At 42.6% G+C, this 288358-nt stretch overlaps 10 protein-coding genes, 3 long non-coding RNA genes and 2 other non-coding genes across 34 annotated transcripts; 5 read left to right on the top strand and 10 right to left on the bottom strand.

Moving 5' to 3' along the window:
- Positions 1–96408: 96408 nt before the first annotated feature.
- On the top strand, positions 96409–98634 carry LOC117805296. Its single transcript, XR_004629397.1, has 3 exons — positions 96409–96516; positions 96718–97687; positions 98248–98634. It is a non-coding gene; the product is annotated as an uncharacterized LOC117805296 (long non-coding RNA).
- A 15255-nt stretch (positions 98635–113889) lies between these two features.
- On the bottom strand, positions 113890–115213 carry LOC117805295. Its single transcript, XR_004629396.1, has 3 exons — positions 115001–115213; positions 114464–114555; positions 113890–114308 (listed from the first exon to the last, which is right to left on the bottom strand). It is a non-coding gene; the product is annotated as an uncharacterized LOC117805295 (long non-coding RNA).
- Positions 115214–119235: 4022 nt separating this feature from the next.
- recql (RecQ helicase-like) lies at positions 119236–129574 on the bottom strand. Of its 3 annotated transcripts, none has more exons than XM_034673160.1 (16): positions 129446–129574; positions 128910–128984; positions 127814–128041; positions 127563–127742; positions 127377–127483; positions 127050–127248; positions 126798–126964; positions 126404–126485; positions 126173–126321; positions 125893–126010; positions 125595–125733; positions 125385–125476; positions 124388–124604; positions 123827–123956; positions 122430–122607; positions 119236–120566 (listed from the first exon to the last, which is right to left on the bottom strand). In XM_034673160.1, exons 2-15 carry the CDS (start codon positions 128932–128934, stop codon positions 122458–122460), a joined length of 1983 nt encoding a protein of 660 aa, XP_034529051.1. In that variant the 5' UTR covers positions 128935–128984; positions 129446–129574; the 3' UTR covers positions 119236–120566; positions 122430–122457. The 3 variants fall into 3 exon arrangements, with proteins under 3 accessions (XP_034529051.1, XP_034529052.1, XP_034529050.1); XM_034673161.1 differs by having other exon boundaries at positions 122430–122562; XM_034673159.1 differs by lacking the exon at positions 122430–122607.
- A 1373-nt stretch (positions 129575–130947) lies between these two features.
- Positions 130948–138866, top strand: golt1ba (golgi transport 1Ba). Of its 2 annotated transcripts, XM_034673163.1 has the most exons (6): positions 130948–131019; positions 131129–131178; positions 132753–132844; positions 134083–134261; positions 134589–134670; positions 136764–138866. In XM_034673163.1, the coding sequence occupies exons 2-6, from the start codon at positions 131154–131156 to the stop codon at positions 136800–136802; spliced, it is 417 nt and encodes a 138-aa protein (XP_034529054.1). In that variant the 5' UTR covers positions 130948–131019; positions 131129–131153; the 3' UTR covers positions 136803–138866. The 2 variants fall into 2 exon arrangements, with proteins under 2 accessions (XP_034529054.1, XP_034529053.1); XM_034673162.1 differs by having other exon boundaries at positions 131016–131178.
- Positions 138867–139234: 368 nt separating this feature from the next.
- Positions 139235–143352, top strand: spx (spexin hormone). 2 transcript variants are annotated; one of them, XM_034673165.1, is made up of 7 exons: positions 139235–139327; positions 140182–140216; positions 140732–140815; positions 140946–141003; positions 141364–141426; positions 142497–142583; positions 143165–143352. In XM_034673165.1, exons 2-7 carry the CDS (start codon positions 140211–140213, stop codon positions 143227–143229), a joined length of 363 nt encoding a protein of 120 aa, XP_034529056.1. In that variant the 5' UTR covers positions 139235–139327; positions 140182–140210; the 3' UTR covers positions 143230–143352. The 2 variants fall into 2 exon arrangements, with proteins under 2 accessions (XP_034529056.1, XP_034529055.1); XM_034673164.1 differs by lacking the exon at positions 139235–139327 and having other exon boundaries at positions 139670–140216.
- Positions 143353–144316: 964 nt separating this feature from the next.
- Positions 144317–164677, bottom strand: gys2 (glycogen synthase 2). 2 transcript variants are annotated; one of them, XM_034673703.1, is made up of 19 exons: positions 164352–164677; positions 161533–161646; positions 161316–161458; positions 159623–159852; positions 156258–156439; positions 154265–154456; positions 153988–154173; positions 152293–152437; positions 151873–151990; positions 151657–151777; positions 150896–151002; positions 150679–150738; positions 150475–150553; positions 147496–147609; positions 147239–147365; positions 146473–146568; positions 146206–146369; positions 145912–145992; positions 144317–144727 (listed from the first exon to the last, which is right to left on the bottom strand). In XM_034673703.1, exons 4-19 carry the CDS (start codon positions 159744–159746, stop codon positions 144521–144523), a joined length of 2103 nt encoding a protein of 700 aa, XP_034529594.1. In that variant the 5' UTR covers positions 159747–159852; positions 161316–161458; positions 161533–161646; positions 164352–164677; the 3' UTR covers positions 144317–144520. The 2 variants fall into 2 exon arrangements, with proteins under 2 accessions (XP_034529594.1, XP_034529592.1); XM_034673701.1 differs by having other exon boundaries at positions 161537–161646.
- On the top strand, positions 161533–164828 carry kiss2 (kisspeptin 2). Its single transcript, XM_034673704.1, has 2 exons — positions 161533–161655; positions 164407–164828. The coding sequence occupies exons 1-2, from the start codon at positions 161553–161555 to the stop codon at positions 164703–164705; spliced, it is 402 nt and encodes a 133-aa protein (XP_034529595.1). The 5' UTR covers positions 161533–161552; the 3' UTR covers positions 164706–164828.
- A 2721-nt stretch (positions 164829–167549) lies between these two features.
- Positions 167550–177532, bottom strand: ldhba (lactate dehydrogenase Ba). 2 transcript variants are annotated; one of them, XM_034673799.1, is made up of 8 exons: positions 177401–177532; positions 172273–172409; positions 171872–171989; positions 171598–171771; positions 171354–171527; positions 171151–171268; positions 168771–168894; positions 167550–168286 (listed from the first exon to the last, which is right to left on the bottom strand). In XM_034673799.1, the coding sequence occupies exons 2-8, from the start codon at positions 172399–172401 to the stop codon at positions 168119–168121; spliced, it is 1005 nt and encodes a 334-aa protein (XP_034529690.1). In that variant the 5' UTR covers positions 172402–172409; positions 177401–177532; the 3' UTR covers positions 167550–168118. The 2 variants fall into 2 exon arrangements, with proteins under 2 accessions (XP_034529690.1, XP_034529689.1); XM_034673798.1 differs by lacking the exon at positions 177401–177532 and adding an exon at positions 172976–173089.
- Positions 177533–185382: 7850 nt separating this feature from the next.
- Positions 185383–188884, bottom strand: LOC117805165. Its single transcript, XR_004629355.1, has 3 exons — positions 188843–188884; positions 185750–185923; positions 185383–185518 (listed from the first exon to the last, which is right to left on the bottom strand). It is a non-coding gene; the product is annotated as an uncharacterized LOC117805165 (long non-coding RNA).
- A 5973-nt stretch (positions 188885–194857) lies between these two features.
- Positions 194858–204526, bottom strand: slc25a3a (solute carrier family 25 member 3a). Its single transcript, XM_034673342.1, has 8 exons — positions 204395–204526; positions 203096–203259; positions 200396–200514; positions 198947–199126; positions 198202–198383; positions 197669–197841; positions 195675–195785; positions 194858–195322 (listed from the first exon to the last, which is right to left on the bottom strand). Exons 2-8 carry the CDS (start codon positions 203232–203234, stop codon positions 195162–195164), a joined length of 1065 nt encoding a protein of 354 aa, XP_034529233.1. The 5' UTR covers positions 203235–203259; positions 204395–204526; the 3' UTR covers positions 194858–195161.
- On the bottom strand, positions 195419–195619 carry LOC117805513. Its single transcript, XR_004629453.1, has one exon. It is a non-coding gene; the product is annotated as a small nucleolar RNA SNORA53 (small nucleolar RNA).
- On the bottom strand, positions 197956–198156 carry LOC117805514. The gene has a single exon (XR_004629454.1). It is a non-coding gene; the product is annotated as a small nucleolar RNA SNORA53 (small nucleolar RNA).
- Positions 204527–205825: 1299 nt separating the features above from the next.
- Positions 205826–229644, bottom strand: tmpoa (thymopoietin a). Of its 8 annotated transcripts, none has more exons than XM_034673481.1 (13): positions 229413–229644; positions 229032–229329; positions 219481–219598; positions 217084–217227; positions 216140–216273; positions 211240–211323; positions 210797–210928; positions 210594–210686; positions 208838–208879; positions 208574–208762; positions 208253–208354; positions 207883–207986; positions 205826–206841 (listed from the first exon to the last, which is right to left on the bottom strand). In XM_034673481.1, the coding sequence occupies exons 2-13, from the start codon at positions 229272–229274 to the stop codon at positions 206433–206435; spliced, it is 1794 nt and encodes a 597-aa protein (XP_034529372.1). In that variant the 5' UTR covers positions 229275–229329; positions 229413–229644; the 3' UTR covers positions 205826–206432. The 8 variants fall into 8 exon arrangements, with proteins under 8 accessions (XP_034529372.1, XP_034529374.1, XP_034529375.1 ...); XM_034673483.1 differs by having other exon boundaries at positions 207883–207983; positions 229032–229284; XM_034673484.1 differs by having other exon boundaries at positions 208844–208879; positions 229032–229284.
- Positions 229645–231563: 1919 nt separating this feature from the next.
- Positions 231564–236482, bottom strand: strap (serine/threonine kinase receptor associated protein). The gene is made up of 9 exons (XM_034673365.1): positions 236037–236482; positions 235559–235694; positions 234848–234929; positions 234683–234755; positions 234036–234135; positions 233764–233901; positions 233407–233543; positions 232688–232837; positions 231564–232499 (listed from the first exon to the last, which is right to left on the bottom strand). Exons 1-9 carry the CDS (start codon positions 236146–236148, stop codon positions 232438–232440), a joined length of 990 nt encoding a protein of 329 aa, XP_034529256.1. The 5' UTR covers positions 236149–236482; the 3' UTR covers positions 231564–232437.
- Positions 236483–238790: 2308 nt separating this feature from the next.
- LOC117804905 (protein bicaudal D homolog 1-like) lies at positions 238791–282580 on the top strand. 7 transcript variants are annotated; one of them, XM_034673362.1, is made up of 14 exons: positions 253688–253782; positions 259503–259715; positions 259866–260021; positions 261423–261727; positions 263463–263637; positions 265005–265517; positions 265595–265773; positions 266081–266471; positions 266598–266792; positions 267251–267402; positions 270066–270276; positions 273175–273194; positions 280248–280331; positions 281482–282580. In XM_034673362.1, exons 2-14 carry the CDS (start codon positions 259605–259607, stop codon positions 281609–281611), a joined length of 2622 nt encoding a protein of 873 aa, XP_034529253.1. In that variant the 5' UTR covers positions 253688–253782; positions 259503–259604; the 3' UTR covers positions 281612–282580. The 7 variants fall into 7 exon arrangements, 6 of the variants coding, with proteins under 6 accessions (XP_034529251.1, XP_034529249.1, XP_034529248.1 ...); XM_034673360.1 differs by lacking the exons at positions 253688–253782; positions 273175–273194 and adding an exon at positions 238791–239515 and having other exon boundaries at positions 259869–260021; XM_034673358.1 differs by lacking the exons at positions 253688–253782; positions 273175–273194 and adding an exon at positions 239288–239530.
- The last annotated feature ends 5778 nt before the right edge of the window (positions 282581–288358 follow it).

Raw genomic sequence — 288358 nt, 5'->3', positions numbered from 1 at the left:
ATCAATGATGATGAGCTGACAGGTGATCAGTAAACAAGGCTGTTTGCACATGGCAGACTAGCATCTACATCAATGTACAATTGTTAAGGAGTCATGTCTCACTGCATGACTGTCACAAGAGTTATGCTTTTAAATCATATGTGTGTATTTATGTCAGTTTTTATTGTCTTGTTTGTGTTATAGTGTGGTTTTTGTGTGGACTTTGGCTCAGGTAACTTTCCTGAATCTGAGGAAAAACACTCAGACAGTTAAAAAGAACATCAGCAAGGGAACAACAGAAACTTAATGAACCTCTGGACCTCGGCTGAGTCTTTAATGTGCACACTATAAAAGTTGACTCAAGTTCTCTAACTCTAAAATCCCATGGACCTCTCTGCTTCTCTGTCTGCTGAATGACTAATGATTTTCTCAAATGGAATATGTCAGGTATGATTTAGTGCTTTAAAAGGTGCAGGGAGCAGAGCGTCTGGAGCCTGAGCTGCAGCATGACGTTGGGAACACATCACCTTATAATCTGCCTCTACAGCTGGAATTACACGCTGCTTTCAGACGTCCCCATGCTCTCTTTTATGTGAGAGAGTGAGAGTGACTTCCGGTTCAGAGTCGGCTGTTATTATTCTGCTACGTTCTGATATGATTGCTTCCCTCTCCAGGACGTGTCGAGTCTTGGCGTTGGCTCGACCTGTTATCCCGGCTCTCTTATCATCTGCTGCCAAGTCAGTAATTCTCACGGTGTCAATGTGAGGAGCGTGATGAATGGCAACTCGCTTTTTCCGTGTGGCGGAGCCTCTCGACTTTTGCATCGCTCTTTCTTCTCATTCAGAGCTCTGAAAACCTTAATCCTCCGCCTTTCTTATCACTTTAAAATCCCCAATATTCACTCTCTCACTCCATTCTTTGCATCATCCCTTTGGTGGCTTTATCGACACTGACCCTTGCTCCCAGTTTTGCTTACTCTCACTTCTTTGTCCGAGTCCCGACTCAAGATTTTTTAACTCCAAAGAACTTTTTAAAAATCTGCTTTATCTTTTCACTTTAACTTTATGGTGAAGAATACACTTTCTTTAAGAGCACTTAGATTTAGTTATTTGACGCTATAAAAAGAGGGGGTGTGACATCATGATTGACAGCTGTGTCGACCAATGAGGCTACTGTAGCGAGATCAAAGGCAGAATTAGTTATAAAAAGAGGGGTAAAACAGGAAAGAGGGGACGGGCTAATGAAACGTATAATTTAGATCCAACTTTTCCTCAGAATGTTGACTTTTCTCTCGGAATTCTGACATCAAAGGCATTCTAGAATTCTGCCTTTGATGACACAGCAGAATTCCGAGAAAAAGGGCAGGAAAAAAATCAGTGGGCCAAACCCTCTTCAATATTAATGCCTTGATTGACAGCTGTGTTGACCAATGAGGCTCCTGCAGCGTTGTATGCTCCCGTTGTATGGTTCTGAAGCCAAAAAATCCCTCTCCTGGGCGCAGCCATTGTGCAGCCAGAGCCTGTGAAGCCACTGTAATAAGCTCCGCCCTACAGCGTAGCGTCATAAGGCGCTGTGTGTCCTTTGAAGTTTCCCTCTACGGCGGCTGTGAATCAAAGGAAACCCGGAAGTAAAGCCCCAACGAAAAAGAAACAGGAAAAAGGCCTTAAACACAAAACAGTCAAATAATATCTACATATAACCACAGCATGCAGATGTGAGAAACATTCGTACCACGTGTATTTATTTTTTAAAGTTTGACTGCTCCCCCATTCATTTGAATGATAGACTGTATAGATAACGGACGTAGTCTCCATGACGTCACCCATCTGTTCCTGAGCGCTATTTTGAAGCCAATTGTCGGCGGAAGCCATATTGGTAATGCTGAACTCAACCAAGTTTAGTGTGAGGTAAGGAGGCGGGGTTTGATCCTCCTAGCCAACAGCCATTTGTTCCCACCTGTCAGCCAAGTCAGTCATGTCCTTATTCAGGTGAAGACTCGTAAACTTAATATCTTCTGAACTGTTGTGTAAGAAAAAAATTCACCCCCCATACAGTGTGTGCCAATCATAGACTGTAAATAAAAATGGACAGCGTTGCTCCGCCTTTTCCCGTTGTACGGTTCTGAAGCCAAAAAACCCAGCTCCAGGGCACAGCCATTGTGCAGCCATAGTCTGCAAAGCTACAGAATTTCTGTGTTGCCACAGTAACGAGCTCCGCCCTACAGCGTGGCGTCACGAGATCCTGTGGAGTTTCCCTCTACAGCAGCTGTCAATCAAAGTAAACCCGGAAGTAAAACCTCGTTTTTTTTAACCCTTTAACTGTGTGTTTTATAGTTCTTTAGGGGGAACGTTAGCCTGAGAGATAAATTGAATGCATATTTGGGAGTACTTTAATCCTGGCATTGAGATGTGTCCATCAGATCTTGGGCAAAAATGGACCAGTATGTATATTTAAAAAAAAAGGCAGCCTCATATGATGACATGTTCTACGTTTGTCACTTTGGACCCGAGAAGATGACCTTTGTTCATATCTTTAACTGGAACAAAATGAAATAACACCACGTCAAGGCCAGAGCATTTAGTTAAGATGCTTTTGTTCTTTGCATTTAAAGGTTGGTCTGAAGTATTTCTATTGATAGATGGAAAGGCTTCAAGAGTGTAAACTGAGCCTCTGATTGAAGTGCTGCCATGGAGTGTTATTTGAAATAACTGCAGTCTTGAATGTGATGCAGGATGACACTATGACAGCACTCCTGTTGGTTCCTTGACTTGTAAATGATGAGGCTGCTGCTTCTTGAAGGAGTGTAATCCTCAGCAGATGGAGATTTCATGCCTCCTGGTGGAGATGGATACGCCGGTGTCTGCGCTGACTTTTAATGATATCCTGGAGTTCAGGTTCCATAACATACAGTATATCTCTCATTTCAGGAGTTTTAGTTGGGTTTGGAGGAGAACACAGGTCCAAAGCACGGATCAGTGTGTTTCAAATGTTGCTTACGTATGTTTCAGCGACAGTTTGTATGCATAATTCTTCTTGGAGTAAAATCGAGCTTCTGCACGGGGTTGAGAGCTTTAAATGCTTAAAATACTTACAGTGCATCTCAGAGTCAGAGTCAGAGTCATGTCGGGAACATCCTGTAAACCAGACTAAAGAGAAACTGTGAAGCTGTATACTCCTGGGTTTCGCCAGGATGGTTAATGCAGGTTAAAAGGTCAAAGGTGAGGCAGGTTAAGTTGAATGCTAACACTGGAATCTGCTTTGGCGTCAGTCTCTCTGGAGAGCAAAAGCAGGAGGAACACAACCCAGCGTAATGACGGCTCCCATGGTCGTTAATCTGAGGAGGATTTATTTCTCTCTATAAACAGATATCTACATGAAGAGCAGCTAACAACCTGCTCTAGATCAAACATTTAAACTGAGACACAAATCTGCTTGATGCTGTGTCACTAAAGACAATCAGCATTTAGATTTCCTGACTTCCTTGAACGTATCAGAAATGATGGATCCCTCCTCCATTCAACAAACAAACATTGTAAGAGTAGTTTTCTTCTCCTCTTGAGGACAGACCTGACAAAGATTTTTACTTTCAGCTACAACTAACCTGTAATTACAGATTCTGATTCAGAAACATGTTGAATCTGGATCTCAGGGTCTGGATTTTAGTCTGAGAAGGGTTCTGGTCTCTGTCTGTAGTCTGAGTAGTACCCACTAATCAGGTGTCAGCAGAAGAAACAGTCTGTATGGAGAGCAAAAGCAGGTGTTCTAGAATTCTGACATCAAAGACAGAATTCCAGAATTCTGTCTTTGATGTCAGAATTCTGAGAACAAATGGAGCATTCCGTGAAGAAGGTCAGAGCTAAAAAAAAACAATCAGTGGCTACGTTTACATGAGACTTTTAATTCCTCTTTAATTCAGAATTAAAATGAAATCCTCTTTAAAAGATTAAAAATGACCATGTAAACACCTATTCACCTAAACACTGAATTCCGAATTAAACGTTCATTCCGCTTTAAATTAATTCCGGTCGTTCTGCACATGCTCGTTCCCTTGTCCTGTCATGATGACGCACATATTCCGCGCTGGCGGGCACATATTCCAGGCTGAGGTAGAGCAGCTGTTGCACTAACCGGCTTTGATTCGCCAAAGTACGGTCTTCCGCCTCCCTTCTCCAGTCCTCTATCTCTATTCTCCTCCTCAGCTGACGAAAGTGAAGCAGTATGTTTGTGTCAAGCTGCTTATTCAAAACTATAATCAAAATCAAAGCGAAAGTTGTACTTATTGTGTGGTCTTCCATGTTGTAACCGAAAATGAAAGAAGCAGGAACTGGAGTCTGTTTTCTTCCGGTAAATGTAAATACGTCACATCCGCCCCTGTCCAATCAGAACCCTTTCCCAACCCCCAGACCTTAAGCAGAATTGAATAAAGACGAATAATCATGTTTTCCATGTAAACCTCAATTCGGAATTACTATTTCCATGTAAACACGAAGGAAAATACTTTAATTCCAAATTATTTAATTCTGAATAATTAATTCTGAATTAAAAAAACATCATGTAACCGTGGCCAGTGTCTCTAATCCTCTTTCATAGACCTCCATTCAACAAACAAACATTGTAAAAGTAGTTTTCTTCTCCTCTTGAGGACAGACCTGACAAAGCTTGACTTTTGAATTTTGACTAATCTGCATCATGGTGTTGTTATTTCAGCAAACTCAAGACCCATTAATTACAAGAACATCACAAGAACATCAGTTTCTGTTTCAGGTTCATACCGCTGGACCACTGTCTTTGGCCTTGCTTGCCATCAAAATTGCTGCAGAACGTGCAAAGTGATCCCATAGCTAATAGCATGATGTACATGTAAATATGAGTAGAGGACTCAGAAGGCATCCGAGTCTGAGGATGCAAAAAACCCCAGATGAAAAATAAGAGGGGAGGAATAGAGGTATAATAACAGAACAAAGGAGTGAGTCTTATAATCAAACCACCTCACAGTCACCTCCTCCTCACTCAGACCGGCTCTGAGAGGTTTTCGTCTATCAAGTCTCCTTTTAAATGATGTCCCTGTACATTTCATTACCCTGACACACTGGTGATTAGTCCTGTTAACTCCTCGTAACACATTCATTTCATCTGAAGCTGCACCCTCAGCCATTAATGGAATTGGACACCAAGAGAGGAGCGAGAGAAAAAAATAAAAAGAAAGCATTTGGTTTCAAACGAATGAGCAGCTTTGAAGAGCTGAATACATCAGGAGTGTATCGCTCATCTCAGGGCAGGCTGAGGAAGTTCTATGGCTGCACACACTCTCATCTGAAGGACTTTAATGTGTGCCGACACTTCACAGGAGGTGTAAGACTGGTAGAGGATTTCCTTCTTCTTGCACGCTTGCAGAGAAATATTCAAGATTTCAAACATGATCTCCATAAAGAGAGGCAGGGTTAGAGCTCCTTCATAAGCTGTGAGTCTGAGCTGCCTTTCCTATCAGGACCTGAAATCATCACAAATCATCAAAAAGTTGTCAGTGGGTGCCATATTGGAAATGCTGAACTCAACCTAACTTCTGTGGGGCTATTGTGAGTTAAAGAGGCGGGCCTTTAGTCTCCTTGCTAACAGCTACAGTGTTCCCGCCTGTCAATCAAGGCAGCCACACTCTTAGTTGGGAAAAACTCGTAATTTTCATATATTTAGAAATAACGAGTTATACCCGTACAGTCTGTGCTGATAGAGAAATGAGCTATTCACATTAAACTGTTTTTTGAACCAGGCTGCAAACATGTTTATTTCTGCTGTAAAGATTGGCTTAAACCACTAGCTAGAAAGCTACTTGCAGACGTTTGCTGGTGTTCAGAGGAACCTGTTTTAAATCCAGGATCTGACATCCATCCCATGTTTGTCCTGGTTTTCTACAGAAAATATGGATTAGATCAAAATCATTTCGTCACAGACGGTTGAAGATGAAGTTGGACAATATATGACATACTTTGTTCACGGGGGGGCGCCAAATCCGCTCAAAAGATCCTCACAGCAGCTTTAGATTAAATACTTCAATATTGAAGCTGTTTGTTTAAATATTTTATTGGACAAATATTTATTTATCTTTTGTCACTGCAATTTAACTTTTCAAGAACAAAATAGAAACACGAAACCAGTGAATTGAATTTAAATTGTCTTGATGGCGTTTTGTTCAACCTCCTTAAAAGTTTTCTCACATTCAATTCCTGTAATCCAGTCTGAATCCAGTCTTCTGTCGGGATCAGGATTAACCTGATGTTTTGGATCAAAATTATTCTCAAAGTTTTCAAACACAAACTGTAGGTTTTATTTGAAAAAGATTGGATTATCTAATCTACTCTGATTCTGTAATCCTTTCTTTAACCTGATTGCATTACCTTTGAACCTCTGTGCTTTGTTTTGAAGCTGCTTCTTTTAGTCTCTTTAACATCATAAACATCATGTGTAATCTGATTCAGCAGCAGAGCGGTGAGTTTGAAGGAAAAGTTGGACGTTATCAGGAAGCTGTAAAGCTCTGAGCCTCAGATGGGATGATAGATATTTTTAACTACAGCAAGATTTTCTCTGGCACTCTCATAAATTCAGCTAATCACCTTCCAGTTCCTCCTTCCATATCTAATGCACAGATTCAAGATTAATGTCAGCCTGCTGTTGGAAGGAGTCAAACTCTCTCTGATGCAGGAATAAAATATATAGAACCAAAACATGAGCACTCTTTTTCCTTCCTACGGGTCAGCTGAATGCAAGACGAACATATTCCAGTCATCAGTTTCCTTTGTGTTAGGATGACCCGATGCATCCTTCCTGTCTCAGTGAAAGTAGGAAGCATTTGTTGAGATTGGTGTTGAAATGTTTTCATCTGAAGGATGCAGACCCTGAAGAGGAACTTTAAACACAGACAATCCTCAAGAAGAGAGATGGAAACTGCTGCTAAGGGGACGTAAAGAGGAAGAAATATCGAGTGTAACGCAGTCGAGGAAACTGTCATTTTAAGCATTGGTGCTGTAAATAGATTTCCCTGCAAGTTTGACTCACTGTGTCACTACTTTGTGATACCTCGTGGTGGCGCCAATGACATGGATGAGGGGAACGTAATAAGAAGCTTATTGGTCGAACAAGAAGAAGAATGCTGACAGCTGCATACCTAGTGTTGCCAACTTATGGCTGATTTGTACTTCTGCATCGCATAGCCTATACCGGAGGTCCGTGTAGCTCCCGTATCTACCCTGGGGATGTGCACCACCTCCAAAATGTAACTGCCCTTGGGCCGCAAGCCCTGTGATTGGTCCGCATTTACAGCACTTCCAGGATCCCGGAATCAGCCGTGTATTTCATCTCCTCCTCTCTATTCTTCATGTAATCATGTCTGTATGATAAACAGCAACATGTATCAGCTGTAGATTAACATAACATGCTCTGAATCACTGTGGAAAAGTAAACAGAGATTGTAGCGGGCTGGAAGCAGGTGACCGGCTATTGGAGAGACCACACTGCCATCAAGCGTTTCAGCGGAGAATTGCGGCTCAACACGGACACATTGACGCACAAGAATGTGGTGCTCATGTCTGTGTCAACCCCTGCTGCGTAGGGGCGACGCAGAAGTATAAATCAGCCTTTAGTGGCTTTCTCGCTATATTAAGCGAGTTTTAAGACCCCTCTAGCAACTTTTCCTAGTGTTATTGGAGACTTTTGGAGACTTACGGCCAAATTCCACCAAATCTGTGTCCGGTCCGTCTTCGATCCATCACAGTACCCGATCTGATAGGTTTCTATTCTTGTCAATGTGTAAACTTCCAATGGATTCACTCCGTTGTGTTCCGGCTGCGTTCTCCGATCCGGATCAGATACACAAGACTATTTATGCTGGAATGCCTGTTGCGGTGGATTTAACATGAAACTGTCCTCATTCAGCTCTCCTTCTCTGAGCTCTGCGGTTCACACAGCTTTAAAAGTAAACTAATGTCACAACTTTGAACCCTGCTGCTATCATCACCACTGCTCATGGTTTAAGTTTCTTTGAAGAGATCGCTAACCTAAAGTTTCTCTCATCTGCTCCGCTCCTTGATCATATTGATGGACAGGATCCAATATGAAAATGTCCATAGCCTGCCGATTTAGCATGCTAACTGAAGCTAACGTTTTAGCCACATTGTTTTGATGCAAACGGAAGCTAACGGTCTTACCTCACGTTACAGTCTACGGTGTCAACAAGCGAAAGCTAAATGTGTCAGAACTCTTTTCCGTGGATTGATTTGACATGGCATGTGATCAGTTTGTCTCTGGCGTTGATCATGTTAGTGAAAGTTAATAACCGTCGTCAAGGGGTTTTGACCAATCAGAATGAAGCATCTTACACAGCCGGAAGATCAGTGAGAGAGCCGGGTAAAAACTGCTTTTAAAACTCAAGACGTAACTACACAGAGGTCCAAACAATGAGTGAGAGAAATCCATTAAAGGAGGTATAATCACGTTAAAGCCTGAATACTTTTAGAAGAATAATCACCTGGTTTATTCTGGTGGAGCCTCATATTGGTGAACACTATGTTTGAGTTTGTTAAAGTAGACTTTAAACATTTGATGTAAAGTCTGTTCCATAAAAACCTTCATTTCCTCTTTGTGTCCTCGGTGACGGTGAGACCGGCTCTCGTCTGAACTCCACTATAAGCAGAGAATCCTCATTTCACACACAGGCTGTCGGGTGTAGCTTTACATACTCGCCTCTTCAAATGCAGTTAAGACTCATAATTGTGAAAACATCCACAACAATGACATGAAAGTTTCTTTTCAAGTGTTCACACTGAGCAGTATCCACAGGGTTCCCTCTCTGCAGTCAGCTCTCTACCTCCTCTGTGCTGATTCTCTGTCTGCCTCTCATGCTGCCTTCAAATGATTCTCCCCATCTGCTGATTCAGAATGCATGGAGACCAATCTCCATGTCAGCCCTGTATCCTCAGGTTAGAATGACTCAACTCTCCTCCTCTCATTTCTAACACTTCTCCTTTCATCCCCTCGTTTTCCCCTCTTCCTCTCCTCTTCTTAATTACCAGCCTGCTCAGCGGTGAGTAATGAATACATGGATGCCGTTTCTCACCGCTGCTTCTCGTTTCCCCACCCGACCCTCGCAATCATCACCACGAGAGGAAGGAAGGAAGTGATGAAGGGAGGGGAGGATGGCAGCGTGTTGACTTTTTGATTTTGAACCTGGAGTGAAGGAAGACGAGGAAGAGAATATACTCTAAATCAAAAACACAGTGTGTCATGTTCAAAAGATTTCAGTGACCTAAGTTTAACTTTGGTGTCTTTGATAGTTTTATGAACTTTATCTGCTCTTAATGTTCTCCTAAGGTCTGCAGCGTTCTCCTGTCGGACTAAATGTTTATAAAAAACAGTTTCAGATCTCCTGCATCCTCTTTAACAAGCAAACAGCTGCAAATGAAATGTTTTACAAGCATATAATCAGTGTTGGCTTAATGCCTACAGCTGATTTAATGTTGACATAATGAAATACAACAGCCTTCATTAAGAGGAAATACACTCCTGGAAATCCAAAACCCTTCAGACAACATGTCTCACTCTGGTAGATTTATGTACCATGTCCACTGACGGCCAAATTCCCTCAGATCTGTGTTCGGTCCATCTCTGTTCCGTCACAGCACCTGACCTGATGGGTTTCTATTCTAGTCAATATTTTAACTTCCACTGGATCCGCTCCGTTGCGTTCCGGCTGATTCTCTGATCGGAGCCCTCCAAATCAGATACACAAGACTTCTATTTTTGCCAGATGCTGGAGCACGACGAATCAATCTCAACAGAGCAGATGGCGAAGGGACAGGAAGTCAGGCACCGAAACAAAATGAAAACATCCGGTTCATTTTCAGAATAAAACACTCTTTGTTATCACCAGATCGTATTTCACTTAACTTAACTACAAACCGTCATGATGAGCGGAGCCAGTCCTGGAGTCAACAGGTCAGAGGTTTTCAGAGGACCATAAAGACAACATGGAGGACGAGAGGAGGAGGAGAATCCTTGATTCAGTAATTACCGCAGGAAAACCTTGGTCACATGACTCCAACCGTCCAGCGGTCCTGCTGCGTGCTGTGCTCTGAAAACGCAACCGGTGGGTGTTGACGGACGAGAGAGCACGGACCCAGACCGCAGCGGATCCGGGACGGACCAGACACGAATCTGGTGGAAGTCCCATGTAACGCTGTTTTTTGTGCTACAAGCGCCTTCTATGTATTCAGCGTCCTGAGTTGAAAACAGTTCCACTTTTGGAACACGCCAAGCTTATTAATGTCACTTCTTGATCACCGACCAATCAGAATCAAGAAAAGGCCGGACTCCTGATATCGGCTTTGTCAACAACAATGGCGGAGGTCCGTATGGAGGAGAAAGTCATCACACTCGTACACTTGAGGTACAATTTCCAAGGTTAGAGCTGCTGCTGATGCTCTGACAGGATTTCTATCAATAGTTTTTACAGTTTCTTGATGAATTTTCATTGAATGAAAGCGAGTATGAAGCATACAGAGTGTTTAAAAAAGCTAACGGTCACTACTTAGGGAAGCAGAGGTGCGGCGGGACAACTTTCACAACCAAACAACAGTAAATGCTGATGAAAAGAGCTCTGACATGGAGGTCGTGGGCGCTACCAGAACTAAAAACAGCGTTAATAGACATAGCACCTTAAAGAGGAAAATGCAGCTGGATCGCAGTGGATCACAGACGGACCGGACACAGATCTGGTGGAAGTCTTATGTTCGCCCTTGTTCACACCCTTACAGATCCCTCTGATTAGAATAACACCCTGATGATAAACAGATGTCTGAAGTTACAGCAGCACATTTTATAAGACTTATAAAAAGCTTTGCAGATTTTCCTGGAGCAAAGAGAGAGAGAGCATGTGTTAACGAGTTTGTTGTTGCATTTTTTGATTTTTCAGAATCAAAATTGATCAGAAACTTCTGCTGGGCAAAAATCTGTCTTATTATTTTAGATATCAGATTTATACCTTTGAGTGGAAAAGCTGGAACTCCTCTTTATCTGTATTTATGTTTAATATTGACAGCTACTACAAATCTTTAAAATGCTGTTTTAACATCTCTCACCTTGACTTGTGTGCCCTCGGATCTGTTCACTGTTCGCTCCATCAGGAGACTGCTGCAGAAACTGTTTGTCATACAGCTCCCAGGTTTACAAACCTGAAGTTCTTGAAACGTGCATTAAGAAATCAAAGAAAAACATTATAATAAATGATTAAATCAGATATAATCACATGCAATCAAACACAAACAGAACAGATCAGATCGAACTGCAGAAATGAAACCTGCAGTTATTTATGATTGAACTCATGGCAGTCAAACTCTGCACGACCTCCTCCTCCTGCAGTCGGCGACTCTCACCTCCACATGAAGCACAAACACACTCGTAGAGAGACTCGTTCTTTAAGTGTAAACAAGCTGCAGAGCGGGACACAAACACCCCGCTCCTTCCTGAGGACGAAATCTGGAGACGGCTCTGTGTTTTTATTTCTTTGTCGCTCTAAGCTAGTGCTCCTCTTGCATTGTTTTCACTTTCATTCACTTGTTTTTGCTTTCTCTCTCTTTCTCAAGTGTTCCCTCTCTCTCTCAGCCCTGTCCTCCTCACACCTCCTCTTCTTCAACTTCTTCCTTTATCTCATTCCTCTCCCTCCTCTCCTTCTCTCTCCCTCTCAGTTTGATCTCAGCAGCCCGACTCCTGCTTTTATCTGCTGGCTCTCCTGCAGAGCTCAAAGCCTGACTGTGAGCTCTCTCTCTCCTGGGTGCAGAGTGGCACAGAGGCGCCCATGGTCATGCTGGCGTGAGGAGGGAGAAGTGTCGAGCTCAGCGGGGAGCCGGGCACATCTTAAAAGCTGAGGTGGACATGTTTGGAGCTCACTCTGTAGACTTATCCTGAGATTAAGAAGCAGGTTTTAGATTTCATGCCGGGCAGCTCGGTGTTGAGGGCGATATGTTGTCACTTCACAGCGAGGAGGATCTGGGTTTGAACCGGCAGGCCGGCTCCCTCCCACAGACAAACTGTCTGATCTTCAGGGTCTAGACTTGGATGCTAATATTAGTTAACAGTGTACAGGACCTCTCGCACGAAAGTGAGTGTTCCCTTCATGACTTGAGGCCAGCCGTCACTCACAGCCTCAGCACCAGAGGGAAGAAAGATGGAGAGACACGGTGATCCTCACAGTCAAAGAGACTCTTAGCTTGGTCCTCAAAGCAGCCGACAGGAGAGAGAGGGGAGGAGTTGTTCTATATTCAGAACCGTATCATATATAGTTTTATTTTCATGCACAATGGATAGGGATATATTCCTTTCCTTGATTGCATGTTTATTCTTCCTGTGGATGATGAATGTCGTGCACAAAGCCTCATAATTTCATTCTGCATTACACAAAGACAAATCAGCTTTTTAATATTTTTATTTCTGCGGCTTGATGTGAAGTTTGCTCAACCCTGAGTCTTCACAGTCTGTCAGCATGTGGTCAAAAAATAAACATGAAGTAGTCTGGTGAGAGAAGAGAAGTGTGCAGAATTTAGCATTAGATAATTCAGTCGCTGAACTTCATGTCCTGGTTGTTGTTGTGGAGATTATTCATGTAACTATCAGGCAAATAATCTGTCTGTTTGGTTTATTGGACCAACGTCGGACTTCCACCAGATCTTCTGCGATCCGGCTCCATGCTCTTGCTCCCATGTTGTGTTTTCAGATCGCAGCACGGAGCAGGACCTTCGGACAGCTGGAATCAAGTGACCGAGGTTTCCCCATGGTAACTACTGAATCAAGGATTCTCCTCCTCCTCTCCTCATCCATGTCTTCTTTCTAGTCCTCTGAAAACCTCTGACCTGTTGACCCCAGGCTTGGCTCCACTCATCATGATGGTTTGTTGTTGTAGTTAAGTGAAAAACGATCGGAGCTGATCCAGAGGAAGTTATCTACCTATCAGATCCGGGGCTGTGACGGATTGGAGACAGACCAGACATGGATCTGGTGGATGTACTCTGCTTAAGTCCTGATTCAACTAGAAACAGACATCAGAACTCTGCTTCATGTGTTTGGATGACGTACATTTACTGAGGAAGTAAAACCATTAAAGCACCTCTCTTTAATCCAAGGCTTTAGCTATGAATGCTAGAATCCCAGAGGACCTCTTCTTCCCTGCTTCACCACTGCTCTTCATCATCATCATCGTCATCAGAGCAGTAACCAATGAGCAGCAGCAGAGGTGAAGCACTCTGCTGCTTAATTAGACGGTCAGTGAGGAGAGCAGAGCTGTGATTTAACACAGACCTGATTTCATTACAGCACATCACACTGGCCTGCTGAGGCTGGCCGAGAGACACAGAGCAGAGAGAGAGAGAGAGAGAGCATGCAGGAGCGTGTGCACCTAAGAGAGAGACACATGACTTTCATTCACACGTAGAAGCAAACGTGCAGGAGCGTGTAGGACATGGAGCGGCTGCTGGGTGAGAACTAAAGTGCATTTAAAGGTTACAACAATCTGTGCGGGGATCATGTGAGCATAGGCCGTAAATTAGGGAGTCATTGGCTCTATTCCTGGAATCTGCTCCACACAGATTATTACCCCGGCCCAACAGGCTGCACGGTTGTGTAACTTACACACAGTTTCCCTCGCTTAATGAGATCCGTCCTGGTGGGTGTGTCTCTCTTTACGACCCAGCGGCCTCGTAAAGCGCGCTGCTGCAGGAAGATTTTACGTCCGCTGCCATAGCTGAGATCTGCCTCCAGAAAGTGAGGTGAGAGATATTTCAGAGCAGATCAGATTAACAATAAAATGTGCCAGAGACAGCAGGCAGAGTTAATATCCTCTCTGCTGCTGCCGCCTGACAAACAACTTCACCCTTTTCCATAACTGCCCTGCTGCTGCTGCTGCACGCCACCACAGACGCTCTTTATCCCAGGTGATAATTCTGACGTACAGCAGCAGGAACACTGATGCAGAGTTTCTGTTGGAGGTTAAGACAGCAAACAGATTAATAGATGCTGTATCTGAATCTTAACAGACTCAATTTAGAGGAACACTGAAGGGAGAGCACGTACGCTGAATAACAGGAGGACAGATAAAAGATGAAGTATCTGAAAATAAATTAAAAACCATACATCAACCTCAGTGTCTTACTTTAAGGAGGAAAGCCCTGTAAGAACATTACTGTAAACAACTATTCAACCAGTCAGAGATCAGTTTATCACATGGCGAGAGGATTTCACCAACTTCAGTTCAAATACACTGTAGAATGGAGGACAAAATTTGTTATATTGAAGGCTTGGAAAGAAAAGATAAATAATGTACAGCGTAAATATTTTTTACACTTAGATAATTGTAACTATTCTGCTCTTCTTTATTTTATTTGATCTTTATTCTATCTGATCTGTATTTTATTTTATTTGATCTGCGTTTTATTTTATTTTATTTTATTTTATTTTATCTGTGTTTTATTTTATTTTATTCTTATTTTATTCCTTCTCCTATTAATATTTTGACTTTCGTACACACTGTTTATAAGAGCTGATCTTTCGGCTGTGTAAGAAGCTTCATTCTGACTGGTCAAAACCTCTTAACGACGGTTATTAACTTTCACCAACATGAGCAACACCAGAGACAAACGGATCACGTCATGTCAAATCAATCCACGGAAAAGAGTTCAGACAAATTTTGCTTCTGCTTGTTGACACCATAGACCGTAAGGTGAGCTAAAACCGTTAGCTTTCGTTAGCATCAAAACAATGTGGTTAGCTTCGGGTAGCATACTAAATCATCAGGCTATGGACATTTTCATATTGGATCCTGTCCAGTAATATGATCAAGGAGCAGAGCCGGTGATAGAAACTTTAGGTTTGCAATCTCTACAAAGAAACTTAAACCATGAGCGGTGGTGATGATAGCAGCAGGGTTCAAAGTTGTGACATTAGTTTATTTTTAAAGGTGTGAACCGCAGAGCTCAGAGAAGAAGGAGAGCTGAATGAGGACAGTTTCATGTTAAATCCACCGCAACAGGCAGATAAGAATCCATCACCATGGAACGCTAACTGACGAGGAATCACTGGGACTACTTTTAAAAACTGTAAACATAAATCATTTTAGATCAATAAAATAATCTGTAATCAAAATTTTTTTAGCCGTGTAATAAGCTCTGCGTCTGTTGCGATTGTATTTCCCATAACCACCTGCGTGTTTGTTATAGTCTGGTTTGAATTGTTTTGTTTAGAAACAAACCGTCCTTGTATGTTTGTGATTTGAACCTCAGCAGTAATCTGTGTGTTTCTACAGTTACTGAACAGCTCTATGATCAATATTCATCATCTAACAGTTGCTCACACGTGGAAAGCTTTGCTACTAGTGAAGAGCCCACAGAGGATAATCAGCTGTAGCATCTGTCAGCTCATTGTTGTAGTTTCACAGCACATTTTCTGCTCCGGATGAGTCTCCCTGCTCGTGTTCTGCTGTTTATATTCGTGCTGCCACCTGCTCTCACATTCCTCCTCTGCCTGTTTGCACACAGTCTTACTGTATGTACACAACTTCTGTTTATTTCTGCAGCTAACTGTAAAAAACATCCACCCGTAGCCCCCAGCCTCAATAAACATGTTGGCACTGCTGCAGTCCTTCTGGCATCTGTACAAACAGCGAGTGCACAGCTTGTACAGGCGAGAAGAAGTCTGCAGGATCACAGAGGTTTACTCCGGCCCTGGATTATTACGGAGGAGGTCTGGAGCATCTTTCAAGGTGCTAACGTTTACTCCGTGTTGTGCTTTAATTTAGTCCTGCAGTATGTCTTTAAATGACCGTGTTAGTTTGCAGTTTGTACGTCCAGTTGGATCTTTAATGGGTGATAAATATTTACAGTGTGTGCCTGCTGCTGCTGCATGTTTATTTCATAACATATTTTAGAAGCCCGGATCTACCCACAATCCACCTGTAGGCTCTGAATCCAACCCGTTCTTTGTTTCTGGCACCTCCATCGTCCAGCTCATGACCCCAAAATATAAGGAAGTCCTCCATTCTTGTGTCTTTAACGTGTCATGGTCAGTACAGAAGAAATACCTTCAGAAGAAGAGAGGAAGTTTATTTTTTAAACCAGAGTCAGACGTTACATCACTCTTTTTACGGCCATCAAACTCCATTGAAAGTGGAATGGTGTGTTTGATCCAGGACAACATTCATGTGTCACAATAACACTTAAAATGCTACGTGGTCAAAGCAGAGGTTACCCAGCTCCTCCTGTCTGGAAGATAAAATGACTGATTTCAGCTGAGCCATGTGTCAGCTGATTCAGGTTTAATAAAAAACTTCTTACACTTAAAAAAGTAATTCCCTGTCTAGATCTTTTCTGTAATGTTGGCAGACTCTTTGTCACATTGGGAGAAACAGAGGAGGACCCATGTGCAAGAATAAATCAAGATTCACTGAACAAAAAAGTAAGGTACAAACGAAACTAAAGGTCCAAGAAAGTAAACGCAAAAGGGAACACACGGAAGGAAAACAATGATCCAACACAGGAAAAACAGAGAAACTAAATACACAGAGTAATTAACACAGGTGAGACAAGTCAGGTTAATCAGAAAGGAGGGAAACACACAAGGACAGGAAATACTATTAAGCTGGAAAAACAGGAAGCAAGAACTTCAAAATAAAAGAGGAAACATGACAGACTAGACTAAAACACAAGACCAGGGGTGCATCTCAAAGCTCTAAACGTCCATCCTCATGTCGTTTCCTCGCATCGTTTCCTTGCGTCTTACTCCACCAGAGATGTGACAAAATGAAACCAGAGGGGAGAGGAGAGAGGAGATTTGTATTTAGAGAAATGAGACGTCCTCTCCTCCGGAGCGTCACATTTATTATACTTTTAACATTTTATTTTATGTACTATAACCGAAATGATTTTGTACAGGGCTACACAGAGCATCACCATAACTATAGTGAGCTGCCTTACACTATTACTCTATTTCGTTAGACATTGAATCTGACAAAACAATCAGATATAACATAATCCACCCTCTGTTATATTGAATTTATGATTTTGCGTTCAGTATTTTGTGTTTAAAACTCACATCAAACACTTTTCAATCTCAGCTCATCACATACAGACTGTTTAGAAACCGACGGCTGTTTACGATCTGTTTCAGGGAACCCTTAGTGACTGTTTTTAGGTCCGTCTTTCTCTGTTATTAAACTCAGCTGATGTTAAGTTTCTTGTAAGTCCGAGCCTCTGCAGCGTCCAATTGGTGAGTGATATTCGATACGGGGGCGTGTCTGTCAGAGAAAAGACTTCCGCGAAGTCAGCTCTCCTGTTTCCTTGATTATCCCTCCTCCGATCGGTCTCCTCGCTCCTCTCGCCTCCAGCAGCGTTAAGAGTTTTGGGACGCAAGTTAAAATGACGCGTCAGTAAGTACTTCCGGTTTGGCCAAGGAGCAAGGAGCGAGGAGACTGCAGTTTAGAGCTTTGAGATGCACCCCAGGATCACTAATAACATGGGGAAGACAAAAATGAACTCATAACTAAGACAGAATACACACAGGGAGGAAACCAGACCTAAAACACAACAAGGTAAACCTACAAAATAAAACAGGAAACAAAGACAGATAAAACCCACAGAAAAATCCCTAACAAACAAGATCAACTCAAGACACACTTACAGTAAATTAAAGTCTTGTTTTTCCACCAACGGACTCAGATCATTGTTCAGGAGTTACTGATCTACCGCTGCCTCAGCTGGTAAGTTAGCTCATTAGCCGGCTCTCTCACTGATCTTCCGGCTGTGTAAGATGCTTGATTCTGATTGGTCCAAACCCCTTGACGACGGTTATTAACTTTCACTAACACGAGCAACACCAGAGACAAACTGATCACACGTCATGTCAAATCAATCCGTGGAAAAGAGCACATTTAGCTTCTGCTTGTTGACACCATAGATTGTAAGGTGAGGTAAAACCGTTAGCTTCCATTAGCATCCAAACAATGTGGCTAAAACGTTAGCTTCAGTTAGCATGCTAAATCGGCAGGCTACGGACATTTTCATATTGGGCCCTGTCCACCAATATTACCAACGAGCGGAGCAGGTGAGAGAAACTTTCGGTTAGCGATATATTGAATCAATAAAATAATCTTTAATCAATGTTTTTACCAACATGTTTATATTTCAAGTTAGTAGCTGGATGATGTACGATTAGCTGGGATGCTATTTCCTATCACCATCTGTTGTTTCTTGTCTGTAGTTTGATGTTGATGATGGAGATGTTTGTATGCTGGCTGTGAACCTTCTATCATTATATTACCATGAAAAGTTTTAAGGCACATGACCATCCTTATTCGTCTGTATTATTCCTGGTCTTCCTCATGTAGAGGAATTTTTCATGAATCTTTCTTTGTGTTCTTTTGTTTTATTTGACGATTTCCAGACACCCCCAGCGCTCTGTGGTGTTATCAGCAGAGGTGTCTGCGGGGGGATAGATAGGACTGTATTGAGCGGACTAACACCAGCGATGCATCTTATTTATTCCCAGCAGCTCGACGGCCAGCAGCCAACACTAATGCATAAAGGTGGAGCTCATTAAAGAGACCATTACCTCTGTGTCTCTGTGGCAGGCAGTGGATGAGAATCACATTTTCTATTATGAATAGAGCCAACAACTGATCAGGGCTGAATTTCTGCGCCGTGATATATTTCTCTCCTTCTTCTTCATTCTGTCGTTAGCTCTCTCTTTCTCTTTATCTCCTCCGCTTCGTGCCCACTGGATATCCGATCTATTTCCCAGGCCTGATTTTAATTTCCTGTCCGCTGTCAGGTGCAGAGCGTCTCCGTGGAAGAGAGGAGGAAGAACACAGAGAATGAGGAAGAGGAGACCCACAGCAGAAACCCAACGTTTCATCCAGCTCACAGGGATGTGATAGAGGAAACACAGCGGACACAGGACTGGAGGAATATTTCAACACCACAGATGCTCTTCTTAAAGAGACTATAATACAGAGACGAAAGATTATTATACTCTGGTTCTTGGAGAAGACATTACATTTAAGTATTTCCACCTGACATGGTGTTAAGTTAATGAATAAGTATTCAATACGATCAAATATTTATGCAACAGGAAACTTTTTAAACATCCTGCCACTTCTTTTAAAGGAAGCATGCTCCTATGAAGAGTGTGATTTAACAATTACTGTCTCAGCATACTCTCTTCCTACTGGCTGTTAGGGTTTAAGGGGGTGGGCTCACCTCGCTGTACAGCCAATGGTTGATTAAAGAGATTTTGCTCGAGTGATAAAGGGATGCTAACAGGTTGAAGATGCGGCAGCGTGAGGAAATTAGTGAGCGCTGAGACGAACCATTCAGTCAGCCAGTGTTTTGTTTGGTTATCAAGTTTTATTTCAGATATTGTCTTCTTTTATAATGATTGAACAGAGAAGTGAAGAGCATCGGAGAGACGACAGGCGGGCCTGCTCTCCTTACCTGTAGCCTGGCATTTAAGTGTTTAACATCTGGTTTGGCTCAGCTCCCATGTTGAGGCTACAGTCCTCATCATACTGGCCCTGGGATCGATTCCCAGTCCTAGCTTGATTGGATGCAAGTCATTCTCTCTCTACATAATTTCCTGCCTCTCTCAAGATGTTCTTTCAAAACAAAAGCTAAGAGGCCAAAAACAAAAAGAAAGTGACTAACAACCATAAGTTCTAAAACATGAGAATTAGTGCACATTTTCCGGGGTTGTATTTGCCTTGACATTGCCTTTTAGTCCCAGAGAAGCCAAGCAGACTCTCATGGTTATGGTGTGTTCAATGTCTCTTGTGTTAGTGTTTGTTACGCTTCCTCTCACCGTTCCTCCTCTACTCTGATAATCCGGAGCACACAGCGCCGCAGGAGCCTCATTGGTCGACACAGCTGTCAATCATGGCGTCGATATGGAACATAGACTGTGTAAACTATGGACATAGGATCCGTCACCCATCTGTTTCTGAAGAGCTGTTTGATGGCAATCGTCGGCGGAAGCCATATTACTTCTGTTAGGCCAGTGTGACATTAAAGACGCGGAGTTTGAGCATTCTAACCAACAGCTACAGTGTTACCTCAAGCGGATCCTCGATGAACTGCAGTTTTTAGCACTTCCGCATTGGACTCATATTTTTAGACCGGAGGTTGCCGCTTGATATGGAAGAGGGTTTGGGCCACTGAATTTTCCCGCCCTTTTTATCAGAATTCTGCTGTGTCATCAAAGGCATTCTAGAATTCTGCCTTTGATCTCAGAATTCCGAGAGAAAAGTCAACATTCTGAAGAAAAGTTGGATCTAAAGAAGACATTTCATTAGCTCCTCCCCTCTTTCCTGCTTTATCCCTCTTTCTATATCATCAATAACTCATTCAAAGTAAACTAGTCAGAAACATGAAAACTGAGACATAAATCAGCATGATAAAGAACTAACTATAACGACAGAAACCATGATTGATGAACATTTATTTGACCTGTGTTTGATTTTACACTTTGAACAATGTCCCATCTGTTACAGTCAGTAGGGGGAGCTCTAAAGGGAGATGTCATGTTGTCCATGTTTTATACAGTTTGTGAATTACTTAAAAATATAACATCCTAACTCATCTGTGTGTCAACTGCAAGAAACTTTCGCCAGGAAGCAGGAACCTTTGAGGGACTGGAATTAAGCTCCCAAAAGGCCTCAGCTCTGGATGTAGTAATCTGCAAAAGATCGAGAACTTTGTAGTTGAGTCTAACCTATCAAACATTTCTGATTGGTTAAGTTCTCACAGCATTTAGATGACTCATGAGGAACTCTAAGGAAGTGGTGGGAGAGTAAAAGTTCACGTGAACTTTTGGTGGAAACACAGCTTTAGTTTGTTTAGGGGATGGATGCTGTAGGACTTTGTGTGTCTTTGTTTGTCCACACACAATCAGTCTCACTAACATTACAGTCTTAATGGTTACAGAGCGAGAGTTTGTCTCTCCCCTGTGGTGATGTTACACCTTAATTCTGTCACACCTAGCTACTTTAAACTAACGGTTGACTCTCACAGGTCCAATCCTCCTCTGGAATGAAATAACAGTGCTGTTTCCATTCAGCTGCAGAGAGCGAAGATAACTCCTCCAGCTCATGCTGTGAGTGTCAACACACCGGAGCAGGCACAGACACTCTAATTAGATCTGCTCAATATAGATTTACTCATTATTATTTAATGATCTGGAGAAGTTTGGGTTATTTCTAAATCCCAAAGTAGTTATTCTGGGATTTCAAAACAAATCAAAGAGGTATGCAGCTCTGCAGACGTCTGTTGTATCACCAAGAATCTTATTAAAGATGCAGTTTCAGGACTGAAGTGATCAGGTTCTTCTTTTAAAAGATTTTTTAGATATCGAATCATTTCATTTTTGTGTACTTTATGTCCTTCATTGGGGAGCTCAGCAGCAGTATTTCTCATCAAGGTCATTTTATATGTCTCTGAAAAGAGCTTAAATCATCTGAGAATTAAAGAGTTTCAGAAGAAGGTAAAAATATGTACTTTATTGGACTGATCCGGGCTGCTTGACCCGGTCTTCAGAGTGGTTTCAGAGCTTCTGTGGATTCTGACCATTTCTTCTCTGCTCTCTTGTTGAAGTGCTGTAAAGCAGAAAGGCATCCTCTGTAAGGAAATAAAAGACGTTTGAAGAAGTAGAAGTTTTGTCTTTTTGGGTGACTGTGATGCTGCAACCATGAAAAACTATTTTTTAAAGAGAAGCTTGAATGTTTTATTTAAAAAGCTTCTGCTACAGAGGTTTATATATCCATTAGGAGTGTAACATAGATCCCTAGGTCCATTGTTTGGTTGAATCAAATCGATGGAAAATCCAAACTTCAATTTACATCCATGCTTTTATTCTGAAGTCCATCCTGCTCACCTGTTTCACTGTTTCTGCACATTCTCCTGAATCTTCAACAACAAAGCAGTTGAAGAATATGGCAGGCACTCTCTCTCGATTAAGAGTAGGCTTCAAACTTTCCTTTTTGATAAAGCTTTATAGTTAAAGCTGGCTCAGGCTTGGACCAGCTCTTAGTTATGCTGCTATAGGCTTAGACTGACACACTGGGATCCTGTCTTTCCCTCTCTCTCCTCTCTCTGCCTGTCTCTTACTTTAATTCTTCCTGTCCTCTCTCTGCCTGTCTCTTACTTTAACTCTTCCTGTCCCATTAAAGTTACTAACCATAGACCTTTCTGGAGTCCCTGAGCTCCCTTGTCTCGTAGGTTCTTCTGGATCTCTGCTGCTGTGGATGTGCCAGACTCCAGCAGCTACAACTACTACTATCCATCTGACCACTATCATCTCTCTCTCTCTTCATCTCCCTCTATCCCTCTCTCCAACATGGTCTCAGCAGATGTGTGTCTAACATGAGTCTGGTCCTGCTGGAGGTTTCTGCCTGTTAAAGGAAGTTTGTCCTTGCCACTGTAACTTGCTAAATTCTGCAAAGGGCTCTGCTCATGGTGGATTAAGATGAGATTTCAGACTTTGGCACTTCGAAAAAACAAAACTATCAGACATTGATTAATATTTAGGGACATCTGGTGTAGCCGGGAAGGAATCAGACACTAGTATAAGGTAAAGAGTAGCGCTCTGGAGGACATCTCTGCAGGTTGGACTGTTACCTGATATTTAATCTTCTTTCAGCTGATTTTTTTAAACAAGTATCTGTTTAGTGAAGAATGTGCTTACTTCTGCATCCTTCGTTCATGCCACATTAAACCTGGAGCAGACTCCAGGGCTTACCAAGAACATGCTGGGAGGACTACATCTCCCATCTGGTCTGAGAACATCTCTGGGTCCCACAGGGAGAGCTGGAAGACGTGTCAGGGGAAGGACATCTGGACAATCCTGTTTCGCCTGCTGTCGACAGTAACCAGTGCAAAAACACTGGTGCACGGATCAATAAATGGAATCTATAACCGCACAATATGAGCTGCATTAAGATTCAAATCACTTCAGAGTATCAGGAGCAGCAGGACTGGAGGTAATAACACATTTGTTTCCTCTTAAAACTAGATTTTGCAAAATCAATACAGTCGAAATGGAGCCTGCAGAAGACTGACAGCTTGCTCCTGAAACAGTGTGTGTATGTGTGTGTGTGTGTGTGTGTGTGTGTGTGTGTGTGTGTGTTTGTGTGTGTGTGTGTGTTTGTGTTTTTGTTTGTGTGTGTGTGTGTGTGTGTGTGTGTTTCTGTGTGTGTTTCTGCAGACAATGCCTCGGTAATCTCCAGCACAAGCAGTCGGTCCGTGCTGAATGTTGAATGGCATAATTGCAGTGAGAGGACTTTGATTTCACGGCCCATTGAGTGCAGAATGTGCACACGGAGCTGTTTGGACAGACGCCACGGCTCACTGGGCCACCAGGCGCGCTCTGCCTCCTGCCACACGGCGAAGCAACAGGGTACAATTTGAGGCAACACATTCAGATCCAGCCTCTGATCCACTCTGTGATGGAGGACACAGCTCCTCGTCACCTGTGCGTGTGAGTGTGTTAGCACCTGTAGGTCTGTTCCTGTGCACGCCGGCTCCGGTATGCACTTTCATCCATGACCTGTCACATTAGCGAGGGCTTCCCATGAGTAAATATAGATTTTGGGAGAATTTTCTCTCCCCTGCAGCGGTAAACCCGTTCTCGCTCTCCTCTTCACGTCTCTGGCTGTCGTCCAGTACTTCTCCTTCCTCCCACAGAGCCCCGAGTGTGAAACCCTCTGAAAGAAGGATGTGAAAGAAGTCCAGAGTGAAAGGAAATGGGATTTTAGCGGCCTATTTTACAGCTTTCAGACTGTTGAGGGTGAACTGTTGAGGATTATTAGCTGTGAGGGCGTGATGGAGGGAACGAGAGGACAGACACTCACTGGCTTTGCTAACTGATTTCTCTTAGAGAGGTAATTTCCCATCGCTCTCTGTGCCAGGAGACCTCCAGAGCCCTCCACTTACTGCAGCATTTAATGGTTCAGCCCTAACACACACACACACACACACACACACACACACACACACACACACACACACACACACACACACACACACACACACACAGACCATGTGGCTCTGCAGAGCTTTCAAAGAAACTTCTAAATTAAATCAGAAGTTACGTTGATGTCTAAATTAAATTAAAGTCAAAGCTGCTTTGGCATTAAATTACAAAGCTCCATCAGTTTTAAATATGAGAGAGTTTGAACATGGCTTAAGGACATTAAATGATAAAAACATTATCTCTGCAGGTTGGCTTGTACACCTTTCCCTGCAGAGACTGAAATCTACAAATTATGAGGTCTATTTTAAAAGAGCTTTTTAAATATCAGAGCAGAACCTGCAGCTACTTCAGTTTGACTTCAAAGCTTTGTTGCTTCAAACATTTCACCTGAAAAAGAAAGAATTCAATAAACTTGGAAAAGTGCGGAGAGTGACTAAACTGCAAATATGAGAATGTGCAACCAATTCAGTACAAAACTGACCATGCAAGAACAACTAGATAAAAACTACGAGAATGAAACAGATTTGATGTTGCGTGAATTTCCATTTCTGTGGTGTCAATCAGCACAAGTAACAAAGTCATGAATTTCTTTTGTGTGTTTCTGCAACATGAACACCTCTAAAGTAGGGATGGGCATTTCAAGCTTGAGCACTATTTGATAATTACTGGCATCTATTCTGCAATTATTAGTAATCGAGCAGGACGAGGTGCTGCTAGTAGCGTCCGTCTCAACTTTTATGTCGGTGTTTCTGTGACGCAGCAGCGTGGCGTGTATGTTTGCTAGGGCTGCCACAAACGATTATTTTGATAATCGACTAGCCACCGATTATTTTTGTGATTAGTCGACTAATCGGATTATAACTAAATTGCAGCTTATCGCACCAGCATGCAGCTGCTCTTATGTAACCATCATTCGTTTCCAGCTTGAAGTGTTTAAGGTATGTGCTAACTAAAAATAAAGACAATTAAGATGTTCATTCAACTTTTAATGAACTTTGCAGCTTGTAGCATCATTTCTGACATTTTTTATGTAATAGTGCAAAATAAAATGAAGGAACAATGGTAACAAAGTTGTCCATTGAAAAGGAACATATTTTTTAAGCACTGTAACGTAGCGTTATAAAATATTAGTGTCATCACATGTCCTATTCAAACATGACATTGCTGTTAAGTAAATAGCTCACTGTTGATGTTAATATTAGCAGCTAACTAGCCAATTAGCTTACCGAGACGACAGTCCCTCTTCGTCAGAAATTGAATCAGCCATGATGTGGTCATGAAGATAAACTTTATTGTCCCCGGGGGGAAATTTGTCTTGGACATAAGCGCAGTGCTGCTCACAAACAATACATTCATTCAACATACCAACATGCAATTACATGTCCACTGTCAAGATAAGGCATGGTTAAGTCAGCTAGCGTTCTTCTTCTCCTGTTACTTAATGCGGTTAGCAGACAGCTTTAAGACGCTCCATGAAAGTGGTGTCCAACCAGTCGATTGCGACCAACCTGCCAATCTTAGACTGATACCCCGTCGAGACACTGGAAAAACTTTTTCCCCATCTAACAATGTGGCATCATTTGGTGAATTTGCGCCCGTTTGTTCCAAACATATCCTTGTACACCTGAACACATCACAGAAAAAAAACAAACGTAACTTCAACAAATCATAGTTTAGCTATTGGGTACCTGTTGCGCTAGGTCGGCACTATGGGTACGTTGCCTAGCGACTCTGAGTCAACCTTACGGGGCATGGGTGTGAGTGGAAGGTGACAGCTGTCCATCATTCAGTTAGACAGCGTCCTTTTCTTTTTAAACTAGCAAAGATGTATTATTTTCACCCCCGAGTGGGAGGAGGACTATTTTTTTGTTTTCTTGGATTCAAAGTCCATTTGGCATTTTAAGACAGTGCACAAACACTACATAACAGACTTCCCAGCCAAAACAGCTCTACATAGCCAGAAAGTGTGTGTGCTAAAAAGTTAGCTACCTCCTCCCAGTGCCAGATATCCCACTTAGGTCAGACACATGTATTTTTGCCTTTCCAACTTCTAAAAGTACACCATATTTGACCTTTATGTGGTTTACTTCTGTTTCTGTTGTGTAGAATAAATATTGAGGAAGGCTACTGATGCAGACCTGAACCTCTGGGTGTTTTATATAACTGTAGTAGATCTCGGCACACTCTGACAACTTAAAAAGTAGATCTTGGTTGGAAAATGGCTGGGCACCCCTGCTCTGTAGTCAGCGTCTGGAGGGAATGCAGTATTACAACCGGGCACCAGTGAAAACAATAAAAATTGTACTTGAGAATGAGAAAATATTCACATTAACTCTTTGATTTTTAATGAGTGAATGAATACTCGAGTATTCGAAAATCATGACCAATACCTTCTCTAAAGGATGATGAGGTTGGGGCATGATTTGCAGCTCATGCAGCCTTCAGGGCTTAATTTTCACCAAGGAGACAACTGACCAAGTCACATGCAAACATTTTTTGAAGCATTTTATTCGTCGGACCTCAGCGGATCGGTGACGGACCGGACACAGATCTGGTGGAAGTCGGATGGAAGACCTGACGTCCCCAGGACAAAGTTTACTGAGGGAATAAATAATCAAGAAAAAACTGAACGTACATCTCAGACTCCTCTATGCCCCCTGCTGGACACAAGAGGGACGGCAGGTTTAAGACACTTCAACATTCAGAAACATGGCTGCTAAATGCTGACTGTAAAACACAAACCAGCTCTTGACCCACTCTCACAGAATGCAGCAGTTACATTCCTGCCAGACCTCGCGCCTCATCAGTGCTGAGTACTACCTGATAGCTGGATTTATTTCCTGCAGGTCACAGACACACAGAGAGGATGAACCGCCATCAGAGCCGTGAGAAAACTACTCCAGGATGAACGAGGACAAGCGCTACACGCTTGCTCTCACACACATACACACACACAAACACAGTGAGGGAAGGTATGGACTAGATGGGTCGGATCAATAATTGCATCGCATTATTGTCCCCTGCTTGTCCAACAAAATAATGAGAAACTTATCTCATTCATGCTGCAGGATTCCTGCTGAAGTAAACACACCTTTCATATCAGAGCAGCACAGATGTGGGAGGAGAATAATAATGCTAAGTCCTCTCCTTCCTGTGGTTCCACTACTGGGTCTGTCCTCCTCCTCTGGCTACTTCTGGTCTATTCTGCAGTTTCTCAGCCTTTACAAAGGCCCCACTTCGCCTGAAAGACTTCTTTTAGTGAACTTTTTTCCTGGTATTGATCACCCCTCAGTGCTCTCCTCATGCATACATTTATACCTCCACAGCATCTATAAACACTGTTTCTTCAGAAGCTTGCAACCATCTCCAAGGGCAGGAAGCTACAGACCTTCAAAAAGCTGCAGTTCCTCTGACCACTAGAGTGTGTCTCCTGCAGTGAATCAGTCCCCATAGAGCCCCATGTTAAAATGTTACAGCAGAAATAAACATGTTTACAGCCTGGTACAAAAACAGTTTGGTTCTCTATAGCTCATTTCTCTCTTCATGACAACTGTACAGCTGAATTTATATACAACTCACCTGTTTACAGCAGGTTAAGGATTAAAGGGAGGTAGAGTTAGGGGGCGTGGCCTCTTTGAGTGACAGGTGGGAGCTGCTAGCTTTGGCGTTAGGTGTCCCCTCAGCTAATCCAGTCCCTGAACTTTAACCTCTGGGCAGTGTTTGTGGTGTTGGAGCCGAACGCAGTCTTTACAGTCAAAGTCAACTATCATCACGTCTGTTAGCACTAAATCACAGGTATCTGTGTTTGTGCTCAACATTCCTGGCTTGGGATCTTGTTCAGTGTTTATTGAAGAGTTTTGTGTCTTCAAAAAGACAGTAAACAAACCCATAGTTGATGTCCTATTGAATAGTTTCCTTTATTTTACAGTCCCTAGCAGACTGGCTGCATTGATCATTTTTACCTCTACACAATCAAACAGCATGTTACTCTTTCTCCTTGCTCGCTTTCCTGCTCTATTTATCAGTCTTCTGGCTTTACCCTGAACACACCACCGTTTGTATCTCTTTCCTCCTCTACTCTTCATTTTTCTGCACTCCTTCTTCCCCGTCTGCTGACTCTCGTTCTCCTGTCATCCATTTAGCATCCTGCCAGCTCTCCTCTGGTGCCACCGTTAGCTCTGGTGGAACCGAGGTAATGACCACAATGATTAATCTCACAGGGACGGGAGAGGAATCAAATGAAGGTGAAAAGCATGAAAACCCTCAGGTGCATTAATAACCGTGGTCCCCCTGCTGAGTTCAGACGGCACTCTGGTAGCTCAGGAAATATGACGTTAAGTTCTTTTTCTCTGTTTTTGTCTCCGCTCATCGTCGTCCTGTCAGGCTCTCCTTTTATCTGTTCTTTTGTTTCTCATCTTCCATAATCATATCATAATTTTCTCTTCAGAGCAGACATTGAAGTGCAGAAAGAGCATCCTTAAAACTGCTTCAAAGACTTTCACTGCATCACATGATGAAGATGATGAAGTGATGAGCTTAAAAGTTTTAAATGAGTTTAAGCAAAGACTCCATCGCTGCACCAGCTGATGGAGAACATCTGGTTTTAAAGCTAATAAAGCACCTTAAGGTTTGCTTACTAACCACTCAGTCAAGTCTTAATCTGCAAAGTGTTTAATAAAAGTGCTGTTATATTTAAACAATATGTGATAAAAGTTCAGGGTAGAGTTAAAGTTAAAAAGCAAACTTGGAGCCGGCACAGTAAAGCCTGGTTTACACTTCTGCATCAAATCAATGTTGTAGGTCCGTGTAGCTCTTTCTAACCATATCATGTATAATAAATGGACGTAGTATCCGTGACGTCACCCATCTGTTTCTGAGTGCTGTTTTGAAGCCAATCGGCGGTGGCAGCCATATTGGAAATGTTGAACTCAACATAACTGCTGTCGAGCGTGTGTGACGTCAAGAGGCGGGCTTTGAGCCTCCTAGCCAACAGCTACAGTGTTCCCGTCTGTCAATCAAGTCAGCTGTGCCTCTCGAAATGGAAAACTCATGATCTTAATATCTTCGAAATTGCTGCGTTAGCAATAAATTCACCCCCCCCCCTACAGTGTGTGCTGATCGAGAAATTAGCTATTCAGACTCATAGACTGTAAATAAAAAATGGACAGCGTTGCTCCGCCTCTTCCCGTTGTACAGTTCTGAAGCCAAAAAATCCCTCTCCTGGGCGCAGCCATTGTGCAGCCAGAGCCTGTGAAGCCTTTGTAATAAGCTCCGCCCTACAGCGTAACGTCACAAGACGCTGTGTGCCCTTTGAAGTTTCATTCTACGGCGGCTGTGAATCAAAGGAAACCCGGAAGTAAAACCCCGTTTTTAAACTCTAATAACTAACGGAAAATAAACTTTTCAGAAAAAAGAGGCATTGGACACAAAACAGTCAAATACTAACTACATATAACCACAGCATACGGATGTGAGAAACATTCGTTCGACGTGTATTTATTTTTTAAAGTTTGACTGCTCCCCCATTCAAATGAATGGGGGAGACGGATTTTTTGACCTATACTGCAGCCAGCCACCAGGGGGCAGTCACACTGCTGAAAGCATCACCACCAGGGCCGTATCCGGCACTCTTGTTCAGACTACACTCATCTTTTGTACCAGGCTGTAAACATGTTTGTTTCTGCTGTAAATATCGTCTTTTTTTAATTGGTGGGTATGTGGTTTCTGGTACTTCCAGTGCCAGCCTCAAGTGGATCCTTGGTGAACTGCAGTTTTTAGCACTTCCGCATTGGAATCATATTTTTAGACCGGAGGTTGCCGCTTTTGTCTGACGCAGAAGCCCACGCACGTAGCCCGACGTGCTCCTCCACCCCGATGGAACTACGCGTCCAAATGAAACGGGCCGCAAGCCCTTTGATTGGTCCATTTGTCAGCATGCATTTGTCCTGCATTTACGGCACTTCCTGAATCGCCGACAATTCAACTCCTCCTCCGTCTCCACTCTTTTCTTCCCTATAATTATGTCTGTATGGTAAACAGCAACATGTATCAGCTGTAAATTAACATAATACGCTCTGAATTGGCTGGAAACAGGCCACCACACTGCCCTCTAGTGTTTCGACAGAGTACTGCAGAGCCACGCAGTCACATCGACGCAGAAGTATGTTGAGCTCACGTCCGTGTCGGCTACTGCTGCGTAGGGTCAATGAATAAGTATAAGACCAGGCTTAAGCCGTAAATGCGACATCAAACTGCACGACAGAGTTCGTAACGTAACAGCAAATAGTTCCTACTTCCTGTTTTTACACCGTGCAGACATCATTTCATCCTTTAAGGAGAGTCTGAGCTGTGGTTAAAGTGTGTTCAGGTCCACGCTGAGATAAAACGTTCTCCTGGATGATCCACACCCCGTCATAAACCCTGACCTCCACACTCCAAACACACATTACCTCCTGCTGAGACGCTGAATGATCACATTCTGTCGGAAACTGCGGGTGTTTCATCGTTCCTCATGGACATCATTCTCAGGCGTACCTGCCTCACACTGCACATATACACCCTGCAGATCTCCAATTCTCCCCCTAACTCCGTCACAGTGGCACAAAGAGGCCTTCAGCTACAGCCTAAAGAGGACTTCTGAGTGGAACTTGTCACTTCAGTCAGCCGTGACAGTCAGGCAGCAGACGGTGACTCAGCGACTAAAGCCGGACGGAGCTTTCATCTGCAGCGGCTCTGAGAGTTTAGACATTCCCTGCTTTGTCAAAGAGATGTCTAAGAGTCAGACTGTGTTAGAAAACACTGACAAACCTACTCACACATACAAATCAGGGTTTAACAAAGTTTCAGAGTCAAAAACTCAAATGATGTCCTCTGTGCTCTTATGAAGCTGCAGCAGGTCTTAGACGACACATTACAGAGTCAGAAGAGATGCATTAGAAAGGTGATGTTGTTTCTCTGAATCACTTGATTTGTGCACATGAGCTAAATCCAAATTATATCAAAAAACAAGTATTTCTAAAGTGTTTTGCTCCTCGTACTGCAGACTGCCTGACGAAAACATGGTTCTTAATTATTTTTAGTGATTCAGCCTTCACTGGGAAGTACAGCTTTAGAGAGAGAGAGAGAGAGAGACAGAGAGAGAGAGAGAGAGAGAGAGAGAGAGAGAGAGAGAGAGAGAGAGAGAGAGAGAGAGAGAGTCAGGATGCACAACGAGGGGCATGCACCAAATCTCTGGACCAGTAGTTGATTCTAACGGCCAAATTCCATCCGATCCATATCAGGGCAGAAAACACTGATGCATTGCTTCCACTGGCAACCCGATAGCTGCTGGTCAGTACATATGCAGGAACATCACAAGCGTAGGAAGCTTGACTTGACTCCCGGTCGGGAACACATAGCTGTTGGCTCGGAGGCTCAAACTCCGCCTCTTTATTTTATACAGTCTATGGATAGGACACTGAGACTAAACTTAAAGCTGTGTTTTAAAGACGACCTGTAGAAACATAAATATAATGAACCTTGTATTAATATGAGATGTTTCTAGTTCATCATATTTGTTTTTGAAAATAAATAAGACACTATCCAGACTCTGACAGGTTCAGATGATTTAATGGGGCTGCTTCCTGAGAGTTACATGAAATTTTCATTCAAGCACTCGCCGATCTTTTTATTCTGAGTGTCAGTGTGTCTGTAATTCAAACCTTTTAAAGCCAAATGAATCAGCTCTCTGGGAGGATCGCTGTGACACTGAATGTGAAGTGTGGGTTGTTAAAAACAGAGAGGGGTCATACAGGAAGCACGAGAAGCTCTGGGGTTTAACTTTAAAAAGAAGTTTCTCAAAAGCTCAACTTTTCCTGTCAGCATAAAGAGACTTCAAAGCTTCTCCAGCGCTTTGATTTAACGTTGGGTTTTACCATTTTTATAGAAGAAGTTTGAGACACAAAACAGGACGCAGGAAAAATCAACAGACTGGAGTTCTGTTTCTATAACCTCATGAACTTTGCAGTGACCTCGAGATCATCCGTGTGAGGTGAGAGGTTTTCAAGCATCTACCTCAACACCAACAAAGTCTCAAGAGTCTCCTTGCTATGGTTTAAAATGCACAAGCTCAGATTTCCTAGCTTGCAGACGCCAGAAGTGACGTTACACGAAATACAGTGAAATGTTAATTCTGCATTTTAAAAGGTTTCCCTTAGCTGGATCGCACTATCTGTAAGCTTCTAAATAAGATGGATCTGTATTCACACAACAACAGGCAGAGGAGCTGATTGAACCGAGAAAGAAATCCCCTCGTCCCACACACACACACACACAAACACACGAACATGAATGGATTCCGTCTATGAGCTGAGGGAGACACCCAGAATAGCATCACTCGTTGTTCAGGGAAACACACGATCCCACGCATTACATCGATTTCATACAAACATCAGCAGGAGCCTTTGTCACTGCCGTCTGAGGAATCAAAACTCGATACTTACAGTGGAATAAAACCTGCAAACACACAGCCTAATGCATGCATTCAAAAAAAACTAATTACCATCCATCTCTGTCTCTGAGCAAAGACTGTCCTCAGGAGACGCCTCCTCGTGTTTGTGCACATGTTTGTATTTTAATCATCCGATCAGACGGACACAGACGGAGTGAGAGGTCAGTCTGTGTTTGGGTTCTACCAGCTGAGTCTGACACAAACAGAAGCTCATTAGTCTCAACCTCTGCAGAGAAAACTGAATATCTCCTGTTTTACTCTGACTCTGGAGCTAAACGTCTGCCATGCTACCATCAAGGTGAAAACAGTCAGAGCGTAGCTTTAGATGTATTTTAGCGGGTTGGAGCCCTAATTTGATAGGTAGCTCCAGAGAGGGTACAAATGAACATATTCAACTTGAACATACTAACCAACAGATTCACCTCATTCTCTCATCAGAGGATCTGCACGCTGATTGGATATCACGGAACAAATAATTCCTTCTGTTTTTTTTCCTTTTTTCACAAATTATTTTATCTGCCTTTCGTGTGAACGCCCCTTAAGACATTAACTATGTATCTCTTTTTTTCATGGGTTAAAAAAGACGGTGTTATCGCCGTAACTTCAACAGCCCAAAAATAAAGACTTTGGTTCAAGTAGGATTCAGTCAGCCATAATCCAGACAGGTTTTTGCTGCTAGCGTGTGGTGTGATGAGCGGCCCCTGTAAACAGAGGAATGATGAACAAACTAGGAGATTAAGGAGTTTACTTTGAAGACACGTATTATCAAAGCTGGCTGACGGCGGGTAGGACGAGAAAGGGACTGAAACGACCTCACTGCTCGTCCTGAATGAAAATCCTCAAGAGGGAAATTAAACTGTTGCCCTAACAGGAATAAATTGTTGTGTAGACGGATGGGAGTGGGTGTGGACGTGGGAGTTTCTGGGGGTGTAGTGAACAGTGGTGAATTATCCAGGCTGTCATAACCATGACTTTCTATGTATCTTCATCCTATGCCACCCAACATCAAGACAGGATAAGATCCAGTCCCATCTTACAGACAGGACTCAGTCTGATCTCTTAATCCACCATGAGCAGACCACTTTGCAGAATTAAGCAAGTTACAGCGGCAAGGACAAACTTCCTTTAACAGGCAGAAACCTCCAGCAGGACCAGACTCGTGTTAGACACACATCTGCTGAGACCGTGTTGGAGAGAGGGATGGAGGGAGATGAAGAGAGAGAGAGAGATGATAGTGGTGAGACGGATAGTAGTAGTTGTAGCAGCTGGAGTTTGGCACGTCTACAGCAGCAGAGATCCAGAGGAACCTACGAGACAAGGGAGCTCAGGGACTCCAGAAAAGTCTATGGTTAGTAACTTTAATGGGACAGGAAGAGTTAAAGTGAGAGACAGGCAGATAGAGGAGAGAGAGGGAGACACAGGATCCCAGTGTGTCAGTCTGAGCCTATAGCAGCATATCTAACAGCTGGTCCAAGTCTGAGCCAGCTCTAACTCTAAGCTTTATCAAAAAGGAAAGTTTGAAGCCTACTCTTAAAAGTAGAGAGGGTGTCTGCCTCCCTGACCCTGACTGGTAGATGATTCCAAAGGAGAGGTGCCTGATAATTGAACGCCCTACCTCCCATACTACTTTTAGAGACTTTAGATACGATGAGCAGGCCTGCATGTTGGGAGCGTAGTGTTCTAGAGGGGTAACAGGGCACTATGAGCTCTTGTTGTCTGTAGAAACCAAGCTCTACTGGCTGTTGTTGCTGACTCTTTGTCCCCGACAAGAAGCCAAACTACTTTATCAGAGGTAAATTACAGAAGCAGAAAAGACTGTGTGCTCCCCGTTGCTGCAAGTTACAAAACCATGATGAGACCAGCAGATAAAGCCTGAGCTGAACTCTGACTCGCCTCTGATGAAGAAAACAAATCTCCTCGTGTTAAGTGACCCTGCAGACACTGCTCTGCCCTCACAGCTGGAGCTCCCTGTAATGTGGCGACGAGGCCATCGCACAGATGTCACAGGATTCATTGGATTCGGTGTGAGCAGCCACCTGCAGGGTTTCACACAGACAGTATCAATGTGCACACACACACTCGAGCACAGAGCAAAGACCTGGCAATTCTGCATCACCATGACAACAACTGCAGACCGTCCAATCCCTCTTTACTTTTCAATTGGCTGCTAGCTGAGGACACACATGTTCGTGCACACACGCTTTACGGACGATTGTCTGCAGAGAAGCTGTCGAAGCTCCAACATGAAGCTTCAGGGATTCAATGAATAACTCTCAAAGTCTCTGATTCTCTCCAACAAGCTGCAACTTTCAGGGTGAGCAAACAAAACCAACAGGATTCTTAAAAAACAAAAGCTACAGCTCTTCAAACGTCCAGACCTGAAGAGAGTCTGTCACCTCAGCTAATTCAGTCACTAAACTTCATCTGTCCGCCATTTTGGTTGGCTTTGAAAACACCCTGCTACAAGTACCCTGTTCCAGCCCATACTCGGGACTTCCACCAGATCTGTGTCCGGTCAGTCTCCGTGCTCTCTCTCGTCCCTCAACACCCACCGGTTGTGTTTTCAGAACGCAGCACTGAGCAGGACCACCGGACAGCTCGAGTCATGTGACTCCGTGAGGTTTTCCCACGGTAATCACTGAATCAAGGATTCTCCTCCTCCTCTCCTCATCCATGTTGTCTTTCTGGTCCTCTGAAGACCTCTGACCTGTTGACTCCAGGCCTGGCTCTGCTTATCATGACGGTTTGTTGTTGAAGTTAAGTGAAATACGATCTGGTGATTGAGGGCCTGATCTACTAAGATCTCAAATAACAAGCGCTATATTGCGTGTGCAAACTAAAACATTGCACGTGCTATTTCAGGATTTTGCGTGAGCTACCGGCTGTCACCATGGACAGTTTGAGAGAGCAGAGTGGCCGCAAAGAAAAATGAAGTTTGAAGCCATGGAGTTGGACGCCTTGGTGGAGGAGGCAAATAAACACATCGGTGAACTCCAGCAGAGACATCTCATCGTTGCCAGAAGAAACGAGATTTGGGAGGCCATCTGTGAAAAGGTGAATGCTGTGAGAAAAAACAGAAGATCTGCCGATGAAATAAAAAGATGGCAAGATATCCACAGAAGAAAAAAGGAAAAACTTTCCCTTAGTAAAATCTCAGCGCATTTCTAATATTGGACAAATTGATACTTGAATTAAAGGTTGTGGGGTTTTTATGTTTCCATGTGCAAAATTCCCGATTATTACTCTGTTTGTTTAGAGAGCCGACTGAAATAAGGAGGAAAACATGCCCCTAAACAGTGATAAATACCTTCCAGTTTGAAACATATTAAAACACACATTAGACAAAGCGTTTGTAAAGTTGTTTACTCTTCCGAGGCGCTTTAAAGAATATGCAAATGTTGTTTTATCCAGCTGAAGAGAAGAGCAGCCATGTTCTGCAGGCCGAGACCCCCCGCAGAGGAGACACTTCGCACTTCAAGCATAATTATCAAAGTGCTGCTTAAACATTTGTTGGTGCATGATCAAATGCAAGCAATAACAAATAGACACACACACACACAGGGACGAACACACGTACAGAAGGGGAATTATGACTCATTTGTCAAGGAAACAGACGAATAGAAACCTGTCGGAGCAGGAAAGAAGGAGAGATGACACACACACACACACACACGCAGGATTTTTCGTGGAGAGACGAGCAGATTTCCTGCTGTGTCGGCAGAACAGAAGGAGACAAAGAAAGAGAGAATCAGGTGCAGGTGACAGCAGGTAAGGACACTGCTGATTTAATTTGTTTTGAACAGACAGGCAGCCTCCAAATGAACGCTATTTATACACAGAGGGCGAGAGATTACACACACACACACACACACACACACACACACACACACACACACATACACACACAAACACACACACTGATGTCCTGGACGCTCTCATTCTGCCGTCACCTGGACTGGGTCAGACCGTCGCTTTTGCTGAAAATAACAATAAAAACAGCAGCCGACCTCTGAGGGGTCGGCGGCGGCTTTCTGTACTCTGCAGGACAAACAGGAGGAAGGGGAAGTTCTGAAGTATTATAAATATATGCAAATATGAATCTATTGTGAATGCTGAAATGAATTAAAACCTGCTTATGCCCCTTCATGACTTACAATGTACACAGTACTTAAATAGCTATAAAATAGCTATAAAACTATATTTGTTGCCACTTTCTGTTAGCTAATTCCCCAAATCAACTTCTGCATTAATTGTTTTTTTAATAAAATATTGATTTTCAGGAATTTAACCCTTAAAATGCCAGTTTAAAAACATAAAAACGCTGTTTTGTCAAATGGCAAAAACATTATTTCACACATAAGAGCAAATTCAAGTTCGTTGCAGGGTGTTATTACAGACTTTAATATGTCAATGATGGGCGACTTAAAATAAGGCAAGAATTACAGGAAACATTCAAAAGAACATTTATTGAACAAAATTGGATTTTTTTTTCATAGTAAAACTTGGACCTAGGGCAAGAGAACAGAGAGAGAGGGAGAGAGAGTAAGTATGGGAGAGAGATAAAGAGAAGGGGAGGAGACGCTCAGGGGCAGCAGGAGGGGCAAAGGGTGGCTGAATGAGCTCTACAGATGTGTTTTTGACACTGGCGACAGGTGTTGAAAACACGCCTGCTTCCCTGCTCGCAAAACTCTAAGCGCCTTCTCCTACACCTGGCCTCGACCGGATTCTCCTCTGGGGCTGGTGGGTGCCTGAGCGCTTCCATCATTGAGGCAGCTACTGGTGCGTGGGGAGAACCCTCCTTCTTGCCATCTGGGGTGCCAACAGAGCCTTCCCCAGCTCTTTAAGGAACAGCCTCCTCCTGTAGGACCGCCGCTGGTTCCATGTGGGTTCCATGGCAATCCACAGAACGAATGAGTTCCATGCAGAGATGTCCAGCATATTGCCGATAATCGCCATTGGCCACCGACGGGACTTACGACAGCAGCTGTATGTGCGGACAACCTGGAACAGAAAAAAACAAGAGAAAAATAAATTATTAAATAAAAAAAGTCTTCCTTATCATACTAAGTGTCGGCTTGCCCTGGCTGACCTCTGCTGCTACCCCAGCCACCTTGCTGGTATACGGCTGCATGCGCCAGATGTATGATGTTGCGACATCGCATGCTGTCCATATCTTCACGCCATCCTTCGCCAGTTTCTTTGGCATGTATTGTCTAAAGCTGCACCTGCCCTTGAAAGGCACCAGTTGTTCATCAATGCAGATGTCCTGGCCAGGATTAAAAAGGATGGGGAGACGTTGGGTCCACATATCCCAGAGGACGCGGATGGGAGCTAGTTTGTCTCCCCTCCTCCTTGGTTGGTTGAGCTTGTCATCAAAGCGGAGGGTTGCCAGGATTGTTGAAAATTGCCTCTTGGACATCCTGGCCCGATAAATCGCCCTCCCTGTCTCCTCGTCAGGGAGGCTGAGAAGAGATTTGGTTCGGGACCGGAATACCGCGGCAAGAGTAAGGAGCCTGATGGTAGCCTTCCAGTCCTGCATGGTCCGCCTCCCCTACAGGTTGGTAATTTCAGCGATCATCTGAATCATATCTTCAGTCAAGAAAAGATCCATCAATGATTTTATGGAGCTTATCCTGGCGAGGACAAACCAGGGGTCAGGCCGGTAGGAGGAGGAATCCATTTTAGGGTCTCGTCATGGGATGGGGAACAGAGAAGCCTGCTCCTCGACCTCCATCTCCGCATCTCCTCCACCGCCTCGCTGTCGGTGGAGACAGTCGAGTCAGGACTCCAGAAAACCCCCCTTCGGATTGTGTTTTCTGTCATCCCTTGGTGTTCTTCACCAGAAGAATAGTTTGTGTCCTCCTGTGAGTGCATGTTCATGCGTCCATGAATCTCAGCGTCTCTATCGCCGCTGTAATTGGAACAAATCATTTGCAGCCGTTGCGTTTCTCTCTGGAACCTCCAGGTGAGCTGCTCGGTGCGTCTGCTTTGTTGTTTTTTATAAGCAGCCTGCAGTGTCGTCTCCGTAGCAGGACTCAGTATCGACCCCTCCTCACAGACGGCTCCTCGGAGGACCGGACCAAGGCTGTGATCAACTGTTATCGACTGGACTGTAAAGCACACGGAGCAGCATCCAGAGGGAGAGGACGTCTTTAAGAGGAATTATTGTGTCTGAGGTGTTTTTCCTAACCTCTCAGATTACCTCTGGAGTCAGGACGACAGGCCTGTTGGTCGACTACAAATCACACACACACTAAATACACTCCACAGCTGTGTATCAGTTCATGGTCGTACTTTAAAAGAGCTCAGACGGCCGACTTCAAGAGAGAGTTTATCAAAATGTGAACAAAGACATCAGAAAAGTCTGTGCTTTAGTTTTAGCAAATAGCTTACTCACTGACGCTACTGCATCTTATAATGCAACCAACGTATTGGACTGAATAAAAACAACCCATATCATACGACAGAGCACGGTTAGACTTTCTCTAACTGTCAGATTGTTTCAGACGCCCTGTTTTTGCTCTCCATCTTCAGACATCACACTCTGTGACTTAACGATTAGCGACTAATTGGATTATGAAGCGTACACCTATTCTTTTGCTCTTATTTAGCCACCGGCTTTTAAATTCAGCTTGAGAAACGTCAGCATTTCCACATTTTCTCGTGTCAGACTTGCTCTCTTAGAGCAGATATTCCCTGCTGCAGAGAAGATCTTAGATCTTAAGATCCTACTGAGGAGAGTCGGAGACCACATCCTCCAGATGTCTGACATGCCTTCAAAAATAACGGGTTATAATAAATTCCTCCCTTACAGTGTGTGCCGTTAGAGTATTGAGCTATTCAGACCTAAACTGTTATTTGACCCAGGCTGTAAACATGTTTATTTCTGCTGTGAAGATCGTCTTCTTTGAATGGGTGTGTATGTGGTTTCTGGTGTTTCTGCAGCCAGCCTATAGTGGACACTCGAGGAACTGCAGTTTTGAGCATTTCTGCATGGGCTTCATATTTTAAGACCGGAGGTTGCCTTTTGGGCACAACTTGTGAACTTGATGCTTTCAGAAAATGTCGACTTACAATGTTGTGAATACGTTAAGAGGGGGCGTTCATTTGGTCATTTTTTGAGAACACCGTTAACAGGACCCCCTTTGAAGGCACCAAATATCTTTTGCAGGAGCTCATAAATGATGTCAGCATCCCTCCATCCTCACAAACACACATTTGTTTACACTTGTTGTAAGATTCATGTCATTTAGATGCTGTTTTCCTCCCCTGCTGACATCATCAGAGCGCAGCGTGGCACGTCGACACATCACCTCCAGAGATCCTTGGGGCCTGGCATTGCTGCATGGCTGCTCTGATGGTATCTGTTAAAGGGGAAACTCTCTCTCCGTACTGTACTTGTATCGTTCCCTCTGTTATCCCGGGAGACGCTGACTTTCAAACCTCCTTCACTCCTCCTCACAGACTCTCTCTCTCCATCTCTGTTTGGTCTCTTTTCCTTCATTTATAAAGTCATTTCAGTTTGGGCTGGTACAGTGCAATGTTGCAGCATCATCAGCTTTGTGTGTGTGTGTTTGTGTGTGTGTGTGTGTTTGTGTGTGTGTGTGTGTGTGTGTGTGATACAGTGTGTGTGTCGTGGCACTGACAAATGCTGCTCTAAAATTAGCTCCATGACCTGCTGCTGGGGGAGCATGGCCTGGAAATTTAGGTTGTTTTCACTGACAGCTCTACTGCTAGGACCCACACGCACACACACACACACACACACACACACACACACACACACACACACACACACACACACACACACACACACACACACACACTCTAAACCTTGAGTCATCTCTCTCCAGGTGATGGATGTCTCAGAGAAAGACAGAGAGGGAATTGGTGAGGGGAATAAAGGCAGTAGAGGAAATCACAGCCTGCCTCTCCATGGAGCTTTCTGTTGACAATAAATAAAGTTTACTGAATAAGAGCTCAAAAATTTTAACAACAAAATCTAGGTTTAATTGCAGGAAAGAACATGAAAAGAGTAAAAAATAAAGATTTAATTTTAAATATTTTGCACCTCCAGATTCTGGGTAAAAAATGAACGTAAAAAAATAATTTAATAATAGAATGGTTAAGATAGACATAACGAGGCTTGTATTGTCACATGTCTAATGATGTCCACAGAAATGGTAGAGCCTATGAACTCCAGTTTAACACTAATACATGAAATTAGCTTAGCAAAATTAGCTAACATTAGCGAGAGTGAGTGTTAATCTAGGTGTTACGTTTTCTGTTCCTTCTCACGGCATTTCAGCACATATAAAAATATAAAAATTAGCATTTCCACTTTTAAACCCAACGATTGAACTTTTGGCTTTATGAAGCCAACGTCTTGCAGCGATGCTACCACTTGAATGCCAAGCCACCCATTCACACGTCTTCACGATTTCCATTTGAAGGCAGCAATTGTTCAGAAAGGGAAATAAATGTGTTGCTGAAAGACGAAGTGATGCAACACAATGTATATATATTTATTCATTTTTCATGACTATATCAAGCAGAGAAAAACGCCCTGAATGCATCAAACACAGTTGAACCAGCACTCTGCCAGGAGGCTGATTAGGAGGAAGAAAAAATACGTGAAAAGCAATTACGTCTATGAACCTTACGTTTGATAATAAGACTGTTTTGGTCTCTTAAAATAGACCCAAGCTCTCACTCATGCATACACACACTTTTCCCCGGTTTGAACAGGGTAATTAAAAAGCCTCCCACTGTGAAATTTAACAGTAATTGATGCAGAACAGAAAGAAATCAGTCAGAAAAACATTTTGAAGTCAGTAAGTAACAACCCCTTTAGTTGGTATCTGAGAGAAGTAATTTGTGTTATTTCAGGACCTCTTCACAATGAGGAAGAAATCCCTGAGGGAGAGCAGTCCAACGCCGAGTAAACCAAATCTTGAGGACTCTGAGATCTGATGGTGTGTTCAGTATCTGATCAGTGAGGGAAAGTCAGCCGAAGATTTAGACTGAATCCAAATTTCCACCTCAGATCTTGCACCTTGACGATCACCTTCAGCACGTCAAGTCATTTATTCAATTCCGGCATTACTTGTAGCCGAAGCAACACATCGTACATGAACTTTACATGTTTTTACATCTTAATGCGGTAGAAGACGATTTCAAGTAAACGTTATTAATTAACGTATAAATAATATGATTGCGTTGCATTTTCATGACATGACAGCTCCCCCTACTGGCTGGCTGCAGTATAGGTCATTAACCCCGCCTCATCCATGTTAACAGATTGGACTACAAAATCAAACGCAGGTCAAATAAATGTTCATCAGACATGGTTTCTGTCATTATAGTTATGACGATTTATGTCACAGTGTTCACGTTTCTGACTCGTTTACTTTGAATAAGTTATTTATGATATAAAAAGAGGGATGAAGCAGGAAAGAGGGGAGGGGCTAATTAAATGTCTCATTTAGATTCTTCGGAATGTTGACTTTTCTTTCAGAATTCTGAGATCAAGGGCAGAATTCTAGAACTCAAGGGGCCAAACCCTCTTCCATATTAACACCATGATTGACAGCTGTGTCGACCAATGAGGCTCCTGCAGCGCTGTGTGCACTGGATTATCAGAGCAGAGGAGGAACGGTGAGAGGAAACGTAACAAACACTAACACAAGAGTCATTGAACGCACTGCTTCAAACCCACACAAGAACCTGTGACGCTGTGGACTGGACCCAACTGAGGACTGTATTTTAGTTTCACTTTTTTTTTTTTTACAGTGGGTGGAATGTCATCTATCATAATATAAGGGTCAAAAGGTTGGACTCTTCACTGCTTGCAGACTTATCTGAAATTGCCCACAAAATTCTTGAATTGCAAGGCCAGTGAAGTCCAGATATTTGAAATGCATGCATCAATCACCAGTTTGTCCTTACTCCATTTATCCATATATCTTTCTCGCTCTCTCTGCCTTGATTTCTTGAACACCAGAAACCAGATTTCCGGAGAGCCCCTTCGAGCCCTCTGACAGAACGCCATTTAAACAGCGTTCACACACTTCAGGCGGGAAATTGCATGCAAGAGCACACATCTTGCAAGAGCAGATGGTCAGGGTGCAGAGCTGGAATAACAAGTTAATGTACCATCACAACATATCTAAACTTTTGCTCTAAAGAAGAGTAGCTGCATCATGTCTGTTCATGAGAATGATAATAAAAGATGTATGTAGTGATGCTGTACACTATGTGTAAAACATGAACAGTCATCAGACTTAATTAGCTTGTGTATCATCCTGCTGGCTAATGAGACCTTTTGTTGTTGGCACTGTTAAGATGCTTGTAACATTTGAAGTTAGCATTGGCTCGTCCTGTGCTCCTTCATACCTCAGTGCTCCCTGAATGACGCTCATTCGTCCTGAGGCTGCTTGACGACACACACTCTCCTATGAGAGCTGATGAAACAGGTGAAACATATGTGTGTTACAATAGCATATTCTTCAGTGTTTTGTTTTGAGAATTTCTCTTATTATTATTACAAACTCTTTCACTGTGAAACACTGAAGTTCACTTAAGTTGAAAAAGTCTGACAGGAAGCAGAGATCCCTGTCGGCCGCTCTCTTCGTTAAAGCGCTAAGAGTGATGGACGGGATAAAGAACGTGCTCTGACTGCTCTGTCAGTCTCTGCATTAATGCCCTTCTATTGGTAAATCTTGTCCTGAGGGTGGAGCTTTCAAAAAGGTTGGCAGGTCTTTGAAAATCAAAAGGGATTTAAACCAAAGCTAATGTCTTGAAATTTAATATAATAACTTATATTTTGTACAAAGTTGAAAAAGGTGGAGACGGAGGGAGGGAAACTTTTGGTGTAGCAGGAAAAACTTGAGAGGGTCACCTGAAAAGAGTCAGATAAAACGCCAAGTACATCTTTATTAGTATACTATATAAACAGTCACTAAAGATGTTAATGATTCTACTGACCTCTTTTATTCAGATGTATGAGCTCGTACGACACACCTGATCATTGAGTTTTGACCAATGAGCTTCAGAAATAGTCCCTTCTGGCAGAAGGCTAAACTGGACTGAACACTTTTCTTTTTTAGATAGTTCTGATGATTTTTATGGATCACGGCGTCCCTCAGGGAACCTTCCTGGATCCTTTACAGTTTTCTTGATCTGTACCAAACAATCCCCTCTGAGTGATATTTTGCAGTGCTGATGATAAACAATTTTACAAATCTCTTTTTTTCTGTATGGTCATACCATATCCTGTATAATAAACGGACGTAGTCTCCATGACGTCACCCATCTGTTCCTGAAGCCCTGTTTTGAAGCTGATCATCGGCGGATGCCATATCTGAAATGCTGAACTCCTAACTTCTGTGGAGCTAGCGTGAGGTAAAGAGGCGGGCTAACACCCTCCTCGCTAACAGCTACAGTGTTCCCGCCTATCAATCAAGTCAGCCGCGCCCTTATTTGGGTAAAACTCATAGGTTTATTATCTTTAAAAAAAAACGATTTATAATAAATTCAACCAGTACAGTGTGTGCTGATAGAGAAATGAGCTATTCAGACTAAAATCGTTTTTGTACCAGGCTATAAACATGTTTATTTCTGCTGTAAAGAATATGTGTGTATGTGGTTTCTGGTACTTCCGGAGCCAGCCTGAGGTGGACACTCGAGGAATTGCAGATCTTAACACTACTGCATGGGCTTCAGTTTTCGCTGCCGGAGGTTGCTGCTTGGGTTACACACATAGGCCTACAGAGTTTATAGCTTGGAGAGGGGTCTTGGGATGTTTTTTTTTGTTGTGTCTTAAATGAAGTTAAAGGATTAATCTTTTTCTTTTTGCAGGAAAAGAAAACGTTGAGCTCCACCAGCACATATGATCTGTCCTGATAGTATAATTTAGTCCTGGACTGATCTTTGAATCATGAATCAATCTGCCAACAGCTTTGTCTCTGAGGATGACCAACATTATTTATGAGCTTCTGGTGTATCCTTAGGATATTTGTATAACTGGTTACAGACAACAAGGATTCCTCCTTGTTGAGAGTTTTAATAGCAACTTTGGCGACCTGTCATTGGGAGAGATTTATATGTATCTAAATTCTCTCGAGGAGATAGCTGATGTGTTTCAGGGTTTAAATTAGACGCTTTCGTCTCTGTATGGACGGTTTACCCTCAAACAACTAAAGTCTGAACATGTCAGATACAAACAGTCATCTATCTTCATCAGATTCTGCATTTATTGGCAGTCTATGGTGACTGACAGGGGCAGTTAACCTGCAAATACAAAACATATGCAAAAGTCCAAAACAGTGTAACATTGAGCTTCTGGTTTAGAGGCTCCAACTTAAATGTTCATGGCAGGAGCCAGTGTTGTTTCTCCAGCTCTCTGTCTCTGGGCCGGGTCCAGCACGCTGGAGAACAATCAATCAACAGTTTACACCTGTGATAATTAACTCCTCCCACACATCACTCCCCTGCAGCTAAGCCCACACCCTGCCCCACCACCACACCTGGAGCACTTAAAATTTGATGGCTGGATTTTGCACAAATTTATTTTGTTATTTTGTGTGTTTTTGACTTTGCATTGTTGAAGTGTTTGCAGCATTCTGTTAATGCAACTGTTTCAGCTTTTTTTTTTCAGCATTTTTTTTTCATTTTGTTTGTGACTTCTATATGTTTTTAAATTTGCAAACTCCCTAAATAAGCTACCTGTTTTTTCTAATTGGAATTATGTTGGCTGTTGCAGATCAGTTGCCCTTGATGGCCAACATATGAATCTGTTTATGGAGAGTGCTCATGTGTCAACGTAGATTTTGACAGTTTAGCTTCAGTGAACTTGAGCCTGTGAATCTGAGGGACCATAAAAACAAACAAAACTCACAGTCATATGTTTGTCAACATAAAGACATGATTATAAGTTATAAAAGATTTGCAGAGAATGAATAAAGATAGCTATAGATCTATAACCAGAAGAAGATTTAGTAATCCACAGCTCAAGATTAGGACTTCAACAGCATCATGTTCTTGAGTTCTTGAAAAATGTGATAACTCTGCAATTCAGATATGTCACAATTTAAGGTGCATCCCTGCAGGAAAGAGGCACAAAGGTTATTATCACCATTAACAATTATTATATGCAAAAGAAATGGATACCTCTGGTATCTGGTGTGGACATTTCCATCTACAAACCACTGTTGAAAGACAGACGGACTAATTCACCGACGTGTTAACTTGTGATCCTTGAGTCTATATTCCTTACGTCTGACTAATCCACTGTATGGACAGATGGCAGATTAATGACACAGATACCATCCCTCTGTAGTCTGTCGCTCCCTGCAGCCTGTGTGATAAAATGAAGCGAAGTGTTAATGCAGAGGAGGCTGTGAGCATTACACCCTCCCTCTGTGCAATAGAGGCCATGGATCAGAATATTTGGAGCACGTCCAACGATTTCACACCCGCCCTCTGATTTATAACGTCTCCCTTGTGAGGCCAATCTGCAACATCAACGCACAAATCCATATTTCACACAACTCTTTCTGACACTGCGGCTGGAAATCTATACCTCTGACCCTGATTGGGTCTCTGCATGATGCCGTCCAGTAAATCCCCGGGGATAAGAGTACATTTAAAAACACTCTGCTTTCTTTCTCTTTCCCCGTCTTCAGTAATCGCACACGCAAACACTTTGAGTTTAATTATTTTGGTTCAAAGTGAATCTGACAGCAGAGGCTTCAGATTCAGCCTCGTGCAGCTTCCTGTCAGCTCTTTCTTTCTCTGGTCGAGCTTCATCAATGTGAAATCATGAATGTAGTCAGACAAACGTCAGAAGAGGAGTTTTGTTTTTGCGTTCAGCATCTTGTTTCTGCCTCTCCACTTTCTGTAGACCTCCTTTAGGGGGATCGAGCCCACAACAGACTGAGTAAACATGATGAAACAACGTCTGTGTTTACAGTTTTTTTATTCCGACTAAAATAAGTTTGAACATTTGGGTGAAGGAGAAGAGGAAAAGGACACAAACGCAGACACGCTGGAGATAACAGGTTTAAAAGAAGGTTTTTCAAGCAGCTCATTCTTGAGTTCATGTAGAGAGAAAATGTGACCTCTTGACTAACACCATCAATCAATCAATCTTTATTTGTATCACGCCAAATCACAACAAACGTTATCTCAAGACGCTTTTACAAACAGAGCAGGTCTCGACCACTCTATGTCAAATTATGAACAGAGACCCAACACCAAGACAGGGGAAGACTCAGTCTTACCCCACCATAATCCACCATGAGCATTGCACCTTGCAGCATTTAGCTATTTACAACGGCAAGGAAAAACTTCCTTTAACAGGCAGAAACCTCCAGCAGAACCAGACTCATGTTAGACAGCCATCTGCCTTGACTGAGTTGGGTCTGGAAGGAGGGATAGAGGAGAGTACGAGACAGAGGGAGCGGTGATAGTGATGAGACGAGTAGTAGTAGCTGTTGCCGCTGGAGTCCAGCACGTCCGTATCAGCTGGAGTCCGGAACGTCCACAGCAGGATGACGTCTACGGCAGCTCAGAGGAACCTGCGAGACAAGGGGGACAGGATCGCAGTCTGAGAAGCCTAAGCTTATGGCAGCATAACTAAGAGCTGGTCCAAGCCTGAGCCAGCTCTAACTATAAGCTTTATCAAAACACAGACTTTGAGGAAGAGGTCTACAGCGATCCAGACTCACAAACCTGAACCCTAAAGAGCGCAGGACCTTCATTCAGGGATAGACCTGAGTGTTTTCAAAAATAACTCATTTCTGACGCTTGTTACCAACTAAATAAATAAGCAGATATTGATTGAGATAAGGTTTTATTGATATTAAAACGTTTTTTTTATACAACTAAAAAGTTGCCCCTCAGACTCCGGGGTTGGTAGTTGGTAGCTGCAGGGTCAACGGTACAATCATTTCAGCCTATACTTGCAGATGGAGTTAGCATTTAAGCTAACATTTTCCTGAAATCTGTCACACACTTTTATTCACAGTTGACAGATTCAGAAAATAACAGCAGCATAAGATCTTCTTCTCTTGGTCAGTCCTGTGACTCTCAGAGATCTCACACCGGGTAGAGGTTTAAAGTTGCTTCGTGTCTGTTTTCCTCAATTTGGTTGACCTTTCTGGAGTACCTGAGCTCCATTGTCTCGTAGGTTCCTCTGGATCTCTGCCGTAGACGGCCTGCTGCTGCTGCGTGCCAGACTCTAGTTGCTACAACTACTATTCGTTTCACCACTATCATCTCTCTCTCTTTTCATCTCTCTCTTTCCCTCTCTCCAACACAGTCTCAGCAGATGTGTGTCTAACATGAGTCTGGTCCTGCTCGAGGTTTCTGCCTGTTAACACAATGCAGGGACTTCACAGAGCGGTTACACACAGCTGAAGTCTCTGATCATATGAATATAAAAGCTGCATAAATTCTTTTTCCTGTTTCCATGTTTCTGCAGACAGTTCAGATTATTGTTAGAACAGAAGGAAGGTAAGAAATGCAGAGAGGAGCGAGTCCGAGACAAGCAGAGATTAAAGGAATACTCTCTCAGAAGCGGTGTGTGGTTTTGTTGATCTGCTGTAAAGCTCCTGAGATAAAAATCATTGCTCACAAAGTGTCACGCTGTTATCCAGTTACACTTTCTCCTTCTTCTTCTTCTGCGTCGTTCATCCTGCGAGAACAGACTCCTGTTGAGTTCCTGGTATGTCTGCCGCACTGAGACAAGGCTCACAGAAACTCACTTCAGTCTGCTCGGAATAATGGGATTTCAAAATATCAGAGAGAGCGAGAGGAGCTGAGAGAGGCAGACAAAGAAACGTCTGCACAAAGAAATGTAAGACAATTAAGAAAACAGAGACGAGCAGACGGTCTGTTTCTCTTACCTTCCCAGAGGAGGAGAGACAAAAGGACTTTTTGTACTGAGCGGTATCAGCGCCACCGAAGGGAAGAAAACACACTTATTGATGTATCCAAAGCTTTCTCATTCAAACACTTATTGAAGACCAAAAGCTGCAGGAGTCTCTGGATCAACGTTTCAGGCTTGTTACACCTGCAGACCAAACTTTGAGTCTCGTGGTCATCGTGCTAGATCATCCATCTTTTTTTTTTTTCAAAGATGTTTATTTGAATTTTTATACATTACATACAAAAGACAAGTGTAAACAATTAAAGCAAGTTATGTTTTCTGTATGAGAAACAAATAAATGAATGAATGAAAATATGGTTAATATTTAAAAAATTAACTTTTTATATAAAAGTAAAAAAATAATGTTACCAAAAACAAACTGGGAATAAAAAAAACAAAACACCACATGTGATTATCTACATTAAAATAACAGAACATGTTACTTATATACTGTATAGGTGTCGTGCAATAGAAGGGATTCAAAGCCTCAAAGGATCAAAATAAAGAAAAAACTCAAAATATGCAACCAGCTTTGTTGAGCTGCTTCCTTGAACTGCAGGGTTTTTAGAAGGTCAAAGAAAGACTGCCATATTTAAAAAAATTGGTTTGTGGATCAGCGCAGAGTATGTTCAATCTTTTCGAGTCTGCTAAGATAAAGAGCATCCCTGACCCAATCCTCATAGGATGGAGGAGAGGCAGATTTCCAGCAAAATAAAATCCGACGTCTGGCCAATAAAGTGAGGAAGGCTATAAAAAGAGTTTCGGTTTTTGGGAGGACCATTGCATGAGAGGGTACCCCAAAAAGTGCAATTAGTGGAGTTGGTTGTAAGGACACTTTTCATCCATCTTTTCATTAATGCATGGTGAAGGCTTAAGGCTCTGACTCCTCTTCGGGTGAAAGCTGCAGCAACACATTTTTATAAATCTGGTGATTTTCCTCATGATTCAGTATTAGCAACCAAGTTATTAACAGCTGTTGATGTTAAAGTGCTGGTTCCTGCATGCTCGGTGTCAGAGTGTCAGATATAATTATTGTTACGTAACAATGCTTCAGAAAAACGAAGCCAAACTTAACCGGCGAACATTGACCTTTGACCTCCAGAGACGACCTCAAGTTAGCTGTTCCATGCCTCTTGATGGAGATTCAAACATGATATGGGAGAAAGTCAGGAGGTCATTAGAGAAGTATTGACAGCATCTTTGTAAAGAACCAGCAGCAAAGAGCCGAGCCAAGCTGTGACAACATGATGTGTTTTTAAATGCAGAAGTGAAGAGAGAGAGTTTTTTTTATCTTGTTCTTTCAGTGAGGCGAGTTAGAAGTTGTGTAAAATGCTGGCCCGCAGCTCCGCTAACTAATAAATGTTTGATTAATTAAAAATCAATGCACAGGAATGTAAGAGTTCTTTGTTTTTTCAGAGACACTTTCAGTTAATTGCTTTTCTCTCAGTCTCATCAGGTGACAGGGGGTCCAGACTGTGAAGGTAGAAGAAAAACATTTCTAATGTGATTAACAGTCTGAGATAGAGAGAATTAAATGTGTCTGCAATGCTCGCTGCGGAGGAGCAGTGATATCGAGCGCTTAATGCTCACGGTGAGCCGTCACAGAAAAGAAACGTACCTTTATTCTTTTAAACCTGTTACTCTTTATTTCATTAAGCCTAGAACATTAGTTTCTCCTTCATTTTTCCAAGCTTAAACGTTTTGGTAGCTTGAAGTGAGATTTTCTGTGAATATTTTAGATCAACAAGTGAAAGAACCTGACTTCTTCATCTCGATCTCGCAGGAATTAAACCCTTTCAGAGATCCGTGCACTTTACAAATATGGATAAAGTTATAATATTGTTTTAGTGTTCATGGTAACAGAAAGATGCTTCCTCATCATGCTGACCAATTCTTGTGTCAATCAATCAATCTTTCAATCAGGACTCAGTCTGATCTCATCTTAATCCACCAGGAACAGAGCACTTTGCTGCATTTAGCAAGTTACCGTGGCAAGGACAAACTTCCTTTAACAGGCAGAAACCTCCAGCAGGACCAGACTCATGTAGATACACACTGGCTGAGACCGGGTTGGAGAGAGGGATAGAGGGAGATGAAGAGAAAGAGAGATGATAGTGGTCAGATGGATAGTAGTAGTTGTAGCAGCTGGAGTCTGGCACGTCCACAGCAGCAGAGATCCAGAGGAACCTACGAGACAAGGGAGCTCAGGGTGGTTCTATGGTTAGTAACTTTAATGGGACAGGAAGAGAGAGGGGATGACAGGATCCCAGTGTGTCAGTCTAAGCCTATAGCAACATAACTAAGAGCTGGTCCAAGCCTGAGCCAGCTTTATCTATAAGTTTTATCAAAAAGGAAAGTTTGAAGCCTACTCTTAAAAGTAGAGAGGGTGGATTCTTGCGTGGGTTTTGAGTGGACACTCACTGTGTTTATTACGTTCCTCTCACCGTTCCTCCTCTGCTCCGATAACCTGGAGCACACAGCGCTGCAGGAGCCTTATTGGTCAACACAGCGGTCAATCATGATGCCACACCCCCTATTTTTTATAGCATCAAACATGTACAAATGTCAGATGTTGCAAGATGTAAGCGGGGTCACATGAAAAGATATGCACGGTTGCTCAGAAACAGCAAACTCCAGGACCCGTATGCACTTCCAGCCGTTACACAAACGGGACCATTAGTCTTAATGTACCGTTATGGAACGGCCCAGTTGGCCGTAGCCTTAGCCACATGCACGACTGCAAATAATTAGCCAATTAACTAATTGTGCCATGAAAGTGAGGCTGGTGCAAAACATCACATTTCCAGGGAACCCCCTGGAAAACCCCTATCCCACAAATTCAAATTGCACACGCCTACTACGCATAAACAACAATAAACATGGCGAGCGGTACCGGTGTGACTGAGAGAAGATCAAGAATTTTTTTTTTCCAGCGGAAGAAGTAATGGACATTTTATTACAAGAATATAGAATGAACAAACAGCTCTTATCAGCAAGTCAATCGTCAAAGAGAACAAACAAGGAGAAAGGGAAGATCTTGAACTGGGTAAATGTGTGTGCTGTTTCTGAGCGCACAGTAGAAGACCTAAGACATAAAAGAAGCAACATGAAAGCGGCTTTGCGTAACAAGCACAGCCACCAACTTGGTTCAGGTGGAGGACCACCTGTCCCCTCATTGAAGGATAAGGACTTGTTAACGGAATTGTTTGGCAAGGATTCACTTCATGGTATTGATGGTAGGTTACTTAAGAGTTATATTGAGTCTCCTAAATCTAAATTTGCTGTATATTTTGACATACTTTTCCAAAGGATTCTTTCGATCCATAAATATCCGTTGTCTTGTTTCGTCTTAAACGGTAACACATAAGCACGATGTCCTTCATCCTTTAAACAGTCTAACAGATATGGTAATTCTGCCGTTAGCACCTGTAATGGTGGGGTCTACCGCCATTAAATGTAATGCTTTGTTGGGCGTTAACCTGGCTCATGCATACTGCTAATAATTTTTTTTTTCACCATTAGTACAAACAGCCCGTTTTCATTGCTAATGGCTGGACGTGCATATGGGCCCTGTTCGTTATCAGTTTGATATCAGACCGCAGCGAAACAGCGACTATCTCACTAACTACTGAGATGTAGTTAAACAACTGATGCTGCTCTCTGCAGCAGCATCATGTCTAGACTAATATATTCACAGCACTGGGCCTGTGTCAGGGGAAAGAAACAGAGCGCTGACTAATCTTTTCACCATGAGGAGCTGAAGTTGCAGTTGGCAGGTCAACTGTGTCGCTGTGGAAACCACAGAAAGTGTCTCCATTAAAAAATGAGAGGGGTGAGAGAGTAATCAGAGAGCTGCGGATGACTCATTTTAACTCTTTACTGTAACATACAGGCTTTAATGAAGTTTAAATACAGAAGAGGAGGGATGTGTTTATGAAATGAGCTCACTACAACATTTAGGATTCAAGCTTAAAGACCTGAAATGCACAAATCCTGCCTGGGAGGTTGGCTGCAGCTCAGCTTCTCACAGCAGGGAGGTGTTTCGTCGACGTATGGATTCAGCTCTACAAACGTGGGAGTGAAGAACGACACGTCCTCCAGGTGCTGTGAACCAAAACTACAGAGCTGTCTACATCCACACGCAGACACATCAATCAATCAATCAATCAATCAATCAATCAATCAATCAATCAGACTTTATTTATAAAGCGCTTTTCATACAATGACATCGTAACACAAAGTGCTGTATATAAAAACAACTTAAAATAGAATAAATAAAAAAAAAAGAAGATATATATTAAAATAAAAAGACCCCTCCATCCTGATCCAAACCCAGCCCCGACTCCAAACCCACCCCACAATCCTAAGGTTAAGAACACAATATATGAAACAATAATGATCATAACAATAGAAATAAAATGAAATAAATAAATAAAAATAAAAAAGAAGTTGCTGAACGAATTGAGGAAACGCTCTCATGATATCTTAATGAGGAAACACTGGAGGAAACATAAGATGTTAAAACTCAACGTAGGAAATTAAACTCACCAAAATAAAATAAATTATTACAAAGATAATAAAATATTAAACCAGTAAAAGAAAATAAGATACTTTAAATAAATAAATAAATACAATAAAAAAAATAAAAAGTGACAAAAATTTGGACTAGATAATGAATAAATAAATAAATAAAGGTGAAATAAAACTGTTATAAGAATAAAACTTGGTTAAAAGAGAGACTAAAAAAGAGCCTTTAAAACCATTTGCTTTATACATAGAGATGTACCCATGCAGAACAACCAAGAGCAGCACCTCCTTAATGACCTGAAGTGACCTGAAACACGCTCCACATCTGCAGTGTGTGTGTGTCGTACAGGAGGGATCTACCTGCAGCACCTGAGATCATTCAGCTGTAGAACAAGCAGCTCCTGGGGACGGGCCTCCTCCTGCAGCTGTGTGAGGTCGATCAGGAGGATAATAACCTCGTCTCAGAGGACCACCTCTGCTGTTAAACAGTCTCCACATCCTCAGGGTGGAGAACGTTATATAAGCTGTCTCTGTTAGCTGTGATGGGAAAGGTGCATGAGAATATATAATCGTGCATCCTGCTGAAAAAGAGGCAGATGTGACAGTTGCGTTATAAAAAAACAAACACAGAGAGAGGAGGGGAGAGGAGACGATGGAGCAGAGTCAGAGGATGAGGACTAAATCAGGTTTCAAACACGTTGAGTCGATATAAAATCTAAAAGGTTTAAACATGAAGATAAGGAACATACCTGAAGTCTTTACCCCAAGTGCAGAAGTTAAAGTATCTTGGGGTCTTGTTCACAAGTGAAGGGAAGAGGGCGCATGAGATTGACAGATGGATCAGGGTGGCGTCTGCAGTGATGTGGGCGCTGTACCAGTCTGTTGTGGTGAAGAGAGAGCTGAGCCAGAAGGCACAGCTCTCGATTTACCGGTCAATCTACATTCCAACCCTCACCTGTGGTCACGAGCTGTGGGTAGTGACCAAATGAACAAGATCGTGAATACAAGCGGACGAAAGGAGCTTTCTCAGCAGGGTGGCTTGGCTCAGCCTTAGAGATAGGGTCAGAAGCTCAAAGTAGAGCCGCTGCACCTCCGCATCCAGAGGAGCCAGGTGAGGTGGTTTGGGCATCTGGTCAGGATGCCTCCCGGATGTCTCCCTGGGGAGATGTTTTGGGCATGTCCGACTGGGAGGAGGCCACGGGTAAAACCCAGGACACGCTAGTGAGATTATATCTCTCAGCTGGCCTGGGAACGCCTCGGTATCATCCCAGAAGAGCTGGTGGAAGTGGCCATGGAGAGGAGTGTCTGGGCTTCCCTGCTGAGACTGCTGCCACTGCGACCCAGTCCCGGATAAGCGGAAGAAGATGGATCATGGATGGACCTGAAGTCTTGACCCTGGAGCAGACCTGCAGTATTTGAGGAAAGTATCCACTGAGTGATTTCACTGTTCAATGCTGGGGTATAAAGTGAGATATGAAAAACAAATATTAAAGAGTGTCTCTTCGTATAACTCCAAAATCTTGGATTTCAAGCTTGGGGTCACTGAAGTTCCTCCGAGCGTTCCAGATGACTTCTTGGAATTTCTCACTCCAGAGATCAAATGTGACGCACCATTATTTCACCTGATTAATCTGAGGGTAGATGATGGCTTCATCTGACGACATCTACATATTGTGAAAGCATGAACATCACACTCAGGCCTGCATCCAGTGAAATGCACTTCAGTGATAAACTCTTGTGTTGATTGTTAATGTTCATATTACAGTAACTTACAGTCTGCAGCTGTGTGCTGAGTCAGCTGGAGTGCCTGACTGACTGACGTTGCTGCGCTCGCCCTGCAGACACTCAGTGTTTTTAGCGTTTGCAGTATTTCTCCCCAGCAGCTGGAAAAACTCTCTGATTTAGAGAACAGTACCTCTGAGGACAATGCAGGTTGGCAGGCGTGCACATCACCGTAACAGCCTGTCACGTCGCACTTTTCTCTTCATAAATTTTACACTGAAGAGATCCCCACGGATCCCTCACAACTTTAGGGGAGTTTTTAACCTCCCTCGTACACACTTTACTCCTGCAGCTCTCGTCGGTCTAATTCTCAACAGCAGCAGACGTTTGAGACACTCAGGGCTTTAAGTTTTTATCATGTCAACGGTTCCTGGAGAGATCAGCAGAGCGTGCGTCCTGTTTTAAGACAGGATGACACGTGTGGCAAAATTTAGGTTCCCAAACACGAGAGAGACTGTTTCAGGAGTTTCTGTATTTCTACATTAAGAGGCTAAAGTTCGCCTCAGGTGTGTTTTCATTTCTAATCAATTTAAATAATCTATGAACCCCAGAGGCTTATAGAAATAATACAGGCACAAATCTGTGGAGCCTGCTTTACACTGAGGAGTTATTTAAGATACGTCAAATTTCTGTTCTTTTTAAAAGTATTTTACAAAACACACACTTATTTTTCATGCAGGTTTTTATCTGTTTGCAGAACACTCTCTGTACTTTTCAAAATTTGATTTTGTGTCCCTCATTTCAAAGTTTCAGGTAGATTTTCCTGCTGAAGTCATTGATCTCTGATTGTCCAAACACTTCAGATAAGATAATACTTTATTGATGCTTGGGCGGAAACTCGGTTGTTGCAGCAACACAGAAATAAATGCAAGAGTAGTACAACAATAATGAAGCACAAATGGAGAATAAATAATAAAGTAATACAAATTAAAAGTAAAAATTAAACAGTACAAAATAAATACAAATAAATAAATAAAATATCAATAAATATTAAATGTATATACAAATGATACACATGGTGTAAATAGTTGTAGTTACAGGCATTAAGCAAATCTTAAACTTTAGTCCACATGGAAACTTAAGCCTTGTTTAAACTAGACCACTGCTGCTTAGGCTGAACACAGAAATACAAACCAAGCTTCAGAGTTTGCAGCTTCATCTCTGTAGATTATTTATCATCAGCCTTCTTTAATCTGTAAATGATGCTGAGCGCCTGCAGACAGCACTCAGGGCTGAATGAGTCTCTCTGCTCAAAGGCTTTCACGGCTCTGTGTTTTTAATGTTAAGTAACAAGTTCTGCTCGTTGCATTGTTTGTAAGTCTCAGATTCAGCCCTTGAGTTTAATCTGTGAGGCAGGAGAGCGAGGGGTTACTGGAGTTCAATGAGCACCAGGTGAAGTTTTCTGACCCTCTCAGTGTCCAGACTCTCCAAAGGAGGGACTTACATCTCTTACTGCTGTTTCATTCATGATTCAGACTCTCTCTGTTCGGGTGAAACCAGAGCGTCTGAGAGTGGGAGGTCAGGATGGAGAGAGAGAGGAGGGGAGAGATGGAAGCTGCAGAGTGTGAATGGAAGAATGACGAGTGGAGACATCTTTTAATACCCAAAGATTCTTGTATTTTCCCAAAAAAATTTAACAAAATTAAGTCACATTTTTGAAAATCTTTCCCTGAAGCAGTGACTTTCTCAAATATAAATGCATCGTGTGGTTTTATTGAAGAAGAACATGTTTAGCACATTTGATGTGTCAATATGACGGTGGCTCTGCTCTGCTAGTCGTGTTAGCATGCTGTTTGTGTCTTTGACGCAGTTTTTAGATAGTTGAGCTGAAAATGTTGCGCATAAACTGTGGAACAATCTGCCTCCAAATATTAGATTTGGTCAGACCACTGAGAGTTTTAAATCTTTGCTAAACACACACCTCTTTGCGTTGGCTTTTAATACCTGTTGAGTGAGACATCCCAACATTTTATCTTGCTTTTATTTATTGTGGCTTTTTTGTGTTATCTATTCTTTTTTTAACTAATATTTGTTTTTATTGATTGTGTTTTTAAGCTTGTACAGCCCTTTGACCAACTGCGGTTGTTTTGAAATGTGTTTTATAAATAAAGTTTGACTTGACAAATTGAACAGTTTCAGATAAAGACATTCAGAGAGTATCAGATGCAACAGAAGCTGCTCTCCAACAGGCTTGCCTGCACATCATCAGGTGATGCGTGACTGGCCCACAGAGGTGATTCCACCTACTGTACACCTGATTGAGCTTCACCTGAGGAGTGAACTGATGAGTTGTGAAAGGCCTTGGTTTAGAGTTTTTTGACAGTTTGCAGGAAATCTGTGAGGATTTTTGAATCTTCGGGAATCAGCTACCTTTCTGCAAGGCATGCTGTAATCATGTCGGGTTGTCTTTGCATGGTGCACAAATTAAATAAACACTGCATATTATAAATTCTTAAACTGCATTTGAAGAGCAAAAGAGTCAAACTCATTTGTCAGTTGTATCATGCTCAAAGAATATGTAGTCTGGTGCATGACCCATCCTCCAGAAAAGAAGCATCCTGATGCACTTAGAGGAACATTGATCAGATGATGGTTTATTGGAGAGCACTGTTCAAAATGAGTAAAAACATCAATAGTTGGCCGACTTTGTGACACTGCTTTTACTCTTCTTTGGATATTTCTTCAAATCTAGTTTGCAATCCCCGAGTTTGCATGAACATTTCATCGCCAACATGATTAGTTGTTTAAATAAAGAAGCAGCAGAATCATGCAACCCAATCACCATCCCTTTAAAATGTCTCTTCTTCAGGAAAAAGAATTAACCTGACCTGAGATCTGATTATAAAAGTAAGAAATTACATGAAAAGACAGCCAGAGAGCGCGCAGTCTAACGCTGACATGTTTAGTTTGGATGTAGTTTGAGTGTTGTGTTTCTTGTTTGAAAATGAAATGAAATGTTTCTGTGTTTCTATGAATTGAACAAACTTAATTTCCACCTCGTTGCTTTCAGAATGTCTCACAGATGGACTGAGCTGAAAAAAAAATCCAGCTGGCATTTACAGAAATGCAGATTAATGCTCGAGCCTCATCCTTACAGATGAACACGCGGGATCAGGGTTTCACTGCAGCTCTGTGAGGCAGAGAATATCTCTGCAGCAGATCCTGCTCCTGTTTCCTGAAGCTGATGTTGACTCTAATGAAGATGCAGAGCTTCCATTACGCTGCGTCTCTGCAAACACTCGTCCAGGCAGAGCTTTTACAGTTAGAGGAGGATAATTCAGTACGTCAAAGGAAACTTCATGTGAAGTGTTTTTAGACTTTCTTTGGTCCTCATAAAGACTTATCACCCGGCTCTCTTACTGATCTTCTGGTTGTGTAAGATGCTTGATTCTGATTGGTCAAAACCCCTTGACGACGGTTATTAACTTTCACTGATATGAATACATGATGCTGTCAATCTCTTGCAGACGGACAGCAGCATGTATTCATGTTTGTAAAGACAAAAGTTGTAATGCGTCTTTTTTTTTAAAACAAAGTTTATTTATGAATTTCTCCAACAGTAATAATTCACAGTGATGAAATATACTGATTCATATAAATTCCCCACCACCCATGATAACATTTGGAGGGAATACAACTTAGCAACTTCTGATGTTACATTCAGATGAATATTACATTTCCACATCTTTATGATTCATCTGTCGTCTCCAGGTGTTGCATTTTTTGCTCTCGGTGTCGAGTGGTGCAATGTTTCCCTGCAGACTGAGAGGAGGAGAGGAAACAGAGGGAGCAGAACCGTTTCTATCAGAGGTGTCTCTTGTTTTGTATTCCATTTATCATTTCCTCTTTTATTTTCTATCTTCTGCTCCGTGTTCTCAGTCTTCTTGTTTGTCTTGTTTGTTTTAGTTTTCCTAGCGTTATCGTTCAGTCATTATTTCTTGTGTTATTTTGTCTCTGTACTCAGCGTTGGTCTTATTCTGGAGTTCAGTCTTCAGTATTCAGTCTGGCTTTTATGCAGGGTTTAACTTATTTTTTTTTATTATTTTTAATTTTATAACATACTTTTACTATTATATTGGTTTAAATGTTGCTTTATTATCCTATAAATGTTTACTGTTTATTTCATTTTTATTTATTTATTTATTTATTTTTATGTATCTACTCAGTTTTATTGATGTTTTTAGCCTTCATTTTATTTTCAACTCTTATCCTTACTCTTTTTAAATGTATTTATTTTAACTATTATATACTTTAACTTATTTTAATTACACATATTTTATTGTTGTTGGTGTGCATTAGTCTCTATTTTAAAATCCATTTTTGTTTTTAATATTTTTTGCCATTATTTTAATTCTGCTTCTTTCTTGTTTTCAATCGCTGTAAAGCACTTTGGGTTGCATTTGATTTGTATGAAAGGTGCTCTATAAATAATGCTTCATTGATTATTATTGTTTCCTGCTTTATTTTGTAGTATTTTCTCTTGTCAGTTTTACTTCCTGTGTTTTCCCTCCTCAGTGATTGTGTGCCCTGCCCTTACCTGTGTCTCTTTGCTCTTTACCCGATGTATGTGTTCAGTTTCTGTTCCCTCCTCTCTGCGTCTTCCTTGTGAGTTTCCGATTTCCCTTCTTGTGCTTTATTTTTCATCTTTCTATTTGGCACTGTTATATTTTTATTCTGCTGCAGGCTCAAAAAATTTCATCCATAAAATCTCTCCATGAATCCACCATTACCACTTTTTCATTTTTCTTCTTTTCATCTGAGAGAGCAAAATTCATTTATGGCTTCATTTTTCTCCCAAAGTTTTAATAAGTGAATCAGAACTTTATCTCTGCATCTACAGATTATTGTTCTGCATACATTACTCCTTCCTCTTCATGACTTTAATCCTCCACGTTGACGTGACGTGTACCCAGAGAAGTTGCAGACGTTTTGAGTCTGATTCACGGAAGTTCAGAGGAGTGACTCACTTTGTGATCATTATGACGCCTCATAAAAGTATAAAGGATATCTGCTGCAGTAAATATCTGCAGGCTAAGCATCATGGGAGACTTTATTGTAAATGCATCTCATTAATTAGCAGTTTGTTGCTTTAGTGCTCGCTATATTATTAATCCTGTTACGGCTAAAAGTTTATGTAAACTCATGATGCAGCGCTGCGTCAGCTTTGTTTAGTGACTCCCAGCAGATCAAACGAGCCATTGTGGAAGAAAAGCTTGTCTCTGTTTGTGTGGGAATCGTCTCTCTGAAGATCTTTATTCCCCTCTACAGCGAGCGTTGTCAGAGCAAGCAGCTCGTCTCTCTGAGCGGGTCATCAGGGAGGAGCTGCCTCTGTAAAGTGATAACAGTATCTCATTTTCATGCCTCCCGTGATGAGCTGTGTGTCAGAGTTTAGAGATCTGTGCGTGTGTGTGTGTGTGTGTGGTTGTGTGTGTGTGTGTGTGTGTGTTTGTGTGTGTGTGTGTGTGTGTGTGTGTGTGTATGTAGGTGTGTGTGTGTGTAGGTGTGTGTGTGTGTGTGCGTGTGCGTGTTTCTTATTCCCTCATAACAAAGATAAACACTCAGATGAATTCTGGAGAAGTTGAGGAGTTATTTTTCGGTGAGCTGAATCAAATGAAGTGAGTCAGTTCTCAGTCGGGCTGGTCTCAGGTGAGAGAGCCTTTGAACGGAGAACAGGTGAGAGTGACTCCTGAGGGTTGAGCTGACACAGCTCAGAGCTAATGAGCTCTGACACAGACCACTGACCCACATTCAGAAGTCCTCCTCTTAGAGTCCTGAGCACGTTTAATACACCCGAGGTGAAATGAAGAGTGGTTGGACTTGGAGCAGGACAGGATGTTGATTGTTTTTTGATTCAGAAAGTCAACCTGACGGGTTTCTTGCTCCAGCTTTATGAGTTTAAACTTTCTTAAATCTGATTGGTTCTTTGATTTCAGGAGAAGGTGAGACTCAGTCCGTCATTTCTCAGACAACATTTCAAGGTTCATTTGTCTTTCTGCATCTGCTTTTGTTCCAGCCAACCTAAAGGAATGATTATTGTTTCACAGCAGTGATACAAACTTTAATTTTGAAGAAACAGGCTGCAAGTTTTGATGCAAAACATTAAATCACATGGCAAAGTCTAAAGGAAATGAACAATGGAGAAAGGGAAAAGAACATGCATAAATTCTGTAAATGTGCTACATATGATGATGCAAAATCAGAAACACACTAACCAACAACCAAACTCAGCCGTCACAGGAGAAGAGCTCCAGACCTGAAGGGGGCACTTAGTTAGGTGTATTAGCAGCTGTGAAGTATTCATTTTAGGTTGTTGTTGCACTATTTTTTCACTAGCTGCACATTTCTGTTTCTTTGTTATTTATTTGTTTTTTTTTCGTTTGCGTGTGGTTTTAAATTTGCACCACTGCTGTATTTTCAGTCTGTTTCTCGTAGTTGAAAGAACTAAGGCCCCTGCAGCATGCTTGCACATATCTGCCATCATTTGCTGCGACTCACAGGTGCTCCTTGTGGAAAAAGTTGGAGCTTGAGGTGGAGATTAGCAATATAAGATGCTAAAAGGAAAAGCAACAGGTTATATGTTGCATCACTATCTTCTCTTCATGAGTGTGCATCCTCTGTCCAAGCTGCAGCAGAAACTTGAGCTCCACGTGGAAACAGACATGAAGGTCTGAAGGTCTGTGACGCTCCTTCCCTCATCACCTGTCAGTCAAACAGGACCCAATATTTAACCTCCTCAGTGACAGTCTGTGTAGAGACACTGAGGTAAGATCAGGGGCACGAAAACACAGCCTCTGTGACCCTTTCTACTTATCACACACACACACTCTCATACACACACATGTCGCACGCATACACACGGCGAATTTTCGCCAATCCTGCACATCAAAGAGGAGTTCAGAAGTAGCGGGGAGAGAGTCCGTGCAGCGCCGGAGTCACGGCTGTGAGGAGATTACGTGTCGTGAATTTAAATCCGTCAGCTGCTGCAGAATGTGTCACTTTCTCTCCTCTCTGCAGGATTTCACACACTGCTCCCAGACGCACGACAAAGGAGGACACACACACAGGAGGAAAGTTCACACACTCAAATAAGCACACACACACACACACATATAAAGAAGTATAGCAGCAGTTAGCCGCCGGGTAACTGAACTGCTCCTTCTTAGGTTATTGGATGTTTCCTTAATGTTTCATAAGAGTGCATGATATCTCATTGTACTGGTGTGTGATTGGCTGATTATTTCAACTCTTTTAGCTCTTTAGTAAATATAATGATGGTCTCTGACGGCAGCAAATTCAATGTTGTGTTACGCCAGACTTCCACCAGGTCCGTCTCCGATCCGCATGATGGTTTGTTGTAGTTAATTAAAATACAATCTGGTGATAACAGAGTGTTTTATTATGAAAATTAACCAGATGTTTTCATTTTGTTTTGGTGCCTGACTTCCTGTCCCGCTTCATCGGCTCTGTTGAGATTGATGCGTCGTGCTCAGGCATCCGGCAAAAATAGAAGTCTTGTGTCTCTGATCCGGGGGACTCCGTCACAGCCCCGGATCTGATAGGTTTCTATTCTAGTCAATGTGTTAAATTCCACTGGATCCACTCCATTGTGTTCCGGCCTGCTGGATCAGAGACGCAGCCGGAACACAATGGAGTGGATCCAGTGGAAGTTAACACATTGACTAGAATAGAAACCTATCAGATCCGGTGCTGTGACGGGGCGGAGACGGATCAGGTGGAATTTGTTTGTGTGGTAGGTCGTGTTTGAAGCTCTTGTTTTGCAAATTTGTTTGAGTAACTTAACATTTACTTCCTCCTACAGTGGTCACGTCCGTATCTAAAAGCATTTACACATCTCGTCTTTATTTTTATCCATCCCTGTCTGTTTTAAAACTCCTGTCTGACATGCCCTCCTCCTCTCAGAGTCAGTGTCAGCCCTTCTTCCCTTTAAATGCACATCATGGCAGATTATTATTAAAGGCTACAGAGTGGAGAATTAACTTCCTGAACTGAGGTTGAGTACAGCAGACGCCATCAATGATCTCACTGACTCCAGCCTCTGAGCTGACTTTCCATTCTGTAACGTAATGGGTTTCTCTTTCAGGGGAAAATGATAATTGCTCTTCACTCACGGCTCTCAGGGGAGGAAAATTATTTTCATTTCTGGAGTTAATGTGTTTTACACACGGCTAACTGACAGCCAGGCAGCTAATATTTCCTAACATGATTGAAAACGATGACTCTGTGTGTGTTCATGAGTCTGTGTGTGTGTGTGTGTTCATGTGTGAGTGTGTGTGTGACAGTCTGAGGTTCAGTGATTCAGCAGGTCGTTGTTTGTGCGGTTAAACTCTTACCACAGGTGATCCTGCATAGCTCAGACCGTTTGGTGAGAAACCAGAAGCTCAGCTCAGCTATCTACCTCTGCAGTCAACTTCATAATTTAGCTAAATTATAATAAATAAATATAAAGAGGTCAGTCTTTGGGACCCAGTTTGGTCCAGTGATTAAAGCACCTGATATTTAGAGGCTACGCTCCTCATTGGTTTGATCCCCGGCTGTGATCCCTCTTCTGCATGTCTTTCCTCTCTCTCATCCCAACACTTCCAGTCTCTCTTCAGCTATCCTATCAAAATAAAAGCAATCATTGTCCAAAAAGTTCCATTATGACACTGCATACTTTGGAAAGACAGATCTTGTTACAGGACCAGTGTGTTTTTCTTTTTTAACTGGACATGTTTGGACTACAAACTGGACTGGGAATAGGCGAGGTCATCCTCCCCGAGAGCAACAGATACCAGCGTTAGATAAGGGAGGCTGTAGAGATCAGGAAGCGGGTCCAGAGTTCAGTAAACTGGGATGAGGGGGCCTACATGCAGTCACACACCTGGGATGCGGTTGGACAACAGGGGGCGTGTTCGTCCTGCAGCTTCAGGAAGGACGACTTGACAGACGAATCATAACAACGTCACGTGACTCTTCCGAAGAAGACTGCAGGAAGTTTGTAGTTGAAACCTGCACCTCACCTGTGAACCTCAACAGCTGTCATGACTTTTGACACATTAACAGGTTTGTTTGTTTCCAAGTCTGTATTTTTGTTGTAATACACAGAATCAGTGTATTACAACAAACCTGAACATCACTGCAGGTGCTGCATCGGTCTGTTGTGGTAAAGAGAGAGCTGAGCCAGAGGGCAAAGCTCTCAATTTACGGCTCAAATTACGTTCCAACCCTCACCTATGGTCACGAGCTGCGTGTAGTAACTGAAACAACAAGATCGCGAATACAAGCGGCTGAAATTAGCTTTCTCTGCAGGGTGTCTGGGCTCAGCCTTAGAGATAGGGTCAGGAGCTCAGACATCCGGGAGAAGCTCAAAGTAGAGCCGCTGCTCCTCTGGATCTAGAGGAGCCAGGTGAGGTGGTTCGGGCATCTGGTCAGGGTGCCTCCCGGAACGTCTCCCTGGGGAGGTGTTTCGGGCAAGTCCGTTTGGGAGGAGGCCACGGGGAAGGCCCAGGACTGGCAAAAATATCTCTCTCAGCTGGCCTGGGAATGCCTCGGTATCCTCCCAGAAGGGATGGTAGAAGTGGCTTTGTCTCATGACAAGGGGACATGGCAGAGATGACTTAACTCCAGGATATCAGATTGAAAATTGTCCCAGAAATGTTTAGCATGTTAGCTTAGATAACTTAGACACGTAGTAAAGTAAACTGAGTTATTATATATCACTATAAAGATGCAGAACATCTTAAACATCTGCGGCTGCAGAGCCAGGCCGCTCAGGTTCAGAAAGTAAAGAGTTGTTTTATTTCTGTCTTTGAAGCCAAAAATATTGAATGCGAAAGATAACATCTGTCATATTTAAACTTCTATTGTCGATTAAACAATTTAAGATGATAAAAACTCAGCTGTTCACAGATTGAATTCTCAAACTGTGATGTTTTGTTTTCGAACTCATTCTTGTTGACGTCCCTCTTGCATCTTTTCTATAACATGTTCGCGTTATGTAACAGTCTTACTATAAACCCTCTCTCTAAACTCTCCTCAGCCAGGATGGAGAAACTGTGTGTGTCTAAATTGGGACCGTCTGACTCATCACCTTTTCATCCCCCGTCACTCCGCTCTAAGCTCTCGACAAGCGATACTCCTCGTCTCTCAACGAGCTCGTAAAACCTCCCAGAGTGCTTCACAGTTTGGAATCAGGGTTCAAGCGGAACAACCCGCCTCCATCAGAGCCTCTTATCCACATCTATCAGTCCAATTACATCCTCTGAGTCCGTCCCGCAGACAGCTCCAAGGGTTTATTAGGACTCCTGTGACCACAGCGCCAGAGAGTCCTCCTCTGGACCGAGCGCAGAGATGAAATGACCTGAAGTGTGATGGAGAGATGAGCAAGGAGAAACCCGCTCCGTGATTGGAGCAGGATACGCCGAGAGAGGGAAATTAGCTGCCTAACGAGCAGATTGAAAAAGATAACGTCTGACAAACACAGCCAGCGGAGTCAGAAGGCTGTAATTCTGTCCTTTATATCGCAGGTCAGAACAGAAGCACAACTCCATTAATCTTCTGACCAATTTAATTAGACCTGAGATGACAGCAGGGCTCCTGGAGGACGGGGCATTATTGCTGAGACTAATGATGATTCAGAGTTATGCAGAAAGGTTTAATAAGCAAAGTGCAGCTCCGAACCTGCTCAATCTCTGAGAGGATGAAATGCTGAGCAGATAAAGGTTCACAAAAAAAGCCTCAGCGTCTATTTATGAACGGAACGTTTGAAAATCACCACAAATAGAAGATTTTTACTGAAGCATCAAACTCTTCAAAAAACACCAACACAAAGATTCTCCTCACTTTGTGTCTGTTTCTATATCCTGACCTTGTCCCTGAAATCTGAATCACTGCATCCTCCTCTCACTTAGAGACTCAGATAACTCTGTATTCATAAACACTCAGAGACTCTTTCTCAAAGAGAGCTCTGAACACAGAATCAAAAACTCAAACAATCAGTCCTGCCTCCCCATAAAACCTAGACAAGAATTAAAAATCCTTCATCTGACCTACAAAGCTCCATTATCTCTCTAGAACATTACGCTCCCAACACGCAGGCCTGCTGGCCGTACTTAAAGTCACTAAAAGTAGTATGGGAGGTAGAGCCTTCAGTTATCAGGCACATCTCCGTCAGGGTCCAGGAGGCAGACACTCTCTCTACTTTTAAGAGTAGGCTTCAAACTTTCCTTTTTGATAAAGCTTATAGTTAGAGCTGGATCAGGCTTGGACCAGCTCTTAGTTCTGCTGCTATAAGCTCAGACTGCTATAGGCTCAGACTGGGAACTGACACACTGGGATCCTGTGTCTCCCTCTCTCTCCTCTGTCTGCCTGTCTCTTACTTTAACTCTTCCTGTCCCATTAAAGTTCCTAACCATAGACCTTTCTGGAGTCCCTGAGCTCCCTTGTCTTGTAGGTTCCTCTGGATCTCTGCTGCTGTGGATGTGCCAGACTCCAGCTGCTAAAACTACTACTATCCATCTCACCACTATCATCTCTCTCTGTCTTCTTCTCCCTCTATCCCTCTCTCCAACACGGTCTCAGCAGATGGCTGTCTAACATGAGTCTGGTCCTGCTGGAGGTTTCTGCCTGTTAAAGGAAGTTTGTCCTTGCCGCTGTAACTTGCTAAATGCTTCAATTACACATTGCATGAGAGTGTGTGTCATGTTTTGAAGCCTCCTCTGAAAGCTTTGTGTTTGTAGTGACAAGGATTGGCACTAAGGACCCAAACACACAACTCTCTAGGTTTGCAACAAAAGGCTCTTTGTTTGAATGTGAAATAAAACAAATTACTAACAAAATATCACAACAGTGGGCTGGAAAACTACCACAAAGTAACAAAACTCAAACTCAAACTCGACCTGAAGAAAAAACGAAATAAACAGACTTGGCTCTGGAGACAATGACTGGAGGTGCATTCAGGACAGACGAGACACGACGATCTGGCACAGGACCGGGGAAGACCATAGACTGTATAAAATATGGAGGTAGTATCCGTGACGTCACCCATCTGCTCCTGAGTGCTGTTTTGAAGCCAATCGACGGTGGCAGTCATAAAGGGGCGGAGTTTGAGCCTCCTAGCCAACAGCTATGTGTTCCAGTCCTGGAGTCAAGTCAGTAATGTCCTTATTTGTGCAAAAACTTGTAATCTTAATATCTTTTGAACCGTCGTGTTAGAAAAAAATTCACCCCCGTACAGTGTGTGCCGATAGAGAGATTAGCTACGAAGGGCCAAGCCAATTTTTGAACAAAGCTGTAAACATCAACTCAACTTAACTCAAACTTTATTTATAGAGCACGTTTAAAACAACCGGGGTTGACCAAAGTGCTGTACAGATCAAAAACAGCACAAATGACAATCATTGAGATATGTGGTCACGCTTGCGTTTGCCAGTAAGGAGACAGGCAGCTGCATTTTGTACCAGCTGCAGGCGGTGCAAGAGTGAGTGGTCCAGGCCAAAATACAGAGAGTTACAGTAATCCAGTCGAGTGTTAATAAAAGCATGGATTACCGTCTCAAGATCTCTCTGTGGCAGGTACCCCTTTATTTTTGATAAAATCCTCAGGTGATAAAAACTGTTTTTAACAACTGAACTAACCTGTCGATCAAATTTCAGCCTGTCATCAAATATTACGCCAAGATTCCTGACTGATGACTGGATGTTTGGTGTAAGGGGGGACAGAAAACCAGCTGGAAAGACTACTGGACCGCATCCAAACATTATGACTTCTGTCTTATTATCATTTAAGTGCAGAAAGTTTGCAGCAATCCAGGACTTAACGTCGTTCAGGCAGCCAAGCAAATTTCTAACAGCGTCATTGGATCTTGAGGTCAAAGGGAGGTAAATATGGACATCATCGGCATAACAATGAAAAGAAATGTTATGTTTTTTGAAACATGTTTATTAATGCTGCAAATATCGTCTTTTTCCCATGCATGTCTATCTGATTTCAGGTGTTTCTGCAGCCAGCCTCAAGTGGATTCTTGATGAATTGCAGTTTATAACACCTCCGCATGGGCTTCATAGTTTGAGACCGAAGGTTGCCGCTTCGAGAAGACGCAGACTTTTAAACAGGAGGTAATGTGGCACAGGTGGAAACAATGAGGGGCGGGGACGACAATCACAACAGCGAGAAACACGATGACTGGAAGTGAAGTTGCCTGAAACAAGAGGAGAGACAATAAAAGCGGACATGACAAACACGAAAGACAAGACTGAAGTAAAAGGTGCAAACTTAACATAACTGATGAGACATGACATGTAGTTTGTGTCTGAGTCTGATCCTCTGAACTTATAGACAGTGATGTGTTTGCAGAAGGTTTGCACCACAAACAATGAAGCATTGTTCACCATCACAGGCCGCAGCACTGAAGTAAAGAGGAACAGAGAAGGAGATGAAGTCTGTTAAATGCAGCTGATCGTGTTTGTTTATATCCGATTTCTCCTTGAAGACCTTCCTCTCAGAGCTGGACGCAGAGAGACGATTAGCTGCTGAGCTGATCAGTGATTGGTTGTTCGTTAGACGCCGCTCGGTGTGTTCTGTGATCTGTCGCGGCCTCGGCAGCTGCTGCTCGGCCCTCTGACTGATTACAGACTGTGTTGTGTTCATGCACAGCTGCATCTGTTTCCTCTGTGCAGGGTTTTGTTTGTCTGCTCTGCGTACCCTTGAAACAGAGCATGTGTGATCACGTTGCTCTGTGATGTGTGTCAGGGTTAGCATGTAGCATCTTAGCATTCTGACACTCAGCCCTCTTTTAGTGTTTCTCCATTTCGACCTTGAAGGAGACGTCTCCCTCGTCCTGCATGATTGGTATTCATGCTCCCTCTCATGCTGACAAATTGCTCGTAATCTTGTTCGTCTCCTGCCAATCGTTCTGTCCTTTTTTGCCTTTCACTTTACCTCCTCTATACTTTTTCATTCAATACTCAAATAATACCTAAAAAAAAAGTTAAATGAGGAAATTTACCTCTATATATTCTCTCCAGGTCTCCTTCATTAGAGCTCAGAAACAGACCGAGGGTGCTGACCCTTTTAAGCAGAACCAATCAGATTTCCCTGTTACATTTTTGGGTTAAAGATGGACTTTCTGTTGAAGATTAAAAAAGGTAAATTTCAAAATAACCCTCCACTGATTTGTCAATCTAAATACTATATTTCTTACATGAGTGTTTGCACAATGAGACTCATTTGGTTATATTCGAATCCTCCAAAATTCAAAGCCCCTGCAAGACCACGAGCAGACTTCTATATATATATTTATTTTTATGATGCAGCTGCTGTCACAAGGCCAGAGGCAGACAAAACAAACACCATTCACGCTGCAGAATTATTTTGTTTTGAAATCTTCCACCAAACATCATATGTTTCTTTCTACCCTCTGATAAAAACCAGGAGTCTCTCTCGATGGCAAACAACCTAACCCTAGTCCATGATGAGACCTGAACTCCTCTACTTCTCTAAAGGTGTGCTGTGGTCTCTGATACCCCTTTTCGACCGAGGCAGTTTCATGGGTCGGTTCAATTGAGAACCTGTCTTGCGTGTTTCGACTGGCTCCTGGATCAAAAACACAAACCAAGCGTGTTTCCGCCATTTTCCTGCAGCGAAAAAATAAAAAAGACTAACGGAAATACATCACGATTCAAGTTGGTCAAAAAGAGGTAAGAGGGGGCAGCAGCAGATCCTTTAAGTCCTGAAGTTGTGAGGTGGAGCCTCCATGGGTCAGACTTGGTGGTCCAGCTCATCCCACAGATGCTGGATTGGACTGAGATCTGGAGACCTTCAACTCGCCGTGTTCCTCCAGGCCTCCTTCTTCCATCGCTCTTTGGTCCAGCTTTGATGTTCACGTTTGCATTGTAGGAGCTTTCAATCGAGGTCAGGGGTTGGCATGGACACCCTGACCGGTCTGCAGCTCCACAGTCCTTTCACAACAACCTGTGACCCCTGAGTGTTCTAACTCCTTCCTATCAGAACCAGCATTCACTGTTTCAGCAAGCTGAGCTCCAGCAGCTTTCTTGTTGGATCAGACCCTGTCCCTGGTTCTCTGGTCCTCCTTCCTTTGACCTGCTGCACGCTCTGACCCGGTCGTCTAACCATCACAGTTTGGTTCTTGTCAGAGTCGCTCTCATCCTCACACTCGGACATTTCTCTGCTTCAACATCAACTTTAAAAACGACATGTTCACCTGCTGTCGTGATTGTATTTAGAAAACATTACAGGTTTGGATAAGTTAGCCAGTTTTGTAAATAAAAATAGATTGTCCTGTTGAAAGTTACTAACCATAGACCTTTCTGGAGTCCCTGAGCTCCCTTGTCTCGTAGGTTCCTCTAGGCTGTCGTAGACGTCCTCCAGCTGTGGATGTTCCAGACTCCAGCGGCAACAGTTTCTACTACTCGTCTCATCACTATCACCGCTCCCTCTCTCTCTTATTTTCCTCTATCCCTCTTTCCAGACCCAACTCGGTCGAGGCAGATGTCTGTCTAACATGAGTCTGGTTCTGCTCAAGGTTTCTGCCTGTTAAAGGAAGTTTTTCCTCGCTGCTGTAACTAGCTAAATACTGCAAGGCGCAATGCTCATGGTCGTTTAAGGTGGGGTCAGACTGAGTCATACCCTGTCTTTGTGTTAGGTCTCTGTTCATAATTTGACATAGAGTGGTCTAGACCTGTGTCTTGAGATAATGTTTGTTGTGATTTGGCACTATACAAATAAAGATTGATTGATTGTTGAAGTGATGTTCGTCATGCAGAAGAGTTAAAGTCGGCTCTTGGTTTCAAAGGAGACTAAATATTCAGTCTCCTAAATGTTCTCAAAGTATGACAAATTATAATAATATGATCTATTTAATTATCTTTGCTGTCCTTGCTCCGAGGGGAGTTTAAAGCCCAGGTACTGTGAGATATCTCTGCTGCTCTTGTACACCTGATCTCACAGATCTGACTCTCGACACTCTCTTTGCATCTCTCTTACGGCCACTGAACTTGTAGGTGAGTTTTGATTGTGACTGAAGAAAGGGGAGGAAATGATTCTGCATAAAAACATACAGCATTAGGGAAGAACTCAACCTTCCAGGTACCTCAGGTAAACACTTTGCTGTTTGTTCAGGTGATCTGATGTTTCTAAATTACGCAGCAGCAGCAGTTTTGTGATAAAATCACTTCAAACATAGACCAAGGGGACACCAGGCATCACAAACATCCAGCGCTGTGTACCCATGAGACGAGCACTCACAGCGTTGTTGACATATTCTATTTTAAAAGCCTCTGCGTGTGTGTGTGTATGTGTGTGTCGGCGCTCCTCCTGCAGTATAATGCTTCATAAACTCACTGTACATTTATATGCATGAGCCGAGCTAATTTGCTTTGAAGCGGGGCTAGCGCTGCAGCTGTTTGTACGAGCAGATTACTTTCTTATTTGATGTTCTCGTGCAAAATGCTGTATTTGAATAAAAGTGTTTCACATGAAATAATTACGCCCGTTTATGCCAAGTCTACTTGAAAGCAGATTCTTTCAGTATCAGTGGGTAATTATTGGACACTTAACAGCACTGTGCAGCCTCTGATGAAGGCTCTTCATCGCTCTCTCACATCCAGAAGGCGTGTTTGTGCTTCGTAATGAAAAATGCTTCAAACAGACGGGAGTGATCACAAAATCCACAAATGAACAAGAAAATGAACTAAATGAGCAGAAATGAAACCATGCACAGGACTTCTCCTGAGGGTCTGAGGACGTTTGGTGCCTGATACACTGACCTCTCCGACGAGTGGGGATGGGACACACATAGACACATTCACATGAAGTCTTTGGGTCTTATTTAGATGATCTAAAAGGGTTTGAAGCCCCTGGTAACTCTTGTTACTATTAAAACCCCAGATTTTTGAATTCCTATTTTAATACATTGGGCTCCAGCTAGCATATTTAACTTTTGTTTACTCCTTGGCTTTATTGCCCAGTGTGAGAGTGGTGCGATCTCTATATCTGTTTGTTCTTTCTGTTGCTTTTATATGTGTTTTTTACTATTATTTTATTTTTAAAAGTGTTCTTATCAGTTTTTCATTACTTTTAAAGTCTTGCATGTTTTATTATCATGATTATTTTATTTTATTTTTTACTGCTTTATTATGTCTTTAGTTATTTTTTTAATTGTCTTGTGTGTTTAATATTGTTTTTTTATTTTATTTTTTCAAAGCATTTTATGTCTGTAATTATTTTTGAAGTGTCTAATTTGTTTTTTAATTATTATTTTATTTCATTTTTAACAGTGTTTTGATGTGTCTAATTATTTCTTAAAGTGTTTTATTATTATTATTTGCGTTTCTTTTATTGTATTACAGTGTTTGTATGTGTCTTTAATGATTTAATAGTGTCCTACATGTTTTATTATTATTCTATTTCTTTTTTACAGTGTTTTGTGTTTTTTTTTAAATTATTTTTTTAAATGTCTTACGTAGTTTTATATTATTATTCTATTCTATTTTTTAGAGTGCTTTTATATGATTTAAATTATTTATTCAGAGTGTCTAATGTGTTTTTTTAAGATTATTTTATTTATATATTTATTTTGAAGTGTTTTATGTTCTGTGTTTATATTTATTTTAAATATGCTATATAAATAAACTACATTAGATTGGATAGGGACTTCTCCCACTCTGCCCCTAAAACACACAAAGGTCAAATTTAAAAGTTATGTTCATGCATGCATTGATGTTAAATCCACTAAAACAATCACACTGAACAGTGCCTTCCAAATTAACAGAGAAATGTAGCAGCATAGCTACATTCATTATTTATAACCCAGGACTCTGATGTCATCGGACATGAGAGCAAAGTCATGCTGGGAGCAGATGAAGGGAAACAATAAATAAGTCTCTAAGCTCTGTCTCAATCCATGAAGATCTGCAGCTGGATCAGGTTGATTTAATCCGGTTTGTCTTTGAAAAATGGGACTTAAGTGAGCAAATTACCCGATCCTGAATGGAAACAAAGTGGACTTCCAATTCTGGATCCTTCTCATCTCGACTGAAACATTTGATGATACAGTCGCCGAATGTTTTTCCAACTCATTCTGGAGAAGTCGACAGATTTCAGTTCGGATCAGAGAGATTTACCAACAGACAGTGAGCTCACTCGGCTGAAATCTAAGTCCAAGTTTTAGTGGCTGTGATGGAGCATGTGAACGGCCAAATCTGAGTTTGCTTCATGAGAGCGATGAGTCTGTGTTTACAGAAGATTCAGAGGACTCAGAGTCGATACTTCAGAGAGACGCTGCTGCTGATGAAGCTTCACACAGCTGCTGCTGCTGTTGTCTTCCTGGGGGGTAAACTCATGACTGTGCCCCGGCTTTGTCACGCAGCCAGCTCTCCTTCCGGCTTCTCCTCTGCAGCAGATTTAATGTACAGTAAGTGATCCTGGCAGAGCTCCTCTTAAACACTGCTCAGCACATAAATACTTCTGTTTGAGCGGAGGACAAACGTTCCCCCTGCGATCTCTGGTGGCTGTTACCCTCCATGTTTCCATTTAGCAGATTTAATGACGCCACATTCAAAGGAGCACAACAGACTGTCTGCTTAAAGCACAAAGACACACTTAAGCAAACATGATCCATGCACGGAGGAGTGAGCAGCAAGCACACCCAGATAAAGGAATGAAATAACACAGACTAATGGTATTTACAGAGAGAGATGTAATAAATCTTCCTGCAGCTGCTGCCACCTGTTTTTACTGCAGAGGCTCTGCTGCTGGCATAAATTAATGATCCGGCTGAGAGTCGGTCCTCTGTAAAGACCTGAGGGAGACATGAGGAGAGGAGGAAGAGGAGACAGAGGAAGGAGGGAACATTAAAGGGGAAATGAGAGGGAAGTTGGAGTTGGAGAAGTAACTTGAAGCAGTCTGTGATTCTGCAGAAACGCTGACCCGTGTGGAGGATTCAGTCTGAACATTAGACCACGCGGACTCTCTGCAGGTTTGGCCGTCCATGCGAGAGGATATTTAACATTTGGCTGTAGAAGTGATGAGTGAATAAAAACACTCAGTCACAGTTTATTAAGTACAACAGACTAAATCTAACGCAGTCCATTAGAACAGTCCTGCTACTGTTCCTCCTTTGGAGAAGGTTATAATTTCAGCTGGCGATAAAGCTGCTTTAGAGGTTTACATTCAACTTTATGATCGTTATGAGGGAGATATTTTTATGTTTGTTGACTTATACAGAGGTGATCCTACAGTTTTATACAGCTAAACCCATATGATATGAACAAGGCAAGTACAATTCAGCATGCTAAAGTTGAACCGTAACACAGAGACATTTATCTCAAGCTGCATTCTTATAAATGTCCAGTAGGGGAGACTCCAAAAGAAGTCTGTTGTTTACAAATCTAAGAGATAATGAGCCAACTTTCAATCAATCAATCTTTATTTATATAGCACCAAATCCCACCAGATGTTCTCCTCAGACTCTTTCCAAACACAGCAGGTCTAGGTCAACTCTATGTTCTATCATTAACAAAGACCCAACATCAAGACAGGATCAGATCCAGTCCAATCTTACAGACAGGACTCAGTCTGATCTCATCTTAATCCACCATGAGCAGAGCACTTTGCAGCATTTAGCAAGTTACATTGGCAAGGACAAACTTCCTTTAACAGGCAGAAACCTCCAACAGGACCAGACTCATGTTAGTCAAACTTCCTTTAACAACCCGATGTGCAGAATAGCAGAAAGAAAAAGAAAAAAATAATAATAAAGAAAGAAAAACTTGAAATATAATGTCCATATAAAACACAAACGTAGCATCTAAAAACACCATGAGGGTATGAGGATCTGACACAGAGACAGGAGGAAACACAGAGATTAAACACACACACAGCGGGTAACGAGTAAGGAGGCGCAGGTGAGAATAACAAGGCACAGGTGAGACAGTCACAGAGGGAGGGAAAACAAAGGAAGTAAAACTAGACTTAACACACACACAGATTATTCTACAAAATAAAAGACTGAACTCAATAACAAGACCACAGGAAGTCACACAGGGATGACAGAGACACAAGGACAAGTCTGAGTAACTGAACCCTGAGAAACCTGAGAGAAAGACAGAAACACAAACCTTCAAAATAAAATACTAAACGCACAAGGACACACAAAGGTAGGAAATAATAAAACACATGACATGAATCACTAATAAACACCACGAGGGAAGACACAAGGATAACTCATGAAGACAGGAAATACAAGCACAACGTAAAAACACATCAAAATAAAACAGGGAATCAAAGACGCATAAAACACCACTAAGGAAATATTCAACCAACAACACAACTCATGTCAAGTTTAATAGAAAGAATCATAAGTTCAACCTCCGGTCTTAAAATATGAAGCCCATACAGAAGTGTTAAATACTGCAGTTCCTCAAGTGTCCACTAGAGACTGGCAGCAGAAACACCAGAAAACACATACATATCCATTCAAAGAGCCGAACTTTACAGTAGGAATAAACACGTTTACAGTCTGGTTCAAAAAAACAGTTTAGGTCTGAAAAGCTAATTTCTCTATCAGCACACTCTGTACGGGTGAATCTATTATAACTTGTTATTTTTGAAAATATTAAATGTATGAGTTTTGCTCAAATAAGGGCGTGGCTGACTTGCCTGACAGACGGGAACACTGTAGCTGTTAGCGAGGAGTCTAGAGGCCCGCCTCTTTACCTCACACTAGCTCCACAGAAGTTAGGTTGAGTTCAGCATTTCCAGATTGTTTTCAGTGAAAGGGAAAGCCAGTCATATTGTGCTTTTCTACCTGCATCAGTAATGCTGATGAATGGAGAGCTGCAGCATTAAACACAGCAGCGTGAGCTCCTGCACAGACCGAGGACTCAGCTGAGAATTTATACCTGCTGACAGAGAGCGCCTCCTGAGAGGGAGACTCCCTGTGTGGCTGAGACAGATGAGAGGGAGCAGCGGGTGAGGCCTGAAGGAGAGGATAAGAGAGGAGCAGGATGCTAACCAGAGGAGGAGAGGGTGACTGATGAGGGGGGGGGGCGGTGCACGCTTGTTTCACCAGACCTCTCTGCTCTTAGTCTTAATGAAAGGATGTTTTTCTCTCCGTGTAACAGAGCTGATAAAACATTACACTAAGGCTTCAGCAGAAATGTAACCTCTGTTACAAACACTCCTGTCCTCGTGTGACTTACAGGATGACAGCTCGTTGTACTTTGGACGGCAGTGATGTGAGAGATGGATGGACATGATGCAGGATTATTACTCTAATACGAGACTTTATTCAGGCTGAGCACAGAAGAAAATAAAACACTGATGTCTTCGGTTTATTAACAAAATCTCCTGCAGAAAACCTGATTCTAGAGCAACTCCCTTGCTGTGATCTATTGAAAGTCAGCCGTTGAGCGTTTTTGCCTCGGTCCCACTGACTCTCTGGCGGTTGCCACCTAGGGCACGGCAGCAGCCTCATCTCCTTTTGTTTTGCTAAGTTTTCTCCTGCACCTTTGTTTACCTTCTCCAACATGACAGTTGTAGAACACTGTTTGAAGCCTCTGTGTAACTTACTGTTTACAGTGAAACTAAGATTCACTACAAACAGATGACCAGGCGCTACTCCAGGTATGTAGAAGCCTACGCGTGTAACCTGACGGACGGCTCCTCCAAAATGTAACTACATGTCGAAACAACGCGGACCGCAAGCCCTGGGATTGGTTCACTGGACGGCATTGTATTTCCTGCATGTACAGCACTTCCAGAATCGCCGTACATTTCATCTCCTCCTCCGTCTCCTCTCTATTCTTCCCTGTAATCATGTCTGTATGATAAACAGCAACATGTATCAACTATAGATTAACATAACACGCTCTGAATCGCTGTCCAGAAGGTAAACAGAAAATGTAGTGAGGCCAGAAACAGGCGACCTGACTATCAGAATGATCACACTGCCCCCAAGTGTTTTGGAGGATTACTGCAGAGCGACACAACCACACCACCACAAGTGTGTGGAGCTCACGTCCACGTCGGGTCAATTCAGAAGTTCAAATCAGGTTTTAGCTGCAGAGGAGATAAGATGTAAACTCATAGATGTAACCGGTGGAAATCTGCGTTGTGTTTGTTTAAAGTTGACTAACGACCAACACCAGGACTTCGTTTGTTCTGCGTTTATTCTGTTAAACAGACAGACAAGAACCTCAGAGTTTTATACAGTATGCAGCCCGCCTCCGCTCCTCTCCCCAAGGGATAACATACAAAAGGCCTGCGTAACAAGCATAAACATTACACTCACATAAAAGATATAAAACACAATAATCATACCTGTTAAACAGACAGACAAGAACCTCAGAGTTTTATACAGTATGCAGCCCGCCTCCGCTCCTGCACAGATGAGAGCACATTTCGACTAGCTTAACTTTCAGTGCACGTAAACCAACACGTGCATGTTCAGTTAGTCTGCTTAACTATGACTTTACAAATGAATAAAAGTAAACTCTGTTTAATATACACATAGGAACACTATACAGGACAAAAGCACACATAGAATAAGTAAATATATGGAAACATAAAAGTAAAGTGACGGACACCTACCTCTCCCCAAGGGATAACATACAAAAGGGGAGAGGGAAGGGGGCAAATCAAATATAAAGGTCAAGATACCAACGAAGAAGAAAATGACCGGAAGACGAGGCTGCACTTCAAAATACTTTTAGAAAAACAAATATACAAGGAGGCTCTACACACACACACACAGGTATACTTTGTGTAATTATAATGAAAGAATAATTAATACTGCATTTTTAACCCTGTTACATTCACCCCTCTAGAATTACACAAAATCATGCAACACATTACAAAGCATATTCACCACAAAACCTACTGGCCTTTATAAGGTACCACAAAACCAGTGGAACAAATCAGCAACACATGCCACCATAAATCGGTTAAGAGTCCAGAGACAAGTTCGGCGCCTAGCAAAATCTGAGGAGTACTCTTTAGACAAAGAAATGAGGTGCCTTTTACACCACACAACAAGGCCATACACACAGTGGGAACAAGCAAAGGGGCAATAATCTCAGCAAAATACAAAATACAATACCAAAATACAACTGTCTAAACCCAAAACAAATGTTTATCCTCCAGGAAAACAGTTAAAGGGTAGACACAAGGTAGGTAACTACACATGTATAACAGTAGATTTAACTTGGTCAATACCAAACAATGTTTCAACCTGAGCCATTGACTCAATCAGACGACAAACAGGTTTAATGACTCTACCGAATCTGGAGGTAAGTCTGAGACCCATATCTGAATCTGCGTGACCTGAGGCACTGGTAGGTGGGGAGTATTGCTCAGCAGAGGAGTCCGAGGAGGGAACAGCACCAACCAGCCCACGTAGAGCAGGAGAAGAAGCCACTGGTGGGGGACATGGGTCAACATCAGAAACTGTAGCAGTGGGAGAATGTTGCTCAACCCAGGAGGCAGTAAAATCCTCATCACAGTCACTCACAGAAGAGAGGGAACCAGCAAGTGAGGGTCCAAGCCGCTCAGCTTCAGAGTCCACCACTGACATCTCTGCCCCAGGCAGTCCAGACATGGAGAGGCCATCATTCAGACACACAGCAGTCGCATCATCGTCCAGAGAAACATCCAAAGGCAGGAAATTGACTTGAAGGAGGAGGTTTCGGTGCACCACACGCTCACGACCATCCCTGTCTCTGATCCGATAGATGTGAAGAGCAGGCTTTGAGTCCACAACAGTATAGACAAGAGGATTCCACTTATCAGAAAGCTTCTTCTTGCCTCTGACTCCTTTGTTTGCCACCAGCACCTGGTCGCCCAGTGAGAGAGGCAAGCCTCTAGTTCTTTTGTTGTACTGATCAGACTGATGTTTTTGCTCCACTCTGCTGTTCGCTTGGGCTGTTAACATAGCAGTGCGTAGGTCATCAACCAGAGACTTGACATAGGAGTCGTAATCACAAGTGGTGTCGTCACGAAGAACGTTCTGAAACATGAGATCAACCGGCAGCCTGGGGACCCTGCCGAACATCAGATAGAAAGGTGCAAAACCTGTAGTCTCATGAGCAGTACAGTTATACATGAACGTCATTGACTGGATCAGCTGAGGCCATTTCTGTTTCGCTCTTGGAGGGAGGGATCTCAGCATGTTGCCAAGTGTGCGATTGAACCTTTCTGTGTTTCCATTCCCCATAGGGTGGTAAGGCGAGGTGCGAGACTTCCCAACACCACTCAGTTCCAGAAGCTCAGCCATCAGCTCGCTCTCAAAATTTGCTCCTTGGTCAGAATGAATGCGTTGTGGGAAGCCATAAATACAGAAGAATCCATCCCAAAGCTTCTTGGCTACTCTTTTAGCTGTTTGGTCTTGACACTGGAATGCATGCGCCAACTTGGTGAAGTGGTCTGTGACCACCAGAACATCCACAGACTTGTTGTTGCTATCCTCAGCAGACCAGAAATCAATGCATACAAGTTCCAGAGGAGCAGTGGTCTTAATGTTCTCCAAAGGGGCTCTTGCGGCTGGCTCTGGGGTCTTGCTGAGTACACACCGGTGGCAGTTCCTGACATAGTTGCGAACATCCTTCTCCATATCATACCAGAAGAAGCGCTGACGTGTCAGAGAGAGTGTGCGTGGCTGTCCTTGATGCCCAGCATGGTCATGAACACCAGACAGCACCTCAGATCGAAGGGAATCAGGCACAACAAACTGGAATCTCTTGTGTTTGGTCAGCGGGTCTTTGACAACTCTGTAGAGGACACCGTTGAGGAGTGTAAGTTTGTCCCACTGCTTCAAGATCCTGAGCGTCTGTTGACTCTCATTACAGCGCTCACGTCTGGAAGGTCTACGCTTCCGTCCAACGTAAAAGGTAACCCTTGAGACAACAGGGTCTGTGTTCTGGTGAGACAGCAGGTCTGTTACAGACAACACAGGGAACTCATCAACTCCAGGTGTAGCCAGTGTTGACAGGTGGTCAGACAGAGAAGTTGCACGTTGCCTCGTAGCAGAATCCCAGTCGCTGGTGGAAGACAAAACAGTGGACACATCATCTTCCGACATGGAGACATTGACAGCAGTGGAAAGAGGAAGACTGTTCAGAGATTGGGGTTGACAGGTCAAACGAAAGGCATCCTGCACACAATGATCCTCCACATCTCCAGCTTGTTCTAAGAGCTCGATGTAGGGTTCTGATAACAGGCGGCGAGACAAAGGCTTTGCGAACGGGTCTCTGCTGAGGGCATCCGCTACCACATTCAGTCTGCCAGGGACATACCTGATGTCAAAGGAGTAGGGGGCAAGCTTGGCGACCCATCGTTGCTCACAGGCATCCAGCTTCGGCTTCGTCAGGATGTACGTGAGAGGATTGTTATCAGTCCAAACTGTGAACTTGTGGCCCTTGAGCCAATGGCTGAACTTATCGCACACAGCCCACTTTAAAGCCAAAAACTCGAGTCTGTGAGCAGGATACTTGGACTGGCTGCGACTGAGGGACTTGCTTGCAAAAGCTACCGGTCTTGCTCTCTCCTCACCCACCGGAACCTGAGACAACACAGCGCCAAGGCCATCCAAAGATGCATCAGTTGAAAGGAGAAATGGTCTGTCAAAGTCAGGATGGGCCAGCACCACACAGTTCAGGAGTGCACTCTTGAGCTCCTCAAATGCTCTTTCACAAGCAGGAGTCCAGTCTTGGGGAGTCAACTCCCGGAATGTCCCAGCTCTACCTTGACCCCTGGAACCTTTCACTCTCCTCTTCTGACCCGCAGTCAAGGCAAAGAGCGGCTTAGCCACCCGAGAGCAGCCAGAGACGAAATGCTGATAAAACATCACCATCCCAAGGAAAGATCTCACTTTCTGTGGAGAGGGAGTGCAGCCATCAGCATTCATGAGATCCTCTTTGTTGAAGCTGGAGATAACCCTCACTTTTTCCTGGTCAACAGAAACACCATTAGCATCAACCACATGACCCAAGAACTGCACAGACCGTTGAAGAAAATGACACTTTTTCTGCGCTAGCTTCAGGTTACTGGCTCTTAAACGGGAGAAAACAACCTCCAGTCTCTTGAGGGCCTCATCCTCAGAAGGCGCAAACACCAGCAGGTCATCAAGGTAGCACAGCAGGCTTGAGTAGTTTAGATCACCAAAGATGCTGAGCATCATTCGCATGAAAGATGCTGGACTGTTGCACAGGCCTTGAGGGAGTCGGTTGTACTCATAGAGGCCAAGAGGTGTAGTGAAGGCTGTGTAGTGCCTGTCAGACTCATGGAGGGGAACGTTGTAAAATCCTGATGTCAGATCCATGGTACTGAAGAAGGCGTTTCCACCAAGGGCAGCCAGACAGTCCGCCTGGTGAGGCAGCGGGTGAGCGTCTTTCACTGTTTTGGCATTCAGCCAGCGAAAATCAGTGCAGATTCTCAAGTCTCCTGATTTCTTCCAGACCATAACAAGCGGTGAGGCATACTCACTGATAGACTTGCTGATTATGCCTTTCATCTCCATGTCAGAGAGCACCTCTCTTAGCTTCTGGTAGTGTGCAGGAGGAACTCGGCGGAACGGCAGCCTAAAGGGGCGGTCATCACTGAGATGAATGCGATGGACAAATCCCTTTGCCTCACCACAGTCCAGCTTGTCCTTAGAGAAGATGTCTTTGTAGCTCAACAAAAGCTCAGCCAACTTTGTCTTGCACTCAACCGACACCTCACAGCTCTCAACATCTACATCACCCAACCCACAGGTATCAAGTAGCTTCACAGGGTCAGACACTGAGTCAGGAGAGGGAGGAGATTCAGTCGAAGGCACGTCTTGGGTTTTGCTCAGACCCTGGGCGATGGGCAGATCCTCCACAGCAACACAAGGGAAAACATCTGCAATCTTAGCATTACGCCGCAGTGTTACAGGGTCCTGTGTAGGATTCAGGATCTTCATAGGGATCCAACGATCCCCCCACATGGGTGTTATGACTCGCCCAACCATGATGTTCTTGGGTGTGGACCGAGCAGACGAGGGTTCTACTATAACAGTGCTTCCTGGCGACACTGGGGCAGAAGGAGGTAGCTTCCCCCAAACAACATATTCCTGCTGCGGCAAGAGGGTGACAGCTTTTTGCAGCTTCACCGTTCCAATCTTGTCTGGAACCTCAGAACCCGACCAACGAGAGATACAGCTCAGCAGCTGCAGAAACTGCTCACATTCTGGGTCAGAGTTAGCGGAGGAAACAAGCTCCCAGTACTTTTCACTTGACTTCATCTCTTGGATGATGGAACGCAGCACATTGCTTCCGACAATGAGTTCATCTTTCTGACCAGGCACTACAAATACAGGCACCACATAACTGAAGCCATAGATCTTCATGTCCAAGTCATAGATACATTTAGGATGCGTGACAAGACCACCACAGCCTACCAGTACCACATTCTCTGGCACAGGTTGAGGGTCCAAGAGAACACCAGAAGCTCTCAGCTTTGACTCTGCTTCCTCACTCAGGGTGCATGACATGCTTCCTGAATCAAGCATCCCTCTCAAAGTAGACTGACCACTGATCGACACTGGAGCATAAAACAACTCACATGCTCCATCAACTCGTTGTGATCCCACAACTATCACTGTCTTGTCAGCAGGCACATTTTTACAGCAGTTAACATACACAGATTGAGAGTCTGTTTCACTGGTGAGGGTTTCTCTGAGGCTGCCCATGTTGCCCCTCTCTTCACATGGGCCGGTTAGTTTAAATCAGCATGAGAGGAGGCGGGGGGTGGCATGGCTGGATTTTGGCCAGACTGGTTGCATTCACGCTTCACATGTCCAGGGCCGAAGCAGTTGAGACATAACCTGTAAAGCCTGCAATGAGCATGAGTGGAATGATCAGCAGAGCCACAGACTTTGCATGCAGCAGGTTGAGCACTCTGTTGGGCACGAAAACGGCTGGGCTGGAATGTGCGTCTCTGTCCATTGGCAACGGAAGCAGTGCACAGGGAGAGAACTTTGTCAAACATAGCCACCATGCTTGGAGACTCAGCTGTAGCTGCATGTATGTTGGAAAAAGCAGATGGAGAATGCACATTTTGAGTGGTGGGAAGCGGACACACAGCTGGCGGCTGTTGCAGACTTAAAGTTCCACTGGGTGACTCCGGCAGACCAGCAGCGACAGGAGGGAGCAAGGGCGAAGGGATGGGCACCTGCTCATGTGTGTGGGAAACAGGTATCTGAGTGGCAAGCTGAGAGTGACAGGTAACATTGGTGTGACACTGACTGAGAGCAGAGAGACACATAGCATGCTGTGAATGAGCTACATTCGTTTTCATTTTTCTCATATGGCCATCCAACTTGTCCTGTACCTCAGCTGCAGTCCACCCCTCAGGAGACTTCAGCTGGAATGAAAGCGCAAGCATTGGATCGGGGCAGTGGTTAATGAACATCGTGACAACCTCTGTGCTGGGGTCCTCCACCTGCTTGCCTCTTCTGCGAAGACACTCATCTGCAGCATCAATTGACTTGTTCAATCGGATCCAATAATCCATGGCACTTTCGCCTGGTCGTGGTACAGTGCTGTAAAAGTCTTTCATGGGCAGGCTAGAGTATGTCAACTCACTAAAGTTGCACCGTAGGATATCAAACACAGTAGCAACCCTCTCATCACCAACTAGTTCAAGACGGCAGCGAAGTGAGACTTTGACTATGTCTCTGGCTCTACCTGTTAATCTGGACATTATCAGGTCGAACCTTTCAGCGTGTGTCACACAGTTCATCCTTGACAGATAACATTTCATCATTCCCTCCCATTCCTGAATGGAGAATGCATCTGTATGGTCACCCTTGTAGTAGGGAGGGGCTTTGGTTTCAGACTGAACAACAACCTTCAGCTGGGATGGATCACCGATGCTCACTGGTCGGTCAGCAGATGATTGATCAGGGGTGTGGCCAGGCTGGTGCATGGTGGCAAGGCTCGCCTTAATACCCTCCCCTATCTGTTTGGCAATGTCAGTAATCATAGGACCCAAAACCTCAGCAGGGACCAATTGCATGGGATGAGAATGGGTTTGAGCAATCGGTGTTGAGGTGGCTGCAGGGACCAATGGTGGGAGTAACACAGAATGGTCTAAATTGCTGACATTAACACCAGGAGCCAATGACCTACCCCTACCAAGACATAATGAAGCAATAGCCTGACCTCTTCCCATGCCAAAACTAAAATTGTGCCCCACATCCTCACGCTCAAACAAAACCTTTGCAGCAACAGTTTCATCACCTGACATATTTAAAGCCTACAACACACAAACTGAAGGTGAAAACAGAAAGAAGATCCTGAAACAAAATGATTGAATCACCCCAAGTATATGCAAAAATCTCATACAACTGCCCACAGAATAAACAGCATCATCAAGTGAGAGCATATACCCAAAACACCTTACAAATAAACTGTATGGGGAGAAAAAAAAAAAAAAAAAAAAGAGAGAAGCTCATGTATGGTAGGTGGAAAATAAAACAGGATACTCAACTAGAGTCTTCTTATCTAGCTATACACTGTTACTCTAATTAACCATTTTTTTTTTTTTAATTTTTTTTTTTTTTAAATTTTTTTTTTTTTTTTTTTTTTTTTTTTTTTTTACTCTTCTCTACTTTTTAAAAAAAAATTATCACCTTTCCAATATATATCTCAAAAGACAGGGAAAATATAACAAGATTATGACGAAAACCCCGTCAATACATTAAGTCCTCAGGCTCACAGAAGCCACAGGCTAAAAAGGACACCTGACAGACGAAGCGCAGGGCGCACCGACCCTCAGTGTGGAGCAGCGGAGCAGCGGAGCAGCAGACAGGAGAGCAGCCACGGAGACAGCTGCAGCGTCCAGCGCAGTCGGTCAGTGGTCACGATGTGACGGGTCGAACGGCACCAAGTGTAACCGGTGGAAATCTGCGTTGTGTTTGTTTAAAGTTGACTAACGACCAACACCAGGACTTCGTTTGTTCTGCGTTTATTCTGTTAAACAGACAGACAAGAACCTCAGAGTTTTATACAGTATGCAGCCCGCCTCCGCTCCTCTCCCCAAGGGATAACATACAAAAGGCCTGCGTAACAAGCATAAACATTACACTCACATAAAAGATATAAAACACAATAATCATACCTGTTAAACAGACAGACAAGAACCTCAGAGTTTTATACAGTATGCAGCCCGCCTCCGCTCCTGCACAGATGAGAGCACATTTCAAGCTGTTTCTCCCCACCCTCTGCTCGTCATTGTTTCGGACTGTTCTCATGCACAAGTAGATTTTTCACACTGACGGTAAATCTTCTTGCTGAGAGTTTGAGGTCGTTGCGAGTTCATATCGTCCTGATATGAAACAAAAGTCTGTAAGGTAAGAAATCAACCCAAGGACTCCTGATTTCTTTGAAATGTTCAGGAAAGACTTTTTAATGGGCTGGATATTCCTCCAGTGTTTCATATTTTAAAGGTAAGACGCCTTCGCTCTTAAAAGATGCACAAAGTGCTTCAAGTGCAAAAATAATTCCTTTAAATTGCAGAGAGGAAGAGTCCAGTCGGTCTCAGTGCTCTGTACCGCACGGTCTGATCGTCTGAGCGTGCCTCAAAGCCACACATCACCGTCTGCAGCTGACGGTAATCTGGATGTGATCCCACACAGAGTTCAGACTGGTCTCCTTACTAAAGTCTGACACATGAATCTATCATTAGGTTTAGAGCTGCTGCAGAGGTGATGAAAGGAGGAGGAGTGATGAAGAGGAGGAGGAGGAGACTGCAGGGAATGACTCCTGTGAAAGTGACCGTGGGATGTCATGTTGTGTAATTATTTAACGGGCAGAGAAACTCAATGAAGTCTGAGTGGAGAGAGTTACAGCTTCACCGCTCCATGACGATGGAGAAGAGTTTGTGATTAGTCCTCAGGTGAGTCTGAGGAGAGAAACAAAGCTTTCACATGATTATTAAACTTTCAGAGCTTTAGATGTTTTCTCAGGAAGTCTGAAAGTTCTGACCCTCAGTTCCCCTCGTCCATGAGACGACTCTCTGCAGACTTTAAGAGTGAATCACGTCTTCTTCCTCCTGCAGCAGTGACCTTGTGTTTTAATATTGTCTGCACAAAAAGGAAGAACTTAGAGTATTATGTTAAAAAATCAACTTTCTAGTGATTAAAAATATTAATCCAACCATTTCAAGATTTTTAATGAAGAAGAGTTTTATCACAGGTAGACTTAATTTAATTTCCTGGTTTCTATTTGGTTATTTCTTATTTCCCAATCCTAATTTTGACTCTGTTACGGCCAACCGCCAGACTTCTATTTTTGCTGGATGCCGGAGCACGACGCATCAATCTCAACAGAGTGGATGGAGCGGGGCAGGAAGTCAGGCATCAAAACAAAATGAAAACATTCGGTTAATTTTCAGAATAAAACACTGTGTTATCACCAGATCGTATTTCACTTAACTACAACAGCAAACCGTGATGAGCGGAGCCAGGCCTGGAGTCAGCAGGTCAGAGGTTTTCAGAGGACCATGAAGACAACATGGATGAGGAGAGGAGGAGGAGAATCCTTGATTCAGTGATTACCGTGGGAAAACCTTGGTCACATGACTCTAGCTGTCATGAGGTCCTGCTCTGTGCTGCGTTCTGAAAACGTAACCGGTGGTTGTTGACGGACGAGAGAGCACAGAGCCAGACGGATCAGAGACAGACTGGACACAGATCTGGTGGAAGTCCTGTGTGTGAATATTAAAGAGTTAATAGCAGAATGTAAACTTTGGTGTCACACCCAGACCGAGACCCGAAGTCTGGTGATCCAACCAGGAGAGGTTTTCAAGAGAACTCAAAGGATTTATGGTCAAAGGAGAAAGAAACAATGAATGGTTTTTGGTTAGGATGTTTTCAAGTCTGTTTTCAACTTCATGCATGGATATGTGAAGGATTAATTGTTAAACATTTTTAAGTTAGTCGCCTGAAACTGAAGGGTGAATGAGAGAGAATGTCAGGCTGTGTGCACAAAATACCTTAAACATCTTTGAGGCCTTAAAGATGTAGCCAAAGATATTTGAGATCATTGAGCATGTGTGGTCTCTCCTCCCGACGAGTACATTGAGCGAGACTGTAGTATACATGCTTCAATATTCAAACATGTTTTGATCTATTCAAGTTTTGCTGACTGTATTCAGAGTCTAAGCTTCACCTCGAGATGCAGTCGGGTTGTTGTGATGCACAAACATCCCTCCTGCCCTCAGGGTTTTAATCGAGGATAAAAGACGTGTAGATTCAGGACTCCTCTTCCTCAGGTCAGCTCAGGACTGAGCTACAGACCTGGTAGAGATCTGAGTGGAGCCACCCGGGGACTTTCAACCTCCACCTGCTGCAGTTCCTGTGGCTTTGTCCCTGTCCCCTCTCCTGAATTATACATCAGACGGAGAACAGATCATCTTCAGCTCGGGTTGAATCACATCAGCTGAGTCCAAGAGGAGGAGCCGGTCTGAGGGCAGGAGCTTTTCATTCAGGTCCCCTTAAAGCTCAGGAGATATGGGAGCAGATTGTGATCTTTGTAATCGAAAAGTGGAAGAGTAAGCATGAAAAAGTGAGGAATCAGATTTGAGCAGCCTCTCAAGATAAATAAAGACTAAAGAGAGGTCAGCCAGGACTAAAGGGAGGGCTGAGCTCCATCAGAAACGCAATCCTTCGGCTGTTTGGAGAGTTTTATTAAACTTTGGAGGATGGATTTTATCCTCTTATCCTACTCTGGCTTCGTTCAGCGGTATGAACCTGAAACAGAAACTGATGTTCTTGTAATTAACAGGTCTTAAGTTTGCTGCAATAACAACATCATGTTGCAGATTAGTCAAAAGTCAAAAGTCAAACTTTGTCAGGTATGTCCTCAAGAGGAGAAGAAAACTACTTTTACAATGTTTGTTTGTTGAATGGAGGTGGGATCCATCATTTCTGATGCTGTGTTCCAGGAAGTCAGGAAATCTAAACGCTGATTGTCTTTAGTGACACAGCATCAAGCAGATATGTGTCTCAGTGTAAATGTTTGATCTAGAACAGATTGTTAGCTGCTCGTCATGCAGATATCTGTTTATAGAGAGAAAGAAATCCTCCTCAGATTAACAACTATGGGAGCCGTCATTACGCTGGATTGTGTTCCTCCGACTGTTGCTCTCCATACAGACATTTTTTCCTGCAGACACCTGATTTTTCGTTAAGACTGCCTGAGAGAGCGGGGGAATATTATGACTAGCTTAATGAGGATTGTAGCTTCTGTACCTGGGGCCCATTGCTCTACCAACTGAGCTAAAACAGCGCCCCATGTGTCCCTTTAATTTACCAGACTTTGGAGCTAGTTAATAACTTGTATCTTGAGAAGATTCAGCCTCAACGTAATGGTGGTTATTGTTCTGTGTTATAGACTGAACACTGATGTAACGTAGAAAGTAAGAGATGTGAAAAGTTTGAGCTGATTAAATCACCAGAGCCACATTAGCAGTTATCTCACCACATCTTCTGATTTAATTTCATTTATAATGCTTGAAGGGAAATTGATTTGCAGTTTGAGAACTTCTCCCTATTTAATTTTGAGTCCTCAGATTTCTTTTCTTTCACTTTGATGTTTGAGGCCGGAGCTGAAGAACAGATATGACTCTTCAAATAAAGGGAATAAATTGTCAAATAAACTGCACGGTCAGATTAATTCAGTGCTCGGGATGTTTCAGCCTCAGATTACAGTCTCTCTCCGCTTCTCTCTGGGGTCATGAAGTTCGAAATTCTCTTTATCTCACGTCTAACTGCAGGAGAGTGAGCTGAATTTCATCTGCAGCATCATCTGAGTCTGACTGCTCCCGAGTCACCGATGGAATCGATGCTGATTAATTCAGTATTGAGGAGCAGGAGATGGAAGGCATTTGATTCATGACTGCCCATTGATTTCGAGGTGCAGACGAGACTGGCAGAGTGTGTGAGAGAGGTGGTTTTATTCCTGAGACACAATGGTGGACGGTTTAAGGGGAAGACAAGAGTCGATTCAACCCAAGCATGAGCTGGACTTTCATTTAATCGCCAAATAGAGACGAAGAGTGGAAAAGCAGCACATGAAACACGTTGGAATTCTGCAATTTATTCCAAATGTTCTCAAATCAGCATGGCGTCTTTCTGCACATTGAGATGATTATAGAAGTCCTACAGAGACAGTGATCAGATCTCCTCCATGAGCTGTGTCTGGATTAACTCTCCTGATGCTTCCAGCTACCTGAGGCTGACCAGAGTCCAGTTTGATGACCTGTTAGCTCGGATCAGGACCCGGATTTCAATGATGGGCACTGGCTACAAGAGTTCTGTTTCTGTTCTGTTTGTAATTACTGAGTCCCTTTTAAGTTGACTGAAACCTGTCTCACTACAGCGCAATGAGCCCAAAATTAATAGATGTGTCCGTCTCACCACTATCATCTCTCTTTTTTAATCCCAGCTTTCCCTCTTTTCAACCCCATAATGGTCTCAGCAGATGTGTGTCTAACATGAGTCTGGTCCTGCTGGTGGTTTCTGCATGTTAAAGGAAGTTTGTCCTTGCCACTGTAACTTGCTAAATGCTGCAAAGTGCTCTGCTCATGGTGGATTAAGATGAGATCAGACTGAGTCCTGTCTGTAAGATGGGACTGGATCTGATCCTGTCTTGATGTTGGGTCTTTGTTAATAATAGAACATAGAGTACGGTCTAGAACTGCTCTGTTTGGAAAGAGTCTGAGGATAAGGTGTGTTGTGATTTGGTGCTCTATAAATAAAGATTGATTGATGATACTGCAGTTTAATGACAACAAACAGGCTGAAATGATGCTGATCTCAAAAGCAAATTACCATGCTTTGTTGATTCTGTCTACAAGGAGAGACAAACAAACAACTTTTAACATGTTTGTTTCAGGGACGTTCCAAAGCGACTAATTTCCTTGTCATTAAAATGGAAATTTAAATTCTGACAAACTGACTAAAGGTAAGAAATAACTCTGAAAACAGTCAAAACTTAGCAGATATTGTTTTAACCCATTAAAACATGGGTAAAGTCTGTAGGTTAGCGATGCTAAAGTAGTCCACCACCAGCAGAGCTAGCTCCAGCAGCAGGTTAGCGTCCTCATGCCTGTGCTGGTTCCTCATGTCTCTGGTGGAGTGGTTATATGTCAGTTTAACCAGACACAGCCTACATACAGCTTTATCTCCATTTACTAGATCAACACACTGACAAACCAGGCCCACTACCAGATGACATCATCACCTGTGCTCCTTTACATCCAGGTAGTAGTGCTGCAGAGCGTTATGGCAGCAGACATTAACCAGTTATTTTTAGATAGTTTGACGCTCTCTTGTGAAATCTTGGATTTTCCAACATTAACACTTTTACTTAAAGTCCCTTCATACTTTACACAATTTGGACTCACTCCTTAATCAAACATTAATCTATATTGGCATCAATAAATATGACCACCTGCACTCTCTCCTCTTCTGTGGAACAGTTTGTCCAATCATCCATCTCTCATTAATATTTGTCAGCTGAGCCCGAGTACCTCACAAATTTATTTAGCTGTGGAAAATAATGCATGCAATGTGGGTACACAGATCAAGAGGTAATGATTCTAGTTGCAAAAGTTAGACATGCTGGGTTCAGGAAACATTTTCTCCTCATACTTCCAGGTAACCCGTGTGAGTGAAACAGAGGAAGAAAGATTTATTGAGATGAACAGATGAGGCAATATTTGAAAGAGACGTTAGCAGGATGACTTAGGACACTGCACAAAGAAAGACAATCAGTTAAATTGATTAATCTGAGCAGAGGCAGTCGCTGCTAATCGAGGGATAAGCGATTGCTCTGCCGTGGCTAACATGACGTGACTGATGAAGGGTCAGAGACTGTGTGTGTGTGTGTGTGTGTGTGTGTGTGTGTGTGTTTGTGTGTGTGTGTGTTTGTGTGTGTGTGTGTGTGTGTGTGTGTGTGTGTGTGTGTGTGTGTGTGTGTGTGTGAGTGTGTGCGTATGTGTGTGTGTGTGTGTGTGTGTGTGTGTGTGTGTGTGAGAGAGGTGTGCAGAGGGTGAAACACAGCAGAGATGATTTGTCATTGAGACTAAGTGGCTTAAAATCAAATCACAGTCACACACAGAGACGATTGTAATGTGCTCGAGGACAGTAATGGCATTAGTCATGAGTCTCCGTCCTGCCATCATCTGGTTGGACAGATTCTGGATGTTCAGCTGCAGTTTGTTCCTCAACATGGAGGAAGATTCAGGAAACACTGTGGCTGTATATTCAACCTGTGGCTCCATTTATTTACAGGGCAGTCTGCAAAATCTGTAAAGCAGACTTTGTTTATCATGTTGGATGTCTCTCGTTTAAACATCGACGGTGACATTCGTCTTTCAACACTTCATCTCTTTCTTTTTCTTCTCCTAACACTCAACTACACTGCACATTAAAACTAAATCACAAGCATGTTTGAAGCCAAGGCATAATAAAAAGAATTACATTCAGATTTGTCACCGTACCTTTTCTCTGCTTGGGACTCTTTTCAGGGGCAGGAGCACACCCCAACCACGCATCTTCCGGCTCTCTTATAAACCCGCACCCGCCCTCCCACTCCTTTTCTGTCTTTTACTTTCTTTCCTTTTCTCCATCGGGCTCTTAAGGGAGGTTCGTCAAGACCGGGAGCTATGACGGATCACCTAATAAGCTTCTCCAAACCAGCAACAGCAAGAAGTTCAACGTCAAATTCAGAATCAGTATTCCAACTAAATCAATCATTGTCAGGTTACATCCTGTTGATGGTGTGGTCCCCACTCATGAACCACACACCTGAAATTTTGCAGGCACATGAAGTCATGTTTAAATATCCTCTCCAAAGTATCATCAGGTCTGCAGAAAAGATCGCTGGCTGTCCCCTGGGGGTCATCCCTATATTCCCACATTTCTAGGACATTTTCAAAATTAGGTCTTGTGTTCCTACATTTCCCTTCAATTTAAGCCCTATCCTCCCACAAGATTTTTTTGAAGCACTTTATAGTAAATGAATGATTAATTTTATTTCGATCAGCAGCAGCAGAAATCTTCACAATCACAATCATTAGAAGAAAAAATAAAATAGGCTGATCAAAAAAGATTTCGGCTGAAGCAGATATAGATGCTGAACCCTTGTTTTCATATCCTTAATTCAGCCAAACAAAACCAGAAATCTTAGAAATGTGGAAACATAGGCACACTCCCGTCCCCTGCCCCCTTTGGACAAAATCGCCACCTCACGCTACAACAACAGAGCAAAAAACTTCATTTCAGACCCCTCCCACCTTGGTCACCCCTTCTTTGAACTGTTACCATCTGGCAGACGCCTCAGATCTGCCAAATCCCCAACCACCAAACTCAGAGACAGTTTCTATTCCACAGCCATAAGCACACTCAATAAACAAAAAACAAACAAGGTTTTTCGCTGCTAGTCTACATTGCCCACTTTGCTGCATAAAGACACTATTTATATTTACTTATTTCTGGAGAAACAGAGATCATAGTGGCTTCTGATTCTGATTCTGGTGTTGTTTACCCATTGAGAAACTAATGTTTTTGCCACAGTATCAACAGGTGGGATGAAATGTGCTGGACTGATTTGATATGACCTGTGGGATCAAGTTGTCTCTGGATGAGAAATAAATTAATGTTGTTGTGGCATTTGGTCCAATCAGAGTCAAGTATTTAACACAGCTGGGTAAGAAGACTGGTAAGCTAATGTCCTTCAGAGCTCTTACAGTCGTGTGTCATCGAGACGATGATTACAGAGTCTGTGTTTGATTCACTTTTTGTTGTCAGTTTCAAAAGTCAACAGGACTTCAGAGAGGAAATGATCCATCCACGCTTGTCTGTAATTATTCTTCAGGAACCATGCTCTCTGTGTCTGACAGAAACTCTGAGGCCATTCAGCCGATCAGATTCAGAACCAGGACATCACATGAAATGATCTAATCTCCATTTTAGTTCAGTTTGTTGACATCCTCGTCTGTCACCATCTTTTATTCATCAGCTGTTTTCTCCTCCTCCTCGTGGATGATAGTGGCATCACTGTATCACTGCTGGGTTTTAATGATGTGTGCTCAGCTGAGATAGAGGAGGTCTGACTGTTAGTGGCAGCTCTCCTCGGGCTGCATGACAGAAACACCAGAGGATGCTGGGAGTCACTGATAGGCTTCTTTGCCTCAGGACAGAAGACGCACTTCACGATATGCACATGAGGGCCTCCAGCACATGTTCTCTATCACACAGGCTTTCAGCGGCTGATGAGGAGTCCTCACGCACACCACCGCTCTAAATAAAGCTCACAGCTGCAGAGATACGAGCTGCAGCATCGTGGCTTTGCATCTTCTTTAATTTTCAGCATTAATCGTATCATCGCTGCAGCTGAAGGCTGAGTCATCTCCATAAAGAGAGAAGATATTCTGCACCACGTTCGGGGCTTTGGTGCGTTTTTCAGAGCGGTATTTAAGAATGGAAGATGAAGAGTTCCAGGAGATATCCAAGTGATGCAAAGCAGAGTAATCCCCTATTATTAACTTTCACGTGATGTCACACACTTATGGACCCACCCACCTGGAGGACAAGAAACAGACTATAAATAAAAATGGACAGCATTGCTCCGCCTCTTCCCGTTGTACGGTTCTGAAGCCAAAAAATCCCGCTCCTGGGCGCAGCCATTGTGCAGCCAGAGCCTGTGAAGCCACTGTAACGAGCTCCGCCCTACAGCGTAACGTCACAAGACGCTGTGTGTCCTTTGAAGTTTCTCTCTACGGCAGCTGTGAATCAAAGGAAACCCGGAAGTAAAACCCCGTTTTTTAAACTCTAATAACTAATGAAAAAGAAACTTTTCAGGAAAAAGAGGACTTGAACACAAAACAGTCAAATAATAACTACATATCACCACAGCATACGGATGTGAGAAACATTCGTACGACGTGTATTTATTTTTTAAAGTTTGACTGCTCCCCCATTCATTTGAATGACAGATTTTTTGACCTATAGTGCAGCCAGCCACCAGGGGGCAAACACTCCAGCCGAGCAAGATGCACCCCTGGCAAGAAAGGCTTCCATCTGCTAAAGGGTTTAGAAATTGTTTTAAAATGCCTGATAGTTGTTCAGTTAAATGACGAGGAGACGATCCCGGGTTCTGCTTCTTCAGAATCCATCAGAGAAAGAAAACCCTGAGAGATGTGGATTCATTCTGTTAGAGATTTCATTAATGGTAAGTTGAAGGAAACACAGAGTATTTTAATTCATGTATGTTTAGTTGATGTCGTTCTGACATGGTCGCTGTGTGTGGACTGATGTGAACAACTCCAGCACTAACTTGATGACACCGCTAGCTAACCAGCTAACGCTAGCTTAGTGATACGTTTTCACAGCCAGACTCTTTCATCCTGACAGTCTGGTGATAAAGTGGTCTGAGGTAAGGGGAGGAGAAGGTTCATACTTAGTGTTGAGGCTTGATGGTGAACTTTAGGGAGGGAGAGCTGGTTTTACATGTCTGCATGAAGGCTCTCAGTCACCTTTGCTCTGACGAGGAAGAGTTTCTCACCCTACAGCCCTCAAACTGCAGCGTTACTGACCCGACCAGATCCTAAACACATTTATCTGTCTGTACTTTGATTGGCTTTCATCCTGGCAGCGGTGTAAAGGGAAGGATTCTAGTTTAGATAAATGTAAACATCACCAACGTGAAGTTCAGGTGATATAAATATGCCTTATTCTGAAGAGATGATTAACAAGCTGCAGCTCCACAGAGCGATCAATGGAAGCTTCATTTAACTCTTTATGACCTCCAGGCTTCACGCCGCTCACCTGACTGAGACGTGAATAGTCTCTGACGGTTTTAATGAAGAAGATGTCGTATAAGCTTCCTTAACATAAGATCCTATCTGTATCAGATTTATTTAAACAAAACAAGTAATGGATCTCAGCTCATCCAAGACATGCACTCTCAGAAACCACTCTGTAAGTCACAACTGGACTCCAATTTGATATTCATATCATGTTTCCTCTGCAAGGTTAAAGTGAGGCTGCAACAAATGAGAGCAACAGTTCTTGAACTTCAGATAAATTCCATGTTAACCAGGAGAAATTGTAAAATATTAACAGTTTTATTTCTGCCGCCTCTCATAAGTGGCCCTGAAACAGGAATGAAAATGTTCAACAAGCTTCTCGACGTGTCCTTGGGAGAGACATTTAGCCCCAAAATTGCTCCTGATGCGTGATGGAAAAACTTGTAATCCACTTTGAACAAAAGCATCAGTGAAGTAATGTAATGTAGAGAATAATGGAGTAGACACAGAGAGCAGTTTAATGTGTCCTCCACCTGTTCAACAGAATGATGTTTTATATATGCATCTAAATATTTAGAGGAAACGAAACGAAAGAAGAAGAGGCGTGATACATCTGCAGCACGCTCTGTGCATGCTGGAGGAGTCGTGTTCAATCTGTTCTGTCTCACCTCTGCACACTTAATCCCTGTAAACTCACCTGGCAGCTCACACACCTGTGGCCCAGCAGGGAAACTTTCCCCCACTGCTCGAGCTGACAGTAACGACTAAAACCTGTCGCTTTATAAGACATTTAGACACAGCTCTATCTGCTCACCACAGAAGAGAAATGTAACTAGCTCCGTCCATCGTTTGGTCCTCAGGAGAGAGACGTGAAAGAGTTGTAATGGGTCAAGCATCAGTTAAAGGCTGATTTATACTTCTGCGTTGAATCGATGGCGTAGCTCCCGTACCTACGCAGACGACTCCTCCAAAAGGTAACTACCCATAGAATCAACGCAGACCGCAAGACCTGTGATTGGTCCGCTCGGTGGCATTATTAAGTGCTGCGTTAACAGCACTTCTGGGATCCCCTCTCATTGGCCGCACATCAGCCGTGTATTTAATCTCCTCCTCTATACTCTTCCCTGTAATCATGTCTGTATGATAAACAGCAACATGTATCAGCTGTAGATTAACATAACCCACTCTGAATGGCTGTAGAAAAGTAAACAGAGATCATAGTGGGGCCGGAAGTAGGTGACCAGCTATCAGAGAGACCGCACTGCCCTTGCGCGACATGGACACATCGACGCACAAGTATGTGGTGCTCATGTCCACATCAGCCACTGCTGCGTAGGGGCGACGCAGAGGTGTAAATCAGCCTTAAATCAGCCATAAAGTATCCATATCCTTTGTGATAAATGGACGTAGCCTCCGTGACGTCACCCATCTGTTCCTGAAGCCCTGTTTTGAAGCTGATCGTTGGCGGGTGCCATATTGGAAATGCTGAACTCAACCTAACTTCTGTGGAGCTTTTGTGAGGTACAGAGGCGGGCCTTTAGCATCCTCGCTAACAGCTACAGTGTTCCTGCCTGTCAATCAAGTCAGTCACGCCCTTATTTGGGCAAAAATCGTAATCTTAATATCTTCAAAACTGCCAAATGAATTCACCCCGTACAGTGTGTGCTGATAGAGAAATTAGCTATTCAGACCTAAACTGTTTTTGAACCAGGCTGTAAACATGTTTATTTCTGCTGTAAAGATCGTCTTCTTTGAATGGGTGTGGATGTGGTCTCTGGTGTTTCTGCAGGCAGCCTCTAGTGGACACTCGAGGAACTGCAGTTTTTAACACTTCTGCATGGGCTTCAATTCTCATGGCCGGAGGTTGCCGAAGGTTTGCTCGATATGCTTTTAAGAGGATGAGCAGAAACAGGTAATTTTCTAAATAAACTACTCCGTTGATGATTTTGAGTTTGCATGTTTCCATCAGGAGCTTGATTTCTGCCTGTACTGTAGCTGTCGGTCGCTCTTCCTCTCTGCTGTCTGATTCACCCACACACATGCAGTGTTGTGTTGTGTTTTCATTACAGGTTTCAGTGTCCTTCAGTGTGACAGTAATTCATGCTCTCCTCAGGCCTCATCCTCCCTCCTTCACCTCCTCCTCTTCCTCCTCCTCCTCCTGCAGGCTGACTGATGTGGTCATGGATGCACGCTGACACACTCGAACACATCGGAGAATGTTTCAGGGTCTCAAACCTTCAGGTCATCTTCTCTGCCCCTCCGGCTCTACGTGAAATGATCTCTGTCTGTTCTCTCATCATTTACTTTTCCCACCTCCTCTTCCTCACCTCCTCCACCATCATCATCCTCCCGTTTCCCTTCATTCTCCACTCATGCAGAGCAGCTCCAACCGCAGCCTGAGGTAATAAACTCTGTGTGTCATCTGCCTTCAGAGCATGGATCATAAATACCCGTGTCCTCTGAGTGAGTGTTGGGGCTCATTTGCATCACATCCTCATTACGTGAACATCATCGTCCTCGTGTAAGAGCTGCGTGCACCACCTGTGTTTCATTGGATGTGATTTAATGCAGCAGGTGAGGAGTGGTTTGACAGCACTCTTCTCTGATATAAACGGGAGGAAGGAGTGGATGGACGGCCTGAGAGGTGATGTGCTCTGTGGTAAACATGAGCTCTGCCTTCTCTACAGGGCTGACCGTGATCTCTCCCTCTAATGGTTTCTACAAAAAATAAAATTAACAAACAAATCATAATGCCAGGTAATCTTAAGATTGTATATTTACTAGGGTTCTATAAATGCAGTCGGTGGGTGTTGAAGGAGGAGAAAGCACAGAGCCGGACCGGAGCCGACCGGAACGGATCAGAGCGGATCAGACATACCGGATCTGTTGGAAGTCCGATGACAGATGACTGGATAAGCCAAAAACACCAACAACTCTCCTCACAGCTCAGGTGAAACTGAACTCATTCAGACAATGATCTCTAACTGATTGTTGTTTACTCAACTATCACCAGCTGCTGAGAGAGAAACCTAAAGACCCTACCTCTGAACAACACAGCTGATGGTCTCAAACACATTAAGAAGGTAAATAATTCGACTAATTAACTCTTGACAAGGCTCATGTTAATTAGAAAATTAAATAATTCCATATATGTTCTTTCATAGTTCTGCTGTCTTTGGTATTAATCCACATTGTTTTAAAGTGTATTTTATTATATTTTATTGTACTTTATATTTAAATTTTAGATAATTAAAAGCTGGAAGAGAGAAACAGCATCTTGTTTTTCCTGTATGTCTCGTATATACAGTGAAAATTAACAATAAAAAGCTTTGAATCTTGAATCTTTGAATCTAGTAGACTCACTTCAGCAACACTGTGAGAAACTGCTGAAGATCATGTAGTCTGACCTCGGCACAAACTGGAATCTAAAAGATTATTAAGAGTCTTCAGACCAAAACAAGAGTAATAAAATAAAACTCTTTAAGTCCTCAGAAAGAAAACTAAACCCCAGAGCAGAAGCAGAAAAAGTAAATCAAATAAAAGCTTCTACACAGCTTTAGTTTTTATTATTGCTTAGACGTGTTTTGGTTTATCACTTCGATCAATACGCCTGCAAAGATTACATCACAGTTTGTTTTTACAGACCAGCAGCTCAAACATGAACAGCTCAGGGAGAGAAACACAGGAAGGTTTAGATCTGGACTTTAGGCTCCACTGACGAACCGACGAGGGTCACGAAAAAACAGAGACACAACTTTCTCTGAAGATTAAAGACGGAGCAAAGAAACAGAACGATCACAAAATATAATAGTATAGAAAATACATTCACCCTAAGCTCTGTGGGTGGATGTGGGGCTGTATAATGTATGTTCACATGCTATCACTGAGCTAAAAATAGCAGCAGAGGATGTATAACTCCCTCATGGCAGCTCTACACACACACACACACACACACACACAAACTGTGCTGTAGATGTATGCATGCTAGAGGCCGGAGCTGTAGGAGCGTCATGAATGTTTCATAGATGTAAAGTGAAGCTGCACATGGGGCGGATTTATTGAACACTTTAAACTCTCGTGTGAGTGTTTCAGACGACAAAGAGACCGTAAATAAAAATCTATACAAGAATTACGTACTGTCTGTACGCACAAACGGAAAGAAGAGCAGACGCTGCAAATACATAAATGTCTTGGTGATGTCGATGTAAAATCTGCGCCTGAGTCGAGCATCAGTCTGAGAGAAACACAGTTTGAAGACTGCCACTAAAGTCAACTGTAACCGTTATCCTTACGTGTGATTTAAGCGTGTAAGCCCTTTGAATCCCGTTTCACTTCACTTCTCATCCTTGTTCCTTCACTCTCACATCTTCACCTGCCGCACTGCAGACCTCTCAGAACAGGTGTGTTAATCATCCTGCAAACACAGCTGCAGCAGACGTGACGGATAAAGGAGTGTGATTGAGGTGTGCTTGAGATGAAGCGTGGATAATTACCAGTTTCAGGGTTTGATCATCAGCAGATTATCAGTTCAGATGGGGACAGATGTTTACCTGACACAGGTGACTGCTCAGACGCTCTGAGGGTATCACTGTGACTCATTTCAGTGCTTCAGTGTTTTGAGCACAAGTTTCAAAATAAGAGGACCGGAGATGCTCATAACTGTACTTCAGGTGTTCGATGAAACAGTCAACATTAATGGTTTTGGATCCCTCCTCTATGTTGGTGAAGTCTGAATGTGGGAGACGGCAACATCAGAAGCACAACTTTATAGCAGATTATGCTACACTAGGATGATAGTTTAACATTTATATTAATCCTACATGGTAAAAGACGGACATGCAGAAATCTCTGTTCTCGTCTTCAAAAGGATTCTCCTTCTTCATCCTCAAGTATCTGTGTTCATCCTGACCGTGCTCTATATTCTATTATTACCAAAGACCCAACATCAAGACAGGGTAAGATCCAGTCCCATTTTACAGACAGGACTCAGTCTGATCTCATCTTAACCCACCATGAGCAGAGCACTTTGCAGCATTTAGCAAGTTACAGTGGCAAGGACAAACTTCCTTTAACAGGCAGAAACCTCCAGCAGGACCAGACTCATGTTAGACACACATCTGCTGAGACCGTGTTGGAGAGAGGGATAGAGGAGAAAATTTGGAAAGTCTTTCTTATATTTCTTATTTTGGGTTTCCTTTACTCTTCTTACCTGCGTATCCTGAAGACTGTGTGTGCGTGGGCGTGACGACGTAGGTACGTACGTGCAGTGTGCGCGGGCAGAGTTAGGTCAATATCAAGTTATGCTCTGCTGATAAATAATTAAATAAAATGAAATCTTTTGTTTTATCTTATTATATTTTATTTCATTTTATTTTACTGTATTTTATTTTATTTTACTTAATTTTAATTTTATTTTACTTTATTTCTATTTATATCTCATTTTATTCCTTCTTCTATTACAACAAAATATTTTGACTTTCTTACATACTGTTTATAAGAGTTCTGTAATGACTGAATTTCCCTCACCGGGATAAATAAAGTATTTCTGATTCTGATTCTAAATGTGGATTAAAGTTGTAAATAGAGATTCAAACACAATTGAAGTATTTCATTCTGTTCTGTGTTGTAGACGACTGATCGATGGTCAAAGTTTTGAGTTCTTTAATTCAGGTTATGAATGTGTTTTGCTAGCGGGCTAAGTTAGCATTATTGTGAGGAAAGGAGTCCCGTCGATCCGGTTAATGGGGTGCTGAAAGCTGAGAGAAAACAGCCATCTCTAATAACGCTGCATAGTTCTAGTAGGAGATGTTAAAGTGAGTGAGACCTCAGGTTAGGATCCTCTCTGCGTGGTCCCCTCTCTTTGTTGCACCCTCAGTGTCAGGAGTTCTGAGTAGATGCTAATAATTCAGAAGCTGGGACGGCACATCCTCACAAACTTTCAGCTTCTCTCATCTCACTTCTTTTCATCCTCCCATCCCTCTGTCCCTCCCTCAATCCTTCCTTCCTGTATCCTCCTCTCTGTGTGTTTAAATGTTTATGTTTCACCTCCAGCAGAACATGAAGCTGGAGACAGATCTCTGTCAGGGGGAATAATGGATCCTCGGCGGTGACGGCTGCGATGCTGCTGGTGTAGAGGTAGAGGAGTAAAGAGGTTGGGCTGAGGGAGACGAAGACGAGGGATTAAAAACATCCTGACAGCAGACTGATATGACCACAATGAAGATAACACGCTGCTGCTGCTGAGTGATAGCATCAATAATAACTGGAGTCTGATAGCAAACTGATGGTCAAATCCAGGTCTGTGGAAGTTTCAGAGGATTCATTCAGTTCAGTTGGTTACAGGTGATATATTCAACAGGACAAACATATGTATGTTGATCCTCATTAAACCCAGTCCTGGTCTCAGCTGGTTCAGTCTGAGCTCTGAATCTCTGTACAGCTGATCCGGTTCACTTCCTGTGTTATAGACTGAAAACAGGTCAGATCCTCAAAGTGCCTCTTACTCCCTCCGATGTTCTGCTCCAATTCTCTCCTTCACAGAGAGCGGCGTCCATCACTCCTGGAAAATGTATGAGGCTTTCACTTCCTACTACTACTATCACCGGTGCTCCTGCTGCTGCTCTCCTCTTTCAGCATGGAGCTTCCTCCCAGCACTTTAAAGCAGGCGACTCAGGGAATGTCAGCATGTGGTAACAGAAGTGAGGAGACTTCAAAGAGTCAGACAAGGAGTCACACCTGACTGCGATTACCTGCAGAGCTCACCTGATTGAATAATATATCCCTGTATTTAGGATTCAAGCAGCAAGAGTAGAAGACTCACACACACTTAGAAAAGGAGCAACTCTTTCTGAGAAAGACATTCTTCATGAAACACAAGATTTAAACTCATGGTAATGTTATTTTTCAACTAGAATATATTAGGTTTAATAAGAATCAGTATTCTACAATATTTTAAATTCCCATTTAAGACTTGTTCTGTTATAGAGGCGTCAATAGTCTAGGAGTTGAAGTGCACACCCCCCGTACCCTGCTGACCTGCTGCACATCTTCGCCTGTCCTCTACTCCTCGTATTTCCTGTTTCCCTTCAGCTGTTCTAGCAATAATGTTTCTCTATTCAAACTAAATGCAGTTCAGCCTTTGCAGCACATACGCTAGACTTCCACCAGATCTGTGTCCAGTCCATCTCTGATCCGCTGCGGTCCGGCTCCGTTCTCTCGTCCATCAACACTCATCGGCTGCAATCAGGACCGCCGGACAGCTGGAGTCATGTGACCGAGGTATCCCCGTGGTAATCACTGAATCAAGGATTCTCCTCCTCTCCTCATCCATGCTGTCTTTCTGGTCCTCTGAATACCTCTGACCTGTTGACTCCAGGTCTGACTCCGCTCATCATGACAGTTTGTTGTTGTAGTTAAGTGAAATACGATCTAGTGATAACACAGAGTGTTTTATTCTGAAAATTAACCAGATATTTTCATTTTGTTTTGGTGCCTGACTTCCTGTCCCGCTCCATCTGCTCTGTTGAGATTGATGCATCGTGCTCCAGCGTATCTGATCCGGAGGGCTCCGACCTGCCGGATCAGAGACACAGCCGAAACGCAATGGAGCGGATCCAGTGGAAGTTAACACATTGACTAGAATAGAAACCTATCAGATCCGGTGCTGTGACGGATCGGAGATGGATCTTGTGGAATTTGACCGTTAGTCTGATCCAAACCGGTGTTGACTACTGGTTTCAGACACGAGCAGCGACCTCCTGAGAAGAAATAGATCTTTCAAGCTGAATCTACTTTGTGCGAACGCTTCATAATGCAGTCAGTCTGACTAATATGGAAAGGCTTTCGTGTTGCAGGCTCATGAAATGTTTACAGTAAGACATTAAGTTGGGTTGAATCGGCTCGACTAACAGGAAAATAATGGAAAAATGCATCCGTGTTTAGAACTCTGTAAATATCTGTCCTCGTGTCACGACTACCATGAGAGTGAGACGTGTCACTCCCAAAAATAATCACGCGTGCACGGTTATGGTATGTGTAAAAGAAAAGAGTTGGTTTTATATGTCACTGTAACAAACTTAGAAACCTGTGTGTTTGTGTGTGTGTGTGTGTGTGTGTGTGTGTGTGTGTCTGTGCGTGCTTACGAACAACAGATCTCTCCTCTTCTTTCTGTTGTCAGGCAACGCGGCAGACATCCAGCCTGAGCTCAGAGGAGAGATGGCTGATGAGCTGCAGTCCTGTTTGCTTACTGTAATTAATGTCTCATAAGGAAAGCAGCAATTAAAACAGTGATAAAAAGCTTCGTGTATGGCAGCACCTTTAATTACAGACAGGAAGTGTGAAGGAGTCGGCACTCTCATGGACACCACACACAGGCCGCAGAGATGGAGGAGTGACTGTTTCTCCTCTGTGCTGTGCTGCCAAAGATTCATTTGAAGAAGAAACACAAACACAAACCTGGCAGAAATCTCTTCTCTCCAGCTCTCCTACTCAAAATGATGTAGAGGAAGACGCTGAGGCAGGCTCAGAATACAAGAGCGACATAAGCTCCTAATCCAATTTGACCCCTACAGGTATTAAAGCACAAACTCCAGCTGTGCAACTAAAACAACAAGGTTACAAAAATCAGTTCCTGCATAAAACAAAGTCAGAGATGAGGTATTTTTCTAATCCACCGTCTTCTACTTTGAAAACATCACGTCAGTGTTTAGCAGGAAAGAAATCAGACTTCAGTCGACCTCTGATCATTTCTAATAATCGAGGATGTCGATCTTGCGTGAATCAACCATGCCTGTCAATGAATGTTGTTAGATAAAGCTTATAGTTAGAGCTGGCTCAGGCTTGGACCAGGTCTTAGTTATGGTGCTATAGGCTTAGACTGACACACTGGGATCCTGTCTCTCCCTCTCTCTCCTCTGTCTGCCTGTCTCTTACTTTAACTCTCCCTGTCCCATTAAAGTTACCTTTCTGGAGGTCTTGAGCTCCCTTGTTTCGTAGGTTCCTCTGGATCTCTGCTGCTGTGGACGTGCCAGACTTCAGCTGCTACAACTACTACTATCCGTCTCACCACTATCATCTCTCTCTCTTCAGATGTGTGTCTAACATGAGTCTGGTCCTGCTGGAGGTCTCTGCCTGTTAAAGGAAGTTTGTCCTTGCTGCTGTAACTTGCTAAATGCTAAAAGGGCTCTGCTCATGGTGGATGAAGATGAAATCAGACTTACCTCTTTTCGACCAACATGAACCGGGTTGTATTTCCGGGCTGGTGCTCGGGCTAGTTTGAAGCTGGTTGAACTCTCAAACCAACACGGTACCCGTTTGTTTTTCCGTCCGCTCCAGCCCGTGGAAGAGACGTCATGACGTCAGATTTACGTGGCCACTTTTCCAAGCAGCGCTCGCGCAAACTTTCCCTCACAACAACAACGGCAGCTTGTCTCCTCGGCCGACCACTGCTATGCCTTGGAATCCATTAGTCTTTTTTATTTTTTTGCAGCAGGAAAATGGCGGAAACACGTGTGGTTTGTGTTTTTGCCCCTCGCTCCTGATGTAAGCGGTTCGCGGTTCTAGACCAGCAAAGAGTTGGAGCCGCTCTGAAACCGGTCTTCCCGGCTGGGAGCCGGTTAACTCGCAGTCAAAAGACGAAAAAATGGTTCTCAATTGAGCGCCGGCTCCGAACTGGCCCCGAAACTGCCTCTGCTGAAAAGGGGTAACTGAGTCCTGTCTGTAAGATGGGACTGGATCTTATCTTGGTTTTATAAATCCTGGTTTCACCCAGTTTCAAACTGTATGTCGATGATGTAATTACAGTCGGTGCTTTGTGTTTCTTTGTCCATCATTTGATGTTCCAGTTAAACAGACTTCAGTATAATCCTTCAGAGTCTGTGGACTAAGCTCTGGTGTGTAAAGTTGACTCTGAGTCCAGACAGTGCCGAGGTCTCTTACATCAGGGTGGCATCATCTTCATCTAAAAACAGGCATTCAGATTCTGATTTAAAAGCACAAAGCAGCTGAGCAGCAGATAACTGAGTGATAGAGGCCTTTCAGCACATTCCCAATGTTAGACCTTCATTGAATTTCCTTGAAATTGATCTGAAAAGTTTATAACAAACTCCTTCAGCAGCCCTGATCCCCGAGGCTTTGTGCTGCTCCGCTCGCTGCATAACAAGCAGCTCTCTGCTCGTCAGGTCTCACACTCTGCACCAGGATTATTCTGTTTAAATATAAATGTGTTTGTTCTTTTTTAGAAGTAAGATGTTGGTTTGAACAGTCTCTGGAGTCTGCAGATTAAAAAACCTGCAGGAGCTGAGCCAAACAGCAGCTCGGCAACCAAAAGGCTGCTTAATGAAAACTCTCCTGTGACAGACGAGCTCGCTGAGACGTTCACAACGCGCTCGGGGGGAACCTCCAGCAATCAGACGCTCTGTCAGGGTTTTTTGGAGCTAGAACAAAGATTTAAAAGGTGAACTGACCGATGTGAAAACGGTCTCTCCTCAGGAACAGAGGGAGCAGAGAGGAGCGAATGTCAGGGGCAAGGATATTAGCTGTCAGTCAGCCTCCTCTGTGAACCGCAGAAGGGGAGATGTAATGAAACGGGGAGAGAACAGATGAACAAAGGAGGGATAAAACCTGTTTGTCTGACACGATTTGTGGCACAGAGTAGCTGACATGTCTGCTCCCTGAACGCCGCCACGAGACGAGAAAATGAGAACACAGACTGTTCCAGAAAGTTTCATCTCTGTGAGGCCGACCGCACAAACCAGCGTGATTTTACAACGACTGCAAACACATCAGAGGTTCATTTCATCATTATGAGAGTAACCTCCTGTCTCGTTAACATCAACTCTTCATCATTAATACAGACGGTTAATCAACCAGCTGTGGACCCGGGCCATTCATCAGACTCCAAACCTGTTAGCCTGAAATTAACAAACATTAATCCTGCAGAGGGGTACGAGTCAAAGACTATAATCAGACTATTAATCAATACATGTTGAAAATACATGATTTGAATACCATGAAATTCAGAAACTGGAACTGAAACTGTGATGTGAATAATTGTCTAAAGAAAATTTAAACATCTGAATTGCACAAGTAAAACGAACTCTTCCTGTCCCATTAAAGTTACTAACCATAGACCTTCCTGGAGTCCCTGAGCTCCCTTGTCTCGTAGGTTCTTCTGGATCTCTGCTGCTGTGGACGTGCCAGACTCCCGCTGCTACAACTACTACTATCCATCTCACCACTATCATCTCTCTCTCTCTTCATCTCCCTCTATCCCTCTCTCCAACATGGTCTCAGCAGATGTGTGTCTAACATGAGTCTGGTCCTGCTGGAGGTTTCTGCCTGTTAAAGGAAGTTTGTCCTTGCCACTGTAACTTGCTAAATGCTGCAAAGTGCTCTGCTCATGGTGGATTAAGATGAGATCAGACTGAGTCCTGTCTGTAAGATGGGACTGGATCTTATCCTATCTTGATGTTGGGTCTTTGTTAATGATAGAACATAGAATACAGTCTGGACCTGCTCTGTTTGGAAAGAGTCTGAGGAGAACGTTTGTTTGGATTTGGTGCTATATAAAAAAAGATTGATTGATTGAAGAGAAACAAACGAATACGCTTTCTGATCGCAAAGTAAAGTGCTGAAAAATATCTCAGCAGAGGGTACACCTAAACCGAGATGAGTGCTCGGTTCAGAGTCTCTCAAAATCTGCTAAATCATGAGGCAGACTTGGCCCCATCTGCAGAAAACTGTAGCCTAGCTTGCGTGCTGTTCTTGTGGGCAGTTTCTCATTAAAGGGGCCAAGCTGACCGACATCTGCTGTTGCTAGTACAATTACTGGTGACATAAAACTCATACAACCACACTTCAAAATACTGAAACATCCCTTTAAAACATCTTGCCACCAGTTCCGAAAGATACTCAATGAGGGACTTTGATATTGTGGATCTGAGGTGTCTTACTGCAGGAGCTAGAGAAGGCTGTGACGTAAAACACATCAGATCTTCATTAGAAGGAGAACAGTTGCATAACGTTGCTTTAAGGACAAGTGATGACCAAGCCTCTCAGTTTTTATTCAGGTGTATAATCTGAAGATACCTGATGAGTCTCACACACACACACAGTAGAGATCTCTCCGTGATGATGAAATAAGACCCTGAGCCAGCCAACCTGACAGCTGAATCATTTGAAACACTGCAGGAGAACAGCAACTCTGCAGCTCCTGAGGGAGTCGGGCTGCGGGAACGCTTCAGATGTACCTCAATTTTCTATCTTTCTCCAAATCTGCTCATAATAATAAAATCTACCGTCAGTGGTGAGTTTATACCGTCTCTGTCCACCTGGAAACACACACATTAACACACACAATGCACAACAGCTCTGTATTCAGAGTCTTTGAGCATAAACAGCCTGTAATCATCAGGATGTGTTCTCAGCCACACTCAGACTCTCCACAGTCGGCAATTATCCTCTCTGAATGCTGCAAACATAATCAATATCTTTACACTGACACGCTTCAATTAATCTCTTGACTTCTTCTCTATTATGATTCTGGAAATAATAAACACCCTGAGGAGCGAACCGACTGCTCACTGCTGAAGTGTGGATGGATTCATAGAAACACGACTGTTTCTCTCATTTGAATAAAAAAGGTGTTTCGCTGATTCAGAGAGGCCTTGTAGGCTGAGCGACGCCAAGTACACTTGGCTTCCTGCACAGCAATCATGTAGAGTGAAGTCATTTGGCACGAGGAGAGAGGCAGGGTTCTCCTGCACATCCAGATAAATGTGGTTCAGTGTTACCAGATAGTTTCAGAGCTTGTGCCAAAGTCTGAGGTGTGTTCACAGCTGCAGGCGTGGAAAGTATTTACAAAGGTCCTTAGGTATTTAGGTAGAGTTAAAAATGAATAATCCCTCCAGTTATCGTCACTTCAGACATTTTTCAGGTTAGCACTTTTGCAACTATTAAAGAGTCTGGATCATCCTTTTAAACCAAGTGTTTTTGTTTCTACTTGTAGTTTGTTTCAGACTTTGCCGTCTGCAGGAAAAACAGTATGGATGGAGAGCAAAAGCAGGAGGAACACAATCCAGCGTAATCCCGGCTCCCATGGTTGTTAATCTGAGGAGGATTTCTTTCTCTCTATAAACAGATATCTGCATGAACAGCAGCTAACAATCTGTTCTAGATAAAACATTTACACTGAGACACAAATCAGCTTGATGCTGTGTCACTAAAGACAATCAGCGTTTAGATTTCCTGACTTCCTGGAACACAGCATCAGAAATGATGGATCCCACGTCCATTCAACAAACAAACATTGTAAAAGTAGTTTTCTTCTCCTCTTGAGGACAGACCTGACAAAGCTTTTTACTTTCAGCTACAACTAACCTGTAATTACAGATTCTGATTCAGAAACATGTTGAATCTGGATCTCAGGGTCTGGATTTTAGTCTGAGAAGGGTTCTGGTCTCTGTTTAGTCTGAGTAGTATCAACCAATCAGGTGTCAGCAGGAAAAAAAGTCTGTATGGAGAGCAACAGCAGGTGTTCTAGAATTCTGACATCAAAGACAGAATTCCAGAATTATGTCTTTGATGTCAGAATTCTGAGAACAAATGGAACATTCCGTGGAGAAGGTCAGAGCTAAAAAAAACATGTGTCTCTGATCCTCTTTCATAGACCTCCATTCAACAAACAAACGTTGTAAGAGTAGTTTTCTTCTCCTCTTGAGGGCAGACCTGACAACGCTTGACTTTTTACTTTGGTCTCTGTCTGTAGTTCGAGTTGTATCGACCAATCAGGTGTCAACAGGTAGAATAGTGTGTATGGAAAGCAACAGCAGGTGTCTGTGTCTGATGTCAGAATTCTAGAACACACACAGATGCCAGGGTTCACTGTGCAGCTGAAGTTAGTATAGAGATTATTAACACTCCACTTGTGTTGACAGCATTCCTGCAGGTTTCTGACAGCAGGTCTGAATGTGATCTTCAGAGGATTTTAGACTCCACTGGTGTTTTCTGTTCCCTGCTCTCTGCATAACAGGTTCAATTATCTCCACAGCATCTCTGTGTATAGCTGCAAGCACTTTGACTCCACTGGTCAAATACAAATAAGCTTGTTTGTGTGAAGACAAAGCTCCCACAGTTAATAAGCTGAAAGGCCACAAACTGTGAAAGTGTTGCAGCTTTTTATGTTTAATGAGCAGAACAAATTAGCTTCATTTGTTTGGATGCAGACTTTTTATTTAGTTTACTCTGTTCCTCAGGAAACAGACTGAAGAACTGGAGAGTAGTGAGGTTTTTTAAATGTCTTTGTGCTCCGGCAGTTGCAGGAAACAATTACTCACATGACGCATGATCTGAGCACTTTGGATTTATGTTTTTAGTTTTTTATTCCTTTCTACGACTTTTACATTAAACAGCATAATGTGCATCCTCCTTAATTCTGAGTCTGTCTGAGAGGAGAGTCTTGTTATAGTTTAAGTTGCTGTAACGCTGCTGGTGTATGTGGAGAGAGCTAGCGGTCTTAGCAGTTAGCAGTCCACACAAGTTGGCTAGATAGCATCAGAGCGCACATTGAGGATTTGCACACGGCTCACACCAACTCGTCACTAATGAGAGTCCTCTTAACAACATCTGTGTTCTCAGAGGGAAGTAACTTGTCTGTATCATGAAACCGAAACAGACTCCTTGTGGCGCTGCCTGGTACTGCAGCAGTATAACAACAACTAAACTCTGGCTGCTACATTGCATCAAAAGAATGTTTAGCTTCTTCCATTAAGCCGCCAGTTGACCCATTTCTCTTGTCACCGTCTGTTCCTTTTCACCCTGATGAGCAAAAAAGAACCCTCAAAACCCGCCTCTCACGCTGCTCACTCACAACAACAAGTCCTGTACCCTGCCGACGAGGAGTCGGTCAGTAAAAAGAAAACTACAACTGAAAACAAAACAACTTCTGGAACACTGCTGTGTCATCAATGTCACTTCTTGATCACCGACCAATCAGAATCAAGAAGGGGCGGGACATCTGATATCAGCTTTGTCAACAACAATGGCGGACGTCCATACAGAGGAGAAAAGTTACCACACTTGTATTTTCAAGGCAGAATTTCCAGGTTTAGATCTGCTGCTAATGCTATGACAACATTTATATCAACAGGTTTACAGTTTCTTGATGAATGAAAGAAAATATATTTTAAAAATTAAAAGCTAGATTAAAAAGGTAAGTCTTACGTTTACTTTTAAAGACATCCCTCTAGACCAAAACAATCCACATTGCTAGCGTCATACTCTTGCTGTGGCTCATGGAAAAAAGTAAAAGATAAATGATCTGCCGGGACTAAGACTTTTTTTAGAACCAGACTATAAACATGTTTGTTTATGCTGTTTAGCGTGGGCTCTGAAAGGGTCTCCTTGACCTTCGGAGCCAGCCTCTAGTGGACACTTAAGGAACTGCATTTTTTTGTACTTCTCCATTGGCTTCATTTTTCAAGGTTTCCTCTTGCACGGCCCTCAAACTCTCTAAAGCTGTGTGTTTTGACATTGCAGTGTTTCCTCCTCTGATAAATACAATGCAGTTTATTTGTGGTTAAATATTTTGCCACCTGTGTAACATCAGACAGCATGTTTCATATGTCTGCAGTGACAGGATGCCCTTTTGACTGCTTCTGCTAATCGCTCTAACCAGTCATGTCTAATTAGCATGCCGTGTCATATTCAGTGACAGCCGTGATAATCCTCTCCCCCTGCTGGCTGCCGCTCCCTCGGGATCGTTTGATCAGGTCTGTCTCCTCCCCCTGCCGACTCGTCTCCCTGTGAGCCGGCGTTATCGATCGCTCGGCTGCTCGGGGGAGGAAGGAGTTATGTAAGAGCTCCACAACAGGCCTCCCTCCCGAGGTCATTCAGGACAGGGAGAGACTACTGTATATTTGTGTGTGTGTGTGTGTGTGTGTGTGTGTGTGTGTGTGTGTGTGTGTGTGTGTGTGTGTGCGCGCGCGCCGAGCTGTCAGGTGTGTTCGCAGTGATTAATGACCGTCTTCTCCTTTGCTGCTATCTTGCTTTTAATCATGAACTGGTGAACATCTGTCTCTCCCCTCCGTCTCCTTCCTCTCTGTCTCCTTCCTCTTCATCGTGGAGGTGTGAGCTCAATGGACCCATACCTGACTCTATCTTCAAGGTGTTCTTACCTGGACTAACAGGTACTGCAGCAGGGAAACAGGCTGTAAAAGCCGATGTGGAAGTGCAGTTCCTTAAATGTGTCCACTGGAGGCTGGCTCCAGAAGTACCAGAAACCACATACACATTCATTCAAAGAGCCAATCTTTACAGCAGAAACAAACAAGTTTACAGCCTGGTTCAAAACACAGTTTGGGTCCGTTTTTCATAACGCGGCAGTTTGGATGATATTAAACTTATGAGTTTTGCCCAAATAAGGGCGTGCCTGACTTGATTGACAGGTGGGAACACTGTAGCGAGGAGGCTAAGGGCCCGCCTCTTTACCTCACACTAGCTCCACAGAAGTTAGGTTGAGTTCAGCATTTCCACTATGGCAGGGTGACGTCACAAAGACTTCCATTTATTATACATGATATGTCTATAGCCACTGTCTGGCAGCGATGTATTACAACCAGGTACTGGTGAAAACAATGACAAATTATAATTTTAAAATGTGATCATATTCACATTAACTGTTTGATTTTAATTAACAAAACAAACATTTGAGCTTTATTCGAAAATCATGTCCCCCCCTAATAAAATCCACAATAACAGTGCTTGTCTGTTATTTTAAACCCATGAAAATCTACCAAGCAATCTGCAGAAAGCACAAGCTCAAATCCATCAGGAGAGACGTTTCCTTATCTTTCCACAGCTATGCCTATAACATCGATGATAGGAAGTGAATGTGACACATCAGATAAAGAGGATAGTGTCATTAAATGAGGTTAAAATAATACCTCCAGGAGCTGAAGGATTCCTCTCTCTCAGCGGGTTTGACGGGAACACTTTTCACATCTGTCGCTTGTGAATCCAAAACTTTGTGAAAGAGCAAATCAATAAGAATGAAGTTCCTCTGAGTGAGTCTAAGGTCCATTAGGGGGGAACGTTTCATCCGACATGACAGAGGATTTTGGGTATGAGCCCCCTGATAATAACAGATATCATTTAGAACCAGAACCTGAATGCTGCAGGTCTCCGAGGGTCAAACAGACAAATCAGTCTGATCGTCAGTCAGTGCTCATTGTCTGCTTTCATTTTTCTTGCACATTCACTAAATACAAAGCAATTACACACACATCTGCAGAATGCAAAACAAAGCAGAGTGAAGAGTTCAGCAGAGGGAGGGATCTGTGTGTGACAGCTCCCTCTGGTGGTGAGGAGGGAAACTGCAGAGAGAGATTCAGTGTCTGACCACACTGATGAGTTACTGCAGCTTCAGACGCTCAGCTTCCTGACTGACTCTCTTACCACACAGATCTGAGATCAGTGAGCCGCTGAACACAGGATCTACAGAAAGGGTGAAACTCAGTGCAGGGGTTCACAGAGAGGACACACACACACACACAAACACACACACACTCACACACACTCACACACACACTCAGACGAGGTGTCAGATTATTGAACACAGGACAGTTAATTCTCTTTGGCTGCGTTGATGTCCTCGGCTTGTTTCTGAACATGTAGGAAGAAGAAAGTTGCATCAGAGAAGATGTAACAGGAGCAGGAGCCGCTAATGTGAGTTTAAACTTCACTGTGGATTTTAAATACTTTGATTTAAAGTCAGCAAATCTAAATATTCAACAATATAACAGGACACAAAATTTATAAAAGGATAAATGTTAGACAAGATGCTTCTCAGGGGTTCAGCTTTCCCCCCTGAGTTAGTGTTTCATCCAACCAAAGAATTGATTTTAAAGGAATAGTTGTTTCTTTTTTTTTTAAGTTTAGTTGGATGAAGTAGTTATTAATGGTAAATGTATAAAGGCATGGTAGATTATGTTGAGCAAAGCAGCGTACTGACACAAAAAGATATGTACCATGGTGGACAAAGTTTATAAAACTAGTCCAGAAAAGCACTCCAATAACTTAATCTGTCCTCTCATTGCAACACAGACTCTCCCTCAGTGGTGTCAGGTAAACAAACTCAGTCACAGCAAAGTAACTCTCTTTAGTAATCATCGATCAGGCTGATGCAGCAGATCCAAAAGGAACATTTGCGAGGTACCAACAGCACTCAGGGACATCAAACTACAGAGACTGATAACATAAAGATGTGTACGCCAAGCGCCAACTTCTGCTCATAAGATATGAAGCCCATGCAGAAGTGCTTAAACTGCAGTTCATTGAGCATCCACTTGAGGCTGGCTGCAGAAACACAGGAAGCCAGTTATACCCCATTTCGACCGAGGCAGTTTCAGGGGTGGTTCTAGAGCAGCTCCAACTCTTTGCTGGTATAGAATCGCGAACCACTTACGTCAGTGGCGAGGGGCGGGGTTGCTGTGATCAAAAACACATACCAAACGTGTTTCCGTCATTGTCTTGTAACGAAAAAAATAAAAGAGACTTATGGATTCCAAGGCAAAGCAGTGGTCGGCCAAAGGACACAAGCTGTCGTTGTCCGCCATCGTTGTTGATGTGAGGGAAAGTTTGCTCTAGCACTGCTGAGAAAAGCAGTCATGTAAATCTGACATCAGAAATTGCCTCTTCCACGGGCTCGAGTGGGCGGAAAAAAACAAACGGATGCCGTGTTGGTTGGCGAGTTCAACCAGCTTTAAACCAGCGTCAGCAACAGCCCAGAAATACAACCCGGCTCGCGTTGGTTGAAAAGAGGTAATACATACCCATTCAAAGAGTTGATCTTTACAGCAAAAATAAACATGTTTTCAGCCTGGTTCAAAAAACAGTTACGGTCTGAATAGCTCATTTCTCCATCAGCACACACTGTACGGGGGGATTACTCATAACTCGTTATTTTTGAAGATATTAAACTTAAGAGTTTTGCCCAAATAAGGGCGTGGCTGACTTGATCGACAGGCGGGAACATTGTAGCTTTTAGCGAGGAGCCCCGCCTCTTTACCTCACACTAGCTCCACAGAAGTTAGGTTGAGTTCAGCATTTCCGAAATGGCACCCGCCGACGATCGGCTTCAAAACAGGGCTCCAGGAACAGATGGGTGACGTCACAGAGAATACGTCCATTTTCCAGGGTACGATTCAAACTGATGAACTTTGTTGTTTTTATGTAAACATGCACTCTGAAAACATGATAATTTATTCAAACATTTTAAGACTCAGGGCTTCAGGTTTTGTTTTCACACTATTGTGGACAAATGTTATACCTTCATGTTTTAATAATAACATGAACAGAAGCAGATTAATTATTCAGACTGTTTGTGTTCAGTGAGGATTTATTCCCTGCTCGTGGACGTTGTGTTTGTACGCTCCACATTTATCAACAAAACACTTGTTGATGCATGAAACATCCAAACTACACAACAACAGTTTCTCTAAAGAGCGGGGCGTGTGAGTGACGGCTGAGAGAGTTTTATCTGCTCATCATCTCAGTGTGAAGATTAATGTCTGAAGAAGAGTGTACACAGAGTTCACCTGTGTGTTTGAGTGTTTGAAGTATCTCACATCTCTGCAGCAGCTTCATCTTCCTTGAAGAGAGTTTATGAAGTCGACGGTTTGAGCATGCAGCTCGTCAGCGGGGCACCCCCTGAAGACCAAAAGAGAGGAAACACAAACACAAAAGAATTCAGAAACAAAGATAAAAAGATGAAGAAACATTTAAAAACTGTGAGAAACAAGAGGATGAAATGTAAAACAGAGATCAAACCGAGGAGGAGAGAATGATCTCTGCAGGACGCTCACCTCGGGGGATCGCTGATGTGAGGCTCTCAGCTGTGAGCAGGTGAAACAGCTGAGGAGACACGAGCTGAGGACTTTAAATGTTCTGTCAAACTCTGAGGAGGAGGAGGAGGAGGAGAAGGAGGAGGATGAGGAGGAGGAGGAGAAGGAGGAGATGAGGAAAAGATTAATCCGATGCTTTCATCACTTATTTGTGAGGAAAGATTCAAATCACTAAGGAGAGTTTATTTATTTTAGAGAGTCTCATCTATGGAAATATTTCTGTAGTTTTGGATTGATGGACTCAGACTCTGGAAAGGAGACGCTCCATATTCATCATGTTTAATTCACCATGATGTATGAAAGAATAAATCCTCTCTGTGAAGACAATAAAATACATTCACTCTGATAAAGTCAGAGGAGGCCTTGTCCTAAAAACTGTGAGTTATAATCTGCTGCTGAGTTTATGAATAAATGCTCTGTTAGAATGAAGAACTGTTCACAGTGGATCTCAGATGTTAAGTTTCAAATTACTGATCAACAAGAGAAAATAAACCATACTCAGGTCTGGACATGTTGCAGACACTCTGCTGGGTCCAGTCCTCAGGTGGGTCCAGTCCTCATAGTCAAAGGTTCTTGTGTGGGTTTGAAGCTGACTCTCACGGTTATCTTGTGTTGGCGTTTGTTACGTTTCCTCCAAGCGGCAACCTCTGGTCTAAAAATATGAGTCCAATGACGAAGTGCTAAAAACTGCAGTTCATTGAGGATCCACTTGAGGCTGGCTCTAGAAGTGCCGGAAACCACATACACACCAATTCAAAAAAGCTGATCTTTACAGCAGAAATAAACATGTTTACAGCCTGGTACAAAAGACGAGTGTTGTCTGGAAAGCTCATTTCTCTATCAACACACACTGTACGGGGGGTGAATTTTTTCGAACGTGGAAATTTTGAAGATATTTAGATTACGAGTCTTCCAATGAGAGGCACAGCTGACTTGATTGACAGGCAGGAACACTATAGCTGTTGGCTAGGAGGTCAAAGCCCGCCTCTTTACGTCACACTTGCTCGACAGCAGCAATATGGCTCCCGTCGACTCAAAACAGCGCATCAGAAACAGATGGGTAACGTCACGGATACTACGTCCATAGTTTATACAGTCTATGGTTTGAAGCAGACTCTCACAGTTATGGTACGCTCAACGACTCTTGTGTTAGTGTTTGTACCATAGACTGTATATATGGACGTAGTATCCGTGACGTCACCCATCTGTTCCTGAGCACTGTTTGAGGCAAATCGGTGGCGGCAGCCATTTTGCTGCTGTCGAGCCAGTGTGACGTAAAGAGGCGGAGTTTGAGCCTCCTAGCCAACAGGTACAGTGTTCCCACAGGCAGCTGTGTCTCTCATTGGAAGACTTGTAATCTCAATATCTAAGAAATTGCCGTGTTAGAAAAAAATTCACCCCCCTCATGGTGAGAGCTGATCGAGAAATGAGCTATCCAGTCTACACTCGTCTTTTGTACCAGGCTGTAAACATGTTTATTTCTGCTGCAAAGATCGTCTTTTTGCCATTCATGTGTATGTGACTTCCGGTACTTCCGGAGCCAGCCTCAAGCGGATCCTCGATGAACTGCAGCTTTTAACACTTCCGCATTGACTCATATTTTTAGACCAGAGGTTGCTGCTTGGTTTGTACACAGCGCTGCAGGAGCCTCATTGGTCGACACAGCTGTCAATCATGATGTTAACGTGAAAGAGGGTTTCATTACTGAGACACTGAATAGGAACTTCAGCATCACTGCTCCCAGCATTAATGATAAAACATCACAGACAGAGAGAGATGTACGCAAGTTTCAGACATGAGGTGTGTTATTATTGAACACACTCTGAGCGTGTGTGTTTGCTCCTGAGCTCCACAAGATTCTGAGTCTAGAATCAACTCATTAGTTATTCATTGGAAGCTGATCGCAGCGTCTACACTGAGCTGAACACAGTGTGTAAGAAACACTGTGTGAATAATTGTGTGTGTGTGTGTGTGTGTGTTTTTTAATAAGTGAAAGGAAAGTAATTAGACAGAAAGTGTGTGTGTTGTGTTTCTGCATGAACTCACGAACGCTCTGTGATTACGGATATTTATGGAAATCAGATGATGGAGGATACGTTCAATAAGAGCAGCTCAACACGTGTGTGTGTGTGTGTGTGTGTGTGTGTGTGTGTGTGTGTGTGTGTGTTTTGACAGCAGCCTTCATCATCATCATCATCATCATCAACATCATCAGGAGGGCGACGTTGACACCTGAGAGAAGCAGGAGAAAGTTCCAAGTAGAGGCCAGAGAGCTACTGGACCCCCAAAACCAGACTTAGGTCCAGATCCAGGCACAGAAGGAGACTAGGAGAGGAGAGATGAGGAAAGGAAAGGGAGGAGAGAAAAAAAGACAGCGGAGACCAGAGGAGGAAACGAGACAAGAAGAGAGGATGAATCTAAACAGAGACAAGGAAGAAATGAGAACGAAGGATAGGGAACAAGAGGATGAGAAGAGGAGACAAGAGGAGATACAAGGACTCTTGCAAGAGTTGACAAGTTCAGAAGACAGAAGATATGAGTAGAGTAAAGGATGCTATGGGAGGACAGAGTGAAATAAGGAAAAGAGAGTGTAGGAGAGGAAACCAAGAGAGGAGAGGAGAGACATGGGGGGACTAATAGAGGAAACAACAAAAAGAGAGGATGAATCTCAACAAGACATGGAGGAAAAGAAGGAGAAGAAACGAGGAAATGAGATACAAGGAGTTGAGGACTTTTGTAAGAGATGACAAGGTGAGGAGAAGAGACAAGGAAAGAAGTAGAAAAGAAACAAGAGTGAGAGAAGATAGGAGTAGAGTAGGAGGGAGTGAGACTAGGAGAGGAAACAAGGAAAGGAGAGAAAACAAGGGGAGTTTAGGAGAGGAGACTTAAGAGAGGAGAGGTTGAGAGTATTCTAGGGGAGGGAGGAGAGAAGAAGAGACAGAAGATACTGGAAGAGACAACAAGATTAAAAAATAAGGATGAATCTCAACAAGACAAGGAGGGAGAGAAGAAGGAGAGGAAACAAGAGGAAAGGACAGAGGAAAAGGAGATGAGGAGAGGAGACAATAGGAGATACAAGGAGACAAGGACTCTTGTAAGAGATGACAAGGGGAGGAGTAGAGACAAGGAAAGAAGTACAAAAGAAACAAGAGTGAGAGAAGATAGGAGTAGTGTATAGGAGACTAGAAGAGGGGGTGAGACTAGGAGAGGAAACAAGGAAAGGAGAGAAAACAAGGGGAGTTTAAGAGAGGAGACAAGGAGAAGAAAGAGGACAGAACTAATTAAGAAGGGGAGAAAGATAAGAAGAAAAAGATGAATGGGTAGAATAGGAAAGAAGAAGAGGGGCTATGAAAGACGAAGAAGAGAGGAGAGAAGAGAAGACAAGGAGAGGAGTACAGAGGAGACAAGGAAAGAAAGGAAAAGACAAAAGAGTAGAATGTGAGGAGAGACGTAAAGGAGACTATGAGAGAAGGGAGTAAGGAGAGGAGAGGAGAAAATAAGACCAGGAACGGGGATGGGAAAGAAGGGAAGTAGGAAACGAGATGTGGGGAAGAAAGGAGAGAAGCAGAGAAATGAGGGAAGGAGAGCCGATGAGGAAACGAGACAAGGAGAGAAACAGAGGAACTAGAGAGGGGAAAAAGCAAGGAGTCGTTTCTGTAAATATTTATAAAAGCTCTCTAGGAACTTTATGTTCTTCATTAAGCTGAGATCATTTCTGATCTGATAAACTTTGTGTGTTTTTCTCTCCTCTCGTTCTCCTCCACTCGTTCATCTCTCCTCCTGTTATCTGAGTTCAGGAGCAGTTAGCCTCGTAATGAACTCTCTTATCAGAGCTTAATCAGGACGTACAGAGAAGCTCGTCCACACGCCTGCTTCTCCGTGAGCTCTCGCTAATTAACAATCATAAACGAAGCAAAGGTTTCCACATAATCCAAACTACGGCTCCAGATTAAAGCGTCAGAGAGGATTATATCTGGAATAATCCTCACGTGGCTGTGTAAGATGGGCGGCTTTTGTTGAAAGTCTTGTAAGAGCTGAGACTCCCTGCAGAAGAAGAGGAGGATGAGGAGGCAGGTGGGCTGCAGTTACTCAGCTCTGACAGGAGGTGTTGCTGCAGACTAACACGCAGCAAAGTATCAGCTGGAGATTAGATCCAAGAAGAACCGTCTGCTGATTGGTTCTGACTTCAGAAATGATTAAATAGAAGTTTTTAACAATTAGAAAATCTTGTAAATGTAAAATAGCATCAAATGTCAGATAAATATGAAGTGTAGAAGGATAGATGCAAAGAAGAAATGCATGAAAAGAAAGGAAATGTAAGTGAAGTAAAAGAAGTAAGCAGTAGTTTTGGTTGTTTTAATGCAGCGCAGCTTTCATGCATGCTTCTCTGGGGGTTGTGTTGTAACGTAAAGACGTTCTACAGGTGGATATGAGGGACGGTGGGAGCTGACGCCTCTCCGAGATGTCATGGGCCAAACTTAAAGATCAAAAGCGAATTACAGTGGCAAGGACAAACTTCCTTTAACAGGCAGAAACCTCCAGCAGGACCAGACTCATGTTAGACACACATCTAATGAAACCGTGTTGGAGAAAGGGATAGAAGGAGATGAAGAGAGAGAGAGAGATGATAGTCATGAGATGGATAGTAGTAGTTGTAGCAGCTGGAGTCTGGCACGTCCACAGCAGCAGAGATCCAGAGGAACCTACGACACAAGGGAGCTCAGGGACTCCAGAAAGGTCTATGGTTAGTGACTTTAATGGGACAGGCAGAGTTAAAGTACGAGACAGGCAGAGGCTTCATAACCCCAGTGATGTACAGCTTCCCTCAGGACATGAGGAGCCATGAGGTAGGGCAGGTAACTTATCAGTAGAGGGCGCCACAGGGCAGGTTTCTTCCCTGGGCGCTCATCCTTCTCATCAAAGAGAACAAGAAACAATCCTAATTTATTATTTATTAAGTGATATTTTGCTGAACATTAAGGCTTGTTGTCACTGTGCAGTAAAAAAATAACATAAAAAACTGGGATTGAATATCCACCAGAGAAACAAACTGAAATTAATCATCGTAAAAAAAATCCTCTTTTCTTTTCCACACATGATGAAATAATATAAATCTTAAGCTCTACTCAAGACTCGGCTCCAAACAAAGAGACGTGCACCTTTAAATCAAGACCAGCTGTTTGTTTTTGAAGATGTGTCAGACATTTGATGCCTCGTGTTTGTTTGTTTTATAGAAAAATCCCCTTTTCAGTGTCTAATAGTTCCAAACTCAGAGCTGTGAGGTGCTGGATGAACTCCAGGAGTCTTTCAAGTCAGACAGCAGGTCAAACGTTTGTGTTTACAGTCGAACATCAGGTGTAAACATCTCCTCACAAACACACCTGTACAAACAAACTCAATGACATCATCTCTGAATCAGCTTCCTCCGGCCACTGACTCGCGTCCATAGGCTGCGAGCCGTCTGAGCGATCGTCACCCTGCGAGGCAGACGCAGGCTCCTCAGAGGCTCCCTAATGCACGCCAGCACTCCGGTCTCGGCGGGCTGCCCCAGGTACTCATGGGAGATGTAGTTGATCCTCCTGAGCTGTTTGCTGTAGTAGTTCCTGAGGTGGCAGAGCTCCTCGGCTGCACTCTCAGAAATGAAAGAGGCTTGAGACGGAGAGCTGGGCACCGTGTTGGGGGCGGAGTCGCCTCCTGCTTCTGCTGCTGTGTCTGTACGGGCTTTCCTACGTGCTCTCTGAGGGGTGGTGGATTTACGTTTGGAGCTAACTGGTTTTGATGGCGTCTTTGAACCATCACAGTTTTCTATAATGTTAATCTCAACCTCAACGACGTGTTGAAGCTCAGTGCATCTCCCCTCATTCTCCTCTTCCTCTTCACATCCGTCCCCCAGCTGATTTTTCACTCTCTCCGTCCTTTTGTCCGCCTGTGAGCCGGGTTTTAAGTCTCCTCTCCTGCAGAAGTTCCTCTGGTCTTTGAATAGTTTCTGTTTGGGTTGTGGGGAGCAGCTGTCGTCCAGGTTAACGGGGTCTAAGGTCTCTTCGTTTGGCTCGGCAGCGGGTTCCTGTAACCATGAAAAGGAGAGTCAGAGACGGGCGGAGGGAGGAGGAACAGGCCAGTCTCTTTAACACACACAGTAACAGATCCATGATTTAAAGCTTGGCCTTCATCGTGAAGTGAGTGAGAGAAGGTGGATGTTGCTGAAATGTTAGTGACAGTCAGTGGCAGCATGCTCTCCAGGGTTTGAGGGACAGGCTTGGGTGATAAAAGTGTTGATGCTCAGAGACGGTACCTCGAGTCTGACGGGATTTATGTACCACCCCCCTGAACTCATGCACGACGTGTCATTACTAGGCAGCCATGTTTAACATGTAACCCTGACTCATAACTTACTTCATCACCAAGCTCTCTTACTGATGCTTGATTCTGATTCTGATCCAAACCCCTTGACGACGGTTATTAACTTTCACTAACATGAGCCACACCAGAGACAAACTGATCACCCGTCATGTCAAATCAATCCACGGAAAAGAGTAAAGCAGACTATGAAAGGAGGGAGTGAGACAAGGAGAGGACATGGGACAAGGAAAGATGACAAAACGGGGAGGGGGCACGAAAGGAGATGAGGAGGGAAGACAAGGAGGCTAAATAAGAGGAGGACAGGAGACAATGAGTACAAAGGAGACAAGGAAAGGAGAGAAAAGGAACAAAATGAGGGGATGTGAGGAGGGGAGAGGACTAAAGGAGACTAGGAGAGCAGAAGAAGAGATGATGTGAGGAAATAATGGAAATTTAGCAGAGGGGACAAGGAGGGGAAATAAGGAAAGGAGAGGGGATGACACAAGATAGGATGGAGTGAGGAGAAGTGCAAAGGAGACTGAAAGAGGAGGGTGTAAGCAGAGTTGTAAATGAGACTAAGAGGGGAGGGACTAAGGAGATCTGTAAAAGAGACTAAGAGGGGAGGGAGTAAGAAGAAGTGTAAATGAGACTAAGAGGGGACGGAGTAAGGAGATCTGTTAAAGAGACTAAGAGGGGAGGGAGTGAGGAGAATTGCAAAGGAGACTGAAAGAGGAGGGTGTAAGGAGAGGTGTAAAGGAGACTAAGAGAGGTGGAAGTAGGGAGAGGTGAAAAGGAGACTAAGAGAGGAGGGAGTAAGGAGAGGTGTAAAGGAAACTAACAGAGGAGGGAGTAAGGAGAGGTGTAAAGGAGACTAAGAGAGGAGGGAGTAAGAAGAGGTGTAAAAGAAGACTAAGAGGGGAGGGAGTAAGGAGAGGTATAAAGGAGACATAAGGAGGGAGTAAGGAGAGGTGTAAAGGAGACTAAGAGAGGAGGGAGTAAGAAGAGGTGTAAAAGAAGACTAAGAGGGGAGGGAGTAAGGAGAGGTATAAAGGAGACATAAGGAGGGAGTAAGGAGAGGTGTAAAGGAGACTAAGAGGGGAGGGAGTAAGGAGAGGTAAAGGAGACTAGGAGAGGACGCAGTAGGTGAAGAGGACTTTTCTGAAAGAAGACGAGGTGAGGAGAGGAGATAAGGAAAGGAGAGGAAAAGACACAAGAGTAGGAGAAGTGAGGAGAGGAGGAAATGAGACCAAGAAGGGGGCATGGAAAGAAGGGGAATATGGTAAAGAATAGAGTGGAACAAAGGAGAGAAGTGGAGATATGAAATGAGGGAAGGAGAGACGATGAGGAAACGAGAGGAGCAGAGGAACTAGAGAGAGAGGAACAAGTGAGGAGTTGTTTTTGTACTTTGTGTTTTTTCTCTCCGGCCTTTTATCACCCAAGCCTGCGTCCGGAGCGCCGAGGTGACGCCATGCTCAGCGTTTGAAGGTTTGGGTGATTTGTTAGAGCCGCAGGAATCAGGCGGTCTGACCCAAAGCATGAAGTCAAAGCGAGGACAGAATGAGACAGAGTAAAGAATGATGGACTGTACTTCGTCAGCTCGTCCTCTGCTCGGGGGGTTAGGGGAGCTCTGTCTTGACTTTCTTGGACTTGGGGGTGTCTCCAGCGCTCTGAACTGATCTCTTTCCCTCTTTGGCTTTTCCCTTGCATTGCTCAGCTTTTACCTGCAGGTCATTAACAACAGACTTTACCTGAGAGGGTTCAGACACCTACAGGGAGGAGGGGACAAGGACACGGGACAGAATCCTCAGTTCACTTCCTGAACTCAGACCTCAGTCCTGTTTGTATCGATCTTTAATCTTCGTGTTGAATCAATCAGTCCCATTTCATTCGATTGAATCCCTCTTTCAATAAAGATTAAAATATGACGGATCCAAACAGAATCATTCATCGAGCATTAATAGATTAACGAGAGGAGGGATGATCTACAGCTACAAACTAATCTATGAGTTACACGTTAAAGTGCTGATGATCGTCGTCAGTAGCTGTGAAGGTTAATCTAATATTTCAAAGATTTTAAAATCAAAAACACTCTGATCAACATTTAGCTTTCAGACTTACCTTCATGGATTTACAAATTTACAAACACACAACACGACAGACACACAACAGACAGGAGAAGAAGAAAGAGTTAGAAAAACTTCACAAAGAGCAGAGATTACTGAAGAAACATCACATTTACACACACACACAGGAGACAGAGAGAGTATGAAGAGCTTTTAAAACCATCCAACTTAAATTCTAACTGTTTTATGAATCTGAAAAAGTTAAATTAAAGTTTTGAAACATCGCTGTTTTGAGGGAAAACTTCTTGCTCTCTCAGTATTTCTAAAGAGTCCATGGTTTCAATCAAGCAGCAACCTTTGGTCTTAAAATGTGAAGTAAGTGCTATAAACTGCAGTTCCTCAAGTGTTCACTAGAGGCTGGCTGCAAAAACACCAGAAACCACATACACACCCATTCAAAGAGCCAATCTTTACAGCAGAAATAAACATGTTTACAGCCTGGTTCAAAAAACAGTTTAGGTCTGAATAGCTCATTTCTCTATCAGCACACACTGTACGGGGAAAATTGATATAACTCGTTATTTTTGAAGATATTAAACTTGCGAGCTTTGCCCAAATAAGGGCGTGGCTGACCTTATTGGCTGTTAGCGAGGAGGCTAAAGGCCTGCCTCTTTACCTCACACTAGGTCCACAGAAGTTAGGTTGAGTTCAGCATTTCCAATATGGCAGCCGCCGATGATTGGCTTCAAAACAGGGCTTCAGGAACAGATGGGTGACGTCACCGAGACTAAGTCCATTTGTTATACAGGATATGGTTTGGATTCGATTAAAGATCTTTTCAAAGCCTTCTTTGAGTAACAGAATATAAAACATAGTATTGAAAAATAATCTCTCTCAAGCTCTTCGTGCAGCATTTACTTACGGCAGCAGCTTCAGTCCACATCGGTCTCATCTTCATGCTGACCGTGTGAGTCGGACTCTTCAGCAGAGGAGCTTTGCGACCGAGCTTCAGGTAGAAGTATGTCGTGTACGGAGTGAAGCTGAAATCCTCCCTAAAGCCATCACAGAGTGAGAGTTTACACACCTGAGACACTGACAGAGACTAAACTGTCCCTAAACTACAAAATTAAGTGAAATATTTGAATTTATGCAAAAAAGTGCAAAATATTGACCAGAGAGAGAAAGGTTGAAGTATTTACCAACAAAGTATGAACATGCATGAGGCCTCAGAGTCAGAGAATGAATGCATTTAAACTTTAACAGGTGATGTATGTTTGCAATACCTTTTCAGGTAAGTATTTATATCAGCAGCCAACATCTATTCATTACAAAATAATTAAAAAATTAAATCAGGAAATGGAAAATGTCTAATTTTTTAGCATTCTAAAAAGAGCTGCTATTAGAAGAAAATAAGATAGTATCGTACATCATGTCACTAATATTATTTGAGTAAAAGTCCAGACAAACTGAACTTGTTGCTGACCTCAGGTAACCCTGCAGCAGCAGCCTCACCACCACAGCTTCGGCATGCAGACGGGACAGGGACGTGGTCTGGATCATCTTCCTACGTTTGGCCGGACCCTTCCCCATCCATGCCTCCACCACCTTCAGAGGAGTCAGCTTCTCGTCCATCGACGTCGCCAGCTCCACGATCTGCACCACCTGCCGGGCATACTGGGTAATGTCCACGGTGCTGGAGTCTGCAGAGGTGGAGGTCACAAGATCTCTTCGTCATTATTATAAATGATCTCATTTCATGACACACACGTCTAATCAAGTGGATTCAGGCAAACTGAAGACGACGGTCTGAAGATTTTTTGCCATATTTTTTCAACTTTTTTAAAGTAACATAGTTTTTTAAAAAGTGAAAAATAAAAACTTTTGAAATGTTCTGCAATTAAATTTACAATCTGATGTTTTCCAAAGTGACCAACACAAGGAGGTACAAACTGAGAGAATTTGGTGCAAAAACACACCACCTCTCCTCTTTGGATGTCCATCAAGAAAACACAGGACTTCACATTTAGAGAGAATTTCATTAAAGGTTTTTGGGGTTTAAATGAGCAGAAAACAGAGATTATATCCACTGACCTTATAAGAACAGTCAGATAAAATCATAGACACTAAATAGTTTTTAATACTTAAATAATCAATCAATTATATATATAAATAAATTAGCAAATCAATAAATTGCTGAATGAATACATTAATAAATTAATATATTTAATTTAATTGATTTGTAATTATTTAAGTAATATATATTTAATCATATTTAATTCCTCCCCTTTTTGTCAGTTTTGTGTTTTTCATTTTGCCTTCTGACTCTATGGGGGGAGTGTTTGATCTTTCCTTGAGTAAATCAGAGGATGTGATTGTCTGATGTCTGTTGAAGGATCTTATCTAACCACACACACACACACACACACAAACACAAACACAAACACAAACACACACACACACACACACACACACACACACACCTTTGGCATGGCGGCAGGTATCACACATCTGATTGCATCCTTCATCGTCCCAAACCTCGTCGAAATGCACCGCCATGAGAGAGCGCCGACACCTGCACACGGCAAAACACAACACTCAAGTTCATCACTACTATCCATCACGTGTGTGTGTGTGTGTGTGTGTGTGTGTATGTGTGTGTGTGTGTGTGTGTGTGTGTGTGTGTGTGTTACCGGTCTATGTTCTGACAGTAGTTGACCATCTGCAGCAGCTTCTGCTGGCCAACGTTCTCCATCACCACCATGGTGCTGATCCTGAAGATGTCAGAGAAACCAAAGTAGACGATGCAGTCGGCCGGACGGTCGTCTCGACCTGCAGACACAAGGGAACAAGATTTATTGATGTGTATTAACAACACCGACATACAGAGTGGTATGAACTTGTAATTTGTTCTTCTAAAAATTATCGTTATGAAGCCGTCAAATGACCTGAGACAGTTTTAACCCTCGTCCTGAAATAGATCGGGCGTACCTGCTCGTCCGCTCTCCTGATAGTAGTTCTCGATGGACTTGCTGATGGTGTGGTGGATGACGAACCTGACGTCAGGCTTGTCTATGCCCATACCGAACGCCACAGTGGCTACCACCACCTAGAGGACACAGTGAGGTACTGAAGCATGAGAATGTGACCCCTGCAGTGTTGTATTTCTTGTGTTGACACATTCAGACTGAATCATTGAGGCTTTTTGCTTGGTTCAGTCGTTACAGACAGACTTTAAATCAGTTTCATGACACTTGTGACACCTTCATACCTGGATCTTGTTGGAGGTCCACTTGCTGTGCACGCGGGACTTGTCCTCAGGCTCCATGTGAGCGTGGTACGGATACGCCATGATGTCTCTGTTCTGCAGCTCGGATGACACAGACTCTGCATCCTTCTGAGAGAACACGTACACGATCCCTGCAGGAAACGCAACGGGAGACATGAGCTGCTTAAGTCTCTGTGTCGATGTTAGTATGTTAGCTTTGATGCTATGTTTTACCTGATTGGTCCTTGTATCTGCTCTTGATCAGTGAGGCGATGTCACCAATCAATATATCACTGTTGGAGTTTTTAACTCGAACCTGAAAGAACAGACAGGTTGTTTTCTACTTCACAGCTCGTGAAAAGTATTACTGCTAGAGCTTTGGCTTTTACAAATGAGTTAAGTTAATATATTTAATTAATTCAGATTTTATCCATATATTATATTTATTCTGAACAGACCAAATGAACAAACACAGCTCTATCTTTCAGGCTTTAAAGCAGCAGCCGGCAGAGAAAGGTCAAACAGGTGTATCAGCAGGCGTCTGATGGACAAACATCCTGTATGAGTGTTTGTGTTTGAAGCAGGTGGTGGTGTGTGTGACAGAGGGTGTAGTTGCCATGATAACCACCTCATAGTAAAGGTTGGCTCGGTTGAAGGATGCAGTGATGGTGATTGGCTGCTGCACACACAGGATCTTCTCACAGTCCTTGAGGACGCTGCTGGTCGCCGTGGCGGTGAGGCCGAGCAGCGGGACTTTGGGAAACTGTCTCTTCAGGATGCCGAGCAGCTTATAATCTGCAGAGGAACACACAAAGATTAAATCAGGTCTGAATTTTCAGTGTGCTCTTTAAAGATCTACACCCCAGACGGCTCCTCTCACCTGGTCTGAAGTCGTGCCCCCACTGGCTGCAGCAGTGAACCTCGTCCACGGCGATGCGACTCAGTAGGTTGGCGTTGTACGATTTCTCCAGACGAGACATCAGTAGCTTGCTTTTGGCGATCTTCTCTGGAGTCACGTACACAAGTTTGACCGGGGACTTAGGGTCTGTCATCCCGGCCATGATGGTCTTAACATGCTCCTGAAAACACATTTCAGTGTTTCATTTTAAAGTTTCCTTTTGGCTCATGAAGTTTGTTTGAGTTTGAGAAGATAAAAACAGACGAAAGAGAGAACTGAAGTCAAATAAACGCGGTCGTCTGTCGTCACCTTGCTGCTGGATGCGTTCAGCGTTGCTGCAGACACATTGATGGACTTCAGGTGCATGATCTGGTCCTCCATCAGAGACACCAGGGGAGTGACGACCAGGGTGAAACCTGTAAACACACAAAGTAAATATAGACTAAGTGCTGATAAATATGAGTGGTGTAAGGACAGATGTGTCGCTGTTTTTACCCTTCGAGTAGATGGCAGGCAGCTGGTAGCAGAGGCTCTTCCCTCGTCCTGTGGGCATCACTAAGAATAGATCTCTGCCGGACAGGCTCAGGTTGATGGCCCTCAGCTGCAGCGGTCTGAACTTGGAGAGCTGGAACGAGTCCTTCAGGTGCTGCTCCACTTCTTTAGACCACGGGAAATCTACCATAAATGAAAGCATTAACACAAAAACTCATCCACACTGTTACACCGACTCCATGCACGCACACTACCTGCTCCATCGTAGCGCTGTAACTCCTGCTTGCTCATCAGTGCATTGGCCTTCGCTGGCTTTGAGGAAGATGAGGATGAAGGCTCAGCAGCGTCAAAGGCGTTCTCCAGCTGCTGCAGCAGAGAGTTCTTCTGAGCCGTCAGCTCCGTCTGTTTCTCTAGGAGCTCCGAGATCTGCAGCTCCACCAGCTCCAGCTCCTCCTCCACCGAATCCAGCTGGGCCTGAACGTCTGATATTAACACACACGGAGGAGGGTCAATCAATTTCTGGTGCAAAAACATGAAAGTGGATCTAAAATCAATACTGATCATGAAAATGTGATTATTAAACCTTGACCTGATAAAAGAGTCAGTCTGCTGATGAAGAAAACATTTAAGGGGCTTTTAGTAGGAATAATAAAGCTGCAACATGTGATTAAATGAACATTTAAAAATAAACCACAACATGATTTTACTGCAAAACAAGAAGAACTAAGTTGTAAGAGTCACATGTGCAACATAAACTCAAATGTTAGCTTCTCTCTGGAGGATTTGCAGCAAATTATTTGGGATTTCTTTTTTAATTGAACAATTTAAGGACAGTTATTACCGGTACTTTACTGTACAACCATAAAACCAGCAGATTTAAGAAATACTAGGGAGAAAAGTGTAACTGTAGTCCCATAATCTTTGGATCAAGCTGGAAAATAAAATCAGCAATATGCCTTTGGGTGTAGTTAATGCATGCAAGTCAAGAAGTCCAGAAACAAAGATGTATTACTGCCATGTTTTATATTTCATTAACTTTAGAATCAGTGAAGGAATAAAGATGAGATGGAGTAGGAGTTGTTTTAAAGCGTTGATATGGGAGGAGACAGCCAGGTCTCACACCTGCTCAGGTACTAATCCTCTGAGGATCACACCTCCTCTGCTAATGATCTCACTCCTTCTCTTTGCACCTGCCTGGTTTCCCCCAGGTGCTGCGTTATCCATCATTAGACCCTGAAACAAACATCGTAACAAAACACCTGCAGCACACACCTTACAGCTCTGCAGAGGAGGTCTTCAAAGGTCTGTTATAAGGCAAATGTACAAAGCATAATTTTTACGCATACCCACCATTAGATCTGCCTACACCGTCCATGTTTCAAAGATTGATACCCTCAGAGAGAAGCTGTCAGAGATGCTAATTCCCTGAAAGAGAGAGAAGAAATCACATTTAAGACTTTTTATGCAAGGTTCAGAAAGATCCTTCTTTACTGAAGAGATAAAGTTAAAGAAAGAGAGCTGGATGAGTCAACAAGAGACACATTAGCATTAAAATATCATCCATATTCAACATTGTCAACCCCTGTAAACAGAAGAAAGTTAACTACATACTTATTTATTATTACCTCAAGCTTAAAGACAACTTTAAGTACGATAATTAGTGCCAATCAGATAAATTCAAAGTGAAGGTAACTTCACTTTAGCTAACTAAGCTAGTGCTAACTGAACTGCACCTGCTTCATCATCCTGTTTGCCTTATTGTCACTACAGTTAGCTCACTAAACGAGCCCGGGTACTTTAAATATCCTCCTTTTTTCTGTCTGGCTTCATGAACAGAACCTTAAGGCACAAGACTTTGTAAAAAGTATGGATTAAAAGTAACTAACCATCCAGAGACTCCGTCCAGCCTCCCCTCTTGTTGCTGAATCAACTCCTCGGTTGCCACTAGAGACAGATCCAGCCGCCAAGAGCAGTGACGCGGGGTCAGAGGTCAGGAGTTGAGGAGGCGTTACACCCTGAGTGAAGACTACCAGGCTAGCTATACTTTACACCCTGCTCTGTATGATCACCCTCTCTCCTACAGTGAGTCATTTTTCATATATGATTAATATTTGAATTACAAAAATATCAACATTGATGAGATAAAAGCAGAAAAAAGGCCTCAAACAATCACTTTCGTTCATCAGATTCGCATCAGCGCTGCCTGACAGACATTACTCAGGATATTATGTATCAGCAGTGCCAGTGATGCGTTCACAAACCGTGTTCATCCAAAAATTACAAAATCTCTCCCATTTTTAGGAGCTGTGAAATAAAATGATTCTGTTGTGTGATACACCAGCATAAAATAAAGTACACTTTGAGGATAAGTGTGGTATAACCCTCACACGCTTTATTCCATATACTAATCAGAATTAGAAACACTTTATTTATTCCGGGGAGGGAAATTCAGTCATTACAGAGCTCTTATAAACAGTATGTAAGAAAGTCAAAATATTAATAGAAGAAGGAATAAAATAAGATATAAATACGAATAAAATAAGAAATAAAGATCAAATAGAATTTGATAAAATAAAATAATAATAAAGTACAGAAGCGCAAAATAGTCAGAATTACCTATGTACAAAAGATACAAAATATTGTATATTGTTGTTGAATTATAAAATAAGTAAATTAGTAAATTAGTTCAGGAGAAATCAGTTATAAGAAAACACACAATCTTAAAAAGGTAATTAAAAATTCACCGAAACCTGTTTCTTTCTTTTAGTAGATCAAAAATGTATCGTATAAGAAATTGTATAAATATATTAGAAAAATGTATTTTTCTGCTTGAAAATCTTTAAAAATATTAAGCATGTGGATATTTATAATGGTAACCTTTTAATCAGAACAAAATAAAGGTCATTATCGAAAAACAAAACACTACAGGATTATTTAAGATCAAGTTCAGATTGCTTTGTTGGCATGAACAGTTTAGTTAATGCCAAAGTGGAGTAAAAAAATATTCTAAAAAATACAATAGTTATAATAATATATATTTTCATTGATTACACTAACATTTCCAATCAGAAGGAGCATCATAGATAAACAATCATTAAAGATGCAGAAATAATACAGCTTCAGATGGTAATTTAAGGTAAATGATAAAATTATACATACATAGAAAATAAATAATTTCAGTAAGGGGATGAAATAATTTTACAATTCAGGAAGGAATTCTTTTAAGGAATCATATATTTTAAGTGCTCTTGGTCCTCTCATTATTTTAAACGATTGTAGGTATATTTGGAATTCGTTTAGAAAAACAACATATTTGGGGGGATATTTCATAGTCCTGTTCATGATTAATATAACTATTTACCCTCACTTGTTTCTAGCTTTGAACATGCTTTGAAGTTGAAATGTACGACGTGCATTGAACGCGACACAGCGCTGTCCCGGAAGTCGACGTCAGGAGAAGGTGTGTTTCCGGAAGACGTGGCTGTTGCTGCAGTGGCAGCTGTCATCTCTAAAATACTGCTGGAGGAGAGTTAAAATAGTTACTGTGATCTTTTCTTTATTTCTTTTAGTTGGACTTCTTCATTCCCCGTCAACATGATTTCCCTCACGGACTCTCAGAGTAAGACTTTTTGTGTTTTCACTCTTTCTGTCTCACCGGCTCCATCTGAGCTGCTAACAGCACTTAGCATGCTCTGCGAGGAAAGTTAGCTTTGTGTTTAATGTGATGACAAGGAGACAACTTTTACAGATGAATCTCACTCTCTGCTGGGATGCTTCTAGAAGTCTCTGGATCTAAATCAGTGTTTATTTATGTCATTAATATGTCTCTGTTATGCTGCATCCGGCTTCAAATAGAAAGTGATAAACGGAGCTCTCTTTAAAATAAGCTAGTTCAGTTTCTCTATTATGAGAAGAATGATGCTTTTTATTTACTTTACTGCTGTCTGCTGTTATTATAGAGATGATGAGGATACTTAACATGGTCATTCAGATGTATATATTAAAATACATGACATACTGAATTAAATATCTGTCCTGTATTTAACCTTTGAGAATATAAACAGTAATGATATAACTCTGTAATCTGTTTCCTCTATTGAATCTGTGTTACTCTGAATATCTGTGACCATGAAAGTGCTTGCATCCTTCAAAACTGAAGGTCTGTTTCATTAGCTGCATAAATAAATCATCTTTTGATCAATACTTAAAGTCAGGTTGTTTGTATATATAGTTGAAGGCTGGGTAATGAGCAGGTTAATGTATAGTGAGCAGGTGATTATGCGAAACAGAATCCCTTCAGGGTGGCCCACGACACATCATCCCATGTCTGATCTTTCTCAGAGATTAAATAATCCTGTCACACAGCTGACTCTTTCTTTCACGTTTGACCAAATCAGAAATCAGATCAGATTATCCGACAGGTGAATCTGCAAACCAGCCTGTCAGCATTAACCTGATGCACAACATCAGATTAACATTGACTTCCTGTGACATCAGAGCGTAGCACGTTATCTTCTGATTAGCTGATATCAGCATATTGCATCCTCACAGTGCTCTGTTTTTAAAATCCCATGTGTTATAATTTAGTGGATCTAGAATTTAACACAGCACAAGTTATGTTTAGAGTAAGAACTGAATTAATTCAAATTTAGATACTATTTCTTAAAGGGAAGGACGTATAGACACTGAGGTCAAATGAAGAGTAAATGTTTGATAATCTGGATCTGTAAAAGAGTTTCAACATGGAGCTAAATCACACTACATCTTAATTCACTTTAAGAAATATGATTTAATATAATTTTGATATAGGTAAAGATGAAAGTTGAGTGGATATTTGTGTTATAATCTTTGAAAAGTAGATTAAAGACAGGATAACATAAGTCTAACCTTCCTCCTTTCCCTTTCAAACATGCTCTGTTTGCTTTGTGCTTGATATGACCTCTGATATAGATGTTTATGTTAATGTTTAAAATGTTTACTCCTACTTTTACTTTAATAACAGGCTCAGAATCAGAAATCAAACAATCATTAACTGATCTTTTGTGAAGCTTTAAAGTTTGAAGAATGAAACTGTGACTCAGAGCTGAACAAGTCTGAAGTGGTTTACATACATTTAATGATTTACCTCTCTCTCTCCCTGTGTGTCTCTCTCTCCCCCCCCACCATCTCTCTCTCTCTCTCTCTCTCTCTCAGAGATTGGAATGGGATTAACAGGCTTCGGCGTGTTCTTCCTCTTCTTCGGGATGATCCTGTTCTTCGACAAAGCTCTCTTGGCGATCGGAAACGTGAGTTTCTTCTTTCTGGCTGATGTTATCTGTGACGCTGAGAAAACACACAGCTGCAACCTACTCCCCCCCATACACACACACACACACACACATACACACACACACACACACACACACACACACACACACACACACACACACACACACACACACACACACATACACACACACACACACACACACACACACACACACACACACACAGACACAGATATGCATTTTAGATTGAGCTCAGGCGTGAGAGAACTCAGCTGTCATTAGTTGTGAAACTATTAATGTATATATAGAAGTATTATGTATGAATGAATCCAGTAAGACTAACTCGGTACACCTTTAGAGACAGGTTCAGATCAGCACGAGTCCTCAGCAGGACCTTGTTGCCTTAATGACATTTTGTAAAGTTTAGAAATGTTCATCCATCCATCCATCCATTCATTTTCTTTGCTTATCTGGGGTTGGGCCGCAGCAGCAACAGTCTAAGCAGATCGACCCAGACATCCCTCTCCCCAGCAACACTTTACAGCTCCTTCTGGGGAATCCTGACGCGATCCCAGACCAGGCGGGATATATAATCCCTCTACTGAATTCTGGGTCTTCCCCGAGGCCTTCTCCCAGTTGGATGTTCCCCGGAACACCTCTAAAGGGAGGCGTCCGGGAGGCATCCTTATCATTCAAATAAAGCTTTTTTAAAATCTCCTCCACTGTGATGATTGAAATCACAATATTTGCAAACGGCTGCAGATTTCAGTTTAAATATGCTATAATTTATGTCTTTGTACATTTTATTTAAGAAGGTAAAAGCATCCTCGACGTGCACTTTAGTCTGTCATGTGAAAAAGCAGCATTTAGCGATAAAAGCTTATGTTCCCCTGCAGTCCTAACAGCTTTTAAATAACTGTGAAAACAAACCTTTGAAAGAAAGTGATCATACTCTGAGATGTGAACACAAACACACCATCACAAATATGAAGTGTATAAAGTCTGGAGCTTATTATGGTCCAAAATGAAGCAGCAGATGTTTGAAAAACTGGGCTTCAGATTCAAATCTCTACATCCTAATACTGCACAACTTTTATCTAAACAACTATAACATTTAACTCACTTTAATCTGTCATCCTTAGATCTCAATACTCTTTCTGTGAATTCTGATGGGAAAGAAATATGAATTTCTAAAAGAAAAGATGTCTGTTTTGATCTCATGACTTCAAATCAATCTCTCCGATCTCTCCGCGTAGATCCTGTTCGTCGCTGGACTCGCCTTCGTCATCGGGCTGGAGAGGACTTTCCGTTTCTTCTTCCAGAAGCACAAGATGAAGGCCACCAGCTTCTTCCTGGGCGGCGTGTTTGTGGTGCTGATCGGCTGGCCCATCATCGGAGTCGTGCTGGAGGTCTACGGCTTCTTCCTCTTGTTCAGGTATGAGGAAGCTGCAGGGGTTCAGACTGACGGCTCAGGAGCAGCTGAGACGTGAGATACTGTTGTTATGTTTCCGTAATGAAAGCAGCGTTTATGGACGAGATGTCAGGGTGGTCATGTAGCATCTGAGGTTTTCTTTAACGTACAGTTTGACTCGACTTACAGGTAGATAGTGGATCACAGAAACTGAAAACCACGAGGTGAACAGCACAGAAAGGATTTCAGATTGATTTAAAGATCTCTTATGATGTTAGCTTTGTCATAGCATCAGGACTAACTTTGATCTGACTGTCCTTGACTCTCCTCCCTCTCTCTCGTATTGTTCAGGGGTTTCTTCCCGGTAGTGGTGGGCTTCATCAGGAGAATACCGGTCCTGGGCTCCATCCTAAACCTCCCCTTCATCAGTGCAGTAAGTACAACGCAGCGCTGCAGCGATAGCATCTCTGTTTCTTTGTTTACGCGCAGCATGGCTCCTCTTCTTGGTTATTATTACTCACCCTGATGAAACTACAGATTAACAGAACCAGCCCGATCAATGACCGCCGAGCTCCTGACTTCATGTTTTAAATAACACAACCAGATTACAGATTACAGAGATTGATTTATAAACACATGAAGTTCAAATGACTCCAATCTGATCTCATGTTCCAGAGTATCACAGACCTTTAAATCAGAACTATCAGACTTAGCGCTGTGGCTACTGAGCATGCTCTGTCCATGCTGTGGTGTGGAAGCTTTGTGTTGAGGTGAATGTCTCTCTGTCTTTGTGTTTTTATTGAAGCCTTCGTAAGGCTCTGAGGACAATCAGCAGTCGTGGTCAGTCACTGCCGATTTTCCCGTGCATGCTAACGTGTTTAACGTGCTTTATAATATTCATAAAGTCTCATGATAGAAACAAAAACATATATATTATTTTCAATACAGCTGGGAATCCTTTCAAATCATTTAACTTCATCTCTCTGTTTGAATTTGACGGCACACACTGCAGGACTAATATTTAAAAATCACCCTCAAAATTGTTTTCTGCTTTAAATGTTGTGTGACAACAAATTTCACAAACACAGGGGAAATGTTTGTTATAAACATGCATCAGTTTGACAGATTATTTAGAGTTCAAAAACACACCTGCAGTTACCGTTTATCACTACAGGTGGCACCAAAGTAAACACGATGTAGATATTAAAGATTGCTGCATGAATCCTTTAAAAATGGAGCCACATGAACCAGACCCAACATCAAGACAGGATACGATCCAGTCCCATCTTACAGACAGGACTAAGTCTGATCTCATCTTAATCCACCATGAGCAGAGCACTTTGCAGCATTTAGCAAGTTACAGTGGCAAGGACAAACTTCCTTAAACAGGCAGAAACCTCCAGCAGGACCAGACATATGTTAGACACATCTGCTGAGGCCGTGTTGGAGAGAGGGATAGAGGGAGATGAAGAGAGACAGATGATAGTGGTGAGATGGATAGTAGTAGTTGTAGCAGCTGGAGTCTGGCACGTCCACAGCAGCAGAGATCCAGAGGAACCGAGCTCAGGGACTCCAGAAAGGTCTATAGTTAGGGACTTTAATGGGACTGGAAGAGTTAAAGTAAGAGACAGGCAGAGAAAGGAGCGAGAGGGAAAAACAGGATCCCAGTTTGTCAGTCTAAGCCTATAGCAGCATAACTAAGAGCTGGTCCAAGCCTGAGCCAGCTCTAACTATAAGCTTTATCAAAAAGGAAAGTTTGAAGCCTTCTCTTAAAAGTAGAGAGGGTGTCTGCCTCCCGGGCCCTGACTGGTAGATGATTCCAAAGGAGAGGCGCCTGATAACTGAAGGCTCTACCTCCCATACTACTTTTAGAGACTTTAGGTACGATGAGAAGCTCCAGAAAGGTCTATGGTTAGTAACTTTAATGGGACAGGAAGAGTTAAAGTAAGAGACAGACAGAGGAGAGAGGGAAAGACAGGATCCCAGAGTGTCAGTCTGAGCCTATAGAGGCGCCTAAAGAAGCGAGTTTCTATTGCAGGTTTGCACTCTCATGAAAATGTACTTTATCAGGGTAGATTAATAAATATTTAGTGTAAGTATCATTGATTGGTAGGTTTTGTGTTTTCTGACTTTTCTACTCCTGAATTTATGACTTAATTTCAACACTTGAATCAATTGTTTCAGTTTATTGATTTACATATCCTTCAGCCTTAAATGGAGAAGCTCAAGTGATGTGAATCATTTATAAAAACTCAAATAAAATATGTCACAATAAGCAGAAATATCAATAAACACATTTGCAGACTCAATTCCTATGCAGATCTGATATATAAGTCTATTTCGTCCTGTGCTGTGTCCCGTAAGTCATGCATGCTCTCTATCAGTACCTGTTTCCTGATAGTGGGCGGCCATCATCGGTTTAACTCACACTAACAGCATCTCACTGATTCTCTACATGTCTCTCTGTGTGTGATCATTCTTTAGACGTGAAGGCGACACCTGACACGCTCTCCTCTCTTCTTTCAGTACGTGGACAAAGTGGGCGAGAGCAACACGATGGTATAACAGAGACTCTTTGTACCCGGAGGAGCTGTGAGAGCAGCAGCTTTTATAAAACAAAGTCCCATCAGCTGATTTAAAGCAGCGACCTGTCCCCCCTCCTCCTCCTCATCCTCCTCAACCTCCTCCTCCTCCTCCTCCTTCAGCAGGCAGAGACTGCTTCCTGTCTGTCTGTAATTTCACTGCTCAGCGCCACCAATCAAAGGTTCATCAGAGCGTCGCACCACCCGTCTGTTACTGCACGCTGGAGTCACTAAGGTCACTACAATAAATACTCGCAGTGCTATTGATCCCTCACCATCGAGTGCATCTGGCATGAAAATGGAAGATTGAAGACTCCTGGACTCCACGTCTACGTGACTCTTTTCCTCTGAGGAACAGACAGAACCGGATCAACGGGCGCTGAAGAGGCGGAGCTGCGGCGTGCCATACTGTCACTTTTCTGTGCCTGTGCTTTAACTTTATTTGGACGAAAGCTTTCTGAGTCCTGCTTTCTGTGTCTTTGCAGTAACTCTGTGACGCTTTATTTCTTTTTGTCTTGCAGCTATTTAAATACCGAGTGTGCTATTGTGATGTTTCCCTGTTACGTCATCTCTTGTTACGCTTGAAGAGAACTTCAGCATAAATTATTCTTAAACTGACGCCTCACTTTATGGAAACTGAGGTTCTTTGGGATTTTACTGGTATCTGTTACGACCACTGTTAGAGTCTGGTCACACGAGGACGTGGCTACACCTCACTCTGAAAGACACCTGGGCCCGGGTGTTCAAAATAATCTGATTGATTAAATCTTTGGATCAAATCTAGACAACTCTAAAGAAAAAGGATCATATAATCCAGTTTTGGTTTAAACCAGATGAACCTTCAGCTCATGTTGAAAACTTCTGAGTAAGATTGGGTTAACTTTGATCTAAATAATCTGGATTATCCTGACCCCAGAAGAATCCTGGATTATGACTGGATTACAAGGGGTAAATGTAGGTTAACCTGTAGATGGAAAAACATCAATACCAAACATGAAGTATTTATTCAGAGCAGCTCTGTGGATGCTTCAGTATGCATGGATTTGGTGCCCCCTGTGGCTAATGTATGAAATCTCATGTAGAGCTCTGGTAATCCGGATTGATTAATCCTTTTATATGCTTCTGGATCAGGTTGATCTAATCCAGTTGTGCTTTGAAAACCAGGACAGAAGTAAACTGGATTACCTGACCCTGGATAGAAAAGAAGTGGATTGCTTAATCCAGATCTGATCCAGATTGAACTGTTCTAACGTCCGGGTCCGGGGTTCCATTAATCCAGATAAGCTAACTCGCTAGAAGCTAGCAAACTGCTGTAGCTAATAAGCACACTGCTAACAGGCTAACTAGCCATGAACTCTTTGATCTAGCTTCAGCATTGACATTCTAAAATCAGACTACAGCGCCTCCTCTCAGTCAGTGGCCACTTCTGGTATTGTGTCTCAAATCTCTCCTTAAAGCATCAAAACATAACCTTCAAACTAAAGACTCTTTAAATAACGTTTACTACAAGTCTGGCTGTTACAGATTTTTGCTTCACGGAGGTTTCAGTGTCATCGTCGTAAACAGAGAAAACCCAAACGCAAAAAAAACATCATTTGTTAAGGACTATAGAGAGGTTATTTCAGGTCTCATCTGTCAGTTAACTTTTTTATTAACAAGTTTTCAAAGCGGAGAACAAACACTCCTCCACACTACCAAACTCTGAATCTTTAAACAGTTACTGCTTCACGTTTTTGTGGAACGACAGACTTTTTTTATTCTCATAGGTTAGTTCTTTACCTCCGTGGGCTTCAGCTCTCTACCTTAGTCCTTAAACTCTCTGTTCTGATTATCTTTCTTTTGTTTGTTTGTTTGTTTGTTTTTAAGAAAGAGATAATACTTTATCTTACAGACATACGCCAACCAGAGAACTGAAACATGAATCCTCCTGCTGTGGATTTTCTGCTCAGAGCGTCCAGGTGAACCTGGAGCTCCCTGTGAAATGACAATGTTTTCTTGTACGGCACTTTTGTAAATATACTTAAAAATTTGCTTTGTATCTGCCAGACGTGTTGTTCCTGTCTTTTGTTTCTGTCCTGTCTTTGACTCTTTATACATCAGGTATTTACAACCAAATACACCAAACATATCTGCATGAGATCACAACACAAAGATTTAGAATGACCTGAAGTTGTGATCCTAGAGACGAAGAAGAACAGAGGTCCGAGAATCGACCCCTGAGGAACTCCACTAATAAAGAGACAGAGGAAAGTTTAAAACAATAGAGGGGTCTGTCTGTCTGTCTGTCTGTCTCTGTCTGTCTGTCTGTCTGTCTGTCTGTCTGTCTGTCTGTCTGTGTGTGTGTGTGTCTGTCTGTCTGTCTGTCTGTGTGTGTGTGTGTGTGTGTGTGTGTGTGTGTGAGCAGTTTGTAGACAGTGCAGGAGAACAGAGATCAATCATGTAATGAGCAGCACCCAACTCTAACAGACCTTGAACTGAGCGCTCACCTGAATCTGCCGTGAACAGAAGGTCAGTGAGGGCGTCATAAACGTCGTCTGAGCTGCACAACACACACAACATATAAAGAGTGTGTTCCTCAGTATCTCACACTAATTTAACGATAACAACCCTGAACAAAATATGCAACAATCAAATATGTAAACACACCAACAGTGAAACATGTCATGGGGTGTTTGTCAGGTTTGCATGACAGAATAATACACAGCACAGATCAAATGCTGCAGACATGTTATGTAGACTTTGTTAATGATTGTTTATTCTTAGCCTACCAAATCTGAAGTTGTTTTTGTGCATGTATTGGATTTTCTAGGAGATACACCTTCTGTCCTCCTGTAGCTTTGACCCCTGACCTCAGTGTATCTCCCTCCCTCTGAGTCTGCAGGCAGCTCTGTTAGTTAATAATATTCCTGTTGTTCCATTCATTATCTGCAGTGGCTTTTTGATTCATAAAACCCAGCTCTCATCCCTCCGCGTTCTGCTCCAGTGAGCCCGGTGCAAACATATCAATAACACCTCAGAGGGGGAGATATCACCGCTCACATCCAGAGTGACATCACCCTCAGCCGAACCACATTTCATATCCACGACCTGCAAAAAGACTCATAAAAGTCCACCGGGGAGCAGAAAGTGCTTACAGTAGCTGTTTTAATTCAGACATATTTACAGTACACTCTGCTGCTCAATGAACGAAGCCGTATTGATCGGTGACTCCGTTCATTCACTTTTTTAACTCGCCTCCGATTCATCAAATTGGCGTGACCTATCGCTGCAGGAGCGGGCGATCCGAGGATCCCCGCCCCGATGATATAAATTCAAGAGGAGGGATCACAGACCTGAATCTTCTCCTCTCATCCTCTCTGCAGGACACCAGGATCAGAGCATCTCTGACACCATGAAGGTAAGAACACCGCGCGCAAAGTTTTGGATACTTTAATCCGTGTTTCTCTTCAAGGGTTCCTTTTCTTTATTCGGATATATGAGGTGGAACAAAAACAAAAAAAGTATTCAAATGCATGCCTGAAAGAACGTTTTTTTTTCATTTTTTTCTTTCTTTCTTTGAAGGAAAACATTAAACCAAAAAACGTTTCTATACTCTATGTATTTAGAAGTGTAGCTCTGGCTTTTACGCATCATCAAACTCCTGATGAAACAATTTCCCCCAATTATGGTTGGTTTAATTCAATAAATATTTTCATAAATAAATGAATCTTTATTAATAAAATACGTATTTAGTCTTAGTTATAGAGGTACTAAGGATTTGTAACGTGATTCCTGTTACTCGCACTTTACGCGTAATCCTCATATTACGCGCGGAGACGCTCATGCCTGATTGAGTTTTTCTCTAAAAAGAATGTTACAGGATTAAAAATTGTGAATTAAAAAGTTTGATCACATCCATCTTTCCCCCATCAGGGTTTAAGGACGATCACACTTGCTTATGTACTCACCCTTTTACTGCTGGCATCGTTCATCTCACAGTCGTGGAGCGCGCCAAAGGTAAAGCTGAATTTCTCTCTTCTTACCCAACTGGCTGTGAAGCTTTAAGAGTTTAAAATCTGAGAGCCTACAGAAGGACCGGATTATAAAAAAAAGAGCTTAAATAGTGTTCTTTGTTTCTTTATTTCAGGGTTCTTTCCAGCGGAGAAACTGGACCCCGCAGGCGATGCTGTATCTGAAGGGCACTCGTATGTATTTACCTTACGCAGAACAGACGCTCAGAACAGAGACAGGAAGTGCTCCAATTTAAACAGATTACACCAGATTATAAACCTCATGCCATGTAAACGAATAGAGAGTCTTATTATTTAACAGTCCCTGTCAATGAGGTTTATATTTATGTGATGAAATAAATACTAATCTCCAGATTTGTTGTAGTGGTTCAGGAAGTTTGGGATGATCTGTCTTATAGAAAATGTTTTTTAAAATAGATAAAGGCCAGTACAATACAGTGATTAAATTATTCCATCAGACTCTAAGCTACTTAAAATCCTCCAAACAGTACCGTGAAAGATGTAAGATGCGTATTTTGTCCAATTTTCTTGCAGAGGGACGCAGGTTCATCTCAGAGGACCGAAAAGAAGGAGACGTCTATGACACATTACACCTAGGTACTCATTACAGTTCATACGTTACTGAAGCACACAGTCTGCAGGTAAACACTCTGTTAGTTCTCTTCAGTTTAAAGGAACGACTCAAAGGAAGGTTTACTAAGACTGTCTCAGAGTGGAGTCAGCTCCAACCTGCAGAGAAAACTTTATCAGTGTTTGGTTTTTTCACTCTCAGAGATAATCCAAATTTGGGATTTGTTCCCTGTTAGAGATAATTTAAATGTAGTACCTGTTCCCTTTCAGAAATAATGCATGTTTAGTGTTTGTTTCTAATCAAAGATAATCTGTGTCTTGTGTTTAATGTTTGCTAGTTTGTGTTTGATGGTTGTTCCCCATTAGAGATAATCTGATTTTGTTGTTTGTTCCATGTCAGAGATTATCAGTATTTGGTGTCAATTCCTCAAGACAGATAATCTTAAATTTGAACCCTGTCAGAGATAATATATCTGTTGTGTGTGGTCCTTGTCCTGTTAAGGAATTTAAAACTCTGTTTGGTGATTGTTCCCTGTAATTTGTGTTAAATTCATGTTAGACATCATCCTTGTTTTTGTTCATCTGTGTTTGGTATTTGGTGATAATCTGTGAAAGTTACCTCGTAGAGATATTTTTCAAAATTCGAGATAACCTGTTTTATGTTTGTTACAGGTCAAAGATTATTTGAGATTAGTATTGGTTCCCTGTCAGGGATTAAATGTGTTTGATGTTCTTTATTGTCAGAGATAATCCACTTTTGAGCTTGCGTTACCTGCAGAAATAAACTGCTCACTGTTTGTTCCTGTCATTGATAAATTGTGGTTTTGGTAGATATTTATTTACTCTGAAGAAATAACTCTTTAATTGATTAGTCCATGTCAGATTAACCTGCTTTTTTTGTGCACCAGCATAAATAATCTTTGTTCAGTATTTGTTCCCTCTCATAGATAATCTGAGTTTGGTGAATGCTCCCTGTCAGACATAAACCATTGTTAGGGTTTTATTACCTTGTTTTTGCTGTTTGTCTCCTGTCAGAGCTAATTTGTGTTTTTTTTTTTAAACCTGTAGAGATAATCTGTGTTTTTATTCCCTGTCAGAGACCCGCAGTCAGAACACGGAGAAGCTGAGTGTGGACCAAGCTGCCACTGTCCTGCTCAACTTCCTGCAGCAGACCAAAGAGGGAGGTGAGGAAACATCTGACATCAACCATTATTTTTTCCTTATCTGGATTATTCGTTTTAGATAACTATAAAAAAACTTGTAACTTGATCTGTTGAAGTGCTTAATGACATTATCATTCAATTACTAGCTTTTCAACTTAAGAGCTGAAGTATGAACTCGGGTATCAGGGGAAATATGAGGCCAAAAGATCATACACTCAACTTTTTAAATCTTTGTAGAGACGGAAACAAAACATTAAAGTATTTCCATCCTCCGCTGCAGCCATGGGTTACATGTAATTTTCAGTTCAAATTTTTTTTTCTGAAATTAAATTAAATTTATGGATTAGAAGATTCAAAAGGAGAATTTAATGGTCTTATTTAAAGGGTAGTGTTATTTGGACTGAGATTATGCCTCTCTAACTGCGAATAATCCCACCTTTCAGGACATATCTCAAAAAGTATTTCCCACTAACCAGCAAATTTTAAGGAAATTTAAGTAATTTGAATAAAAAAAATTACGTGTCCTTTGCTTCATGTTTGATTTAAGATCTGTATTGTAACGTCATGTTTTAATACGTCTTTTCTCTCTCTGTCGTCTATAGCTGATGAAAACCCAGATGACATGTATTTCCAGGAGCTGCCGGTGTGGAAGAGAGAGTATTTCTGATCGTCTTTCATGTGTCGGTGAAGCTGTCGGAGGCTTAGTGTGAGGATCAGATGGCTGTTTTTGTAAATATTGATCTCTTATAAGTTTAAAATGTGATGTTTTAATAAAAAGAGTTTGAATTCATTTTGACATCAGTCTTTGTCTGATTTTCAGTTTTTCTCTACTTAAAGATTTTAAAAGTATATATGTAGAGTAGGGTTAAGCGACTGTACTAATGGTCATTAAGCCCCGCCTCCTCCATGTTAACAGATGGGACATGGGTCAAATTGTAAAATGAAACAGGTGAAATAAATGTTCGTCAAACATGGTTTCTGTCATTATAGTTCTTATCATGCTGATTTATGTCACAGTGTTCATGTTTCTGACTAGTTTACTTTGAATTAGTTATTGATGATATAAAAAGAGGGATAAAGCAGGAAAGAGGGGAGGGGCTAATTAAAAGTATTTTTAGATCCAACTTTTCTTCAGAATGTTGACTTTTCTCTGGAATTCTGAGATCAAAGGCAGAATTCTAGAATGTCTTTGATGACACAGCAGAATTCTGAGAAATAGGGCGGGAAAAATCAGTGGCTTAAAACCTCGTTTATAGTAACGCCATGATTGACAGCTGTGTTGACCAATGAGGCTCCTGCAGCACTGTGTGCACCGGATTATCAGAGTAGAGGAGGAACCTGCTGAACACTACTGCACAGACTCTGACTCTGAATGCTCAAGATGTCAGCGCCCTTCGGAGTATTTTGGTTTCACTTTTGAAGGAGGAGCTGGATATGTGTCATCCACTTTTGCATGCAGTTAATGTTAAAACACAGAATCACTATGAAGACGAAAGTAGAATTTATCTCCTGCATTGATGTTGGACTCTAACAATCCTCTCGTGCTGAGGTTTCATTGCCTTTGCTGCCAGCTCCACTTGAGACAACTGGAGGGTAATATTTGACAAATGCTCATTTTTAACAGCAGTAATTTAAGTCACTAATGTTTTCCAGATAACTCTCAAGAGGATCTCTAGAGTTTGAAAACAACAAAACTAAAGGGCATAAATCCAGCGAGGCAAACAGAGATTACAGATTACAGCATCACAGCACCATTAAATCTGTTAATGCATTTTTATTCAGCTGTAAATGACAGCGAGCCGAACACAGAGCCCAGAGGAACTTTATCACAGAAGCTGTTTTTGAAGTTTTTCACAAACTTTGCAGACAGAGTGTAACAGAAGTGTAAAAACAGTGAGTCAAAGCTGTAGGGATGATCAAACGAAGCACTACAAGAGACAACACAGCCAACCGTATCCTCAGTTCCCCGACTCTCCCAGCTGCTTGTTCTTGCCCTCCGGCACGGCTCCCAGCACGAAGGGAGACTTGATGTTCATGCGGTCCCTCTCTGCCTCCTCGTCTTCATCGTAGGGCTCATCATCGTCACTGTGGTGCGGGGTGGAATGGATGGAGGCGGAGGGAGAAGGAGGCACAGAGTACGGCCGAGGGTAACGGAAACCGTCCGTCTGTGGAGACAGATTATTTCAGATTATCTGACCTCAGGATTTAAAACCTTCTCAGACGTTTGATCATCTTTCTGTTTGGTTTCTAGTTTCTGATTTCAACAATCATGACCCGACGATCAGGGTGAGCTGGAGTCTGAGTGCAACATCAGGAATCTCAGACTAACCCTGCCTTCTCTATGTTCGTCTTTCATTCATCCCTCCTTTCTTTTATCGCTCCCATTCCCTCTTCACACCTTCTTTCATTTCTTCCTCACTATTCTTCCTTTTTTGTTGCTTCCTCTTTCCATTTTTTCCTCATCCCCTCATTCCTCAAAGTATTTTACTTATTGCCTTTCCTTTCCAGAGCTCCCTTCTTCCCTCCCTTTTTTGTTCCTTTTAGCTTCCTTCTTCCCTTCCTTTGTTCCTTTTAGCTTTGTTCTTCCCTTCCTTTGTTCCTTTTAGCTTTGTTCTTCCCTTCCTTTGTTCCTTTTAGCTTCCTTCGTCCTTTCCTTGCTTTGTTTCCTTAGTTCCTTGCTCATCAGTACCTTTCCTGTTTTGCTTTCTTTTAATTCCACACTTTTTATTTTCATATCCTCCTTTCTTTACTTCCTTTTTCCTTTCTGCTTTCCTCTTGCTTCCTTATACCTCTTGTTCTCCTTCCCTTCGTCATTCCTTGCTTCCTTGCATCCTTCTGTTGCCTTACTTTTCCATCCATGTTTCCCTCTTTCCTTCCTTTCTCATGCTTCATTTTCTCACCTCTGTTTTCCATCCCTTGTTTCCTGGCGTCTCTCTCTCGTTACAAAGTATGATTCACATTGTAAAGAAAAACATTCACATCATGCCTGCAGTGTGAAGCAGAGCATCGTGAATCAGAGAGCGGTGGATGAACGGAGGAACACTGCAGGGCTCAACATGCACACTCTCATCCATGACGTCCAGTCAATCATCCAAATGTTAGTCTGTCAATTAAAGTGGACAGGTGTGGATTAAATCCTGCAGCGTCCTCTCTATGTGTCAGACATGAGAGGCTCCTCGTGTTCATGCATGTGCAGCTCCTCAGGAGGGAAACGTTGCTGAACAACACAAAGACCTCTGGAGTCAAACACCTCTGCTGAAAATAAACCTTCACACTTCGGACTGTAACGTTAAGGTGTTACTCATCTGTGCAGGAAATCAGAGTTAGTGAATGAGCCAGAGTTCCTCACCTTCAGAGGGGCCATGGGGTCCATTTTGAACTTGTCTGGGAAAGCTCTGTTCAGTGCAAGACGGCGGGCGTTGATGTAGAACTGAAAACCACAACAGAGCGGACACATGCATCAAAAACAAGTCCACCAAAACTTTTCAACATCTTTTTACTATGTTTAAAAAATTGATGCATTTAGGACTTCCTGTTTCTGCCCTTATCAAGATGTTTCAAAATCTGCATGAATCTCAGTTATAGTCTCAGGACACAGACAGATAAAATCATCAAACAGGGACCCTGTGAGTTGCAGACAGACCCGTCCCAGGTATCTCCAGTCCAGCAGCTCGGACAGCCTCTCAGTCCGGTTCCTCTGGATGATCCTCTGACGCCGAGACTGCTGACAGAAGCTGAACATGAACTGAGTCAGCTGGTTACACGAATCATCGGCTGAACGGAACCGCCGGTCCACGATGTAGATACCTGAGAGAGAGGGGAGAGAGAAGAGAGCACAGACAGCCTGTGAGGACACGTGTCACAGTGATTGTATGAAACGACGTGTGTGTGAGAGTGTGTGTGTGGGTACCGTAGGCAGCAGGGTCTGAGACGTGCTCCTCCATGAAACAGCCGAAACCCGAAAGGTTGGTGGTCACACTCGGGATTCCCATCACCGTACATTCACCTGGAGAGAACAACACAGTTCAGAAGGTACGGTGAGGCGTTTATAGCTCCTGTGAGGAACTTTCACTTTGTGTAGAATATTGTTGCCCCCTGTGGACAAAGCAGTCATTGAATGCCTAATGTATGACCAGTATTGTTTTTTGGGGGGGGCATTTTCGCCTTTAATGTGCAGGACAGCTGAAGAGAGACAGGAAGTGTGGGGAGTAGAGAATGGGGGAGGACTTGCAGTAAATGGTCAAGGCTAAAATCAAATCTGCGACTCCTGCAACGAGAGCTATGGCCTCTGTATATCGGACACGCGTTTAGACAGCTAGGCCAACGGCGCCCCATGTATGACCAGTATGACCTGAATGACAGAGAGCCTTGTTCCCAAACCTGATCCAAAAACTTGTTCAAGACTGCAGAATTTATTGATCTGTACGTGTTTTTTAAGTTTTGATACTTACGTTTTTGGAGGTATCAAAGACAGTAAAGATGGTTGCTATTTTATGACTGAAAAACAAACAACAAACTGAGGCTGAAGGTCTAAATCTAAAGATCAAGTATTGAGTTCATATTTTCTTGCTTTATGGTAGTGTAGTTACAGTGCATTACAGTTTGCATTATAAGCCTGGACACAGTTATAGACTGTACAGGCTGCATCAGTGAGAGTGATGCACAGGTAGAGTTACCTGGTGTGTATCCCCAGGGTTCATAGTAAGACGGGAACACTCCGAGGTTACATCCACGAACAAAGTCCTCGTAGTCCATCGGCAGCAGAGGACTGGTGGAGGACAGGAACTCAGGGTGGAAGATGATCTGAGAGGAGGACGGACAGGGAGACAGAAGACATGAAGGTCTGAGTCACCACCATTAACTGACTGCACAGGTATTCCCGGGTGAATCAGGACTGAGCGATGAACACAGACATAAAAAACACGACACCAACCTTAACGCGGTCGTTCCTGGAGTTGAAGAGGCCGATGCGTCTGACGTTGGACAGGATGGGGTCTGTGGCGTCGTCCAGCATGTTGTGAGTCGTCACTGGAGGGAGCGTGTGTCTCTGTGTGGGAATGATGTTTATAAAGTTATTAAATAAAACACATGACCTCAGACTGAATACAACTTTAGAACATCAGTTCACAGAGATGATTCCCTGATGAGATGTTCAAATGATCGTCGTTCATGTTGCTTTGTTGCAAATCAATCTGCCCTCTGGGCCAATAACGATCGATCAATAAATTATCTTTAGAGGTTTACATGATCTCACACACACAGACACAGACACACACACACACACACCTGGAGCAGTGGAGTGAGGAGAACTGACATAATGAGTGTTTGATTCAGAAGTGCTCGCCTGGTAACCTTTCAGACTGAGATTCGGAGTATTGATCAGTGCATTAGTTAAACACCAGGCTAATGATATCTGATCACTGACTCACACCAACATGGCAGGACGTGAAACCAGCTACACATTTATTCTACAGATCACTTGTCTGTGATCACCTCTCTGACAGGAAGGGACCTGAGAGACACCATACCTGAGGGACAGCTCACAGGTTCTTTAAATTACCCAGAAAGCTTTTTGGTTAGAGCACAACAGGAAGTGTGAAATGTTGAAAAACAGTATTCCGTCAAAAAAACAAATTCCTCTGTATTCATAAAAACATATCCAGGTGTAGCAACTTGCCAATCTCAGGCAAGCTCTTCCTGCTGACTGTCTGCGGTAAGGCTCATAAGCCCCGCCTCCTCCATGTTAACAGATGGTGCATGGGTCAAACTCATACTGTATAAATAATGGATGTAGCCCCGTGACGTCTGTTCCTGAGCGCTGTTCTGAAGCCAGTCGGCGGCGGGGGCCATACTGGTAATGCTGAACTCAACCAAACTTAGTGTGAGGTAAAGAGGAGGCCTAAAAAATGTAACTACGTGTCAAAGTGACGCTTAACTCAAGCCCTGTGGATGTTCCACTGGGGCACATCGTATTTCTGGAATTGCAGGACATCGGCTGTACATTCAACCTCGTCGATGCACCCCTGCTGGCAAGAGAGACTGCAGGCAGTGGGTTCACTTTCCAGACCCCAAAGCTACACATCTGTTTCTTCAAAACAAGCTCTCACTATAATTACATTTTCCAAAGTAGAGAGTGCTCCCTCTCAGGGTATTGGATCATCCAGAATATCATGGATATGGTTAAGGGAAGGGACTTTTTTTTTGCATAATTATACAGAAAAAACAGTAATTTTATCTATTATGTGGGTTAACTGAACTTTAAAAAGGACTGTGTTTAAAAAATGTGAAATGTGATGTGTTCAAAAAGGATAGCAGGAAACGTTCTGATGTCTAACTTTGTAAATACGTGAGTCTAAAATTAGAAAGCGGGCCAGGGGAGGATTAGGAGAGATAAACATGAAAAATGACAAACAGAAAAATAATCTTAACTGCTTCTCGTCCAATCACCAATCAGGTCGAGTCCCTGTTCAATCACTCTTCATCCACCTGCCGTCAATACCTCTCACACAGCATTTCACTCCATTATTGATGTCTGCATTCATTCATATAATTGAAAATCAGACCTTTTATGAGCTCTTTGCTTGTAACGCGGTGCCATAACATAGATCACCTTGACACATCCGCTCTATTGACCCGTGCTCTCAGAGATAATTAACCCTCGGCTGGCCTGGCTGCATCACGTTCATTCATACTTTCACACAGGGAATCCCCTCATGAGCAGAAGAAACCATCGCTCTCACGGACGGTCCCGTCTCAATGATTCATCCATTCATAAAAACCAACAGGATATGAGAGAGCGAGTAGAGACTTATCTTTGCGGGCATTCTGATTAATCTCTCTATTTTTACTCTGACTATAAAAAGATGGATCTGCTAAAATCCTTAAAGACACAAGACAGCTGATGAAGAATGATTTATAATTTATTACAGAGCAAAATATGTAGAGCTCTCTCTTTTCTCAAAGATCTACAGAAAGTGAAAGAGTATTTCTAGGTTCTGTTCTCTAGAAAGTCGTTAACTAAAATGCCACACATCTACATGGGGTCAGGGTTTTCAACATCCACCAATCAGGTGTCAGCAGGTTTCTGTGTCTGCAGGAAAAACAGTCTGTATGGAGAGCAAAAGCAGGAGGAACACGATCCAGTGTAATGACGGCTCCCATGGTTGTTAATCTGAGGAGGATTTATTTCTCTCTATAAACAGATATCTGCATGAAGAGCAGCTAACAATCTGTTCTAGATCAAACATTTACACTGAGACACAAATCTGCTTGATGCTGTGTCACTAAAGACAATCAGTGTTTAGATTTCCTGACTTCCCTGAATGTATCAGAAATGAAGGATCCCACCTCCATTCAACAAACAAACATTGTAAAAGTAGTTTTCTTCTCCTCTTGAGGACAGCCCTGACAAAGCTTTTTACTTTCAGCTACAACTAACCTGTAATTACAGATTCTGATTCAGAAACATGTTGAATCTGGATATCAGGGTCTGGATTTTAGTCTGAGAAGGGTTCTGGTCTCTGTCTGTAGTTTGAGTAGTATCCACCAATCAGGTGTCAGCAGGAGAAACAGTCTGTATGGAGAGCAACAGCAGGTGTTCTAGAATTCTGACATCAAAGACAGAATTCCAGAATTCTGTCTTTGATGTCAGAATTCTGAGAACAAATGGAACATTCTGTGAAGAAGGTCAGAGCTAAAAAAAACATCAGTGTCTCTAATCCTCTTTCATAGACCTCCATTCAACAAACAAACATTGTAAAAGTAGTTTTCTTCTCCTCTTGAGGACAGACCTGACAAAGCTTGACTTTTGACTAATCTGCATCATGATGTTGTTATTTCAGCAAACATAAGACCCGTTAATAGCTGATGACTGATCAATGATAACAGACGAGTGACAGAGAGGTCCCGGTACCTGCGTGGCGTAGATAGCTCTCTTCATGATGGTGAAGTCGTCTCGGTCCAGAATGGAGTTCATGTCGGGGATCTCTCCTCTGAGAACACAACACAGAGAGCATGTATGATCTCCATTCATCACCCAGAAACAGAACAGATGATGGTGATGTGTGAAGAGTAAAATCAATGGAGCTGTGGGGTCACTCTGAGTGTGGACACTCACTTTAACAGAGCGTCATACAGGTTCTTCCCAAACTTCTCCTTCACAGAATGAGCCGTGTCCCTGTGCAAAGAAAACAGCTTTAAATCATCAAAACTAATGGCCCTCCACATCCACACATTCTCTCAGGTCGAGTGGATCCAGGTAACCACAGGTAGGATGGATTCAGCCTCACAGTTTGTACGTCAGTGTTATGTAACAGACAGAAGTCAGGACATACCAGAGCTGTTTGCGCACCGCCTGTCCTTTCAGAGACTCCACGTTGAAGTTGTTGGTTTTAGCAGGCATGATGAAGAAAACTATGACCGTCATATCGTTTCTGTGAAACTATGGATACAAGAATGAGAGAAGAAGAAAAACAAAGTGAAGAAGAATGAATGATCAGGACACGAGTGTTTGCAGGAGGATAAATATCTCTTCTTTTCTCCTGTCCTGTCAGACCTGCAGGTTCATCTTAAATCATCACTGGACCACCTGCAGACTTTTCTTTTAGAATCACTGTGCTTTTATGGTTTCTCTGGTACTTTCCGCTTCGCTGGCCTGAGACAATCTTTCTAAGTTTTGGGTTTTATCACTGACCGCCCTCGAGGTCATGTCTCTCAGCTTTTGCCTCTTTTTCTGCAACTGCTGCATGACAATTCCCCTCAGGACAAAAACACAGTTTTACTTTATCTTACTAACCCTTCTGATTATTTTTATCTGAAACTGCACTTTGGGCTTTTTGCACGTATATATTTTTTTAAGTTCGATTTTTGGGCATTTTTGTCTTTAATGGATAGGACAGCTGAAGACAGACAGGAAATGCAGGGAGAAGAGAGTGGAGGAAGACATGCACCAAATGGTCGAGGCCGGGATTTGAACCAGCGACCGCTGCGACGAGGACAATAGGCCTCTGTACATGGGGCGCATGCTTAGACTGCTAGGCGCCCCTATTTTAGCACATTTAGGTTCTTCTGATTGCAGAGGATTAGAGTTTCTCACCCGCAGCAGGTAGTTGAGTCTGGACAGTGATTCAAGGAAAATATCTGCTCCCTTGTTGGAAAACTCGTAACGCCCAGCGATGAAAAAGAAGAGCGTTTTATCCAGGTTGAAGTCCAGATGACTACGAGAGGAAAGAGTAACAGTGCAGTCAGAGAGAAGGCTGAGGAAAATAACAAGAAAATAAAAATGTGACTGATGAAATAAAAAGCCACCTACCCGTAGAAGTGACCTCTGACGAACTCCTGGATGCGGACTTTGCTGGTGGCGTGGAGGTTCTGAAACTCGTGCACGGCTGAAAACTTCTTAACATTCAGACCATTCGGGGTCACCACGTCTGTAACATTTAAAAACAAAAGCAGAGTTCTCATATACTCTATAATTTAGTCATTATTGTGATGCTATGGGAGAGGTAGCCTAGACGTCTGCCTTTATCCTCTAAGGACCAGATATATTGGAGGGATTGTCAAGTTAATCTGGCCTTAGTATTGCAGAAGGGACTGCTTTTTGAACTCACTAGTCGCCCCCTGCTGGACATTAAGACTGCAGGTGTAAGACTATCTACATCAGCTTCATTTAAACATCTTAAACACAGTGTATGATGGAAGTATCAGGGTGCATCAGTGATATCGTCCCTACCTGGGTTCCTGTGCAGCATGTGATTGGCTTCCACAGCCGTGATCTGAGAGACCGTGGTGAAGACATGAGCGCAGTGAACTGCTGCTCTCTCCAGACAGTACCGATGGTAGATCTGACGCTCACCGGCCTCCTTATCGATGTCAAACTACAAAATATAAACAAACACTTCATGTGGTGGAGTTTTATTACATTTTAAACAATCTAAAGCACTGAAGTATGAACAAACAGATTGATGCAGTCTTTCTTGACAGGATGGCATTGACTCACACTTGACCCGATATTACGATGAGGCTTTTCTTAGGTCATCATCGTGAACTAATAACTGATGACGTCAACATCTTACTCAGTTAAAACCTGCTCTGAATGTGCCGCCTCTGCACAGTCAGGCAAGTTCAATTGCTAGAGGCTTCAACTGCTATAGGCTTAGACTACTATAGACTTCAACTGCTATAGGCTTAGACTGCTATAGGCTTAGACTGCTGGGGGAACTGACACACTGGTACCTCTCCTTTGGAATCATCTACCAGCCAGGGTCTGGGAGGCACCCTCTCTACTTTTAAGAGTAGGCTTCAAACTTTTCTTTTTGATAAAGCTTATAGCTAGAGCTGGCTCAGGCTTGGAGTTATGCTGCTATAGGCTTAGACTGCCAGGGGAAGTGACAACATGGGATCCTGTCTTTCCCCTCTCTCTTCTCTCTCTGCCTGTGTCTTACTGTAACTCTTCCTGTCCCATTAAAGTTACTAACCATAGACCTTTCTGGAGTCCCTGAGCTCCCTTGTCTCATACGTTCCTCTAGATCTCTGCTGCTGTGGACGTGCCAGACTCCAGCTGCTGCTACAACTACTACTATCCGTCTCACCACTATCATCTCTCTCTTTCTCTCTTCATCTCCCTCTATCCCTCTCTCCAACACGGTCTCAGCAGATGTGTGTCTAACATGAGTCTGGTCTTGCTGGAGGTTTCTGCCTGTTAAAGGAAGTTTGTCCTTGCCACTGTAACTTGCTAAATGCTGCAAAGTGCTCTGCTCATGGTGGATTAAGATGAGATTAGACTGATTGATAATACTTCTTTTATGTATTAATTGAAGGTTTGAATGTGAAGGGAAGAAGTATAAAGACAGAGAAGTGACATTGCATAGGCAGCATTTATCAACCTAGACTGATTTGTGACACTCCTTCCACCAGGAGAGAAAAACAACTTATATTTTATTTCTGAGGTTTGTTTGTAAGTTACTGATAATCTTTACTTTCAGGACTGACTGTAGCTCCTTGTTTCCTCCATCCTGTCTGTACACAGCGTAAGTTTGAGTATGTCACAATTCATTAAACTGAAAATGCATAATGATGTGATTCCATCGATTACACGGATGCAGGTAACCAACACCTGCTCCGTCAATAGTTCAGCCTGTGAGTGGCCTTTAGCTGCACGCTGACCTTTAAGATGTGGTGTAGAGTCAATTAACCACACACACTGACCTCTGCACACACAACCCAGTATCACTAACGACGCTCTGAGTGGATGTAAAGACGGAAAGATCTGGACTGAAGCTTTGAAACAATTATGAGAGGGCAGGAAGGTGAGAATGTAAAAATCAGAAGTTCAGTTTGTTCCTGTTTGAGTGTCACAGCGCAGATTTCTGTCATTGTTTATATGGAGAAGTATTTGATCTGGATCGTAGTCTTTCCGATCTCTCACCTTATCCAGGTTGTTGTAGAAGTCGGCATTCCCGGCACACAGGTATCGTCCCAGCAGGGTGGCATGTGTCGTAAAGATAGTCGCCATGGGAATTCTACGAGAGCGAGCCAGAATCAGGCCTGGCCCCGCCTGCCACTCGTGGAAATGAGCGATGACATTTTGTTTGTCTCCCAGCTCGTCCGTTAACTGAAACAGACGAGGAGGTTTGAGACTTCAGAGTTCACAGGAGTTCCGTTTAAAGCTGCAGAAATGAAAGCTGGGTGGTTAAAAGTTAAACCTCTCTGAAGAACCAGGCGATCAGCGAACCCAGGATGAGCGAGTCGTTGGCCTCTCGGTCGTTGAAGGGGAGGCCGATGTTGCAGGTCTGCCACAAGTCCCCCTTCCATCGGTCCAGGTTCCAGGCTGCAGAGCCCACGTCGAACAGGATCACATAAGGACTGCCTTCGATCAGCCAGCGACCAAAATGAACCTGCAGTGCCGACATCAGCAGAATGAGCCAGATCACAGAGGGAAGGATTCAGAGACCAACTTTTAAAATCAAATTCTGCTTTGACTTGTTCACAGATCCTTTCAGCCTGGGGACAGAAACAGTTTTTCATGTCTTTACTCAGGTAGAAGAAGAAGAAGAAACATCTGCGTACAATGTTCTATGTTTAAACTCTTAAGAAGAACAACACTTACAGTATTTATTATTGTAATACCTGAGATGCTGCAGAGGGTTAGGGTTTAGGTTCTTGTTCAGGCAGATCACATCAGCTGCCTTCAACATGAATATGTTGCACAGCATGTGTGGTGTATGAGCGCCACCTAGTGGCAGGAGGTTTGTGGTAACATTCACAATGACAGACTGCAGATGGAGAAGTCTCTTACTGAAGCTTAGTGAGATGCTCACTGTGATGGAAGTCAAATTAGAAACACACTTCAGGATCCAAAGCTTCCTTCCACCATCACTGAGACCATCTATTGATTATGATTAATTAAATCTGTTTGTAGTGATGTACACTACCAGTCAAAAGTTTGGGCACACCTTCTCATGCAATGGTTTTTATTTATTTTAATTATTTTCAACATTGTAGATTAATACTGAAGACATCAAAACTATGAAATAATCTGGTTTTGCCATAATCTGGATTACAACAGTATACAAATAGGGCTATCCATTGTGTACGAACCCTACCTCTGAACAACACAACTGATGGTCTCAAACACATTAAGAAGGCAAGTAATTCTACAAATGAACTCTTGACAAGGCTCATGTTAATTAGAAACCATTCCAGGAGACCACTTCATGAAGCAGACTGAGAGAATACCAAGATTGTGCAAAGCTTTCATGAAGGAAAAAGGGGGCTACTTTACAGAATCTAAAATATAAAACATATTCTGCTTTGTTTAACACTTTTTTGCTCATTAAATAATTTCATATATGTTCTTTCATAGTTTTGATGTGTTTGTTATTAATCTACAGTGTTTCAAATAGTTAAAATAAAATACAAACCCTTGAATGAGAAGGTGTTTCTAAACTTTTGACTGGTAGTGTATATGAAAGTGGAGGAAGTATTATGCAAATTTATTTCAATAAAAGTGCTATTTTAGGTTTGTGAAATACAAATACTCTAACACTTGTAGTCCTGGAGTCTAAAATATAAAAGTATGTTATTTAATCAAAATGTACCTCAAGAACAAAAATGATGATGATTATTATTGTAAAATTAGTTTCTGGTGGTTTTTAATAACTATCACCTCTGCATTTGTTCCATGTATTCAGTGTTAGCTAACTAAACCTGTAGTGAAGCATCTTAAGTATCTGTTTTTTTTTCTGCTCTGTGCTTCCGTCCTTGCATCTCTGACCCATAGACTGGAAATAAAAAATGGACAGCGTTGTACTCCCGTTGGCTCCTGGGCGCAGCCATTGTGCAGCCAGAGCCTGTGAAGCCACTGTAATGAGCTCCGCCCTACAGCGTAACGTCACAAGACGCTGTGTGTCCTTTGAAGTTTCTCTCTACGGCGGCTGTGAATCAAAGGAAACCCGGAAGTAAAACCCCGTTTTTTAAACTCTAATAACTAAAGAAAAATAAAGTTTGACTGCTCCCCCATTCAAATGAATGGGGCAGACACACTGCTGAATGCCTCACCACCAGGGGAGGATCTGGCTCGCTTGCTCTGACCTGACTCACAGAGTTTTATCTACACTACACATTGTGAAGACAAATGATTCATGACTCAAAGTTTACTAAATCAATACTCATCCAAAGTCTTTTTACTCCTCTCACCTGGCAGCCGTTGTTGATGAGCGCATCCATGGCCTTCCTGATGGCAGGGTTCGGCGGCTCGCAGCCCTCAACCTGCGTCTTAAAGTTGTGATCGAAGTACGGCCCCATCATGAAGTAGTTCTCTCCCCACTCGTCCACCGTGATTTTAGCTTTGGTCTGAATCACGGTGTAGATCCCTCCGACTGAAGACCGTCACAGAGAGCAGAGGAGACAGAAATCAGCTTTTCTACAAGGTCGAAATATTTAAATGTTGTGTTCACTTTTTAACTCATCGTGAGGATAAACCTGATGTCTCTAAAAGTAGTATGGGAGGTCGAGCCTTAAGTTATCAGGCCCCTCTCCTTTGGAATCATCAACCAGTCAGGGTCAGGGAGGCAGACGCCCTCTATACTTTTAGCAGTAGGCTTCAAACTTTCCTTTTCAATATAGCTTATAATTAGAGCTGGCTCAGGCTTGGACCAGCTCTTAGTTATGCTGCTATAGGCTTAGACTGACACACTGGGGTCCTGTCTTCTCCTCTCTCTCCTCTCTCTGCCTGTCTCTTACTTTAACTCTTCCTGTCCCATTAAAGTCACAAACCATAGACCTTTCTGGAGTCCCTGACCTCCCTTGTCTCGTAGGTTCCTCTGGATCTCTGCTGCTGTGGACGTGCCAGACTCCAGCTGCTACAACTACTACTATCCGTCTCACCACTATCAACTCTCTCTCTCTTCATCTCCCTCTATCCCTCTCTCCAACACGGTCTCAGCAGATGTGTGTCTAACATGAGTCTGGTTCTGCTGGAGGTTTCTGCCTGTTAAAGGAAGTTTGTCCTTGCCACTGTAACTTGCTAAATGCTGCAAAGTGCTCTGTTCATGGTGGATTAAGATGAGATCAGACTGAGTCCTGTCTGTAAGATGGGACTGGATCTTATCTGGTCTTGATGTTGGGTCTTTGTTAATAATAGAACATAGAGTATGGTCTAGACCTGCTCTGTTTGGAAAGAGTTTTTTTTAACTGAATCTAAATGTTGATGTTTGTTTCGAGTTCACATCACAGCCCGTATTTTTGATCCTGTTAAAGTCCTAACACGTGGAACTGTTTCCCCCTCGTCTGTAATTTGGCAATGAAAAGACAAATATTGATATGACGGAGCAGAATCAGTCAGTGAGCTCATACTGACGTCTGAACCGCATCACAGAGCAGCTGTTATATAAGAGCTGGCCGCAGAGAGGACGGCAGAACGAGCAATGACCTCTGATCTGTTTAAAAAAAACACATCAGGCTCACAGAGACTCTGAGAGTCAGATCATAACGTGTGCTCGGACTTATGATAGGAAACAGTAAACAGGATGGTTTTAGAGAAGAGAATGGAAATGCAATAAAACTGCTTCATAGCATCAAAATCTGGGGACTCTTGCCTCTGAGGTGTTCTACAAACTGAGCTTTTCAGAATCGTTCACATTTGCAGAATGATCCAAGTTAAATAATTTCTTTCCAATTTTATTGAATGAATTCCTAAATTACAGTCAGTGATTGGCCTCTTGAGCTCCTCTTTCTGCTGGCACAGCATACTCAGGCATCCACAACAACATGGGATGTTTGTGTAGTGAGCGTGCAAAAGGGCGGACGGCTTGGTAACAGCGTCATGGATTGTGAACCTCCACAATCTCTAGGAGGAAGATTCAACAAGGCAACAAAAAGGCAAACAGGAGCACACCTGAGCTGCAAGAATTCAATACATGACACAAACATCATCGGTCATGATGTCCCCAATGCAAAATTAAAGTTTTAATAATTTAATAAAGAGTCAGGCTCCTTGTCTTACAGCAGGATTTTTACACTGAACAAGACACAGAGAGTTTAAATAGATCTGAAATCGTGATCAAACTAAACTCATGATGTTTAAAAAAGATGCTGAAGCTGCCATCGCTCTTTTAAGATTCACATTAAAAAACTTGAAAACAAGCTGAAGTTGCAGCCCTGCTTGTATTTCTGAAATAAGTCATGTTTGAGACTTGTTGCTGTTACTTTTATGGTGATGTTTTATGTCAGCATGAAGTGGCAAGCTCCAGCCATGAGAATTGAAGCCAATGCCGAAGTGTTAACAACTGCACTTTTTCGAGTGTCCACTAGAGGCTGGCTGCAGAAACACCAGAAACCACATACACAGAACTGACCTTTACAGCAGAAATAAACATGTAGACAGCCTGGTTCAAAAAACAGTTTAGGTCTGCATAGCTCATTTCTCTATCAGCACACACTGTAGGTGTACACTGAGGTGAATTTATTATAACTTGTTATTTTTGAAGATATTAAACTTGACGATTGACTGGATGATTGACAGGCGGAAACACTGTATCTGTTAGCGAGGAGGCTAAAGGCCCACCTCTTTACCTCACACTAGCTCCACAGAAGTTAGGTTGAGTTCAGCATTTCCAATATGGCACCCACCGACAATCGGCTTCAAAACAGGGCTTCAGGAACAGATGGGTGACGTCACAGAGAATACGTCCATTTATTATACAGGATATGATCTGCATACATCTCCATAATGCCTTCACTCTCTGCAGCCTGTTAACCATGAAGCACTGAGGTTCATTACACATCTTACAGCCCTGTATGCTAATCCCTGCCATGACTTTATCTATAAGACACTCTTAATGTACTCCAGCCGTGCAGCCCCCCAGCTGAATGCAGAAGTTTTGGCCTCAATGTTGAACATTATCGTCTCATGATGTTCACTTTGTCATGCATTATCCTGTTCTTATGCAGAACCTCACTTTCATCATTAAGTTGACAAAGTCAAACTGACTGTTGAAGGGTTCTAAGCTATAATCTCTCAGGTTTCTGCATAAATAATCCATCTTTATATGAACTTTTATGTTTGGACCATTCAACCCTGCGGTAAACATCATGTTTTAACTCCTCTCATCAGAAACGATCTTCACTCAGCACCATCAGATGTATTTTTCATATGTACTCTTCTGATTTTATTCATCGACATGTGTTGGATTCATGAAACTGAAACAGCCGCCGCCTGCTTCCACTTATCTGCAGCTTAATGTTTAGCTCTTCAGAGGGAGCAGACTTCAATATTTACTCTCTGTGACGGCCGACGCTTTACCAAATATGAATTCATTACTTCACATATGAATAAACTTTTAGAGTCTGTACGTGTTTGGAGAAGTTTCTGATTTGAAAAAATGACTTGTGTTGTTTTCTTCCAATCAGAGAGAATTAATCAGAATCTTTGTTCCTGCTGATCCGTTCATGATGTTCAGTTCTTACACTTTCAGCTTTCTGAATCTGATCTACTTCACTCTGCACGATGCATCAGTTCCAATACGCTTGTCTTTAAGCTTTAAGAAATGAAGCACCGTTACCTTTGTTGGTGACCTCCCAGGACACCTCGAACAGCAGCAGGTCCTCCACGGGCAGCTCGTCCTCCTCCCAGGATGGCAGCAGCCCACTCAGGGACGTCATGGACAGGGAGCGAGACAGTGGCATCTTCGGAGCGTCTTCTGGAGGTCCAACAGAAACCACCTAAAACCTAAAACTGAGAAACCTTCAAACAGGCCTGCAGGTGGAGGTCCTGGATGAGGCGGGGACAGACCTACAAACACAACACAGTGAGATAAAGAGTCTGACGAGGGCAAAGAGCTTCGACCTGACTACTGAGACCGACCTCTAGCCAGCAGGAGGGGACGCTCACCTTCCACACACACACACACACACACACACACACACACACACACACACACACACACACACACACACACACACACACACACACACACACACACACACACACACACACACACACACACACACACACACACACACACACACACACACACACACACACACACACACACACACACACACACACACCGGGGTCAAAGGTCGGCCTGAGCTGTGTGTGATGAACTCAGAGGGATTGTGAAATGAATGAAGTTCTGCACACGAGGACGGAGGATCACTGTGGATGTCACCAAAGCAAACAAAGCGTCCGTTCACTGAGCTGAATGTCACGACTGTGCTCAAACTTTGAATATGTCAGTTTGATTTTCCTTCACATATTTACCTTTACCTGAACTTTAATCTCTTTAACTTGATTTTAAATGTTTATAAATATACATTTTAAAATTAATTGTACTCCTTTAGAGTTATTTTTAGGGGAATTTTATGTCAATTAAAATACTTTTTATGATTTTATGACCTGCTTGTTTTATTTTGCTGCACATAAAACAGTTTGTAACCTGGCTTTTGAAAATGGCTCTATAAATAAATGATTATTATTATCATGGATTATATTATGGAGCCCTCTGGCTGTGCAACAATGTGGTGCAACAGCATCTGAACAATGTGTGTGTGCAGAAAATCAGATGTCGTCACAATCATCTTTATGTGGATAACTGAGAATAAAAACCCCAAATGTAAGCTTCTAAACTTAGACAGTGAGGATATGATCAGAAATAAAACTCTTAACATGGAATAAAATGTAAAAATAAGAGGTGGAATAACGCCACAGAGGTTCTGGGACTCGTACAGATTATAATGGAGTATTAGGGAAGAACCAAAAGTGGCCTAAGACAAAAAACTACAGGATAATTATCTGAATGCATCCTCTTTCTGATAATTTTATGATGTTTATTTAATGCATGTGATGTTTTCATCCCTGGTTACAGTCAGACCAGGGATCCATGTTGCACATCATCATCATCATCACCCGTTTCTCTTCTCTCGTGTCCTGCAGCCCTCCTTTAAACCTCCTTAATGATCCTGTAGTCATCTGTAAACACATCTGTTCATCGTGCACCCTTTGTTTTGTTTGTTAATGTATGATTGTGAAACCTTTGGCCTTCCTCTCCTGCAAGGATCACACTCTGAAGTCTCACCTGGAAAAACTGCATTCAAACACGAGTTTACCAGAAACCTCTCGTCCCTTCTCTTCTGCATCCCCGTCAAATCACTGGATCCTTCGTAATTACGTGTCCGTGTGTTTCTGCTCGGTTTCTGTGTTTGGTTTTAAAATGATCATGAATACATCATCACCAACATGCACTCACACGTTACCTTTCACAAGATCAACCATCAGCGTCATCCCGTTTCCCAGAACAGCAGAGCATGAATGATGTATTTTCAAAACGCTCTGCAATTTAGCACATGGAGACGCAGCCGGCTGTGATTGGCTGAGAGCTGCAGGAGCACGAGGTCACCTGGTGGAAATATAAAATAGGTGAGACAGGAGTGAACGTGTCAGAGCCCAGATTTACACTTTAATATAACGTACATACAGACAGCAGAGGTTCAATGTCAGACATGAGGCTGCTGGCTCTGGTTGTGGTCTGCGGGCTGATGGTGGGTCAGGATGCTCTGCAGGGATCAGACTCCGCACAGAGGACACCTGGGACAGGTAAGAAACCAACCATTCATTAACTAATTAACTAAAAGATAACCTTATTCTAAAACAATTTATCTAAATGTTCTTTTTAAAACCTCACTCTGAGGACGGATTAATCACAGCTGCAGGTCTCATTCAGCAAACTACTACAAATCTCTGAATCTGAAGCTTGTCTTTTGCATTCATATTTTTTAGATTACAATAAAAATGTATACATCTTAAAGTAACAAATTTAATCACAATAAACCAAAATCACTTTGTTTCTGAAATTTTGAAAACAAAACATCTGAACATCTTATTAAATGTGATGTTATTTTTGATTTAACTCATCGTCTTTTCCAGGATTTTAGAAATGTGGGGATTCATGACTGTTTGCAGCCTTTACAATTTACAGTTTTAAATTGAAGTACCTGATTATATTGGTAGTAGTAATAAAAAAAACTGTATTTTATCAAAGTATAAATCCTGAAAAATAAAATATAACAGTAACAAAATCTTTATGGACATGGGAAACAGACAGCCCCGGATTTTTTACTTTATCTGAAATATGTTTAATAAATTGTATAAACCTTTAATGTGTCAAACTTGGATCTCTAGAATAAACTTCATAGGACATTTAAAAACTAAAGTACCTGAAAAAAACACAAAATACAACAAGTGTCTCCTTTTCTTACCCAAACCTGAAAAGCTATGATTCAGTATGAGTTTCACCTCGTACTCTGCAGAAGTAAAATGCTGCTGACATTGAAATATAAATATTATGTTTTGATTGTATAAATATGATTGTGATAGTAATATACCTAAAATAATAACTGTTGTATAGAAGTATTTAACTATATAATAGAATAGATCAGTAATTTTGAAAAACCTTTAAATTTTTCTCTTCCATGATTTCAGGACTATAACTGAAAAATAACAGAAAAAATCTGGCGATAAGGAAATATTTGCGTCAGGATGTTACAGATAAAGTAAAACACAATTTCATGATGAAAAAAAAAAACTTTAGTCATTTAGTCAAACAGCTATGCCATGAATTTGAAAAGCTTTTAATGTTTCCATTTCCTTCCAAGGAGTAAAATTACTTCTTCTTACTGATCATGGTTAATGAATGTTATGTTATACCATACAAGAGTCTGTTATGTTTGTAAGTTTGGGTTCACTGAATAGGAAAACAATATAAACCTATTCTGTTCAATTAGGCCTATTTTCATCCAGCAGCAAACTAAAACAGTAAAATAAACGTACAGTTCATATTTCTCCACCGTGTTGATGAAAACTAACATTATCTCTGAATATTGAATTAACTTGTTTATGATCAGAAACTGAATATCCGGAAAATTAAATGAGTTTCACAAATACAGAGGCTAAGAACAGACACACTCTCGGTCTTAATGTGATTATCTATTCTTCTTGATATTGGAAGTGAAATATCAGTGATAACATTGACATTATTTGTGCAAAACCTTGCAGCCCAAAGTGCTGGACAACACAAGATTAGATAGAGAATCTCACTGTAGCAATTAAAGTCATATACAATTACAGGATGTTAAAAATGGGGGAAAAAGGATGTCAATTTTAACCATGATTGGGATAAATAAAATGAAAGTGGGGACTGAAAACTAAACAAAGTAAACAAAAAAACTAAATCAATTTTATATAAATAAAATATGTTGAGTAAAAAAAAGGTTAACCCTTACAGATAGGTCTTTAGTTTTTTCAACTTATTTCCAAATAAACCAAAGTTTACTGCTCAAAGATCCAGGGGGAGTGTGATCCACATTTCAGGTAAAGAAAAAACCCAAAGCTACCTCAGCATGCAGTATCTTTATTTTGAAATAAATGTTGTTTACTTCGCTTTATTTGAAATCATAGGCATTTCTAGCCCATTTTTGGGGCTGCTGAAGCACCTCTAAATTGGATCCCAGCACCCCTAAAATTTGAGAGATTTAAAAAAAAAAAAAATCACTGTATGTCTATTATAGCAAGCTAGAAAAGTTTCAAAACCATACAGTACTTGGATGAAACATAATATTTTAACAACAAAAATACAGCAGCTCCACCGCATTTAACATGTTGTGCATTGCATTTCAAATGAATGTCCAAAAAATAACTCCAATGTCAATTTTTGTTATTTTTGGTACTCACTGTGGGGGACTGATTTACTCCAGAAACATACTGATTATGTATATGCTGAGGAGCTGCTATAACAAAATGAGTCTTCTTTCCCCATAAATTAGGGTTACCATATTTTTCTTTTATGACTCCAATCCATTTCTCTTTTGCTGTGGCTCAGCATTTAAATAACCTTTATTAGATTTGAGGGTTTTCCCAAAAAGTGCTATACTTTTCTTTCACAAATGTGGGAATGAAATTAGGTTAAAATGTACAAAACAATTAAATAAACAAATAAATGTATCTAGCCCGGCTCAGCACCCCTAAACATCCGATCATAGAATCGTCCCTGTTTGAAATTATTGTTATAACTTTTTCAGACCCAGTTTCAATCAGTTCATCTTTAGTACGTATCAAAGTAATAAGAGAAAAATATTTAATATTTTCTGTTAGAAAGTAGACTCTATCTCCTCTCCTCCAGTTACACTTTACAGCATTAACAACAACAAAGCATGTCCTCTTTAGGCTTCCGTACGCACTAACTGGTCCTTAATGCTAGTTTTGAGTATACCGTCTATGGTTTTTAGCTTTCTCACCTGTGTCCTCCTGCAGCAGCAGGCTGTAGGCTGCAGGTGTTTCTCATTGTCCCAGGTGTGTTCAGGTGTCCCCCTCTGTCCCCCTCAGGTTCAGTCCCCTCCGCTCTCATCAGGAGGTCCACCGGAGAGCTCTTGGAGGAGGACCCGAGCACCTGTTTCTCTCTGCGGGAGAACGAGGAGCAGCGGCAGCTCCTCTGCAACGACCGGAGGAGCAAGTTTAACTTCAACCCGTTCGGCCTCCGCTTCGGGAAACGGTTCAACAGCTACATTTACCGGAGGGCCGTGAAGAGGGCCCGGAGAAACCAGTTCTCACCGCTCTCTATGTTCTCGCGAGAACTCGAGGTGCCCACCTGAGACTAGTTACCTGAGGAGTCATGCAGCTCTGATGAGATCTATCTTAAGTGTAAAGTAAAGAACGAGAGAAAGCCCTTTACTGCTGAGGACATGATGCTTCTGTGAATAAACTTTTGTACCCACCTTCACTGTGAAGTTATTTAAAGACATAAAACTGAATATCAAATATAACATTTTAATCAGAATGACTCCAAATATAGTTTTAAATTAGTTTGTGAGCTTATTAATGTTAAAACTTCAGATCTAAACAGCCGATTCTGCTGACATTGAAAAAGCTCATCTATGATGTCTGCAGTGGCATCATCCATCCACAAGGTGGAGCTGCCTTTATGAATTATAATAGCCAGAAAGCTTTCAGATAAAGTAAATGAATGAAAACGAGTCATACTTTATAATGAAAATATTCATTATCTGAATAAAATATGTATAAAATGAAAATGCATCAAATATGAATGATATACTGTCAGTTTTAGGTTTTAAGTACTAATAACTAGTATTTTTGATCATGCTATAGGCTTGATGATCCTTCCTCCTCCATGTTTTATGTTCAATTTGAACAGTTGTCTGATTAAATGTTTCTAGAAGGATAGAATCCTTTTATTTTCTACAACCCTTGTGTCTATCTCACCTGTTAAATCACATCCTAAGCCCTAAAGTTAAAAGTGCATTTCCAGATCAGTGTGTGCAGTGAGTATGTTGTGATCTTGTGAGCTAAATTTAATGTGTACTGGTTTGTCATGTAAGAAATACTGTTTATATGTTTCCTGGATTTCAACTCGATGTTCCCTTAAACAGAATACAAGCACCAAATATCATGAAATAAACAGCAAATAATTTTTAAAAAATAACGAAAGAATGAAGGTCATTGTGAAAATGTTGTTTTGTTTGACCAGTTTAAAAGTTTTCTTTCTTTCAGTTCCTGTAATGCACCCTGAATCCAGCGCCCTGCAAACTTTCAAACCAAAGTCATCCCAATCCTTCAGAAATGTTTTAACCTCTGCTGTTTGTTTGTTCCTTCAAGCTGAGTTATCTTTGGCTGGTTTTAAGTGTTCCTGGTGTTATCATGATGATAATTTTTACAGCATATCCTCACACTCAGATGGCCTCAGTTATAGAAAGTCACTTTAAAGGCCCTGTGAGGAGTTTTGAACTGGCTGAGAAACAGACTGAAAATGATATTGATGCCTCTTTATGACCTTCAATAGCAAACAAGCTCATCAGCAGCAACATTGACACCTTTTCTTTGGTCATTTTTAATGCCTGAAACCCCCCTGAGAGGGTAGGTTTCAGACCGGATGATGGACATCTCGCTTCAGAAACAGCCTTCATTTGACTGTTTTCATGGAAAATAATCACATTCCCTGATAAAGTTGACTGTTGAAGACAACAGGATGAGGCTTTTGTTAAAAACACTACTTTTTGCATGTATAGGACAAGAGATAAGAGGTATCGCTTTGTCCACAGGGGGTGCCAGAATCGATACAAAACAAAAGCTCCTCACAGCAGCTTTAAGTAGCTCACCAATTCTGACCTTGACCAAAAACAAATGTATCAAAGTAAAACTTTGATTACAGAGACGACTGATGCGCCAGTGAAAGCACCTCCTCTGTTATACTGATACCGGTCTATCTCTCTGACCTTGCAGGCTTTTTCAAAGTCGACTGATTCTGCTTTCATGAATCACTTTAAGTTACGTCTTCAGGTTATGTCTAATATCACATCACTTCAGTCCTACTTTCATCATCAGAGGCTTTTTATTCCTCAAATATTTGCACAATATGTTTGTGATGTCTTCAATTAATTAAAATTAAAAGCCAGTTTAAAGCTCCCTTCTAATGAGAAACACATTTTTCCTTTCCCATATCTTTAAATATATTAACTATACAATATACTATAATACTATTGTGGTTTTACTTTGGTGTTGCAGAGTCAAGATGTCAGAGGTCTGAGCCAGACACCAACAAATGTCTGTTTTCTGTGGCTGCTTTTTATTTTGAACGTCATGTCAGCTGCAGTTGGTGCTGATTTGCTTAAGAAAATAAAAATAATTTATAGCATTCAGAATTTTGCATACCAGTCAGAGACATGCTGTTATAACCGCAGCTGCAACACTTCAATAGTTATCTCTTCCTGTTCAGTGTCAGATTCGTTATCACGTGTGATGTTCTGGCACAGGTTCTCCTGGAGGGCTTGGCAAATTTGATTCAGTGTTTTTCCGCCTCTGCATCCTCCTCCCTTTCATGGAGCCAATAAGAGCATTGCATCATTATCAGAGCAGCCACGCCCACTCAGATCACTGCATGGATCCTGAGGTTAGAAAGTGGGCAGGGCTTGAGAGGCTGCTGATCCACAGAGACTGAGTTTGTGATGTTTTTGCAATTTAATTTAAAATCTTTCTTAAAAGACGACAGCTAAAAATATCGTCATATGGGACCTTTAATATCTAAACCACTTAAGGGTTTAGCTTATGAGTCTCTTAAGCACCACCAGCTATTCTAGTACCAGGGTTTGGGAATCACTGACCTTCAGTAAATATCTCAATAAATGAAGGAACACATTTTGAAAGCTGCACACCTGGTCTGCTAGAAAATGTTATATGCAAGGATGTGATCTAATTTCTTCATGCGGTTATCTAAGCTGCATCAATTTTAAGTTATACCTGTTTCCTGTTCTTCAGAAAAAGTTAAATTAATTGTTAAAATAATCTAAAACTTCCTCTTCCTTCTCTAAATAAAGACTTCTTACTCTGAAGGTTATGTTCCTCCACAAACCTCTCATCAGAGGTCACATTATTCACAAAGCGTGACTTTGTTTAAATCAAATAACACACACATGCACACACGCTGCCCTTCATAAGGTTCAGGTTTATTAACTTACACATTGCTGCTTTTGAACACAGTTTACAACACGAGGTCGGACAGTCAGAGTCAGGTTCTTAAAAAAATAAAGCGGAGCTGATCGTCACTGCGGCTCTGCTGGCTGCTCCGTCTCGCTCTAACAGAGATCCGCCTCCACTCCGAGAGTTATCATCATCGTGTTGTTTTTAAAGTCGAAGGCAGGAGGATTCGAGCGTCTGTCTCTCTGTGGTCGCCGTCAGGGAGCTACATGATTGACTGAGTACGGGGCTGTGGAGGAGCACGGTGACACACGAGAATCCTTACAGAGTACAGTAACGCAGGCAGCTCCTAACACAAACACAGTAACACAGCGACTTCATTCTACCTGCTGCAGGGGAGGAAATCTGCTCTTTTAAAGGAGCATACCGGGGTTTTTTTAGACTGAAAAAACCTGGGTACTGTCCTTCAAAATAAGAGTGCTATGTTTTTAGAGAGAGGACGGTATAAAAGGAGTGTGTGCGTGTCAACGGGCCTCTCTGCACCATGGCTGCGTGTGGTGTGTGATCAGGTGTGTGTTCAGATGTCCTTCAGGTCCTTCTGGATGCCCCACAGTGTGTCGGCGCTCTTCTTCAGCTGGGACACCTCGCCGTCTGTGAGCGTCATGTTGACCACGCTGCTCACGCCGGTGCTGTTCAGCACGCAGGGCAGAGACAGGAAGACCTCCTCGCCGATGCCGTACATGTTCTGAGGAAACAGAGTTAATTGAGGAGGCATTTATGACCCATATATACGAAAAGCTTTGATAGATTTATTAATACAGACAAACATTGTGTGTCTGAAAGTGGATTCTGGATCTGAAGACAGGATGAGGTTAACTGAGCCGAGTGTAGACAGGAAACAGGAACAAAACTGATCCCACTAAATAGGTCTCACCCCATGTATGCTTCACTAACAATAGGGAACTGTTGTGGTCCCTGGTTGTGTTGCTGGTTGCCTGATTCTGTCTGCCAGGTCAAGTTTTGAATTTGCTTTCACTTAACAGCAAACATGGCAACCTCACCAAGGCTTCAGGACTTGAGAGAGTTGCAAACAGTCACAGCATCCAGCTCTAAATACCTCCATGAAGATGAGAAGGATGAGAGGGTGTGACTGTGTGCATGTGTGTGTGTGTGTGTGTGTGTGTGTGTGTGTGTGTGTGTGTGTGTGTGTGTGTGTGTGTAGTACAGACCTTGACCATGGTGGACACGGGGTGGACTCGGCTCATGTTCTTGACGATGCTCTCGGTGAGGTCGGCTACGCTCAGACCGATGGCCCAGTTTGTGTAACCCTTCAGCTTGATGACCTCGTACGCACTGAAACACACAACACAGCGGTCGGTACACAACTACACACTGTGTATTAGTTCACACTCTCACACACATATATGCAATTTATTAAAATTTGGTCATTAAATAAATAATAATAAATAAAAATAATTAAAAGTAAGAATAAATATGAATTAAAATAATTTAAATTAAAAATGAATATGAGTAAAATTATTTAAAATATAAAATAATATACATTTAAATAAATATTAATAAATAATAAATAATCACAATAATTAAAAATAATAATAAGTATTATTAAAAAGGATTAAAAATAAAAAAAATATTAATAACAATGATTTAAAATAAAATAATATACATTTAAATAAGTATTAATACAAATAAATAATCACAATAATTCTAAATAATAATAATAAATATAATTCAAAATAAAATGATTCAAAATAAAAATAAAGATTAATAAAAATAAAATACATTGATTAATATTAATAATAATCATAATAATAATACATACAAATGTATTACTTATATTATGTTGATTTCCAACAACAAAAATATAATCAGGTGAGGAACCTCTATTCTGTTCTGAATGCATGATTGAAACAGATCTGTAGGTCTATAATTCTCACAAAAGCAGGATGTTTTTCCAAACTGGGACCCTGTCTGAGGTTTAAGAAAAGCTCATGCTTGGACTAAGATGAAACATGAAGATGCAGAGATGAAGCATCCTCCTGGTAAAGGAGAAATGTTTTTACGTGACAGACACTTCTTTGTGACGTCTTCAATACATCCTAAAGACACCTCAGCAGTCTCAGTTCTGCAGAGACTCCTCTGAGTGAATTTCCTGGAGTTTAAAAACTGAAACCTGATTCAGTTTGCAGGAATCATGCAATATGGTTGAATGTTCCTACTTAAGCAACAGTTTGGCAAACTGCAGAGTAAAACTAAAAAAAGAGAGCTGGACTGAGACGACACGTGTCAGGGATGCGTGTTAATATCAGAGATGGAGAGTGCTTCCATCAGAATTAAGTTTAGCTTGTGGTAAGTGTTTCTGTGACATCTAAATAAGTCACGGCTCTGGGATTAGTCATGTCAGCAGTATTCAAACAGTGAGGTATGATGGATGAAGCATGTGTGTCCATGTGCTGTTAGGACAGACTCTCAGAGGGAGGGAGGGGCTGCATGTTTCTTTCTCTGGCCTTTCTTTGTTCTGGTCTTTTCCAGGAAAGCACATTCCTCCACTCTGATCCTGAGCTCTGACAGTCAGTCAGTTAGAGAAGCATTAACCAGCCAGAGATGGAGGTTACATTCCCACAGAGAGCTTGCACTGTAATCACTCCTGACCTCAGAATCACGGCCTCACACACAGAGCGACTGTGTTCAATCATAAACTTTAACTCACAGCTAGCAGCTCATTGAACCCTGCCTTTAACGACAGACTTCATCTGAAGTGAAGGAAGCTGCAGGTTTACAGAGAGGACGGCCTCTCCTCACTCTCTCCTCTCAGAGGAATGTAAACTGAGAGGTCACATTATCTGAGCGTTACAGACAATGAACACAACTCTCTCCTGTGAGCTGTTAGCTAATCGTTTCTGGCAGCAGGTTTCAGCTGAGGAGGAGGAGGAGGAGGAATCAGCTGTTTGATGCTTTAAAAGAATAACGACAATAACAAAATTTTTTCTACAAAGATTTGGAAGAAGCTGCCAGAAGTTGGACTAGTGATTATGAAATCAGAACTCCAAACGCCCAACATGCAGGCCTGCTCATCGTACCTAGAGTCTCTAAAAGTAGTATGGGAGGTCTAGCCTTCAGTTATCAGGCCCCTCTCCTTTGGAATCATCTTACAGTCAGGGTCCAGAGAGACAGACAATAAAGCTTATAGTTAGAGCTGGCTCAGGCTTGGACCAGCTCTTAGTTATGCTGCTATAGGCTTAGACTGACACAATGGGATCCTGTCTTTCCCTCTCTCTCCTCTGTCTGCCTGTCTCTTACTTTAACTCTTCCTGTCCCATTAAAGTTACTAACCATAGACCTTTCTGGAGTCCCTGAGCTCCCTTGTCTCGTAGGTTCCTCTGGATCTCTGCTGCTGTGGACGTGCCAGACTCCAGCTGCTACAACTACTACTATCCGTCTCACCACTATCATCTCTCTCTCTCTTCATCTCCCTCTATCGCTCTCTCCAACTCGGTCTCAGCAGATGTGTGTCTAACATGAGTCTGGTCCTGCTGGAGGTTTCTGCCTGTTAAAGGAAGTTTGCCTTTAATTCTCGTGTCTCACTCTCACCTGTCCACCACAGCCTTGTGTGTGGCCTTCCACTGCTCCTTATCAGCATCAGTGCCGATTTCCGGGTTCAGCTTCTGCAGGTTGACTCCGGCCACATTGGCTCCGCTCCACACGGGCACTGAAAGTGCCACAAACACACGTTTAACACCGACACACACTCCTGTGAAGGCTGACTGCAGAGTCTGATCCCCATGTGCACTCACCGCTGGTGTCGCCGTGCTCGCCCAGCACCCAGCCATTGAAGGAGCTGGAGTGGATGCCGAGACGCTCGGCCATCATGTAGCGGAAGCGAGCGGAGTCCAGGTTGGTGCCGCTGCCGATAACGCGGTGTTTGGGCAGACCGCTCAGTTTCCAGGTCACGTATGTCAGCACGTCCACTGTGGAGGTCGCAGGTGTTATTCACACGATCAGATAAACTCAGAGATGTTTGAGTGTCAGTGAACTCACCGGGGTTAGAGACCACGATGAGCGTGCAGTTAGGGCTGTACTTGATGATCTGAGGGATGATGGACTTGAAGACGTTGACGTTCCTCTGCACCAGGTTCAGGCGGCTCTCGCCCTCCTGCTGACGGACGCCGGCTGTCACCACGACCAGGCGGGAGTTTGCTGTCACGGCGTAGTCTACAAGAGAAGGAGAGGAGGAGGAGACGGAGATTCAGAGATGTTTTAAAAGATGAAAAGTGGATTTAGATGCAGCTTCAGGTGAGCTGCAGGTACCGACCTTTGTCAGCGACGATCTTTGAGGTCTTGAGGAAGAGGCTGCCATGCTGCAAGTCCATCATCTCTCCCTTCAGACGGTCCTCCATCACATCCACCAGAGCCAGCTCGTCACACAGATCCTGAGGAGGAGGAGAAGGAGGAGGAGGAGGATGCAAAGGATGAAAATCAGAATCAGTTTCAAGGGATGCAGCTTATTTTAGTTCTGTTTTAGTTGTTTAAGCAAAGACATATTTCAAAATTAAAGAATAACTTTTAATGTTCACATCTGTGCAATATTTTTTTTAAATCATGTACCAAGCTGTGAGACTGTAAAACGTGAAATAATAAAACCTTCTTCAACATAATTCAGTATATTTTCTCTCTGACATGTAAACATGTGCTGATCATGTCGTCGTTTCTTACCCTCAGCAGGATGCTGACGGCGCAGGCCATGCCCACCTGGCCGACCCCGACCACGGTCACCTTGTTCCTGGGCGGCTCAGCAGGGGTGCTGGCCATTGGGCTGATGAGCTTCTGAAGCACTGAAGACATGATCGCAGCTGCAGAGAGCGAGACAGAGTGGAGGTCAGGTGAGAAGGAAACACAAAGCTGAGACGGTTTTCAAAAGTCAAAACACACTGGAGGAAGAATCCAAACAATCGTGTCAACGTTTAAAGAAACAGCCGGACGATTAAAGATGTAGATGTGTTTGGGAAGTAGAGAGAGAGTATTTAATCCCATCATAATAACGGGGTCATAAAGTTACACACACATCCTCTGAGCTTAAAGTTTAAACTCCACCTGATAAATCTCCTAAAACAGCAACAAGCATAAAATATCTGAATTAATTCGTCAACAAGATTTTAGCATCATCACAGAAACAGAGAAACAAAGTTCACATCAAATCAGTTCATTATTATTAATATCTAAAAACTGAAACATCCATCAAAACGACCTAATGAAATCATTGACTCTAAATCCTCCAAACATACACGTCTAAAACCTTCTCTGCATAAAAGATGATCGACGTTAACTCAACACACTCCAAGTCCTGGCCTGCAGGCTGCTGAGGACCAGGACCAGGAGCAGTTAAACCCTAAAGTTTATCCCCTGATGAAACACTTACAAGACGAGGAGCGGAGGGGAACCAGGAAACGAGACATCGTGATGGAGTCGGAGTTCAGAGAGACAAAAACCCAGAAAGTGATTCTGCCTGAAAAGAGCTTCAGTTTTTAAATACTGAGGTTTAATCAGGACGAGACTCCGTCATCGTGTGCATGATAATCTGAACATACATGATGGGTTTGTAGGTTATCATGTCTTTAACACACCAGTCTGTGTGTGTGTGTGTGTGTGTGTGTGTGTGTGTGTGTGTGTGTGTGTGTGTGTGTGTGTGTGTGTGTGTGTGTGTGTGTGTGTGTGTGCGTGTGGTTATCACGTCTGATTAAAGTTATCGCAGGAAGAAAATGTTCCTGATGGACGCCGGACGACGTCTGATGGAGATCTGAGAACTAAAACATGGAGCTGATTGTTTTAGGAGGTCAGAAACTGATTCTTCTCTTTATTCTTATTTTACTGTAAATATTTTAAAACACAGAAACGAGCGAGAGGACCGGTAATGAAAATAAAAAAAGGGTTTAAGACTTTAAATCTGAAATTATTACTCAAAGTCAGAGTTTAAATATGAAGTCAAAATGTTGAGAAGTTTTCATAAAAAGAAAAAACTATTTTCTCTTTGACTTTATCTTTCAGATTGAGACACTGAGAATAAAATGGGAATGTAAAATAATGTCTCAGTCTTTAGGATGAAGAGGAAATGTAGAGAATTTAATTGAAATGAGGAAAATACTAGTACTAAGTACTTCTATACCTTTCCTGTACAATAGTTTTTTATTTAGAAATTTTAGATTAGTTTTAGGTTTCTATATTTATTGTCCGTACTGTCTTGTTGTCAAGTACCAGTGTTCCAATCGCCACGTCAAATTCCTTGTGTGTGCGAGCTCACTTGGCAATAGCTTTCTTGAATCTTGAATCTTGAATCTTTAAGAATAATTGGAAAATGTTGACACTACGTAGATGTGTTTGTGTAAAGTTTGCAGGTTAAACAAATGTCATAAAGACGGGTTGAAATTTTTCAGAATGAAGAAATAAAGACGGTTCATTGAAATGAAGCTGAATATTTGGGACCAAAGTTGAAATACAAAAAATAATGTACATTTTTAAAAATTATTTTAAATTGTTAAAAAAAAAATTGATATGTTAAAAATTAAGGAAAAATGTTTGAAATACATTTGGGTTATAATTAGAACGTGCAAATGTTTTAGATAAGTCAAAATGTTTGGATGAAAGAGGAAATGTTTCGAAAAAAGTCTAAAAGTAGAAAGTTATGTAAACAAATTAAATTATTTTAAAAAATTGAAAATTAAGTCTTTATGTTTGATTTCAGGTCATCAGGTTTGGAAAAATAAAACACAATGAGGTTGAATTAAATGTTTAGAGATTAAAATTAAAATCCAGGGTGTCTTCATTTGCTGTATGCAATAAAGGCAAAAAAATCCCCAAAATAGGCCCTAAAAATAATAATGAGTATTGTAGATAAAACGTTTAAGTTAAAGAATAATGTCTCAATATCTATAATAATCTTAAATTATTAAGAATAAAGATGACATTTCTAGAGTGATCTTCATATTTCCTTAAATAGTTAAATATGTTCATATTAGAATCAGATTGCAAGTGGTTAAATCAAACTTTCAGGATTGTTGTTTAAGATGTGTTATTATTATAAAAATTTGTCACAATCCTCAAAATGCAACGAAAGGAAAAAAATTAATGTGTTTTAGTTTATATCTAAACCTTTTACTTAAACCGACTTTCACTCTAAATTTTAAATCTTAATCCAAACTTTTTTTTACCTTTTTTAACTAAAAAACATAAACATTAGAGTAAAGCTGTTTGTGTCCTCAAAGAAATAAATCTAATTTTTGTCAAAGATCAAGTCACAGCAGAAAGGTTTGTTATTGCCTCTTCCTTCAGATTTATTAACTTGGATCCTAGGAGAGCTAGCTCCACCAGCACGTTAGCGTCCTCATGCCTGTGCTGGTTCCTCATTACTCTGGTAAAGTGGTTAGATCTCAGTTTAACCAGACACAGCCTACATACAACTTTATCTCCATTTACTAGATCAACATACTGTCAAACCACGCCGTGCTACCAGATGACATCATCACCTGTGCTCTGTTACATCCAGGTAGTAGAGCTGCAGAGCATTATGGCAGCAGACATTAACCAGAGATACAGCTCCATCTAGTGGAGGGAGGCTGAACTACAGCAAGGACACAACATGTGACCCACATAATATATAATACAGAATATATAAAATGAACTGTACATGTATGAGCTGAAGGGAGTTTGATTTTAAAGGAGGCAGCTGTGCAGAGTGATTAAATATGAGACGGAACAATGGGCCTATATTATGTCTTATCTTATCTGAAAGGTATTTGTGTAGTGTTCAACAAAGCTGTATCATAAATAAACATGTCACACGGCCATGAGGAATACTGGATTCTGATTGGTCAGTTGGAGGATTTACAGTCTGCTGCAGCTGTCTGTCATATAACCTGTCCACAGAGGTAATCAACAGGATATTAAAGGTTAGTGAACTCATAATTCTGTACACTGCGATGGTTAAACAAAGACAGATTTAGTGTACCGTGAAGTATGAAGGAATAAACGCAGGTTATAAACTTTAATATTAACAGAGAGATGTAAACAGACCAAGCTTTGACACTAAAAGTCACAAGCTGTCTCACTCTTACACTTCCTCTCAGACAGCAGCTCTGCTCGTGTGGTTTCCTGCTGAAAGTTTCAATAACACAGGAAGACCCTTCATAATAAAGGTCAAAAGGCCACGGGGCGATCGAAGAGGCGTATTGTCTCTAATTCAAACACAAAGAGGATCAAACTGAGACAGAGACAAGTGCATTCTTTGTGTGCTTTCAAAATCCAAACACAGAAGTGATCTAATATTATAAAAACAAAGCAGCAGGCTGATTTCACTTCATTTGATGGTTAATTTAACGTGTTTCTGTTCAGAGAAAGTGGAACAGACGGATGACATCAGAGCGTTCAAACCTCAGGAGACAAAGAGGAGTCCTACTTAAAGAAACCGTTCAGAGAGGAACGACAAATTTAAGGAGGAATGAGACAGCTGTGGATGAAGAAATTAAATGCATTTCTTATTTAGGTCATGAAGCGATCCTTGAGGGTCCCCGGGCCTCAGGTTGAGCACCCGGAGCTATCAGTGTGCATGCAGAACAAAGGCTGAGAGCACATGTTGTCCTGTAGTTAAGATACAGCTCATATCAAGGTCACAGGCGCTCTCTGAGCAAGGGGCTTGTCTCCCTTTGTGTGTGTGTGTGTGTGTGTGTGTGTGTGTGTGTGTGTGTGTGTGTGTGTGTGTGTGTGTGTGTGTGTGTGTGTGTCTGTGTCCATACAGGGACACACCTCGTGGCTGTACAGTATAAAGTGAGCTCCATGTCTGCCTTCCTCCAGGAGACAAAGGGAGCTTCTGTGCAGCCCCAGTCTACCTCCTCGTAAACCTTCTCTGACTGATGGACTGACCCGGGTCCATGTTTTCATCATAACCTGTTTTTTAATGAGAGGTGAGAGCTGTTTCTGTTCCCCTCTCTCTCTCTCTCTCTCTGTCTGTCTCTGTCTCTCTCTCTCTCTCTCTCTCTCTCTCTCTCTCTCTCTCTCTCTCTCTCTCTCTCTTTCTCAAATTCAAAATCAAATAGCTGTATTGGCATGAAAGTTGAAACAATATTGCCAAAGCATAAACAATATATACAATCACAAATAAATCAACAAGATTTATCAAAATCTCTCTCTCTCTCACTCTCTCTTAGATCTGATGTTATATAAGAGGCCAGGCCTGCACTAGCCCTGCAAGGCGACCTTGACTTTGGAGATTCTGAGAGACATACTGAGCAGAGAGAACATATTTAAACACTTACGAGAAAGTATAAACTGTGAGAAATAGAATAAAGGAAACGAGCTCTGAGAGGGGAAGAGTTCAAGTTCACGGCGAGTTCACAGAGAGCTTCCTGTCTGTGTCTAGTTACAACATAATAAAAAGCTGCCTCACGGCCAAGTGCAAACAGAGAAACACAGAGAAATACAGCCTGCAGGTTCGTTAATATCTCTCTCACATTACAGACCTGCAGGAGCTGCACTGTGCACAGACTAATGTACCAACAGGCTGATCCAATCCAATAATTACGCACCATCGACGATTTAATAACCCCTGATTCCACCCGACAGCTGTAAGGTTTCACAAACGCGTGTCCAACATGCATGAAACCTCATTTCAATGTAGTTTAAAGCATTTTAAAGGGCATTCCATTGAAGTTGTCATGAATTGCAAATGGTTCCTGCAGCGGAGCATCCATTGCTGCTGGAGCGTGCTGCACGCAGCGCAGAGCGGCGGCGCGGAGCCCGGAGGAACAACAATAAGAACACTCAGTGATAATATTTAAAAATATAAAATACTCACATTATTGTGTTTCTGAAGGGTGGTCGTGGTAAAGTGGTCAGGCAGGAGGAGGAGACGGTGCAGCGTCCAACAGAGAGATGGAGAGAGTCTGAAGCTGCACGGTATGCAAAGAGAGGAGGAGGAGGAGGAGGAGGAGGAGGGGGAGGGGGAGGTGGAGGTGGGTGGGTTACCAATGTGACCAGGCTGAGTGCCCATGTGAGGGAGGGGGGGAGCAGGATGCCTCTGCGTGACATTTTTAAACGTGCCAGTCACGAAACATTTTGGAAGTTTGGAGATTAAACAGAGAATTCATTAATATATCCCCTCTGCGAGTTTAACTCTATCAGGCATCGATTAGAGCTCAGCCATGAATAATTTAAAACCTCTGAACGAGCCCAACAGGCTGCACACATCATTTATTTTCACAATAAAGAGATTCATAATTAATTGCATTGATCCCTGTGCATGCATGAGAGGCTTTACGCACATATTCTGCAAGATGATCCCAAAACGCATCATGTGATTAATTAAAAACAGAAAAGATATGATAGACTATGAAATGGTTACATGGGGCGCCTGTTCAGCCTGCAGTGAAGTGGACACCTGCAGTCCTAAATGCACAGACCTTGGGTTAAACTTTTCCCCTTTGTCGTAGCCAAACCACGTTCTTTATTTCTCAATAAAGGCATAAAAAGCCCAAAAACTGTCATCACAAATACTAAAATACATTGTGATATGGTATCATGGTTGGAAAAAGAAGAAGCAGAAATAGACCCAGATGAGTAAAAAATGCACAGACTGTATGCAGGAAGCAGATAAAGCCTGGATAGTGAAACCAGAGCTGAAGTTCCCTTAAAGTGCATTTTTTACATGTCCAGCAGGGGGCGACTCTGTTTTTGAAGAAAGGTCTGAAAATATTCCTCCTCCACCTCCTCAGCCGATTTGTTCCCTCAGTAAACACTAATTAGATCATGGTCTCAATCTCCAGTTTCTTCTTCAACACAGCATGATGTTCATTCAGTGAATGATGGAGAGCAGGAAGAGGGGGAGGAGTCAAGGGCGGGGTCACCTGGAACTGACGTTTTGCAGAACCACAGGAAAGACAAAATTAGCTAACAGCTAAAGATGCTCTGAGGAGTTAACCATTCATTTTATTCAAGATGTTTTTTCTTTTGCAAAAACTGGCATCCAATTTAATATCTCAGTCGATGTTATTTATGGGTACACTTTGCTAATCAAGCTAGTTGTAGCATTAGCACTGAACATAGCATTTGCTAACCCTTGTTGCTCTTCACATCCATCCACTTGTGCAGTCACCTCTGACCTCTGGCTTTAAATACCATGATGGCACAGTCTATACCAAATCCTGTACACAGTGTAAGATAAAAACTGTACATCTCTCTGCATGTTAAACCTCACAGGTTACTGAACACACATTAACTCTTTCCTGTCCAGTGTGTATTTGTTCTAAGAAGACTTCTTTCTGAGAAGCCGCTGAGACCGTTTCTTCCTGTAATCTTGCCTTTGTGTTATCAGGGTGCAGCCCAGCCGGCTCAGGTGGACTTTCACCTGTACATTAAACATTCGTAATCGCTCAGGCAGAGTGTTGTCTCAGATTAAGTGTTTATCTGAGCTCAGTTGTTGCACTTCGTTCAGCCTGCAGCAAGATACGTGTTAATGCAACACGACCCACATTATGTTATATAATCATCATACAGTCTTGTAATAGTCAAAGAAGAGTGACCTCAGGAAACCATCAGAGAGAAATTAGTTAAGAAAAGATGCATGATATTAGGACCAATTATCCCTTCTGTCTATACATCTTTAATAAACAGTTTATATGGTGTGATACGTTTATAAGTCAAAAAGTGAACTCGTCTAAACTGTGGTTAAAAAATACATGTTGAATTTTGACATGAGAACATTATCTGTGCTTTACAGTGAGCAAAATGCTAATGCTTACCTAATAACTATGAAAAGATACAACACAATACGATAAAATATGATACGATATGATACAATACATTCCAAACACGATATACAGTATGGTAACAACGATAAGACACGAAACGATATCACACAACACGATACAATTTGAAACGATACAATATGATACGATGTGATGCGATTTGATTTGCTATGATTTGACACGATATGACAAAACAGTATGATATGACATGACAAGATACAATACGATACAATACAATAGGATACGATACAATATGGCACGACACGAAAAAAAACGATATGATTTCACACAATACTGTGTAACGATACAATATGATACGATACGGTAGAGTTCGCAATGCAACAAGATACGATAAGATACGACATGATAGAACACAATTAGAATTGATATGATTCAAAACAATAAAACATGACACGTCAAGATAAGATATGATGTTATAATATGATTTGATACGATAGAATATGTTGCGACTGAAACATTTTATTACATCCACTCACAGTCTAATAGATACCCGCACCGAAATACATTTAAAGTATGAACACAAACAACATGTCAGTTTATTAAAAATATGCATGCGTAAAATATATCTTAATAATTACTTAAACACATTATATAAAGCAGAATGTATCCTTTAGCACATGTTTTCTGTCTTTATATAAAAATATGAATCTAATATTTAAATATGGATAATAGGTTTTCCTTTTAAACATTTAGAAGTTCTCCCAGAGGTATTCACATCTCCTTTTCCTTTCGCCATCATGAACTCTAATTTCTCCAAATGATAGAATAATTTTAATAACATAAAAATCTGTCTGAAGATTTGGACATTGCTCTGCAACTTTAATGCTTCAAAACTGCTTCTAAATGTGTGTTCAATGCAGTGGCCGCCGCATATGAAATATTCACTCTGTGTTCTGAAATATCGCTGAGCAGAGAAAATAAAATATGTTTTACGTTATCAAGAGCGTGACCACATGCACCTCTTCCTCTCCTTCGTCCTCTCACATAAGTCAGAGTCGAGTTGTTCTCTTCGTCAGACTCAGTTATCCGTCCGTCACATTTAGACTTGTGTTCCTATCATCAAGGTTTTTCTGGTCAGATAATGTTTTCAGACTTTTAATAGGTTTAACGGTCACTGGGTCAAAAGAGAAACAGGAAGTGTGTGAGCAGAGATAATGTTCAACTCCAAAGAGACCATCTGCCTCCTCCTATCCGCCTCAGCCTGCTGTCGTTTTCTTCAATCATTCACCTTCCTTTATTCACAAACTGTGCAGACCAGAGTCATGCAACACAATCTCACTTTCCTCTCAGTCTCAGAAATAAGAGGACGATGCCAACAGCTGTGTTTGTGCTAAGCTAACTGAAGCTCAGCTCATATTAACCTGAACTCATTCTATCTTAAATTCAAAGAACAACAGAGTGAAAATAATGAGGTAGTATCGACGAATCAGATGTCAGCAGGATTTGGTGTTTGCAGGAAAAACAATCTGTATGGAGAGCAAAAGCAGGAGGAACAGAATCCAGTGTAATGACAGCTCCCATGGTTGTTAATCTGAGGAGGATTTCTTTCTCTCTATAAACAGATATCTACATGAAGAGCAGCTAACAATCTGTTCTACATCAAACATTTACACTGAGACACAAATCTGCTTGATGCTGTGTCACTAAAGACAATCAGCTTTTAGATTTCCTGACTTCCTGGAACACAGCATCAGAAATGATGGATCCCACCTCCATTCAACAAACAAACATTGTAAAAGTAGTTTTCTTTTTACTTTCAGCTACAACTAACCTGTAATTACAGATTCTGATTCAGAAACATGTTGAATCTGGATCTCAGGGTCTGGATTTTAGTCTGAGAAGGGTTCTGGTCTCTGTCTGTAGTCTGAGTAGTACCCACCAATCAGGTGTCAGCAAAAAAAAAACAGTCTGTATGGAGAGCAACAGCAGGTGTTCTACAATTCTGACATCAAAGACAGAATTCCGGAATTCTGTCTTTGATGTCAGAATTCTGAGAACAAATGGAACATTCCGTGAAGAAGGTCAGAGCTAAAAAAAAACATCAGTGTCTCTAATCCTCTTTCATAGACCTCCATTCAATAAACAAAAATTGTAAAAAGGTTTTTGCAGCTTTTTTTTAATCTAATTTTAATTTTCACAATTTTAAGTTTATCATTTTGGATGTTTCAACAGTTATTAAATATTAAAAATAAAACCCTCTACTCAGTGTCTCTTCATACAGAGAAGTGTGAGGCCTTATATGAACATGAACATGCTGTTCTCTGCTGCAGCTGCACATGTCACATGATGACGAAGATGCGCATGATGGTGGTGGTGATACAGGCTGGTACCCAATAGGAAGCTGCAAACAGGCCTGTGTTTTCCTCCAATGGGATGAAAGGATGCTGAGGGCCTTTTGCGTGTGTGTGTGTGTGTGTGTGTGTGTGTGTGCGTGTGTGTCTGTCTGTGTGTCTGTGTGTTTGTATGTGTGTGTGTGTGTGTGTTTGGGGGCTGCAGAGGCCACGTGTGAAGAGAGGTTGATGAGATCAGATTGGTCAGCAGGAGGAGGCGGAGCTTACAGGCTGTTATATAACACACAAAGCCCCCTATGAAAGCTCCTCCCCCTCCTTCTGTCTGTGAGCGACTGACGGTCCGTTCTTCTCTAACATGCAAGTGTCCTGCAGGGTTCCTCTGCTTCTCACAGTCAGCCTTCATGTTTTGACTGATCTTCCCGCAGGCCGCTGAGGACGAGGACAACAAGACTGCAAGCATCAAGTTCAAGTTCATTTCCAGTCACATCTGAGACAGAGAGAACAGAGATGGTGGAAATGATTTAATAAAGGGAAAGGGGGAGGAGAGGAGTACTATTTATTGTAAGAAGGAGGGGCATCATGATGATCAGACCTTCAAGGAGGGATAGAGTTTTGATGGAAATCAGACTTACATTAGAGGAATAGGAAACAAAACAAACTGAAACATCTCTCAGAGTTTTTAATTTAATGAATCACTAGTTTGTGTGGGTGAATAAAGGCTCAAGCAGCATTTAGACTGTCTTTGATTTCTTTATTATTGTTCGTGGAAAAATAAAAGGTGTGTTTTTGTTCTTGTTCTGTGTTCTGGTTTCAGTTTGGTTTCACTTTAAAGTGATAGGCCTGTTTTTATCTGGCATAAATATCCTACCTGGGTGATCGGCTAACAGGTGGACAGCCTTAACTTCAGGTGTGAACATCAAGCGGCAACTTCCAGCCGCAAGAGTTGAAGCCAATGGAGTGTTCAAAACTGCAGTTCATTGAGTGTCCACTAGAGGCTGGTTCAAAGAGCACCAGAAACCACATACACAGCCATTCAAAGAGCCAATCTTTACAGCAGAAATAAACATATTTACAGCCTGGTTCAAAAAACAGTTTAGTTCTGAATAGCTAATTTCTCTATCGTCACACACTGTATGGGATGATTTTATTACAACTCTTTATTTTTGAAGATATTAAACTTACGAGTTTTACCCAAATAAGGGCATGGCTGACTTGATTGACAGGTGGGCTAAAGGCCCGCCTCTTTACCTCACACTAGCTCCACAGAAGTTAGATTGAGTTCAACATTTCCGCTATGGCACCCGCTGATGATCAGCGTCAAAACAGGGCTTCAGGAACAGATGGGTGACGTCACGGAGACTATGTCCATTTATTATACGACATGTGCTGAGTCTGCATCACTGTTTGTTACCATCCTTTAATATTCTTTTAATGAGGGTGAATTGGCTTCCAGTGATCACGTGGTCAGTGGAGATGCACGTTACAGCGACGTGTGAACACTCGTACTTCAGTGACATCCACATGTGACTTAATAACAGCCACCGTCCTTTATGCTTTCCAGGAATTCATCGACTCACCTGTTAATGATTCAGCTGTAGATTAATTCACCTGAAGATATATCTGAAAATGAAAGCAGATAACACTCTTGTATGAAAGACTCAGTTTATTCTCCTGTGTCAGCTTCTTATCAGTTAGCTGTATGCACGCTGCTGGCTGCATAAACAATAACCATCACAACAAGAGGCTCAAACATTATAGGACAACACACAATATATCTGTTTCCTCTGTTCATTTAAAAACAGTTCATCGTCCTCTCTCTTCAAAGAATAGTTTCCTGTTAAATAGATGCAGGTTAAAAACTGATGAACTGTCTGTGATCATGTTGTCTTTCTGCCCTGAAGCTTCCCTGCTCTTGTTTCCAGACAGAGCCACATTAATCATCTGATGGTCTCTGCACAAACAACAGTTAACTTAATAAAAACCACAGCAGCTGTGATGAATGAATTTAAGATGCTTTATCACATTTTATCTGATCGCGCTGCAGGGCCGACATGAGGTCGAAATCAAGGCTGACTCAGCAACCGACAAAGCTCTGCTCAAGTATCGCAGCCCTGTGATCTTCGGAGGTGTGGGGATGTAAAACCACTCCACAGAAAGTACTCTAAGTGTGATTTTAACAGAGAAACAGAGTCGGTCACTCGACAGAAACAGGAAGCTTCTTTTCACAGAGAGGACCTGAGTAAGCGTCTCAGCACAGCTGCAGGGTCACTGAGTGCAGCCGGGTTCCTTCAGGAGATAATAACTGTTTTGTCTGAGCCAGTGAGACTCACCAAATTCTCACAGACTCTGTGTTCGACCTGCAGCTGACTGGGATCTGCACAGGACAGAGATGTTTATGAATGATGTCTTTTAAAGGGGCTCAAAAGGAGTTTTCTGCACAATCACAGTTTTATACAAATGCAGTCTCGACCTTGCTCTGATGACTTATCCTGTCTCTGCCAGACTCTTGGGCCGGCAGAGGTGCAAACTGAAGCCGACTCAGATCTGATTCATGAGCCTCACGACAGATCTCAAAGTCAACATTTGTCCTTGTTTGCCAAGCAGAGAGTAGGCTGCAAGCGCCACCCCTGCGATCAGCTGCAACTCACCAGTCTGCTGAATTTCTGGCGTGTTAGAACTTTTGAACAACATTTTGACCATCTGTGCTCATCATATGTACAGTTAAAGCTGCACTCTCTGACCTCATCTACCATCTGTGGGATGCACTTGTACAGAACAAGTTGATGCTCAACCACATTCACACAAGTGATCAGGGAATGCCAGACCTGAGACAGTACACAAAACTGCACATGTGGATAAGTAATCAAAACAAACAGAGCAGATGTGAAGTGTTTAATGTCGTGCTTGTGAGACAATGATGAGAGTGTGTTGCATGGAATTGTGTGGTCAGAAGAGCTCTCTCAACACTTCCTGCTGCTCTTGATTTAAACACGAGGCATGTCAGGTGTGTCTCATCCTACTGATTGGGTTACCTTCAGAGCCTGTATGCACGTCCCGTTTCTATTATTGCTGGACGTGCATACGGGTTCTGGTCTGCAGCTCTGGAGACGAGAGCCGAGCACCAGAAGCGAGCTAAGCCGAGTGATCCGAGTAGAGGAGCCGTCACTCTGCTGCTTTTCTTCAACCACAGAGTCTGCAGTCTCCTCATCTGCACTCATGTTTCAGGGCTCATTTGTCCTTTTTGTGGTTTTGGTGGTTTAGTTTGCAACACAGCTGAAAGTAGAAATCTGAGCTGAAATAGTCTTCAGTTCCTCTGGGAGGATGGCTGTGAAATGACTGCGTTGGTCCAAAAACATTTAGCTGCCAAACTGAGAAATCTGAGACACAGGAGACAAGGAGCTACAAGTGTTCCAGAGACACAACATTTAAAATCTATGATATCGCCATTCAATGCAGCTACCTTATAGTTTAAGCTCTCTGCAAGATTCAGATGTGCCGCAATCTTGAGACCAAAAGTAGAATATTTTGTGCTGCATCTTAAAATAATCGATGCAAAGACGTGAACAGAAGCCTCACTGAGCTGCAGCTTTTTATTATTTCAGGCTTTCTGTCTGATCACAGATTCACATGTTTCAGATTTCTCCTCCTCTACCTTGAAAGAAAAAAACAACAGATGAATGTATTTCATCAAATGTTGAACTATTCCTTTAAAGTCTCTTTAATTTAACACCAACTCAAACATGTTTTTATAAACAGATAATGAAACAATGAACACATTAAAGTGCTGACTCTTTGTGTCTGTGTTTTGGTGCAAATAGCGTAATGTTTCCACCTCCACCTGTGACCTTCTCACGTCACCTGAAGTTAATAACAGAGAGAGTGAGAGAGAGAGAGAGAGAGAGAGAGGGAGAGAGAGAGAGTGAGAGAGCGAGCGAGCAAACAGGTCAGGGTGACTTCAGTGTGTGTGAGCTGAGTTATTGAGAATAACACGCTGCTGTCAGTGAGCGGTTATTACTGTCAATAAAGGAGAGAAATGGACCATGAAAGACAAACACACTTTATGACTCTTTGCAAGGTTAGCCTGCTCACCTGGACTCAAAGCCTCGGACCAATCAGGACGCAGCCAGCTTCAGGGCAGTAGCATGATTCACCAATCAGAGTGCAGCACGAGAACCAAAGCAGCTATCGTGTTGTTGTGGGTCAGGGGTCAAGTGAGTGCAGGATGAGAGGCCGACAGGGTCAGAGGGAACTCCTGAGAGACTACTGTAATAAAAAGATGTCAAGTTCAAGAACAGACCAAAATACAGAGCAAATCAATTAAATTCAATTAAATTCAATTAAAAAAACGTTATTTGTCCCCTGGGGGCAACTTAAGGCACGTATGAGCAGCATAGAATACAAAGAACTCCTTGTTTTATTTAAATCTGTATATGTACCTCCTTGATTCTCACTACAGTCAGTTCAGAAACTTAGACCAGCACTCCTCAGGGGACTTTGATTTTGAAACCTGCAGTCCTGAGTTTACTGCTGCAACCATCTCAGTGTTACTCCAGTTTAATGTCCTTATTTGGGCAGAGATCAGCAGGACTGGTGGGACCATGAGCACCGCTGGATGAACCTTTATGATCCTTCGGGGTAAAAACTGCTGAGCCCGTTTAAACCTCTTATTCCTCTGAGTGTGTGTGCACGGCTCTGAGTGTTTTAAAGCTGCAGCTCCACCGTGTCATGACTGAGGAAGACACAACCTTATATCAAATCATCTTGCATTGTATCATCGGATTGGATCGCATCAAGGTGATGAGATCAGCTTAGCATAGCGAAACTTAGCTTCGTATCGTTTCGTTTAATTTCGTGTACCATTTTGTATATTTTTGTATCATATCAAGTTGGTTCATTTTGTTTCATTTCATATGCTATCATTTAGTTTAGTTTCGTATGGTTTCATATCATTTAGTTTTGTATCATTTCGTATTGTTTTGTTTCATATTGTTAGTTTCGTATCGTTTAGTTTGTTTAGTTTTAGTTTTGTTTAGTATTTTTTCGTATTGTATTATATTGTATCTTTTAGTTTCATATTGTTAGTTTGGTATTGTAAGTTTGGTATTGTTTAGTTTGTTTAGTTTAGTATCATATCATATCGTATTGTTAGTCTTGTATTTTTAGTTTCATATTGTTTAGTTTCGTATCTTTATATTATTGAATGGTGAGTTAAGTGCAGCAGTACTTTTGTTTTACTGAATCAAGTTACAGAGAAAAATCAAATGTTCTCCAGAAGTGTTTTGACATCAAAGTGTAAGTATAAGGGAGGACTGAAGGACAGGTGCATGCAGGTGATGCTGGAAACATAAAAGAAAAGTTAAGAGCACGAAACAGAGAGTGGAGATAAAAACCTGGCAGAACATCAGGTGAGACCTTCACTTTAACAAGCGCCTGCAGACTCAGTCCATAGGGGTTCATAATGTCTGCCCTGATTTTCTGCTTTTACGTTAAACTCATTAACTTTAACGTGCAACACGTCGACCCAGCAGCAGCAGCAGCAACATGATGAGGGTCTGTAATCAGGGTAGAGAGGGAGAGGCCTGTGAGAGAAGAGGGGTAGATTCTCTTTGTACAAACACTGATCCAAATATTTACAACGAGCCCACTCAACAGTCCCACACTCAGATCAGCTGCTGGGTTAGTCGGTATCAATTTACAGATCTCCCTCTCTCTTTCTTTGTGCTTCTCTGCTCACTCATCCTCTCTGCAGACGCAGATTCATATCAGACCCTGATAATAAAGGGTTTGATAACATAAACCCTCTTCTCCTGCAAATCCATCCTGCTTTGTTTGGGTTTTTCTCATTTACTGGTGTCTGCTAGCTTTATGTATAGTTTTACTTTGCATGCAATCATTCATCGCCATCAGACGTTTGTTTTTTTTGTCTGTTATGCAAGTAAAGGGCTTCCTGTTGCACATGAACATTATAAATAAAGTTATTGTGATATGATAAAGTAGGTTTTATTAAAGCATTGTAACGTGTAATCCATTCCCCTCCTGATGAGGGTTTATTGAGTGCTTCCTGCTGCAGGTCAAAGGTCGGGTCAGTGTGTTAGTTTCACAGTGAAGCTCTCTGACACTGTTAACATGTTTAAGAGCCAGCCTGTCTGAACTCTTTGTGTCATCCAGCTGTTGCTTCATGTCTTCCTGCAGCCCATCTGAATCATCGACTGCTGAATAGAAAGGTTAAAACGTCTCATCAGAAAAGCTCCCCGCTCTCAGCTGTGACTGTACAGATGTCTGCTGCATGCAGCAACAGATTCTCATGTATGTAGTTCAGGCTTTTCAATAAGGTGACCCCTCTCAGCCTGCAGTCCAGAAGTATTTTCCAGTAAGCCTCCTCCTCCCCGCTCACACAAACTTCCAGTCCTGCTGTTGAGAGGAATCCTCCCACTCTAAATTCCTCACATCGAGCCAAACCAGGCCCCCTCGTTCATGTGACCAGGAACACCAGCTGCTATTTCAGACTGACCTCCAGGACTCAGCTCAGGCCTGCAAGGACAATAGATGCATGAATGCATGCATGAACATGTCTGCACATGCGCCAACATGCTGGTGTTCTGTTTTTTTGAGGGGAGGTGTCAGCTGGTCACTCCTCAGTGTGAGACGAAGCACCAACAGGCAGAGCTCCCGCTCTCACTGAGGCATCAACGTGTCAGCAGACATTTTGTCTGTTGTCTTTTCCGTCATGAACTTGTCAAACAAAGATGGTGGAGCGCGAGAAGTGTTAAATACACTCCAAGGATTGTGTAATTTTGAAATCCAGGCCTCTCTTTGGCCTTTTGAAAAAGTTGGATTATGAACCTGGCAATGGAGAGGACTGTCCCTGGTCAAAACAGGCTGAGATTCACAATCTGTGTTGATACACTCCTGACATGATCCCCTGCCTTTAATCATATATGCTAAAATGAATTACATGTTATTCACATATGAAACTTAATTTTACTCTTTTTAACAGCTTTCTAGGAATGAAAAGGGAGGGAAGTGTTATTTAAGAGTTGTGCCCAAATTTCACTTCAATCCATTAACCTGTTCCCCATGTTCAACTCCAGACCAGTAGGTGGCAGTAACGCACCTCTGACATAGTTTTCAAACTATTCACAAAAACTTTCAACATACTTTATGGCTGAGAAATGTTACTACCTCAAAAACCGCAGTTCCTCCAGTGTCCACTAGAGTGTGTCTCCTGCAGTGAGTCAGTCCCCATAGAGCCTCATGTTAAAATGTTACAGCAGAAATAAACATGTTTACAGCCTGGTAAAAAAACAGTTTGGGTCTCTATAGCTCATTTCTCTCTTCATGAAAACTGTACGGCTGAATTTATATACAACTCACCTGTTTACAGCAGGTTATTACCCGGCTGTGTTCAATACTTGATTCTGATTGGCTGAAACCCCATAACAATAGAACCTGATCACACACGTCATATACAATCAATCTGCAGAGAGGAGAATAGAACAGAACAGATCAAAGGAGAATAGAACAGAAAAAGAGGCACCAGGGACGACCATGACAACTGTACTGCTGAACTTATTTACAACTCACCTGTTTACATTAGATTAAGGATTAAAGGTAGGATTAGGGGCGTGGCCAATTACTCTTGAACCTGATTTAAAACCCGTGTTTGTGGTGTTGGAGCCTTTTTGGACATTTCAAGGACATATCAGACAAATGATCTGTCCTGGTGTTCTCAGATTATCTCACCTGTTAGCTTAGCATGTTGACTAGCGAACTGACAGCAGATTATTCTCTTGGTGAAAAGACCAAAGTGCTTAATTCGAGGCTTGTGAATTAAGGTTGTACACTCAGCAGCAGGGTAACTGTCATCAATTAATTAAAAGATTGACTTTAATAAGTCCAGATAAACTAAATCAAGTCATTAGTTTGATTTATGTTTTATGACTTCTTGGTTTTGTTCCACAACTCTTAATTTAATTTGATTCATAACTAAATCATAGTGTTGTTTGATCTCTTTATGCTCTCTGATTTCCGTGTTATTGCCTCATAAAAGTTGTATGAACACAGTTTCGCTCCTCGTGTAAAGCCTTTGAATCATTTGTGTGTGAAAGCCGCTCCACAAATAAACCCTTCTGACCCTGCCGACACACAATAAATCCTTTTCATTCAGGAAACCTCGGAGCAGCAGCAGCAGCGGCAGCAGCAGCAGCAGAGTAAACTGAGCTCTGTGGTATGAACTGTAACCACAGCAGCAGCATAACAACGACTCCACATGTGCTGCTAATTCACAGCCTGCTGTGGTTAGACTCCATGAAGACAAACAGATGTGAGACATCTTTAAAGTGTCTGCGGTCACAACTTCTGCATTATGTAATTAGTGCGTGTAATTCTGTTATTTCATGTGGGTTTTTTTAACTTTCTGGGTAAAAGGATGTTCGACTTTTCTATACTAAGTCTACATCGACTGAATCTTGAGTCACCGTGGCACATTTCTTAGTAGGATAACTTAAAATATTATGATCTACGTCCATTCTGTTTACCAAAGCTGACAAACTGGACATAATATCCGGCTCGATTGAGAAGCTACAAAAATAAACGTTGCAAATTTGTAGGTACATTAAATTGAATTCAAGTTAGACTTGTTTTGGCTGGTGCTGGTTCTCCTACTAACTGGGAGTAAGTGACACTAAATTCATAAAACATACCTGTAAAAGGTAAGAAAATGTACATTTCATATTTAATATTCAGATCAGATCTGCTCGTTTCCTCCAAAAGTAGGCTGAAGTGTCATGTGGTGTGCGGTGCTTACATGACAAATAGCTGTCATATCTTTTGAACTCTTTGTGTCATTGGAACTAAATTTGGTGGATATGTGTAGATATGATGTCTGAGAAGGACTACCAAATCTGGTGCATTTTGGCCAATAGGTGGCGCTGCAGCAGTATCACCTGACTGAATGGAGGAATCCTTTTTGTTAAATTGTATTTATTCGACTTATTGTTAACTACTAAAGCTGTTAGGGGGTCAGATCCAGAATACATCACTGAGCCTTCACGTAACCTCAGATCCTCTGGTAGGTCATCATTAACTATGCCTCGCTCAAACTGTAAAACCAAAGGTGCTCGAGCTGGAGGAGATCAGGGGAGTTAACCCTCTGTCATTTTTAAAGTCACTTTTAAAAACTCACAGTTTTAGACGTGACGTTTATTGATTTTATGGTTTATTTCTTTGATGCTTGTTTTAAAACTTTTGTTGAAATATAATATGTTCTTAACTGCTGCCTACTGCCTTTTTAACTGTTTGTAAAGTGCTTTATGATTGAAGGTATTATTATGATTATTTTACACAGTTATTGTTGAGGACCTAAAGAAGAACAGTGGAGGATAGAAGTCAATCAGATTTGTTCCGCAGCACTTTAGAGGTATAGCAATCAGTAATCAGAATGGGCACTGCACCACTGAGGGAAATACTCCAGAGCCTTAATGTGGAGACACGAACTTTGACCTGTGTTTCTTTGTGAATCAACTGTTTCCAATTAAACCTTACACTGGAGGAATTAATAACACCAAAATACGTACAGAAACTGTAAGGCCTTCATGAACTCAGATGATTCTCCTTCATACAGAAAATGGAAAACAAAAGAACTTCCCAACAGAGCTGCAGCTGATAGTAACCATCATGATGATTAATCAGCCCATTCACTTCACAACAAATCAATTAATTATTCAGTGTACAGGTTTTTTTTGTTTTAGTTTGTTCATCGTGTCATTCACTGAAAGGTTCCCAGCCTGTATGGACTAACAAGACACTACAAAAACAAAACAGAGCAAGATAGGAGCAGCAACATAAGACGAAAAAGAAAGAAAAGAAGAATTTCATAACTGTACATATCCAGCAATGAACAAAAGTAAGTATAAAACACATTGTTAAAAATGCCAAAAAATTGACATTATTTATCATAATTGAAGCCAAATTGGAGCCCAAAATGTCATCTTCATACTATATATTCATCCAATCGACAAACTGCAAAATCCACTCTTTATGTACCGTCACGACTGACAGAGAAAAGCAGCAAACACTCAACAAACCAGAAAATATTAAAACAAGTCTTCTGCTCAAAAAATGACCAGAACGAGGAGACAGCTATCAAAACAGTTGGTGGTTTATTTTCTTTCTAGGATAAATGGACAAATCATTTTATCTTTGCAGATCCAGTTCCAGCTTTCCTACCTGACTCTATCTTACACTTATAATTTCATAAATATGATTAAATAAGTAAACATGAACAAAGCATACTGACTCAAACACGAGTAGCAGAAATACTCTGAGTGAAGTTTTGATCACAGTCGTCATGAACCAGAAGAAAAAGCAGAAATCCTTTTAAAGCAGCAGAGCTGGAGGTTCAGGGGGTTCGTCGGTGTGTCTCTCTGACTGTGTGGATTTGACTCGCTGTAATGGAAACATAGTTTGTGTTGGAGCTGATAATAAAGGCTGAGGCCTAACTGTCCCTGATGGAGCCCACAGCTGTTTCCATCAGCGGGCTGACGTGTTAAAGATGGAGCCCGAAAATAGAGCTGCCGGAACAACACTCACACACAGAGCTGACAGGTTAGCACTGACACTTTTATTCCTCACAGTGATGATGTTTTATTCAGCGAGCAGGAAACACATAAATGGAATCCATTTCCCATGACCCTTTGCAACCTCACAGTGTCACATCGCGCCATCAGGTAAAAACACACACGCTGAAATCAGGCCTTTTCCATCAGAGGACAGAGCTGCTGCAAGAACCGAGGATTTCATGAGCAAACAAATGGGAGGTAATGATGGCAGGGGTCCATGTGAAGACCTGGACCATTAGAGGATCAGGTCTGGGGGTGCAGCAGCAGGTGGATCTGCTCACCTTCCTCTCTATGCATGTGATGAACGTCACACAAAAGCTGCTTTGCGTCCACTTTATAACATCAGGAGAGATTTCTTTCATGATGTGAAATCTGTAAAAGCTACTCTGACAGTGACACGAGGAGCTGCTGGTAAACACAACACGAACTCAGAGGAACAGTGGATGCATGCAGAGCAAAAATATCAGCTGGCGTTCAGCCAAAAGCTTCAGCTCTACTTAAATACGGGCGCCTTCATGATCAGCTGTTTCTACTTCTCTCTCTCTCTCTGACACACTTACATATATCTCCAGAGGTGACTCCAACAAATCATAACATGCTGAAAGATTCTCGCTGTACGGAGAGATGTTTGTTTGAATGACTCAGACTTTAATGTACAGATTTAAACTTGTTGACAATCTTTTCTCTATTTTACCTAAAGGGTCATTCTAGTGGTTTTGTTAAGTCTGTTTTTACATGCAGTTTTTCAAGGCTGCAGGTTGGAGACGTCTGCTGAAGCGTTTCAGAAACATTTTGTACTAATAATTATGATTCTAATTAATAATTGATAGAATTTGCATAGCGCTTTTCATGGTACTCAAAGTCGCTTTAAATAAAATAAAATAAAATAAAATAAAATAAAATAAAATAAAATAAAGTAAATATAGAAATAGAAAAAGGAATAAAAAAAATAAAACAGAACAGAACAGAACAAAGACAGGTCCGGGAGGGAGTAGAGGTTATGTATTGCATGCTTTTCTGAACAGGAAGGTCTTGAGGTCGTACTTTCAGTCATACAGACCATGACAGAGGAATTCCTTTATTAGAGGAGTAAAAGATGGAGTGAGCACTCCCTCTGGTGGCGGGAAACAAGAACAACATGTAAAGACAGGAGAATAGATTCAAATCTCAGACCAGTGACTCCCAACCTGACTTTCCGTCACTGATGTTTATATACATTGCTAAAGAAAAATGAAAGGAACTCTTTCCAATCAGAGAAAATAATCAAGTCAATGAAACTTGTGAAATATTGATCTGATCAGTGAAGCAGCAGAGACGGTTGTTAATCAGTGTCAACTGCTGTGGTTTTAATGAAATTAACAACTTGTGCTCTAGAGCAGGGGTTCCCAAAGTGTGGATGGGGCCCCCCTTGGGGGTCCTGAGATGTCTACCAGAATGTTGTTATTTTAAGTTTTCTAAAAATAGTACATTTTATCCCTTATTGTAAAAAATAACAATAATAGTAGCTAAACTTGAAAAAAAAACTTGAAAATAGAAAATGTGATGAGTTTTCTGCCTTTCTTTTTGCCAGATGACTCCTAAGTTTAGAGTTAGTGAACAGCAGATTATCCAAAGCATCAGTAGCAGCAAGTTAATTTGTAACGGCACAGGAAACACAGACACATGCTCATATAGGTGGGCTAATTTTGAAGCATGAAGCAACATGTAATCACCCCGAGAGACAGTGCGGGTTACAGGTCTTTGGCACCTATATTTTGGGGATTGTAGTCAAAAAGTCTGTGAACTCCTGCTCTAGAGGGGCAACAATGAGACGACCCCAGAACAGGAGTCATTTTACAGGTGGGGATCACTCATCTGTTCCGTTTTTCACTAGTTTTGCATCTGGCTTCATCATTTTATCACTCCGATTGTCATTGTTTCTTTGAATTCAGAGCTCCGTAGGTTACTAATTTTCATTTCTATCGAATGATGTGGCATCCTTTGGTTCCTGATAGATCACCCAATCCATATCAGTATAAACATCCAGCATGATTCGCTTTCCCATTGAGACTAGATGTGTTTTCAAAGTGATCTGCAGTTAAATAAAGTTGAGTTGCATGTCCTAACACTTTTATATCAAGTGCCAAAAGTATTAGTATGTCCACTATATGATGCTGCACTCTGCACACCAGCAAGCTCTTCAGGCCTCTGACAGTCCACTGCAGCGCAAGATACACGTCCAAGCAGATGTTCACTAAGAGACAACTTCCACGTTTTCAGCTTTGAACTACAGCAACAGTCAGAAACAGAGGATCGTGTTTCACTTGAATGTAAACTGCATTTATATCGAGCTGCAGCCAAAAGTTACTAAACAAGAATAAGACTTATTTCTGCACAGGTGGAAAAGGTGAAAGTTTCACCACCCGGAGAGTTTCAGAAGTACATGTAAATAAGTAAGTAAGTGAGTTTCCCTGTCGTGCATTATCGTGATGTTTGAGATCATAGAACACTGCAGCACCTGGAGGATTAACCACAGCATGACACCGTTTTAAACTTTAACCTATAAAACAAACACTGGTGAAAGAAGTGACACAGGGTGGACGTTTCCCAGGGAGTTTAATTCTTTTATTAGAATTTCAACATTCTTCTAATGACAGGAAATGATAAAACCAGACAGGTGTTTCTACAGAGGGAGATTTCTGGTCCGTCGTCTCCTCGCTTGTTTTAAATATACAGGAGTAGAAGCAGCTCGGCGCTCTGAGCAGAGAGCGAGCCGACAACATAAATATAGAAAACTGCTGCTGTGTGCGCTGTGGAGCTCCGGGAGGGTCAGAGGTGGAGGAGACTCTGTGGAGGACGAAGAAGAACAGGAGGATGATGAAGAGGAGGAGGAGGAAGGGGGTTTACTCGGTGAGGCCCAGCTTCTTCTTCAGGGTCTCCGGCATCTCTGGGGGAGGGGGGCGGGGCAGGCGGAAGTAGACCTTCACAGAGTCGTAGATGAACCACTGCAGGGCGGTCAGGGTACCGATCATGATGATACGGGCGACCAGACCCTTCCACACACCTGGACATGAGAGAGAAACAGAGTTACTCAGGATCATCTTCATCATCATCATCATCATCATCCAGTTACAGACAGACAGACATGATGCAGACTGTGTGTGTCCGTCCCTCAGGCTCGCAGCACCAGTGTCTCCCCGTCTGTTAAACAGGGCTGCCGGTGCTGCAGGTGGGCTGAGGGACAGGTGGACTGTTCTCACACGCCAATGACTCAAGCACCTCCAACTGTACAGCCAGAAAGCTGCCGAGGGGCCGAGCTCATAGCACGGCGCCCTCCAGAGGTGGATCTAAGGAGCGTGTTGATGTACAATTTACTTTATGATTATTATTGATCGATTGTTTGTTCTGATACAGACCTTTTGGTCCGAGCTTCTTGAGGACCTGGGCTGCGGTGCTGCCGCTCTCCTTGTTCAGCACAGAGACCACGGAGTCAGCAGGGTGAGACACGATGGCACAGAACACACCGGCTGCAGAGAGAGAGAAGACGTCAGACATCAGCAGGGATCTCTTTCATGAGAACATATTTAATACGACGTCACAAGATGACGCATGTTTAACAAAACCACGTGAAGGAAAAGAAACGACTATCCTACAGGAGTCTTTAGTTCCCAAAACATTCCTACTTTCTAATCATTCTCAAAACATCTGAACTGAACGGGAAGGACTTTTTGTTTTCAAGCTCAAGCAGGAGAGACGAATCATCTTCATATGTGGAGTCAAGTCTGTTTCTAGGAGGATGTCTTTATTAAAACACACCAGAGCTCGTATTCACACACATCCTCAGAGTCCCGTCAGAGCGGCTAACTCGGCCTTGGAGTGATTTAGGAACGACCTCAGAGCGACTCAGCGAGGAGGCGGGGTGACGAAACAGTGAAAGATCTGATCACAGAACCTGATAAATGTATTGATCATCTTTTGAATAAACTAAGTCGTACTTTAGAAGTGTTCAGTCTGAGCAGCCTCTTCAGGTGCTGATGGATGAAGGTCCTTAAACTGGGGTGATCTGCACTCGCTCTGCAGGATATCAGAGATGCTCACTATTCTGAGCGATGTCTCGCGTTAGAAATGAACCTTCTAATTGTGTTGACTTTATTGTTTTGTGCAGCTTGTTCCTTTTTTGTTACCCTGCTCTCTTAGTTTTAATACATCATCGATAACGAGCCTTCCTGCAGGACGCTCACCTCAAGAGAACAGAGTCAAGTGTGAATCTGTTGTTTTTCACCAGTCACTAAATACCTAAATGTTGAGATCACTTTCCTCTCTAGTGATTGTGTCGTTGCATCGATGGGAGACGTGAGCGCAGACATGATCACAGTTTGAGCCGATCTGAGAAACTCCTCAGCTTCTCACGAGTCCTCCTCACTACCTGTATTCATTTCTTCAACAAAGCTTAAGACGATAAATGTTTCATCCACACTTTTTTTCATGTCAAAGACGAGACGATGGCGTGTGTATGTTACGTTTTGGCCAAAGAAACGAAGATGTTCCTGGCAGACCGCCGGACATTCAAAATCCACGATAAGTTTCCCTCCACTGTGCGTTTAATCTGTCCAAACACAAACCGCGTAGTTCTGCGACGGGATTAGTCAGGTGAGGAACGCGGATGTGTACCAGCTCTGCCCAGCTCCGTGCATCCTTCTCGTTCTCATTCAGGATTTTTACCCCGTGCTCGTTAGTGACAGACGACCAGCTGTCTGTTTAATATTTTGACGTTTGTTGTTTTCTAGTTTGAGGACGTCAGGCATCTTATTTACTTCAATCGTCAGTTCAGAATGCAAACCTGACTGTTTGTCCAGGGAGCCTTTTGCTGCAGGTGCATTCAGGGACTGTCGTAAAAGTGTAACACAATCGTGCCCTGATAGCAACATCCGATCAACTACATGGATGATTTTAGAAAAAGAACATGTTTTGAATCACTAAAACTAACGGGCATTCTCATCTAAAGACTAAAACTGAATGTAGAATAGCTGCTAATGTTTTTCAGGAGCTCTCTGACAGGATGAGATGCTTTAAAATAAAATCTTAAAGGGGAAATTCTTAGAAAGTGTTGTGAGCTTTAAGTCATTCTTTTAATTTCATCGTTAAGAGACGCTCTGTGAATACGACCACTGGGTGAAAACTAAAACCTTGAATACTTGAGGAGAGATAAACTGTCAGAGGAACTCAGCTTCAAGTTAAATCTCTCTCTGAAGCTCTGGATTTATTTGAAGAACAATACGCTGAATACATTTTCCCCTCCCCTTCAATTTGCGATCTGCTCTACTTATAAATGAGGACGGCTTCTCTAACAAAGGGAACACAGGTGAGTTATCAGTCAGGTACGGTGTCCCGTTCAGGTGTCGTTACTCACCGATGTAACCGGCCACAAAGGTGACCACCAGCTGCTCTCCTTTGCTGCACTCGTTGCGAGGTCTGGGAACGACGTACTTGTAGAGCGTCTCCACGGTACGCTCAAAGCAGGCGAACTTCATCATGGTGTACGGGATCTGCCTCATCCACAGAGGAACCACACCTTTATAGAAACTGGAGACGGGCAGAGAGGGGGAGGTGAGACATCTAATCATCACGTCAGTCGCACACATGAACAGATTAAGGAGATAGAAGTTTAAAAATGTATCACACAATCTTTCTAGGCTTTGTGTCCGTCCCTCAGGCTCGCAGCACCGGGGTCTCCCCGTCTGTTAAACAGGGCTGCCGGTGCTGCAGGTGGGCTGAGGGACAGGTGGACTGTTCTCACACGCCAATGACTCAAGCACCTCCAACTGTACAGCCAGAAAGCTGCCGAGGGGCCGCGCTCAGAGCACGGCGCCCTCCAGAGGTGGATCTAAGGAGCGTGTTAATGTCAGATGGGACACATAAGCTGTGAGGAGCCGGCACACTTACGCCCAGATCCCCTCCTCGGCGAACATCTTGGGGACGGCTTGTCTGAGGGTGTTGGCGTAGCCGGGCTTGGTCTGGATACGGACCTTGACGGCCTCCATGGGAGCCAGAGCGATGTCAGCGAAGAACTCTGCGCTGGCTGAGGCGGCCAGGTACAGTGATGTCCTCCACAGGTAAGTGTTCTCCTGTAAGAGAGACCAGGGGACAGACAGTCAGACGGACCAGGGGACACACGGTCAGACGGATCAGGATTCCCTCAGAGATAAAGTTCTCAGATGATGACCGTGAAAAGGACTGAGATGGTCACATCATACAGGATCATTTATGTTATTGTATTTTAAATAACTGCACTGATACGTTCCAACTCTTAATTTAAATTATTTGTATAAACGACAAAGGCAAACGACAACAAGTTTATTTATTTTTTATCCTTTTTAGTGCGTCTTCAAATTTAATTTAGGCACGACTCACGACTTTCAACGTATAAAAATGTTGAAAGGTGTCGTCCAGGTGATGACAGATCGAGTCATAATGTGTTTTAAATTTAAAAAGTAGTAAAAATACAAATTTAACTGTACACAAGATAAATGTCAACAATCAGGGAAGGTATAAAACTCTAAAATAAGAAACATAAAACTATCATCTGTGAAATGAACTCAACGTTACTCCGTCACCAAAAAGAGCGTGCAACTACAGGACACCGACATGAACGAACATGTCTCCTCTTCTTCGCTGTGGTCACACTCACCTCTCCCAGCAAGTCGCTGTAGAAGATCTTGAACACCTCATAGAAGCCAAACTTGCAGAGTCCCTGCATGGAGTACCCGATGAAGGTGGGGGCCCAGCCCTTGGCCAGACCTCTGACTCCATCTTCCCTCACTGTCACCGAGAAGCCATTTCCGATGCTCTTGTACTTATCTGGGTTCACCTGCAAAGGTGGAAAAGACAGCGTGAGGACGGCAAGAAAACAAAAGATCATCTCGGCTGTGAGATCTGCTGATCTGAGCAGATGACTGGGTTTCAGTTTTAGGACTTTTAGATCTAATCTGGAGTGGTTTTGGGGGGTTTGCAGAATTAGCTTTGTTAATTTCTGAGCTACAATTTGGATGTTTTTACCTTCATGATATTAAAAGTGTCACAAAATAGAAATACTTGTGCTAGTGATGAGTGTCACCTTCTTCTTGACGTTGAAGACGATTCCAACACTTTCTGATTTAACTTTAAATGACAATATAAACTTTTTATAAAACTCCGGCCTTGCCCACATGTACATAGATATTCCAGGTCAGATTCGTTCCCCTGAGCCCTGCATGAAAATAGATAATAAATAATCATCAAAAAAAAGGTGTGAGGAATCCTTTATTTTACTTCTTCTGACAAGTTAGTCTACCTCCATAATACTGAAAATATTTAAGAGTAAGAGGTTCAAAACAAGTTTCAGAAGAGCTTACTCCTCATGGAAACTTCTAACGACGACAGAGCCTCTTGCGCGACCTCGTTTAACTTCAATGTTTAACATAAACAAACAATTTTATTTTAAGTTTTAAGACGACATGTAATCTTTCAGTAGTCTATGAACTTAAAAAACCTGCAGCTCCTGGCGCAGACTCAGCCTAATGGTTAAGTTGCACACTCACATAGCGGGTGGCCCGGGTTCAATTCCAGCCTGCATGTTGTCCCCCGCCCTCTCCAAGTTTCCTACCCTATCCACTGTCCTCTCCTCTATAAATAAAAGGTGTAAAAGTCCCACATAAAAAATATTAAAAACCCTGCAGCTCCAGTTTTAATATTCTCTCGGGGAAAATATTTTCAACTCTTCCCTGAACCATGCTCACATGCTTCTGCCTTTCATTGCTGCTCTTGTAGCCGTGCACAGACTTGATGAGCATGTGCAAACTTATCTAATGACGTCATGGTTTCCCAACACCATGTTGCATGTCCGAACAGATACACTTTAGAGTTCTTTAAATCTCCACCCTGTACGGCCTTTCATTACTCTCTAACGTCTTTAGTGTGTTGAATAAATATCTGTGTACATGTGGACACGCTGTGGAGGTTTCAAATGAAGGAACGCTGCCGGTTCTTATGTTTGAGTCCGGATCCTTCATGGCGTCCTGATGGACTCCAGAGAGGCTGCAGGATCCGCTGACTACTCTTCACTACAGGAGGAGGGGGGGGGATCAGCTTCCATACAAACCTGCAGACGGCACTTGACCAGGTCGAGCGGCACCACCGCTGTGTGTGTGAGGCCGCAGCTCAGGATACCCCCAAAGCCACACAGGGCATAGTACTTATTGGAGCCAAACGCGCAGCTGTCTGTGATAGAAGGGAGGGAGGGGACACAACATGCATGCAACATGCAAGGTCACATGCAGCACAGGACACAAATCAACACAGCAGAGCCGCATGATGGAGGAGCGGCACGTCCAATTAGAGGGCTTCAGGAGAACAGTGTCATCACTCCTCCATGATGACAGCTCTGCCACGAACATGCCACCGTCATTAAAACACCAACGGATGATCAAATCATTGCACGTTTGATTTCAGTAGAACTTTAAAAAAGGACCACAGTGACGAATGCAGAGCTTTAGACCGTTTTATGAAGTTTAATATGCAGAGAAATCATTTTGACCATCCTGCACAATCCAGGCTTTTGTTGTCAACAAAGATGGTCCAAAAGTAAATAAAATCATCCCGACGTCAGACGATGATTGAAACGGTTAATTTATTTCTTGCTGATAAAATTCTCGATGTAAATCAGCTGTTTTTAAGTCCTAACACTAATAAATACGTGCATTTTAGGTATATTTTCCCACTTTGACCATTTCAAGTCATGCTGATGTCGCTTTAAGACTCTAGATATCTGTAAAGGAGGATTTAATAACAGTTAAGAGGACAACCACTAAGCCCACATTTAAGCACCGCTTTGATGATTTAAACAAAAACAATTACTTTAAAATGAAGCTGTTTTATTCTGTTTTATAAGTTCAAACTACTGGATCTGTTATTTTCTGGAGTTAAAAGGCCTCTGTGGGTTATTTAATACCCGATAGAAACCTTTTAATGATCAATTCAGGAGGAATGTGGACTTCAAAAGTGAGCTTTAATGCACAGCAGCTTAACTTTGTTTCAGGTCGCTTCAGTCCAAAATAAAAACACGGCTTTAATAATCCGTGAGCGCCGGTTACAGCACCGAATATTGAAATGGTAATCTTGATTTAATGTGGCGTTAGGCGGCTTCCTGAAAATGCAAAACATCACTGTGGTCCAAAAATCAATTATTAAAATCATTGAATTACAATTCAGTCATTTATTCAATTTGAACTTTGTCAACAGAGCGCCCATGTCGTATGATATTCATGTGTGACTGCTCACTTACCTGGCAGCAGGACGTTAATCACGCCGTGTTTTAAATTTATGTTAAAGGAGTTTATTTGCGTCAATGTGTTGTAGATCTGAAGTCCTGAGAGCCTGAAACACCTGCTGGTGTCTTTACAAGGTCAACTTTCAGGTCTGACTCTCCTGACCTTCACATGAAGAGTCCTCTACTGTGGACTGAGTGGGGGGGGGTGGACTAGGGGGCGGTGACGTGGGCAAGTCAATTGAACACACAGGAACACCGGTGCAGAATCATGCAGCCATGTTATGATCACTCCAACACTTAGGAATCATGGGAATTAATGACAAAATAAACTTCACCACAACGGGGGCGTTCGCTATCGTCTCATGCAGATTGGTGCTTTTCTCAAATACAAATAAAAACACGAGGGTTATCGGTGGATGAGACGTGACGGTGGGGGGAAAAAAAGGTGCCAAGCCAGAGACCGACCTGCATTCTGCATTTGACCAGGTCGAGGGGAACGACCGCTGTGTGTGTGGTGCCACAGCTCAGAATCCCACCAAATCCACACAGGAGCAGATACTTCTGAGAGCCGAACTCACAACTGTCTCCCTCTGAAGAAACAAGTGGCACGGTCAGAACATCGGTGCTCACACAGGAAGAGATGAGTGCTTGGACAGGAGGACGCCTGACTAATGAAGACTTTCAACAACCCGATTGGTAAAACATGTTCCCTTAAACCTGATAATGTCTGACAAAGTGAGACCTCTGCAGCCAAGTCCTGCCCTGCAGCTTTAAGCAGCTGTTAAACCTGCCTGCCTGTTTAGACTGAAAACAAAGTCAGGAGCTGGGTCACATCTTTCTTTGCTCTTACCTGATTTAACAAACTCAAATCAAACACATCTGATGCATGTCACTGTTATTATGTCCTGGATGTGTTATTTAAAGTGTTTTAATCATTATAAATATCAAAATATTCACACAACCTGCATTAAAGTCAGATAAAATAGACTTATTGTGCACTAGGAGGGCCAATGCATAATCTGTTTGGACTTCAGGGTCTGGTTTATTTAACACCTGAACTTGTGCAGAATCACAGTCACACATTAAAGTTATTTGGGGTTCCGTTTTTACAACCCACCATCCATCATCCAGACCAGGACAGTTTGTCCTCTTCTAGTCTGGATCACGTGCCTGTCGAGATTAGTTTACATATATGCAACCTTAGTACCTTTCCTCTCAAAGAGCTGCATCAATAATCTTAAAGATCCTGAATCAAGTGCGACACAGTGAAGTCAGCTCGCTGCAGCGCAGAGTCAGATCCACTTTGTCCTTCCTTGTCCTCCACAGCACCTTGTCTGCAGCTCGGGCCTAGCAGCTAACTGCTTCAACAACAGGAAAACCTTCATTCTGATACTAATAAACAAACATCAACGATATTCTAGAGCCTGTATCAGGTGAACTGCACTTATCAAACTCAGTATTTTATGACTTACGCAATAAAAAGGGGACACTGTGCTAATCTGCTCGGCTAGGATCAGGCCTTCATGCGGTTACCTTCTGCGGAGGCGGCCGCCAGCGTGCGGGTCCTCTGCCCTTGCTGGCTCTGTTGAGGTTCCTCCACCTTCTGGAGGGAGAACAGCGGGGCGCTGAACGGGTTGGCCCGGGCCATCTGTGTCAGAGCGGTCGGGTACATGGTGGCGTCCTGCCTGCTGGCCGAGCTGCAATGAGCAACAAGTTAGCTTCGTGTTAGCAGCACGGCTAACAAGCCCCGCCCTCTTCAAGGGTCACATGTCAGCTAGCGCAGAGTACGTTCAGGTTCAGTCCGAATAATCGGAGAAATGAGATTAAGAGAAGCTATTTCCTTTATTTGTGGCACAACGGGGAAATTTAAAGTGTTACAGCAACAAAATAGACAGTATTAAGTAAACAAGAGCATATAGCAATTAATAAAAAGTGATCAGCAATTAAAAATTAAAGTAGAAGCATATCTTACGACAGATATACACAAAATAAGTAAATTTACAAATATTTACAAAACCATAGACTTCTAGTCCAAACTAAATATGAAAATGTGGCACTATAATAAAAAAAATAAACATTTATGGAAACTATTCAATGAGTATTCTCAAATCACTCAAAAATCAAATTTCTGTCTTCAGTTACTAAAACAAATGCATTAACATAATATATTTATAGTTTAAGTTGTTATTTTCGGTAAATGTGTAGTGTGCAATTAAGCTGAAAAGGAAAATAATCCAAATTTGTATTGAGTTACATTTACTGACTCATACAATGTAGACTAAACGGCCTACAGCCTTAAAAATACTGCACGTGATGCATTTTATCTTTGAGACTCACCTATAAATGGAAATGTTTGTGTAGTTGTATTATTTATTTGCTGATAGCGTCCAGTTAACTAGTTTAATTCTACGTCTCGACTTGTTCACATAAAGGCTCCGAGCATTAGAGGAGGCCGTGAACGCAACATGTGTGTGACGTTTAATGACCGTGATCAGGAAACTGCTAGCATTAGCTTAGTGAATGAGTAAAGATAACCACGCGCCACATATCTAATTAGTCACCCACACAACAGTCAGTCTGAAATGGTTGTTATATATTTTAAATAACCATGTAATAAATCCACCAGCTACACGAGCATGGAGATCTCCCTCAGTGATGCTACATTGCTAAGCTAGCTTGACCGCTCCAGGCTCCAAGGTGGAATGTCTAAGTAGAAGAAGAGACACAACCCGGTTAAACGAAGCTACAGTGCTGCTCTAAAACACGTTGTTCAGACAGAAAATGAGCAGAAAGGATCCACATGAAGCATTTATAAAGACAAACTTCACTCACTCTCTCAGGGTAGTAAAGATGGCGCCTCCGCTTGGCTTGGACCGGCTGCTCGGAGAGGCCGAATGACCTCGCGCTGAATTCTCTTCTCCTATCGTGACGTCACAGGGAGGTCGGGCCGCTCTCTGACCAACGAGAAGAGCGCCACAGAGCTGTCAGTCAACTCTCGTGGGCCAATCAGAAAACGAACACTACAAAGAGTGAATTCTTTAAGATGAGCTGGTTTGCCTCTCAGACTCCTCAAAGTCATTCTGTGTGGACCTCACAATCACAATGTGTGTGTGTGTTTGAGTGTGTGTGAGTGTGTGAGTGACAATGACCCCTAATGACAAACTTGGTGCGTAACACTAAGTGGATTACCTACCAGTAGCTCATTCTATTCCTGTCCTCTGTAATGCTGTTGACAGTGTAGCCCCCATCCTGTTCACTGCACACCTGGCCACACCTGAGGGCTGGATGCATCAAGTATGACACCACTCAGTCTTTAAAGCACATTCAGGATCATCGCAGGAATTCAAATATTACATTATATACAGTGGTGGACGGTAACAAAGTAAATTTACTTGAGTAAAGTAATTAAGTACATTTTTTGAGTATCTGTACTTAACTTGAGTATTATTTTTTGGGGGAACTTATTACTTTTATTCCACTACATTTGAAAGACAATTATTGTACTTTTTACTCCACTACATTTCTATCAGTGCTCTAGTAACTCATTACTTTAACTTTGAAGTCAGCTCATGAATGTCCTTCTCTTTTCTGAAATCTGATCCTAAGACAGTAAAATGTGTTTGTGTAGTTCTGTTTGTCTCAGTGGTTTAATCATACCTATATAGTCCGACCTGAGAAAGCGTGTTTAGCTACGTAATGTTTGTTTCATTCCAGATGAACATTTCAAACTAAGTTGTCTGTGCTTGGAGTAACATAGTTGCTGCTTTTATTCCATGGTATAGTTTTTAGAGATTTCAAGTAATGAAATCTCTGCTTTGTGCACTGGGGCACAGTCAGAAGCATAGCATCGTCCAAAATGTCCTGATGTAGTGAAGCATTAAGATAACTCTTCCCTAGAGATAAGAGGCCTGGTTGAAACACCTGAATTCAAGACTTAACAGGTTCATATATCTGTCGTGTATCTACAGTCAGATTCTTTAAATGCACTCTCATGCACCCTGAGCGAAACACCATAACCTCAAAAGTCCTGTCACTGCTTTACATACTGAGATCTGTAACCTGAGGAGGAATGCATTCCCAGGTGTGATCTTTATACCTCTTTACAATCAGTCAGAGTCCAGGTCCAGTAGGCAGACACCCTCTCTACTTTTAAGAGTCGGCTTCAAACTTTCCTTATTGATAAAGCTTATAGTTAGGGCTGGATCAGGCTTAGGTATGCTGCTTCATTAAAGCTCATTGATGAAATAAAATTCTCTTAACAGGCACAGTAACAACGTTATAGTTTATTGACTGGATATTCAATATTTGTGACAGTGAATACATAATTAAGTAGAGTACACAGACTTTCACTTTATTAGAAGAAACATTAAGAAAATATCGATGTAGCACTTTAAGAAGGTTTGATTTATAATGTGACTGTCTCTTTAACAAAGACGGTCAGGTGAAGTACAAAAAAAACTAAATACAGTTTCAAAGTTCATCGTCTGATGTTAATGAGTAACTGACAGTAAGGCACACACACATTCAGCGCACATACACACACACACACACGCATACGCACACGCACACACACACACACACACACACGCCATGCGAGTATGACAAAAAAAAACCTGGTGATAAAAGTGAGTCCACGTTTCTGTGAATGCTACTGTTTGTGTTTGAGGTTCAGTTCGTTCACAACCAAAGGTCAGAGTGTCGCCGGAAGAGTTCTGTCCCGTCTCTGAGGATTCACTGATTCAGAAATGAAGGGAAACAGAAGATAAAATATGGAGGGCGAAGATGTCAGAGGTAATTTCACAGCGCCCGCGGACAAAACGGCTACATGAAGATTCACACGTTAAGAAAAAGACGAAGCACCTCTTGCTCTCTACGCCGTGCTGCCGCTCGCCACCTCTGCATCCTGGGATTTAAATGGGGCGGTGCTAGTGGTCTCCATGGCCTGATAAACCAGGAACAGGAAGGCAGCCACGACGGCCAGCAGGATCAGCTTTTTCCACAGAGCCATGCCGCGAGAAGCTGCTTTGGTCTGAGCTGCAGGGGGCGCTGCAGCCAGAGGCCTGGAGGAGGAGGAGGAGGTGAAGGAGGAGGCGGAGGCAGAGGAGGATGAGAGGGGCAGGCTGGACACTCTGTTCACGATGTGGCTCTCTGTGAAGTAGGAGGAGGAGCTGCTGGTTTTGGTGGTTTTTGGAGAGAAGATGGAGTTTTCATCGTTCCACAGATCACTGGACTTCAGGGGACGACCGGCTGCTCCTCTGATGGGTCGTCTGCAGGTGGCGCTGCAACGGAAACAGAAGTATTAGCTTCTGAGGAAAAGAGACTGAACACACCTCACTCCTGCAGATTAAACAGCACTTTGCTCCTCTCTGCTGCTGCTAACACTTCATCCTCAGGGTTTGTTATTCGGTGGCTGACGAGGACAACCGACCTGTAACCGCTCCATCTCTACAGAACGCAGAGCAGCATCTGCAGGTCTCTACATGTTTGGATTCACTGATCCTCCTTCATATTTAAGACACTGAGCAAGAAGCATCTTATAGTGGCCCATTACCCCTCTAGAACACTACGCTCCAAACATGCAGGCCTGCTCGTCGTACCTAAAGTCTCTAAAGGTAGTATGGGAGGTAGGACCCTCAGTTATCAGGCACCTCTCCTTTGGAATCATCTTCCAGTCAGGGTCCAGGAGGCAGACACCCTCTCTACTTTCAAGAGAAGGCTTCAAACTTTCCTTTTTGATAAAGCTTATAATTAGAGCTGGATCAGGCTTGGACCAGCTCTTAGTTATACTGCTATAGACTTAGACGGACACACTGGGATCCTGTTTTTCCCTGTTTTTCCCTCTCACTCCTCTCTCTGCCGGTCTCTTACTTTAACTCTACCTGTCCCATTAAAGTTACTAACCATAGACCTTTCTGGAGCTCCCTTGTCTCGTAGGTTCCTCTGGATCTCTGCTGCTGTGGACATGCCAGACTCCAGCTGCTACAACTACTACTATCCGTCTCACCACTATCATCTCTCTCTCTCTTCATTTCCCTCTATCCCTCTCTCCAACACAGTCTCAGCAGATGTGTCTCTAACATGAGTCTGGTCCTGTTGGAGGTTTCTGCCTGTTAAAGGAAGTTTGTCCTTGCCACTGTAACTTGCTAAATGCTGCAAAGTGCTCTGCTCATGGTGGATTAAGATGAGATCAGACTGAGTCCTGTCTGTAAGATGGGACTGGATCTTATCCTGTCTTGATGTTGGGTCTTTGTTAATAATAGAACATATATGGTCTGAGTAAAGTGTTTGACTGATTCCTGAGATAATATTTGTGTTCTTACGTGATTCCTGTGGGACTGTTGATGTCGTTGGGGAACAGCTCCTTCAGGACGATGCTCTCCTCCTCCTTTGGGGGCGGCTCGCTGGCTGCGATCTTCTCCACCTGCTGACAGAAACACAGAAAGCATGAATTAAAGAGCTCTATAATAAAAACACATCTCTTAATAAACTCCAACTCGCTCCTTTTATCACGTTTCTATCGATCCCCTCTGTGCTTCACTTTAACCTCCTACAGGTGTGTGTTTGGACCAGCAGAGGGCCCCCTCCCTGAAATCCAACACCCCTCACCACGTGATCTCTCCAAACAAAAGGCTGACCACCATGTTACCCACTGAACCACCAGGTGAATGTGACCCTCAGCACAGAGTCTACCTGTCTCACAGAGCCCAGTGTCCTCACGGCACCATGGGACGAAAGGACGTCTGAGATTTTCTGCTGCTTCAGTTTCTGCAGGACAGCGTCTGCTCGCTCCTCCTGCTCACAGACAATGTGTGTGTCATGATGTTTAACCTACCAGCTGTCACAACTGTGCACAGAGCCTTAACAGCTGCACACACACACAGACACAGAAACACACAGACACACACACGACCCTTCACCGTTAAGCCTGTGAGAGTTGAACTTCTCATGTTTCTCTGTTCATCAGGAAATCCCCGTGAAAGAGAGAAGGAAAGATGTTTGAGTTAGAAGTACCCCTCTCCTGGGTTTGGACCCACACTGGTCTGACTGGGACCAGTATGACTCTCGCCTCATTATGGGTGAGATGTGACACATGGGACTGAAGGTGACCTGGTCCATGTTGGTGAGGTGGACCAGAGGAGAGGAGGGTCTGAGTGGATGAGCAGCCGGTCGTGGACGCTGTTCTTCACGCACACTCTTTGACTTTCATGAAACACAGACTGGATTATTCTGAGCTCGTATAAAAACAGAAGATTTAAACATGTTTGATTCACATACCCTCACCGCTGATCCTGATCCAGCAGGGATCCGTTCAGGCTCCTGAGACACAGACCAACACACAATGAATCCAGACTCAAGTTTGACCCAAAACTGACTTCAGCAGCTCTTTCAGTCCTCCTCACATGATCATCAGATGCTGATTCAGATATAAATCACTGACGCTCTCTCCTGACAAATACTGATGTCTAAACTCAGGATCATCTGAGCCCGTCTGCTCCAAACTTTTAAGCAAAGATAAGAAAGATCTGAACCATGAAATAGACTTATCCTGTTCAGGATCTAGGTAATGGTAGCTCTGCTTGTGTTAACCAACCTTAAGAAATACTGATAACAATGTCTGAAGTGTAAATGTCATTTTAAAACTGGTGTTTTGTTTGACCTACATCAAATATCAATCGCATTTATTCTCAGTAATCCAGCTGTCTGCTGGTATCAGGATTATCCAGATCAAAGTTTCTCAATCTGATGCATACGTTTAAACATTTGTGTTTTTTTGGAGCTAAATTATGAATGTTAAATACAAAATGTGATGTTTCTTGTATTTATAGCTTGAATAATTTAAGTTTACTCTTGCTAGAAGAAATATTGAGAATTGTTTCAAGCTTTTGTAAAAATCACAGACGTCTTGGTCAGTCCGCTGTGCTCCGTCTTTAGAGCGGAGTTTTCTGTGTTTTGTCATGATGTATACATTTGGACGTATTTAGATGCTGAGAATTAATAAAGCAGAGCTCTGAGCCGAGTTAGTGGACTGAAATCTTCCAGGAACCTGACTGATCTGGATTTGAAACTTTTACTAGCTTAAATGAATGGAAGATAAAAACTGTTTAATACGATAATTCCTCTTAATGAGGTCTGGAAACTGATCCAACTGGATTTAGCTCCCTGAAGTTTCAGGGTTAAAGTTTAAACTCTTTAGATGGAGGATTAGAGAGAAAGCTTTGTGCTGAACGCTTTGTAAAAGTGTTCCTGAACGCACCATGAGGGCAGAGGACTGAACTGCTGCTGAAGGTGAGCTACATGATTCTGAAGGTGAGCTACATGATGCTGAAGGTGAGCTACATGATGCTGAAGGTGAGCTACATGATGCTGAAGGTGAGCTACATGATGCTGAAGGTGAGCTACATGATGCTGAAGGTGAGCTACATGATGCTGAAGGTGAGCTACATGATTCTGAAGGTGAGCTACATGATGCTGAAGGTGAGCTACATGATGCTGAAGGTGAGCTACATGATGCTGAAGGTGAGCTACATGATGCTGAAGGTGAGCTACATGATGCTGAAGGTGAGCTACATGATGCTGAAGGTGAGCTACATGATGCTGAAGGTGAGCTACATGATGCTGAAGGTGAGCTACATGATGCTGAAGGTGAGCTACATGATGCTGAAGGTGAGCTACATGATGCTGAAGGTGAGCTACATGATGCTGAAGGTGAGCTACATGATGCTGAAGGTGAGCTACATGATGCTACACAGTGCTGTTAACTGATGTACAGGTTCAATCAAACCACAGAAATCAAAGACAGGTGAAGGGACTCTAATCCAAACCAACAGATGTGATCGGACATCTCTGTGTTACAAACTAAAACACCTCGTGTGTATGTTAGACCCCTCTCCACAGGTCACCCTCATTGTGCAGGCCTCCTGAGTGTGTGAGGGAACACATCCAGACCAGGTGAGTTTACAGACTCAGACTGCTTATTGAACCCTGTGAACATCCCACATGTGATCCTGAATCAAACGAAGAACCAGCTGACCTCCAGCAGAGTTGTGTCAAGCAGAGCGGCTGCTTTCAGAGGCGAGTCCTTACTAGGTTTGAGCAGATGGAGAACCGGCTCCTCCTCCTGAAGCTGAAGGGTTCAGAGAGAAGGCGACTGAGATCGGATCTGGACTTCCTGACTGATTGGAAACCCCCAAAATATGAGAGAGAAAGAAAGGAGACATTGGACGTTTCTGCTACCTGAGCAGGTCTGGATGAGATGGAGGGAGGTACAGACCGGGCTGGACTGTCCAGTCTTTGAGAAACCCTCCTCTTAGTCTGCAGCTGAACCTGATCTGCCAGCACAGGCCTGAGCTCCTCAGGCACTATCTGCTGGGACAGAGAGACCGGGTATGGATGGAGGACACGTCACAGAAAGGAGAGAGGAGCAGAGGAAGAGTGAGAGAGAAGACGTGCGAAGAATGAAGAGGAGGAAGGAGAGGTCTGAGTTTTAATGAATTAAATATTAAATAAAGATAAAGAAGTGAAGATGGTGAAGAGGAAGAGCAACACTGCCCTCTCTAAAGCCAGATGTGCAGCAGGTGAATAGGTGGAGTGGAGGTGAAGTGAACACCGCTGTGTTTCCTCAGATTCAGCCCTGACAGGTGGAGAAAAGTCGGAGGTGGAGCAGAGAAGTTATTCACCGGTCTGCTGGATAACCTCCGGGATCTGCGCCTCACATTCAGGACAGAGTTTTCCTCATCTTCCTCGTCCATCTCCTGGTTTCTCTGTTCACACGGCATGCACACAGCAGCAGAGTTTCACTTTGATCATCTCTACGGAGGCACGATGCTTTCAAAAAATCATACTTATAGACATCTTTACCAGAGAGGGTGACTCATGGGAAATGTAGTTTTCATCCTGGAAAAACACTACTGATATCATCCAGAGGGGGCGCCAGAATCAACAACATGAACACTCCTCACTCTGATCTTCATCTATCAACTTGGTGTAGAAACCAGGTTATGACAACTTTCACGTGTAATTTATGAAACATGCATATCTGGGTCAGTCTTGGCGTACGCCCGATCAGATGTTGATAAATGTGGCGGCTCTAAACAATCGTCATTCAAATATCACGGCTCTGACTGTTCACGGTGCTGCCACAATCGCTCAGAGTTTACAACATGGAGGGACGCTCCAACTTCTCTGAGCTGGAGATCGACTCCACAGCAACGAAGGTCGAGAGACTTACATCTGTGTTGTTTAGCAGCCTGAAAAGAGGCAGAAAAAACACGTGTGGAAGAAAATCCCTGCAGCAGCTAACAGTGAGCATGATCTAATAAATCTCCTCCACAGACGGATTAACTTTGCTGCATCGCGCTCCACACTGACATGAAAACTTGCATAAACAAGCTGAGACCTGGCGTGTGATTTGAGCGTATCCTCCGCCCACGTCCAGATCAATAAATATCAATATAATGATCGTATGCTGAGTTTTCTGTTGTTTGCACGTTTGATAAACAAGAACCTGTGACTTTAAATCCTCGTTTTCCTCGCTGTAGTTTTTTTGATTGCCTGTCTTTTTTAGTTCTTATTCTTTCGATATAAAAGGTTGTCTCTTTTTTCTATTTCGTTGATTTGCTCACACCTGATGCCGTGATGTTGATTAGGTGCAGACTTGTCGTCTTTGCAAAAGGTTTGCCTGATGATGCTCGGACCGAAACGTTGCAAGTCGGAGAGTGTACCGGATTCTTGCATTTCTAATGTTGTGAGTTTCTTCTCAGTCCTCTCCTACGCACCCATCCTACAAAGTAGATGTGTGAAGCCTTTTCTTCACTATCAGATAAAATATAACGACAGAAACAGGAAGTGATAACGGTGGAAACTCAAAATTAAAACACTGATTTGGGCCAACAATCCTCATCAGGACGAAAAACGACAGAGCTGCTTTGAGAAACTTAAAATTCTCTCATGGAAACAGAATTAATGAAACCTGCAGCTGTGACATAAAGACTCAAAGTCCCCTCTGAGTTTATGAAATTACATCATCTACCTTTAAAAAGAATAACTCCACTGTTTACTGGAAAATTCACAGCAAGGAAGGAGAGTCACACACACACACACACACACACACACACACACACACACACACACACACACACACACACACACACACACACACACACACACACACACACACACACACACACACACACACACACACACACACACACACACACACACACACACACACACACACACCTCCAGCTCCTCCCACACATCAGATCATAGTTGGCATCACACCAGTGTTTTCAGAGTGGCTCAACAGGTGAACGTTAACAGTCTGACCAGCAGGGGGAGCCGCTCAGTCAGAGAGCAGAAACATCACATGTGAGAGATGAGTTCATGATCTCAGAACACTTCAGACTGCTTTATAAAAACACATCAGAGGCAGGGACGAGGTGCATGATGATAAAAAAACAAACGTCTGGAAAAATGGACGATAAACGAGAAGAGAAGAAGAGATGTTTGGACCGGAGCAGTGAAGAGGAGGGTGTGGGAGGGACGAAGCAGCTAATCCACATCATGTGCTTTGAGTCTGACATGATCAGTGCTGATACTCTGAACCTGCACGCTCGCTCTGAGCTGGGTGTGACTCCAATCCAGGAAAATGAGAAACCGCTTCCTGTGCCAGCGTCAGAGGAAACGTGGGAATCAAAAACAGATGCTGGGAGTCCGGTCCCACCTGGGGCTCCACACGCCGCAGAGAGGGACTCTAGAAACTGACACTGACAACAGAAGCTAACGGCTGTCTCAGCTTCAACTTTAGAGCTTTTGCAGAAACAAGCTTTGGAGGAGTGAGATAACAGAGAGGATATCAACAGCTTAAACACTCTTAATCATAAAATGTATGAGCAGGATCTGATTTTCTTCATCTAAAACTGAGCAGAAAACAAAAGCGAAGAAGTCCTCTTCAATTTCTAAACTTCCAACCTCTAAAAAGTAGGACTTAAATATGATAAAGTTTTAATTTTCCTGTTTTCTCCTATAATATATAAAATGCATTCTCACTTTAAAGTTGCTGTAAAGAGACTCTTTTGGATCTCAGGGACAATAAAAGGTGGTTAAAACTTTCTTTCTGGAAGCAAAGCGCTGATAGAAACTGGACCAAACTTTAAAAGGTGTGCACTAAAACAACAGGTTGAGTTCAAGCTCCACAAACATCATCAAAACACGTCTTAGTACTGAGGAGAACAGAAAACACCCGTCCTCCTGAGAGACCAGAGACGGAACATCTTTCATCAAAGTCTGAAACAGGCTCAGATGTTTCCATCTCTCTGAACTCTCCGTTTCTCTCTCACACTTAGGAAGACGCTGCTGCTTTCAGCATCTTTGTGCATGCATAAAGAAACTTTAGAGGAGTTTAAAACCGCTTTAAAGTTAGGAAAGACGCAGATGTGTAAAAAAATCAGCTGGAAAGGTGGACCAAGAAGAAGGCGTTTACAGCCATCTGGATTTCCTCCACAAACACACTCCTGTTTTTAAATTATAGTCCTCTAACGGCCAAATTCCACCAGATCCGTCACAGCCCGGATCTGATAGGTTTCTATTCTACTCAATGTGTTAACTTCCACTGGATCCGCTCCGTTGTGTTCCGGCTGCCTCTCTGATCCAGCAGGTTGGAGCCCTCCGGATCAGATACACAAGACTTCTATTTTTGCCGGATGCCGGAGCACGACGCATCAATCTCAACAGAGCAGATGGAGCGGGACAGGAAGTCAGTTATCAAAACAAAATGAAATCATCCAGTTAATTTTCAGAATAAAACACTCTGTGTTATCACCAGATCGTATTTCACTTAACTACAACAACAAACTGTCATGATGAGCGGAGCCAGGCCTGGAGTCAACAGGTCAGAGGTTTACAGAGGACCATAAAGACAACATGGATGAGGAGAGGAGGAGGAGAATCCTTGACTCAGTAATTACCGCAGGAAAACCTCGGTCACATGACTCCAGCTGTCTGGAGGTCCTGCTCTGTGCTGCTTTCCGAAAACAACGCAACCGGTGGGTTTTGACGGACGAGAGAGCACGGAGCAGGACTGCAGCATATGAGAGACGGACCAGACACGGATATGGTGAAGTCCCGTGTCAGGTGCTCTCACAGTGGAGCAGGATTGTCCCTCCTCCGCATCACGGCAACGTGAAGACTTTACCGCCTTTGTTTAAAATGAATGTCAAGAGGAACGGGGATTATACGCCATGTCCACATTGAGTACCCGTGCTTGTACCGAAGCAGAGGGAGCGTATGGAGCACTCACATGAGTCCAACTAACTGGACTCTGGGGGAACAGTATGGTTCACCTCGTGTCGGTCTATCCTCACCAACAGAGACTCAAGCTGCTCTCTGGTCAGTTCCACCTTCATTCAGCACACAGGATTAAATCAACACCGCTCCTTTTGACGCTACTGGAGTTCATGTTTACACTCGTTTATTGACTTTCCTGTCTGCAGCGGAAGTGACCGTGAGCTGCATTGTGTGTGTGCTGCGTTTGATCACCTTTGGCTGACCTGTTTATTATCATCACTCTCTTCCTGACAAACATCAGCTGTTTACTGCACGATCAAATCTCTCCGTCTGCTCTGCTCTTTTAACAATCACACTCCTGACTCTCTCTGGAGAGTTTCAGGAACTTTCGTTTCACAGCAGGAGTCTGTGTAGCACTCTGTTTGGTGGTGAGGATGGGATGCAGCTGGGCAGAGCATGCAAGAGGAGTGTCGTAATGTTTCCTCCATGACTCCGACACGTGAGGCTTCACAACACAGAAACTCAGCCCCCTTTCACCGTACATGCTCCAGACTTTTACCTGCTGCATTCAAACACAGACACACCTGACTTCACACTGATGAGTTAGCAACAGGCTGCAGAGAAGAGCTACCTTTTAAGTCCAGGTGCAAAATGAGTCCACATGCATCCCACATGGATGAGGTCTGGGAGTTTTAGTGCAGTCTGTGAAAGGAGCTACTTCCAGAAGGTCTATCTCTTAATGCAACTGATGACTTGCGCATTAGTTCGTAGTGACTTTAAGGATTTTGATGTTAGTAAAGACATCAAACTCGTCCCACAATCAGCAGATTAAATAAAGTTATAAATCTACCCTGAAATCCAGCGGACAGTCTGCTTCATTTTCACATCAAACTCCCCCTTTGCTACACTGAAACATCCTTTACATCCCCTCCTTCTTTAGGTCTAAGCAAAGTTCACTATTAAAGGTTGCAGGTGTCTAAGAATGGAAACATTACGACGTCTCTAAACCTGTAATTTACCCAGGAAATAAACTGCTCCCCTCTCATTCAGTTTTACAGTCACACAGCTCTGAAATCAGCCTCTGTAAACTACAAACTGCTGCTTTAAAGACTCAGAGAAAAACAGCCTCACTGATGTTGGTTGTTGAATCAACGACACACATTCGGAAGTGTGTCCACACATCTCTGTCTCGACAGAGCGATGGAGAGAGCAGGAGTGTTTCCATCACACCGCAGGCTTTATAAACCTCCTCAGGTTGCTTCAGGAGAGAGAAAGCTAACATGCGTCTCTTACCACTTTGTGTTTGCTGCTGGAGGAGCGGGTGGTCACAGGCGTCTTCCCTCGGCTCCTCAGCGGTCTCTCCACGACTGGAACTGGCTCTGGTTCAATCTGAGTTATAGGTTCCGGCTCCGGCTCCGGTATCACCTCTGATTAATCACAGGAAATGATCACAATTATTTTAATACAGAGGACAGATTGATAATAATAATAATTATTTGTAGAGCACATTTCAAAAATCAAGTTACAAAGTGCTTCACATGGGCAGCCATAAATTTTTAAGAACACATTATGTATTGATTGCCATCGGGACATAAAGATAATTTTAACCAGTATAACAAAAAGTGTGTCTAAATCTGACTACCAACACCAGCTTTAAAGATGGTTAAAATAAAATAAAATGAAATTCAGATAAAATCAGGAAAGGCTCTGCGGTAAAAGTTTGTTTTCAGAAGAGATTTAAAAGAGGTCACTGACTCAGCAGATCTGATCTCCTCGGGCAGATTATTCCAAATTGTCACTGCGAGTTCCCTGTCCCCTTTTGTTTTCATTTCAGTATTTGGAATGCTCAATAAACCTCTGCCTGATAATCTCAATGCATGTGTCGGCTCGTCTGCTATATAGCTCGGAGTAAGTCCATGTAGAGCTTTAAAAGTAATCAGTTAAATCTTATAATCAATTCTTAATCATACAGAATAGAATAATTAACCTGAACCAATGTAAGAAAGAAACCTGGATTTCCAGCGACAAATGTTTTCTTCTTCTCCTGTTACTGAATGCGGTTAGCAAACAGCATTAAGACGCTCTATAGCCAATGTGTGATGGGAACACTGTATTACAACCAGGCACTGTTAAACGATTAAAATTCTACTTTTAAAATGAGATCATATTTATTTTAATTCTTCGATTTTTAATACGTGAAAAAATATTCAAGCTACATTTGAAAATCATGTCCTCACCGTCCTCCTTGTCGCTGTACAGGTCGGACTCAGAGTTCCCGTTGTGGTTGACTTGGATCTCTGTGACCACCAGCTGCGTCACCTGTGTGGGTCCGTTATCCAGGAGCTTCTGCAGCTTCTTCTCGTACACTTTACGAGTGGAGGCTGTGAAGACGAGAGAGGAGCGACGTCAGACAGCTGCACAACAAAACTCCTCATGTTAGAGTCTCTGATCATTTTCATTGAGTTTTACAGTTTAACATGAATTTTACATTAAAATCTGCCTGTTCTCATGAAAGGAGTTTCGTCTGCATCCTCTCTGAGGTTACAAACATTTTTAAAGTAAATAACTCTTCATGCATTGCAAACAAAGCTGCAACAAAACGTCCATAAATGTCTATCTGTCCATGGAAACACTTCAGCACAGGTCATGATAAAAAAGCTGGTTCACAAACAGCATATAAGTTCAAAACACTATATAAAAGCTATTAAAGTTTCGGATAAGGGAGCCTTGGATTATTTTGTACGTTTATAAAAGCTAATAAAAGTTGATTCTTTTCATACTTCCCGGTGTGATTGTGTCCATAAATGTGTGACAAACTTTTTTGGTCATTAAAAAACATAATATGAGTCTCTTCAGATTGTGAACTGTGTCATAAATGATATAAAGAAAGTAAAGATGTCAGTTTAGTGAGATTGTGAACGACATGTGGAGTGTAAACGATCAGACACTTGTCTTATATCTGTGTTACTCTGCACAGCTGTGACACTGAAGCTGCACAGAACAGCAGCTGCAGGTCTGTGTGTATGTGTGTTTGTGTTCACTACAGCTGTTCAGTCATAATGAAAGTAAAACACACAATCATGAACACACTTCATAGAGAACGTGCACACAGGCGTAACACGGCTCACAGCTGAGGAGACTTTAGAGACACAGTTTGAATAAGACGGAGAATAAAAACGGATTTGTTTGTTAGCAATGTTCAGGTTATGGATAATTATCTTACATTTTAACACCATATTTAACTTTAGATGTGTGTCTTTAAGTGTTAAATACACGGATGGTCCAAACAACACCTGTGTTTGAGTAAAGAGTCTGGGTGAACAGTAGTGGTGCAACCGATCATCGTTGATCTGTGATCCGTACGGATGCCTCTCCACAGTTTGGCATGGATGTGGTCCGCGGATCGGTTGACGAAAAAAGTTGCGCCTGTTCATGTGATGACCTCATGTTCAATCCACCCTCACTCGTCAAGCGCAGTGGTAGTCATGGCAAGTGAAGGAGCAGAGGAACTTGAAAAAACCTCCTGCATCTTGTAAGTCACATGTATGGGATCATTTTGGTTTCCCTGTGAAATACAGTGAATGCCGAATGTGCTTGAGCAACGTTATGAAATGCCGTTGCGCACCCACTAGACCAGAGGCCGTCAATACGCCCGGCCGCCTATATGTGGTCCCCGAACTGTTATACCTTCACTCTGTTTTGGTCTGGTCACCCTGTGTTTACCGGGACTTGTCTCCATGCCAATGATACGCAGACAGGCTGTTACTGGATCACTTTAGAGTCCAATGCTGCGAGTGAAATTTTTAACTTTAACTTTCGTTTATGGAGCAGTTCGCAAGTTGGCACTTTGCCAGCTGTAGGACCCTAGAATAAAACGGTGTGTTCCAGGTTTGCAGCTCAAAGAAAAGTGGACGGTGAAAATCAGCGATTGAAAGAAGAATGGAGTGAAACTTTTGAAGTTCCTCTGCTCCTTCACTTGCCATGCCATGAAATGCAGTGGATTAGGCAGGACTGGGCCCACAGATAAGGTGCTTTGCACGTGCTGTACATTTTGAGTTGAATGTTGTTTTTATTTAATGGGCAAAGTGTTTTACAAAATAAATGGAGGGACAAAGTTATATTTGTCTTGTCTTCTTTTTTTTTTTTTTTTTTTTTTTGCTGATCTGAAAAATGATCCGATCCGTGACTCAAAACCGTGATCCGATCCGAACCGTGAGTTTTTTGATCCGTTGCACCCCTAGTGAACAGTTAACGTGGTGATGTCAAAACGACTTCAGACCTTTCATCAGCAGGAGAAGTTAACAGAGCTCACAGAGTAACGTGTTTACTGAGCTGCAGAAGTCAGGAGTGTACTAAACGTCACGTCTGGAAACACAAACCTGATCCGATCACTTCCTGATAACAGTGTGTCTGCCTGTCGTCGACTTCAGGAGAAGTTGATCTGATCCGAGCGAAGCTTAACTGAGCAGCACATTCCAAAGAAACCTCTCAGACCGGGTCAAACTGTTAGCACACACGTGTGAATTCCAGCACCTGTGTGGAGTGTGTAACCCTGCCCCGTGGGTGTGTGTGTGTGTGTGTTTGTGTGTGAGAGAGAGGATTCAGTGTGTTACCTCAAAAACAACGACACTCACCGACTATCGGCCCGACGTCCGCCCCGAGCTTCAGCAGCTCGTCCTTCAGACCCTCGTCCGTCAGCTCAGTCACGTCCAGCTCCACGGCCCGCACTTTGTCTGTTTTCCTCACAGCTTTCTGGGAACGACAGAAAAACACGGTCAGTGCCGACGTCACACTCCGTATCTTACTTTGAAACAAGCTCATCAGAGTCAGGAGGAGATATTTTCATCCTGAGGAAATGTGATCAGGCGGTAACGAGGTTAAAAGCTGCAGACAGAGGACAGCTTTTTGTGCAGGAGTGAGACGTTTCTGCAGGAGTGAGACGTTTCTGCATCGCCAGAAACCGTGAAATGCATGACTTCAAATATCAGAGAGATATCATCCCTATCAGAAAACTATGTTTAAAATGGTTCTCTGTGCTTTAAAGACCTTTTTTAGACTCCTTGTGGAGTACAGACTTAAACTATGATGCTTTGGATGCGGTTTGAAACTCATTTTTAATACTTTTAGATGTTTATTCACCATTTATCATCTCAAAGAAACCCTGGAGAAAGTAAAGAAGCATCTGTTAGGCACCTCTTTATTTATTTTTAACAGACTCTCCCGCGCTCTGACTCGCTCACCTCAAACACAATCCTGTGAACTTTTGCCTTTAGCCTAAAAAGAGACAAGCGGTTAGTTGAGCTTGAGACAGTTACACAAACCTGTTTCCCAAGTTTCTACTCCCACACCACCTCACTCTGAATGATCGTAAAAGACTTCCTGTTCAAGAAAAGTGTGAAAAATTCACGAGTGGATCACAGAGGTGTCACTTAACGCATCATCTACACGCAGATATGTCAAACATGTGCACAGTGCTGCACACATGATTTGGGGAGACGAGCTGTAACTGGAGGAATTTCCTACGATGGAGTGAAGGGGGGAGGAAAGGAGGGAGCAGATGTTACCTTCAGGCGCTTCGTGATAGTAAACAAAGTTCAGGGCTGAAGCGAACCCGCCAGCAGGAAATTACAGCGTGTGTGAAGCCAGCTGCAGCTGAAGTGAAGCTCTGTGGCTCGGCCTTGGAGCTAATAAAGGACGCATGCACAAAATTCTTTGCAGAAACACAAGAAGATAAATGTTTCTTTATGCTGCAGGAGACTGAGGAAGAACTGAAGCAGTCATTGCAAGCAGTTTCTCTGATTTTACTCAGGATCATAGTCCCTGATATATAATCAAAAAGAGGAGAGGCAGAATGATAAAGCTTATAGTAAGAGCTGCTCAGGCTTGGACCAGCTCTAAGTTGTGCTGCTATAGGCTTAGACTGACACACTGGGATCCTGTCTTTCTCTCTCTCCTCTGCCTGACTGTCTCTTACTTTAACTCTTCCTGTCCCATTAAATTACTAACCATTCACCTTTCTGGAGTCCCTGAGCTCCCTTGTCTCGTAGGTTCCTCTGGATCTCTGCTGCTGTGGACGTGCCAGACTCCAGCTGCTACAACTACTACTATCCGTCTCACCACTATCATCTCTCTCTCTATCTCCCTCTATCCCTCTCTCCAACACGGTCTCAGCAGATGTGTGTCTGACATGAGTCTGGTCCTGCTGGAGGTTTCTGCCTGTTAAAGGAAGTTTGTCCTTGCCACTGCTCATGGTGGATTAAGATGAGATCAGACTGAGTCCTGTCTATAAGATGGGACTGGATCATATCCTGTCTTGATGTTGGGTCCTTGTTAATAATAGAACATAGAGTAGGGTCTAGACCTGCTCTGTTTGGAAAGAGTCTGAGGAGAACATTTGTTGGGATTTGGCGCTTTATAAATAAAGATTGATTGATGAAGAGAGCCAACAGAGTGTGGACATGAAGAGGATATCTCAAGCAGGACTCACTTTCAGGTGAAAGGAGTCGGGCAGTGAGAGTCTGTGGAGCTAATGCATGCACAAAACATAACGGAGCAAAACTGAACTGGTTTTACAGACGGCAGCTCTCCGTCCTGATGGAAACAGAGACGCTCTACAGCCGGGCAGAGCGTGAAGGTTCAGGAAACCACCACAAAAACCAGGACAAACTTCCCCTCTAAGAGTGGCTTCAAATGCACGTCTGTCTTTGGCGTCTGCACCAGAAAATGTGAGGAATGCAAAGATGATCCGCTCAAACTTCAGCGGCGAAGTCCTTACACGGGTCACAGCGTGTAATAAGTGTGATGCACGCAGACACACACACAGAGTTTCTGTCTTACTCTGCGCCTGGCTCTCTGTGGGCCTCAGCGGGGCTCGGGGTTGGAGCACAGCCAGAGCCTGTTTCATAATAACAGCAGACTGAGCGGGAAGAGAGGCGGAGGAGGAGGGGAATGTGTAGACCACACCCTGGCCTTTAAAGGAATAACTGAGGCCTGAGCTCACAGCCGAGTAAACTCTTGAGTAAAGTCACTACAAACACGGTCAGACTTTCCTCCACGGCTACAAACAGAGGCAGCGTGGAGGAGCTGCAGGGAGAGACATGCCCGGGCCACTGGTTGCATGATGCAACATGCTGCATGGCTCAATAACAATGGAGTGTGTGTGGTTACCCACAGGTTTACTCTGCTAAATTTAACCAGGACGGTTGGTGCTTCTGCGGTCACACATTCCTCAAACTCTACGGCTAAATCTTCAGATCTGATTACAAACAGGGGACGAACTTCAGGCATGAAGGAAAGAATGCAAGTCTTTCACATTCGTTTTGAAAAGCCTCTTTGACTCCAGAGAAACATCTGAAATATGTCAGGAATGGATTTTTCAGCCACGTCCCCTTCGCCGCCCCTCACCTGCATGCCGTACCTGCAGCCTGTGATCATCAGGTTTCACGACAAACCACCTCAACACTGATGAAGTGCAGAAAGACAAAGGACCAGCTAATCACACATGAGCGCCGTCTTTCTACAACCCCCAGTCTTTACTACACACACACGGTGAAACACACAAATGCGTATTGGCAGACAGTCTGCACACACACATTCCTCATCCTGAGAAAAGTATTTCCTCAATGAAAAAGACCAAACCCATAAAGATAACAGACTTTAAGCTGCAGCGGGAACATTTATACAAAAACACACGACGCTGAGAGAGAGCCACAAACTGGAGAATAAATCTGACCAGCTTTGTTTACACATGGATGCATAATAAACTCTATTCCTGTATGAATGCAGACTTTAAGTGACAAGCTTTTAATGTCGGAAGCTTCTCCGTGCAGTGTTTTATCTGAATTTATGCAGGAAACAGACGCAGAGAGCAAAAGGAGGCAGAAATAATTGACCGTAACATCCATACGAACAGATACATCCATGCAAGATCAGCTAACTTTCACTCCCAGACCTCATCTTCAACTACAACTCCTTGATTTGCTTATCAGACTATAAACAAAGAATGCACACGAGAGGAAGTCTATCTATCGCAAACGCTAACTCCCAGAGGATAACATCCCGCTCAAGTGTAGACAAGATTGATAAAATTAACCTCAAGTCTAACGACAATGGAGGAGAGGAGAGGATAAGTTCCTTTACCCTTCAAAAGTGAGGAACCGTGTCCAGGAACGGCATTTTTTGCTCTCAGTTGAAAACAGTTCAAATTTTGGAACATCGCCACGCGCATCAATGTCACTTCCTGATCACCGACCTATCAGAATCAAGAAGGGGTGGGACTTCTGATATCAGCTTTGTCAACAACAATGGCGGAGGTCCATACGGAGGAGAGAAGTTATCACACTGTTTTTTTTCGAGGTACAATTATCAAGTTTAGAGCTGCTGTTAATGCTCTGACATGATCTCTATCAACAATTTTTACTGTTTCTTGATGAAATGTCATTGAATGAAAGCAAATAAGAAGCATACAGAGCATTTAAAACACTAAACGGTCACTTCTTGGGGAAGTTGAAGTGCCGCGGGACAGATTCAGAACCTGGTGACCCGGGGGTGCTCCAAGCGGCAACCTCTGCTCTGAAAATATGAAGCACATGCGCAAGTGCTAAAGACTGCAGTTCATTTAGTGTCCACTAGAGGCTGGCTGCAGAATCACCGGAAACCACATACACACCTATTCAATAGATATTAAACTTACGACTTTTGCCCAAATAAGGGCGTGGCTGACTTGATAGACAGGCGGACACCCCGTAACTTTTGGCAAAAAGGCCCGCCTCTTTTAAGTTAGGTTGAGTTCAGCATTTCCAATATGGCACCCGTCGACGATCGGCTTCAAAACAGGGCTTCAAGAACAGGGTGATGTCACGGAGACTACGTCCATTTATTATACAGGGTATTGGGCGCTCCCAGTGGGGGACAAAGAATGGCGTTAGTGGGCACGATTTCCCTTGTGGCGTAAAGATTCTTTAAACAGTCAGTGTGATGTGCAGTTAAAGTGCTAACATACAAATTATTTCAAGGCATTTTTATCTTCAAACTTTCTAATGCACAAACAATAACATTAGGTTCACTACCTTGAAAAGTTGCTTTTTACTTTTCCTAAAATCTGAATATAAAACACATCGTGACTCAGGAGGAAGAGCGTGTCCTGCAGTAATCAGAGAACAGACCGGTAGATACTGAAGCCCTAAGTTCTCCAGTGACAGCAGTCAGAAGACGTGACGTGAACTTCGAGTTGTTGAAGATTACAAAGAGGATCGTAAAAGTGCAGTCCTTTAACAGTCATAGTTTATAAAATAAATCATTAACCTTCAGAGTGAGGAAGTGAAATTCATCGAGAGTCAATCCAAAACAGACATTCAGATCCTGTTACTGATTTAATCTTCTTTGTGTGCTCATGTTCGACTAAAACTGGACTTTTTAAATTGAAAAAGTCTGACAGAAACCCTGAAAAAGTTGAATTTCTGTAAAGTTGTGGTTTGTTTTTGATTTCTCTTGCATGTATAAACCTCAATCAGACTCAAACTGGCCAATCTGAGTATGCTCCACAGTTTGAACTTTGACCCAGAAGTCGAGCATAAATGCATTGAAGGAAGCCGGGTCGTAAACAAGACCTCAACAGAAGAAGAAGAGAAGTAAACAAGATGAAGCAATTGAAGGAAAGGTTCAGAGCTGTGAAGATGTCCTGAATCCTGAATGTGATGTTGTCAACGTTTAGATGTTCAGTGTAGACTTACTGATGGGGGCTTTAATAACATGCTACCCCCCAAGGACCCTGCACACAAACATGCAAACAGAGTCAGAGTGTGCAGAGAGGATTCAGGGTTAGTCCTCACTGGATCACGGCGTGTTGTTCCCTGGTTGGTCGCGCCTCTATCACATGACCCTTCCCCACAACAAAACAAACACCATCCTTGTCTCGCAGCAGTAAACTAAACACGAACAAACAGCCTGTTCAGGGTTGTGTTACATTCATGTTTACAGAAAGCTTTGCTGCCTCAAGAGAGTTTGTCCTAAAGTTAGCTGCTGTGCTACACCTGGAGAAAGGCTCCCCGACTCTCAGCTGTTACCTCAACCTTCATGTGCAGGAGGGAAACCAACTTCAGATCCAAATCCTCCAGAATGAACAGCCCTGCATGAACCACTGCTGATTTAAACAGTGCTCAAACATTTGCATGGACACAATGGTGTTTAATTTAAACTGAATCGTAGCAGTGAGGATGTCCCCTGACTGATGAAGGTTCAGGTTGTCATCTACTAAACTGATCAAAGATAAAATGCATCAGGATCTGATTAACTCTATGCTCCTTGTAACCTCTCTCTAAAAGAAACCATGTGCTAAGCAGGAGTGCTTAAAAACCACCTGATTGGCTGAAGTCCCATGCCCAGGGTTAAACTTTCAGAAGCCTGAACATTAGAGGAGCAGCAGATGTGCATTTTTTCCTCATCACAATGTGATAAAAAGGTTTTAAAAAAATATGTTTTTGCATTAATACTTAAAAAACAAAAACCCTTCGTTTTCTTGACTTTCAGATTTTTTCATCATGTTTTGAGGAAGAAACGTAAAATCAGTTCTCTTGGATTCTGGTTTTATTTCACATTCTTAACCAGCTCTGATTGATCATATCCTCAACAACCGAAGGGACACCAGGGACAACCTGATTGCACGTCATATCAAATCAATCTGCAGAAAGGAGAATACAATGGAACAGAATGGAACACAACAAATGAGAATAGAGTGGAACTGAAGAGAATGGAACATGACACCAGGGACGGCCTGGTGTCATATCAAATCCCAACACAGAAAGTAGTCCATAACATTCCCGCTCTGCCTGTTGACACTGTGGTAAAACCGTTAGCGTCATCTCAGGCTGGTCTTGAGGACGAGACAAGGCCCCCTGCTCACCCTGTTACGACTCTAACCTGCATAAACACCTTCTCCTCATACGTTATCCCGAACTTATGAGTTCATCATCACCTGGGTGAAATAACCTCTCGTCTCTCTCTCTCTGTTAAATCTCATGATCGATGTTTGAGATAACTTGACTGGCTAGTGATTGCTTGGAATAAACAGTGTCTAGTATTTGAAGAGCTTTTAGAGTGAGTAACCTGATCTGTGATTGGCTAAAGTGTCCCACCTCCAAGTCTTTCTCAAGCCAGAGAACTGAGCCAAGAGGAGGTGAAGACTACTGTTCTTTCAGACCACTTGTTCAACAAATGTTAGGATGTCATGGATCTTGCTCCCCAATGACACCAAGAAAACTACCTCACTCACACATTTGTTTGTAAGTCAGTTCGTGTAGTGTCCTGTTAACTGTCTTGTAACATCCTGTAATTCTAAATCTTGTTGTTTTATTATTTTTACGTAAATACCTGCCTTAGGACTACGGATGAAACTTAGCTATTGTACTAATTACGGCATATTTACATTGAGGCACACTGTTGAAATGTTGATTAATGTGCATTGTCCTAATCGAAAATAAACTCAAATTAAATTAAATCAAACTTAGCTTTAACATGTTTTAATCAAGCGGCAACCTCCAGTCTCAAACGATGAAGCCCATGTGGAAGTGTTATGAACTGCAATACATTGAGAATCTGCTTGAGGCTGGCTGCAGAAACACCGGAAACCACATAAACATGAATGGGAAAAAGACGATCTTTGCAGCATTAATAAACATGTTTACAGCCTGGTTCAAAAAACGGCTTGGCTCTAAGAAGATAATCTCTCTATCGGCACACACTCAACAGGGGGGAATTTTTTTCTAACGTGACGGTTCTGAAGATATTAAGATTCCGATTTTTTGCCCAAATAAGGACATGACTGACTTGACTCCCGGTCGGGAACACATAGCTGTTGGCTAGGAGGCTCACACTAAGTCACACTCTACCTGGTTGAGTTCTGCATTTCCAATATGGCTGCCGCCGTCAATTGGCTTCAAAACAGCTCTAAGGAACAGATGGGTGACGTCACGGATACTACGTCCATATTTTATACAGTCTATGGTTTTAATTCACATACTTGGACGAGAAGTTAAACTTTTAAAAGCATCATTTTGTGATCCGACTGCTTTTTTTTCCATACCAATGCACATCTCAAGAACACACCTGAGAGAGACAACTGAACTGCATCAGGGTGTTATCATTCCTCTTTCTACACCTTTATCATCAAAACTGTGACTCAATGCACTGAAAAGAAATGTGCAGACACTTTATCTATTTCTTTCCATTTTCATTAGCTTTGATCACATGTTTTGACTTGAAATATTTAAACTAGTGCTCATTTCAGTCATTCCAGACTGCTCTGCATTTGACACTAAGAGATAAATATCAAATATGAGGATGTGCATGAGTGGCTGAGAGGATGAAACATCAAATTATGTTGGAAAAATTTAATATATTCTTTCTAATCTTCAAAATCTAACCAGATTAAATTAAGCATATCTTTCTCTGCCTCCTGAACGCCCTCGGACCTCATTAGAAAACCTGCAGCTCTTAACCATCAGAGACGTGTTTGTGAAGGAAGTATGCAGCGTAACACCTGCTGCACACAGCGTCCACACAGAGAATGAATGAGACAACACGCAGACTCTCTGTCTCCTCCCACATGTTTGACTTGTCATTTTTCACTCACTGCCTTTGTTTTACTCACACCCTTCATTCATTCGCTCTAAAAACCACCTCTACTCCAAACCTGAAGAAGACCCGCCCCGAAAACAAGTCCAGACTGGACAGGACCTGCTGCACACCTGTTTGAGTCCAGGTGCAGAGTTTCTCAGAGAGCAGCCAATCACTGCAGGGAGATTTGAAAACTAATTGATCGACCGTTAAAGCCGTTCATTGAATCATATTTGTTGTATTATTGATTCATGCATTGATCATGTTTGCAGACGGATCATCGAGCACGTTTCAGCTTCAGGGTGAGATTCAAAGTCAGCAGGACGGAGACGCCGGCTCCTGTTGGACGTCTCTCAGGTATTCACAAAGCAGGTTTAATGTTTTTGGCGGGAGGAGCTGACTCACAACAAACAAACACACCTATCAGCCTCTTAATCTGCATTTGACAGTTTCTGTACCAAGGCGTGTAACCGCAGGTCAAACAGAGGCTCTACTGGTCCACTTCACACAACATGGATTCAATTATCACCTGAAAGAGTGAATGATTAACCTACTGAGAGGAGAAACCACACCCTGAGTGAGCTGCTGATCACAGACACTGATTAAAACAACAACCTGTTTGAATCAATGCAGAAGTCTGAAGCAGCTTTACTTCAAACTCAAATAAAAACACTTGATCAGCATACTGGAGACAAAGTGAGGAGGGAAACTGGAAAGGGAGAAGTGAAAGCTGAATTATGCATCACAGATTTAATCATGAAGCTTAAACACGCATCAGGGGAATGAAGAGGGAAGAAAGGGTCTGCAGGAACATATCAACGCAGAATTTCAGAATAAGGCGCAGCAAGTGAACGCATGTTCACAGATTTGGGTGTGGACACGTGGGACTCTGCAAGTGCAAAGAACAGTAAACTCATTGATTAAATGAGATTTAGAGCGTGGTTAATAAAGTTTTGGACATATATCGACTACTTTAAAGACTTTCAAAGGTGTTTGAAGTCGTCTGTCTTACATTACACAAACTCAATCATAAGTCTAGGTGTCTGAGAGGTTACTATTTTTGTCACAGAGATCTTTTGAGTTGTTTGCAGTCTTTTTAAAAATGTTTGAAGAAAGTAAACAAACCTATGACTTTAATTTGAGTCTCAAAGGGAGTTTACAGGTATGAGAAAAGTTAATTCATTGATTAATTAAGATTTAAAGAGAGTTTTTCAGTGGTTTAAAATATTTGGGGAGATTTCTGACTATTTTAAAAGACTTTTATGTTAAAGTAATGCTTCAATTGTCAAAAAATGCCACACCTAGAAATACAGAAAAGATGCTTGTCTTTGATCTTTCTAAAGATGCATGTTTCCATATGGACTGTTGGATGTCTAATGTATTACTTTGCACTTTTGCTGATGCACACTTACAATAAAGTTAAATGTTGTTTTTTTTTTGCTTTTTGCATGTATTTGGGTCATTAAAGGTGATAATATCCCAGAAAATCCTGCTCCAAAAAAAGTCACCAAAGTTACAAAAACTTGGATGAATCCAAAAGTGTAATAAACCAGGATCAAATGATGAAACTTACTCTTCCAGAGGACCGACTCCTGCTGGAGATCACGACCGGAGGCAGCTCCTCGTCACTGGAAAAGGCGTCTAGGCTGACCGCGCCGCCGTGCTGGAGGTTCTGTGCGGTCAGGTTCTTCAGATACAGCTGGACGTACACGTCTTTTGTCGGGTTCCCGCCCGGCAGCTCCACGTTGTGCGCCATCAGCTCGCTCTTCAGCTTGTCCTTGGTGAGAACAGACGGGTCGTCCAGGTACACCGGCATGTCTGCGTGTCTGTGACGGGGAGAGAGGAGCCGTCGGAGGGGTGAAGTTAGCGAGCTAACAGAGAGCGAGAGAGGGGGGGATAAATGGTATGGAGTCAAAACCAGGGGAGAGCGGAGCGGCTAACCAGCGCCTCTTACCGGATTAAACTGGAAGAAGCCCACACTGGATAAAGTGATACAGCGGTGGTCAGAGGAGAAAAAAAGAGGGAACAGAGGATTTAAATAAAGTAAGTTTGTGTTGTTGCTCTCGGTCCCTCCTCCGCGGGTAAAAGGTGCAGTGAAAGCGGGTTCTGTTCTTCTGTTGTTGGTAAATCCGCTCCAGGCTGCTGCGTGCGGGAGTGACCGGAGCGGAAGAGACTTCTGGATGAGACGGGCTCCTATTGGTCAGAGGCTGCTAAAAGAAGCGTTCTGATTGGCCGAACGAATAATGCAACTATTGAAAATGTAATCATGGGTTTGTGACGCTGCGAGGAAAGTCTATGGAAAAACTACTGAAATTAAACATATGGTTTAAATTAATTACTTCTAATTCATCTTTACTATATACTAATGTTTTTTATTGCCCAATGTTTCTGTTTTCGTGTTTGCGTGTTTTGTAGTAAGATACGATAAGATAATCATTTATTCGTCCTACAACAGGGAAAGAGGATAGTGCAAACATTACAATAAAATGCATATAAAAATAGTAATTATTAAATATTAGCAATTTAAGCAAATTTGTGTATTCTTATATTGTTTTTATTAATAAATCAGTACATTTACTGAACCAATAATACGAGTAAATACATTAAGATATAGTAAGATATACCAGAGTTTAAAGGATCTTATAAAAATGTGTAATCCATAAGTATATTGATTGAAAGTGGGTTTTTTTTGGTACTAATCGAAATCTTTTGAATACAATTTTAAAAATATACTAGAAGATGATCTGACAAAGAAAGATAAAGGTTTATTCCTTGTTTGTCATTCTATTTTTTGCTGACTTGGCTATATATTTGTTGTTAAATTAAGTATTAAACCTGATTGTACGTTGTACATTCAACTATTCGAAGTAGATGTTAGATATTTTTGTTTTTTAAATGCCCTATATGATGATATTTGTAGTCGTTTAGTATGAAATGTTGTGTCATCGTCGTCTTTTAGGCAAGGTTTTAAATTCGGATGCAAAAAATCATCACAAACTCAGTCCCTGTGGAGGATCTGCAGCCGTTCAGTTTCTAACCTTCTTATCCATGCGGTGATGAGTGGGGAGGGATGCTATTATGAGATGCTGCGCTGACTGGCTGCCAGAACGTTGTCTGAGGAGGGGGAGACTAGACCAGTGGATGCTGAAAAACACCAAACAAACAAGGCAAGCAGTCCAGAAGAATCCGTGCCAGGGCCAGACTGCAGCTGCTTTACCTTTTTTACTTGCCTCTCTTCATCTCCCTCTATTCCTCTCTCCAACTAGGTCTCAGCAGAAGTGTCTAACACGAGTCTGGTCCTGCTGGAGGTTTCTGCCTGTTAAAGGAAGTTTGTCCTTGCCACTGTAACTTGCTAAATGCTGCAAAGTATTCTGCTCACGGTGGATTAACATGAGATCAGACTGAGTCCTGAACAGAGAGTACGGTCTAGACCTGCTCTGTTTGGAGAGAGTCTGAGGAGAACGTTTGTTGGGATTTGGTGCTTTACGAATAAAGATTGATTGATTGAACCGCTTGATGGGTGGGCGTGGTTTTAGATACAGGTCTGTCAAAAGCACTCCTGTTGTTTTGTCAACACAGGACCAAATACAGGAGCTTTGTTGGGCAACAGAAACAACAATGCAGCTCATCTGTTATATAGATATAGACAAGCAAGCTGTGTTTCTCATTATACAGAACATTTAAGGTGCTTTTATTTGGTATTTTGAACCTATTTTAGATTCCTGTTTGAAATAACATTCATAATAAATCTTTAGACAACACACGTGAATGAAAACTCTGAGGTTCAAACCCATTTTTTGAGCTTTTAACACGCTTACCGAGTAGGTGGATGCCAAATACATACATGATGACTGTCCTACTTATCCCGTCTAATACTGGAGTATATCTGACTGAGCTTTGTGTTCTTACTTTAGTCTTTTAGCTCAAGTAGCTTATTGTCCCATGTGATCCAGCTGCGTTGAGGATGCTATCGTATTTCATTAAGTGCAGGGATAAAAGGTTAGAAACAGATAAAACTCCAAAAGATGATATGTTTATGATTGCATTATCCAACTCTTGCACATTTAAATCCCACAGGTGTGAAAGGACGCAATGAAAACACCAGTTTGCTCTTTGTGCATTACTTAAAAATGAAACAGTAATGTCTTAAGTTTAATTCATCACTGCACTGGACATAAATGTTGACAGAACCCAAATGAAAAAAGTGACATTTCTTCCCTTTCCCCTTTGTCACAAAACATACGTTCGTTTATTTGGACACTTAACTCTTTATACTGAACCAGAGCGACAGCAGCAAATACTCAAAGCAACATTTCTGAACAAATAAAAGCGCTTTAACTTCAGCACAAACTGTGCAACAACCGCCGGTATTCTATGAACTGAAAACACAAGCGTTGGTCCAGCTCATTTAATACATTAACTTTCAAACCAAAACCTTTCTTAGTACTGTGTGTGTGTGTGTGTGTGTGTGTGTGTGTGTGTGTGTGTGTGTGTGTGTGTGTGTGTGTGTGTGTGTGTGTGTGTGTGTGTAACTTTATGGGAAGTTTAAAATCAGTTCAAGCAGACAGACAGAACTGGACTGATTAGAGAGAAAGCAGGCAGCGATGAGGAGATGCTCACAGCTCTACTGCTTCGCTTAGCAGCCCATACTGTGCACACGACTGCAGTAAAAATGTGTGTGTGTGTGTGTGTGTGTGTGTGTGTGTGTGTGTGTGTGTGTGTGTGTGTGTGTGTGTGCGTGTGTGTGTGTGTGTGTGTGTGTGTTAATGTGTGTGTGTAAGCGTGTGTTAGTGTGTATGTTGGCCTGTGGCAGACAGGGCAGTCGTCAAATCAACATCAGGACCTGATGGATGGAGATGCCCTGGACTCTGCTCCTTGCTGGGGCCTGATTGAACACTGGAACACCCCTCCGCTCCGCTGGTCTCCTTATTTCCTTTCCTCATCCTGTTTTCTAACAGCACTGCTTTCTCCTCGCCTTCTCAGGCTTTGATCTCAGGAGGCGACGTGTACAGCTGTTCAGAGTTCTCTGCCCCCAGGTCCTCTGAGGAGAAACACAGGATAAAGAAAGAGGGAGAATCAGAAAACCCGACTGCTGGAACACAAAACTCCTCATTTAAGAAACAATTGAATCAGCTGAACTCTCAGACACTTTAAAACATCTCTTGTCTAAGATTCATGCTCAGTGTCTTAAAATGAGCTCTACATGAAGAAGTGTTTAAAGATCGTTACCGGGAAGGACACACTTCCACAGGCCGTATGTTTTCCCCACAGCCGTCTGCCACAGTCGCAGCGTGCCGTCCTCAGACCCGCTGGCGTACAGCTCTCCGTCCGGACTGAAGCGCACACAATGAACCGGACCAAAGTGACCTTTATAAGACTCTGTGGACAGGAGGGACAAAATCAGGGTTAGACAGGGTTTCTTTTATCCCATACTTTTTAGAATACTGATGAAGCAACAGACAAAGTAAATTCATCAGTTTCAGATTTAATTGGAAAACTATTTTGAAGAAGGAAGCATGACTTCTCTACTGGGACTCAACTTGCCTCCCTTGATAATGCAGAAGAAGTTCAACCTGTTGATTGCTTAAGACGCTGAGTATTGCGCTGATATTTCAATGAATAAACTAAAAGAACTTCCATAAAGTCTGCATCGTGATTGATAGGAAATTTAGCAAGGTCTGTGCATCAAGTCCTGTCAAGTAAGATATGCAAAATGTGTTTACCTAGCAACAGGCTCCAGAGTTTTTATCCTCCTGGAGTTCTGGGTCAGTGTGCTATATCACGTGACAGAGAGGAAGCATTTTCATATCTCTAATGGATGGTACCGGTGTAAAATGTGATGTGTAACATTTGACCTAGACTGGGCTGCTTGGTGGATATGCAGATTGACCTCCTGACGCTGGATTACTCATTTATAAGATTGCATATCTTGAGTAAAAGCATCTCACCTAGCTCCTCTTTTGTGCCATAGTCAAACTTGTAGAGCTTGAAGTCTTCTCCACCGGCTACAAAGAAATCCTTCTCTGGGTGGAGTGAGGCCGAGTTGATGGGAGCCGGAGCGTCCACTGTTTTGATCAGGTCCAGGCTGGAGTAGAAACAGAAACACTCTAATTACATACTTCACTGTTCATGTGATTTTAGAGAAGCTGAAGGATGGAGCTGAATTTAAAGAGATGTGTCTGTGTGTTTTCATAGGATAAACTTTTAAAAGCTTTTCAGAGCTGATCAGTTTGATCAGTTTTATGTGATGTATTCAGAGTAGGTGTGTGAGTCTCCAGGTTGTGTGTGATCAGAGAGCAGCCTACCTCAGAGCGTTGTAGAAAGCGATGGTCTTTCCAAAAGTGATGACAAGGATCTCTCCATCAGGCAAGTACTCCATGCTGCTCACAGACGTGTCGAATGACAGAGTCTTCACCTCCTCCATGGAGCTTCTGTCCCACAGCCTACACACACACGTAGAGAGAAGAGGAGAGAGAGAGAGAGAGAGAGAGAGAGAGAGAGAGAGAGAGAGAGCGCGCTTAGAGTCTCAGTCACCATCAGGAGGATGGGAGTGTGGAGCATGGACACTCTCACTAACCGTATGGTTTTGTCCTCGGAGGCAGAGAGGATCAGTTTGTCGTCATTGCACCATAACGCTTTCTTAATGGCTGAGGTGTGACCGGCGATCTCCTGAGGGGCTTCATGAGACACAGATACAACAGTTGATTACGAGAACAGTCAAACAATTTAAAACATGAACATCAGGGATCGGCTGGCTGAGCCTCAAAGACTTTCACCTGCCCTTTGTTTCCAACACGATCAACAAAAAGAGAAAGTGCTGCACTGACAGACGCATGGGTTACAGGAAGAATCAAAATAGAAAGCAGCTTTTAAAAACCCAAGATACATTATTTCTTGACTGGGATACTTGGCTGAAACTTGACCTAAGTAAATGTTAGCTAGCTAGCGGAAGGAATTTAATAGGAATTAACTTTATTAATAAAGTAAAATCTTATCTTAATTTAGATTTTGTCTATTAGTGAGGGATAGAATATAAGATCCATTTTTTTAACACATCCATGTTGTACCAACTCAATCTTCAAGACAACATTAAAGTCAGAAGATTATTTATTCTAACATCGTCCAAGTGGGACGATTTGAGGAGCCAGTTATACGAAGATAAATAAGTGTTCTTGTTTATTTGTCTTGGCATGAGCCAGTGTCCTCCCTGAACCCCTCACGTACCTGCTTCAGGGTTACTGAGATCGTAGATCCGCAACAGCTTGTCGTTTCCTCCTGTGAGCAGATAGTTGCTGTCCTGTGAGAGGAAGAAGAATGTTAACACCTGTAGTTAGAGATTCAAATAAAATACATCAGGCCTATGAATGTGTTGGTTGACTCTGTACTCACCTGAGTGAAGGTGACCGTCTTGACTATGTGTTTATGTGCCAGCGTGAGGACCTCGTCTCCGCTCACTGCGTCCCACACCTTTCTGAAAGCACAGAGGTCTTCTTCAGTGGATCGTAGCTTTAAAGCTTCACTCATTACAAATATTTAACTTTAAATTGTCTCTATCATCTTGAGAAAACATCTGTTGTGAATTGGCGCAGTATAAATAAAGCTTGATTGATTGGTTCGGCCTCTGACATTCATTGTCGTCTTACTTCCTTACCTACAAGTCAGCTAAGATCACTAAAGGTTCAGGTCCTAGTCCAGAACCCTGATACCTAGGATTCTCTGATCTGGACTAGATTATTCAACATAATATTTTAAAGACAGTTTAAGATTTATGTCGCATTTTTCACAAATAGAATTTCACAAATCTGAAACTGTGTTTTATGGAGACTATGGCCTCTCTAGATTAATCGAGTCCAGATCTGAGAAGTCCAGGTGTAGTGGTTTTGGATAAGGACTTTGTTTCACTAACCATCCGGTAACAGCCAGATTGGAGGCTGCAAATAAGACATTGCAGTGTCACAGGGAGAGAGAGTGTGTGTGTGTGTGTGTGTGTGTGTGTGTGTGTGTGTGTGTGTGTGTGTCAGAGAGAGAGAGTGTGTGTGTGTGTGTGTGGTGGCTGGATGGTTGTGAAGGCAACCCCTGAAGGTGTTTGTGAGGACTCACGCTGTGAAGTCAGCTGCGGCTGTGGCTGCTTTGGTGGCGTCTGTATTCAGAGTGGCTCCCCAGACAGCACCTTTGTGACCCAGAAACGTTCCTATCCAGTCCCCTGTGTCTCCCTGGCGCAACATGGGCTTGCCATCTGAGGAGAAGACAGAGAGGACACAGATTACATCACAGGGAGAGAGGAGGTGACAGCTGGCAGTACAATCTGGGGATGCTGCAGTCAACAAGTGTCTAACTAACTCAGTATTTTTGCCCTGAAGCACACCTTTTAAAGATTTATATCCACACTCATGTTCAGCCTGTAGATATGACAAAGCTTTATAGAGACAGAAATACAAAGAACAATGTTTGAGTCTGTGCTGAACAAAGAAGGTAAGGTGTACATGGATTCATTCAGCTAACAGACGTGACACCTTCTGATTCTTCTTCATCATATAAACGTTAAAGCTTCCACAGCTAGCATCAGTCCCTGGTTTACCTTTGCAGGCGCTGATGAGGAAGTATCCGTAAGGAGTGATCCCGCTGAAGGCCAGGTCCACCACAGGCCGGGTGTGACCGGAGCAGGTGAGCGGGGTCTGTCTCATCGCCATGGTCCCTCAGCCGGGCCAGAGACGGTTCAGACTGAGGGGGAGACCGGTACAAGAGAGCTAGCGGCTACCTAACCGGTCTGCTAACCGGTCTGCTAGTGAGTTAAATGAAATAAATACAGCGAGCTAATCAGCTTTTTGTTCAATAACTTCCGTTAAAATACCGGATGGTCTGTGAAATTATTAAATATCAACTATGTAAGTTTGTTAATCTTAACGGTGGGTCTCCCTCCCAGCGAAGGAATGGCTAGCGTGCTAATAGCTACAACATTGCAACTAACTAGCAGCGTGCAGTGAGGAGTCTCAGCGCAGACATTTAGCCACAACAAAGCTAACACTTCCGGGGCAAGACTTTCAAAATAAAACACCTCTGAAGAAACGGTCCACAATGATGATTCAGCGCTCCCACTGTTACTGTCCTGCTTTTAAAAGCTTTTTAATTCATGCCTAGAGTTCTAATTAGTTTACATAATTTAATGTTAATGTTAATGATGCACATAAAGATTTTTTGAATGCAGAAATTATTAGGCACCCCTAGATTATTTTAACATTTTCAAAAGAAGAAGAAAGAAACATACTTTATAAATCCCCATGGGGGAAATTCAATTTTCCCACTCGTGTTATTTTTTTGGTCATGCTACACACACAGTTTGGTATATACATACAATTTTATGCACAAACATGCAGTGGACATGCACTTATGGAGAGATGTCTGAGTGAGGATGCTGCCAACAACCAGTGCACCCAGCAGTTGGGGGTTTGGTGCCTTGCTTAAGGGCACCTCGGCAGTGCCCAGCAAGTGAACCAGCACCTCTCCAGCCACCAGTCCACTTGCCAAACTTCGTCCATATTGGGACTCAAACCGGCGACCCCCCGGTTCCCAAGCCATAATATATATCAAGTGAGGATATTGAGATATGCTGTATGGGTGACACCATTAACGCGTATAAAATATGTAATGTATATAATATGTGATGTATATATATGTCATGTATATAGTGTAGGAATCCTATGTGCTTTGGCAACAACATGTCTTTGTTCATGCCAAAAAAGTAAATTGAATTTTATTGAAAAATTACTGCCGCCCCATTCCATTTGAATGATGGAATATACATCTTTACATTCAGATTTAAGAATTTAATAGCTTTAGTCACCTAAAATCAGTCTCTAAATTCAGACGAATAACACAAATATGATCAACAAATAAAATACAAAAGGGCAAACACCTCTGATATAGTTGAAGGGTAATTAAAACAGATTTTAGCATCAATCTGAGTTTAAACTAATCATTCTAAAGGGTTCTTACAGTTTTATTAATTAACATTTTAAAGGCTATAAAATGCCCTCTTCTTGCTTCATAGGAGGATGAACCTGAGGTGTGTTGCTGCCCTCTGCAGGGGTACCTGTTCCTCAATCTTTCCAATCTTACGACTAAAACACTGTTATACATGACATCATCAGCTGACTGTGACTTAAATCTATGTAATTCAACTAAGTTTCCCAAATTTCAGTGTACTCTATAACATGATAATGTTAGATATTTATGTATGTATACTTCACTATTATATAAGGACATGATAATATGTTGGCTATTCTAACTGGAGACAAGTTTTCATTTATGATCTTAGCCATACAATACTGTGCACTGTACTAAAAGTCTATGTAGTACTACTACTGTGGTATATAGTTATAAGAAATTAGAATCAATTGTTGGTATGTAGTCAATATCCCCAATGTCTGGGAGTTGGAGTAATACATACAAGGTATATCTTGAATAAACTTTTTATGTTGATTACAGAGCTCCTGAAGTTTCATAAGGAGATCATTTGTATCTTGTCCACACACATTATCAGTGCCTGCAAATGAAGCAGGAGGAATGATTCCACTTGCCATTAGTTGCCAATAATTTCCTTTTCTGTGTGTATTTTTACGAGCTTTACACTGAGACTGGTATATTTTAATTGTATCTTGTGTGCACAAGATGATGACTTGTGCATACAAAATAATTTTCATGTGTAAAAAATCATCACCTTTGAGGACTTTAAGGGCTCAATAATGATTTGAGCTCACATGGTTGATGTTTATGGAACCCCTGAAGTCTCAAAATGGTACTACTTTTTTATTTTGTGCACACAAGATCTTAACTTTTGGGCACAAGATAATCCCAATGTAGAAACAAGTTATTACCTCATGTGCAAACTTTAATATAGTGTGCACACATCTTGTGTATATATGATATTAACTTTTAACATCTTAATTAATCAATTGCTAGAATGCATTTAATATCCCTAATGTCCTGAAGCTGGGGCTATAGGCCTACATACAATTGTATTATCTTGTGCATATAAGATGTTATCTTGTGTGCACAAGATTCTTTTCACTTCTTTGAGTTTCGGGCATGCAGGTTAGTCATTGGACTTTGTGTTTTTGTGTTTTATGTTATGTGTTCTTACAACTATAAGAAAATACATTAAACTAATTTGGATTAGAAATTAGTGTACATATTTATATTGATCAGAAACAATATTAAGAAGACTTTTATTCATGTGTTTCAAAATGTCGTTTACTTAACGTCAGTAATGTCAGAAATGTAGGATTTAAAAAATAACACATACAAATAAAAACTGAGTATTTATAATTTTCTTGAAAGAATAAGAAGTTTGTAATTGTTGGTTCTGATCTCCAGAGGGCGCATCCTGCTCCTCCTCCCTGTCCTGAGTGTGATGCTGCTTGCAGAGCAGAGGCTCCACAGTCTGCAGCAGGAGGATGACGGGCAGCGGGGAGTGTGCCTTGCTTCACGGCTGCGGGCAGAGATGGCGTCCTGGTGCCGGTGAATAAGCAGAAAAACGGAACAGAGGGAGTGGAAGAGGATGCGGGAAGAAGAGGATGAGGAGCTGCATCATTCGGAGCATCATATGGCCGAGGAAGACTTCCGATGAAGCAGAGAGCGCTGTGAGGTTTTCCACGGAGGTGTTTTTGTTCTTTTTATGAGATTTGAAGCAGAGGTGTGACTCCTCGGAGGGGGGCGGTGGGGGTTTGTTGTCTACCTCAGCTGTTTCTCCCCCCGGCGGGGCTCTCTGCTCATCCGACGCAGGGAGGAAAGGGCAGGGGGAGGCAGGCAGGGAGGGAGGGAGAGGGGGAGAGAGGGGCGATGGCCGCCGGAGGAGCAGGATGCGGGGAAACGGTGGAGCAGTGCCGGGCCGAGGTGGAGCGCCTGACCCGGGAGCTGGCGGAGGCCAACCGGGAGAAGGTCCGCGCGGCGGAGTGCGGGCTGGTGGTCCTGGAGGAGAACCAGAGCCTGAAGCAGCAGTACGCGGACCTGGAAGCCGAGCAGGAGGCGCTGAGGCAGGAGCTGGAGCAGCTGCAGGAGGTGGGCTCAGCAGGGGTATGACTCCGATCCGAGAAGTAGATCTTAGGAATCATGTCAGCAGCTTTAGTTCTGTCTGCTACAACATCTCCATAGCAGAGAGGAAATCAGTCAGTGAAAACATAATGACATAACTTCTTATTGTTTACATGTCTGCTCTGAAGGCTCACCTGCTGGACACAAAGACAGGCCCAGCTGAGGAGAGCAGGGTCCATACAGAGCATGACTTCTCTAAATGTGACACCAGCAGATCAAATCACAAGTTTCTACAAGATGCAAAGTCATTTTGATCTTTGAGAAGGTTTTATATCTGCTGACATCATACAGTTAGTTATGAGTGAAATGAGGAGCGTGGGGCAGACTGTGTGTAGAGAGTGGAGGCAGACTGTAGATTTAAAGAAGATGATCCACAGCAAAGCTGCTCAGAGGAGGAGACATATCTTGTTAATTAAAGCTCCTCAGATGAATTAGTTAAAAAAGATGAAAGCCGTACCTTTACTGTAAGAAGTTGTGAGAACAAACTGTACAAAAAACAGAAGTAATCAAAAATATAACACAAGTAAACACTTGTTAAACAACTACAGGTACTGCATCAATCAGGGTTACAGAGATCTTTAGATATAGCAAGCAACACTTGTCTTGATCATTTGCTGTCAGTAATTATTAATAGTTATGGGAAATGCATTCTTTGTGCACGCCCTCAGTGGTGAGAAAATTAAATTAAAATAGTTGTTTATGTAAAAAAAACATCTATTGTCTAACGTAAATTACACAAACTATTTAATAAGTGATAACTACTTACTCTACTTTTCAAATATGACTGTATTTGAACTTCTATACCAGCAATAATACTTAAACTAACAAGTTTAAGCTAGCAAACATTATGGATTAGTCTGATAATTTACATGCAGCAACAGATTGATTAGAGGCAAGTTTTTAATAATAATAATAATAATCTTTATTTGTATATCACTTTTCAAAGCAGGGTTAGAAAGTGTGTTAACAATAAGAAAGAAACTAAAAGACAATAAAAGAGAAATGTGAGAAAGACAATGACTAAAAGTTTAAGAAAAGAAACTGAAGGGAGGGAAGAGCAAGAAGAAGTGACAGAGATATAAGAAGATAAAAAGGTTATGACAGCAAACAAATATAAGGAATACAATATTGGAAGAATAAAAACTACAAAAAATAAAAGATTAAAACAATCCAAAAATCTGTAATGAAAATTATAAAAATATAAAAATATAAAATATAAAAATAAAGAATATAAAACATAAAATATAAAAACATAAAATATAAGAGTATACAATTATAAAATATGAATATGAAATATAAATTTACAAAAATATAGAATTGATAAAAATAAAACATATAAAATATACATACATATATGAAATATACAATCATACAATTATAAAATATAAATGTAAATCATTTTTTTGATATAAAATACAAAAATAATAAAATACAGAATATAAAAATATAAAATTATAAAATCCTCCCAATGATACCGCCTGAAAAAACATCTGGATTAACCAGCTCAGATTACATCTCCTTTTTTATCTGCAAAACCAAAACAATGAGCTGAAAGAAGTGAGAACAGTTTGCCTTGAGTACTAACATTCATTATTGAGGCATAAAATCACAGCACAGACTGTTGGACTATGGTTGTGTCTGAAATCATTCAGTAAACTGTGTTTGGTCCAGTTTATAGTCAGTTTGTCATGTTGTGGAAGATATTACACCCCACCAGAGTCTCCCACAGTGCAGCAGGGAGGTAACAAACAACAGATGGTCACTTAGCCAGCAGAATATATATAAATATATATATCTATATATATATATATATATATATATATATATATATACATACCACCATGGATGAGGAAGAGAGCAATGACGTTATTAACAGAGCAGAGGAAGTCATTTTATGATTATAGTCTTCTACGTAAATCTCCCTGTTTGAAAACGGAGCAGTGAAAGACTGAGAGAGGACACTACCTTTATGTTCCTTTATGTGTGAGTTGCTAAAGGATCATGTTGCTGCTGGCTTGCTGATGTTTTTGTAAACTTTCTGTAGTAAATGTGAGCCGATGACTCAAACCAGTGACTGAGAGAACCATCAGGCTTCAAGAAACTCCTGATTCTTATTAGTGCTGCTAACAATGCTGCTGCTGAGCTGCGTTCAAGAACAACCCTCCACTGAACATCCAGACTAAACATGACACAACACACAATGTTATTCAGATCAGTGTTTCTTACACTTCTGGCCTCTCACATGATTTATTTTCAGAGTCTGGTGATCGATACTGACCCGACCCCGCCTCCATCTTTAACTCATATTTCTGATCGATCAATGCGTCACAGCATTTTACAGCATGTTGGCTAATGTACAGTTGCAGTAATCCTCCAGTTAATCAGATTTTAAAGAGATGAATCAGGCTGACTGTGCAGCTACATCCTGAAGGTCAGTGTGTGTGTGTGTGTGTGTGTGTGTGTGTGTGTGTGTGTGTGTGTGTGTGTGTTTGTGTGCTAAACAGATGATGTGTACAGTTTCTTATGATTCAGCGTTGTTTGAACAGAAAACGTCACCACACACTCTCTGTTGTTGGCAGCAGCGTTGTGTTGGAGCGTGAGGGTCCAGGGACTGACGTGCAGGTGTGTTATGTACAGTTAAAGCTGTGCGTTCATTAGGTGGACATCCAGCTCAGAAGCTGTCGTTTACAGGAACACGTCATGCAGTGGTTAAATGCTACTGTTAGCCAGTTTCGAATGTTGTTGTCTATGACTAAATCGATCAATAAGATGATGACTTTACTGATATCCTACTTTTAAACAACTAGTTACCAAGCAGCAATCTCCGGCCCCAAGATTCAAAGCCAATGCAGAAGTGTTAAAAACTACAGTTCCTCGAGCGTCCACTAGAGGCTGGCTGCGGAAACACCAGAAACCACATACACACCCATTCAAAGAAGACGATCTTTACAGCAGAAATAAACATGTTTACAGACTGGTTCAAAAACAGTTTAGGTCTGAATAGCTCATTTCTCTATCAGCACACACTGTACAGGGGGAATTTATTATAACTTGTTATTTTTTAAGATTTTAAACTTATGAGTTTTGCCCAAATAAGGGCGTGGCTGACTTGATTGACCGGCGGGAACACTGTAGCTGTTAGCGAGGAGGCTAAAGGCCTGCCTCTTTACCTCACACTAGCTTCACAGAAGTTAGGTTGAGTTCAGCATTTCCAATATGGCACCCGCCGATGATCGGCTTCAAACAGGGCTTCAGGAACAGATGGGTGACGTCACTAAGAGTAGGTGCAGACGTTGATTCTTACCTGTAACACAGCAGTATGACATTCATTCATTTAGCAGCCCTGCAGTGTTCTAGATCTCTACGGTTATTTGGAAATTGGCCTGACTACTGATACAAAGTGAGACAGCTAGGGTCTGAAGGTCAGAGAGAATTGATGCTGTTGGTGCCTTAGGGGTAAAACTAGTATCTAAATGATTTGGAGTTTGTTAATATTTGTCTGAGATAGTTGTATTGATAGCGTATCCTAACAGCTGAACTGTAGTGTTCAACAGAAGCCGTCTGTCCTTGAGCGTTTCCCTTCCTTTAATCCTCCTCTCCTACACAGTACATCTATCTGTTCACACCTCTCCTCATCCAGTCTCCATTCCAACCCTGATAACTCAATATCTCTCATTTCATCTCATTTCATCTCATTCCAGCTCATTGGCCTGTTATTGATCCTCTCTGTGTCGCAGAGCGTTCAACTGGAGGGGGGTGGTAGGGTGCTAATACTTCAATTATGATCACTCTCTGTGTAAGATTAATCCTATGGAAACTCTTCATTCGATGGATTCTGAGCTGAAGGAAGAGACTGAACTGAAGGATAGCGTGCTATCCTCACCACAGAGCAGGCGTTGGATTACTGAGTCCACGTTGGTTTCTAAAGACATGATGCGTTGACCATGACTGCACACAGCTGTTTGCACCAGGTCAATTTTGACCTCCAGCACTGAGAAGGAAGTCTTGAGGTCTGACTTGTGGCTTTCTGGCAGGTTGATTAGCACAGCCATTTTAATGTAGCTAGCAACTATATTGCTAGGTGGTATTGAGTACTTCTTGCTTTGTATAGTTTGCTTGTTTGCCATTTCCAATGATGTTGGTATGAATAAGTCCTTAAAGCTAGGGTTGGTAGTCATGGAAAACTAGCATGAATTTGAATGGAGCATTTCCTCAGGACTCCGTCTAACCCCTCTCCCCCTCACCTCAGAGCTCCTCCAAAACGACGCCCCCGTTCACATGCATGAGCACTACTGATTCGCGACCATATGATCATGACTGATTTAAAACTGGTCCTCAGCACATCGTTTGTGTTTTGTACTACGTTAACTCATGTCTCACTCAGCACTAAAAAATACCAAAACATTATTATAGTGAAAGTTAAAAACAAAAACAAACATGGAATGTACGCGCAGGAGGCGGGCAGAATGAGTATAACAAAAAGTGTATCTAAATCTGACTACCAACGCCAACTTTAATATGACGTAGCAATGGGTAGACTTGAGGAATATTAGACTCGAAAGAAAAAGTTGGAAAAGTGTGGGAGCATGAGGCTAAAAGAGTCTACTCTTTCTCCACCATCTTCGATTCCTCCTTCATCTTTATTTCTAATCAGACACGCAAAAGGTCATTCAGTTCAATGACATTCAATTCAATCTGTATGTATGTTTACTTATGATGCAGAAAAGTTGAATGAATTAATTAATTTAAGTAATCTTCGTCTTTATCTCTCAGGGAATAAGTGGAAATATTCCTGCACGGGAAACCTGAACAGACGTTTGTTCTCACCTGGGTGTGCTCACGTTTCAGTGTTTCCTTCTAGCGCACATTAAGCCTGCACACAGTTCATCCATCTCTCTGGTTTTCTACCTTTAATGTGCATCCAGAAAACAAATAATAAACCAAACGTTATGTAACTCACAGACGAGCAGAAACAGAACCAGAACCAGAGCCGACCCTTCAGCCTCCTCTGACTCTGATTCCGGGAGAATGTGAGGCCACAGAGTTCAAATCTGAAGTTATATAAATAGTTTCTTCTATAAATGATTCACCGTAGCATACTCTCAACCCTGACGTGCACGGAGGACTGAAACATCTCCTTCTCATTGAACAGGAAGCACCTTCAGCTCCATTCATAACTCAGCCCGCCATCTGAGTTCAGTCATCCGGGTCACGAAATAAGAAATAGTTGATTATTTTCTTATTCTTATTTACATTCATGAAACTATTCCAGGCTTGTTTCCATAACTACTGTAAAGACGTATATGCATGTTGGAGAATTTTTGGATTACTTGGTTTGTGGAATCGCCATCGTCCTGCAAACAGTCTTAATATTCTTGTGGATTAAACTTTAAGTTGTGTTTACGTTGTTTTATTTGGGACATTAAAGGTGTCTCATCTGAATGATTAGGTGTCTCATCTGAATGATTAGATGTACGCTGCTTTTGTTATAACATCCCTAAAAATGTCAAGCAGTGACAGACAGGCAGCTATCTGAGCTTTTAGAGGCTAAAGAGTGTTTCCTCTCAGAGCAGAGAGCGAGGTCATCCGTCGTGACCTCCGCGTCATTTAGTCGTTGTTGTGTGCATTAGCTAATGGGGTGACAGGGAGTGTGGGGTGTAATGAAATAATCAAGGGCTCCACAGCGGGAGGAGGAAGACTCTGTGGGCTTCATCAGTGGGATGTAAAGTGCTAACACAGCTAACTGCTAATTAGCTCAACAGGACTCCATCATATCGATCTGTACAGTGAGCCTCAGCTCCTCTCAGAGCTGCAGGAGATCTACAGAGAGAGAGTTATAGAGGAGTCCAAACATCCACCTCAGAGATTCATCACGTTTATCTTTCCCCATCGAGCAGCTTTAACATGTGAGTGACAGAGTTAGATAACTAGACATTTGAATACTGTTATATAAATAAAAAATATCATAAATATAATTATTAAAAATGCAGACAGTGTGGGGTGCAAATGATGAGTTATGCATTAATAAATGAATAATGGATTAATATGATTAATTGAATAAAATGTGAATCAGTGTTACAGTCATCATAAAAACTGTGAATCTGTCACGTAAACAGGCGCTGCACCTTAAATAATACGAGAAATATGAAATAATTTCCTGGTTTGCAATAAAAGCCACAGAGTCTGATCAGCCTCTTTGTTTTATGAATTAATTGTGTAAGATGCTTGATTCTGATTGGTCAAAACCCCTTGACAACGGTTATTAACTTTCACTAACATAAGCAACACCAGAGACAAACTGATCACACGTCATGTCAAATCAATCCACGGAAAAGAGTTCAGACAAATTTAGCTTCTGCTTGTTGTCACCGTAAGGTGAGGTAGAACCGTTAGTTTCTGTTAGCATCAATACAATGTGGCTTAAACGTTAGTTTCGATGAGCATCAAAACAATGTAGCTAAACGTTATTTTCGGTTAGCATCAACACAATGTGGCTAAATGTTAGTTTCGGTTAGCATGCTAAATCGGCAGGCTACAGACATTTTCATATTGGATCCTTCAGGTTGGACAAGATCCTCCTCTTCGCATCCAGGACTTGTCAGTCCTGTCGGGATTCTATTTCCCATAATTAGTATCAGAAATACTTTATTTATCCTGGGGAGGGAAATTCGGTCATTACAGAGCTCATATAAACAGTATGTAAAAAAGTCAAAATATTAAAAGGATAAGGAATAAAATAAGATATAAATATCAATAAAATAAAATAAAAAAAAATATATACAGAGCTCAGAATAGTTAGACTTACCAATTTACAAAAGCCCCGGGAATGAAGGAGATATATACAAGGATGTTAAAATGGCAGGGTTATTGCACAGAGTACAGGTTATAGTTCAGTGATCAGAGAAAGGAGTTGTACAGTCTGATGGCCACAGGCAGGAGAGACTTCCTGTGGCATTCTGTGGTGCATTTAAGTGGAATGAGCTGCTACCTGCTAACCGTACATTATCCCGTACTTATACAGCACATCTCAAAGATCTTGGCAAAACAAGATCGACTGAAAGAAACAATAACAGTTCATTATGAAAATAATGATTATAATAATGAACTGGATGAATGTTAGCGTTGTAGGTGGATAACTAAATGTTCGCCCAGAGTTGAAGCTGTTCCATCGGGGTGTTTCATAGTTTATGGCCTTTAAAATGTGAAAGAGACTTACTAATCATAAACATGAATTCATTAATAGATCTTTTAGCTCCAATATTAAACACACGTCCCATCAGTCAGTCTGTGTAAAGATTTAATTGTGCCTATAAAGACGATATGTACACTCTGTAAACAAAGGAATTATATCCTTGCGGCTCAGTGAGACTCTTTATGTTGAATGAAGTGTCCACACCCTTTAAGAGCATCAAGCACACAATGTTTTTTTTATGTTTGTGTCCTTTAATATCCTAATCCATAACTAAACCTGCTGGTCTATAAGCAGCAGTGTAATATCTCCATCCTGCTCTGGTTCTGGTTCCTCTGAAGGATTCTCCGTGATGTGCATTAGTTCTGTTTCCTCCTCAGCCAATCAGTGATCAGGTTTTCAGACAGGCAGTGTGTCTGCAGAGGGAGGAGATGAAAAATGCATCGCAGCATCCACGGAGGCTAAAAACAGAACAGGACCGAGAGACCCCCCCTCGGGGCGCTCTGTTACTCCTCTGTGTCGTCACACAGCCAATCAGACACCTCCTTCCTCCTGCTGTTGTCACTGGACACTGACTTCCTTCTACTCCCTGCATCCAGCAGCAGCACCGTGGTTTACTGTGTGATTGAACTTCAGCTGATTGTTGATGCTGCAGAGACAGCGTGTGTTTTAAGAGACGCTCAGTCCTCCTCCTGCAGAGCTCTGCGCTCCCCTCGACTCTCTGATGGGTCTGAATGTGACACAAACACTCAGAGGCACTTAAGAGCAGACTGGGTGTCTGAAAGAGGCATGTCTGAACACACACACACACGCACGCACGCACGCACACACACACACACACACACACACACACACACACTCAGAGCAGAGAGGGCGTGGTGAATTATTTATAAACTGTGAGGTCATGATGAATTCATGATGACTCCCAAACACAGAACTCCTTTTTGGATGTTACGGTGTTTGGACGTCCTGCCTAAACCCAACCGAACCTTCACATCGTCACACACCGACACAGACACATTTGTTTTGGGAGACAGAAAACGTCTGTCTGTATCGCTCTAAAAGACAATAACCAAAAGTCTATTTCATTTAAAGAATCTGTCGTGTAGTCAGAGATCGGTGCCAGCTTCAAGGATTTCAGTGTTTACAAGTTGTGAGCGTTCAGATGTGAACCAGTGTGTTTGTTTTGGAAGGAGTGAAGAGTAGAGTTTTGTAAAAATGTCAGCGTGTGTTGTCTCATCGCTTGCTGTGATCCTGGCTCAGCATTGCAAACACTTTTGGTTCAGATGAAACTCTAAACCGGGACAGATCCTGACAAATTTATGAAGCATGTTTTAAGACCCCCCAAGCACCCGCCCTGTCCAAAGGGAAGACTTCCTGCTGTGAGGGGATGCATGTGAATGGTCAACTCAAGAAAATGTTTCTACTAGGGATCTCTGTCAAGTCTATCTGCTCGGGATGTACTTGTTTAGTCGACTAAAATGATTTAATAGTGTCTCGCTAGTCAGCGCCAGAAGTAGTTGTTGGTTAAACTGATTATTAATATTTTTTTATGATTCTAGCTCTGAAATGTGGGTCACATGTTGTGTCCTCGCTGTAGTTCAGCCTTCCTCCACTAGCTGGAGCTGTAGCTCTGGTTAATGTCTGCTGCCATAATGGATGGAAGAGGAGCACAGGTGATGATGCCATCTGGTAGTGGGCGTGGTTTGTCAGTATGTTGATCTAGTAAATGGAGATAAAGTTATATGTAGGCTGTGTCTGGTTAAACTGACATATAACCACTCCACCAGAGCAATGAGGAACCAGCACAGGCATGAGGACGTTAACGTGTTTGGTCCGTCACAGCACCGGATCTGATAGGTTTCTATTCTAGTCAATGTTTTAACTTCCACTGGATCCGCTTGGTTGCGTTCCAGCTGCGTCTCTGAACCGGCAGGTCGGAGCCCTACGGATCAGAGATGCAAGACTTCTATTTTTGCCAGATGCCGGAGCACGATGCATCAATCTCAACAGAGCAGATGGAGCGGGACAGAAAGTCAGACACCAAAACAAACTGAAAACAGGGGCGCTGGTGGCCTAGCGGTCTAAGCGCCCCACGTACGGAGGCTACAGTCCTCGTCGCAGGGGTCGCCAGTTCGATTCCCAGCCGGTCGTCCGTTTCCTGCATGTCTTCCCCCTCTCTCTACCCCCTCGTTTCCTGTCTCTCTTCGGCTGTCCTGTCCAATGGAGGCGTGAAGGCCAAAAAATATAACTTAAAAAAATAAATTAAAAAAATGAAAACATCCGGTTAATTTTCAGAATAAAACACTCTTTGTTATCACCAGATCGTATTTCACTTAACTACAACAACAAACCAGGAGCCAGGCCTGGAGTCAACAGGTCAGAGGTTTTCAGAGGACCAGTAAAGGCTGATTTATACTTCTGCGTTGAATCAACGGCGTACCCTACGCCGGGGGTCCGCGTAGCTCCCGTACCTACGCCGAGGCCTACGCACGTAGCTGACGTGCACCTCCTCCAAAATGTAACTCCACGTAGAGCCGACGCGGACCGCAAGCCCTGTGATTGGTCCGCTCGGCGGCTTTGTCTTTTCCGCATTTACAGCACTTCCGGGATCCCGGACATCGGCCGCACATCGGCCGTGTATTTCATCTCCTCCTCTCTATTCTTCATGTAATCATGTCTGTATGATAAACAGCAACATGTATCAGCTGTAGATTAACATAACACGCTCTGAATCGCTGTGGAAAAGTCAACAGAGATCATAACAGGACCGGAAGCAGGCAGCCGGCTATCAGAGAGACCGCACTGCCCTCAGGCGTTTCGGCGGAGAATTGCTGCGCGACACGGACACACCGACGCACAAGTATGTGGTGCTCATGTCTGCGTCAGCCCCTGCTGCGTAGGGGAGACGCAGAAGTATAAATCAGCCTTAAGACAACATGGATGAGGAGAGGAGGAGGAGAATCCTTGATTCCGTAATTACCGCGGTAAAACCTCGGTCACATGACTCCAGCTGTCTGGAGGTCCTGCTCCGAACTGCGTTCTGAAGACCAACCAGCGGATTGGAGATCGGACACGGATCTGGTGGAAGTACCGTGTAACCTGCAAGGAGGACTGAAGGCTGCTGTAGCTAGCTCTGCTAGTGGTAGATCCACTCAACCTGTTTCAGTCTTGTTTTCGTCGATTCTTCTCCTGAACGTCATGTTGCACAATGTTTCAAACTGAGGGGGCGTGTCCTGTGGGAAATGACATCAGTGCAAACCTTCTATCCTGACGATTATTTGATGTCAAAGGTTAACAAACTTAAACAAATGTTCAACCTCTGCATTAAAACATGAGCTCATAAACACTGATGTTTACCTGCTATGTCAATATGATGACATTAGATGCTGTGATGCTTTAAAGAAAATGTCTCCATTCAGGTCGCGTACTCGTCGTTTTTATTAGGATGTTTTTGTTTTGTCTCAGGATGGAGGAGTGGTTTTTAAAAGGAGGGATGAAGAGATTGGATTTCACTTAAACAAAGGAGCTGTGACAGCGAGTGATATGAAGGAGCATCAAATGTGATTATCCCTCCTCCCTGTCATCCATCCAACTCCACCCTCCCTCTCTCCTCCTCGCCACCTTGTGGTCTCCTTTTCTGTTTCCTTGTTTCTCAAAGGAGAGAGAGAGGAGAGGTGGTCTGGGACATTTTGTCCTCTCTCTCCTCCTCTCTACTGCTGTCTTTGTCTGTTTGTCTCTCTTGCACTAGGATTAGAGAGGACGTTTTTCTCCCACGGCCGCAGGGTTTATATTGATCCATACGTCTTTGAGCTGTTCGCACAGATAAAAAAATCTAATGTGGAGAGAAGGAGGGAGCGAGACGGAGAGATTGCTCCTCTCCTACAAAATAAAGGCCGTAACTCTGCGTTATTCCTTTAGGATCTCACTCAGAAATCTCATTACACAGGCTTCAGTTTCATTGCTGTTAGGTAGAATTAGCATCGTGTAGGACGGAGGAGCTCATCAGCACTGTGAGGTTTAAAGATCGTCCCTCTGAAGAGACGCTGTAATGTGTCCCGCAGAAATAAGAGCAGGAGTATTACCTGACTTATTGGAGCAGATAATCGCTGCAGGAGTTTACACTTCTGCATTAAAGATTAGTTCTGCAGGAGGTTTGGGTTTGTGATTGAGTTTAGGATGTAAAGTATGATGTCATCAGGAGCAGTCTGGAGCTGGTTCAGGTCCAGGACGAACCTCAATGTTTGTCCAAGGTCATGTTGGAGGTTTCTGGTTCAGTGCTGCTGGAGGGACGCTCAGACAAATTGTGCCTTTAAAAAATGTGAAACTCAGTCATTAAAAAACAGCCGCTCAGACAGTTTGTCTGCTCATGTGTCTAAAACGAGGACAAGGTGTGTGAAAAGTGTGTTTCTTAAATCAGCGCCCCCTTGTGGCAGGTGTTCTGGCAGCTTTTGCACATCATGTAGCTCATGTTGTGAGACAAAAACAGTTCGGTCATTGTTGGTTTTAAAGCGTGTCGCTGATGTTAAGGAAAAAACGTCTTGACCTTGTTTCTGACTGAAACAAAGGCAGAGGTTGTGTGTGATGTGTTTATGTGTGTTCATGTATGTGTGTGTTATTGTGTGTATTGTGTGTATTGTGTGTGATCTGTTTGTGTGTTATTGAGTTCAGGCAACAGAGGGAACAGTAAAATGTCAGGGAACGCCTGCTGTCTGTTTGAACCAACCTCCCTGCACAGAGGCTTCAAATAATAATTATATTATGTGTGTGTGTGTGTGTGTGTGTGTGTGTGTGTGTGTGTGTGTGTGTGTAAGACCCCCTGCTGTGTGAGTAAGCACAGACAGGTTTCTCTGAATTTTGAATCAAGGTCAGTTCACTTCAAATTATACAGTAAAAAAAATACACACACACACACACACACACACACACACACACACACACACACACACACACACACACACACACACACACACACACACACACACTCAGAGCTTGGAAGTGATATTCAGCATGTGATTGTTATTGATCTGATCAGACGTGGTGCTGGGAGGTTTGTGACTCAGCAGACTGCAGGATGGTTCACCTGAACTCCTCTGACGTCTCAATCAATCTTTATTTATAAAGCGACAAATCCCAACAAATGTTATCCTCAGACTCTTTCCAAACAGAGCAGGTCTAGACCGTACTCTATGTTCTATTATTAACAAAGACCCGACATCAAGACAGGATAAGATCCAGTCCCATCTTACAGACAGGACTCAGTCTGATCTCATCTTAATCCACCATGAGCAGAGCACTTTGCAGCATTTAGCAAGTTACAGCGGCAAGGACAAACTTCCTTTAACAGGCAGAAACCTCCAGCAGGACCAGACTCATGTTAGACACACATCTGCTGTATCGGTTTATCAGTGTCAGGGTTTACAGGTGTGAGTGTCAGTGGATAAAACTCTGACAGTATTCTTATTGTTCGAGGCAGATGGCTGTCTCAAATGAGTCTGGTTCAAGCGGCAACCTCCGGTCTAAAAATACGAGTCCAATGTGGAAATTCTAAAAAACGCAGTTCATCGAGGATCCGCTTGAGGCTGGCTCTGGAAGTACCTGAAACCATATACACACCAATTCAAAAAAGCCAATCTTTACAGCAGAAATAAACATGTTTACAGCCTGGTACAGAAGACGAGTGTAGTCTGGATAGCTCATTTCTTGCACACACTGTAGGGGGGGTGAATTTTTTTCTAATGAGGCAATTTCGAAGATATTGAGATTAAGAGTCTTCCAATGAGAGGCACAGCTGACTTGATTGACAGGCGGGAACACTGTAGCTATTGGCGAGGAGGCTCAAAGCCCGCCTCTTTACGTCACAATCGCTGGACAACAGTCTTTATGCAGTCTATGGTCTGGTTCTGCTCGAGGTTTATGCCCATGGTGGATTACGGTGGGGTCAGACTGAGTCTCTGTTCATGATTTAATATAGAGTGTTCTAGACCTGCTCTGTTTGTAAAAGCGTCTTGAGATAACGTTTGTTGTGATTTTGCGCTATACAAATAAAGATTGATTGATTGATTTTGATGAGGAATGAGGTGTATTATCTTCATGTTCAGTCTTCATCTGGTCCCTCTGATCGCTCTGTAGCTGCTTAACAGCTCAAACTCTCTTTACTGATCTCAGGCTGCTGTCTTTGAAAACACTAATTTCATTTAGCTACTGGCTCTTTAAGACGCTTCAAAGCACTCCCGAAGTCTGCATTCTGGAACCCAGCATTCTAGAAGCCTCCTCAGCTGCTGCTATGCAACAAAGTTGTGTTTCTCCTTTTTAAAATGGACAAACTTTTGATGTCATGATTTGAGCAAATCTCGTGTTGATCTCGCTGAATTCTCATGTGACGTTCAGAACAGCCCGCAGTCTCATTCTGGGATTACCCAAACGCACGTTTACGAAACTTGGCCCATGTTTAGTTTTGACATCCAACATTTTAACCTATTACATACACATTACACATATTTATGTGTAAATTATAAAAAAAGGACTACACCACCTCTTTACGTTTAACTTTCATCCCCTTTTAAGAATATTAACACCCTTCCTCAGCTCCTGTACTCATGTTCCTGATTTGCTTCCTTACTTTATGTCAGTTTCTTCTGAGTCTGAGCTCCATCGTCTCTGAAACAACACTTTTATCAGGAACACTTTATATCCAAAGCTTTGTATGTTTTCCTAAAGAATCTCTGAGTCTGGTTTTTGTTTTTTTGATTGTAAGTTTGAAGATGATGCAGTGAAGATGTGCAGTTGACAGCTTCAGGTCGTTTGTCCTCCCGTCACGTCTGTCTGCAAGATGATAACGTGATGTTCCTGAGTGAGCCAAAGAGAAAGAAACAGCAGGAAATGATGAGAGAGCGAAATGTGACGGAGCTAATTGGGAGGCCAGGGCAACAAATATCCACAAACCAAACTCCCCGTGACTCCGGGTCAGACCGAGCGTCTGCTGACTCCAATCATACAGATTCAATAAGGGCTGCAGGACACTGCTGCTCGCCATCACACCGAGGTAAACAGACAGATACAAGCTTACACAACCATTCAGTGTTTGAATGTTCTTCACACTGAGGTTTTAAATCTCTCATAAAAAGATAAATAGATGATCCTGGATGGATTTTGTGCTCGCTCTACTCCATCAAGTGTTTTGCAGGAGCAGGTATTTCATCTCCTTCCTCATATAGTGAATAAACTCAGACTCTAATTTCTGCTCCATAAACCCCGGGTGATGTGGACCCACAGCGTCACTTAGCCGGGACAGCTTTATGGGTAAATGTTCGGTCCAGTTTCATTAGTATGCTGACGGAGCGGTGAGGGAAGACACAGAGGAGACAGACAGGAGGAGAGATAAAGACAGGGGCGGAACAAAAAGAGACAAAGGTTTGGAAAATGGGGGAATGAGTCGAGTTTTTTTGGCTGTGAATGAATAAAAAGAGTCTCTTTATCTGTCCTGTTTCTCGTCTCTGTCCTCTGAGGTCATCGTGTCCTGTCACGGTTTGGTTTTAGTCCCGTCCTCCCTCTCTGGTTCTGATTGGTCGGGTCTGAGACAGGATGAAGTCACCGTTGGCAGTAAGGCACTGTGTCAGAGAAGTAGGACAGCAGTCTCAGAGCCACAGCCGAGGCGAGCAGCACATTAACATTTTGTTTCTGGCTCATTCACACAAAATCACCTCCAACTTTTTATCAGCTGATCGATGAGCTGACTTCAGTCTGACCCACATCCAGGGCTGGGGTTCACTTTCAGTGGGGTTTGGGGAAAAAAAAAGGCCCCCTTTCATAACCTCTGATACTAGGCCACTCAACTCCTTTCAGAGAAACATGCAGCTCAACAAAGATACTCTTAATAAGAACAGAAACATCATCTTTATGATAGTTATCTCTGCAGCTAACACAGGAAGAAAAACTGGACTGAACCAAAATTTTAAAAGCATCTAAAGACGATACTGTCTGCATCTTTGAAGAGGATCCACCTTGTTGCAAACATTTTATTTGTTTAGGTGCAGTGTTGCTGTAAATACAGTATGTGTGAGTGAAACTCAACTCATCTCTATTTATATATTACCTTTCATACAGACGAGCATGCAGCCCAAAGAGCTTCACCAAAGAACAGAGACAGAAAATAACAGAGATGGGTAAAATGATAGAGACATAATCATTAAAAATACTTAAAAATAGAATAGAATAGAATAAGATACAATAGAATATCACAGAAAAAATGAATTGATTAAATAAAACATGTTAAAATAAAAATAATTAAAATATAATATATAAAATGAAATATAATACAATAAAATAATCATTAAAAAAATACTTTTAATAAATAAATAAGGGTAGAAGGCAAAATTAAAAATCACTTAATGTTCAGAGGAACAGATACATACAAAAAATAAATAGATAACTAAATAAATAGGCTACATAAATGTTGTTAAAACAATGATGATATTATTATTATTATCATTATAATTATTTTTAGTATTATTAGTATTATTTATTATATTTTTGTTATTATTATTAATAGTAAGAAGAAGAAGAAGAGTAATAATGTAATCCAGGGCTAAAATTGAATTAATCCAAAATAAAAACCATATTAAAAAAGTAAATCTTTCATTTTCTTCAAAAAAGAAGAGTAAGCGAGGAGTTAAAGAGTAAACAACAGACTTGAAAGCTACCTGTCGGTTTCTGCAGCTGTAGAAACATCAGGATCAGTCTGCTGCTCGTTCAAACAGCTTCTTATGATTAAAAATAGATCCTGAGACACAGAGCTGCAGAGACTCTGATTGGCTCCTTTTATATCCTGTTTAGTTATTTCAGAGTCATCACAGAGACGCTGTGCACCATCCAGTTTCTGATTCTACTTTGTGTTTATCTGAACTAATAATGTGTCTGAGTCGTGTTTATCAGAGCCGAGAGCAGTCCTGAGTCCTAATCTCTCAGACTATCAGACTATCAGTCTGCTTTCAGCAACATGCTGACTCACTGGAGGCAATAAAGAGCAGCCTTTATTTATCTGTAGGGAGGCCGATCCTTCAGCCAACGCTCAGGGAGCTCCTATACACCGTCTGGAAACACAGTCTTACAGCAGCGTTTACTGGGATTTAATAAGGTCTTTCTTTAAGGCACTGTGGGAAGCAGTTTGTAGTGTACTGCAAACAGAAAAGTCAGAAAGGTCTTCAGAGGATAGCTAGCTATTTTATCAGTTACTTTTTTGAAGTAACTAACAGATGAAGAGGAGGAGTCACTCTCAGGTGTCCCCTCTATGACTCCTCCCCATGTCTGACCCCTCCCCCTGCCGGACTCCTCCCCCTCTCTGACTCCTCCACTCTTCCACTCTTCCTGCTCTCTGTGACTAAAAGAACCATCATTTACTAAATGAACATCATGCTATGTTGAATAAGAAACTAAAATCGTTAGTGTTTACTGAGGGAACAAATCAATTGAGGAGGACGAACATTTACTTTAGACTGATATACAATCAGAGGAGTCGCCCCCTGCTGGACTTTAGAAACAATGCAACCTAAAGCCTGGTTTATACTTCTTTGTTGACCCTACGCAGCAGTGGTCGACGCCAACATCAGATCCTCAAACTTGTGCATCGAGGTGCCCGTGTCACTCTGCAGTACCCCACTGAAACACTAGAGGGCAGTGTGGTCGCCTGTTTCCTGTCCCGCTAGGTTTTCTGCTTTTTCACAGAGACTCAGAACGTGTCATGTTAATGTAGAGCTGTTTATCATACAGACATGATTACAGGGAAGAACAGAGAGGAGACGGAGGAAGAGATGAAATACACGACTGATGGACGGCGATCCAGGAAGTGCTGCAAATACAGGAAATACCATGCCAACCTATCACAGGGCTTGCAGTCCGCGTCTATTCGACCAGTAGTTACATTTTGCACGAGGTGCGCATTGGCTACATTTGTAGGTCTCTGCGTAGGTACGGGGGCTACGCAGAGACCTACGATTTGACGCAGAAGTATAACTCAAGCTTAAGTCACTTCCACGTTAGCTTTTCATTGAAAACCAGAGGCACGCATACTCGTGTAGCTTACGTGATGCATGAGAATGTTAACTGTAGTTCACTTAATGTCCACTGGTGTCGCTATAAACAACTATTGGTGTGACCAAACCAGAATGAAGGTATCCATGTACATAAATAAATATATTTGCTGATGGTCCACTGACTGGCCTTTGGTTCATCTGAGGCTCTTCGTTAATAAAGGGATTCAGCAGCGTTAATCTTCACTTACCGCTCAGTTCATGGAGGGTAAATGTCTCTGTACATGGAGAATAACGTCTGTGTATAAAGGCTGTAATGTCCTCTCCTCCACGCTGACGTCCTGCAGTTAAACAACGTCTCTCACTCTGATGGCGTGTAGCAGCCTGAGGTTACAGTCATCTGTAGTATTGAATGGACGTCATTAAAGTGTTGACACATTCATATTGTGAGGCTGAGCGTGCTTTGTCAGAGAAATGGCTTTAACGGCACAGCCGAGAGCGACCGTCACGCTGTACATGATGCATGTTTATTACAGAGAAGTTTCATCTGTAAAATCAATATCCTGTCATATGTTGCTCTCCATCTTCTGCGCTGGGCTCACATGTTTCCTGTGTTTACTCCACATCAGAGTCACCTCGGTCTGTTCTGTGGAGTAAACACACCACGTTACAGAAGAAGACGAAGAAGGAGTGTACGTGCTGCTTGAATTCAGATCTTTAATCTCTGCACAGCACCGTGTTTCAGACAGCAGCAGCTCTGACTGTAAGGTATCAGCGTCTGGTTCAAAGTGTCTGCAAAATCTTCTGCACGATCTAAATGTCCTTTGCTGTCGTCAGACGCTAACTCAAGAGCCTTCTGATCTTGCTCCCATCATGCACTCACAGAATGATCTCCATTTAATCCTGGCTTACTTCTTTTTGCAAACACATCTCTCTGATTACCTCCATCCTCCAAGTCAGCAACCGAGTAAAGACGCTCCTTCACCTGTGAGTGTTTTGCAGCTCCTCCTGAGGGACTCTGAGGGACCCTGAGAGCCCCTAGACCAGATGATATGTTTAATCTGTCCACTGAGCTCTGAGTCTGTCAAGCCATCTCCTCCTCTTTGGAAGTGTCTGAAGAAACCTCCCAAAGGAGAACCACTTCCACTTTCATTTCCCAGCTCCTCGTCTCTCTCTGAAGCTTAGCTTAGATGTCCCGAGGCCCAGACTCCTTTCAGTATGTTATACCTGAGATCCTGAGATCTCAGAGCTGTGTCAGAAATATATACAATATTTTTATGACTGTCGGTCTGAAATGTCGGTCACATGTTGTGTCCTCGCTGTTTTTCAGCCTCCCTCCACTAGCTGGAGCTGTAGCTCTGGTTAATGTCTGCTGCCATAACGCTCTAAAGCCAAGAGGCAACCTCTGGTCTAAAAATATGAGTCCAATGCGGAAGTGCTAAAAACTGCAGTTCATTGGGGCGCTGGTGGCCTAATGGTCTAAGCGTCCCACATACACTGGCTATAGTCCTCTTTGTTGAGGTCACTGGTTCGACTCCCGGCCGCGACCATGTCCTGCATGTCCTGCATGTCTTCCTCCACTCTTTACTCCCCACATTTCCTGTCTCTCTTCAATTGTCCTATCATAAAAGAACAAAAGCACCCCCAAAAATGAGAGGAACAGCTGACTTGATTGACAGGCGGGAACACTGTAGCTGTTGGCTAGGAGACTCAAAGCCCACCTCTTTATGTCATAATCGCTTGACAGCAGCAATATGGCTCCCGCCGTCAATTGGCTTCAAAACAGCGCTCAGAAACAGATGGGTGACGTCACGAAGACTACCTCCATTATTTATACAGTCTATGGGTTGATATCAGGTGCTGAGTTTTAGAATGATCCTGTCTGTAGGTGTAGGAGTCTCACTCTGTGGTTGGTGCTGCTGTGGATTCTCATTAATCTCTTACTTTATCACAGTCCTTCACATGTGCTCCCTGTAACGCTTCCCTGACTCAGGTGTGTGTGTTCAGGTCCCAGCTGACTGTGTTTAACTGTACTTACACTCTGCTCCTGAGGGAGAACACTCAGAGTACACTCCGCCCGCTGTTTGCTGCAGTCTAAAAGAAAAAACATCAAACATGGACGGAGGTTTCCTCTGAGCCAACACATTAAAGAAGGAGAGAGAGTTTCCCCTAAAGTCCGGCCTCGCTTCAGACCTCTCATTGATTTAAGTTGGAGGAGACGTGCTCTGAAACCGATGACAGTCTGACTCCTTATATCCATAAAGCTTCAGACAGTGCTCCTAAATCAGGGAGTGGAGCGTGTGCATGTTCTGCAAAAGCTGCATTTCTCATTTATTAACACTCTCTGTTGTTCTGTTGGAAACTCGAGAGGCAGACGTCAGGATTATCAGGAAACATGATTTTACAGACGGTCCATCAGGAAGTTTGTCTTGACTACATGAGCACTTCCTGTTAGATTTCTGTTTTAAATAATGAATATATTATTTATTTTATGACAGAAATGTGCAGTTTCTGAATTTAATGAGTCATAAAAACTTTTAGGTGTTGGAAATTCCAAACATAACATTTATAAATAGTATGAAGGAGTTTCATTCCTCAAGATTTATTCATGACGGATGCAGATGCCTTTCCTTGAGTTTCAAATACTCTGAACTCGTGAATTTAACCAAGCATTTTCTTTCCAACACATATATATATATAACTTATTTAACTTTATGACCCATCCTTTCTGCTCCAGGCGTTCAGCCAGGCTTACTCCACCCAGCGTAAGGTGGCAGCAGACGGAGAGACCAATGAGGAGACGCTGCTGCAGGAGTCCGCCAGCAAGGAGGCATACTATATGGGTCGTCTGCTGGAGCTGCAGGCCGAGCTGAAGCACAGCCGAGCCAGTGCCTCCAGCTCACAGGCCGACAACGAACACCTGACCGGGCTGCTGCAGGAGCTCAGAGAGGTACAGTACAGAGGGAGGGGTTAGGAGAACCATACAACAGAAATGTGGATTTGCGTCATGTTTATAGTTGTCTTCCTAAAACTGCCATATCAGGAGGTGAGTTATCTGTCTTGCATGCAGCTCCAGCTCTGTTTCTCTGATGTGTCTCAGCAGAGTAACGAGATGTTGGAGCTGCAGCGGAGTCGGATGCGGGAGGAGATCCGGGAGTACAAGTTCAGAGAGTCCCGGCTCCTCCAGGACTACACGGAGCTGGAGGAGGAGAACATCTCTCTGCAGAAACTGGTCTCCACGCTCAAACAGAACCAGGTGATTCACACTGACACAACACAGGAGCAAGAGAGCTACATATCAACAAACATCTAGTCCTCAACATCAGCTTTAAACTGCAACCAAACAAACATTCACAGCAGAGAAACGGAGCACAGGCTGGACGCTCAATGAGCTGCTCAAAGAAACAGTTTACAAAGTTCATCAGTCTTCAGAAACGCTGCTAACAAAGCTCTCTGTCCAGCATCCGTGTCTTTAGTTACTCTCCTTGTTTGTCAATCAAACCGTCAACCCCGGTTCAGCCTGCACAGACTCGAAACCTCAGAGGTAGTTTATCTTTTTTAAACAGACAAACATTAAAATACATTTAACAACACTTTGAGATTTCTGTGACTGCTTCAAGAGATTCAGAGAATGAACATATGAAAACAGCTTTTAGTTAAACATCATATTTGATGTATTTACTGTATTTTTAGGGTTGCATGTTTTTATGCACATGCAGCACCTTCTTACTTTTATATTCGTTGGTGTGAAGCTATGAAAGATGCTATAGAGCTGCTCCAACAAATAGATTATGACTTGCAAGCAAACTCTGATGTAGAGTACGTCCAAACTTAAATATCTGTTTAAATATACGCTTTCTAAATGTCTTATTAGGCAGGTGGAGGATGTGTGTTAGGCTTGAAGAATGTAAATGCAAAACGAGACTCCTAAAATCAGTATTTCACTTGCATGGGCGTTTTTTTGCAGGTCTGAGAAGCACTTCAGACGGATGTTCTTGTCTTTAGTGAATGTAAAAGTTAATGTCTCAACTTTGATTTGGCCTAAATGATCTTTTCCTTATATCTCTAAAACTTTAACGCAACAATTTTAAACATTTTTAAAACACCTGGTGAATGTAGTTCAGCTGATATAGTTTGATTTGTTTGAAGTAATGATCTGTAACATTACTACATTTCTAAGAGTAAAACTTGGTCACAGTTTAGTCCGTCTATAAATTTAAAAAGAACACACAGGACCTAATTATAGAGATCAATCAATCAATCTTTATTTATAAATAACCAAATCCCAACAAATGTTCTCCTCAAACAGAGCAGGTCTAGACTGTACTCTATGTTCTATCATTAACAAAGACCCAACATCAAGAAAGGATAAAATCCAGTCCCATCTTACAGACAGGACTCAGTCTGATCTCATCTTAATCCACCATGAGCAGAGCACTTTTAGTTACAGTGGCAAGGACAAACTTCCTTTAACAGGCACACATCTGCTGAGACCGAAAAAAAGCTAGGTGAGCTCATGATCATCTCTGTTTGAAGTTACACACAGCTTTAATCTGGAGATTAACAAACATCAGAATCACCGAATGCTTAAAAGAGCACAGGTTTGATTGTTTATACTCAACCTGTCACTTCATCTGTGTCTCCACCACTGGTCTAGGTGGAGTACGAAGGCCTGAAACATGAGATCAAGGTCCTGGAGGAGGAGAGGGATCTCCTGAACGGCCAGCTGCAGGACGCTCTGCGGCTGAAGGACATCTCCGACGGTCAGCTGGAGGAGGCGCTGGAGTCTCTGAAGAGCGAGCGTGAGCAGAAGAATCACCTGCGCAGGGAGCTGGTCCACCACCTCAGCATGTGTGACGTGGCCTACACTGGCAGTGCACACCTGACCTTCACCTCCGCCCCGCCCAGTGGAAACGCCACCCCGACCACTCTGATGTCCCCCAACGCAGAGGAGCCCGGCAGGTGGGGACACACAAAAGAGAGAAAGAAAGCAAGAGTGTGACGTGTTCATTTTTAGTGATCTTTAAAATTTATAACTCATCTTCCTCCATTCACTGTGAATATATATTTATATATTTATCACCTGCATAAATAACAGAGACAGCCAAAAGGATGTCACCCACTGGTTCATCAGCTCCCTGGCTAAAGCTAAGAGTTTAGGATTTCACTAATCTCTGAAAGGCTCGTACCATAGATTGTGAATAAAAATGGACATCGTTGCTCCGCCTCTTCCTGTTGTACGGTTCTGAAGCCAAAAAATCCCGCTCCTGGGCGCAGCCATTGTGCAGCCAGAGCCTGCGAAGCCACAGAATTTCTGTTTTTGCCACGGTAACGAGCTCCGCCCTACAGCGTAGCGTCACAAGACGCTGTGTGTCCTTTGAAGTTTCGTTAGTAAAACCCCGTTTTTTAACCTCTAATAACTAACGAAAAATAAACTTTTCAGGAAAAAGAGGACTTGAACACAAAACAGTCAAATAATAACTACATATCACCACAGCAGACGGATGTGAGAAACATTCGTATGACGTGTATTTATTTTTTAAAGTTTGACTGCTCCCCCATTCAAATGAAAGGGGGAGACAGATTTTTTGACCTATACTGAAAGCTTCACTTCCAGCCAAGCGAGATGCACCCCTGGCTCCAACACCACAAACATGGCCCAGAAGTTAAAGGTCGGGCACTGAATTAGCTGAGGGGACTCCTAGCAAACAGCTAGCAGCTCCCACCTGTCAATGAAAGAGGCCACACCCCTAATTCTATAATCATTAATCTAATGTGAACAGGTGAGTTGTATATAAATTCAGCCGTACAGTTGTCATGAAGAGAGAAATGAGCAATAGAGACCCAAACTGTTTTTGGACCAGGCTGTAAACATGTTTATTTCTGCTGTAACATTTTAACATGGGGCTCTATGGGGACTGACTCACTGCAGGAGACACACTCTAGTGGACACTGGAGGAACTGCAGGAGACACACTCCAGTGCAGGGGTTCCCAAACTTTTCAGCCTGTGACCCCCACTGTCCCTCAAAGTGATTTAATGTGACTTCATTTAGCTGGTCTGCAGAAAATGACCCTACCTATATGAGCATGTGGCTGTGTTTCCTGTGCTGTTATGAATGAACCTACTGCTACTGATGCTTTTGATAATTAACTGTTCACTAACCCTAAACTTAGGAGTCATCTGCCAACAAAGAAAGGCAGAAAACTCATTACATTTTCTATTTTCAAGGTTTTATTTCAAGTTTAGCTATTTTTATTAAAATGAGTAAAATGTACTATTTTTAGATAACTAAAAAAAAAACATTCTTGAAGACATCTCATGACCCCCCATTTGTGTCTTGCAACCCCCTGGGGGTCCCGACCCACACTTTGGGAACCCCTGCTCTAGTGAACACTTGTTGCAGTGTCTGGGACTGATGCATTAGCTTCATTTTCAGCCACTGAGGCTTGGTTTATCATTGGCTGTGCTGAAGTCAGAAGAATCAGGATATCCCCGCACTAATCCTGCACTGCTGTGACAGAGATATTCATAATTAGCAGATAATTAAATCTTTTATAAATTGCTCTGCACATGGTGAAATTACATTTAGTCAAACATCGGCCTGTATCTTTGTATTGTGTTTATTTTGCTGGTTATCTCTCTCACACACACTTGTGGATCTTAAAATAACTCTGTATATCTCTCTGTTGTGTTAGGTGTAATGGACACCTGCAGGGCGGTACTGCAGCAGGGACAGCAGCCGGGTCGGGGTCCAGGTCTAACGGGGAGTACCGGGGATCGGGTCGTAAAGCTGAGGGGGCGACGACCTCCGACCTCTTCAGTGAGATGAACCTGACAGAGATCCAGAAGCTCAAGCAGCAGCTCCTGACGGTGACTCTGCTTTTCTGTCGATTAACCTTGAAGTCTTTAGGTCTCTGGATTCTTCTTGGTGTTGTGTAAAATCTTCGTAAAGAGTGAATCTGTTTTGTTTCTCTTCGTCTGTTGCTGCTGGTTTAATAATCCACCACGTGACTCTTCTGGAACAAGCTCCTGAATAATTTACAGTCCGCCCTGCTGACAGACAGTACTCCCTCTGCGTAAAGCCCTCTGTCTCTCACTTCCCCCTTTGTCTCCTCCCTCACACACTCACACACTCCACACACACACACACACACACACACACACACACACACACACACACATCCACCTTTCAGTTCCTGTAGATGTAATCTCATCCCTCCTTGCTCCCAGCCGGCGCTCTGATTGGCCGATCTGCAGGAAGAGCTTATTTTTATCTCAGCTGACACACGACACTATCGATCAGCAGAGCAGAGGTTTCACTGCTCTCGTCTCCGCTGGTCTTTGTGATGTTGGGAACACACTCCTGTGTTAGAGCATCCTCCTGAACACCTGAAGGAATGAGACATTGGCCAACGTTTCAAACACATCTTCATGTCATGATGAAGTTTAAAGAATCTTAGTTCAAGGTTCAGGTTGAGTCTCAAGTGTATATTTAAGTTTCAAGGTCTCAGCTGCTCAGGATTAGGAATCAGATGTTATTTCGCAGGATTAATTTACAGAAAAATATCCATACGAGTTTCCTTAAGCTCAACATAACGTCCTCAAACGTTTTATTTTGTCCAACACCCAAAGAGAGGATGTTACCCAGCAGGACAGAAACCAGAAAGACTCACATGTGGAAGCTGCAAGCAGAAAAACTGCAGCATCTTTAAAAAGTTGCAGCTTTGAACTCTAATATTTGCCATGTTTGCATGCATGCATGTATTCAGATGGCAGACATAGTGTGTAGTTGTGTTACATGTCAGCCTTTAGAGACAGCAGACAGTGGAGAGAAAAGAAACATGGAGAGAGAGACAAAACATTGAGCCAAGTTTGACTTCTGTGCCAGACAGACTTGGCCTCTCTGCTGAGTGGTGTGCATGAACCCTGAGCCAGGGAGGGAATAAAGAGGCTGAGATCCTCACACAGAGATAATCCTGCTGTCTGTTCAAAGATCAAATCATTAACACTGATCATTTCACACTTTACAGTTAGTACATCTAAAATATGAGTGAGTATGCACATTAAAGTTCTGAGAGGCCTCAGTTTTGAGTCACCGTCTGTTTGTTAGCTGTTCACAGACAAGCAAACCAAAAGTCTTAACCTGTGTAAAATGATAAGAACCTGTAAAAAGATTTTGTAAACGTGTCTCATGTACAGTCTGTTCCTTTCCTCCACCATGCTGCTGCCCCCTGCAGGTTGAACGAGAGAAAGCAGTCCTGATGTCCAGCCTGCATGAGTCTCAGACTCAGCTCCAGCACACCCAGGGGGCCCTGACGGAACAGCACGAGAAGTCCATCCGCCTCAGCCAGAGAGTCGTCACCCTCCGACGCCTGCATCGTAGGGCCCAGCTTCACCAGGAGGCCCACAGCAGTGCCACCTTCCAGCTCAATGCTGAGGCCCTGATGGAGATGGACCGGGAGGAGGAGGGCGAGGACGATGGGAAAACAGAAGAGGAGAAGAGTGAGACTCTAAACAAAAGTCAGATGTTTTCATATCAGACGCCTGGTCTGGAGATCCTACAGTGCAAGTACCGTGTGGCTGTGACGGAGGTGGTGGAGCTCAAAGCGGAGCTAAAGGCCCTCCATGACAGACTGGCTCAGAGCGCAGCGGAAGCAGCAGAGGAGAAGCCAAGGAAGAGCGGGCAGCTGCAGCGGCTGGAGAGGCAGGTGGCCACGCTGGAGAAGAGCTGCAGGGAGGGACGGGAGAAGGTAACACGTCACTTTCAGTCCGACTGTTTGAATCACATGACAGAGAGATACAAAGCTCTCCTCTCATTCGCTCTCAGGCTTCCTCTCTGGAGGCAGAGTTAAAGGCAGCTAAGTCAGGAGCCAATGAGAGCCAGGGGGCGTTGACCGCAGCTCAGGACGAGTTGGTGACGCTGAGCGAGGAGCTGGCCCAGCTGTACCACCACGTCTGCCTGTGCAACAACGAAACGCCCAACCGCGTCATGCTGGACTACTACAGGTCTGATCCAGGGTTTGATCCAGATCGCGCACTTACACTGAGGGGGAGGGTGGCGGGACAATCAAACACAGATCATACCTTTAATATATTTATAATGGGCTCTGAGATTAGGTGTGCCAGAATCTGAGAAGCCATCCTGACACGGTAATCTGTGGTCGTCCCTTAAGGTCAGAAGTTTGAAACTGTGTCTCGTTTTCAGAGCTACTGTCTCTGCAGAGACGAGGATGACTAACGCTGAGATTGCAGGATATTTTGCAGGTATCCATCAAATGTTTAAAGACTCCTCTTCACTCTGTTTTTCTCCCAGACAAGGCCGGGGTCTCCGGGGCCTCAGTGCCAGTCTTAAAGCCATGTCTTCAGACAACAGCAAAGTTCTCCTCACACCTCGCCTCGCCAGGCGGCTGGCCGCTGTCGCTTCAACAACCTCAACTCCCGCAGAGTCCCGGAGTCCCTCGGAGTCTCCGTCCAAGGAGCCCTTATCGAGGGAGGGGGGCCGAGAGGAGAAGGAGGGGGGCAGGGAGGGCCCCACGGTGCCATCGGAGCAGAGTTTGCTGCCCTGCACGCCTCCCACCCGCTCACCCAGCATCAGTGCCTCTTCATCATCATCCTCATCATCTTCGCCTGCCCTGGAGCCAGCTGGTGAGCTGCGCAGGGAGCCCTTGAACATCTACAACCTCAACGCCATCATCAGAGACCAGGTACCAACACGTCTCAGTCTCCTTCCCCCCCTCCAGAATACAGACCATCACCAACATGCTGTATGACCTCACCTCCTCCCTCCTTACTTCCTCTCTCCTCACCTCCTCCCTCCTTCTCTCCACCAGGTGAAACACCTCCAGCGAGCTGTGGACCAGTCTCTGCAGCTGTCTAGGCAGAGAGCCGCAGCCCGAGAACTGGCCCCTCTCCTGGACAAGGACAAGGAGACCTGCTTGGAGGAGATCCTGAAGCTCAAGTCTCTGCTGAGCACCAAGAGGGAGCAGATCGCCACGCTGAGGCTGGTGCTGAAGGCCAACAAACAGGTGAGGCACTGCAGTTGTTTGTGCTTCAAGTGAGGCTGAGTGGAGTGTAGGATTATTCTGGAGATGTTGCAGAGGTTTAAACGGACACATGCTTACAAACACAATCTGGAGACAGTACCTTGTGACGGGTTTAACTATGCTTTCAGAGGAATGAGTCCAGCAGTTTATAGCTGCATGTTTACGGGCTTCCCTGAAACACATCCACAGATTCAGCTGATTAAAGGACTCGTCTGTCCTGACCTTTCCTTGGTGCAGTCAGGATACAGTGCCCTCTTTAAAATGCAAGGGTGGATCTGACGTAATACACCTTTACTTGATACGACAGAGCCCTCACACCTGTAGCTGCACTGTGCATTGAGATTTGAAAGTGACACACACACGTAAAGAGAAATTTAAAGATTTGAAGCAGTAGATTGTGGATGTGTGAAAAGTCCTATTTGTGATCTGTGTTCCTCCAGACAGCAGAGGGCGCTCTGGCCAACCTGAAGAGTAAGTACGAGGCAGAGAAGTCCATGGTGACCGACACCATGATGAAGCTGAGGAACGAGCTGAAGGCCCTGAAGGAGGACGCCGCCACCTTCTCCTCTCTGCGCGCCATGTTCGCCACCAGGTCAGAGCTGAGAGCCGATAAAGCTCAACATTTGATTTCAGTTTACAATAAACATGACTCAGACGACTGAGTGATGGGAAACATTGGTTTAAGTGATGAAGCCACAAAGCGGTTCCTGTCAGCTGCACTTTCAGAGGAAGCAGAATCAATAAAAACGACTTCAGAGGAAATATCAAAAGTTTGGCAGCTATCAGATTTCATTTCTGAATCATGTATTCATTTGTATTTAAAGTATTTCAGTCTAATGATCAACAAACTTTGTTATCTTAAAGCTGGGGTTGGTAGTCTAGGAAAACTAGCATGAATTTGAATGTAGCATTTCCTCATGACTCCGTCTAACCCCTCCCCTCCTCCCTCGGAACTCCTCCAAAACGACCCCCCCCGCTCACATGCACGAGCGCCACTGACTTGAGACCATATGATCGTTAATGATTCAAAATCGGTCCTCACCAAAACATTATCATAGTGAAAGTTAAAAACACAAACAAACATGGCTGCTGTTTGTACTCACAACTGTCATGCTAGCATTATCCAGTTGTACTGGTGACACGATATCAGGAGAAAAGTTATAACACATATAACACTGTAACAGCTCTACTGTTTGTTAAACGTGTTCAGTGTAGATGTTCTTAATTCCTACAGTGTTGACAGTCAGTGAAGGCATCAGGAGAGGTGTAGAGTGTGCGAGCTGGAGAGAGGAGAGACGAGAGGAGAAGTTCTTCATTCATTCAAACATTGATTGTTGCTTTGTTGGTTGGCGTGATCACGGCCGACAGTGACCCGTTATTAAAGATCAACGTGTTCACGAATCAGCTCGTCATCCCTACAGCACCCGGATGGACACTACAATACATATACATTTTCTGTAGGACTTACTAAATGTCATTAATTATTCTGCTTGTCAGAGCCCCCGTGGTGAGAGCTTTTCAGACTCTGTTCCGGACTACAGTCCTGAGCAAAGCACCTCATCTGGTCAGAGGGGACAGGCCCGAGGTCGAGCGAGAGGGGCAGTAAATAGAGGCAGGGGAAGCAGAGGCAGGGGAGGGGGACTCTGAGTACATGCCAAAGAAATGTACGCGCAGGAGGCGGGCAGAACGGCAGGACAGGATTTGAATGGTTTAAAATTTTGGCACCCAAAAAACAGTGATTGGTTGGTGTTTTCCCAGGTTTACTCCGGCTGTAGATAGCAGCTTTTCTTCGCTCTTTTTTAGGAACACATTATGTATTGATTGCCATCAGGACATAAAGATCATTTTAACCAGTAAAACAAAAAGTGGGTTTAAATCTGACTACCAACCCCAGCTTTAAAGGAACATATTAAAATTTGGGAAACAGACCAGTTTGCATCTTTAGCGAATGATGGGAAGATACATCCCTCTGTCTCTTTTCAAGATTTTCTATCAGTCCAGTTGCCTTACACACCTTTGAATTACCATGACCTGGATGACTGAGAACCTTCACAGGCATCCCTCTGTCCTCTTTCTCACATCTCTCTGCAAACTCTTCTTTTCTCTCTTCCTTCCTCTCTTTGTGGATATGATGGGAGGGGGGAGCTAGTATAGAGGAGGTTGATTCTGGGATGCCAGAGCAAACTTTTGGGTCTAATTTGACAAAACATTAATGAAAGGCCATGTCCACTTGATGACCTGGTAAATTTGGTGGTGTCCCTGCAAAGGCCTGTCTTTGGTTGCAAGCCACAATCCTTGAACATCCAGCAGAGGCACATGGGGGTCAAAAGGTCTCTTAACCTTTAAGAGCAAATCTATTTAAAGCTTAAAAAGAGTCAATAAACTCTTTAAATCAATGCAATAAAAAATGGAAACCGATGTAAGCTGGCGAGCACGTGAGGGATGTGCTGGTACTTGAGCGGCAATGTTTTGAACCGGCTGGAGTCGGTGGAGGGAGCTCTGATTGATACCAGGCAAAGTGCATTGCAATAATCTAAAGGTGGAAAGATAAAAGCATGATCAGAAGGAGAAAGGAAGGATCTTATTTTGGAGATTTGCTTGAGATTGAAAAAAACGGGCTCTCAGATTTTTGGCCTTCATCGTGACGTTATTCGTCAATGAACCAAGCTTGCTATAGAGAAGTCTGGAGGAGCAAGAATTAGCAATGATTATGATTTAGAATTTGTAAGAGTCAGTGAGGCGATATAACAAATGATCTAAAGTGTCTGGATTATTGGGATGTAGGGAACATACAAGTGTGTCATCTGCATAAGATGACTAGAAAACGTATGTCACTAGTTTTCAGCCTGCCATGCTGTCGCTCCTTCATTTCTGTGTGCAGCATTGCGTAAAAACAAAGGAGTTGCATACTCCAAAAAAGCATTATTATCTGTTTTAGTCTGGAGATGTTGTTTTTGCCAGTTTGGTAGTGATTGCATAACTCTGCTGGCAGCTACTGATTGTCTTAGGTAAGAACAAAAACAGAGCACAAGCCTGCTCTGCGTGTTGCCTCCGGTCATAACAAAATTCACCAACCAGGACCCTCCAACCGTCTTCAAACATCTCATACCTAATGTTCCAGGGAAACATGAGAATGTATTGATCCTCTCATTCAGCTAGATGCACGTGTTTCCAAATGTTTCCCCTGTCCCGCAGGGTGAAGCGGTTTTCTGTTAGTTGTACTTCCACCCTGCTGAAGTCTTGTTCTCTCCTCAGGTGCGACGAGTACGTGATCCAGCTGGATGAGATGCAGAGGCAGCTGGCTGCAGCCGAGGATGAGAAGAAAACTCTGAACTCCCTCCTGCGCATGGCCATCCAGCAGAAACTGGCCCTCACGCAGCGCCTGGAGGATCTGGCCTTTGATCAGGAGCAGACCCACCGCACCCGAGGCAGCAGGCTGACCCGAAGGAAGACCAGCACCCCCAAAGTAAGTCCCCCGGCCTCGGCTTCAGCCTCCAACCTATCCCAAGAGTCCACCTCAGCTTTGGCCCCCATCAGCCTCCCACTTTGCAGCCTTACTAGTCCTACGTCGATCCTTCCTGATGACCCCACCGCGCCCCTTAGCCCGTCTCTGGTCAGTGCAGCAGCTGCAGCTCTGGCCTCAGCGCTAACCTCCCCTTCTGCACACTTTCCCCCTCGTAGTCCATCGTCACAAGCAATCGCTTCATTGGCTGGTACTCTGGGGCAAGAGATCCCTCCATCCCTAGAGGCCCCCTCCTCTCCCTCCATGCGGACCCCGCCCTCAACCCCCATGAAGCTGGCTCACTCCCAGTGGACCCTTGGGGTGCGGACGCTTGTGGTTGACTCCCACAGTTTCAGTGTCAACATCTCCCCCACCCTGCCCCATAGCTCAGGCCTCTCCAGACACTCGGCCCCAGAAACTCATACATCCACCCAATCCTCCTCCTCTTCCTCCTCCTCTTCCTCCACCATTACCACCAGGCCCACCCAGCCAGGTTCAGCCTCCTCCTCTCCCTATCAGTCCCCCTTTTTGGGGCTCCGGCGCTCCACATGGAGTCCCTCACCCCGAACTCGACCCTTGTCCACCCTGACTCGCTCTTCGGTTTTCCATTCTCCATCTTCATCCTCCCCTTACTCCTCTTCCCACTTCCCGTCGTCCTCCCACAGCTACACCCCTTCCTACTATAGCTCCTCTCCTGCTTTCACCCCCTCCAGCTCTTACCTCACTTCAGGCGCCTCCACCTCCTACAGCCACTCCTCCCACTACACGCCCCTCTACTCCAGATACTCCAGCTCTTACCGGCCCCGGCACTAACTGTCCTTTACCCCAAAGGCTTTCCACCAGGCTCCTTATTGACACCAAAAACTGGACCGCCCGTCACGATCTCCCCTGAGAGAGTGGGGGCTCACAGAGAGGAGGACAGAATGGTTTCCTGTTTCCAGTGCCTAAGCTTTGGCCGATGGGTTCTGAATGTTCAGTGACTTTGCTCAGGGATTTGACATAAGGAGCACAAGCAGCCCTGCCTTCCTTTTATTCTGAGGCTGCTGATTGGTCCGCAGGAGGACGTTAATGAGACTTTTTGATGAGAGTTTTTAGAGTTTAGGTTCTTCAGGTGGAGATAACACATGCATGAAGTGATTCAAACATTGACTGGACACTTGGCGGACACTTTCATGACTCTTTCAACACTGTCTGTCTCCTGTACTCACTGTAGTATCCACTCTCTTTTAATAGTAGTCAGTCATATGCTGTATACGCAAACACTGTACACCACGTCTTTAGGTACAAGCTTTTCCTTTGAGGCTTGGACGCTAAAGGGTTCAGTATGATTCAAACAAACTTGTGAAGCCTCAGCTGAAAGCGTAGACCTGTGGAGGGGGGGGGGGGGGGGGGGGGGGGGATCTGAGGAGTGATGAGGTGACATCTTAAACCCCCTGGTCAGGGTCTGCAGGTGGATGCTGGGAGGTGGTGGGGCTGAAAGTTTGAGAGCAGCATTGGTGCAGAACAGTGGTTGCAATGGTAGATCTGAGGCAGGAACCTTGGTCCTTGGATGATATCGGAGGTAGGGTATGGTGTTTGGTCCATGCAACACCAGTGCACCATTATTCATTGAGCTTTGTCGTTGTGCACTGAGCCACGGGGGTGTGATAGTGTGCAAACTTTGTAAGCAGAGTCTTTAAAACCTGGCTGTGATTGTTGCAGATAACTGAGAGTATGCCTACACGAATGATGAAGTCAACAAAATTCTAGGCCCTGAAAAATGGTATCCCCTTTTCCCCCGTTGCATCAGCAGCTGTTAATCTCTGTAGATCCTTCCCCCATGAGGGCCATGTACACTCAGTTGAAGCCCCTTTGTCAGCAGTGACCGATGGACGATGGCATTGTCATTTTTTTGTGGCGCACACCTGGCCATGCATCCCTCAGTGTCCCAGCATAAGAATGATGTGAGGAGTCTAACCAGACTTTTAATTTGTGCATTGTTTGAAGCATACTGACTCCTTCAGTGTCCGAGCTTTCATTTCACTCTATAATCTTTCTCACACATTCACCCTGTTATCATGAGACAGCTGTGGGCAAAGGTCCAATCCCAATTCCACTTCTTGGCTCTAGTCCAAGCTTCAGAGTGCCCTCCACTCGATAATGGCCCTTCAAAACATCCTCAGTCACAAATCATTGCACGAAAATTCACTAAGATATCGGCCTCTTTGTCAACACTTATACCCATGTTCCACGTTACGCTATGGCTAATAATTCTGGGAGTTTTCTCTAACCATTCCTCTGCAGTCTATATCCTAAAACATTAGCTGGAGGGCTAGATGAGCACCACCCAATGACCTGTCAGAGCCCCACCCTGCTCAATAACAGAGGGGTAAAGCCTTGAAGTGGGGCCAAGGGCTGGAACTGGGATTGGACCTTGAAGTGCTGGACTAGCCACTGGTACATTTTGTATTTACTGTCATGGTGGGGTACAAAAGGACCTCAATGAGCGTCCTTCATCCCCCGTCCAGGGTTGCTGCCATCATCAGTTCAACCTTTAACAGATCTGTCCTCCTCTGGCTCAACCCAGAGGTTCGTTCCTATATAACCAAAACACAGTTATGCATGTTCACGTTTGGATGCTCCTGTACTGCAGACTTCTTTCCCTTCTATTTAACCAAACAATCACATATCGGTGCAGGTTGTGTGCAGGGTTGTGACAGGGAAGAAGGAGTGAGGCAGGTGAAGAGCACTCAAATGTGACCCGCGTAAGATCAGCAGAGTCCAGAGTCTCAGCATTGTACAAACCAAAGTAAGAGCTTAAGTCAGTCCTGGTGTGTAACCCATGATCTAAAGTCGCTCTGTTTTTACCTCTTTGGTCTTTAGGTAAAGACTTCTACCTTTAGGTAGGTAATCTATTCATTCTTCTTTTCACCGGCTAAGCCGACGGCTGTCTCTCACTTTATGTTTACTAAGGTTGGCTGCAGCAGAGGGACACTGATAGTTTGGGCTTCTGTGTAATGTTTATGCAGCCTAGAGAAAAAAAAGTAGTAAGTAAGTGGGCTGGCGCTCTCCGGTACGCAGAATCGCCACTTCTAAATTTAACCCCTTGTTGTAGCGGGACTTTCAGCATACTGGGACTTACCAACTGCCTGTAACTTCTCCTCGCCTTTCCATGCTATTGTTACCAACTTATACGAACTTGAAAGTCTTAACAGTGTTGGATGAAAAAGATAAATCGGGGTAAAAAGGCGACACAAGTGTTGTGTACCTGACTCCAAACAGGCACAAAGAGGACACGAGCTGAAGCAAAGCTGGATGATGACACAGGTCTCCTTTTCTCTTTAACTAACTGGAGAAATGTAGTACGTAATACGAAAGATTTACTGATACTGGCCACAGGATAAACAAGCCAACGCACTTCTATTTGTCCACTTAAAGCACTGGTTTTGGGAAGTCAAATCAGTTTAAGACTCTACAAAGTAGACTTGATCCCAAAACTACCAAAAACTCGGCCATTCCATTATTATACGTAACCCTTTGCTGAAATCAGTGAACTGATTCAACGAACAGCAGATTTATGAAAAAATGATGTTTATGTACTGACAGGAAGACGAAGTGACTTAAGACTATCGTGACTCATCTTGTAGCACCCTCACTGAATGAGTACAGACAGGTTTGAAACAGCTCGTTCATGACTCTGCAGCAAACTCAGGGAACCGGACAAACCTCATCCAACCTGGGATACATCCACAACCAAACAAGATGGCGCCCCCTCATAAAGAGAGAACATATCCCCCCCATCACATCACAGCTTAGACTAAGTACTCGTTAGGCTCTAAAAAAGTCTTAAATGCTGATAAAATACTTGATTTGCATCAAACTAGAGTCACATGAGAAGATAACATCAATTTCACCTGTTGGTCCACCACAGAGGTAGTTTAGGGTCGTGTGTCAGATTTATCTCTGTTCAGAAACGTGTTGAATCTGGATCTCCGGGTCTGGATTTTAGTCTGAGAAGGGTTCTGGTCTCTGTCTGTAGTCTGAGTAGTATCCACCAATCAGGTGTCAGCAGGAGAAACAGTCTGCATGGAGAGCAACAGCAGGTGTTCTAGAATTCTGACATCAAAGACAGAATTCCAGAATTCTGTCTTTGATGTCAGAATTCTGAGAACAAATGGAACATTCTGTGAAGAAGGTCAGAGCTAAAAAAAAACATCAGTGTCTCTAATCCTCTTTCATAGACCTCCATTCAACAAACAAACATTGTAAAAGTAGTTTTCTTCTCCTCTTGAGGACAGACCTGACAAAGCTTGACTTTTGAATAATCTGCATCATGATGTTGTTATTTCAGCAAACATAAGACCCGTTAATTACAAGAACATCATGAGAACATGCCTCTGCAGTGGAAGAAGTATTGATATGATCTTCTCATGGGACCTAAGCCGACAGTGAAAAGCTTGGTACTGTTGGCTGGCATCATATCTGACACACTCACACTGCAGCACACACGATACCGTATTCCCTGTGTCTGTGTGCCTTATAGATCTAATGATACAGTACCTTCACAGTGTAGCCTAATAACACACCTGTCTCAAAACAAAGGCTCGTTTTAATGCAGAGCTTCCTTAACTTTACGTTTCCACACCTGCACAACAGGCTGAGCTGTTTTCATGTGTATTTATTTTTGGCTCGGGTTGTTTTCAGGCGGCGGACGATGACTCAGCAGAATCAGATAATAACTGTCAGTAGATTTATTCTGGTCTGGGTGCTGTCCAGAAAACAGGCTTGGCAAATCCCTTTAACTTTCTTCAGTGTACATCCTCCCTCTCTCCTCTGCATCATTTCTTTCTGTGCCTATGTATTACGACTATCACATGACTGTAGACTTTGCTCTGACTCTGTAAATCGATGCACTCTTGACAGGTTTTAAATATGCACCATGGGGCAAAACTCATTTGACAGGCGGGTATGTTTTCCAGACTTCTGATTGGGCTCTGTGAAAGTCGTCTTTGCCATAACAGCTTTTTTCAACTCTATAAAGCCGTCTATAAGAAGCAGGAAATGGCATTTCAGGAAGGATCAGTGTTGGTCTGAGTGTTCATCCACATTATGTCCTCCCTGATCTTTACTGCGCTCACAGTCAGAGCTCTCAGCTGAACTCGATGTGTGATTGAATCTGTGAGTTCGCAGGAAACATCCATCACAGACCAAACAATCACTTCCTTCCTGTGCAGCCGTCCAGTTTCCAAAGAGCACTGTGAGGTTTTTCTGATGTACTGGTCTCCATTAGTGCGAGCCCAAAACAAGCTTGAAACAGCTGTCGCCTCTCCATCGCTCAGACCTCGGCAGAGTCACTGTGAAGCTCAGTGTCAACCAGTGTCAGTATAAACCAGCTACTCCAAAACATTGTGTTGCACACAGAGACCCACACAGTGTGCTGAGTGCTTCCCCTTAGTGGCCAGATGCTGTATTACAGCAATTCCAATAAATAGAATGGTGGTCATCTTAGTTTAGGGGAGATTTTATGATAATAATAATTTTAATTATAAAACACATTGTAAGACAAAATCCACAGGGTGCCGTACAGGTAGACATAAAATACATGGGATAAAAAAGCTGGTAAAAACAGTCATATTGAGAATCAATGAAACAATATCATATAAGAATATAAATAGCTATAACAAATGTGTTAAGAGAAAGCCCCACGATGAAGGAACATTTTAAATGATGATCTGCAAGACGACGCTGAACTAATCTGAGATCCTCTAGAAGGAAATGTCTAATTTCAGGAGGTGAACAGCGAAGGTCCCTAAAAAGTCGCTGCAAAAAGATCCCATACAGCAATCAGGTGTTTAAAAGGTTAAAGGTCACGAATATAGGGTGCTGTCTGTGCTGTCTAATTGTGCAGGGATTTAAAAACAGTCATTGTTAAACTCCAATTCTAACCGGTGACTAGTGAAGGTTGGTGAGAGTAGGCGCATTGTGTTCACTTCACTGGTTGTGCAACAGCACTTTGGATCCACTGTAGCTAGTGAAAGCATCACATTGATCAAGTCTGGGGATAATACATGCATTAATGACCTTTTCTAAATCTCAAAACAAGAGAAATGGTCTAACCATGGAGATCAGTCTTAGCTAATAGAAGAAGACTTCACCGCTTTTTGAGTATTAAAGGAGAGACCAGAGCTAAACACGAAGACTAGGCTTCTGTCCTTTTCTTTATCATAGCTGGATAGGGGGCCCAAAACATAAAGTAAGCAACGTCATCATGAGGCTTACAGGATGCATCCATATTGACCACTGTCTCTGAGTCATTCAGACTAAGAAAGTTATTTGAAATCCAGCATTTAATGCCAATCAAGCAAGATAAGTGAGACAAGTCATGGCTGATAGATTTGTATAAACTCTTAAAGTGAATTTATATTTGTGAAACTTTTTTTTTTTCCTACCTCATAGCTGATTAATGGTGCGTTTCCACCAAGCAGCCTGGTTTGGTCCTGTGAACCCTGGTCTCACTTGCGTTTCAACAGCCAACTCTACCCTCACTGTAAGGCGGGGTGCAAGTCAGATGGCGATAGCTGCATCTGCCACATGTTAGCATGAAGTAACAGCAGCACAACGCAATGCGGTCTGCAAGTAAATTCAATCAAGTAGAACACAAAATAGACGGAAACAATGGAGGACGTCCTGCAGTTAGAATGACTTATAGACTGCTGTTGCACGATGATTGCTTTGATGATTCTTTTTGACCAATCAGTGGATTGCAGTGTGTCTTGCGCCACCCTTTAGGATCTGATAGGTATCCCTGATACGTCAACAGAAGGCTGCCAAATAAGTGGGACAGTCAGATCGGTTAATTTGGGACCTTCCCCGACCTTTTGGCAGTAGAACAACAAAGATTTGCGTACCGTACTGAACCAAACCTCTTTGTGGAAACGCAGCTTTAGTCAACCATGTGGTCCAATCATTTTTAACATCATCCAGTAAAAACTGTGAGATAATCCGTGACTGAGGTCCACATGTCAGCTGATTGAGATGCAAGACATCACCAAAGCTTTAATTAGTAACATGTTTGAGATGTTTACGATCTATCTGATAATGCTCCTGCATGCCTCACAGTCCGTCATCATTGCATCCTCTAATATCTGGAACAGAGTTTCGTCCACGTGTTAAATATCATCCAGACTTCATCGGCTGAGGACGAGTTCAGACAGGTTAAAGTTGACTCAAGTTAAGGAACCACTTGAGTCCTGTCTGTGAAAGGAAACCAGTTTAATCTCCTCTCTGTGATTCCCTCACTCTTTTAAAGACAACATGACGCTAACACCTCCACACTCCTCGCCAACAAACTGATCTGTGCTAAACTCCTGATTGGGTAAAAATCTGACCAATGAGAGAGAACAGGAAGTCTGTCAAATGTTGGTTTCTGCCCCATGTTTCACCAAATACAAGATTCATTTACTGTGATGTTTCGGACTGATCTCTGAGGTCTGTGTGGTCTAACGGTACAACAGGAGAACATGTTCGGGATTCGTGCACGAATGTTTGCACTCGACTCAGAATGAATGTCACGAAACCACCAAAGTGAAACCTCGTAGGTCTGGATGTAAATGATCTGACTGTTTCTAAACAGCATCTTAATGAAGACAGAATTTATTTCACAGCACTTCTTATTGTTTTAACAAAGTCCACATTTGAAGTATGCAGCCCGATTATCGGCTGTTTTCAGAGACACATGGAAAGAGTTGTCTTGTGACCGTGACAGCTCTACATCTGAGCTTTAATATTTAAAAGGCAGCTACGCTCAGACAACCAAGAAACCTTCGTACAGCAGGATTGTAGAAACCACACACTCACCTCCTTCTGCATCGGGTCACGAATAACGCCAGATAGTTCAAACTGTCGTCTTTTATTGACTTAAGCAGAACAGGAACACCAAATAAGGACAGACGGCTACAGACGGTCAGAGCGAGAGCAGGCAGCTTTTGGGGATTAAATGTACAACTATTGTTTTGTTAAGATAAAGAAATCACGAATCACTAAACAAAGACCTTTACAGGTTTACTTAACTGAGAGTTCAGTCTGATGTGGAGCAGTTTGTTTCTGCAGACTGATTTCTTACAACGTGGACGATGGTTAGAAATTTACGGCAGGGGAGCTGGACCGGAAATTAATTTGTACTCCGAGAAATCGAGAGTCTCTTTCAATCCAAACGTTAAAAATAACTGACCTGATCTCCAATAAAAACAGACCATTCAAAAGTTTTCTCCCATTGTTTTTTCTGATTTTAGATCAGACAGAGCCTTATGTCAGATTTCTACAAACCAGCTTAACGATGGTATAACTTCTTCACCTTTTTTAGAAGTATTTCTTCTGTTTATTTTCAGGCTCAACCTATCAAGCTTTATTTATAGAGCACCCTTCATTGAAATCAAATGCAAGTTCTTTGGCAAAACATACTGCAAGTAGAGACTAATGCACACCAACAATGAAATATATATAATTTAAACAATTAAAGTTTATAAGTTAAAACATCAAAGTGAAAGATAATATATAATAATATAAATAGTTAAAATATATAAATAAAAGTAGAAGATTTATTTTGCTTAACAAGACACACCTTTATAATAAAGCTTTTAGTCTTTAATTTTTTTAACATTTTACCTCTCTACTTTTATTACTTTATTACTGTTTTTGTGAAGCACTTAGTGACATGTAACCCCAACACGGTCTCAGCAGATGTGTGTCTAACATGATTCTGGTCCTGCTGGAGGTTTCTGCCTGTTAAAGGAAGTTTGTCCTTGCCACTGTAACTTGCTAAATGCTGCAAAGTGCTCTGCTCATAGTGGATTAAGATGAGATCAGACTGAGTCCTGTCTGTAAGATGGGACTGGATCTTATCCTGTCTTGATGTTGGGTCTTTGTTAATAATAGAACATAGAGTACGTCTTAGACCTTCTCTGTTTGGGAAGATAGTGTTTGTTGTGATTTGGCTCTATTTAAATAAAGATTGGTTGATTGAATTAAAAGTGCTATACAAATACAATTATTGTTATTATTATTATTATTACTATTATTATAAATAAAGGCACTAAAAATAGATATAGAATTTTGGTGTCAAACCGCTGGAAAACTGGATCAGTTTGGCTAAAGACATAATTCATGGAGGAGGAGGGAGATGAATCCGACTGTGTGCTCCTCTTTAAGATCTGATGAACACAGAAACAAAGACGTTTGGTCTTCTTACAGCTCAAATATTCAGAGATGTGTTGAATCAAAGTTAAAAAACAAAAATGAAGCTGTTTTCAGAAGCATTCTAAAGGTAAAGGAGCCTCACCTTCATGAAGATCATAAACCAGTTCATCTTCCTCTGTAGTTCTCTCTAGGTCAGTCTGACACTTCCACCGTCTGCATTAAAAAGACCTCTCTGTTCGGTTCTAACTCCTGTCGCAGCGTCACTTTGCATCATCTAATATCCCTGAATCTAGATTTATTTACCGTGACGGAGCCTCGAATGTGAGCTCGTGTCTGACTCTGACCCTGCAGCGCAAACATCCAGACTGTTAGAGATCATCTCACTGAATGTGTCCGATGCCTGTTTTCTGTCTGACCACTTTAAATGCACGTGTACATATCAAGTATTTTAAAGCTTTAACTGTACAGTGTTATGTTCATATAAACTGTAAATACTGATGAATTCATACTTTGTTTGTGGTGTTTTGTCCTCTGCGATTCCCATGACGCTGCAGAGTTTAGCATGCTAAGGTAACCTTTAGCATAAACATATAAACAGGAAGTCGTGCACACATTAAACATGAAAACACAAACTCCACCCTCTCTCTCTCTATCCTCTGACGTGAAGGTAAGTGTCGAGTCTTTCTGGTCATGTCATAAGGATCATTTTAGAGTGTGTATCCGTGCAGCTGTGTGTCTCTAACTGCGCCAGTCTCTTGCAGATCGTCAGTAGCCTTCTGCCACAGTGCCGCTCCTCCTTCCCTCCACACAGCTGAAGGTTTGAGCCTCCTCAGCTCCTTTTACAGGTAACAGCCATCACACCTGCAGACGCTGTGGGGACAGATTACAATCGTCTGCCCTTCACAGATCTCTCCCTTAGGCTGCACGCTGTCCCGCTTTCCCCCAATTAGAGAACACAGACACCCAGACCTGAAAATATAAAGTCTCAGGACCAGAATACAAAAGGTGCATATCCACCAGAAGTCCCAGGAACTTTTAGATCCTGGAACTACTCTTCCAGGAACTTAATGGTTCCTGAGACCCACGTTATTGTCTGTGTTTCGACCAAGGGCTGAAATCCTGGGAAGATGATTTAAATCAGGCAAGAGACGGAGGGGGGAAAAAAGTAACAGCACTACACCTCCAGACCAGTAGAGGGCAGTAAGACAGAGACGAAGGCCATTCAACAAAGATGACACCATAGAAGGAGACAGACAGGTAGACATCGTCATGTTAGCCTGTTAGCATGAAGGAGATTCCTCTTGTGCTGCTTTTGATCAACACTTAGAAGGAGACGAGCGTGATTAGCAAAGATGTTTCAACATTCAACATCAGTTTAAAGAGCGACCATGTTAACTGGAGACTGTCAGCCGGTGTATCCTTCACAAACGTCTTTAGATGATCATTTGGATATTTGGACATTTGAATTAAACTAAACTAGGATGCATTCCCGAAGACTCCTTCTGTGTCTCAACAGCTGTTGTTAACTCCACAAACACTGACACGTTCAGCTGAAGGTCTCCAGTTTACAGGGTCACTCTTCAGACTGTAACACCGGGAGCTGACAGAGTTTCATTCACACTATCAGGCTCAGATAAGACCAATGTTCAGGAGTTATTAAACCAAGTGAATCACAGGTGTGTGTGATGGTATTGTGGATGGAGGGTGAAAAAAAAACACTGAGGGTACGTTCAGCATTGCAGGCCCAGCCCCCTAAATTCCTGGACCTTTGGAAAGTACAGGAGCTTTTCAGGGAGATTAACTACCCAGGAACTAAATTCAAACCCTGGTTTCTGCAGTTGAAAAGCACATAGTTTCAAAGGCATAATAGTTTATAGTCTTATAAGAAAAGGCTGATGTTGTATCAACACCAGTATAAAGTCTATTCAGTCAAAAATACCTGATCTCTCGTCTTTACGTCCTCTATAAACTCATCCCTCGCCTCTGTCTCTGCAGCATGTCGACCCTCCTGGAGCGCCCAGTGGACGCCCACCACGAGTGCCTCCTGTCTGGATTCCTGAAGCCCCTTGCCCTCCTCTCTCCACCACACCTGACCCCTGACCTCTGTGAAGACTCTCCCCCCTGAAGCCTGTCCCATGATGCCTCCACAGAGAGTGCCTGGCTCACACTTTTCCTTTTGGAGAAACAGAAGAGCTTCTCTGACGTTTGCTACTGCCAGCAGAGCCTCCTGAACCTGCAGACTCTGATCTGCAGAACATTTCACCTATATGTTCAATCATTCAGTTTGATTTTAATCATTGCAGTCTCATAAACTCTGTTTTTATGTCACATAAAGTTAACGTGTGTGTATGCAGAAACACGCCTGTATCATGTGTTTCTGTGCAGCACAGCACTAGCATGGCTTTTAAAGTGTAGCATGTGTGTGTTTCTTTGAGCATGTGCAGCTCTGTCGGTCGATGTTTCAACATTTCTGCTTCTTTGTGACTCTCATGTTAAATCATTACACATCACCTTTCTGCGTCCTCAACCTCCAACATGTATTCACACATTCATAAGTAAGAAAAGCACAAACTGAAGCGATGCATTCCAAAATCATCCTCTGTGTGACTGTTAGCATCATCTCACACGTTCGTACTCATCGTGTCGTTTGTGTGTAGCTGACGGTGTTTGGACGTGACTTCAGACTTTCCATTAACTCTTCTGATTCACTCGCAGAGCTCACTCAACTGCCAGCAGGTGAAACATCAGGATAAAGCTGAGACAGCAGAGAACATAAAGTGTACTCATACAAAAAGATATCATCATTGGACCTGAAGAGACCTGAACCCTGCACGCCTGGATCAGGGTCTCCCTCCAGGTCAGACACACTGAGAGCGTTTCCCCACTTTGTACCCGCCACGCTGTAAAACTGAAACATGAAGGGTTAAAACCTGAATGTTTACCTGCATCACATCCTGAAGCTGCAACACATAAAGAAATGTTTTTATCCCATGACTTCATCTGACTGCTGGTTCAAATGAACCTGTGAAGAAGAGATTAATCAGCATTAACAAGCAATATTGTTGTTAAATCAAAATAAAACTTCTGATATCGAGTCGCTTTTCTTTATTTATTCTTTGATCAACAATTTACAGAAAGTTCTTCTCATGATGCACAGTTTGAAGTCTCTGATATTTGATAAGATAAAGAGAGGGGAAACCTGACACCAGAGTCAGTTAAGAACATCTTCTGGACAAAGCAGCAATCTTCATTAAGCTTCATGTTTCTGAGGTGACAGATCTGTTGGATTAGTTCGAACAAAAAATATAAAACATAAATAAAAACTAAAATAAGATAAATCTCTCTCTGTGAAAATATGAAATGATAATGCTAATGTTTTTTTGCTTACATTTTTACCGGCTAGGAAATAAAAAGATATATTAGATATATGCAATAAATAAAAAAAGCATAAATACATTTCATATTTATGCAATTAATAAATTAATAAAGAAATGAATACATATGTTTAAATATATGAATAAATAAACAAATAATCACATTCATTAAATAAATATAATAAATCAACAAAACTAGACATACAAAATGTATGCAATAAATAAATAAATAAAAAAAACAATTAATAAATATTTGTAATAAATAAACAAATAATTACCTATACAAAATATATGCGGTAAATACATATATAAACAAATTAATAATTTATGTAATAAATAAACAAATAATTACATATTTTACATACATGAATAAATTAATACATAAATAAATAGGTGAATTAATGAATAAATGTATTCATCATCCTCTTAAATGTATTTAAATGTTTTACACAGCCTGCTTGATAATCTTCAAAGTCATTGCTTTCCATGAGCGCCTTCTGTAGTTGTAATTCACGTTTTCACCACTAGAGGTCACACATGTATAAGTATCAGAGACTGGCTGCAGTGACTGAAGAGAACATCCAGAACTCTTTGGTGTTTTCAGCTCCTCTTCTTTACCAGTACACAGTGAGGGGTTTACTGGTTCAAACATTTATAAATAAAGGGAAATAAAATCCATCAGTTGTGACTTTATGATGATAAAATTAGTTTTTGTGTTTCAAGTTTCAGATAAACATTTCTAAGTATAAAGCAGAGAAGAGGGTGGATGCATCATCACATTTTCTTTTCCATCTAACTCCATTATTGGTTTTATTTAAGGCCTAAAACAACAAAAACAACAACAACAACAACAACAACAAAAACAACAATCAATTGTTGTTTTTGCATTGAGGAAGTAACAGCTTTTATATGGTAAAGGAGATAATAATGAATGAATTAAAGACATGCTGAGAGTAATATTAGTCATTTTTGTAACCTCTAAATTCTGCTTTTAAAATCAGGACGGATTATTTTCAGACATTTGCTGTAAGAAAAAAGAAGGAGTGCATTTTAATGTTCCTCAAAGTGACTCTGTCCTCAGACACTTTTTATTGCCTAATTTTACAAACTGAAAACATTTATTAAACCTTAATCATCAGTTTAACCTCTTTATGACTCTCTGCTTAAATACAACTTCAGATTTGTGATAATGTGATTGAAATATGTGACGAATGTGAAATAAATCACACTTTGTGTTTGTAATAATCACTCATACCTGGTACAACCCTGCAGGGACCTTTAACAGCTCAACTAGGCGTGTGTGTGTGTGTGTGTGTGTGTGTGTGTGTGTGTGTGTGTGTGTGCGTGTGTGTGTGTGTGTGATTACTAATGCAGAGCAGCTCTCTGTTGTTTGTCTCTTATCTCCGTGGACTCTGTGCAGAGCGAGCAGCAGCTTGTTCCTCCTCACATGAAGAGGAGGTCGTAGAAACACTCTGATGAATAAAGATGAAATAAATGGATTCATTGTTGAGAAGTGACTCGGCGCTGTCCACTCTGTGAATGAAGTTTATTAAGTCAAAGTGTTTTAGGAACGTCTGATTTAAGACGTGACCTGAAGAGGAGAAAAGGAGGGTGTTTAAGGACTCTCATCCCAGGCCTCAGACATCAATCTAACCCTTATTCACCTCTTTCATGTTTATATATCTAGAAAATCTATATTTTTATTTTGGAAGTTCATTTCGAAGCACACATTTTTCTGTTTTTGCCTCTTTCCTTCTGGCAAAATTTGAAAAAAGAAACAGAAAATTCTGCAGCCATGTGAACGTCACACTCGGATAAAAAGAGGGAGATATAGTTGAGGCGTTTAGCGTGTATGTCTCTGTTTGTGTGTCGTTGCTGCCTTGGAGATAAAATATTCAAATAATGAAAGTAACGTTGAATAAATGAGTCATGACATGAGGTATTTAGTTTTTTGTGGAAGCAATTTTTGTCCTCTACGTCCCAAAATCCTATCATCTTGTCCTCAGAGTACAGTGACTCCTGTTTCTCTCGTGCAAAACAAAAGTGAGTTATAGAGAAGTGTTTCAAAGTCATGCAGTATGACTCTCTGGATATTATTAGGAGTGAAAACAGACTAACAATCAAATATAGAGCCCAAATAAAAAGTACAGTTAGTGTTTCGGAGCTTGACCCCTAACAATGCTTTATTTCCACTGACGGTCAACTTGACTTGCTCTGCCCGACTTTCAGATAAATAAAGATGTGGATGGTTCCTTGTGTCTCTCTTTGAGTTTAACCTCTGCAGAAGTTTCAAGTGATCTAAGCTGGTTGTAAATGTGATGGTGTGATTGTTCAGAGGGAATCATCCCTGCTAACAACACGAGATCCACCACCTGTAGTTCAGTTGAGTATTCTCTGAGGGTAAATGTAAACGCCATTTAACAATGATATGTTTCTTTACATTATTTGATATCATTTGTTAAATTACACAGAAAGAAACCTGATACCTGATAGTTTTGCCGTCCTACGCAGCTCTGGTAGTCATGTGACTCATGTCATGTGTAAGAAGTTTTCTGTTGTTCTGAGCGTCACGCTTGTTTTAGCGTGTACAAAGAGGTTACTGACCCGACTCAGCGCATAAAACATTATCATGTCGTCACTCAAGAATGGTTATAACAAAAAGTAAGTACAGAACACATCGCCACAGAGGCCAATGAGGCTGAGTGGTCTGCAGCAGCTCAAACCATCTTCATAAGGAGATATGTGCAGCAAATTAGTAAACACATGCAACAGTGGAAAACAACCGTGCTGCAAATAAAAGATAAAGGATCAAAAATGATAAAACCACTGCAAAAGGAGAGAAGTCCCTGCAAACACAGACGATCCATACACACCGAAAACACGCTGCAAAACTACAATTCCAAACAGGTTTACTGATGCAGAGGAATCCAGAGGTGACATATTAGTTTTTTGTTACGCTGCCATGAAGTTCAGCATAGATCCCAGAATCCAGTTAGTTGTGCTCAAGTCAAGGACTCAGACTCGAGTCCAACTAAAGTCCTGATTTTCAGGACTTGTGACCAAGCTGCAACCTCGGGTCTAAATCTCCAATGCGGAAGTGCTAAAAACTGCAGTTCGGGGGGGGGGATTTTTTTCTAACGCGGCAATTTCAAAGATATTGAGATTAAGAGTCTTCCAATGAGAGGCACAGCTGACTTGATTAACAGGCGGAAAACTGTAGCTGTTGGCTAGGAGGCTCAAAGCCCGCCTCTTTACATCACAATTGCTTGACAGCAGCAATATGGCTGCCGCCAATGATTGGCCTCAAAACAGCGCTTCAGAAACAGATGGGTGACATCGGGGATACTACGTCCATGACTTATACAGTCTATGGCTAGGACTCGAGTTGTTAGTTGTTGTTCTACACAAGGTTCTGATCATTTATTCAGTTTACAAAAAGTGCTGAGAGGTGTGTTCACCAGCGTGCACTTTCACAAGTCATCAAGGCAGATAGTGACTTTTGTTCCATCTCTGCTTTTCCTGAAGCTTCTTTGTGTTTTCGACATTCATGTGCAGGTGGTTGGTCTTGAACCAGCAGGTCACGCCCTCCACATCCTTTAGGTTGTTTTTTTAAACTGCAGCCTGTGAACACACAGAGTCTAGATCCAGGCTCATAACACATGTTAACTAAAAGTGCACGTTTGGAATGCCGCACAGGGCTGGAGAATAGGTCACATTTACGGACTGACCCTTTAAAAAGCGACTCTCCCCTGCTGTGATGTCCGTCCAAACATTTCTCCTCCACTCGGCTCCCTCCTGCGCTCCACCAGAGGCACACTGAACATTTTCCATCAAACTGTGAACGGCTGCTAAAAATCACAGCAGTAACAAAGAACAGCAGCCGGAGCCGCCGAACGCTTTCAATGAAATGTCACAGCAATTTAAAAAATGTCAAAGCCATTTCTCAAACCCCGAATACAGGAGCAGCATGGGGATGAATGAAGGAGTGTGTGGATGAATGAAGGAGTGTGGGGATGAATGAAGGAGTGTGTGGATGAATGAAGGAGTGTGTGGATGAATGGAGGAGTGTGTGCAGGCCGGTGTCTTTGTTCTAACTTGTAAAATCTCACATGGGAGTAAAATGAGATGGTCTCAGTCTGTACGGATCATGGTTGTGGTCCCGGTGATGTGCTGCAGGAGGAACAGTTTGGTTTGGTAATAAAGTGTGTCAGTGTTGCTGCTCTGTGAGGGGAGGCCTGCAGACGGTGATTGATCGCCTCAATCGACCCGCTCCAGACAGTCTCCATTACGGCTCTACGTGAGGAGACTGCGCTCGGCCCTCTGGGAGGGAGCGCCACGCTGCCGTCACCCTGCACACCTCTGTCACAGCCATCTGTAAACATCCGTCAGGAGGGGAGGAGGAGGGCAGAGGTGACCCCCGCTGGGCTGAATCCATCAAATGGTGGAGAGCTGTTCACCCACTTCTCTGTGTTTTCTTTGTCTGGAGGAAACTTCCATTATTTTAAAACAGGAATCCCATTTACCCCCCATCGTTCAGCTTCCAGACCGCTTTCTGATTTCAGTGCCACAAAATAAAAATCCTTTATTTACAGAGTTTAAATATAAATGTAGAATCTACAGGCGGGGGCCCTGACCTAAAGATGGTAAGTGATCAGAGGGATATACTACGAAGCGAGTTCAACATAACCCAAATATCTTTTCCTGATCCGGCTTCACTGAACCTAACAAAGGAGATTGCGCTAAACTGTCACACAAAGCTGATTATCAACATGACGAGTCAATCTGAGTGCGTTCACATGAACAGGGCGGAGAAGGCAATTTATGACCAATTACAGACACGGACAGTCTGCCGTCAGCGACATATTTTTAAAACACTGCACTATTAGAAAAACATGAAGAAATGAAAGACAGGCTTATCCAGATTAACTTCAACACAGCTGTGTTTGAAACATCAAGGAAGAACTGAGAGATAAGACAAAAACAGTTTGAATGCTCAAATGACGTCTTATTTCTCATCATTAGTGCAGATATATCTGACTATAATAACTCTGTTTATTCCCTGACAGTGATCTCTCTTTCTGATTTAATCTGGTGTCGTTTGTGACAGTTTTAGATCAAGCGGCAACCTCCGGTCTAAAAATATGAGTCAATGCGGAAGTGTTAAAAGCTGCAGTTCATCGAGGATCCGCTTGAGGCTGGCTCCGGAAGTACCGGAAGTCACATACACATGAATGGGAAAAAGACGATCTTTGCAGCATTAATAAACATGTTTACAGCCTGGTACAAAAGACGAGTGTAGTCTGAATAGCTAATTTCTCGATGTCCTCTCACTGTGAGGGGGGTGAATATTTTTCTAATTCTGCAATTTGGAAGATATTGAGATTAAGAGTGTTCCAATGAGACGCACTGCAGCTGTTGGCTAGGAGGCTCAAAGCCCACCTCTTTACGTCACACTGGCTCGACAGAAGCAATATGGCTGCCGATTGGTCTCAAAACAG

This window comes from Notolabrus celidotus, chromosome 21 (assembly GCF_009762535.1).
Source record: "Notolabrus celidotus isolate fNotCel1 chromosome 21, fNotCel1.pri, whole genome shotgun sequence".
Classification (NCBI taxonomy): domain Eukaryota; kingdom Metazoa; phylum Chordata; class Actinopteri; order Labriformes; family Labridae; genus Notolabrus; species Notolabrus celidotus.
The sequence above is the reverse complement of the archived record's forward strand: the minus strand, read 5'-3'. Positions and strand labels throughout refer to the sequence as shown.

Coding starts and splice junctions, on each gene's coding strand:
- slc25a3a (XM_034673342.1), bottom strand. CDS start 203,234: ATGTACCCGACCGCTCTGACACAGATGGCCCGGGCCAACCCGTTCAGC. Junction 200,515..203,095: donor GGCGGCCGCCTCCGCAGAAG/GTAACCGCATGA, acceptor CTTCTATCACAG/ACAGCTGCGCGTTTGGCTCC. Junction 195,786..197,668: donor CTTTGTGGCCGGTTACATCG/GTGAGTAACGAC, acceptor CTCTCTCTGCAG/CCGGTGTGTTCTGTGCCATC.
- recql (XM_034673159.1), bottom strand. CDS start 128,934: ATGGACGGTGTAGGCAGATCTAATG. Junction 126,011..126,172: donor GGACCTCCAACAAGATCCAG/GTATGAAGGTGT, acceptor TGTGTCCTCTAG/GTGGTGGTAGCCACTGTGGC. Junction 125,734..125,892: donor TCAGGAGAGCGGACGAGCAG/GTACGCCCGATC, acceptor TTGTGTCTGCAG/GTCGAGACGACCGTCCGGCC.
- strap (XM_034673365.1), bottom strand. CDS start 236,148: ATGGCGATGAGACAGACCCCGCTCACCTGCTCCGGTCACACCCGGCCT. Junction 233,902..234,035: donor TCCGAGGACAAAACCATACG/GTTAGTGAGAGT, acceptor GTGTGTGTGTAG/GCTGTGGGACAGAAGCTCCA. Junction 232,838..233,406: donor TGGCACAAAAGAGGAGCTAG/GTGAGATGCTTT, acceptor TCCTGTCCACAG/AGTCTTATAAAGGTCACTTT.
- gys2 (XM_034673703.1), bottom strand. CDS start 159,746: ATGCCACTGTCTCGCTCCCTGTCCATGACGTCCCTGAGTGGGCTGCTG. Junction 146,569..147,238: donor ACCCTGGGGATACACACCAG/GTAACTCTACCT, acceptor TGTTCTCTCCAG/GTGAATGTACGGTGATGGGA. Junction 145,993..146,205: donor ACTGGAGATACCTGGGACGG/GTCTGTCTGCAA, acceptor TGTGGTTTTCAG/TTCTACATCAACGCCCGCCG.
- spx (XM_034673165.1), top strand. Junction 140,816..140,945: donor AGTCGTGGAGCGCGCCAAAG/GTAAAGCTGAAT, acceptor TCTTTATTTCAG/GGTTCTTTCCAGCGGAGAAA. Junction 142,584..143,164: donor GCAGCAGACCAAAGAGGGAG/GTGAGGAAACAT, acceptor TGTCGTCTATAG/CTGATGAAAACCCAGATGAC.
- tmpoa (XM_034673481.1), bottom strand. CDS start 229,274: ATGCCGGTGTACCTGGACGACCCGTCTGTTCTCACCAAGGACAAGCTG. Junction 210,929..211,239: donor GGAGGTTATCCAGCAGACCG/GTGAATAACTTC, acceptor TCTCTGTCCCAG/CAGATAGTGCCTGAGGAGCT. Junction 208,763..208,837: donor GATCAGGATCAGCGGTGAGG/GTATGTGAATCA, acceptor GTTTCATGAAAG/TCAAAGAGTGTGCGTGAAGA.
- LOC117804905 (XM_034673357.1), top strand. CDS start 239,297: ATGGCCGCCGGAGGAGCAGGATGCGGGGAAACGGTGGAGCAGTGCCGG. Junction 259,716..259,868: donor TGCTGCAGGAGCTCAGAGAG/GTACAGTACAGA, acceptor GTGTCTCAGCAG/AGTAACGAGATGTTGGAGCT. Junction 265,774..266,080: donor GTCATGCTGGACTACTACAG/GTCTGATCCAGG, acceptor TTTTTCTCCCAG/ACAAGGCCGGGGTCTCCGGG.
- ldhba (XM_034673798.1), bottom strand. CDS start 173,012: ATGTCTCGTTTCCTGGTTCCCCTCCGCTCCTCGTCTT. Junction 171,990..172,272: donor CCGTCAGCATCCTGCTGAGG/GTAAGAAACGAC, acceptor CCTCCTCCTCAG/GATCTGTGTGACGAGCTGGC. Junction 171,772..171,871: donor AAAGATCGTCGCTGACAAAG/GTCGGTACCTGC, acceptor CTTCTCTTGTAG/ACTACGCCGTGACAGCAAAC.
- golt1ba (XM_034673163.1), top strand. CDS start 131,154: ATGATTTCCCTCACGGACTCTCAGA. Junction 132,845..134,082: donor CTCTCTTGGCGATCGGAAAC/GTGAGTTTCTTC, acceptor CTCTCCGCGTAG/ATCCTGTTCGTCGCTGGACT. Junction 134,262..134,588: donor GGCTTCTTCCTCTTGTTCAG/GTATGAGGAAGC, acceptor CGTATTGTTCAG/GGGTTTCTTCCCGGTAGTGG.
- kiss2 (XM_034673704.1), top strand. CDS start 161,553: ATGTCAGACATGAGGCTGCTGGCTCTGGTTGTGGTCTGCGGGCTGATG. Junction 161,656..164,406: donor ACAGAGGACACCTGGGACAG/GTAAGAAACCAA, acceptor TCATTGTCCCAG/GTGTGTTCAGGTGTCCCCCT.